This window comes from Chelon labrosus (assembly GCF_963514085.1).
Source record: "Chelon labrosus genome assembly, chromosome: 21".
In the NCBI taxonomy this organism is placed as follows: domain Eukaryota; kingdom Metazoa; phylum Chordata; class Actinopteri; order Mugiliformes; family Mugilidae; genus Chelon; species Chelon labrosus.
The window spans coordinates 4,897,469-5,185,826 of NC_140354.1; the positions used below are offsets into that span (position 1 = coordinate 4,897,469).

The 288,358-nt window shown below is 40.3% G+C and overlaps 16 protein-coding genes across 21 annotated transcripts; 4 read left to right on the forward strand and 12 right to left on the reverse strand.

Annotated features, from left to right (window-relative positions):
- Positions 1 to 2,050: 2,050 nt before the first annotated feature.
- dhx58 (DEXH (Asp-Glu-X-His) box polypeptide 58) lies at positions 2,051 to 8,505 on the reverse strand. Its single transcript, XM_084570960.1, has 12 exons — positions 7,794 to 8,505; positions 7,415 to 7,605; positions 7,064 to 7,268; positions 6,788 to 6,978; positions 6,583 to 6,696; positions 6,109 to 6,241; positions 5,784 to 5,969; positions 5,441 to 5,691; positions 5,025 to 5,336; positions 4,751 to 4,941; positions 4,543 to 4,642; positions 2,051 to 4,453 (listed from the first exon to the last, which is right to left on the reverse strand). The coding sequence occupies exons 2-12, from the start codon at positions 7,589 to 7,591 to the stop codon at positions 4,262 to 4,264; spliced, it is 2,052 nt and encodes a 683-aa protein (XP_084427086.1). The 5' UTR covers positions 7,592 to 7,605; positions 7,794 to 8,505; the 3' UTR covers positions 2,051 to 4,261.
- A 14-nt stretch (positions 8,506 to 8,519) lies between these two features.
- kat2a (K(lysine) acetyltransferase 2A) lies at positions 8,520 to 17,866 on the reverse strand. The gene is made up of 18 exons (XM_084570959.1): positions 17,399 to 17,866; positions 16,986 to 17,109; positions 16,753 to 16,898; positions 16,495 to 16,584; positions 16,199 to 16,380; positions 15,894 to 16,085; positions 15,662 to 15,768; positions 15,053 to 15,157; positions 14,698 to 14,834; positions 14,010 to 14,218; positions 13,806 to 13,932; positions 13,505 to 13,615; positions 13,273 to 13,416; positions 13,074 to 13,188; positions 12,956 to 12,992; positions 12,284 to 12,347; positions 12,092 to 12,176; positions 8,520 to 11,961 (listed from the first exon to the last, which is right to left on the reverse strand). Exons 1-18 carry the CDS (start codon positions 17,621 to 17,623, stop codon positions 11,768 to 11,770), a joined length of 2,394 nt encoding a protein of 797 aa, XP_084427085.1. The 5' UTR covers positions 17,624 to 17,866; the 3' UTR covers positions 8,520 to 11,767.
- Positions 17,867 to 19,620: 1,754 nt separating this feature from the next.
- Positions 19,621 to 31,108, reverse strand: rab5c (RAB5C, member RAS oncogene family). The gene is made up of 6 exons (XM_084570700.1): positions 30,785 to 31,108; positions 25,391 to 25,727; positions 23,458 to 23,609; positions 23,090 to 23,212; positions 22,909 to 23,002; positions 19,621 to 21,058 (listed from the first exon to the last, which is right to left on the reverse strand). Exons 2-6 carry the CDS (start codon positions 25,554 to 25,556, stop codon positions 20,931 to 20,933), a joined length of 663 nt encoding a protein of 220 aa, XP_084426826.1. The 5' UTR covers positions 25,557 to 25,727; positions 30,785 to 31,108; the 3' UTR covers positions 19,621 to 20,930.
- Positions 31,109 to 31,823: 715 nt separating this feature from the next.
- Positions 31,824 to 45,625, reverse strand: kcnh4a (potassium voltage-gated channel, subfamily H (eag-related), member 4a; the record flags this gene model as incomplete). The annotated part of the gene is made up of 15 exons (XM_084570956.1): positions 31,824 to 33,233; positions 33,357 to 33,433; positions 33,642 to 33,718; positions 33,809 to 34,173; positions 34,907 to 35,121; positions 35,229 to 35,478; positions 36,445 to 36,644; positions 36,733 to 36,927; positions 37,304 to 37,511; positions 37,826 to 37,983; positions 39,898 to 40,150; positions 40,648 to 40,781; positions 40,926 to 41,057; positions 41,320 to 41,553; positions 45,550 to 45,625. 15 exons carry the CDS (start codon positions 45,623 to 45,625, stop codon positions 32,271 to 32,273), a joined length of 3,537 nt encoding a protein of 1,178 aa, XP_084427082.1. The 3' UTR covers positions 31,824 to 32,270.
- Positions 45,626 to 50,136: 4,511 nt separating this feature from the next.
- LOC311506845 (inactive phospholipase C-like protein 2) lies at positions 50,137 to 101,929 on the reverse strand. The gene is made up of 6 exons (XM_084570957.1): positions 101,311 to 101,929; positions 70,065 to 72,551; positions 65,289 to 65,492; positions 62,401 to 62,476; positions 56,064 to 56,173; positions 50,137 to 51,957 (listed from the first exon to the last, which is right to left on the reverse strand). The coding sequence occupies exons 1-6, from the start codon at positions 101,611 to 101,613 to the stop codon at positions 51,493 to 51,495; spliced, it is 3,645 nt and encodes a 1,214-aa protein (XP_084427083.1). The 5' UTR covers positions 101,614 to 101,929; the 3' UTR covers positions 50,137 to 51,492.
- Positions 101,930 to 107,314: 5,385 nt separating this feature from the next.
- Positions 107,315 to 151,540, reverse strand: stat5a (signal transducer and activator of transcription 5a). Of its 3 annotated transcripts, XM_084570260.1 has the most exons (20): positions 151,373 to 151,540; positions 126,466 to 126,522; positions 123,627 to 123,770; positions 123,104 to 123,260; positions 121,670 to 121,759; positions 120,605 to 120,779; positions 120,170 to 120,300; positions 119,839 to 119,990; positions 117,121 to 117,276; positions 114,839 to 115,018; positions 113,999 to 114,086; positions 113,209 to 113,331; positions 112,809 to 112,901; positions 112,095 to 112,301; positions 111,323 to 111,417; positions 110,925 to 111,067; positions 110,347 to 110,502; positions 110,158 to 110,209; positions 109,604 to 109,714; positions 107,315 to 109,471 (listed from the first exon to the last, which is right to left on the reverse strand). In XM_084570260.1, the coding sequence occupies exons 3-20, from the start codon at positions 123,752 to 123,754 to the stop codon at positions 109,348 to 109,350; spliced, it is 2,361 nt and encodes a 786-aa protein (XP_084426386.1). In that variant the 5' UTR covers positions 123,755 to 123,770; positions 126,466 to 126,522; positions 151,373 to 151,540; the 3' UTR covers positions 107,315 to 109,347. The 3 variants fall into 3 exon arrangements, with proteins under 3 accessions (XP_084426386.1, XP_084426387.1, XP_084426388.1); XM_084570261.1 differs by lacking the exon at positions 126,466 to 126,522; XM_084570262.1 differs by lacking the exons at positions 126,466 to 126,522; positions 151,373 to 151,540 and having other exon boundaries at positions 107,315 to 109,513; positions 123,627 to 123,764.
- Positions 151,541 to 154,615: 3,075 nt separating this feature from the next.
- stat3 (signal transducer and activator of transcription 3 (acute-phase response factor)) lies at positions 154,616 to 166,074 on the reverse strand. Of its 2 annotated transcripts, XM_084570869.1 has the most exons (24): positions 165,512 to 166,074; positions 163,087 to 163,236; positions 162,448 to 162,691; positions 162,242 to 162,334; positions 162,080 to 162,161; positions 161,894 to 161,994; positions 161,428 to 161,579; positions 161,091 to 161,249; positions 160,840 to 160,932; positions 160,653 to 160,712; positions 160,517 to 160,546; positions 160,328 to 160,421; positions 160,194 to 160,241; positions 159,930 to 160,013; positions 159,001 to 159,099; positions 158,740 to 158,875; positions 158,594 to 158,646; positions 158,409 to 158,503; positions 158,122 to 158,261; positions 157,809 to 158,030; positions 157,638 to 157,680; positions 156,908 to 156,967; positions 155,883 to 155,980; positions 154,616 to 155,617 (listed from the first exon to the last, which is right to left on the reverse strand). In XM_084570869.1, the coding sequence occupies exons 2-24, from the start codon at positions 163,212 to 163,214 to the stop codon at positions 155,577 to 155,579; spliced, it is 2,355 nt and encodes a 784-aa protein (XP_084426995.1). In that variant the 5' UTR covers positions 163,215 to 163,236; positions 165,512 to 166,074; the 3' UTR covers positions 154,616 to 155,576. The 2 variants fall into 2 exon arrangements, with proteins under 2 accessions (XP_084426995.1, XP_084426996.1); XM_084570870.1 differs by lacking the exon at positions 156,908 to 156,967.
- Positions 166,075 to 167,395: 1,321 nt separating this feature from the next.
- cavin1a (caveolae associated protein 1a) lies at positions 167,396 to 183,220 on the reverse strand. Its single transcript, XM_084571046.1, has 2 exons — positions 181,925 to 183,220; positions 167,396 to 169,163 (listed from the first exon to the last, which is right to left on the reverse strand). Exons 1-2 carry the CDS (start codon positions 182,432 to 182,434, stop codon positions 168,396 to 168,398), a joined length of 1,278 nt encoding a protein of 425 aa, XP_084427172.1. The 5' UTR covers positions 182,435 to 183,220; the 3' UTR covers positions 167,396 to 168,395.
- Positions 183,221 to 185,106: 1,886 nt separating this feature from the next.
- Positions 185,107 to 196,436, forward strand: atp6v0a1a (ATPase H+ transporting V0 subunit a1a). 2 transcript variants are annotated; one of them, XM_084571337.1, is made up of 22 exons: positions 185,107 to 185,292; positions 186,476 to 186,640; positions 187,171 to 187,249; positions 187,534 to 187,631; positions 187,716 to 187,844; positions 188,620 to 188,702; positions 189,042 to 189,168; positions 189,327 to 189,409; positions 189,494 to 189,587; positions 190,781 to 190,993; positions 191,220 to 191,370; positions 191,625 to 191,764; positions 191,965 to 192,131; positions 192,224 to 192,314; positions 192,466 to 192,584; positions 192,674 to 192,890; positions 193,008 to 193,115; positions 193,219 to 193,326; positions 193,901 to 193,918; positions 194,397 to 194,514; positions 194,643 to 194,814; positions 195,309 to 196,436. In XM_084571337.1, exons 2-22 carry the CDS (start codon positions 186,524 to 186,526, stop codon positions 195,400 to 195,402), a joined length of 2,526 nt encoding a protein of 841 aa, XP_084427463.1. In that variant the 5' UTR covers positions 185,107 to 185,292; positions 186,476 to 186,523; the 3' UTR covers positions 195,403 to 196,436. The 2 variants fall into 2 exon arrangements, with proteins under 2 accessions (XP_084427463.1, XP_084427464.1); XM_084571338.1 differs by lacking the exon at positions 193,901 to 193,918 and having other exon boundaries at positions 185,108 to 185,292.
- Positions 196,437 to 203,142: 6,706 nt separating this feature from the next.
- On the reverse strand, positions 203,143 to 214,294 carry stk17al (serine/threonine kinase 17a like). The gene is made up of 7 exons (XM_084570871.1): positions 213,742 to 214,294; positions 210,667 to 210,879; positions 206,975 to 207,119; positions 206,588 to 206,714; positions 206,437 to 206,485; positions 205,971 to 206,150; positions 203,143 to 205,248 (listed from the first exon to the last, which is right to left on the reverse strand). The coding sequence occupies exons 1-7, from the start codon at positions 213,852 to 213,854 to the stop codon at positions 204,969 to 204,971; spliced, it is 1,107 nt and encodes a 368-aa protein (XP_084426997.1). The 5' UTR covers positions 213,855 to 214,294; the 3' UTR covers positions 203,143 to 204,968.
- A 17,935-nt stretch (positions 214,295 to 232,229) lies between these two features.
- hsd17b1 (hydroxysteroid (17-beta) dehydrogenase 1) lies at positions 232,230 to 234,082 on the forward strand (the record flags this gene model as incomplete). The annotated part of the gene is made up of 6 exons (XM_084570372.1): positions 232,230 to 232,326; positions 232,546 to 232,707; positions 232,795 to 232,974; positions 233,122 to 233,215; positions 233,338 to 233,521; positions 233,642 to 234,082. The coding sequence occupies 6 exons, from the start codon at positions 232,230 to 232,232 to the stop codon at positions 233,795 to 233,797; spliced, it is 873 nt and encodes a 290-aa protein (XP_084426498.1). The 3' UTR covers positions 233,798 to 234,082.
- A 2,103-nt stretch (positions 234,083 to 236,185) lies between these two features.
- On the forward strand, positions 236,186 to 239,129 carry LOC311506254 (coenzyme Q-binding protein COQ10 homolog, mitochondrial). Its single transcript, XM_084570140.1, has 5 exons — positions 236,186 to 236,326; positions 236,849 to 237,001; positions 237,187 to 237,379; positions 237,822 to 237,923; positions 238,494 to 239,129. The coding sequence occupies exons 1-5, from the start codon at positions 236,223 to 236,225 to the stop codon at positions 238,644 to 238,646; spliced, it is 705 nt and encodes a 234-aa protein (XP_084426266.1). The 5' UTR covers positions 236,186 to 236,222; the 3' UTR covers positions 238,647 to 239,129.
- Positions 239,130 to 241,960: 2,831 nt separating this feature from the next.
- On the reverse strand, positions 241,961 to 253,561 carry mylk5 (myosin, light chain kinase 5). The gene is made up of 17 exons (XM_084570757.1): positions 251,975 to 253,561; positions 250,321 to 250,470; positions 249,647 to 249,799; positions 249,274 to 249,456; positions 248,757 to 248,792; positions 247,718 to 247,845; positions 247,471 to 247,624; positions 247,076 to 247,387; positions 246,873 to 246,981; positions 246,339 to 246,542; positions 246,038 to 246,255; positions 245,822 to 245,945; positions 244,782 to 244,934; positions 244,569 to 244,698; positions 244,405 to 244,492; positions 244,162 to 244,302; positions 241,961 to 243,897 (listed from the first exon to the last, which is right to left on the reverse strand). The coding sequence occupies exons 1-17, from the start codon at positions 252,093 to 252,095 to the stop codon at positions 243,692 to 243,694; spliced, it is 2,610 nt and encodes an 869-aa protein (XP_084426883.1). The 5' UTR covers positions 252,096 to 253,561; the 3' UTR covers positions 241,961 to 243,691.
- An 8,268-nt stretch (positions 253,562 to 261,829) lies between these two features.
- On the reverse strand, positions 261,830 to 264,417 carry LOC311507120 (frizzled-2-like). The gene has a single exon (XM_084571339.1). It carries the CDS (start codon positions 264,294 to 264,296, stop codon positions 262,665 to 262,667), a length of 1,632 nt encoding a protein of 543 aa, XP_084427465.1. The 5' UTR covers positions 264,297 to 264,417; the 3' UTR covers positions 261,830 to 262,664.
- A 2,089-nt stretch (positions 264,418 to 266,506) lies between these two features.
- moto (minamoto) lies at positions 266,507 to 271,177 on the forward strand. Of its 2 annotated transcripts, XM_084569913.1 has the most exons (6): positions 266,507 to 266,743; positions 266,961 to 267,065; positions 267,239 to 268,736; positions 268,984 to 269,118; positions 269,588 to 269,765; positions 269,838 to 271,177. In XM_084569913.1, the coding sequence occupies exons 1-6, from the start codon at positions 266,607 to 266,609 to the stop codon at positions 270,026 to 270,028; spliced, it is 2,244 nt and encodes a 747-aa protein (XP_084426039.1). In that variant the 5' UTR covers positions 266,507 to 266,606; the 3' UTR covers positions 270,029 to 271,177. The 2 variants fall into 2 exon arrangements, with proteins under 2 accessions (XP_084426039.1, XP_084426040.1); XM_084569914.1 differs by lacking the exon at positions 269,588 to 269,765 and having other exon boundaries at positions 269,838 to 269,888.
- Positions 271,178 to 271,257: 80 nt separating this feature from the next.
- Positions 271,258 to 275,449, reverse strand: ccdc43 (coiled-coil domain containing 43). Its single transcript, XM_084569915.1, has 5 exons — positions 275,254 to 275,449; positions 274,557 to 274,650; positions 272,468 to 272,603; positions 272,199 to 272,254; positions 271,258 to 272,042 (listed from the first exon to the last, which is right to left on the reverse strand). Exons 1-5 carry the CDS (start codon positions 275,425 to 275,427, stop codon positions 271,855 to 271,857), a joined length of 648 nt encoding a protein of 215 aa, XP_084426041.1. The 5' UTR covers positions 275,428 to 275,449; the 3' UTR covers positions 271,258 to 271,854.
- Positions 275,450 to 288,358: the final 12,909 nt, after the last annotated feature.

Sequence of the window (288,358 nt, forward strand, 5' to 3'; positions counted from 1 at the left end):
GTCTTGTGAACTCTACTTGGCCAAGTTTGAGCTCCCCTGGAAGTGTCAGTACACCTGTGAGCGTGCGTCACGGATACTATTCATCACAGTAAAACACGGGTTCTCTCTAATGAAGTGTGTATGTGAGGAAAGAAGGGGAAGAGAACACGTTGACTTCGCTATGCCAAGCTGTTCAACCTTAAACGTCTACACACAGAGCTATAAAAGTGAAATATGTGGTGGCAACAAACAAGCTGCCTGTTTACAATTCATTTAGAAACGCTTACCGGGCGCGCAGCTCCGCCAAATGCCAGCAACGGAGCATCTTGCGGTGAATCTTGTTTACTAGTTCACTTTGTTTGGAGTAGCTGAGACGCACGCAGAAAATGAATACGGTCTGTCGTTTCTGATTAGTGACTGGGAAAACTCCAGGCTTTAGGTCGGTATTTAAAAGTTCCTTCCTCGACATGCAGAGGTCGCCAGGTCACCAAGTCTCCGTTTCTAGCAGCTAATTAGGCAAATAACCTGTCAATCACCCTGAAGGACACGCCCACTGTAGAGCGAGGAGCTATGTTTGGACCTTTGCTGACAGTGATGTAAAAACGTGTACTTAAAACAGCAGCCGATTCACAGTAAGGCTGCAACTTATTATTGTCATCACCAAATGAATACTAATGATTTTCAACATTCATCATTAATGTATCAAAATGTATAAATGAAAGAAGACAAAATAGACTTTCAGACTGCCATGTACATGTACAGACCATCCATTACACTGTAAAAAAAAAGATTAGTTGACTCAACTTAACTAAGTCAAGTCATCTTGTTGCTTTGACTGAGTTAATTTGAGTCAGCTTATAGTGTCAGGTTTATTACACTTGAAAACACGAGTTGATGCAACATGCAGTCTGTTGACTCAACTTCCTGTTTCAAGTAAGTTGGACTTGCAAATATTATTTGAAATAACTTTAAGAGATGTTGGTTGAACTTATTTTATCAAGTCAGGGCAACAATATTATTTTTTCTCATGCTGTATTGCCAAGTTAGTTGAGTTTACAGAAATTGCTAGATTTCAAAAATTTAAGCAAACTAATATCTACAAAGAATATACATGAGAATTAGCCAGTCAAACTTAAATATTAACACTTTTTTTTTTACAAACCCATTTAACACCCATGAGATTTCATATCTCTAATGTGATTTAAACGAAGGGGATCCCTTATTCTTGCTAAATCCTGTCTTGGCATACAGATGTATATTCTCAGTATTCAATGACAAGTCTATTTTGTGAGTAACATCTCCCATGCAAACACAGAAACACATATACCGTACATACACACGGTCAGACTACAGTATGTTATCATCCATTGCTCAACCACTCCAAGCTGCTTTAATTTCAGAAGATGGCTAATTGCAATTAAGATACATGGGGTGTTGAGGTGGGAAGTAAAAGGAAGTAATCAGTGCTGATTATAGAGTCTGAGCCTGATCAGGGAAAATCGTATGCCGACTGTACGGCACCTCTCCGCCTGCCTGAATCTGACTCAGGAACAGCACAGCTCTACTGACTCCAGCTCTCTGCCAGATTTGAAAAGATCACGGCACATGCGACACCGTGAAGTTGACCTAATCACGTCTGGCCCGGAGAAATGCACAAAAACGCTTCACGGGTCAAAAATTAACCTACCCAATAGGGCTGCCAGCCTAAAACTCACGGACTTCTCGTCGGCTGCTTAAGTTTGATAATCTGGGTTTGGAAACTGCTCCTTAAATATGAAACTGTGCTTCTGTGTGTTAAGCTTGAGTCGTGTATGTACACACAGCAGACGAATGAAACTGTAAAATGAGCTGTGTAAATCTGATTGCCAACATTGGAAGGGTTCAATGTAGCCATGTCAAGCTGAAATAAAAATGTGTGTTGAATTTGTGATGCAGAAGCACCATGTGAGCTGTAGTAGTCAAAATAATGCACAAACAAATATTCAGTACATATTTCAAAAACTACAGAGGTCTCTTGGTGTTTTCAGGGAACTTTTCATGTAGACTACATATTTTTTACCTAAACATACACTATATTACCAAAAGTATTCGCTCACCCATTCAAATGATCAGAATCAGGTGTTCTAATCACTTGGCCTGGCCCCAGGTGTATAAATTCAAGCACTCAGGCATGCAGACTGTGAAACAAGACATTTGTGAAAGAATGGGCCGCTCTCAGGAGCTCAGTGAATTCCAGCGTGGAACTGTCATAGGATGCCACTTGTGCAACAAATCCAGTCGTGAAATTTCCTCGCTCCTAAATATTCCACAGTCAACTGTCAGCTCTATTATAACAAAATGGAAGCGTTTGGGAAAAACAGCAACTCAGCCACGAAGTGGTAGGCCACGTAAAGTGACGGAGAGGGGTCAGCGGATGCTGAAGCGCATAGTGCAAAGAGGTCGCCGACTTTCTGCACAGTCAATTGCTACAGAGCTACAAACTTCATGTGACCTTCAGATTAGCCCAAGTACAGTACGCAGAGAGCTTCATGGAATGGGTTTCCATGGCCGAGCAGCTGCAGCCAAGCCACACATCACCAAGTGCAATGCAAGGCGTCGGATGCAATGGTGTAAAGCACGCCGCCACTGGCCTCTAGAGCAGTGGAGACGCGTTCTCTGGAGTGATGAATCACGCTTTACCATCTGGCAATCTGATGGACGAGTCTGGGTTTGGAGGTTGCCAGGAGAACGGTACATTTCAGATTGCATTGTGCCAACTTTGAAATTTGGTGGAGGAGGAATTATGGTATGGGGTTGTTTTTCAGGAGCTGGGCTTGGCCCCTTAGTTCCAGTGAAAGGAACATTGAATGCTTCAGGATACCAAAACATTTTGGACAATTCCATGCTCCCAACCTTGTGGGAACAGTTTGGAGCGGGCCCCTTCCTCTTCCAACATGACTGTGCACCAGTGCACAAAGCAAGGTCCATAAAGACGTGGATGACAGAGTCTGGTGTGGATGAACTTGACTGGCCTGCACAGAGTCCTGACCTGAACCCGATAGAACACCTTTGGGATGAATTAGAGCGGAGACTGAGAGCCAGGCCTTCTCGACCAACATCAGTGTGTGACCTCACCAATGCGCTTTTGGAAGAATGGTCAAAAATTCCTATAAACACTCTCCTCAACCTTGTGGACAGTCTTCCCAGAAGAGTTGAAGCTGTAATAGCTGCAAAAGGTGGACCGACATCATATTGAATTCTATGAGTTAGGAATGGGATGGCACTTCAGTTCATAGAATGAGTAAAGGCAGGTGAGCGAATACTTTTGGTAATATAGTGTATATAGAAAACCACATATATTTCCTTTTTTTTTTTATTAATGTTACATACAGATCAGGATGTCCCACAAATCTGAATAAACATCTTGCTGTCGTGGCTAATGAAACACTTCACAAAAGTAGAGATTGAGTGGCTTGCTCAAGGGTCCATTAGCAAAGCCTGGTGACTGTGAAAGGCACACATTCATCCTTCCTCATTCTCTTCTTACAGTATATTTGGGCATTCAGACTCATCTATCATCACTATTACCTCAGAGCCACTAGGCACCAATGGCCTACTGCTTTCCATCTGACAACCAAGAGAGGAAACGTTGGAAGTGACAAAGGCTGAGGAGAAACACAGCGTCCACCATTGGCTAACCAATACTGTCACCAAGTGGCTAAAAAAAGCATAACAACTGCTCATCATTTCAAGAAGAATATTTCAATCCCATTTGATGCTTTTTAAAATGGTATACATCAACGGAAAAGAGTTAAAAGGGGATTTTCATCATTTGAATTTAGAATATTTACATGATTATCAGCTCATTCACAATATCTTCATATTACAGCCCATACAAACGTTTATACTATTGCTCCCAATTAAAAGCATTTTAAAATGGTTAAAAAAATACTTCATGAGAAATGATTTTTTCTTGACATGTTATACATTCATGATGGTTAAGGTTTATGTTACAGCAGAGTCCATTTCATGTCTTGCCTCTGTGCTTGTCTTGAGAGGAAGCTGAGGAAATATGTACGACAACATACAAAGAGGCTAGGTCCTTGGGCATAAACAAAGCTGTCATGCTAATTTCAAGCATGATCAATGCGTAATGGGTTTTAGCTGCTCTGCTACCTCACTGGCCCGGCAGCACAAATAAGACTGAGCATGTGTGGAGTGTTTTTTTTTTTTTTAAGCCTACCTTTTCTAAATTAGTTTAGGCTTGAAGTGGAGATACCCTCCACACAGAACTATTGGTGTTTTAATCGAACAAGTCAGAGAAGTCAGAGAGGTTTTTGCAGTATTCTTCGAAGCTGAAGTTCTCAACAGTGAAAGTAACATCCTTCCACTTCTTCACAGTCACCCTGCCGTCAGGGGTTTCCAGGGCAAAGTGTTTGATGGCTATATTGGGCAGTAAGGCGATCTTCTTGTACTTCATCTCGAATCCCCATTCCTGTGAATTGACATAAATGACATTGAGAATCCAAAAGGAGCACCAGCCTCAGCTCAGCTGGCAGATGTTTATCACAGGGCCCACTGTACCTTGTTGCAGTTTCCGTTATTACAGCCGATTGTACACCCAGGCTCCCAGTCCTCAAAACTCCTCTCAAGCCTCACCTGTCCACCAACTTTGTAGTGTTTTCTGAGAACAAAGACAAGTCATAATTAGAGTAGTAAATGTATTTTAATTTGGTCTCAGTATACTTCTGCATGGATTCTTATAGGTAACTCAATTCTCAAGTCAACTCACTTAAAGTCAGGATTGATGTTGACGTAGTGCGCATTGTCAACTAGCTTGATGTCATTGCCAGAGGCCACAGCCTTAAAACAGTTGCGACACAAGAGCTTGATACTGGACGCAGGGTGGCGACTCCTCTTCTCCGTCTTCCTCTTCTCTTCAATTTTACTGGAAATGACTGCCTGTGTTTGAAGGTCAGTTAACTGCAGACGAAGAAGAATAAATATTGATGTCAGAGGGACAGAGCAGTGAGAGCAAGGGGTTAGGATGAGCAGCGCACCCTCACCTTGACGCTAAAGTCTCGGAAACTCAGATTTTGAACCCGAGCAATGGCTTGTCCTGTGAGGTCCTCCAGATATTCATTGATAAGCTCTCTGCGAACTTCCCGTCCCCCTGCCTGGGCGACCACTGAATACTGGCTGTCTCTTGCTCGGGCACGCCCACTGGCCTGCTGCTGAGCAATCTCATTTGTAAGCAGCCCATAGCGTACCACAAGGTTGCATTCAGGAATGTCAAGGCCTTCTTCAGCCACACTGGTGGAGATCAGGAGGTTGAGAGAACCCTCGCGAAATTTGCGGATCGTGTCTGCCTGCTCGTTCTACAAGAAATACACGTAAATAAAAGCCTGTAAAGACTAAGAATAGGAACAAATATCCATAGGTATGGACTTAGATCTTTTGGTTGAATAGTTTGTCAGCACACCTGTGTCATGTAAGTGATGCCATTGCCGGCACCAGTGAGGATGGCTGCCTTAATCCCAGCTGCCTGCAATGCAGTATTACTTAGGACCCAGTCGTTTAGGCAGTGAGTGCTTTTACGGGTTTTAGAGAAGAGGATTCCCCTTGATTGAACACCTGAACCAAACTGTCCCAGCAGAGTGCTCTCAAGTTGGGCCATCTTTGGATTCTCAAAGTCAGAGTTTGAAGCAATATTCTTCAACTCTATCTGATTCTCTGTGTAACAAAGACAGAGATGGTTATGTTTTCTCATGTCATAATAAAGCAAAACATGTAAAGCCATGTAACAAAGATTTCAGAATACCCACCATGGAAAAGCCCCACCAAGAAGAAGTCGGTTCCATCGATGGCTGTGGTAAGCTTTGTGGTGTAGAATTGATCTAGGGAGCGATACGCATCCATCATTCGCAAGGTGTCATTGATGAGCAGGGCGTCGTTGTACTGTCTGAGGTGGAGTGCACATTGTGCTAGCAGCCTGTTGTTCTCTCTTACTCCTGGTCCAAGAGACAGACAGATGATGTCAACAGAACATGAACATTTGATTACCTCAATTCTTACCCAGTCACAAAGGCAAATGTGTTCACCCTGGCAGACGGTGTTCACACGATTTATAAAATAAAACTATGTTCTCACCTCGCTGCTCTAGAGTCACCACATCTGCCTCATATTCCTGTGTGCCACACTCTCTAAGTCTAAAGTCTAGAGGAAGGTCCATGTACTCATGGATCAGCTTCATCATCCACTTCAGCTGATCACCAAATGGATCCTAAAAGAAAAAAAAGAAAGAAAAAACTATATGAGCAAATTTTAGGTATACTACCAACATGGTTGCGGGGACAACTAATGGATACTAATAAGATTTTGTGCAACATTCTCATCTCAGCAATTGCTGTCCTGCTGAAACGCATTACTAAGATGGTGAACACCATGTAAGCACTGGAGGCATGTTATCATGCAAGTGAGCATTTAGCTCAGAGTGTTGCAGGCCTAAGTAAAGACTAACATGGCAGTAAACTATTGTTCTTGTGTAATTATGACTTTCAGATGAGTTTATTTATGAAATAACTCAGATCAAAATTAGTGCATAGTATTTTGCAATTCACTCACCTTAGATCTTTTCTCCACAATGTCAAATCTCTTGACGGGTCTGGGCACCTTCTGCTTCAGTTCGGGGGCATAGTTTTTAGTTGAAACGATGGCCGAGTCCAAGTTGGCACAAATCTGAAAGAGAGAGAAACACAATGATGACGAAGAGTCCAAGAGTTGTGGGAGTAAATATCAGTGACGTGTTATTTAAAAGGTGAACCCTGACCTGTAGTACATGCTCCACAGCCTTTTCCAGTGTCTTTGTTCCACCTGTCCCAGGTGACGCAGTGAGACCCAGGATCTGTGGCAGCGGTCGTTCTCCTTTCAACTTTTTCTCCACATAAACTCTCATTATTTTGTTGTAGACAGACTCCTTGTGGGTGTGGTGACACTCATCGATTATCAGTAGAGTAATGTCTGTAAGGAACAATGAATACGTCGAGGGTCAATTCACCTCGCCGTCACAACATAATTAGGAATGTTTCAGCTCACTCTTACTGACCTGAGAGGTCAACGTGTTTTGATTCCTCCATGTTCGTCAGAGCATTGTACAGGATCTGCGCTGTGCAGATGACCACATTTGAGGTCTTCATCACTAACCCAAAGAAATCCTTCTCGTCACTTTCTCCACTGACTGGTGTAACACTGTAGTGATGACCCAGGTGAGGCTCAAACTCTTTTTTGTAATGCTGGTCAACAAGGTGAACCTGCAGTATAGAATGCATCAAAAACACTGTATTTAATCACTTTGAGCCACACTGCTGTTAAAATGAAAAATTGTAGTTTTAACTGCTGTAAAGTTCATTCTCTACTTTACATCCAGTCTGCTTTGTGCCTCGTAGCTGTAGCTCACCTTGTTTACAAGTACAACCACCTTAGCATTTGTCTTAGTCTCCAGGTGTTTTCTGGCAACATACACAGCAGCTCGGGTCTTTCCACCTCCTGTCGGCAGCCAAATAATTATGTTCTCTCCTTTGAGAGCCCTTTCAACCACTTCTTCCTGGTATGAGTACAGTTGACAATCCGCCATCCTGGTATTTACTCCTGTTCAATAATACATCAGCGTTACAATACAGAATACCCATACTGTGTAGAAATGAACATCAGATTATATATTGCAACTGTATTGAGGATTAAGACCAAAAAGACTAGCTAGATCAGTCTCAAAAACAAATAAGATAAACAAGACACTTAGCGTCATTTGATTATAAGAAAATCAACCTTCAACTCACCAGTGTGTGGTGTGTTCAACTTCTTCCTCTCACGAAGACTGGCTGGTGCAGGCTGCTTTTAAAACCTGTTGTGATCAGCTGTGTGACGTGAAAACTGGAAAATGAAACTACAAGCTGTTTGACTCACGATGGTGGCCCTAGTGTAGGAGTCTCTGGAGGAACAACCGCTACACTTCCTTATGCAACGACAGATGAAACCTGAGCTACAGTGACATAATAGAGGTCTTTTACAATCCTTTTTTTGAAATGAAGACATACCCATACATGTATGGGTATGTCTTACATGTATGTATCTTATGGTTGTCTTTTTTACTCCATTGGTGACTTGCAGCTAAAACGTTCTGAGTTTCTGCATGTGCTCTAACACGGCCCCACCTCTCCCTCATTACATCAGGAAAGCAAAACTAAGCAGCCCGTTTCTGCCTTCTAGTTACTCAGCATGTTATGGTCTCTGTTAAAAGTAAGTGTTTTGCAAGGCATTCTGACAGGAAATAATGCTAAACAGTCTTTAAAGTAATCAAAAATAACATCTAGTACTTTTGCAGCTTCCATCTACAATAATCAAATAAGAAAAAAAAAAGAAAAGAAAAAAGATACCAACGGCATGAATATACATACACCAGTCAGGTATAACATTATGACCACCTACAGGTATAAGGGTCTCCCTTGTGCCTCCAAAACAGTTGTTACTCTCTGGTATCCTGTGTTGTCTGGCAACAGAATGTTGATAGTGGGGGCCTTTGGGTCCTATGAGTTGAGGGGAGGGGCCTCAGTGGATCACCCCACAGATACTTGATCAGTTGGATCTAGTGAATTTGGAGGCCAGGTCAACACATTGTGCTGTTCTTCATGTTTTCTTAGTTGTTCCTAAACTGTTTTTGTGCATGTCTGTGTCAGGCTGCATCCTGCTGGGGATGGCTGCTTATTTACTTTGCACTGTATACACTGCAAAGTAAATACGTAGCTACAATAGCTATGTTCTATGTTTAACCTGTATTTACTGTACACAGTGTGAATCACAGTATCTGTGGAAAATAATTATAGACAAATACTAACCTGTTCAAATGGGACTCAGTCGTGTGGTTTTAGGTGGGGTTTTAAACCCCATTAGGAGCAGCTGTGTGATACAGAGAAACGAAAGTAAAAGATCTGTGCCAGCAGGAAGGGCCCTACTGAGGGAGGCTCTGGATGGACAACAGCAAATCTCCTCACTGTGTAATGGCAGACAATTCTGAATGTAACCAACAGCAAATAGGTGTCATGAACCATATGGAACCTAGCGATGGTTCATGGTATATATGTACGTCTGAAACTATGTTCTTTACAGTTGTAACTGAACAGGGAGAAGCCTTAGAAACTGTGTCAGGTTTTGCATAACCACACCTTAAACCAGGCCTGCTTGTTTTTCTTTGGCACATCAGGAAATCAACGTTTATTGCCTCACACACACATACACATCTGTACAGCTATCTTTGTGAGGACTTTTTTTTAAAACAATACATTCCCGAGCCCCTTAACCTCACCGCCGCTTACCAACGGTAAGTACCTTACCCCGAAACCAAGCCTTAACCCCACAACAGGCCTGCGGTTTCAATGTGGTCCTCAGACGGACGGCTGTACAGAAGCACACACACACACAAAATCACAAAAAACAACAGCTACAGCAGAAGTACTTTTGGGAACTAAAAGGAACACAAAAATATTCACACACAAGCTGATCCACTTTTAAAGGTACAAACATTCCTGATAGTTCTTAGTAAACTAATAGTATAAGATGCAATCATGTACTAACTGGCCTTAAATAAAGGCCATTATGACAGCCCGCTAGATTCAGTACTTCACATAATGGGGGTACAACATAATATCAGCACCAACATTTTTCAGGGAACATTTTTGAGTATAGTCACAGGAATTGATGTGTGCTGAAGACATTTTTCACAACCCGTATCACAGGGCGTATAACAACACAAACAAACTTAACTTTAACAACTTAGACGATAAGAAGTCAGTGATTTGAAGATTGAGTGTTTTAACGTTTTATTATTCTGCTGCTGCTCATAACATATGACATCAAACTCACAAGGTTATCTGGAAAGTCCCCTTTTACGTTGCCAAGTGTGCAATTCCCCACAGTTATAACTCATTTGTGATGGGGGTTAAAATTAAGTGATTCAAGTTCATACCTGTCCGGTCTAACTCACTTTTAATTAGTGTTTCACAAATGCTTTCAGTTACCTGCTTGGAAATCACCAAATTTAAAAACAGTTTATAAAAAAAAACACTTTATTGTCATGAACAGTATTACAGTTACAGTAGATGGTATTTATACCATAACGCGACAGCAACCATCCTCAAACACGCTGGAAGGTTCACTCAGACTGACCTCTTAAGAAAATCTGAAATGCAGCATAGGTAGATAAACGGTGAACCACATAATTGACAACCCTGAATAATGCAAGACGGAAATCACTTCACCAATTCAAAGTTTGTCGTGATTCAAGTACAAAATAAACAGATATTCACACACGCACACATAAACATAAAATGTCAATGAAGCATTCAACAACCAGGCTCAACCAGCATTCGACAGTTACTTCCCAGAAAAAAGTGGATGCATCTCAGGAAGCACTTTGTTTGACACCGACTGTTGAACAAATAAAATGTTCAATGAAATATTCTTTTACAATGTTTATAACATTGTAAAAAATAAACCTGCAAAAACAGTGACTGGAGGTTGGATGTTTTTGTTTTTTTTATGCAAACTGTCTGCCATGCATCAACCCCCACAGCTTGTGTGCGGTGCGCTAAATAAACCAAAGTCATCTCTTCAGGGGCAGCTGGCTGTCTTCTCCCCACTAATGTTTGTCTTCTATCCAGTAAACATGGAGTCGCCCCAAAATGTGGCAGTACACAAAACATTAGACTACTTAGCATATGCGTGGAAGTGACTACATCTACAATGACACCTGACAGCATGGTAAAAGCTATACTACGCGTGACCTTATAGTAGAATAAAACCGTGCCAGTGGAATGGTGTATGAACAGTATGTGTTAAGCTTCATGTATAAATAAGTAGCCATTATGCTGTTGTTAACTCAAAAACATTGTTCTCTTGAAGATAATGTTTGGGCAAATTATTTTGTTTGCTGGAGAGATTTGCTGCACAATCCATCACTGATAACAACAATTACTTTTAGTGTTGATCTATCTGTAATGTTGTTTTCATAATCAGTTTGGGTTAAAGAATGTGGAATATGAACCCAAATAATAATGATTGCCTTTTCTTTCCCTGACCAACACTTAAAAGATATTCAAAGATGATCCGTATACGCAGTTAAAACCAACAAGAGGTGAGAGCCTGCAAACATTTTCACCTCTTAGGCCTGTCACAAGTGTATGCATTTGTCACTACTGAGAAAATTACTGCTCGTCTTTCCTCATCAAATGTTCTTTTACCTCTCAAGAACATTTACCGTCATACCCATGAAAATGGCTGTGATGTTCAAGTGTCTGTCAGTAACGGAAGGCAACGTGGCTTTAGGTCCCGAGGTCCATTTTCTGATCTAAGCTCGACAAAACTGGAATGAACAACTGTCATTAAATGTGACAAACCCAGGTCAATCGGACTAGAAATAACGGTTGAAAGAATAGCATTGTTATAACTTCAGAGCTGTAACTTTGGTACACTTAATTAAACGTGTATATGCAGATTATTCACACACTGCGAGTACTTGAAAGAGAGTATGTCAGAGGATAACTAAGCAGATGCTAATTTGACTTGATATTTCCAAACCCCACTCTTTCATGTGTTTTAGTCCCAGTTATGTCTTGTAAAATTTGCCTTGTACATACCCTTTTATTAACTAAGATATGACAACTGCTAGCAATATTTCCTTGTGATCTGCTTTATCTTGGCGTTTGGCAGCAGTGTGGGCTGCTCCTTGTCAGATCTGTGAATATTTCTGCTTTCAGGTTCATTTTTCAATCAGGCCTCCGTCTTTTAATTTGAAGTAGAAGAACTTCTCCAAGGTGTTGGCACATTTGCAGTACTCGCTGTCTGGAGGGTTGTACTCACGACAGTTGGTGATGATTCGCTGAAGGTCAGCAATAAAAAGCTTCTTGGTTACATAGTATCGGTTCTTGAGTCTCTCTGTCATGGTCTTCAGGTCTTTGGGTTCAAAAATGAGAAAAGAACAACAATCAACTTATATAAAATATTTAAGGAATGGTTTGCATGATATAAACAGTCACCAAAATACTAAGGAAGTTAATGTTTTATCAAGGAGATGCTCGCTCACCGATGGGAAAGCGGATGATTTCGTAGTAATCTGGCGCTTCAGATTTCTTCACTGGCTCCATGAAGGGCCAGGCATCAGGATGAGTCTGTTAAAGAGACAGAATAGTCCTAGTTAGTCTAAGCTCTCATTCCTCTTTAGTAATCAGTATTTCTGTGTGTTTGCACCAGTCTGGTGTCAACAGGTAACCCTCACCTTTATCTGGGCCAGGAGGTTCTTCAGCATGTTGTATAGCACATCAGGGTCCTTCACCTCTTTCCTACAAAACAGAAAAATGACAAATAAGTTACACGCTGACTACACCAACAGTTCATGAATTGTAGAATAAAAATAATTGGTCGTTGTCACTGTAACAGTACTACTACATAACAACACTACAACTACAAACAGTGAGTAGTAATGTTAGTTGATGTAGTGGAAGCTGTTCTTCCCAGTGTGATAGTACTAAAAACAACAACCCCACAACTATCACTACTACTAGAAGGTAAACAACAACAACAACTGCTATTACTAGTACTATAATAACAATTAGTCCAACAAGTTCAACCAAGTAAATTAGTAGTTTATGTTGGAGCAACAGTAGCTGTAGTGTTAGTAAGAGTGTTAGCAGTTGTAGTGTTGACTTTTACTACTACAATAATGAATACTAGAACTATTCCTAATACTATTACTAGAAATGATTTTAGTTAACTGCTTCTGTTTAACTCGGCTATGCAGATGAAAAAGTATGATTAACTTCTACAGTCATGGCTTCACCGTACAGGATTAGACAGATTAGAGAGAGTAATCGTTTCAGACTTTAAACACATTCACACATCAATCTACAAGAAAAGAATGTCATTGAAAAAATAATAATAAAAGCTTTACCCTTTGTCTTTACTACTGGGTTTCCAGCCCGTCTCTCCTAGGAGGAATAAAAGACTTTTAAGTAATAAGATAATGATTTTCGTTCATTTTTCTTAAAGTACATAAACCAAACACTCACTTATGCCTGGTATGCTCTCCACTGGAATCTGTCGCACTCCCTCTTTGAAGCATGTGAGACCTGGGTAAACCCTCCTGATCTGGCTCTGTTTCCTCTCAATCAGCTTCTTAATGATCTGTTATGACATTTTCACATTGATGTCAAATGAAAAAACAAATCAACAACTGCCTTCATGAGAGCACATCACAGCCTAACGCACCTCCTTCTGCCTTTTGATGATATGAGAAAGCTCGGTGTAAGGGATTCTAGGGTTCAGCTCGCACTCCATGAGGGTTGCTCCCTCGTAGTCTTTGATGTATCCCAGGTATCGACTCTTCGGCACTTTTATGTCTTTGGAAAAGCCCTGCCAGGAAAGAAAATGAGTTACTGAAAGGACAAAGAGGAGGGAGAGGTCAGATGCAGGGTAAAGGCACAGGTCAGGTCTGCAGTACCTGTTTCTTGAAGTAGCCAATGGCATACTCGTCAGCGTAAGTGAGGAAATAGAGGATGTTGTGTTTGATGTGGTACTCCTTGAGGTGGTTCATCAGATGGGTTCCATAGCCCTAACATTAAAAAGGGAAAGGGGGCAAAAAGAAGTAAATCCAAATTATAGCAAAAGAAATCACACTGAAAATCAGAACTGGGTAGTCATAACTGTTTCAAAGATATGTATGATGTGATGTTGTTAATATTTTTTAACAGTCTATTTAAGTTAATTGCTCAGATAACTCTAACAGAGTATTAAGTATTTACCTTAACTTGCTCATTGGATGTGACGGCACAAAAGACAATCTCAGTGAAGCCCTGAGTAGGAAACATCCTAAAACAGATGCCTCCGATGACACGGCCGTCTTTGATGAGGGCTAGGGTTTTGTGCTTCCTGTGAATAACTGGAGATGTCAGAACAGCAGGCAGGAATCCGACGGCAGAACATGTGGTGTGAGGGCATCTACTTACGGGTCAAACACTAGTCGTGTGATGTACTCTTTGGGCATTCGAGGTAACTGATGAGAAAAGACGTTCTGCAGGCCGACCAGCCACATCAGGATCTTTTTGTTGGACTTCTGGGAAAGTGAGTTTCCGATGACGTGGAACTCTATGATGCCTCGTCTCTCCTCCAGCCTGGCAGTCTCATCGCGGGCAGCATTTGGCGTCAGCAGGTTAGTCTAGCAATATGAACCAACTCTCAGAACTTTAAAAAAAACCCAATACAAACCCCTATAGCCTTACAAAGTAACCCGAGATTAAAGCCAGTTCCACACATGAAACATGTAACATTGCTATATTCATCAAACTGCCAAGTGCACTATAGCAAAAGCAACAATATATAATGAATGTTTGGCAAATAAGATATAAGACTAGAAAGTATAATGACTGAAACCCAGCTGATGAGCTGAGCAGCAATCAGTTTCTACTAATTTCTATAAGCTTTCTAGTAACCCAAATAAATCATTCCCTATTTTCAAGGTCACAGCTTTATCACTTAGACGTTTTCCATTTTTAAACCAACATGAAAGTGTTACTGGGTGTGGCTTAATAGGATTTACATAAGGAGTTTTAGAGAAACAGACATGAGACTGATACTTAAACATAAGTCATATTAAAGGGAAAGGGTGCATGTCTGAATGGGGCTTTGTTAACTGACCTCTGGTCCCAGCATAGCAGCAGGGTCAGTGATTGTCATCATGACTTCATTGACCAGCTCCATAGGTATGTCTCCCATCACGCGGATCCTCTTGGCATCCTCCAGTGTCAGTGCCTCAGGAAGTTTACGCTTTTCCCCTGAACAAACAAGCCTTTCTTAGATCCAGGCAATAAAAGGTTATACAGTAGTGGGCAACCACCATTCTCTGATTAATCATTTCCACATCACATCTATATTTAAGAAACAAGTGCTTTACAAATGAGTTCAGTGTAACACATTAACGTATTAAATCACTTGAGAGTATAAGACTATAAAGGTGATGGGGAATTAAAGCAGAAGGGGAGCGCTAACAGACCTGTGACGACCTCCACACCTCCAGGGTCCATGCTGCCCAGAGAGGAGCTGCTGCTCAGACACTTGGACAGAGCAGGGGAGCCAGACACTGAAGCAGGACTGAGCACTGCAATGACAGACATCAGTTTACATTTCCTTACACACCATGCAACAACAACTGTGACAACATCAAATATAATTTTTTTTCTTTATAAATATTTTACAGTCCAGTGTTTATATCACTACGTTTATCTATATAGGCATATATACTTCTCAGTGTTTCTTAAGGAATAATACCACCTCAATTCGGCATTCATTCATTCAAAATTATTATTTTGCCAATACATGTTTTCACAAAACACTAAACAGGTATACAAACAACATTTTCTTTCATTTTTTCTTTGTTATCTCTACTTATTTGTTTCCTACCCAACAGCTTTCTTTGTATTCAAAAAAAAGAAAAAATGTAAGCTTTATTTCACATTCTTCACCGTCTAGTTGGTCATTACTGCGATGTTTAAATTCATAGTCAATTCCTGCTTAAGAACATAATGTATGTTCGTTGTGATGTTGTACTGTCTGGTCACATCGCATTAAAGCAATAGTATCACAGCCTGTACACCTGCCTCACCTGTCGGATGCCCTAGCTGTGTGCCATCGGAGGCAGGCATGGTGAAGTCAGCTTCCCATATGGGTGAATTGTCACCATAGATCTCCTCCTCTAGCATAGACAAGAACCTAATGACAAAAATGTAAAGACAACAGGATCACAAAGAGATCACCAAGACGAATACAGGAACTTCCATAGTACAAGAGCAGTGCCCAAAACTGGTTGATGTTTGTCCATGACAATCTGCCCTTACTTGGGGAAGTGTGTGAGAATAAGTGTGCGTTTCTCTGGTAACAGTTTATCCTTCTCCACTCTGAACTTCTCCAGAAGCTGCCGACGGGTAACGGTGAAGATGGATTTGAGCAAGTTACGCCCAAACACATGTGTGGTTTCATAGCGTGGTAAGCTGTCGTTACTCTGTGGAACATGGCAGTAGCACAACCACCTGGCAGTCATAAAGAAAAACATGGTTACCATGCAGACAGATTTCAGCATTCATCACAAAAATCTAGAAACTAAACACATACACCTGCTTTCTTTAATAGTATATGCACACACCTGGTGTAGTCCACTTTGTATGCGGTCCCATCATCTTTCTGGGTACGCTGGCGATACTGCGTTGGTGTCTCAAGCTTCCAGTAATTTAGACACAAAAGGAACATCTTTGACAGTTCAAACATGGTCTGCCTTTCCTTTGGTGCAAGGTGGCTGAATTTATACTGAACAAAGTTCAAAACCCCCTTTGGAATAAAAACAAAGACAAGATAGGTGAAGAATTCCAAGCGTGCTTCCCACAAATGGGGTATAGTGCTAAAGCCTGAGGATGTTCAGGAGGTTTCTAGTTTTATGTTCACCTGCTCAATGTTGGGCTTTTCAAAAGGTGGACTTCCAAGGGATCCTTCTACGACTGGCTGGCTCATCTGTAGGATGCATTTCCTCAGTAGCTAAGGGAAGGCAAGGAGAAAAGAAGAACAATATTTATTTTTTCCCAAGAAAATAGTATAATTGAGATAAACAATGTTATGCATAGTTACTATGGAGACTCCTTAGTAGCAGTTTATCTATTATGCCTGTTACACTGTAAGACACATGTAAGATACGTGTTGGCCTACCTTGAAAAGATAGAAGTAGACCTGTTTGGTATCAGTGTCCTCCTCTTTGTGGACAGACATGAACAGATTCTCCACATCAACCACCATACCCAACAGCCTGTTAATCTCATCCTCTGACACGTTCTCCAGATGGGACACATGATCAGCTGTAAACAAGGCACAAATTTTACAAAAATACATATGGTATTGGCCTTTGGAAACAGTAGTATATGTAGGAGGTGGTTAGTTTGTACCCAGAGCATGTCCACAGCTGCGGCAGGGCTCGGTCAGGCTGGCTGCTTGCTGTTGCAGATCCATACGTGTGGCTGATGGAGGATTTGGGTTTTTCCATCCATTGCACTTGCATGTGTCACTAGCCTGAGAATGAACAAAATAAAGCTTACAATGAGACTTAAACAATAACTCAACCAGTGTTTTTGTACGTCAATGAACGACTAATGAGTTAAGCTAGCTGACAACAAATGCATCTTCACAGATTTAATGTTACTTACACGACTGTTCGTGAGACTATCATGCTAGCTAGCTACAAAAGTTAACAATTACGTTTGGTTACGACGCTACGTGTGTGTGTTTTTGTTCATACAATAATGATAACACTACCCCGAAGAGTGCTTTGTTGTGAACTTTGGCTAGCTATGCTAGCTACCTTGCATGCGGAGAATACGCCAAGTTTCTCAAGCTTTTTCGCCCGTGGGAAAGCCCGGACTTGGGCTTTCTTCTGGCTTGCACGTTGTTGCTGGCTAAGTCCTGGTCTGGCTGGGTCACTATTTCCCGACCCTGAGCCTGTCCCAGCAGAACTGGACCCCGCTGACCCAGCGGACTGGGCTTGGAGAAGCCGGGGTTGTAAGGCCTGCGCCGCCGGGTCCGACATATCCACGCTGCTAAAGTCTTCCTCCACTCCCGTTTAGCTCATATGCTGCCTTCAAGTGCCGTAAGCAAAATTGGATTTTAGACTATCGTAGTAAAGTTCGAGGTGGACATTTTCTAATTAACAAATTAAACACATGCATTTTCAACAGTCAGAAAACACACTCAAAAATCGAAGCAGACTGTTTGACAGCATACACCAATATGTAACTATCGATTATCGATTGCTACGACAGAAGTCAAAATTACGAGGCCACAGTGAAAGGGACGTAGTTACATTGGTTTTGAGCACAATCATCCATACATAGCAATTAATTGTAGGGGCAGTAAATACATCCATGTCACTGGTATTATTTCTGCCTCAATGCTAGTATAGTTGTGTTCGATATACAGACTATGGACGTCCCCCAGTGGTCATGTTACACATCAGACTATTTTGAAAGTATTCACCGGAAATTCACACATTTGGTATGACTACATGAGAGGGTTAGTGGTCGCCATGACAACAGTTATTATAGTGAGGACTGTCTGTAATGGCGAGGTTGTAAAGACTCTAAGTTGAATGTTTTAACCGGAAATATATGAAAGAGGAGGACCATGTTGAAATACAGGTTGTTGTTAAAGTGCATGCATTTGGAAACATGCGTGCGTTTTACCCTCTGCTGGCCACAGAGGGCCACTGCAATACATTATTGACAATAAGTTTCACCGTGAACCACTGATATACTCGTAGCAAAGACTGTACGAAAGCACTTCCTGTTAGTACTTTCAAACTAAAGTATCAATTTAAAGGTGTCAGGCAGCTATAGATGTGGTTTCACTGAGAGATAATTACGTTAGAGGCATTTATTTTCAGTCTCGATAATGTTGATAATGTATTAATATTAAATTTTTCTTCAGACCAAATGAAACCTCTTGCTATGGATTCCAAATGGCCCAACAGTGACTTTTATTACAAAATTAAATTCATACATTTATATAGTTGATGTTTCATTATTGTCTCTCTCTTAATATCCAGTCGTGAAATGTCCTTGCTACTAAATATTCCACAGTCAACTGTCAGTGGTATAATAACAAAGTGGAAGCGGCTGGAAACGACAGCGACTCAGCCACGAAGCGCCAACGTTCTGCTGAGTCAATCACTACGGACCTCCAATCTTCATGTGACCTTCAGATTAGCTCAAAAACAGGGCATAGAGAGCTTCATGGAATGGGTTTCCATGGCCGAGCAGCTGCATCCAGGCCATACATCTGGGTTTGGCGGGTGCCAGGAGAACGGTACTTGTCTGACTGCACTGAGCCAAGTGTAAAGTTTGGTGCAGGGGGTATTATGGTGTAGGGTTGTTTTTCAGGTGTATACACACGCACACACGCACACACACACACACACACAGTCAGTGGTTAGTACTATCACATCATTTCTTTTTATAAAAACCACTACATGGCTCCAGTACATTTAAAAGGAGAAGAGGTACTAAAGATGTCAATAACATTACACCTGCGTTCACACTTATTTCAACAATTTCCTGTCCACTTCAGTCATCTGTAAAGGTTGGAGTTGCTGGGGAATTCCAAAATATGGCTTTCCAATAAAATTAGCCAGTAGAATACTGGAATGCTTAATTGGTCTGCACTGAAGTCCAATTCTCAGAAGACTTCAGGCCAGCTAGTCAGGATCTAATAATAATAAAAAATAAAAAAAACAGGTGAAATATCAGGGACTAATTGAAGGAAAGGGTAAAGCCAGCTTTTGATAGGCTACATAGAGTCAGTACCTTTCAGATTGTCAGGCAGTGAGACTGAAACTGACTCAGAATTTCAATGGTTACTCAGACACAAAGGTTTAACTTGTAGCTGTCAAAACACGTAGTTAATTTGTAGTTATTGTGGAATGATTAAACAGGCACACAAAAAAATACCATCCCCTTGTTTATTCGTAAAATTACATGTTCCTTCTTCCTCTTACTTCCATGACTCCCCCCTCCCCCCCTCCCTCCCCCCAACAGCAGTGCCTGCTGTAAATGCTTTGTTGTGCTAGTTGTTGACGCCATTAACAGGATGACGACACTGTTGAAATCAATCCCTCCCACATGAGCAGTAAAAATAAAGACAGAACAGAAAAAGAAAGATGAGGACAGCATCTCAATCCACAAAGATGATGAGACAGAACCAGTGCATTTAATACCATACATCTCCAGAGAAGAAAAAAAAAAAATTAAGACATAAAAAAACATCACAACATAATTAAGGTTGACAAAACATCATGTAGAGATTGGGAAGATATCGTTTTGACAATAACTACTGATTGATTATAAACTTGAAAAGTCTGTTACAAATACAGCAATATGTTTTCAATACACAGTTGTGATTTTGGTCAAGAAAACAAATCTTGCTTCATGTATTTGCCAATTTACACTGATGATTCAAAAACATTACATTAATGCTAAAATTACGTATGGGTGACAATGTTAATAAAGTACTATTTACCATATATCGTTGGATAACATAGATGGATGATTGTAAAACCTTAAAGTCGAGGCTTTAAAATCATACTGACCAGCATATGTCAAAAGAAGCTGAAATAATGATAGTGATAATAAAGTGATAATTCAATCTACACAGCTCTATCAAGAAGGAAATGTCTGTCCATCCCTGATCTCCTGGTAGAAACCTTCTCTCCATCTTTTCCAGGAAGCAGACCAGGAACAAGACAGAAAAGTGAAGGATGTTGCATGCACCTGGATTTGAGTTTTAACAGTGTCGTAAGACCATGATGGAAATACCTCAGACATTTGCGGTGCATGGGAAAGCGAGGGGTAAAAGAGAAAGAACAGGGCCAATCAGCCTATCACATTCCTTCTTGCTGCAGTAATCATTTTTTTCTCTACACAAACACAGAAACAAAAGTGAGCAAGATGGCCCTGTTTAGTGCCATTGGTAATGACAGAATTTATTTCCTTCTTCCATGAATGGGACTTTTTTTTTTTTCCCCTAAGGTGACGTCAAGTGTCCATCATCAATAGAGAGGTCATGGATTGGCAAGTCCTGGGGTTAAAACACGATTCTGTAAATAAGCCTGTCGGTTGATTTGTTGGTCGGTTCATCAGCTGGAACCATCAGTGGGGTCTGGCAGTTTACTGGCCAGTGGACTCGTTTGCCAAACAGTTAATTGGTGCTGTGTTGCTCGTAGGGTAGTTGGTCCGACCATGGTTTGGTTCGACCAAAGAGGGACATTGTTTGACAGCTGGATAATATCTGGTCTGGTTGATCGAAGCTGTAGATTGGTTGGATCAGCTGACTCATTGCGTTAATTAGTTCCCTGCCCCACAGCACTGGCCAGTTCTGCCCTGCGGTGCAGTTTCCTGCAGGTCCACGCCGGGTCTGGGTCGTCCACCAGTGCCTGCTCCACCCTGCGGCTCGTTCTTCGGAAGCTTCTTGGCTGTTCAGGGGTATGAATACAGTGAATTTGTTTTTGAATGGTAATGTCGTTACTTCTTAATCTGTAGATTATTTTATTAATTCACAGTGTTGTCATGATCTAATACAACATTAAAATGTCAGTCACTCTTACTGAGAAATGACTAGAACCGAAATGATTAGTTGATTCATCTTTGAAATGATTAACAGACAATATTTCAAATGTAAATGATTTGACGGTTTTCAGCAAAAAGGGCAAATATTCTCTGATTCTACAGGGTCTCCCATACAATGTTAATACTACAGCGGCCTGCCAGGGTCGAATTTACTCTGCCATGGTCTCGTAACAAATTGGAAGTATTTTTGCACGTCTCAAACAACATTTTGCCGGCGTTGTGTTTTTCCTATTCCTCCCGGAAGCATCTCTCCCTCCCTCCCCAAAGCCTCCTCCGGAGCATAATAAAAACGGACGTTACTGCCACCGCAACACAGCAATTTGTTTAATATATACACACATATATATATATATATATATATATATATATATACCGTAAATCCTCTAATACAGGCCCTGGCCTTTATTTACTCAAGCGCATCGTGGCCCAGGCCTTTATTGGAAGGAGGCCAGAATTAGAGGCAGGCCTCAATTTCTATTTGAGCAAAATGAACTACCAGTAGAATGAGTAAAAACAAGATTTTGTATCTATTTGAACCTATAAAATATGATAGAGGGCGCAGTGAGCACTGATTCCACGACCCCAGGGAAGCGGCGAGGTGAGATGCGGGGGGTCGCTGTAAAGCTCGCGGCCGGAACCGGCGAGCCACCTTCGCCCCGAGCACTTCCAGGCCGACCAAGAGCCGGTCGCGGCGCACCGCCATGGAGGAAATGCGCCCGGCAGGGGCCGGCTGACGCCGGGGAGAGGTCCCGCACACCGTGCCACCGAAACCCTGACCCGCCGAGATGGTTCTAATAATAGCCCCGGCCACTATTAGAGACCCGGCAACTATTACCTCCGCTGACAGCGAGACCGGCCAATGTTGGAGACCCGGCCGGTAATGGAATACAGGCCAATATTAGAGGATTTACGGTATATATATATATATATACACACACACACACACGAACACCCATATACACATATATATATATATACACACACACATACATATACACACTGCTGCCGATTGTCGCTAAATCCAATATTAGCGTCATTACGGTAATTTAATTACTTATTCTACATGCAGACATGGCATAGTGTCCCCGCCCCCCGCAAACTCTTGTGGGAAACACTGTTCTAGGTTCAGAAATGTAAGGATTTATAGCCTCTCTTTGTCACATATGACAGTAAAGAGGTTGTTTCATTAGAGGTGCTTTTTAATTGCCACCTTAAGCTCTAGGCCACAGGTGTCAAACTGATCCGTGAAAGGGCCGCTGTGGCTGCAGGTTTTCATTCCAACCATGCAGCAGCACACCTGACTTGGCTCAATCAATCAACTGAACTGCCTTCACACAGTCATTTCAGGTGTCCTCTTGCTTGATTGGAACAAAAACTTGCCAGCCACACCCACTGCATGGGTGCTGCATGGTTGGAATGAAAACCTGCAGCCACAGCGGGCCTTTCACGGATCAGTTTGACACCCCTGCTCTAGGCAATTCTACAGGGCGTGTTTCATTATTCCATGACCTTTTACAAAACAAAATGAATTAAACATTAATCACCAAAATTGTTGCTCATTTATTTTCTGTTGATTAATAATCAACAGAAACAATCAAATTATTTAAATTATTTTACGTTAATTGATTATTCAACTGAAGGCTGCAGATCTCTTTGATAGCAAAATGAGTGTGTGTCATTTCTGAGGAACACTTACCTATAGCCATAAAGATCTCATTGACATTCATAGCGGTCTTGGCTGAGGTTTCCATGAAGAGCAAACTGTTGTCATCTGCATATGCTTGTGCTTCCTAAAGAATGATATAGAAATAAAAGATATATAGGGTTTCTTTGAGAAACGTAAGCTTCAGCAAAAGCCAGTAAAAGTTTCTCTTTACCTGGAAGTCTACAGCTCTCTTGTTGGCCAGGTCTGCTTTGTTCCCTGCCAGAGCAATTACAATATTTGGGCTGGCTTGTCGCTGGAGCTCCTTCACCCAGTTCTTTGCACGTGTGAATGTGTCCTTTCGGGGGGAAAAAAAGAAAAACAAAAGTGCAATGTGCGCAATTAAAAGACACAATGCTTTAAAATCTGTGATGCAAGTTTTAAATGGAACATTTGACTGTAAAAATGAAAGTGCAAAGGTCTGCAGCTGTTTCTTGGACTTAGTAATCATCAACCCAGGCAGAAAGTCAAAGATCAGACAACAAATGACATAAGACTTTTGGCTGCCTTGGATGAAGCTTGGCCACGCTTCATGAAACTCACTGTATTGGTGATATCATAGACCACAATGGCAGCCTGGGCTCCTCTGTAGTACATGGGTGCCAAGCTGTGATATCTCTCCTGTCCTGCAGTGTCCCAGATCTCAAACTTTACTGTTGTATCATCCAAACATACCGTCTGTGTGAGGAAGGCAGCTGAAAAAAACAAAACATAAATTATATATGATAACCCAAGAAGTGGTATAAAGAAAGAAGAAAATCATCGACTTATTTTCTGCTGGGTTGGAGAAAAGTATTAAGTTCAGGTTGTTACTTACTTCACTTACTAAAACATCACAGTCAAGAAAGTTAGTTAAATACAAGTCATAATGATACACAAAAAGACAACTATCAGGTGTACATTGAGCAAATGCTGCAGAACAAAGGAACAAATGCAAGTGCCTCACATAATCAGCTGTCACATGACAGAAGAAACGGAGCATTCACTTGCACAGCACATACTTTAAAGCTTTGTAATCTTTGACCGGGCATGCAGCTGACCACAAGCTCAGTAGAATATAAAAAGTGCTGACTCGATTTAAGTCTTTGGCGAGTGTAAGCACTGCACATCCTGTCCCTGCATCCTTAAAGTTATATTACTCATAAGCAGCCAGATAAAGGAAACTTTTAGTTCAAGACAAAGACACACTGTAATATTAGTGATTTAGTGTACTAGTTTCAGAGGGAATGGTCATTTTTGTATTTCTTTTACACCAGTTTTTTTTTTTTTTTTTTTTAAATGATGTCATTTTTTCTGCTGTGTATAACAAACAATGTTCTTTTACTGGAGTGTATTTTTGTGGCTGAGGGCATCTTTGTAGCATAACAATCACTCATTTATAATGTATGTTGTGACACATTTTACTTTTATCAAAAAGTTGCAGCTTTTGTCACATTTCCCTTGGCCATACTGCCAATATTGTGCCAACTCTCATCATTTTTGGCTAGTCTTATTTTCAGTTAATTTCAGTTTTTTCATTATTATCGTTTAATTCCTCATTAGCTTCTTGATAGTTCTTCGTTTACTTACAAATCTGTGCTAAACTCAAGATGTAGACAGAGGGAGCACATTGCCTTATATAGCAATGAAAGACCAGATTAACAGTGTTGAGGAAATAGGATGCCAATGGGAAAAATTTGAATTAGTTGCCTTGTCTGAAGTCAGCAGTTCCAGAGGAAACCTGATGTTTTCTCAGCTGGTTTGAGCATTTAACGCTTAACATTTTACCTCTGCTCAGAATGAACACGTGAAGAAACCAGAAAATGTTGCCTCTCCACTTTGAAAATCTATCATATTCCTGCTTGAAAACCAAACAAAGCTCTTTGGATCTGCTTGACTGATCAAGAGGAGGTTCAGGAAATCCCCATTGTTGTGACAATTCCGCCTTGCTAATCTCACAACTTCACTGCCCAGAAATTGGTATTTACATGAGACAACATAAAATAAAGCCATTTTATGTTCATTTTCAGTTTGAAAATATCAAGAAATGTCATCTGATTTAGAAAAACAAATATGTATGCCTGCCATGTGTGAGGAGATTGCTCATGTGGGTCAGGTGATCAGCTGCAGGGAACTCGTTATAGGACTTCATTCTCTGCATAGGCTCCGAGGACAAAACCCATTAAGACCTGCAAGTAAATAGTTCCTATGTACAGGCAAAGGCAAGTTTTTCTGCTCTAGCGCTCCCACTGAAAAGTTTTAGAAAGAGTACAACACAAGTAGAAAATAGGTGACCTATGCAACACCATGCTAGATTTAGGATTTAAGGAAAGTACCTTAACAAATAGGATGACTAGATTCTTATTGTGCAGTTTGAAAGTACTCAAAGTCTTACCAGTGACTAAGGTAAACTGCCTCAAGACATATGTAGCTATACTGACGTTCATGTAAAACACAGAACAGAGAACATACTGGAAATGAAAGAAGAAACTCTCACCTCCGATGGTGCTCTCTTGGTATTCGTGGAACTGGCCTTTGACAAAGCGCAGCACCAGGCTGGACTTCCCCACTGCTGATTCTCCCAGCAGCACTAGTTTAAACTGACAGATTTTATTGCTTGCCGCAGTGCCGTTGGTCCGTGCTGGTCCACCTCGCCCTGCCATTTTGCAGTGTTGAAAATTGGGAAGCAGAAAGAGGTGCTGGGGAAAGAGGGTGTATGTCTGACTTTAGGCTTGGGCTTAGTGAAAAGGGCTGATGAATCTGGGCTAGAACGAGGTGTGTTCAGGTCAGGCAGGTAGTAGTGCCAAAGGAAGAAGAGGCCTCACCAGTGGGAGCTGGAAAACACAACATATTCAGTTATACTCTACTCCAAACAGAAAACAGGCATTTTATTTTAACAACCACAACGTCTCTGCATCCTGTCAATAAAAACCAAGCAAGGTGTTTAATAATAAATTCCCCAAAAGGAGAAATTAATTCTTTGTTCCAGCAGGCCATTGCCAACAGAAATGATGAATCAAGTCAAATAACATGTAAATGTAAAAGTATCAGCACACAAATTACCACACAATTCAAGTTTTGAACTTGACCAAAACTAGCATTACATTGATCCCTGAGATAAAGAGTTTATGATTTAACCTTGTTTAGTATAAACAATCTCTGGTGAGGGACACTTAGTGTCTTATTTGAAACTCTTTGCTCTGACTTGCTCTCAGAGGTTGCCTTAACTGTGCGTCTACAAGTTATGCAGCAAAAAACACCTTATCATAATTACTTAAATATAGCAGCACATGCACATTTTCTCTCTCTCATCTTGTAACAGATATCAAGCCACAGTTTGAAGCTAATGAAATGAGTGTTAAAATCCGTGGTTGTTTCCATGTAGCAACACTAAAAATAGATAATAAACTCAATATTAGACATTAACCACCAAGTGAAAAATTAAATATTTCGACACCAGTCAATTCCAGAGTTAATGCCATTAATAAAATGTGAACCTTTTTTGAATGACTATGCGTTTTTTCTGGTGACATTATGTACTAAGAGCAACCTGAAGCACAGTGTTAATACCATAACAACCATTTGCAGTATTCACTTTGCTCTGCTATGAGTATCTGAAATCTTGCCTTATGTTTTTTTTTTAACTTGGGTGATACACATGAGGTCAGGCAGCTTCTGCTTGGTCAAAGGACAGGAAACACAACTCAGCTCAAAGCAGGAAGTGAAGATTGCAGAAGACATTTTAGTGCTGAGCACATTAAAACCAGGGATAGACTCAGCTTTGTTAAAGGGACAACTTGATGCAGAAACACAACGAATACTTAAGACAAGCAGGAACTTAAACTATTACTATGAGAGAAGAGGAATGAGAACTGGAGCTAAGACATCGGTGCAGATACTTGGTTTTACTTGGCTTCTTCTCCTCTTGTTGCTGAGGTGTGCTTAATCTTTAACATGTGACCAGAGACCATGGCTGGTCAGGGCTGACATGTTTTATTTGACAGTGTACCAGCCATGCCACATACATTCATTATATTAACTAATTTTTAGTGCACATTTCTGTTTAACATTGTGTTTTGTTATTCTAACAGTGGAACTGGATGTGTTATAATTAAAGACTTACATACTTTCCAACTGCAGGCTGCTACCACATCGGTTTTGCCTTGATACAGTTTTTTTTAATTGCATGGAAGCACACCTTTATCCATCTACAGCAGACAACGTTGGCAGTGCACTTAAGGTCATATTGGACTATCTAACTAGCAGACAAGCACTCTCCTAAGGCCTATAAGAGAAGAGGAAATCCTTAACAGCCCAGCAAATTTGGAGCCAGAATAAAGGCACTCTTTTCACTTGATCAAACAGTCTATCTCATTTGATCGCCCGCAGTAGAGCTGGGCTCACACCTGTTAACTTAGAGGAATCAAACTGACTCAGGAAACTGGAAAGTTTGGAAAAAAATAACACAGACCTGTACCAATTACAGACGTTTGGGAAAGGTTTTGTTATGCAGCACAGTTATTTTACATTGCATACAACTTTCTATTTTGGTGAGCAATAAAATACTGTGCTATAGTCATTCACACTGACAAGTTTCTTTTTTAGCCTTTAGAAGCATCATGCGTTACATTATGGCACCTTGTTTGTTAATGTATATTTTTATCTTCACACTCTGTGTCTATTAATGCAGACCTTCCTAATGCACAATATGTACAGTAAATATATTTTTTGTTTATTGTACTAACCACCACAGTAAATTCCTCGTATGTGCGAATGAGCATCCATGGCAATAAACAGAATTCTGATTCTGAAACTTTAGGTGTGTTCTCTGCTGTAGGCCAAATTCTATACACAACCACCGACTGACGATGTCCTAACAAGTGAGTGCCACAACAGGAACACAAAAGTGCAAATGTAAAAGGTCGAAACAACCAACTGGCTTGCTATGAAAGAGTCTTTCTTTCACTGAGACAGACCTTCACACATCTTAAGCAACCAGCGACTGATGCTTTGATGGCATCCCCAATGGGCACTGAAACCTCCACAGGGAAGTGGGTCAGAGCGAGAGAGACAGCAGGACATGGGTCAGAGAAAGGGGAGGAGAAAAGGCAGGAAGAGGGAGCAGGCGAGAGGGAGAGCCTGTGAAATATTCATTGTGGCCTCCTGTATACTCTGCTGCCAGCATGACATCCAAGCACTCGGCAGGGATTGCACCGCATTGAACACATACAGTTTGTTCTAGTTTCTTCTTATTCTTTTATAGGACAATTTCTTAACACTACTGAAATACACACTTGGTGGCATACTAACAACATGTCAGTGCATCGACATCTACTGACGATGCATTTTCCAAAAACCTGAACTCAGTCACACATTCCATTGAAGTAGTGGTCGAACAACGTGGCGTCACTATTCCAGTTTCAAGAAAGCAAGCAGGGACTTGTGCTATTCAATTCGTTTAAAGGGTGGGGTCCTGGAAGAACTGGTGGTATCTGATATGAAGAGCTGTATCATCATTCAACCTTCTCATGTTGATGTAGCAAATTTCAACATACACAGAAACCACACACTACTGACATGTTGCCTACAGACAACACAGATGCAAAAGCAGAACAATCCCTGAGATCTCAAATGAAACAGGAAATGCTCTTTGTCCAAGGTAGGTGGTGTTTCTACAGCTTAAGCTTCTAATCAAAGAATGTCTTTGGCATTTTAGATGGGAAAGTGGTGACATAACACAGGAAAAGCAAACAGGATACTCATCACTAGCAAATTGCAAGGCCAATAGGAAATCACAGGCACTTCCTTTTCTCGTGACTGTGTGTGTGTGAAAAGCTCAGTGAACAAACCAAGAATCATAGTTAGCCAGAAGACCAACCACAACCGTGTCAAATTGTAGTCAAAATTTCACAACTAACCATTAGCTTTAACATTGACAAATTAAAATATAAGTGCACAGAAGATGTCCACTGGATACCAAGTCACATATCTATATAATATAATACCTGTTTTGGTATAAACTGTTAAATGGGCAGGTTCTCCTGTGTCAAGAACAAAATAAACATGTTCTTTTACAAATTCTTACTTTTTAATTAATATCTAACATTGCTTCCCACATTTAAATTTAGCTATAATGAAAATGAAGTAACCACACATTACAAACTCAGAGAGTTCCTTGTGTTTTTAAGCAGATTTGGGTGAATTATTAACCAATGACTTTGGATATTTGCTCCTTTCTCTAAATATAAAACATGTAGGTTGGTGAGTAGTCAGTTGAGCATATGTGTTTATGCCATTGGTGTTTAGCTGCAGACAAAAATACGCCTTAGAAATGTAAAATGCACTACTTGACCTAGTTGTCAGTTCCATTGTTGCTACTTACAAACCCAGAAAATGGTGAAATGTAGCCTGAGTAAGACAAATCATATGTACACAAACATTATGTATACTGGTGAGGGATAAACCTGTAGCCTTTGTTTCATCTGGGCCGGTATGTCAAAATTGGTTGCACCTTAGAAGCCACTAGAGGAACAAGGTCCAAAGACCATAAACATAACAAGAGATCAAGAAATTAACCATAAACCCATTTCTGTCTCAAAGGTCCAAGCTCATTAAGCCATAAACAGGAGCTATGAAGATACACACACGTGAACACACTGGCTGTTTAAAGTAAGGAGGCACACGTGCAGACGCACAACAACCCCAACAGTTTTATGTGCAGAAAACACAAATGCTGTCAGCAGAGTTGACATTTTTATGATGAGATGGCATTGCTAAAAGTACAAGTGCATTGGCATTTACTAGCCTGTGAGTAAGAAACTGTAAAGCACATTCACTACCACACAGAAATGCCACTATTGCAGACTTAAAACAAATGTGTGGATACATTTATAAATATGTAACTGACATTAAGGTTATAACAACATTTAAGATAGATACAAGTTGTCAGACGTCCTGCCAAGTTTTCACTAATATCTACCTCAGAGAAAACAAACCTCTTATAAATCTGTGACAGTATTATATAAATATACAACTGATTGTTCAATACTTAACAGGCACTAATGTAGGGTTCCAAAATAACCATAGTATGTATCACTACAGTTAAAGTACTGTTAAGCTACGACTAATAAGTTCGTAAAAAGTTATGTGTGCTTAGCTTTAGTTGAATGCTGGGCTAACTCCACTGATGATCCCAACAGTGGACAGTTGTTGATACTCTTTAAAAAAGAATGGATAAAATACCTAGCTACTAGCCGTGCACGTACATTGGCTTAAGGGGTAGGTTAATGTTAGCTTTGCCAACCAGCCGTTATCACTGGCGACAAAACCCTGTCCTGTTTAAGCTAACAAAATGAACACCGACAGATAAATGTCCAAATGCAGACTATTAACTTTATCGTTTACCGAGCATCAACACTAGCTTGCTAGTGTAAACTGACAACAAAAACCAATGCACAGTCTCGAAAGGGAAACTTGACTTCTGATAGCATTAGCTATGTTAGCAGCTATAGCCAAGAGTCGCAAACGTCATTAGACAACTTTCCTTTTCTCGGCCCCTTGGCGTCAGCTGTTTGACATTTTAGAAACTCGGGGACTTATTACTGCCTGCTTCTGTCATTGAAAGATGCCACATGATTCTCAGCATTATCTGTACCCCGGCTTTGTGGACATTTAATAAATATGTGGTCTCCCGGGGCTAGAAGCTCGTAGCCTCTCTCGCTTCTGTCTGATGGACATTCAGTCTGGCTGAGTCCGGACTTGTCTGAACGGTTGAGCAACATTCGACAGAGGAGCTCAAACCAGGCTAAACAGCTTGTCCTCAAAAAGTCCAATATGCGCCCAGTGTTATCCTTAACCCACACATTTCATAATTTCGAGTTGTCCGACTTACATTACTTTTTCTTCTTTCGCTGCTCTCATCGGCGGCGGCTGTCTTCTTCTTCTTGGGCTCTGGCCTTCCCTTCCGGTTAGCGATTTTTCCGGGAACCTCCCACTTTTTTTGTCAGTGGCTGTCTGACCAATGACAAGAGCAGCCTACACAACACACCACTTTCTCCAGCTCAGAACGTTATTCAAGGCGTTATATTAATTGTCTTCAGTTCAGATTCACAAATATTAGAGTCAGACCTGTAATATATTAGCTTTAATTAGCTTTAATAGCATGTCCCAGTCACTGACCTCACTCCTAATTAGGATATATTTGAAATTACAAATCATACCTGTACACCTCAAGCGGCTCGAATATTTCCTCTTTTGAAAATGACATATCTTTAATATAAATGTGACTGAATCTTCTTTCCACACCCAATCTTTACACAGGTCTATATATTTAAATATTTTTCAGTTTTTAGTTCTCAGTTTTTTATGTCTTCCAGTTTCTTCACTTTAGAAGCCATTTCTCAGTGCATGCAGAGTTGCAGCTTGTGTTTGTTTGACTCACTTAGTTGCTGCTGGGATTCAATTCCACATTTACATGGTCTTTACATGGCTGTTCTTTGCTGTCACACCACAAGGCTGATAAACACACATACACACATCCAACGAAAGAAGAGGAAATAAAGGATGAATCTATAACTCACAACAGTGAATCTAATACAGCGTAAGTAGACATATTAACTATGTTTTGTGCGCAGTAGCCGTGCAAAAATAACACAGTTTCTAGTCTTGTGGAATAGATCGGCGAGAGCTAATTAGTAGAGATTGTGGAATCCGCAAATCCTGTTTAAATGTTGGATTAGATTTGTCTCTTACTTCTCTCAAAGTTCAACCAAGAAACTGTAATATCTGTAAAAAAAATATATTAACAGTGACAACATGGCCCTTTTGTCTGTTCTTACAAATGATATACAACTACTACTGAGTTCACAAGAATTACAACTAACATGTCCCTCAATACACCATTCAGTTTAGAATGCCATTAAGTACAAATGGGTTATTTATAGCAGGCCTCTATGCAATGTATTAACTGTTAAGAGCACATGTTCTTGTCATCAAAGACTGTTTATAATGTCTTGAGCCATTCAAAATGTCAGTAGGTTTTCTTTCCAGACGATTAATAAGATGAATAACATATGGAGGTTGGTGTCGTGGTACTCATTGTAATATCAGCCAGGCATTTTCCTGCTGTAACCACATGTTACCACTGAGTGGCGTTGCATACCTGCAGCTCGTTGCTTGTACGTCAGCCCTGTACATTGTAACTGCTGTGAATGTCATGAAGATGTTATTATCCCACAGAAGCATTCAACTGTTGCAAAATTTTTTTTATTGAGATGTGGCAGTATGGTTTTTGGGTAAAGCGTTTCGATAAATTCAATTCTTTAAGGAACAATAACCTCATCATTATCATACAGTAAAACAACAACACACCAATGTCATTAGTGCAGTATTTCGTCCGTGTCCAGAATACTGCCACTCGTACCATAAGATTCAGTATTCTCTGTTCTCTCATGATTCAGTGCAGATGCACAGTCTCTGTTCACCTGCTCCAGCAGAGAACACGCTGTGGCTTGTGTGTGGTGAACAGGACTAGATCCTACTGGGTCATTCTGTCTGGGACCATTGATAGAACCCTGGTGGCCTTGGTTGCACTCCGTGCATAGTGATGTATGGACTCTTGAGGAGGTCAGAGAGCTGAAGGTAGTGTGATACTGTGGAAGGCCACTGGGAGTGATGGAGGAATGGATGGGTGTCTGGGGCTTGGTTGGATTATATGAGGGATCAGTGTTGGTTTGAACACTGAGGGATGGATAGGAGTAGCTGGAATTTACTGTAGAACATAAGGGGTGAGAGCCACTTACTGTGGAAATAGGCTCATTGTAGATCAGTGGTGTGGCCTGACAAATCACTGGAAAGCTACTGAAAGCAGAACTAATGCCCAGGAGGGATGGCCCTCCCTGTGCATGAGAGTGGGTCATGTAAGGGGAGCTTGGAGTTGTTCTGGGTTTTTGAAAGGGACCACATGGACTTTGTAACCGGTGAGCTGTGGCCCCTTCTCTGTCAGAGCAGCAGAGATGTAAACAGGATGACATAGGGCTTGAAGAATGTATCAACGTAGAACTCCTATCCTGGGAGGAGATTCCACTGCAGCCCCATGCATTTCTAGTGGGGTGGCTAATTGCTTCATGATGGAGGTGCAGCCCTGTGGATATATTTAAAGGGACATGAGGCTGCCAGTTGCTGGAAGTTGTCACACTAGGACTGGGGACCATCTGTAAACCATAAGAATATGAGGAAACTGGAGATGTATAGTGGAGCATGGTCATATGAGACTGCAGGAAAAGCATTATGTCATGGAGCTCCTTGGCCATGTTTGATATCTCTTGGTTCAAATTGTTCACCTGTGGAAAAACAACAACAAAAAAAAAATCATATCATATACTATTTTATCATATGACAACTGATTGAAAAAATAAATATAATGATATACTTCAGGTTTAGCTATGTCTAATATTGGACCACACCTCTTTGTTCAGTTTGCTGATGTTTTGTCTTACTTCATCTGTTTCCAGAAGCAGGTTACCACTGACCTGTAACCGGTCTGAAAGGATGGAAGCATGAAATGATCTGACATTACTATATATGGCATATCATCCCAAATGAAGAGGATTATAGGAGCTGGTGGAACATCAACGGACGTCAGGTTTATTCGATCTTATATAATTTATAATTAAGCAAATGTTTTATTCAAATCCAAATCCAAAAACGTTCATTTTCATTCATTGAGTGTGCAAACAAATTAGCTGTACCTGTATTAGTCCTTGTTTCACTCTGCTCTACATTAAATAGAAATGTGTGCCCATTGTCCTCAATTCCATCCACGACCCTGGCAGGGAAATAAAATGGAGTGTTATATAATTTTAAACAGATTCATACAGATTACAGGCATTTGAATAAAGAAGACTGTCTAAGTTACCTGGGGCTCAGGTTCAGAGGACTGACACAAGGTAAGGATGGCATGAGTAATTTGGAAGGCCGATGGTTCAAGCCCGGGTCACTGGCAAGACTAGGCAAAGGAGAAGGAGAGAGCTCCTCATTGATGAAAGGCTGAGGCGAAGGGCTGCGACCTCTACCTCCTTGAGCAGGTGATCGACAGAGGTGGAGTGCATTGATGTGTCGAAGCTCCTCTCCTAACAAGGTGCTGAGGCAGGGCTGATGGACAGGGCTGCCCATACCTTGTAGTAGAGGCATTCTTTTCTGCCGGACGTATTTGACGTTGTCTGTATGGTCTTCATCATCTGCCTTAATGATATAAGGTAGTTTATGGTCCATAGAAACTCCCTAAGGAAGAGACATTTGGAGAAACTTGGTGAAACTAGTTGCAAGTTCTGTGTGTGTTTAGTTTCTTTGTGAGTAATATACTCATTATATTACAAACTGCACAGACAGTACGCAGTCAGATGAATATAAAGCGTATAGTAGTATGTAGTGAATAAAAGTGAGTGAGATCTAACAGTTTATGTTCAACAGGTCAGAAGAGAAAGAGTGAACCGCACCAGTCTTGAATTAACATGCAAGCTAGCATGGCAGGCTATGTATCTGAAATTTGTGCCTGCTATCTTTATGACTTGTACATAACAAAGTGGGCACAAAATGCAACATCTTGTCAATCTTTATCTCAGTGGTTTGTATGAAGTCAGCCAATGTTTTATTTTACACAGGTACTACTTCTGTTGTCAGTGTCTGAAAGTAAAAGCAGACACACGCCTTATGATGTAAACACGGGTTTACCTGATTACCAGATGTTTAAAGCTCATCAAGGCTAATTACAATAGTGAGGAAAGTTAGAAGGAATTACTTATTGCATGTGTACATATGCGTATGTAGGGTATATATACAATTCTTGGTAATCTATGCGTCTGATATATATATATATACATATACATATATATATATATATATATATATATATATATATATATATATGTATATGTTTCTGTTAAATTAAACAGTCATATACTGTATGTGTTTCTCTTTGCATTGTTTTCCACTCCCTGAAAGCGAAATGTCTTACATCAGTTTCACTGCCCTCTCTTAAGTTGTAGGTGAGGTTGTGGTGGATGTCAGAGCTGAACCGACTGCCGTACTCTGGATACAGCCCAAGGACGTCCCTCAAAGCCCTAATGCTGATGTACTGCAAGTCACAGTAGGTCAGTGCCTTCACATCTGCATTGGTCTTGATCACTTGGTCCTGCTCTGGGAGGTCAGCCCCTATAAGGTCGCCTTTGCCTATTGGGATTGTCAGAAAAACAGAGGAGTTACAATGATGTGTTACACAGCTTAAACGTTCAGAAAGGAGAATCAGAGGAATTGTTTTGCACTTGGTGCGCACTGACCCAGGATGGCCAAGACCATGCCATCTTTCAGAACTTCCAGGGAACCCGAGCAGACAAAATAATTAGCTTGCAGGGCATCTCCATGGCGAATGAGGTATTCCCCTGGTGCACAGAAGGATGTCTTGATGTGCAGGGAGAGGGAGCGCAGACACCCTCTGCTGGCTCGCTCAAATACAGGAAGCTGCAAGATATCTTTGTTCAGATGCATGGCGATGTCAGCTCGTAGTTCATCTGGGAAGTCGTGCAACAGCTAAGAGGGAGCATATGTCAAATAAATCAGACTTTAAGCACCAATTGATGGTCAAATAAATGTGTATGTTACTGTGCTCCAGGGGATACAAACTACACCCATTGCTCTAAGTGACATCAGTGCCTCAATTTATTGATGAGAATAAATAAATGTAAAGAGCTTTTCAGCACTGCCCACTGACTAGATGCTTTTTAAAATTTTAATTATTTTCAGCTCATTGTATTGATAATTCAGTCAACCCATTGTTGTTACTTTCAGCTAACAGAAGTGGTTCTGAAGTCAAAAATCCCCCACACCCTTCAAAACATTTAACAAATACATTTATTTGGAAATATTTAACTCTGAGATACTCCTACCGTAAGTAACCTAAAGAATTTAAACACGTCTTTGACCACAGCTAAATGTACAGATTGTGGTTTCAAAGGGTGATGCACTCACATGATGTGCCAAGCTGCTCAGCCAAAACAGACTCAACGTGTTAAAATCGACATGTTCTCAGAAACAAGTGGCTGTGTCTGTTACCTTCAGCAGTGAATTAATTATCTACAGATGGTGATGGTGAGGGTGTTAATGAGTATTCTCTCTATTTCAGCTCCTACCCTTGTAATTACAGGGAGCTTCTCCTAGATAGACTTTGGCATTGTTACCGAAATTCTATTTGCAACAAAGTACCACCTACTTAAGGAAATGGAATAAGGCTCCAGAGAATCTGAAGTGCCCCACATTTTAAGTATGACATTTCTGAATCTAGAATCCAACGCCCACATGGTATGTACTTTTTCTCTTCCTGAAGACTGCAGCCCACACAGTTCACGTAATGTTAAGTTGCATATTTAAGTGGCAAACTTTAACAGAACAACATCTTATTAGGGCTAAAAGATTCATATATATGTGAAAATATATCATAAGCAAACAGGCAAATGTGTAAACCACAAGTACATTGCTAATTTGGGATCTTTCACCTACCTCATTGGCGTTGATACCATTGTTGACTGACCAAGTTGCTTGAAAGTACTCCAACATCCTCTGCTTCAGCTGCTGAGGTAGCCTATGCACACGGATGAAGTCCTTGAGATCCTTCATGCGGGTGTGGTAGAGCGAGCGGCGTGAGTACATGCGCTGGATGATGGCTGTCACATTGCCAAAGACCACTGCATGCATCAGGGCTGGAGGTGGCAGAGGAAGAGCTATTGTCATTATCTCAGAACACTTTTCACAATTCTGGAAATTTTCTGTCACCAAGTTTATACTCACCTCCCATGAGCATAATACAGATAGAGAAGATTTTCTCTGCATTTGTATTGGCGCACACATTTCCAAAACCCACGCTGGTAAGACTACTAAGAGTGAAGTAGAGAGAGGCAATATAGGCGCTAGGCATGGGGGGACCACCCAGGGTGCTGTTGATGTAAGGTGTCTCCAAGCGCTTCCCCAACTCTTGAAGCCAGCCTGGTGAAAGAGGCCAGAAGATGGTTGGATAAGACAAATGTGGGGGGGCTTTTAGGTGACTAAACTGTAGGACATCAATGATTTTGCTTTTGTCTGAGTCAGCTTCAGTGGCTGACACTTTCTGCTTTGGTAAGTAACAATGGGTGATATAATATAGAATGACATAATGTATCACTGGTGATATAATGGAACTATTCTGTGACCTACACTTCCTCTGGACTGAGGAGATAAGCCACAGTGTAAAATGAAGCAGAGCACTGACGCATTCTAGCATGACTAGAGGCGAGCAGTGCAGCAAAGCCAGTAAGCAGGGAGGGACATTACACTCTTGATTAACTGGTGTGGGAGCTGCCAGACACAAGCACAACATACTCACCTATGTCCCAGGTAATGGGGTCACTGCTCTGTATCTGCATGCGCCCAATGACATACCAGACACAAGCCATCCAGTGAGCCAGCAGAGCGAAAACAGACATGAGTAGAGTCAGGACCACAGCGCTGTATTGGGAATAACGATCCAGTTTCTGTAAAAGACGCAGCAAACGCAGCAGGCGAACTGTCTTCAAGAGATGCACTAGAGAGGTCTGATGAAAAAATGAGAAAACACAACGTACATGTTGTTAACAAAACAAAGTTGAAGTTAAAGTTAGAGATGTCTTTGTGCATCAGCTGATGTCCTTGGCAGAGTAACACCAAGCCATTAGAAGTACAAGTGCTGAAGCAAACAGGCAAACAAGAATGCTCAGTGGAGTGTGTTCATGTAGAGAAATAATCATCTTCCCCCGCTCGGGGGGATAACTCTAAAACTTTAGTCACTAGTCCTAAAGGAAGTGCAGTGGAAAGTATAAAACAAAGGGGACATATCAGACTTCCAAATATATAAAAATGACAATCTTACCACTGTGATGTTAAAAGCATAGAGGAGGTCAAAGGGCAATGCAGCAATCAGATCCACGAAGAACCAGGTAGTACAGTAATGGAGGCAGATGGATCGGGCGTCGTACACTACCTGACCTGACTGACTCACATAGGTGGTACGGAAATTCAGGATGATATCTGAAAAAAATAAAATCATGAAGCAGAAATAGACATAATAAAAAGATGATTTGATAGATGTAGATTTTAAATGGGTTTAAATTGACAAATATCACAGCAGTATTTCCGTGTAACATGCGACCCAATTATTGCTTTAAATCCTTGGCAGTATACTGAACTCACATTTCTTTTCTACACCGAAAAGTAAAGTTCTCCTTTAGTGTCGGCAAGACTGAATGGAGGATACATATAAATGAAACTGGTACAGCAACAACAGTTGTACATTTAGATCTTTGCTCTAAGTTGACATGAAAAATATTTTAATTTACAAGGAATAGTATGTGATACCACGTAAGCTAAATCTGCTCACTGAGTGTCCCCAGACAAACCTGTTGAGAGAGAGGGAGACAGAGAGACTTGTGACAGATGTGCTATCACACTTTCTTTGGAGAAAATTGGGACAAAGTGAGAAATCTAATTATGATTCATAACCTTGGGGCAACAGAGACAGTCTGAGTGGGCGAGAATAGGTAGGAGGCAGTCATGTGTTAACCATCGCCAGGGAAACCACTGCTGTTGCACTGAGCAATAAGTCATTCTTAATTTAAATCTAACGTTGTTGTCTCTTTGTAAGGCTTTGTCACTTCATGAGATGCTGCAACATAAAGATACGCTGGCGTGCAACATGCAATCAGTGTAGAGAAATGTTACTTTAAATTATTGTGGTACAAGCTACCAATTATCTTAGTCAGATTACACCCTCCAAATGTCTGGAGCAGTGGTGGGCCGTCACGGCCAGCAAAGCCTTCTCTGCAAGCCTAAACTTTATCAAAATCACTGACTTACATTTTAATATTTTCCCATTAATCTTATTAAATAATCCCCTATAGCCTATTCTTTTCATTTTATGTCTTGTCTGTCTCTCAGCTGCAGTCTTTCTGGCAGTGTAACTTTGCATTAAAGCTTTTATCCAATCATATTTCAGCCATCATGTGTTGCCGGAGTCAAAGAAATCTGCCTTCACAGTTAAAACTGCAGGCGACCGAAGCTTGAAATACATTGTAATGACGCTGTTCCTTTAACCAATCACATTTCAAGTTGATATTCTTAGGCCTTCTCTATGGCCTACGGTAACATCTGCGTTTTCACATCCTCTGATTGGAGGGTCAGAGAGTGGCTCCGTTTAAGCCAAGCTAATGGTTCATGTTCATCTGTTGCTAGCTGCGCAAGCAAATCTTCCCCAAAACATTTTGATAGCAATTTTTTGAACCCATGATGGTGGAAGGAGGAGAGGCTATCGCCTTGGTTGCAGATCTTATTAGAAAGCCATTTTCACGGTGGACTTTGAAGGAAAAACTGGATATTGTGAGGAAAGGGCGCCCAACCCTGGAGCTAGCTGGCCTGACCCAGCCAGGGAAAGGGTGTGTCCGCCACTTTCAGGTCGGCAACTATGAGTGCTACCCTTGGCTAATAGACTCTGAGGAGAACTCTCAACTGTTTCTTAAGTTCTGGTGAGTAAAATGAATTATATTTACATCTGTTATGTATATTTTTGCCATTTTATTGGGTCGAAATTGATGCTTCTGTTGGATTTGATGAATGTGGTGCTGGTGTGCAGCTGCAGCGCAGTGAGCTTCTTGCTTTAGTAATGGCATTCATCTCGCTATATAAGATACCCATCTACAATGCAACTTCCTGTTTTGTTGCATATCCGTATGTTGTTGATGGCTTTTATAGCAGTGGCGTCATTACGATTGTATTAAGAGGTGCTTTGAATGAAGTTGGAGGTCACTGAAGGCCTAGGTGAAAAATTCATGGCCCGCCACTGGTCTGGAGTAAGTTGTTTGTTTGCCGAAGATGTTCCGATCTAGCTTAAATATTGTACAGAATTCAGTAAAAAACACACCACAATTAAAACACATAAATATATCATACCAAGTATGAAGAGCATCTCCACTGCTATGTCACTGCCTATTGTGCAACGGCTGATAAGTGACTGTTGGTCACTGCCCTCATCATGGCTAACAAAGCAGACGTTGTAAGGCACAGTGACAGCTACGTAGAAGGTGGCCAGGAGAATAAGCCAGTCCCACAAGGCCTTGGAGATGCTGTAGTGCAGCAGGATAAAACGGGACTTTTTCACAGCAGCCACCTTGTATTCAGGTAGGGATGGTTTCTGGAACACGCTCTGAAAACACAACAAGACACTGAACTTTAAACTATAAATACTCTCTGTGACATGGTGTTGCAGAAGAAGGCTCGACACAGTTAGAGAGCGTGAGCTAATTTTGATAAACGTACAGATCTGAAGTGTTTTTTATTTTTTTATTTAGAGCACTATGGAGACTTTCACTCTATGAAATCATTCTTATATCGAGGCACTTTGCTATACTGTTTTTTGGCATGACTATTGGCAGAGATTGGAAAAAATACAGAGATAGCAATATGAGATTTACACTGAGTATTAATATAAACATGGCTCAGCTTCTACCTACTGCCTCTTATTAATTTCCAAAGACTACAGACTGATATACTCAACTCTAAGGTCATGAGGCTTTGACAACGCTTCATGATTACTCTAACTTGAATGAGCTTTGCTTAAAATGTCATCTGTATTAAGCAAATAGCACAAAAGTTCAGTTATTAAGAAGGCTTTGTGATCTTAAGACAGGGGTTTGCACTCACATTGGTCAGCTTCCTCTTTCCCCTCTTGGTGAAAAGGTTGTTCAGGTGGTGCAGAATAGTTCTCCCCCTCTCCCGAGCTTGGGAAAAGTGTGTTTGGTTGCTTTTTCTGCTTTGGTGAGCCGCCTCTGACGTGCCTGTGAGAAAAATAATCGTTTCATGTAAACTGCATTGTATAACATTGACGTTTAAATTACATAAATGAACATGACAGCATGACATGGTTCAAATTAGGGTAGGAGCTTTTAACAGCTAAGGCAATGTGTGCAGACAGGTCTCACCATCTCCTTGAGCGTAGTGAAAGCTTTTCCCATGTGATTCACTGACGTCTTTGAAGGATAACAGGAACAGCACCACCTCACCTTTCTCATTTTTAATTGGCACAATATCCAGCAGGCACCAAAATGGATTTCCTGAGGGTATTAAAATGTTATTTTAGAGAGATTATCCGATATTACTGCCAGACAATTGTTTTCGCCAAAATGACAATTGGATTTCTTTTAATACTCGAGCATGATAAATGTTCCAACAGTGACAGATTGAGGCAACAAAATTGTATAAATAGAGAAATTATCTTCTAGATCATGTTTAATACAACAGGTTTACATTCAAAATGTGTGTGTTTCAAAAGGCACAACCAATTAAACTCTGGGTGACTATGATTGTGATCCTCACCATTTTTCTTATAAAAGCAGACCTCTCCTTGGTACTCTTGCTGGCCTTCCAGAGCTTTGTCCACCTGTTGGACAACATTTTCAGTGGTCTCCACTCCATGAAGGAAGTTGCAGGTGCAGGTTTTCTGCATCACCTCAGTCCGAACAAAACCGGTCAGCTCACAAAATCCATCAGAGCAGTAGACGATGGGGTAGCCATGACGACCCTGAGCATTTCCCAGTAGGAAGTTACTGTCTGTGAGGAAAAAATAGGAAGAACCAAGATTGAGCTAAAGCTGTGGACACTGAATGACAGTACAACATTAACTATTTAGTGAGACAGCTGCAGCTCTGAAAGGAAACATTCAGACATGGCAACGTCCTTCTCCTGTTCCTATCTCCACTACAACTGTGATTCAGTTGCTCAAGGACAAACAGAAAATAACTTTTTTCCTCTTAACTTACTCCTCCTTTCAGCTCAGATCTCTGCACATAATACTGATTTTTCTTGTTGCATTTAATGACCACTGTAATAGTACTTCTTCTTATACACTACACACGCTTAGATACGTTGAATGCACTCCTTTCATAAAGGTTACAGCAGGAAATTGTTTTAAAGAGAGAGTTCAGTGCACTGCAGTTTTGGAAAATTCATGTGAAAAGGCTAAATCCAGAGTCCAAAATGCAATACATTTAAGAAAACATGTTCAAGTTGAGCATTTAGAAACTAAAGCACGTTCCAAATGCTGAAATGTGCTGCAAATACAGAAAACACAAGAAAATACAAAAACGATGCATGTGGTACAGATTACAATGGAAATGAGTTTCAAATGTAAAACTGTTTTCATCCAGCCGTAAGTCTCAGCCTGGTTTGAAAAAAAAGAAAAAAGAAAGAAACCCACTGAACTCGCCACCCGTTGAAACACCGTAGAGTAGTGGCAGGAAATGTAGGTGACTGAGCAGAAGACAATAGTGATGTAACACTACATTTACTCAAACCAGTAAAATCAGCCTGCAACATCCTGTTGTAAGCAGGAAAACGAGGAACAGTGGAAAGAGTTTACCTCAGAAATGAACAGGTCAGTCATGAATCCACACGTATAAAAATTTGATCAAACGTCAGATTCACTTTCACATTTCTGGTTTGCTGAAAGTATGACAGCTTTTATCTGCAAGAGCTGGGAAATAGATGACACCGCCTACTTTATCTAGCTGCTTATAAGCTGCAGTGTGATTTGAAAGAATACCTGATGAGTGGTCATGCTCTGTATTGTAAAGAGGAACAACAGCCATCTCCATAGTTCCCTGACTAATGCTAATCCTCCAGTATTGAGACAAACAGACCATGTCCACTGAAGTGTCTTCATTCATTCATTCATTCATTCATTCATTCATTCAGTCGCTGTTTGAGTATGAGCAAAAAATGCCAAAGAAGTTATTTGAATGTGTGAAAAACACTGTAATGTTCAGCTACAAGGACACCACTGAGCAGCTGTTCTGCAGTCTGCTGTAATGTAAGGTTTCGTATTGTCACTCAAGTAAACACAGACATTAATGCCACAGTTTATTCAATATTTAAATGACTTTTCTATGAAAAATAAATAATAATAATAAATAAATAACTTGAACACCACCAAACTGTTATTAACTAAGTGTTTGTTCCAGAGGAAAAGGCACTCAATTAGTGAGGTGTGGGTATTTGCTACCTGATGTGTGTGTAGATAATCTCACAAGAAGCTAAATTAAGATCTTTCCACACTTGTGTTGCCATGGCAATTTGTGCAGGAAAAGTAAAAAAAACATATGGCAAAGCTGCAGTTCACATCTATGGGGTTACCAAGACAGCGTGCCTTCTGAAACACAGATGTAGTTTATAAAGGATGCACAACATTAGCATCATTCTGATGCATACTCAGCCTATTCTAATAATTGGAATGATTCTGATGCTCCACTGAGGTTTTAAGTGAACCTTCAAAATCATATAACACCGAAGCTCTTTTGGGTCCATTGTGCAGACTGTCATTTCCTTGATCATCTACAGTAATAAATGCTTTCATGACTTACACAAATCAGTCCTGTCTCAGCTAACAAACGTAATATGGATGAATCCTACGACTCTCTCTCCCTCAGCCTGTTTCTATGGAGTCATTTTATTCAGACAAGACACAACAACAACAACACATAAACTGGTTCACTCTGACAGACAGAGACGAGCCAAAGAATTATATATGAAACACAAATTGCTCTATTGTGTATATTGCAGTTCCAAAGGACATTCAGCTAATGCATTTACTTCCTATTTGTTAGTTTTCAGCCACTAAGATACAATTATTAACACTCACTATTAATGAATTGAGTGATCACGTTTGAGGAGGAAAAAGATTCAATTCAAGGAGGAAAAGGAGCCTTGATGTTTGAGATCCATGCCCCTACAGCTCACAAAGCAAAAACACTGTGTCATATAACATAAATGTTACTCTATTCCATCAGTTTACCATCAGGTTCATGTCGTTACCGTCTTTAGATGGCATTTATTACCTGTGTGTTGAAGTCATGGGTGAGTAGATGAATAATTGAAGCTGTTGTTGTAAGACCTTGGTTGCTATTTGATTAGCTCTGGGCCTCTATATTATTTATTTTAATTAATCTCACTGCTCTCATATCAGAACCACATGGAATCCACCTCAGACCCCCTTCACAGTTCGTCTTCAAAGGGCGTCTTCACATGGAAAGGCTTTCAATCCATTCAGGAGCTATTCAACACCATTCTGAGACTGAATGGCGCTCTGCACTGAAGACATCTCTTGTCATTTGGCCCCTTCTCCTCCCACACACCTACTTGGTCAATCCACCCACTAGCACATCCTATACGGGAGGTATTGTGGCAGATAAGACGGAGAAAAAGGCTGCTGCTCTGATGTGTGCAGAAACACTTCTATACGCAGCGAATACACAGCGATCGTGTCATCACAATGAATTTGTGAATTTGCTAAGCTTTAAAGGACCTGCACAGTCAGACCCATACCCTCTCTGTCACACCTTTCTTCATGTTCTGGACAGAGTTGTCTAACGCCTGAGTGTTGTCGTTCTGCTCTTCATTGAATCTGAGACACGTTGCAGATGAGCAGACTAGAACCAGTGAATCAGTAACAAAACATAAAGAAGGAAGAATTGAAATAGAAGAAGGAAGCGTGACCATCATCCGTGTCAAATTGCAAAAATAAACACCTGCTGTCTAACTGCGTTATAATGCAAAGATCACTTTTATATGCAAGGTTGTGATGGTGCATCCAAGTGCATCAGCTATATTGAATATACTGCAGTGCAGGGTTTTATACTAAAAGATTGTGTTCTAATTAATATTATATTGCAAATAGCAAATTGTACAAATGGTGTTTTTTTTTAACTTAAACATAAATTTGAGAAGACATTGAAAGTCTCATTATTTACGTTTTGGATGCAACTCTTAATTTTGAACTTAATCATCGTATAAATTGTGTTTGATTACAAGGGTTTTGTTTTGCTGTTTGTTTTAATGGCTATTTAGCTAAATAGGCATAATTCTGTAACAGCTACACAGCAGCAACAATCCTATTGTCTTCAGAACAGTGTCCTTTTGAACATCCATTTAATTGCACCTCTCATGTCATGCCGTGTGCCCTGTGCTTGCCTCAGAAACATCAGAACGATGAGCAAAGCAAAGGTCAGGAAGATATTGTTTGAAGCCTCATAATAACAAGAAGATGTTAGAAACACGTTAAACAGAAAAGAGAAAAATGTGTGGAAGTTTAATTTATACACTTAACATATACAGAATTCATACTGCTGCTGAAGGATTTGATTTAGCATTCATTCTTTTGTTTTTGATAACGACCTTAAAAGAAAATGCATTAATGTTCGCCGTGAAACATTCCTACAAGTAAGACAATGGCTCAGAAGGTTTTTCATTTCCAATGTATATTGTAGTTTTATAACTGGACCTCAGTACTGTTACACACATTTGTGGACAGCAGTGTTTTTCAGTGTCACTCACTATTCCAAAGTGGGTTACAGAAATGCCAAAGGCTGAAATCCCAAAAGCTAGCTTGGTATAGAGATGCATTCTTAAACCCGAGACGAAACTATCTACAGGAATCAGCATTCAAAATATTTTAAAAAAGTTTAAAAAACACATTACTGGAAGTGAAGTGATAAACGACCAAATCAGTATACAGTAAGATACATTCCCATTCCTTGTTACAAAAATACTTACGAGTGCCATCAAAGTGGTTTGCAATGGAGTCCAAGAAGGTGTTTTGTGGAGCAAGGAGACCCTTCATCACAGGCATCTTGCACTATATTAACAAAATGCTGCAGAATCTCAGTTTCCAGAAGTTTATCACCGCTCCCTAAGGATGACCTAAAAGAGAACCACGGTGCCTCTCGTTGAGCTTGCTTGTAACTCTTCTCCTCTAGTGGAGTGTAAGTTGTTTCTATTTGATATCGTGAAGACGAAACTACACACTTGCATCACAGAGAAATCCAGTTTCTTCTTTGGAAAAGAAAACTCGCAGGCTTTTAGCTCTCTAAAGCTCCTCTCTCAGTACCGAATCTGGAGATTTCAGGTTCGGCTGCGCATCCTCTTGCACTGTTCCAGTATTACAGCAAAGTCTCACTTGCTCCCCAGTCAGTCTAACTCACCATGGTTCTTGTCATCTCCTAGTCTCCTGCCTCTCTCTCTCTCTCTCTCTCTCTCTCTCCCTTCCCCTCGCTCTCATACAACAGCCTGAACCATCCCCCTTTCTACACACTGTGAATTTATTAGATATCTCTGCCTTCTCTCTTTCTTTCTCACAAAAAACACTTTGTCCTCCTACTTCTCACTCCCAAGAGAAGTTATTAAAAATCTGTTTCACGTCCTATACCTCTGTATCTTTTATAAAACTCCTCACTGCGAGCTAAATGCTTTTCTGTTGCTCGGGCTGCAAGCTTGAAATTACTAATTGCTTTTCTGTTGTAGAGCAGGATTCTTTTAATGTTGTAAAACACACAAAGAGAGCTTTAGCGCATGCTGGTTGCTGTGGACAGTCTGCAAGACAAGGGAACAGGGCGATAGAGAAACTTGTTTGGTATTTCTATAGAGAACGTACCTTTTCATCAGCCCTTCTACGGGCACATAGAGGTCAGAGGTCAAGGTGATCAAAGCACAGAACTAGATGAATAACTTTCTGACGAATCCAGCAGCCTGTTAAGTATCTCACATTTTCTTTACTATCTGGCTACATTTTCTATGCCTCAACAAGCATCCCTGCACACACAGTTGCTTTAACACACACAGTATACACACAAACACACTGAATTCCAAACCACAGTCACCGTTTTTGCATGAGATCCTTTCCACCAGGTTACATATGTTAATGTAAAGCCTCCACTGAGACTAGACATTTCAATAAGGCATTATTAAAATCTATATTTTTCCGTGAAAATGTCAATGCTAAAGTTAAAGCTTTCATTAGTTATTCTAGCTGGACGCTGATTTTGGCTGTATATTTATCTAGGGAAGAGTAATTTTTTGGATTTTCAACCTTTGCAGCATACATAAGCATTAATCGAATAGCTGAGACAAAATGGCAGATCAAGTCAGGCGTCTGAACTGTGTTGCTGAGCAGCAGTTTGTTTTCGCTGCATTATTAAAGGTGTGTAGTTCTACTCAATGTGGCAAATTGGTGGAGAGTTTTAACGAACTTCAGAACTGAATTCCCTGTCAGACAGATGTTCAGAAACAAAACTGGTTCACCTTCATTTGTGTTCTCTGTAACTGCAAGCAAAATGGTTTAAAAACAAATGTTTTCCAGTATCATTATAATAATCCAAGCTATTCATCAAATCCTGAAAGAAGGTGAAATAAAATGGCTTTACCTTAAAATGGGACATGCAAGTTATGTAGTTGTATCCTGGATAAAACATGACTGATTTTGAGCATATTAAAGAAGATTACAGTACAAATGACTAAAGACATGTTTAAAGCTTTAAGGTTTTATTTTTAAGGCCTTTTAAAATATACAGTATTACACATTTCCCAAAATCCTCTGGTATCACATCCAAAAAGTAAAGTGTTACATGAACAAATATATACATTTTGTGCACTCTACGAGTAAGTGTGATTTTTCTACCTACATTTTAACAGAGTCCCAGTGTACTTCAAACACGCATGGGTGTCTTCATGGTAATCCCTGACTGAGCCATCCAGTCAAAGTACTGCTCCCCAGGCCTCTCTTCGGTCCTCTTCCCCATAGTCAGGATCCCTGCCGCTTGGTTCCTGGAGCCGTGGAGGAGCTGGTGGAGTCTGCTCTGTAAGCGATGCTCGTCCTCTTTCCGTTTACCTAGAGTGAGGATCCCAGCGGCGGCATCTCCTGTGAGGGCTCCCCCCAAGCCTCTGCTGCTGGAGCGGCACAGCAACACATGGAGGCGACATGAGCGAGATGGTTGTCTGCAGCACTCGGGCGTACTGTTAGCGTCGCAAGCCAGTTGAGACAGGAGCAACATCAAGGCCAGCACCAGGACCTTCTGGTCGTTGAACAAGACTAGTTTAGAACATGATATATAAGCCTAAAAAACTACAAACACAACTTCTTTGTCTGCAAAGTTGTATGTTCAAATGTAATATATCAATGCAAAGAACTGAACTCAAGACAAATATGCATAAGAAACATGAATTACTGAATTTCCAACACTATACTGAGACATATGTTCTATGTAAAAAGAGCGAAACCCTAAACACAAGTCAAAACTAGTAGTTAGTTAGCATCACCATGCCAATTTGCAAACATAATGGTAATAAGTGGTTACTTAACCATGCATGAATAACATAAATTGTTGAATCACAGCAAGAAGGTTCTGGATTCAATTCCATCTGGGGCCTTTCTGTGTAGAGTTTGCATGTTCTCCCTGTGTCTGCGGGGGGTTGTCTCCGGGTACTCCGGCTTCCTCCCACCATCCAAAGACATGCTGGTTAGGTTAATTGGCGATTCTAAATTAGCCTTAGGTGTGAGTGTGAGCGTGAGTGTGAATGGTTGTCTGTCTCTCTGTGTTAGCCCTGCAATAGACTGGAGACCCGTCCAGGGTGTACCCTGCCTCTCGCCCAGTGATACCTGGGATAGGCTCTAGCCCCCCGCAACCCTCCAGAGCAGCGCTTTTGGATCTGATGTGATGAAACAATGGTAGATGTAAAATACCCAGTGGTAAATATTCATATTAAGTGCATCAAATGCTATTGTTCTCCCACATACTTTAGAATTTAAGAACTACCAAACTAATGCACAAACATTGTGAGTGAAAAAGCTGGAATAAATGTAAAACCATTTCAGTTTTAAACGAAAATCTAACTTGAGATGTCTTACCCTGTTAAACGAGACCATCCCAGTAGCCGTCTGGAAGTTGAAGGGGAAGCTGGTCATCTTCTGGCGTGTGTGAAGGAGAGGCATCTGATCTTCTTATCTCCCCGGGAAAAGAACAAGTGTCTTTTATATTGTTGTGCGTTTGCATCGTCAGTCCTCAGGACGTCACTCAGGACAGCCACAAACATGACACAAAACCACAAATTCTCCTGTTTGCTCATTTGAAGTTTTGCTGTGAGCCATTCATTAGCCTTGTGTTGCAAATCATCTCCAAGGCACCTGTGTGGACGTCGAATGAAGTAGAGGTATTTCTTTGTGGTCGCCTGCCTAGGGTTTATTAAGACATACCTTCACAATGAGTGTTGAGGGACAGAAGTCAATTAGCTAATGTGTCCAGTGAGTTCTAAGATATCTATAAATAATATATAAAAAACACTGCTGCCCTTTCTCAGTTCTAATGAGAAGGCTTATTCAAAGGCCATGCTAATGAGCTTCTATGAGCTTTATTCTCTCATACCAAAGGTGCCATACTGACACATCAAGAAAGGGTTCTGTAGGGTATTTGTTAATGTTTTGTGTGCACACAGCTGAAAAAGACCGACTTTAAGTACAATTATTAAGGTGAAAAAATTGAGGCCCTTGGCAAACTTGAACGAGGCCAGAAACTCTGAGCTACACCTCTGCACCCACAAGATCAGCTTTAAAAATCGTAGAAAACTTTGCATTCAGCTTTGCAAACATACAGTATAAGGATAGGAAAACACATCAACTACTGACTTCATCCTCACAGGCATTTACTTAATGACTGTTGCCATCTTATGGACAACAGGATGTACTGCTTTAAACAGTACATTACTGTTATGACAATAAACGGCATAAATCTAATTTATTTTTTTTATTTCATTTTTCTTTTTAGATTAAAGGAATCACTTTAGTTTCAATTGGGACACTGCTTTTATCTAAATATAATGTAGGTCAGTTTGAAAAAGGTCACTGCTCACAACCACTGTGTGAACTCTGCGCTGTTAAAACTATGAGTGATTATGAGTATATGCCCTTGTGAAATTCAAACCTAATTGCCAAGACCAGACACATTTAAGGGGGAACTACTGTTTTTTACAACCTGGACCTTATTTGGCATAAAATGGTCGTTTACTCACCCATATTAAAAATGGGTGAAATTTCGCGGCAGATAATGCATTGTTTAGAGGCTGCGTTTCGGTGCCCCAGTCACTCCCACTACATGGATATACGCTGATCTAATTATCTCCTGAAGGAATACGAATTACACAAAAGTTATATGGGTGAGTAAATGGCCGTATTTTATGCCAGAAATAAGGTCCAGGTTGTAAAAAATAATAGTTCCCCTTAAACATCTCTGTATATTTGCATATAACAATAAGCAATTGAAAGTTATTAATGAGCAATGAACAAGAGGAGGCAGGATAAACAATAAAGCCAGTTTTAATGGGCCACTTAAAGAGCTCTTACAGAATCCACACTCACTTTAATGTGTAACACATGTCAGGTTATTGTTTGACCCTTGTGTTGTGGCGCTAACCCGTAATCCCTCGTTCCAGTCCCACATGCACTGGTTGTTCCTGATCTGCACCACAGAACAACAGGTGTCAAATCACTGTATATGTGGAAGTAATGTTAAAAAAAGAATCAGAATATCAATAAAACTAACAACAATTATCATAATATCAATCATTAATGTCTGAGAATTATTATAGCAATATATGTTCCCTTCATACATTTTACATATAGTTTACATCAATAATGACTCTGTGTTTTACTGACAGCAGTACAATGGTTCATGTTGACCTTTGACCTCTAACAGACAGGGGTCATATATTCCAGTTGTGATTGGCTGGATTGGCTTGCTCAACCCTGGGGACCAAAACACCAACTCACATAACATCATAAACACAGTCCCTGGGAAGGAGACAAGGAGATCTTGTGGGGAAGTGTCCAGAAATGCAGAAGAATTTAAATCCTAAAGAATGACACAACACGTGGAAGATGACATCAGCAAGGTATACATCAGTAGGGTTGAACACATTAACAGCTGCGGTTTGATTTTCTATTTTAGCTCTATTGCTCCCCGGTTTGTGCTGAAATGGTAATTTGTGACTCCTACAGTGCTCAGCCCAGTAGAGCTGCTCTACTTAGTGCACTTAAAATTAAAATGGCATGTGCGTCATTGAAAGGAGAGTGGTTTTGCACTTAGCCTCATGTCTAAGATGAAGGAGGAAGAAGGTATGAAGAAATAAAAACTCAAAGACATGCCGTCTCTAAAAATAAAAAGGCAAATTTGTGGCATTAAATGCCAATGTGAGGTAAAGCCTGTGCCCACAAAGCTAGAGTACATTGTGGAGCAGCATGTAACTAGCACTGCCCAGAGAGAGACAGGAATATCTAGCTCACCAATACAACTACTGAATGCATTCCTTCCGTTACCAGCTGTTATCCTTTTTAGTTTTCACAAGAGAGAACAGAAAAATGTTAGTTAACTTTCTGGCTCAGAAGATTACCTTCCAAATCCAGAGAAAACCAAACATTATATTTCCAGTTTTCTATTCTGATCAAAAATGTGCGACTCAAGTGTGAGGTCTTCAGCTTTCATGTCAGACTTGTGTCTCGCTTCTAACACGACGAGTCTTCCTTGTCATCATCATCTCTTTGACTTTCTCTGCAACTTCCTGGATGTCCTTTTCCTTATCAGCCTCTTGCTTTACTTCTACATCCTTCTGCTTCTCTACATTACTCTCTCTGTCTCCCTTTGGGTAGGATTCTCTGTGGACACAGGCTGCGGGTCAGCAGGATCCTGGAGGATTGTCAATGACCATCTCTTTTTCTTTCTCATGGATGGTATTGAGAGGTCCTGCTGCCCTCTGCTGGCTCTGGAACTGAAGCTGAAGCTGCTGGGGAAGGGGTGGGGGTTGAGGATAGGCCGGTGGTCTTGACACTGTTTGGATCAGACTGAAAGGTGGTGGCTGGGGAGGCAGTTGGGGATATTGCTGGATATGGGGATGGAGATAAGCCTGAGGTGTGGTCTGGGATTGGACCTGGGTTTGGGACTGGTACAGTAATGGAGGCTGTGGGTGGGGCTTGGCCTGAGGCTGTTGCTGTATCTGTTGTGGCTGGTGGTGTGGATGGTGCTGAAGCTGTGGGGAAGCTGCACCATTTTTACTGAGGCCACAGGACTGAGCTGCACAGTGGATCTGACGCAGAGTGTCCAGTGCCTCGCTCTTAGCATGCTTCAGAAGATCTGCCTGGCCCTGAGAGTGAGACAAAGAAAATTACAAAAAGAACAGAGAGGAAGAAAGAGGATTTTGTTAATACTACAAACTATTTTTTTTTTTTTTACCAGGTTGAATGCAATAAAAATACCTTCATTATGTTTCACTCAAAGCTGTTTTAACTTTGAGGGAAATAGTTTCTATCTGGCTCAGGGGCATAGCACCAAATTCAGGGTCCTGTACACTCTTAATGTCAGTGGGCCCCTATCCATGCCAGTGCAAGAAGTGTGCGATGAAAAAAAATTGGGGCATTTATTTATAAATACATGCATAAATAGGGTTTTAAAGTAAAATCAGATCAGATTATATTGATGACTGGTTCTTTCATTCACCACCTGAATTGATGCATTTGGCCTACTTGTGCTCAAACACCTATAAACATTAGGCTACATCTGGTTCTTTTTGATCCATGACACATTTTGATTTAAAAACATTTATTCTTGAACAGGAGCCAACAACTGTACACAGAGAATAAAATCAAATAAACTATCTAATTTTTCAATAAAATAGTTCTTCAGCTTTCAGAAAAAGAAATAAAGCCTTGCTAAAGCCTTACACGAGATGTAAGGATGTAATTTACATCCCAGTAACTGCCCACTGACTCTACAACAACGTTAACGTTAACTGGATGCAGTTACACAACAAGTTAACTCGGTTCCCCTTTTGGAAAGAAAGCAGTTAACAGTTGCTTCCCCTCATTCTGCCTTATTTCTTTTTCTTTCCGCTCTTTCTTTTTCTGGTACCCCAATTTGTGTTTTTTGGGCGGCATGATGACAGATAGCCTCCAGGTCATTCAATCTGGGCTCACTGACGTACTAGTCAATGCGTACTTTTCGCCGGTCGCTGTCTATGGGCGGACTAAACCATTGTGCGTCTCCAAGAGGGTGCCCCCAGAATGTACAATAAGTTGAGAGGGCTGTGACACAAAGTTCATTCTCTCAGCTGATGTTATCAATATATTTGAAATACATTTTGACATTTTGACACCAATTAATTGGAGGGCCCAATTCATTCATTCAAAATAAATAAATAAATAAATAAATAAAAAATCTGGATTTTCATGGGCCCTCTCCCTACTCGGGCCCCCACTACCACGCCCATGATCTGACTTAAAAAAGACACAACAATGGATGAAATCCAGTTGTTTATCATTGATGCATTGACTACTAAGATACAGAAGGGGGCAGTATTGAGCCACTAAACAAAGACCCTTGGTTTCTTGCCAGCCCTTCATGATACTTCTCTCAGCTGGTGAACAATGCTTTCATATAGTGATAATGCTATATTCCATTTCTGCTCTTTAATTGAGCACCCCAGAGAAGAATCCTTGCCATATGTGGAGGAAGTGGCCAGGGCAGGCCCCCTGAGTTACAGCACTGTCAAGTCAATCTGGGCCACTGCCATGGCTGTCAGCCTCCCTAAGCTAGCTGTCTCATTTCTCCACTGGCAGTCATGTCTTTGTGTAAGAGGTGCTTACAATATTAGTACTGTTGAAAGAAAAAATGAAAAAGAAATACTTGCCCACAAGCTTTTACAAACTCACTCCACTTCTGCAGTCTCTAAATGCTTCACTCATTCCCACCAGGGCTCTTAGCACTGCCACAACCCCCCCTCCAATGTGTCCACTCCAACATCTGCTCACAAGAAAGTTGAAAGCAGTGGCCTGCATATTTTACCTCCCTCCCACTGAACTTTATTCAATCCTAACATCCCTGTGAAGAGGGACAGGCTGACCTGATATGCTCCATCCAGAGTGAAGTGTAAAAGGTGAAAGGGATAAAGTTTATTGTGCCACAAGGCAGGCCCTACGGTCTGACATACTCAGGGAGGAGTGAAGGTGCTGCCCTGCACACGATGGACATTGTTTTACTCTCACTAATGTTAATACGCTGCAAGTGGCCTTTTACCTGAGCGAATCCAGCACCCAAGTGAGGAGAATGAATAAGTCATATGTTTGAAAAAAAAAAAAAAAGAAATTATGTAAGTCATGACTCACCGAGCATAAAATAAGACAGCAAAAAGCTAGTGCTGTGCTTCCAGAGCCAAATCACGACGGCACTTGTTTTTGGATGCATTCACCCCTACAGCTGGCCTCAAGATATCCACAGGGGGCTAAGCCCAAACAAGGGCAGCCACCAAATCCCATCACAATACTCGTAAATTCTAGTCAAGCGCATGCTTCTTGTTTGTCAGAATTGGTCCATTTCTTTGAAAGAAATTGGGTAGTCAATAACCTGCCTTTGCTGTGCATTACTTTAAAGGTTGTAGTCGTTGACAGATAGCGGTATGTGACTGTAGCATATGAGCAAGACTGTGAGCAATTCATCTTCATTGGATGTATAATTAAGGAATTCAGTGGGTTCCTACTTGAGTCCCTAACTATACAAACACCTCTATTTTTGTGATGTTCCTGGGCTGAAGCTGTATCAGCTGTACAAATTTGATGCAAAGTTTTGGTTTGACCAAAAAAAAGGGTCACAACTATGATGGAGGGCCAACATCTGCACCAACGACCCTGGTACTCTTCTACAAAGAGCTGCACAATGCTTGACATTTGCTTCAAATCCTCTATTTCCATCTCTTTGATTTTGCTTTTCTCATGACAGATAGGTACAGTGAGTGACAGCAATGGGCAAATACCCTCATTCGCCATGACAGCTCTGATCTGACTGTCAAAGTAAGAGTGGAAAGGGAGTTTGGGGGATAGAGAGTGAGAGACAGAGAAAGGACATTACTGTTCCTCTATTTTCCCCTAAGCTCCCCGCCTCTGTATCCCTGCCTGAACACAAGCGAGTGCTTCCCGGCCAGCTGAGAGGTTGACAGATGAAATAACTGGGCATGGCTGCCAGTCTTGGCAAACAGGCACCAGGCTCTCACCAAATGTTCAGTATGAGGCACAGATTACAACTGATGAATGAGAGAAGGAAGAGGTGGAGTTATGTGCATAACACAGTGGCTATGCTGTACACTGAGAGGGCGGCTCATCAGAGAAATTAGAGGACAAGGAAAGGACAAAAGAGGGTGCGTTTGGTGAGGCAATGAATGGATGGGTTTAGGAGTGATAGTGTAGAAAGAGCAGGGTTGAGATAGGGGTTGGTTTGGGTGTCCACCTGTTAAGAAATACATTCCAATGTTGCACTGCAGCTTAATTAAGATCATTGCGGCCATTGCACAATGTGTGCTATAGTAGTGCAAAAGAAAGAATGTTTCACAAGAACAGCTGCTTAAATGTGAGCATATTCTGCTTTTATTTATTGCTTGTTTATTCTTATTATTTTTTTCAAACTTTAGAAAGGTGGCCTGACCAAAAAAAAAAAAAAAACGTGAGGCATATCACTTTTCAAAATTCTGCTATGCCTCACCTTCATCTGAGTCACCAAAAAAAACATTTAAACACTTAACAACGGCTTATTTGTGAAGGCTGCTGCAGCTGTATGCAGCGTGCCGTGAACACCTGCAAGCTCTACTCAGGGCTAAAAAAAAATGTACCACCAGTTTCTGAGGAATACGTTCATTTACAGATAATATTGTCCAGTATACACGTCAGAATAAATGGCAGTCAGAGACAAGCTGGTAAAGCCAAGAGCTCCTGCAGTAAGAATGCAAATAAAACATGAGAATGTATTTCCAAAGCAGGCCCACAGACTGAACCTAGGACACACAAGTAATATTAAGAACTCAACTTGGCATCCTCTTCAAGGCATATCCAGGAGGGACCAGTGTCTCCGTAAGAGGAATAATAGAGCAGCATGTGTGTCTACAAACTAGTGTGAACAATCCTATCATGTCCTGTCAAGGCACACACACAAATAAATAAAACTGTACTTGAAATCAATGCTAATTAATTAAGAGATTTAGAGATTAGAGAGGAGGGAAATACAATTAGCCCAATGAGCTTTCTTAAGACATTGTGCGGTTTAATCTCAACAGCAGGGCCTGGGACTGCTTATCCATCTGGTTATAGTCCCCAAAGTAATCACACATCAATCAGAGTTATTAGCTATATTTTATGCAAATGGAGATGCAACAGAATCATGAGGGTCGTTGCTGGGTTGAAGGCCACGTGCAGAGTGGGGTTTGCTCACCTTTAGCACGGTAATGTTCCAAGCGTAGCTCTCCATGGCCTTCTGAAGTTTGCGGCCTTTCAAACCCTCCTTTGCTCCGATGCGATGAAGGTCCTCATGGAAGTCCAGACCTTGATACAGACAGACATGACATATGAATTATACAGTAGAAATATTATTAAATACAGAAACAGAACTACAATGCAAAAATTGCAGCAGATAGATAGCTATGGAATATAATTCCCTCTTGTTTCACCACCAGGATAGTAAGTACAATATAACAATTACTGATAAAATAGCCATAAATATCCTCGTAGGCAGCATACATTTTTAAAGTGCCCTTGTTATTTCTCACTGTCACGCCAAGCCTGCATAACAACACCTACATTATAACAATACCATCGCATTTAAACACAGCAGCACATTGGGAATATTTGAGGTAGTACAATGCAGGCTAACCGCTAATTAGCCTCCTACTACTAATCAGACCATTACTAATCTCCTGGCTTTAAAAACAAACTCCTCCTAAACCTATAAGTCTCAGCCTGCTTTTCAGTCTGGCCCTGACAGCTGACCTTATTTCACTCTGATCTACTGCAAAGACACTGATGAAACATAGGACATAATACACAAAAGACCATCATCTCAAGTCATTCATTCTTTAGTCCTCAGTTCTTCCCAGTACCTAGTAGGCAGATACTGCACCACAACGGCTGTCAAGAAAAGTAAAATTGATGTTTGGTGGAGAGAAGGAACCGTACATCATCCCCGTGGCAGACTTACTTACTTTAAAAAAAAATATAAAAAAATGTCCAGAGGCACCATCGTAAGTAACATTTTTAAGGGTAAAGATAATATGCACATACTGGGGCATTAAAATACTGACACACTAAATTGGTTGGTTTAATATTCAGTGGCGTGGTGGTTAGCACAGATGCCTCACAGCAAGAAGGTTCTGAGTTTGAATCCATGGGCCGACTGGGGCCTGTCTGTGTTCCCCCTGTGACCCTTCACGAGTAAGCAGTTACAGTTGAATGAAAGAATGCACCCCACTTGTACTGCAAAAGTATGTCATCTCTATGTTTAGTAATGTAGTTGCATTATCTACCACTATTCTAATGCTTTATATTGTTGTTCTTGGTGTGCATCCTTGACATACAAACATATTTTAGACTTCCCAGTACAGACATAAGACATATTATTATCTTGTTTTACATTTTATGAGGTAAGTAAGTGGAAAGAATACTAAGAACATCTTTCCAGAACCATCTGCAGCACACCTGCAGACATCAAGCAGTAAACCCAGAAAAAATAAACTTTTGCTTTAAAAAGTTTTAAAAACAGTTGTTCCTTAGTTTTCCAAACACAGGATATGTAGAACTACTACAGAATATCTGTTTCTGTGCCTGAAAGTTGCGTAACGTGGATTAAGATTTGATCTTGTAATCCGTTGTAGTTAATGGGCTGATCCTTATGAGTCAAGGAAGTTTGCAATCACAGGACATGAGGAGTGAGGCTGGCGGGGTGATGAACACGAGATTAAATTAGCCCAAGGCTGCTCATCGCAACACAACCTCTTCAAGGATTTAATTTCACAATTATTAAGCTTTTCCTTACCCTGCCAGTTACAGTTCCTTACTGTCGCTTAAACTGTGCGAAATGTGAGCTAATAAACAAAATGTGGCCCCATGGCACACTCTGAAGAGACAGGGTCTTACGTTTTCCTTCTCTAGTGGAAAAAGAAAGAGAGAGAAAGGGAGGGGAGCTAAGATAGGAGGACTTGGGGGGCAACATATCTCTTCTGAATAGCCTCACAAATGTAGAGAGAAACACACACCGCAGTAAAGCCTTACAGTCTCTGCAACGAACAGGGAGTTGTTGCCTTTGTAATGAGGACTGCAGCAGCCCCCATATGCTCCAAATACACACACACACACACACACACACACACACACACACACAGAAAAAAAAGGACAAGCTGCAGGCTTCAGGCAGAGAGAGGGAAAGCTAGTAAATAATAAAATCAAACAGAATCTCCAAACAGGATCTGATGAAAAGAAATGAAAAAAACAAAAATGGTAAAGGCAGTGAGAGGGAGATACAGAACACTAAGATCATTGTTTCATTAATTCAACTCAATTCATAGACCCTGCAAAGCACAAGCAGGATATTATCAAGGCAAACAGAGAATGGGATTTTCCAGCTGCTGATGAGCTGGGGAAACAATGACTGTACAAAGCTGATGAAGATCAGGGAGGGATATTTCTTTAACCCTTTGCTTTTCAAGGTTTTACAACTCATATAGTGTAGAGTGCATGAAAAGAGACATCCACAAACAGGAATTGTAAGGCTTGTTGGGTGCCGATAGGTTCTAAACCCATTTAAAGACCCGGTGAGCTTTTGCCTGTTCCTGGGTCTGCTTTATCATTGCAGAATGCTGGGCTATATTCAAACCAGGCACCTCAACACCCCGCAGCACTAGATATGGAACAGAAAGAGATGCTGAGAGATACAATGTGTCTAAATGTCAAATTGTATAGCCTTTATTCCAGAAGCATCTCCAACTGAAAGGACTCTTTTTGCAAAGCTACCTGTAGAAACCATTTTAGTGTTTAATGCTTTTTACTGTATGTCCTCAGATCACCATGAATAGCGTCCTTATTTTGAGTTGAGTGGGTACAGTCACATCGAGTTTCCATTTAACCATACTGCCTCATTCCAGCCCTCAAAACAACTGTGATGTCTTTTTCTGTGATGAGTAAGATGATCACCCCAGTACCAAGCAATAACCCGTACAGAGAGCACTACGCTAACACATGCATATCTAAATGCATTATCCACACAAAAAACTACAACATGTTCACTTTCTGTTGAGAAAAACTGCTTAAATAATTCCTTACATAAGAAAATCCATTTGGAAGCTTGTAAAATAGAGGCTAGTTAAGAGAAGGAGTGGGAGTCGGGCTCTCCCACACAAAGATTAGATATGCGTGCAGACAAATAAACCAGTGTACACAGTGTGCACAAAAACACAGTGGTCGCATCTGGAAGTGCCAGAGTGTGCATCCCAGCTGTTTTTCTGGTTCCCCATTAGCGATGTGTGTGATGACGAGCCATCAATGATGCCCTGGGGGAATCATCCAGCACCTCTCCATCCTCATCAACACGTCAGCTTCACTGCCCAAATTAAACTGATTAGCAAAATAAAGTCTGGGCATAAACTGAACGCAGGAAGGAGAGGAGAGGTTGGCAAGTCAGAACCATAGCAACCAAAAATTGTCCTGCATCGCCGTTTATATTCTGTATGAGCGGTGGAATTTGCTAAAGTGCCAATCATTTCACGTTGTTAGGAGGTATAAGGTTAGTTCAGGTCTCTCATTGTAGATCACAGCCACCGTTGATTATGATTACGGCTTTGTCACAACAGCATTTAGCTGATGAGCAGAGCACACTTTTAACTGTGAGGGTCAAAGTGTCAGGTCGAATCACAGGCCTTAAACCAAGCTTAGATAAAGCACACGCACATGCGCGCCATATCCCATCCCACATTAAATCTCTCCCTTGCTGATGGCCTGTGCTCTAATAGCACCTTTTTTCTGCTTCTCACACAGCCATTACCCCAAAATTATACCTTTGGCTTCCAGATCGATCATAGTGACAAAACCCTCAATTCCATGCAAATTCACCATCTCGCTCTTTGTATGCCTCTCTCGGATTCTCTCTGTGTACAGGCGGATGCTTTTGTCATCGTTAGTCTGTACAAAATCATATGGTTCATTAGATGCTTTCTGAAGGGTGCATTCAGTGCCTGTCAATCTTCCCAGCCGTCAGAAAGATGCCACATTTTGTCGAGGGAGTGTAACGCAGTGTCCTCTGTGGCGTTTTTGCTCTCTGTTTCATAAGAAATGATTATGACAAACTGTGACACAGGCTAAACAAGGTATCAACGACAAACGCAGGGAGAAGCTCTAAATGAGGGTGTGTTATAATGCGGCACGTTCAGTATTTTTAAACATACACTTACAGCTGCAGCTAAAAGTGCAGTCGGACCATTATGAAAGAATTCTGCACATGCTGTATGTGAGCTAAAGCAGACCCAGTGAGACAGGAAGCAGATGGAGAGGACAAAGAGCACACAGACTGGAGAGGCTGGACATTATTGTATGCAGTAATACTGTATTAGTAAGTGATTAGTTTACTATTATCGCAGATAATCTTGACTCATGGCATCAAGCATCATTATTTCCCCACCAAGCATATCTCCTATCTTGAAATGCCATTCAAGCCTTTGCAAGCACAAATAGAAATATGTATATTCAAAAAATATAACTAAAACATTTTATACATGTTTACATGTGTTGTTGAAAAAAGCATAATTGCAGCAATTTTGAGGAAACAATTGTGAATGACGGATCAGTATAATGTATGTCTGAATGTATTTTATGAAATACTGCTCTCCCTTGTGTATTCCAAGCTAATCTTATTGCAGCCCTTATATTCCTTTAGGCCAACAAGGTCAATTTTCATTTCAAGTTTAGAATTGCCTTTTCCCAATTTTGATTTAGCACAGTAGTTTATATTACATAGCTCTATCCACACATAAAAGGCTAAGTAACTGGATTTTGGTTAACAGTGTTGGGGTATCTGTTTCCCTGGCTGCCTGCTGTAACGTGACGTAATGTCTGAGAAAAGGCTGCTATTTGTTCACTCATATTTTTCCACGCATTTCTTTCTGCCTCACTAATTGCTATCAAAACTGCTAATGTCTAGCAGCATGGACAGATAGGCATGGAAGCGATGTGCATTTGAGAATGGCAATGGGTTTAGTGTGTGTGTGTGTCTCAGTGCTGGGTGCAGGGGAGTGAGAGTGGGCGATAGGCAAAGTGCTATGTTTGGCATGCAGCTGAGGCCCCTCAGGATATCGCTCCAACCCTCTGCCTCATTGTATTCTTTTCACTTATGTGAAAGGCTTGTAACTCCAAATATTTGAACTTCCATGTTTTCACTACAGTGGGATTGAAAGAGTATACTGTATGCTCCTTAGCTAAAGGGCTCAACCCTTGGGCTTTTAAAGCCCTTTCAAAATTAATTAGATGATTCAGACAAAGTGAGACACAAAACAAGGTTGATTTTCTTACTGTAGCACATACAAGTTTTTCACCTGACAGCAGCAGTAAGCTAAGCATCAGCCTCCGGTATCCAGCCACTGACACTGCTGTGTGTGTGGCTGAGTGGGGTTTAAGCTCTGCTTAACTCTGTAGTCATCGCCTTTGAAGATGCTTCCAGCTCTGAGTTTGGGAACCTTTGAGCCAGGGGACAGCTCTGTGATGGAAGCCCCAGCCCTCAGCCCACAGCCCTGGGTAATTGCACAGCACGAATATCAGCTTGGCTTGCTGTGGTGGAGGGAGCGAAGCATATGCCTGCCTCTGTGTCACACGGTCAAAAGCTGGGCATAGCAGGCTTAAATTGGCTTTTTGGCCTCAGGATATTGAGTTGGCATGTGTCAGTGAGTGAGCCCCACTTATCATACACAAAACACACAACAATGCATCAAATACAATTCCCTTGTTTGCGCAAGCTATTATATTATATCTGGTAGCTTACGGCACTAGAATAGGAGGTGTAAACATGCGAAATGAAGACGTCAGTATTCAAATGATGAGCTCTATCTGTGGAGCTCTACAGCAGAGGCAAATGAGGAAGAATTAGTGCTGAATGTAAAAGAGTTTGAAGAAGACAAGCCAAGGGATTTCTAGACTAGAAGCCACTTCTCTCCTAACGATCATATTATGATCAATTTTCTCCTCTTTTCTCAATGGCTGCAAGTCTTACGTCGAGTACCCTTATTAACAAAATGCTTCTTTAAATCCTTTTTTCTCTATTATGCCGTCCCTACCCCTCTCCCTCCACACTCTGTCAAACCTTTTAATTTCTCTCCTCCTCTCAAAGGATGTTTATGCTCTCTGTCCTCTTTCTCCTTCAACCCTTTGTCTGTGTAGCGGGCTGATTGTTTTCACCTGCCCACTGACATGATAACTATTCTGTGCTGACTCACTGATGATGGCGTGTTCTATCAACAGCAGCCACTGCTGTTGATGTTGATGGAGATGCAGTAGGAGTAGATACACTAAACTCACTCTGACAGGCAGGAGGACATGCTGATCACTATGTTTAAAAGCCACCAGATGCACCTTTGTACATCACACAATTCATTTGTATCTTAAAACACAAGAGCTGAAAACACAGAGGTCATCAAATAAATTGACTTTCTCAGGCAAATGAAAGAAAATGCTAGTAAGAAAGGGACTTTGATGTGAAAGCTGGACAAAGATGTCCTGCAGAGGACAATGCTGCATACCTGCTCGTTGTGCTTGCGTGAGCTTGGAGTAGACCACGTCAGCTGACTCGATCAGTGTTTTGCTGGTTTGGATCATCTAGAAAACAAAGTGCACATTTAGTTCATTTCCAGTATGACTGTCATACTGGAGTCTACTTGAAAGGCTTCAGCGGAGGCCCAGCCAAACAAAACAGAGACAGGGACCAAGAGGAAAATACGTCATATACTTCTTGCCACATTTGCTAGCCAACAATAATTTGATCCCCTCAAACGGCTCATTCTTAAGTATTTGGGCTGAGCTCTCAGCTGCTGTGTTCACAGGGACAACAATTAAGCCATAACACAATTAAGGTAACACGGCTGTCATGTAAGCGTCTTTATCTGATTATATTAATTGTGGCAAGATTATAATCAGAGGAAGCAGACTATTTCCAATTCATTGGGTGTGTCAGCAACATACAAGAGATGAAAATCATGAGAGAAATGTAGTCTGTTTAGTATCACATGGTTTAACTTTGCAGACTTAGATAAAAACAAATAAACCTTAAAAGATGTATTATATCATTATGATCATCTTGGGCTGGATTGTGGCAACTCGGCTAACAATATATATTGTACTAGCATTGGTATACAATATACTCTCAGTGTCTGCCCTGAACTATATATTTACCCGTTCTGTACCTGTGCAGTCTGATGTGTGATCTAAATATATCAATGTTTTTCAATATATGGGCCGTTAGTACATACTAGCTGATTTCAGAATGTGAAAATGTGCACTGAAATCAGATATGTAATCATACCACAAAGAAACCAAGTCTGGCAGAGATGTAGTTCCACCTCTGATTTTGCATTTGACCAACAAACGCTAAAAGTGGGCTGAGCATTGTCCGTCATCCCACAGTGCTGATGAGGGGCAGCTGGACCAGCACAGAGAAAGAGGCTAATGAAGTTTCACACCCCTATGGGAGACAGGAAGCGGGCTCTCATACTGTATGTGCATGTGCAAGTCTTCTCTTGTTTTGTTCTTCCTGTGAGGACTGGTTTTGTAGAGTGAGCTGATTTTGGACAATCCCTTTGAGAGGATACTTAGCCGTTATGTATTTGAGCAACCTGCGTTTAGCAAAAAATCCTAACCAACCCTCAAAGAATGAATAGGAGAACTGTGAAATTGAATGTGTTGGTGAGAGTTGTGGCAAAGGTGCAAGTACGAAAAACAGTAAATTAAACCATTTCCTTGAAGGATTGATAAAGTATTCTGATTCTGAAATATTTAAAATAGCAAATAGAGACTTGCATGCAACAAGTATCTCACAAACCTGTCATTACCCTATATATACACTGTATATAGATACAGATATACATAGATATATCGATATACTGTATGTGGGCTGAACTACTGTGAAGTTACATTCAGCTTAGGGTTATAACGCTATCTGGCTGCAGCCCACATGGACGTGACTGAGGGCATGGACTGCACACTAATATTGTACAGTAAATGACCTGGTGTTGGCAGCTATGCTCCCATGCAGTCACCATTTAGACACATGTGCACACACACACACACATACACATACACATATACACCCACGCCCACCCACACACCCACACACACACTGGGTCCTCTGTTTTTGACCAGGCAGTGTGGCAACAGGCCAGTCTTAGGAGAGCAAACACAAACTCTCAGCTGCTAAGGCACAGGCATCAGGTTAATGGACATACAAGATTATAAACTCCTTAGTCTGTACCACTTGTTCAAACCTCTTGCACAGCAAAACATCCAGGAACTTGTATAAACTAGGAAACGGCTGGGGAAAATAAATTTGTCATCACAAGGTGTTGCAAGACGATTTAATGAGATTAACATTCTAGTTGACATTTACTGGCATGCTCGTGATTTCTGTGTGGTGTGTTTTGAAAATGGAGGTTCTCTAAAACCTATAAAAACGGAGATTCTGGGGCCTGTTTTTTCAGTTTGTCCCCAGAAAACTCTTTTGTGGACTGGAGCGTGAGAGTCGCTCTGACAGCGCTGAGCCCGCTGCCTGCTGTGAAACCTCATAAAAGCTACAGCTGACTCTATATGGAGCTGTTCGCTGTGTCACTCCTGATGTCTGTGAACTTCTCTGGGTGTCCGCAGCAGGAGCTCTGTTGTCCTGAGCGGCAGGGACGCTACAGCCTCTTCCTCACCAGTGACCCACTTCATCAGCTCCCACCGTGCCTCATAAAGGTGAGGAGAAGGGGAGTAGAAACAGCAGGTGATAACTAATTACACACGGAGTCCTCCAACCCCATTTGGGCCGTGCCAATGTCAAGTGGTGAAAAATGCACTGTTCTTGTTAGAGCGGCGGAAGGATCGAGAAAGTCATGTGAAATTATATAATGAGTCTCTGCAGCTAGATAATATGATATAGAAGGTTGTCTGAGCCACGTCTTGAAGGCTTACGAAACTCATCAAGCTCTGAGAATGCTCGTATCAAGCGTTCAGCCACCGTTGGTATTGATGGGAGGGAGAGAGATAACCATCTGCTTTGTTCTTTTTAAGTTTTATTTTTGTAAGCGCAGCACCTATAAAGAGCTGCACAGAGCAGGAAGTGCTTATCACAACATCACGGGGCAGGCTTTGTTATCACACTCGCTTGAGTGCTTTGACATTTTATCTTTACGTGAAGTCGATATTTAGTTTGATGATGCACACTATAATAACTGTGTTACTGCCTCGCACGAACATATCGTAAAAAACATCTGCATATATATATATGTGTGTGAGTGTGTGTGTGTGTGTGTGTGTGTGTACTAAATTCAATCACTTAATTTAAATTCATGAATAAACTAATTGGTTTGGCAGTAGTATTAACATAGATTTTTGCTTAGCATCTGTCATACACTCTTTCCTGTGCATGCTGCTTGTTTACCATATCATAGGCGTTGAGCACTTTGCGCAGCAGCTCCGGCACAGGACCCTGAGCTTCCATGGTGGGGTAGGTCTCGCTCAGGTCCACTGTCACCCTCAGTGATCGCTCACTGTTCATCAGCCAGGTGGACACTGTCAGGATACACTGCTTCATGTTGGCTGCAGGGGTTAAGCCACAGAGCTCCTTGAAGGACACCATGGCATTCTGTGAAGAAAACAACAGTATTTGTATTTTATCTCCATGTTGGTGGGTTTCTGTAATGCAACACAGAACTCATTCCTGTTCACTCATTTCCAGGTGCTCTGGTAAACACCATTATTTGAAAAGTAAGTGTTAAAGGCTTGCACTATAAAAAACAGTCCACATTAAACCAGTATATGTGGAATCGCTTTAACTAAAGTCTGTTTGATACAATAAACCCAACCACAGTAACTATCCAATGTATTCAACAAAGTCACATTCCTGCAGAGATATTGTACTTTGCAAATGAAGTGACTGTTGTGCTAATGGAATGGAAAATATTGCAACAACCTTTTCCAGATGACCTTGAGTAAGGGGATTTAATGAGAGGAATTTTGATACTCCCGTCAGACCAGAAATGAGACGAGATAGCTCCGAGTGTGTGTCTTGGTGACAGTAAAATTATCCATTTCCCATAACGTTAGTCTGCTCACTCGACAGAGGATTTGGAGACAAAGTTCTGACCGCAGTGTGGAAGTGCTAAATATATTCAGTCACTCATCAATCTCTTTCTTTCTTTCTCCCTCATCCTTTCTCAGCTTCTTTTATGGTTTGGACTACAAATATCTAGCTTAAAGACCTTCAAATGTTAAGTAAATACCACACGGAGGGCTGAACAGTTTAGCGCTCTGCTGCTAGATAAACAGTAAGAAAGAGGAAATCTCTAGCTCAGCATGTCCTGTTGATTTAATGAATATCAATGGCAAATGTCATTTTTCATCAGGGGCATCTGTGGCTCAGATAGCGGAGGTCTGCCATCACTTGCAAGGTGTGATTTGAACCTCATCACATGATAAAGGGCTCTTGAGCAATACTCTGACATCTCAAACTGCGTCCATTGTACAGTATGCATCATAAGCATCTGACAAATTGATGTAATGTCATCAAAGACAAGGGACAGATCTGCAAGCATTGTGAACAGATTCCACTTTTGTTTCACAGTTAAATCTTGAAAAAAACGTATTCCATCCAACAGCTTAGAGTTTTTGATTTAATAAGCTTGCATGCTTGGACGGGTAACTAAGACATAATGCAGCTTTTGATTTACTGTCCAGTCAGAATTCTGCACTGTAGACAGTGCCACTTTAAATCAACCTTAAAGTTGCTCTAAGAGGGCTTTTTTTTTTTAGTAATTTCTTTTAAGTGCATCTGTTTACTTAAGTAGTTAAGTCCTTTTCAAACTCAGTGCAATCGAGTTCGGGCTGAAGTATGCTGAGTTGCAACTGCAAAGACAAGTGAGACTGATAATGAGAGACATCAAGGAAACGGAAGTCAGTAAAGAGAGCATGAGAGAGAATAAGACATGTGTGACACACTGAGCATGCTGCAGCGTGCCAACCAGCCTCTCCATGGGCTGGACTTCCAGGCCGTCCGACAGAAAGATTCTCATAGCGAAGAGAATGTGCCATCACTGTGAGGCCTGACCTTCTTACAGACACATAATGTGGCCACGGGACACAGGCAGCATCTGTATGCTGAGCCTCATACACAGTTAGCACCTCTTGAACCACCGAGCACAACTGCACAACTACAAAGTAACATAATCATGGAAGCGGGAGAGCTGTGGGGCTCTGGATTAAAACCCACTGTGCGGTTATGTGTCTGTGTGAACTATGAGCATGTGGGAGTGCATGTGTTTATGTCTCAGTGTGGTCGGAGCTGAAGTTATTAGCATTCATTATGTTTTGTATAATGCCATGCATGTGTGTATAGGACCACATGCATAAATGTTTTTGGATAATTGTTGTGCAATAAAAGCCATACTGTTTCCAAGTCATTTACAAACCCAATGAGAGGCTTGTGTTTTTAATTACTCCCTTCCCCCACTTTACTCCTCTTCCAACATTCCCCAAGCTCCGTGTCCGGTTACAGCGTTGCTTTTGTTTCTGTTTGCCCCTCTCTCTGTTTCTCTTTCTGCTTCTATCTCTGTATCTCTCTCTCTTCTCTCTGGCCCAGAGCATAAAGTGATGGTGATCATGCCAATGATAGTGATCACACTTTTCAGAAAATATAAAGAAACTCCAGGCTGGTAGTACTCCTCCAGCTCCATCAACACTTTATAAGGATCATGGACAGCAGCCCTCCACAAAGGACTTTATTAAAGTCTCCCGCAGAAGTAATTGATCCACTGCCTAGATCCACATATGACACATAGCAACCTATGATATCTGTCCACTGGTTTAATAGCAAATACTATTCCATTTCCTTTATCATTCAAAGCAGAACACCTGAAAGCTTTGCTGTCTGAGGATAAAAGGAACTTTTGACTGTGTCTGCAATGTTTTCACGACTCTGCTGAGATTTTTGTAGTTTTAGTGGGTAAATGGTCTTGTTTTTATATAGTGCTTTTCTACCTCTTGGAACTTAAAGCGCTTTGCAGTCACAGTGACACATCTACCCATTCGCTCACATAAGCGCACACACAGTCTGAGTACAAAAGTCAGGGAAGTCAGGGGCAACAAAGCTTCCAGGTCTGGTTGATGGCCACAGGTCCCTTTTCTGCCTCCAGATCCAAGGCAACAGCTTCCACGCAGCTGGTCTCTACAAAGCCTACGCGGCTCTCCTTGATTTTTACATTTAAAAGGGGAAAGGTCTTATTCCAAAACACCTTCATTTACTGTCTTTTTAGTTTACCTCTGAAATTTATTTCTTCAGCTTTTATCCCTTCTGTTCAATAAAGATAAATTAGCACTTCAAACCTTAGCCAAATGTGGTTTGGTGGCACTAATGTTGTTTGATCAGGTCAACACGAATTCACATCTAATCACCTACAGACATTTTTCACATAAGAATAGATTACGACACCCCATCCTTAGATTTATTAACACTGAATCATACAGTACAGAACATTAACAACATTAACATTAGTTACTTGATTGGAATTTTCAAATGGAGTTTGATGGGTAGAGATATACAAATTTAAGGGATATGGGATTTTCTGATTGAGTCTATTTCTTCTGCTGAATGAATCTAAGGCAAAACTTAGAAACTAATCACAGTAAACTGTTGCAGTCACAGTTATCCCAAAGGTAATGAAATCTTGTTGATCAGCTGTATCCACTAACACTTTTATTGTCACTGAAGTAACCTTTCTCTTAATGTGTTCAGACGTTAAATTGATAATGGTACTGCCTCTAGAATCACATTCATCCCAAGAACAATAACATACTGTATTTCTCTTTGTACTGGAGTCTTGGTGTTAAAAATGGTTTTCAGAGCATGCCTAGTTCCACAACTGAAAAATGCATGACAGCATGCCACAGGATCTCTAATCACATTTCTGCCTATTTACTTTGGTCTGTCTTTTGTTTGCAGTACCATTAGACTGAGGTTACTGGTTAATGAAGACAGACAGACCAACAGACCTTGGCATTTATGACTTGGATGCATAAAAATGGATGAATTACATGTAGCTTCTGGAGGAACATACAGTACATGTGCCAGTCTAATACAAGAAATCAGTGTTATATCTTTTTTTTTTCATTTAACATTTTTTTCTATTTTCTCTGAGTAGACAGAACATTGTGGTTGGAGTGTTTGTAACTGTGCACAAAGCGTTTCTTTGAAAGTTTTCTAAGAAGACAGAAGCCTGCACTCTAAGCAACCCAACAACACACCATGTACAAGGCTCGCTTACACTTCCTGTGTTGTAAATTGTAGACTGAGCGAATGAGACAAGCTTTGGATTACACTCTTCACTCATCACACAATGAAATACACTGAGAGTTGTCTGCTGCTGGTTATCCGCCAAATATACATTGTTACGTGGTTACAAATCTTCATTTGCTCAGTTAGGTTTTAAAGTAGTGCACTAAGTGCCTAGCAACCAAGTCCTCTCCCCTGGGCAGTAATTGTCCCTCATTAATGATTACACTATTCATCCACCTCATAATTTTACCGCAATGTGACTTTATTACCGTTTTCTTCTACAACATAAAAAACACAGTTAATGACAAGCTTGTTTGAGCTGACAGAAGTTTTCTAGATTTTCTATGAGCATTTTCAGCAAAGCTTCGGCAATCACAGATGCAAAGCTGTTGTAATCTGAAATATTGCACTCAGCAGAGTGGCCCGTTAGTCCTACTCTGTATAAACAAGTATAATGTATAATGAATATCCAACCTAAGCCATCCACAGGCTGTGCAACAAATGTAGATGAATCAAATACGCTGTTTAAAAAATAAATGCAGACGAAAGAATCGTAAAAGTAAATGGTGTGGAACTAGGTCAGCAAATCTAAAGTTAAGGCAACTGATTAAACGGACACATAGTTGCCTTTTACCATTGTTTATGTAACAGGGACAGCTGTATTGGATTAAAATAAGTTAATAGAAGTTTTAGACCACAAACACACTAACCAAAGAGGGACTGAGTCAATAACATTTACCTGTTCTGCGTGGCCACAAATACTCCACCAGAAAGTAAAAATATGCACATGCAGTAAAAAGGTGTCAGTCTTATAAAGCTTTACAAAACAGGCCAGTGAACCCAACACATGGATTAGTTATTATATATTGTAAATATGTACTTCCTTACCTGGACATTTTCTCTGAGATCTGTGGCTTCCCTGAGGGGCTGGGTGGATGCTCTGAAGAGCTCGTCCACTACTTTGATTCCTGTGGTCTTGGTGGTGGTATATTCCCGGGCCTTCCTGCCCTTCCTTACAGACAGACCCCTCTTATGTGCCTTTCCTCCACCACGCCTGTTGGTGATGGCTACATGAACAAACAGTGTGGTGTTGGGGAGAAACTCTCCTGTAAGAGATTGTAAGGGGACATGTCTATAGCCTGGCTGTAGGCACTCAAATGGGATGGTGTACTGGCCAATGAACTCGTCTCCAATGTAATCATCATCCAGAACCACAAAGCGTAGTACTGCAAGTTCCGGTAAATTAATCTGGAACTCTAAACTCTCGTCAAAAATAGGGTTGTCACCATTCTGGGATACAGTCTTGGTTCTTTGCTCAGCACAGTCAGCTGGTATGCCATGGATCTCCACATATATGTAGGGCTCGACCACATCACCCTTAGCAGCAGAGCCGCGAGGCTTGGGAAGATTCTGCCCACTGATGACCTTGATGTGAAGAAGCTGTGCAGACACTCCTGGCAGGGAGTCCCGGGCATTGGCACTAAAGTAGGACACCTCCTCCCTCATGATGGCTGGCCGCAAAACATAACCGCAGTTGCCATTCTGCCTGAACCAGCCTAGGTTGAGGTCCATCATCAGTCCTGGTGTCTGGTAGTTCATGGCGACAATCTGGCAACCACACTTCCAGAAATCCTGGGGGTTCATGTTGCTGGCATCAATCCTCATAGGCGTGGGATATACTCTGGAGAGGAAGCGCTTGTTATAACAGACAAATTCTTCTGGGAATTCATTGGCAAACCTGTTTGCATCTACCTCATTGAAAGAACATATCTCCCAGAATTTCTGCTCTCTCCTAGAGATCTCAAAGTCCCTGAACTGGACTGACTTGCAGAGAGATACAAGATCAGATAGCTCCTTGCACAGTCTGAGTCTCTTGCAGCCCAAGCCATTCAGTTGGTCCTTCTCATCAGCTCCCACTCTTCGAGACATTTCCAGCCCCTCCTCCTCATCTGTCACGTCCCCCTCAGCATCAGTACAACTGGGTGGCAACTTCTTACCCTTGAGAAGGATTTTACCTTTCAGTTTCTCAGGAGATGGTAGGTAGTTTTCCTCCTTGTTGGGGGGTTCAATGTACAGCTTGTCACCGAGAATTTTCTTCATGTGCTGTGCCATGACCCTCTGCTGTGGGATGCAGCAGTGGGTCACCAAGCAGAGAATCAGGGGGTACTCTGAGCTCTCAAAAGCATACTGGTTTATAATGTCCAGAACTTTAGAGAAAACTAGCTGTGAAGCTACAGAACTACCTACATACACCACTGGTTCATTATCAGGGCCATCCCACACAATAACCTCAATGCTGCGACACCCCATCCTTAGAGCTCGGATGTAGCTGCTGATATCTGACGAACCCCAGAAATGGTCTTCCAGAAGAGAGGCATTATGTGAGGAATTTATATAGTAGTGGGAGAGAGGCTGGGTCATATCCTGGCAGACACGTTTGTGCTGTGGGTCAAAAATGTGGCATTCTGAGGACAAGAGGTAGTGTGTAAAACCATCAATGGAGAGGTATCCCCTCTCCCTGCCTTCTGCAGATGGCTCAAATTTCTGAACAATGTCCCTGCACATGTCCTCCGTTACACCTTCCACACCCTGTTCCACCTCAACGAATAGCATCAGATCTTTACTGTCCAGATATTCCTTGTTACTGGAAAACTGGACCAGCAGGAAGAAAATCTCTGGCCGTGTGCAGAGCTCACAGTAGGCCTCCACAAAAGTGTCCATGTTAATTGCCTCTCCATACTGGTCTTTAGCTTTCTGTAGTTCCTTAAACTTCAGCTCTATCCTGGACTCTTTCATTCCAGGGTTGAGCCCCTTGATTATCTGGGTGGCTCTGAACAGGTCTATGTGTCCTTCCTTTTCCATGTCTGCTAGTTCAAACACTGAGCCAATCCAAGATGTTCGTAAGCTGGGTTGACTGGGTTCTGCCATGTCCACGGTGTGGCGGCCATAAGACACCAGATACCGCAGGCCCATCACCCAGTTGCTGACAATATCTGCTGAACTACCTACCAAATCTAAGGATTCATAATTATCCCCATAGATGATTGAGAAAGCACATTCATCAGGAAACTGATCCGAGAGACCATTACTACGCAGAACAGGAGTTTTCTTTCCTAAACGGACCTCCTTAATGCTCTTAATTTCCAGTTTGGCCTTCTCTGAATCCTTCTTTGATGGCTCCCATCGGAGCCAGTGCATGTCTGGATCCAGCAGGAAGTAGCGGTTGTACATGCGTGAATTGGAACGCACCTTCTTCATCTCACAACCCTCCATCATGAAAGCCATGCAAGCAGCTGTGCTGTTGATCTTGCGGTCACTTGGCATTGAGCTGAAGGACACTGTTTTCTTTCTCACCTGCCTCTGCTTGGAACCATCCTGAAAACAGAATGGGATATGGGGTAAGGTTGGGGTAGAGAAAGATTTTTTTGTTACAATTTGTATCTGAATTCAACAAACACAGTAAGAGAATGCAATAGTCATATTATAATGTATATGTGAGGAATAAAGGCAGAGTTTTCTCTTTCATTGGAGAGCAGCTTTTACAATATGCACATTCAATCCTCAAAGGGAAATCCTAAGGAAAAGAAAAAGGTAGGCAGTGATGACCGCTCATCTTTACTTCTAGTAGTAATCTTTCTTGTTCCTGTTCGACCCATCAGTAAGCCAACCTGCTCAGGCCTGTCTTTATTGAGAGGAGGCACCATGGTATGTACGCACAGTGCAGGGTCTTGTTTGACATCTGGCTGTTAAAATCAGTAAAAATCTAGCCAGTAGCGTCATAAATAAGCACTTGCTTATTTAAAATGCACATCTCCTTTTCTAATTATACTGTTGAGATGAATATTGTATAAAAATCATGTGAAGGCAGAGTAAGTTCTGTGGTTCTGTTGAGACAAATCATAACATACAGTGTACTGCATGAGGTCTGTTTCTTCTTAAAACGTGGCTACTTGCTGTAATGACATGGTTTAAAACTGGAGATATGATTTCCAGCTGGATTCATGTCACACTGATTTCATTTCACAAACAAAGTTAAGGGATTTAAAATGCGTTTCATGTTATCTTTCACAGCAAATAAGATGTGGTGATTAAATATTCATCCAGTGAGCAACCTCTTATAAATACATTTCTTGCCAGCCAATTCCAAAGAATTGTAATGCTTCCGACAGCTCTGATGTTTCCTATAGCTCTGAAGAGACCTTCTCACAACAACAACTGAGGCAAAAGCCAAACTTGATGCTGCACACATCATATGTAATGGCATGGTTGAACCTTTGCAGCTTTCAGGTCTGTTGGCCAAGCTGGCAGAATGCAGACAGTGTTGCCCTATTTCCACACAGAGCTGTGGATAGTTAGATAGCCTGAATGTAGATGGCCTGGTTTAGGACTTGGAAAATGGTCTTGCTGAATAATTCACTTTACAAAGAACGGTACATTAAAATCATGAATTAATCTACAAGTTACTCTAGACTCTAGACAACAATGTTGGCGTCATTGTTGAAAGACATGTTAGTACTGCTTTTTGATTACACCTCCAATACAGTATGAAATGAATGCAACAAAGTCATCTAATCAAAGTTTGTGTTTTTGTTCCAGGCCTTATTTTTTACTACTTAGAAATAAAGCTAGACTGCAGGACTTCCCTTGTCTTTCAACCCTGACTGTCTTTACGGGTCTAATGAATCTCCCCTGAACAAGGTCCACTTCTAACCACAGTGAAACACCTCAGTACTATCCATCTTCCACTTGACGGCCAAAAGCAGATGACGCCTGGCAACTCATTAATGAGCACCATTTGACGCAGAGCTGAAGAAATGACAAAATGATTGCTCTCTGGTTTTGCCCTTGTTTTACAACCTCTATCTCATTTCTCTACACGTAAGAAGTAAGCATCATAATTTGAAAATCTTTGATTCTTCAGAGCTGGCAAAAAGAAAAATTGGAATAGTGATACAGATAATTATTTAACTTGGATAAAAATACGTATTTGGTATTCTAGTCAGTGATCACTAATCTTTCAACAGATGGTGTGCTGTGGTCCAATGACTTGGGGACCACCCAAGCCAAAAACATTGCTCAGTATGTGTTAAAATAGAGCTATTCAAGCATTTTATTTTCTCCCCCTTGAGAAATACTTGCAATTGATGTGAAAACTAGTGCCAAGACCCACAGCGCATGGTAATGCATGTACCCTTGCCAAGACTATAAGGGTAAGGGTGGGACTGTTGGTTCAGCTGAGGGATAATACAGTTCCATGTTTTTCACAGAGGTAGAAAAGGAGTGGAAAAAGTTTCACAACCAGTTCACATCCGGGGTTAAGGGACTACAGCAGAGATGCTAACGATGTCTTTGCCCCTCTTTGTTATGCCTTAATTTCCTCCAAATGATCATCTACCCCCAGCCACCGTAGAGGGAGAAAAAGCTGAAGGCCATAATCAAGAGCATACATTTCAACTAAAATATCATGCTCTTTAGTATCACTCGCCTGCCCCTTTTGCCTCATGTGACAGAAAATTACAGTTAACAACTCTAGCCTATTTTTAAAACAGACCAAAACGACAGTTGGTCTCTCCTGTGGTTTGCTCTTCGGGTGCTGTCCGCAAAGCCAACCAGATGGACATGCACATTGACTGGGGTATTTGGGATACACAGGACTGAAAGAAGCCAGTGCAAGTGATCCAGTGAGGAAAGATCAGTTCAGGTCTGATCGTTTCCAGGCCTTCTTTGGGAATGGGCTGTGATCCACAATTGGTCAAAGGGTGAGAGAGTAATCTTGTGTCTCGTTGACATATTACAATTAGCATGAAAGCCAGAAATGACACAATTGCATTGCTTTCTGCTTCTCAGTCAAAACCAAAAGTGCAAACTATGGGTCTGCCAGAAAATGATTAATCAATTAGCTAGTTTACGATATCATGAGTTCCAAAACAGCATCAACCTTGAACAATTAAAATTTACTTTAAACATCCTTTCTTAAAGTTTTTTTATTTTTTATTTCTGCCAATATATTTTCGTACTTGCAGTCTTTTCTCCTTTTCCTTCTCTCTCACCAATTTTTCACAGTCCCTGGGGCCTTTCCTGGTAGAGATGTCAGTATTTCTGTTTATGTGTCTGTGTGTGTGTTCAAGTGTGTGTGTGCTCAAGTGCCTGTTGCTGCGGTGATATGGGGGCACTTTTGGAAATGTTTACACCTCCCCACCCCCTTTCCTGTGGGGACAGTGGCCGCTGCAGGCTGGGTCAAACACTTCCTGATGGAAGGGTAAAGCTGCTGGGGACAGACAGGCTGTTATAAGAGTCTGCATCCTCTGAAGGGCAATGGTATGTCAAACTCTTCCTCCCATCAGTGTTGTCACACCTAGCGACTGGGCACCATAGGCAGTATGACACTCCAGGGAGACAATTAATGCGACAAGCCCTCTGCTCTCAGGTAGCAACAGCAGCACTCAGGTTGCTTCTTACCCTCCAGTCCCCCACTGAATAGAGTATGTGAAAAAATAACTCTAAACTGTACCATATGTATAGCACTGTCCTAGAGATTAATGTCTGCTTCCTCTCAACAAAGTGTCTGTCTGGGTATGCACAAGAAAAATTTAAAAGTCCACTTGATCCGCGGCATCTTGAACAATCTCATTGTTACAACACAGACTGAAAAATAAAAAATTGTGCACTTGCAGTTTAAGATCAAAAAAGGGTCAAATTCCCTAAGTGTTGAGGTGCTCAGTCTGTTTTTGAACACATGGAAGATGACTCTCTCTCCTGCATGCTTCCTGTGGGACTCTGGACATAGTGCTTCCTTCACTACCATGCCCCTCTTCCTCCCCATTCCAGCAAGCCTCCAAACATCCCACCTCTTTGTCATGGCTGCATTGGCTGCCTGCCACTCGCTCCTATCGTATCTCCCCTCTAAAACAGGTCTGCAGAAAGTATTCAGGCAAAGCTCAGTTCCTCTCGCCCACAGAGCTACTGTGTGATTTGTGTGTATGCAATGAGAATCAGTGAATAAGGCAACAGGGGGGCGTGGGTAATGGGGAGTGAAAACAGAACAGAGCAGAGCCCTCTTGATGACGTGCTCTCCGAGATGTGAGTCACAGTATGTGTGTTCTATTTGCCTGCATGTGTGCTCAAGGATCATACGATCAATGTCGACACATATACACCCTGACAGACAACTAGTCACAGCTAAACCACATTACGCTGCAGATGCACACACCGACATGTCAGACACAGACATATAACACACACACAGAACCACCTCAAAGAGGCACGCTAACTGTGTTTGAATGGTAAGACATTGCCATCAAAGATGGTGCATTGTGTGCTGCTAGAATTGTTTTTCAATATTTTGAATCTTCCAAAAGGTAAAAAGCCGTCATCACAACATCCACTTTACTCCCCTTCCTCAGGTCTAGGCTACCCATCAACATGCACCACCTCTCCTTCGCATATCCAAGATAGGTATTCACACTGACATCTAAATCCTGGCACACAGAGCTTAGGGCAGACATCATTTAGCCTCGAACAGATTCTACACCCCAGAACTATGTGGAAAGAGGCATCCAAAGAGGAAACGAATGAGAGAGAAGAAACAGAGAAGAGTAAAGTGGGCTAAGACGGTGTATGTGAGAAAGAAGCAGCAATTGACATAAATTGAGAAAGAAAGCTAGTTTAATTATATTAATCTTAACTTAATTTGTTTAGATGTTTTGGCAATGCTGTGTGACCTCATTGCCAATAAAGCAAATGAAATCAAATTGAAAAACTACATCCTAATAGGAGGAAAGGAAATAGAAAGACATGGATAAGCAGACAAATACAATGGAAGTTGCATTTAGATTTGGCCACATGACATTATTATCTGTCTTGGCAATAAAGAATCTTGGAATGGGATGCAGATTTTGGAAAAGGTAGAGGCAAGGAAGGAATAGAGAGAATGAAGAAAGACAGACAGAGGAACGAGTCGGAGGGAGAGAGAAGTCGGGCCTGTCACCGTTTGTCACAGTAATCTCTCGTGGGCGACTGCTGAAATTCTCACAGCAGTAGTCTCAGCCGCACATTGTGCAACTCATTGCACCGTCCTAGTGTGAGTTTCACAGAACATGAACATAATGTGTGAACAGGCGAGAAAATTCAAGGTCTGAGAGGGAATGTGAGATGCCCGAATTGAGTGTGCGTGGACATGCTCTTGTTTGTCCCAGTGCACAAATGGATTTAAATTTTCATCCAGGTGGTCCATCGTTGACTCGAATATAAAGCCCCAGCTCTGACGCTGAGACTCTTTTCAAGCGCTGATAACAAGTGCAAATCCCCCAGAGAACTTGGAACATGCCAAACAGCCCCAAACAGTCCAACTAATTACTGGCCCACAGAGAGAGTAGAGGTCAATGCTATCGAGCTGTGGAATCACAGAAAAAAGCACCAAGCACTGCTGTCCAGCTTAGGCACTTCTGTCACAAAGCATTTGCGTTTCATTTCACTAACACTCATGAAATCCCTCAGTACATTCAGTATGACATGTCTAAGGATTTGATCAAAAATCATGTCACTGCTATCCGAGTGTGCGCATGCACACAGACATGAACGCCTGTGTCAGGCTCTCTTGTGGATTTTCTATCATGACATACTCATTCTCCCCAGCTGCTTTCTTCATGCTTTCCATTGCCTTGCATCACCAATGGGGCCAATTATTTCCTGCACCATCTAGTTTATACTGTTCAAGAGCATTTAAGTGTGTTCATGTGTAAACATGATTTATGCTAAGAACAAGGCAGACAGGAACAGAGAGACATAAAGATCTTATTTTGGAGGGTTAAGTCACATTCACCATCAACTTTAACATTTCCTCATGGTCAGGTACTCGTCTTATCAGTCTGTATTCTGTCTGTCTGTGTGACAGTGATTGTGGTAGGTCCTGTTGGTAATTCCCCAGAAGGCAATTAAAGTAATAACAAAATAATCCTTGTATGGTGGTGTTTTTGGTGCTGGATGGGGGTAACTGAGCATATTCAAAGGCCAATTACGGGGATCAATTCTTTCTCTGGTAAGTCATACTGTAGCTCCACAAATACAGTCACTCATACATACACAGTTAGGCATTTTGAATAAAACCGAGGCTGCTTTAAACATAAAATATTAATCCACCAAGATATCCTACTAAAACTAGTGACCTTTGCACATGAAATTGATGGTGACAGAACATACATTTTTGAAAGAATTTTTCCCCAGATACCCTTATATTTAACAGATGAAGTGGAAAGAGGTCTAGTGAGTGTTCTTCCCTTTAGCCCATAGTTTTGGGGTTAATTATTTCCTGTGCATGAAAAACACAATGAAAACAACATAATTAAATCTGTAAACAGACTTACAGACTTCAGTTAGGTATAGGATGCTCCTAAAACTTGCAGTACTTGTTTAGATGATTAGATCCTGTGCTATGTTAAACATGCTTTACGCTAAGAGGAGACATAAAGACAGTGTCTTTGCAGGATCAAGTTAAAGCCAGTTCCACATTTCCCCATTGTCAACTCTTAATAAAATTATTAAAATTAAAAATGTAGAGGCAGAATTTTATCTTTCAACAGATTCACAGAATGCTAACTAACTGAGAGAAGTGTGCCAAGTCCCTCACAGCTATCACTACTGGACTCGTCAACTTTCATTAGCTACAACTATGTTTAATACCCCCCCTGTGGTCCGCATTGCTTTAATTAAACAGTGTTGTATCATCTCAAAGCATTCCCCTCATTACATTCATTACTACAATGTTTTCTCATTTCCCCAAATGGTGTTCAGCCACAGGCACCGGATCATAGCTGTGTTTACCAAAGATCTGGAGGATGTTGGAGAGTCTGACATGTGTTTGCCCGACTCCTGATGATGGCCAATGAAAGGATAATAGTTGATATAAAGCTGCTGACACATGGGTCTTGTCACCAGTCTCCAATTTCCTTCAATAGCTTGTCCTTTCATTCTCTAATTACTCACTTCACAAGAGTCACTTTCTCTTTTCTGTCACTGGATCTTTGCATCTCCTGGTTAGTGAATTCATTGAATTTGTTTTAATCTTGTCTTCCTTCTCTGCTTCTTCTTCTTTTTTTTTTTTTATACATGCAGCAGATCCCTTCACAAAGCGCCAGTAAGACACTGATACTGGGAAACAATTAGGCCAAAGAGGTGTGCTGAATGTTCTCACCATGTGGGAAATGATCTATCACTTCTTCAATAATATCTGACAGAGACAGCTGTTTCAGACCAGCCCACAGTGAACTGTCTGAGCCTCAACAAAAAAGGGATGCCAGAGGTATTCTTTTGGATACATGCACACACAGGATGTGCATATTTGGTGATCCTCTTCTGTTTCTTCTCAAGACTATACAGCTCACTTCAGGAAGCAGGAACCTTCCTGTTGCCCTCAAATGCAATGCTACAAGACCCGCAATGATTCACATCCAATGAAAATTTGGCCAGACCCGTCTGTACAACACTGACCACGTACAGCCTGTTGTATCCAGTATTGGAGTTAGTCTTGTTGGCTAAGACTGACATGTTTATCACACAAAGAGGAAGCTGAAGACAGGCGGGAGGCTGATTGACAACAAATGTCACTCTGCCAGTCCCGTGCCACAAACGCCCATGACATTTACCCTCTACCTCAGATACAATGCTCGCGTGAAAGGACAGCCAGCCAAAAGATTACAGGCAATTCTGAAGCAAAGTAGGAAATAAGAACTTTTATCTGTGCAGTGTAAGAGAACAAAACACAGCCTTTTAAACCCTAGATACTAAAAATGGAGAACATGGTACGTGATTTGCAAGCCTGGGCAATATAGAGCTATAAATAAAGCCCTTTCAGAACTACAAGGCCACAAATTTCCCAAAGCATAATATGTTGTCTTCTTGGATTGTCTGCCCTGGCATCCTCAGTAATTCAGTCTTTTAATGTGGCCACAAAGGCATAACCTTGACTGTAATCTGCATTGCAGCGACTCGTGGGGAGAGAGACATACCCCCTCCTGCCACCAGATTGCTGTGCTGCTGCAGCACAGGACACCCCTGCTACACTCTTTTCCCTTTCTCTCCCTTCCCTGCATTTCATCTCGGGACAAGAGGGAAACGGAGATAAAACAGGAGAAGAAACCTTTACTGCCCTCTAAAAAAAATGTACCTCAGGATCTTCACAGGCTACCATAAGAAACATATATGTGCGAACACCACCACAGTCTGCCCATGATAGTGATTCTGGTAGTCTAAATGGGAAAGAAATTCACAAGGGGACAGGTTGTGAGATCCATAACTGATGCCTCCAAGGTTTTGTTTTCCGTTCTGAACCTCCTCATGTATACCTACATACTCACAGTTATGGAGGTAAACACCCAATGTGCAGTACACTGACTCTGCACACCCACCATGTATGTATTTTAACCATCCAGAGCTGAAAAGCTATTTAGATGCTTGAGCAGAGAAAGAAGAGAAGAAGGCTAAAATTGGCAAGTGTTCAGTGAAGTCCAGTCACCTGTGTAGGTGTAGAGGACTCTGTGTGGGTAGAAGAGCAGGCAAGCTTACTATAGCAGCTCACACAGGGAGCCTTTGGTAAAAGCTATTGTTTTCTTCCAAACCCCCGTATCTGCTCCGAGTTTGGCAAATATAAAACTACATCTCCGAGCAGCCTTTGATCAATGATGCATTTTCTTTCTGACACATTCCACGCCTGCGTCCGTGAAGCCCACTCAACTCTATAAATAATCCCCGTGAGCCTGATCCTTGGCTGAGCTCCTTCTGTCTCGTCAAGAGGCTGGCAAACGGACTCATGGACTGTTCCAGGGCCAGTGGAAAAAAAAACCTCCGGCTTGGTATCTACACCCGCTTATCTTTGATCTGCACGATGATGAGCAGAGCCACAGAGCTCCTACCCACTTTCCTATTAAACAATCATTCACCATCATGCATGGCTTAAGTGGCAATCTCAAAGAATTTCATTTAAATAATTGTCTACTGAATCACTATTTATCACCGAATGACTTAACGTGTGGTGACTAAGACTATGGCCTACTGATGAAAGCGCTGCATTTTTATGGTAGCCTTTGTGCATTATTAAGAACTAGCATTGCTGTTAATGCAAACGGAACATTGTCTGATTGCAGCTTAACAATGAAAGCATCTTAACATGTAACGTAAAATGTATTTTTGCTAGGGATGTCACAGTAATTATTTTTTTCCCTTTTGACCAACCCTTATAAGTAAACAGAAAAGTATTGGCAAATCCAGTGTTTTGTAACTAAAATTTCCTCCCCTGTCAATTGATAAAGGATTTTCTTGCACACGTGTGAAGTGTGCAAATGTATTAAGCACAATAAACTAAGAAATCAATCCTTTGCAGGCATATGTCCATGATAGTTGAACAACTCTGAAAGAAATACTTGCCTCTAAGTTATTTCTTAAGGATTTTGATTTTGTAACATACAATTAGAGCCTTCTTTGTTTCGCATAATAAATGAAGATGAGTTGCACAAAAATAAAAGTAAACTAAAAATAACAGTATATTGGCACAAAGAAAAGAGAATGTTGAATGCTTCCTATATCACAAAACCAAAAAACTGAAATCTGTTCTCAGTTCCGTAAAGAATTTGCAAAGCAGACATAGTTGCATTTTTTCACATTTGGTTTTAGTTTACAAAACGTCGTGCTTGACTATGTGCCGATCTGACCAAATCATTTTATAAATGCCTTCACAGGCCCCGATACCAATCTCCCAATACAGATCTGGACATTCGACATTTTTGCAAGTAAAAAGGATCTGAATACTTCACCTAGGGATGATTCGTGATACCTACTCAGAACAGGGGTTGAGCTGTGCAGAGAAATTATTTCAATAGCTTACGCTCCCAGTTGTGGAGACAAATGTAGGACACGGGAGGACGTGAGTGTGTTCCTGTAAATGCACAGTGAAGGGAGGGGAGAGGACATGGGAGCAGAGTGGCTCAATGTGCCCACTTTGCAGAATAGCTCTGGTTGAAGGTGACCTTTTTGTTTGCCTGGAAACTCTGAGTGACAGGACTGCAATGAGGAGAAGCCGTTGCACACTGGCAGTGCACTAGTGATGGACTGGCTGACGCAAGACTTGAAAAACTGGGGAATCTCCTAGATCAAGGAGAAAGAAAACAATTGGCATGCATGGGAAGAACAGGGAGAACTCTGGTTCCTATTTTTAGGTATGGCCTCACTTCTTTATTGAGAAGAGGGGGAGTCAGGATTCCCTTGGAGAGAACTGAACTCCAGGAGGGGAGGTGAATCTGTTGAGGATGCATAAGAAAGCCACACTGATATCCAGGACTGGATACCAGCTGACCTAGTTTCACCAAAAAAACCCAAGGCCAACATGTTAAACTGAACTCATCTCTCTTAGTAAGGATGTACTATTGTTGCTGAAGGTCATGTAACAGTGAAAAAAGATATTTAACAAGGACTAGGTCAACTATTTTGCTCTCTTCATCTAAAGCAAGTTCCGTCACCTATGATGAGTGTAATCCCTCTGTCCCTTTCTTCGGCAAGACTGTTATTCTGAGCACTTGGAGGATGCCCCAAACAATCAACACATTGTATTCAATCTAATGCAATCTTGTGTGACCCTCAGGAGTATAAAAACTGCTAACTATGGGAATGTGGAATTTAATTTGCTTAGGATTTCACCCATAGTACTCTTAAGACTTATGGCTGTCCAGTGAGTCAGAAAAACATTGACATTCTTATTCCACTTTTCGATGTGATAGTCTCTTTTTCTGTGTGTGCAAAACATATTTTTGCTTAAACTCACTTAGAGAATATTAGTAACCGTTATGTGAATGTAAAACCTGTGACTACAAGTGATCTTCTAACCACAACCTATATAAATCTTGATCCAATACGCACACGCTCCTGCAAAAACAAGACAAGAGATACTGAAGCTTTTATCATCGGGAGGAGGCACCTATAATGAGTTTGATAAGTGAAGCATTGGTTGGCTATTTTTGTCCTTTGTTGTGTTATCTCTTCATGTGGTTGACTTTACAGCTCCCTGTGGAGCACAAGGATCCTTGTAAGCCCTGAGCCAGCAGCTATAGAAGTATTAACTTCCGGGAGGAGAACCACATCAATGTTTAAGCCCCCTGTCATTACTGCTCTCTGTGGGGAGCGGTAGGGCCCGTTTCCTACAAACTGCCTGGAAGACAGATCTACGCAAACAGCATTACTTCAGTGAACTCACATCTTCATTACAGTGCTCTCTCGTTTAAAAAAAACAAAACAAAAAACATTTACGATACATCTCTTTGGACGTGGAATATAAAATCCCAAGTAGCACATAAACGTAGATGCAGGACTTGTGCCCAAAGTCACAGCCTTACTCCCATCTCTCAGAGGATGGGCATTTGTTTCATTATGGAGAAAGAAATGCTGGGTCTAGTACTCTATGTCCTTCAGAAAGGAAAAATAAAAATCCCTCTGCGGAGTGGCTGTTTTGGAATACCAGGATAGAGTGTGTGGGCGTTACAAGGGCACAGAGAGGTGAACCAGGGTCAGAACAGCTGTTGAGGGCTTCAGGGAGGAATGCAGCAGGAGTGAAAAATGCAACACAAAGCTGAATAAATTCAAATAAATGATTTGTCCTTACTGTGACAAATCTTGCTCAGCTTAAGATAGAGTTTCTGCGTTTAACAAAAGAAGACCTAGTAATTCTAAAGCCTTGAGAGAAAAATCAGTGTTGTGCGCTTACACTTGTAAGCGAATGAAATTCCTATGTGAGCTTGAAAATCAATACAGTGCAGAAGGTTTGGGGGTTGACAGTCTCCCATTGAAATGACTAATTTTCTCCAGCTTAGTGGACTCAGCACTATTTGAGGCTAGTCCACCAGACGGTCAGTATGGATCCTACAGGGCACTTCTCTCTTCATCCATCTGCTACTCTCCCCGGTCTCTCCCCACTTTCCTTCTTTCCTTCCTTCCTTTCTATTGGCATTTATTTACAGATATTAACAATCTCATCTCAGGGGCATTCCATCCTCACCGCTGCTAAATAAGACTATCATTTGTCTTGTGTTTTTATTATTGCCCACCGCCTGCACGGTTTTACCAGAAGTTGTTCAATCACTGGGCTGTGCAAGTGGAAGCTCCTTTGTCACTTCCTGTACAAAGAGCTTATTGTGATTTAACATGCTGCATCCGTGAGCATCCTGGCTGATTTAGTACTCTCATTAAGAACAACAGCAATGCCAGCTCTGCACTACTCCACAGTACAGGCTTAGCGTGCAAGAAGGATTTAGCAGTATTTCAACACTGCAGCAAGGTGATAATAATACCACTGAACGTTTTCTTTCATGGTCATGGCCATGTGTTAATCTCTTCCCACATTTTGTTCTCCATGCACTGTGAGGGCACCTGAAGGACAATCATATGCACACATTATTACATACACAACGCAATGCAAATGCTCAACGACTAATCTGATCAAACATAAAGGAGAAAAAAAAACGACTGCTGCATAACCCTATTAGATGGTCATCAGTGAGCAAACACTATGTAAAAGTAGATCTGGGAAAAAGTGAGCGCAGTTTTGCTCATTGTATCCTGTCTATCACACATTTTTTTTTTCTGTATGCCCTATATGCACAGCGTTGTCAATCAAAACACAGCTGACAACATTTCAACCAAGATTACAATCGACTGCCGATTTCTGCCGTCACTGTAATTGAAATTCATCTACAGTGACCTTTAGGGAGATAGGTATGAAAATTTAATTTTATTCACAAACCTGTCTGTGACAGATAACAGGGAAATTATTAGCAGGAATTCTCTCTCTTTTTGCATACTGTCAACACATTCATTAAATGATAAACTCAGAAATGGGAGGGAAATTCTGACATGATTTGCCATGTCCATGTATCAGAATACATGAATGAAAAAGCTTTTTCAAATATCATAGCACATGTACTTGTAGACAGTCTGATTTAGGCAGCAGGAAGTCTGGAAAGCCTTATTCAAACATACTGTATATGGCTGCTGTTCCAGTCCTCCACAGAGATCATTCCAACAGGGGAAATCAATTTGGGGATTCCCTTCAACTTGCTCAAACCATCAAAGACCATAGTCAGACAGAGGGCCAATCTGGGAAACATGCTAACTGGCCATGACGGAAATAGAAGATAAAAGAGGATGATAAACTGGCCTGAAGAGAGTGTTTTGAGATAAAAGCTTTGTGTTGTTTCTCTTTCCCTTTTCCTTTCTTTTGTTGTTTGCCTTTCTAGAGAAAACTTAGCCTACTGACATTCATACAAAATGTTATTGTAACAGTTTAAAAGCTTACATGTTCTGACCAGACTTGAAAGTTTGCATAGCACCCCCATCCTTCCTAATTATTGTGAAACTGGACTCAATACTTTTTGTAGCACATATTTTTTAGCTCGGAGGTTTAACAATATGCAACGCTGATGGATTTTCGGACTAATTAAGTTTTTCTTACAGATCTAATTAATTAACATTAATGGCTAACGGTAACTACTAGGCACTACTAGACACTGCTGGGCATATATACAGGTTCATCCACTGACTCTGGGAACATGAGAAATAGGAACACTTTGAGATACAATTTAAAAAACGAATCTAAGGAATCAGTCATGAGGTGAATTCTGTTTCAATTTTACAGTTTTTCGTTAACATTTGAACCCGAAACTGTGAGCCGTTTTATCAGAAACTGATGAAAAGAGTTTACTATTTTGTCAAAGCTCCTCAAATCTCCTGCAAAATGAAACATCAAGTCAAAAACACTAGCACCAAAACTGTTTGTGTATGTTTTGTATTCATGAGGCCATGTTAAATGTTCAAATACATATCATGTTTGTTATCGCAAAATGTCATTTACATTTATTCATGTGCTTTTAGGAATCATTTTGCTGACTGTATGTTTGCATATTTCCAGACGTTCCTTGTCTTTTTGCGCCTCTGTTGGTCCTAGAGTAGTTGACCTTTTTTGAGTGTAATTAACAAATGAAAGATATCACTGGGTTGCCAAGCAACAAAACCACTCTATTAATCTCCTTGTAAATTTCTGTCTAGATTTCAACTGATGAATAACAAGGTGAATGACAAGTGAACACATACACTAACCATCGTATACGTATATGGAATATATTCAAATAGACAATTTTTGAACTACTTTCTTTGAAGTGTTTCTCATTGTACTCATGTGGTGAGTTTTACTACGCGTTTACTATGTGTTAAACGTTAATATGTAGTGTATGCAAATGTAATAAATGTTAGATGTTATCTAAATATAAACATTTCAAAAGGTGTTGTGTCCAGAGAACAAACTAATGGCCTTAGACTGTTATTTTTTGGAGCTATCCATTTATGCAAGAAGCTGTAGGTCTGGATGAGCATCACTAAGGAAAAGATGTAGCTGAGACAGCTGAGCTCAGTCCACCAATAGCAGAGGAGAAAACCAAGAGCTGTTGTGCATCACTCACAGGTGGACATTTAGTACATCTAGTACAGCCAGTTACTGAGCTGTGCAGAGGTGGTCTGAAGGACAGCAATTTCAGTATGCACCACCATGGCATGAGGAAACAATGGACACAGCGAAATGACTCATCCTGTTTTGACTCTGCCCAGACGGTGTGAAAATCCAGGGAGGAATCAACACATAGGTTGATGGGAACAGGTAGATGAAGCTGTGCTTTCTCCAGCAGAGTGGGTAATCCTGATAGTGGGAGAGGGTAGAAAGCACAAACAGGGATGGAGCTCTGTCTGGAAAAAAAAGGCTAAAATCACAGCCTTTTTCTCAATCTTGATGTTCTCATCAGCTTGTCAGGATTAAGTTCAGTTGGCACACAGTTCTATCACATCACGTTACATCAGTAAGGATACGAGCAGTAGTATGGAAAGCTGTTTTTAAAAGAGTTCAATAGCAGCAAGAAGCTGCTATGAGCGAAGCTACTATCTCACCATCTCTGTTTCTCTTTTAAATTGCTGAGTCAGCATGATGCAAGCATGCAAAGTATAAAGCAAGACTGACCCCAGCCTGCAAAATATCACATCACATGGTCAAAAGACATCAAGTACCAGCTTGTTTTCAGCCTCAGAGCATGCATGTTTTTCATCATCTTTGCCGCTGGGTGCTTTCAACTCATCCAGTTGTTAGTTTCTCCTGCAGCAACAAAGCCAACACCCCTCAATCCAAAGCCAGACGCAAAGAGAACCTTATGAGGTATTACCTCACAGATGTCTTGTCTTCTATGTGTGTGTGTGTGTGTGTGTGTGTGTGTGTGTGTGTGTGTGTGTGTGTGTGTGTGTGTGTGTGTGCGTGCGTGCATGTGTCGCTCTCTCTCGCATAAACATGCACTATGCATTCACAAATACAGCCAGCTCAACACTTTCTTTTCCAGATAGTTCAGCTTTCATCTTCTGCTTTTTAAAGTGAAGAGAAACCATTTCCAGCTAAACATCCTCTTTCATTTTCTGTCATGCTCTTAAAGCAGACAAAGTTGTGATTCCAAAAATGCAACAATGGCCTCAGTCTTAAAACCAAATTGGGTGTAGCAATCTAATACACACTTACATTTCTGGAAACATTACAATGACCACCAATTTAACAAACGTGTGCAGCTAAAGCTTGACTGGTTATCAAAATATCAAGGACATTTAAGATTTTTCACCAAGATTTGATAAGGACTCATTGGTATTGTGGTGAATGTGTGGTGAATTGGCCACCATTATCGCTGTAAACTGCAGTGTAAACTGTAGTGTGCCATGTAAGAAAAGCTTGACAGGGCTGGCATCAAAAAAGGGGGCAGTTCTTAGTCTGAAACAGTAAGATCCACTGCACAAGTTTCATGATCTAAAATGTTACTCAGCTCACAGGATGCCATTAAGATAATGGTTACCTGCAATTTCTGATGGGCTGTGATCTCCACAGCCCACTGGAGATGCCGTTTCAAATGTTGGCAGGAAATCTGGCAGTACATTTTGCTGCTCTTTGTTTATTGTGTCATTTCTGGAAACCATACTGGGGTTTTCCTTGCTTCTCAGTTGTCTTGATATCTGTTAGCAAACAAACTCTACATTTCACACATAACATATCTTTTAGGTTAAACTTAAACTTTTAGGTTTGATATATCCACTCACATATCCCTATTAAACATTATATATTCAGTGACCCCTGTCAAATTTCTATATAATTCATGCAGTGTCTGTGGCAGTCTTATTCAGCATTGCTAAAGCCAGCGCTCCGTGGGTATTGCTTGTGGGCTGAAGGGATATACTTTACGGCCCCGGCTAACACAATAACACCTTTCCACAATGTAGGCCTGTATTACAGTTTGTTTTCAATCAACAACCCCATCAATAAGGAATGTAGTAATTGACATGACACCACATGCATGCAAATTGCCTTACATACATGACATATAGAGGTGTGACACAAGTCAAGGCAGGCACAGGCAGTGCTACATCTATGCCTGCAATCACAACTCCTGTCAGTCTGAAATCAATACTTGAAGCGACGGGAGAAGACTGCCGAGGCACTTGGTGCGGGCTGGGCTGGAAGATGCTTATAACTGATAGCTGGCTGTCAGGTTCCTATATCAGCTATGCAGCGTTGACTCTAGGAAATGCAATCCTCTCTTCCTCTTTTTCTCTCTTGTCTTACAGTGAGATTGGATACAGCAGGGAGGAGCCAAGGAGTAGCACATCCTCCTACAAGGACAAACGTGTGTTTGTCCTTGTAGGAGGCAGAAAGGGTAGAATGGGTAGAAAGGGTACAATTAAATAATGTTATCAAACAGTACGCGTGAATGTGTGGCTTGATTTATGCTTGTGCTTCTCCACAGAGGGTGACCTGGAATGTGTAGTTTGGCCTTCACCTGTTTTCCACTCTAGCCTTTGCATCACTGTTTGACAAACTTGCTCTAATAGGATTGCTGTGCAGTTATCTGCTAATCTAATGTCACCTGTACAGCCCCAAGAATTAGATGACCATCATGTCGGCCCTCTCACTCCACTCTGTTCCATTTATCCAACTCCAAAATCCAACTTTTTAGTTTTCTGCCTTCTAAACAACCCTTACCCCCTACAGCTCTCACCTTGACCTCTACAGGCTTTTGCCAGCTTGTTCTTAATCTATTTCAGTACTACTTGCAGTTTTCCCTTTCATGTCTACAACATATGTTGCTGCATTTGCTTTTGTCCTCCTTTAGGTGGCAACCAGCTCCATCGTGGTACCATTCTGTGGGTTTTGTACAAGTGTGTTAAGGCAGCTCCCACACACACACATAAGGGGATCCAGAATTTGGTGTGTAACTGGCAGGTGTACGAGTGAGCCTCCACTACAGGGGCTGGCCTTGCCATCAGCATCATGCAAATACTCCTTCAACACTATAAACAATAACACACACACACACACACACACACACATTACTTTCCTCGCAGCCTCAAGCAGAGTAAACAAAGATGAGCAAATGGGAAATGGGCACCTGTTTAGCACACTTTCACACACGTACACATGGAGTGCCCGAGGGAGTTTTATCAATCTCAGCGTGATGTATCTGTGAATACAGTGTGAATACTAATTAAGAGAGGTGGTGGGGATGACTGACACACTTTAGACGCGTCTGCTCTGTTTTTCTCGTTTACTAGATTCGACAGTTTCCTGGAATACTTCCTACGTTTCTCAGAAACCAAACCTCAGTTGTAGGTGTGATCTCTGCTCATCTGCAGTCACATTCCTGAGCATGCACTCTGCAGAATTAAGCGTAAGTACAGTAAATATTCTCAGTTAAATACGGAGTGGAGCGTATAATCTGTCACGTTAGAAAATGGTTTATTTCTGCAGACACTGTCTACGTCAATGAGTTTCTCTCGGTTTTATTCTATTAAATGTCTTTAATGTGTCCTTAATGCAGTCTGCATGTTGAGTAAGCGATGAGGGTGTGACTTGGCTAAAACTGTGAAAACCGAATGAGGAAAGAAAAGAGACGTGGCCACAGAAATGCAGCACCTAAAAGCACGAGCAGGCACGCTTCCGTCATCAGCGAGCCCCTTCAAATTTTAAACTGAGAGGAAACAAAGAAAAAGAAAACTGAATTTATCTTGAACTGCCACTTTTTATTCTCGAGTCATTTAAAACATATCACTGGTTTGTACTTTTTTGGTGTCAAATAAAGTAGGTGTCCCTTTCCAGCTGTGAATGCCAATATTTTCTGCCTTTTATAGCATAATTATAGAAAATAATTAAATTAATGAGAAATAATATCTATTAGTTGTAGCCCATGTTCATACAGCTCGCTCTAATCCCTTTGTGTTAATATAGTTTTATCACTATGAGACATCTCTTGTCAGAACAGAGGTATAATAATCTAGGAATAAGTAATTGAATCTCAATCTATGGGACTTTTGCAGTTATTGCACTACATTTTCAGATGCCACATTATAGCTGCCAAACACAACGGTGACAGTCTCAGGCAAACAGCATCTGCACATCCATCACAGTTAGTAATATTTTTCTGATTGAAACAACCGGTGAAAACGCTTGAAAAATGCATTTCAAACCTTTCACAGACCTCGAGAGATGAACGTATCAGGTTAAGTGAGGACAGGAAGGCAAGAGGAGGAACGCCCTCGTAGCTTCACTGAAGCATGTACATGCAAAATGTATGGCTTCACATCTTCACGCTATCTGTATTTATTTGTGGCTCACTCCACATCCTCCTGCATCGTGATCGTGCTGGGAGAGGCCTGCAGCTCTCAGTGTTGAGAATTACTGCCAACTGAAGGTGATAACGGCCTACAGCTGTACAACACACAATATCCTCTCAATTTCTCCATCCCTGTTGTCATCTTCGTCATCATCTTTAACTGGTTTTTGCATCACAAAATCAAATCAAGTAAAAGCACCTCTAAAACTCACCGATCTACAAGTTATATATTGTTCATTGAAACAGAAAACAATTTACTCTTGTTATCTGAAGGTCATTTGAATCTGAAAATTTTGTACCGTTCAGATCTTCCACTCATGGAACACTTTACTCTGAACACATCAATAAACATTACGGATATGAGGCCTTGAGAAAGGTAATATCCTTAGTCGGAAACAAAGATAAGCTCTGACTAAGTTAAATTCAACACTTATATTTTATTATTTTTGTCCTGTATATTGTGCCACCAACACCTCTCAGCACCCACCAACCCACTGGCAATCAGACCTACATGCTGACCTTAATTCTCCTTGATTACCAAACTGACTGCTGCATTAGTGTCTGACCTTATTACACAATCATGCACTTAAAGTTACCCTCATGTCCGTGCATTCACTCCTCCAAGACGGTCATCACTCACGCACGTACACAAGCAGACGAATGAAACTGGATTTTGGATTTTGTCTAACAGCCTCTTTCCTCCTCTTCAACCCTGCTTCCATCAGATAAAGGCTCATAACAAGATGCAGTCTTCTCCCACATCTTGTCAAAGCTGTTGACAAGTGGGTCACTCTGTGCAGAGAAATGGTACTCATTTACCCTGACTGACCTGCTCTGTTGAGACTAATTGGAAATTGATATTATTCATTGGCATTACAAAAGACTGCGTATGAAAAAGACAGGCACAGGCATCAGGAACTTGTTAGGAGGCCACTACTGGTAATTAAACATTTTTCCCATTTATGACACATTGCATGCACTATTCGTTTTTTTAGCAATGGTGTTTAAACAAAACAGCTAATTTGAAAATTTTCAACAGTAGCTGATGTCCAACTTTTAGTCTGCCATCAAAATGCTGAAAGAAAAAGAAGGGTTAATTATAATAACTAGTGGCCAAATAGGTATACCACTGGGACTCTAGTTGTTTCACCACATGTTTTCTCACTGTTTTGAGACATTTATCGACCCCCTCTAAATTCATTTTCCTCTTGCTGTGAGGGAGAAAGGTGTTCGTTCCTTGCTGAGAGGCTCAGCTGGAACTGCAGCAGCCATGTTAGCAGAAATAAACATGAGGTGGTGGAAATAACATTCACTCTAGTTCAGCATTTAGCCAGCGTCAGCTGTCACACTATGGTGCACTTGTGTATAGATGATATGTCTGGAGAGGCACAGAAAAGATGCGGTTAAGAAGTTGTCCTGGTGTTTCTTTTACTTAAACTTGATAAACAGTACCTTGCCTCAGCTTGCAAAGTCTAACCATGGTGCTCATTCATGCTCAGTTTTTTATTTTGCTTTAAAAAAAAATAAAAAATAAAAGTTTTGATGAGGGAATCTGTTAAAGAACTGGTATTTTAGAAACACTGATTCAAAATCAAATTTTTATTTCAGGAAAACCATAACAGCATTACAGTCATCTTCTCCCTCAGTCTCTTCTCCCTCCACCTCCTGCCTCTTTTATTTTCCCTGCTCGAGGGAGAGGGCACTGCATAGTATCACATTTCATACTGTAAAGTCCAGATCTATCCCTCTCAGGATACCTTCACACACAAGATACAAAAAACAAGATAAAATCATTTACTCCTAAGTCACACTAAAGGCCAATCTGTTCCCCATCACACACAAACTGTATATTTTCATAAAAAGCCTAAATATACAAACTCATAAACTGAGCTGGGATTGCATGAGACCCCTAAATCTAGTCTTCCATTCCACAAACACTGTCTGTAACATCTACTACACACGTGCAGTATAGCAAACATATTGTGCATAAACCATACAGAATGGATGCAAACACAGACAAACACAGGACTCTCTTCTGAAACACACCGCAAACAAATCTGGAGACTACAAAATCAGTGAAGTCCTGAAGAAGAATTCGATATGTATAAGTGTCCTGACACTGCATGGGAAATTGTAGTAGTGAGTGCACGTGTGCACGTGTGCACATTTGCACATTTGCAAGTGTGCGTTCGTGCATGTGTGTGTGCATGCGTGCATGCATTCAGAGCATTGGTGGAATGTCTGAGTCACACGTCTATGCTTGCACTGTAACCTGTAGAAAGATCCACCCTGAGGCAACACAGTAAGTCACAGGCAGCATCAGTGAGGACACAGCCAGTTCGACATCTTTAAAATATACCAGGCAGATGGCCTCAGTAACATCTGGACAAGGTTTAGTATGAACTGTAATTAAGGAAAATATGAAAAGTAATGTCCCCTGTGGAAGGGGACGTTGCTTTTCACTCAGCATACTGTCCTCACCAAGAAGAAGCACCAGATATTTCTTTTGTCTGCAGCCATCACAACTACCAGTGATAAAACCTTTTAAAGGAAGAGTCAAACAAAACAGTAAATACACGAATGGAAGAGCTGCACTTAAACTGTTTGTTCCATTTTTATTATTACTTTCTGGGTACATTTTGACACAAAGAAACAAACTACTGGATGAAATACAACAATTAAATTCACCTTCCAATAATATACGGATTCAGCTCCTGTGCCCGGAATTTGCTCATCTTATGCCATCTGTGAGGGTAAAAAGAAAAATGGCACCATCTGTGAATTCTTGGCAATGTCTGTGTACCAGTGGCTATCAATAACCACAGTAGTAAGAAGCCTTACAGTATAGCTAAAAAAAAACAAGCCTCTCCATAGACACTAGCCTCTAACGTTCGTAAACATCAGTGCTGAGTTGCTTCTGTCACCGACCATAAAACCCAAACGCTAGAATGTGTTATTGAATTCTCACAGGGGTAGGAGTTAATTTCATAACAGTGTCACAACGCAGAGGTGCACTTGCAAACTTGGTGGAAAGGAAGCGGATCACATGAGATTTTTGCAGCTGAGAGATCGCTGTGACTTGTTTTCAGTATGAGTTTTGCATAATGCACGGTGCAATTTTCACAGGGTTTCTACAGTGCTTTGACTTTCACAGTTAAACAAGAATAACAAATCCAGCAGAAGTCTTCCTGGCAATGTGCTCACAACGATTTTCACGCAATTAGTTTTGCAGGTGTATTGCTTTTCATGTTCATCATCTTAGTTTAGCATGTGAACATATGGTAATAAGCACAAAGTCAATGTTCAGACTGAGACTAAAAAAAGATCTTGAATACCCATCCAGTAGTTGTTGAGACAGTTCGTTTGGGACTCACACTGAGCTAAGAGCCATGTCACTAGAATGTTAAAAAAGGAGCATTTGAAGTAAAGAAAAATAGCCTTATATCATAAACAGCTCTCCTGCTGAACTTATTTTACAGACGTTCTCATGAGCCTTCGCAGCTAGTTCTTCATTTCAGATAGTTTTCATTTTAAATATTTCAATTCAACTGTATACATGAACTTTGGTAACAAACAAAATGAAAGCAGACCAAAAAATATGTAACTGTCTGATAAAATGATAAGAAATTAGGACAAAATTAAAATTATAGCGTGAAGTAGTTTTTATAATCTGTGTTACAGAAAGATTTCAGGCACTGCCGAAAAAACTATTGAGGTTTCACACCCTGCCCTTGTTACATGACTGAATGTTGCCAACGGATCTTAAGATTCAGCCATATCATCACACTGTCAACAGTATAAACAGCAACTTGAAAACCACAGCTGGCTGCTCTGCTGTACACACCTCAAAAGCAGAGAAAAGCACTTTGAGTTGTTCTACTTTCAGCATGGATGAATCTAGACCAAGCCCACGACTATAAATGCTAAAAATACGCTGAGGTCTGTGGCTGGCTGGGTCTTGACTAGAGAACCCTAGAAAGGAAGAACATAATGAAAAAACTAAAGCAGATATAGCAAAGCAGAGCAAACCAGACTGAGGAACACACCGACGCTGGAGAAAAATACAGGTTCCAGACAGTGTAAGAATCCCGGAGGACCGGTGAAATCTATGGGAGTTTGAACCTCTATACAGACAAATATTCATACCACTTGGAGACACCAGATGCACATATGATGCAGGCCTAGAGACAGCACTGAATCAACACAAGACACATTCATATTATTTGGAACTTGCACCTGGACCTGCATTTACTTTAGTCATACAGAAAATAATCTGATTCCTAAACGGCAGACCTCTGTTTACATAAAACCTAACTCGCCTTGTTGATGTGGGTTTAACACGTTACTGTGTATGTTTGAATAGGTTACTACAATGTTGCATAACCATTGTAATGGCCCTGTGTTGAACTAGGACCACAGCTGTAGGGGTGTTCAGTTAATACATGGCTTTCAGGGGGGATTTTTTTTAATATTTTGGATTTCTTTTGCTGAGAGAGAATTTTGTGTCTCACCTAATTAAGTCTGAAACACCCAGCAGTTCTTCGATGGTGGCCTACATGTCTATAAATATGCATTTTGAGATTGAACAAGTCAAAATAGCTTGACTTGTGAGTGTTCCATGTACAGACCCAGATACAGTAGGCTTTGACAACGAACAGTATCTTTGATGCGCTAAAACCCGCTCTGACATGCCTTCATGCAAATCCACCAAAGAGGTGGATTTGCCGGTCAGACGGTCAGATGTTGCATCACTTCCTTCCTCCTGCAAATCAAGGGTCATCCGTTATTAGTTTGGGTGAGAAACACTGTTCTTTTTGCACAAAGGCTGACAAATTCACCATTAAACAAGACGGTCACTATGTATTTACAGTAGGTGCCACTGTGACTGAAAATTACCACACACATGCACCACCTGCCCTACATCATCCTTCACATCATTCCCTCTACTAATTGTTCTCTCCCTGCTCTGATCTCAGGCACAGAGATAAGTCCACCAGACCACCCTGGGCAGCAGGAGTAGGAATAGATGAATGAAAGGGTGCAAACATGAGGACAGAGCGCTCTCTCCAGCAGGCCAAACCTAACAGATTGACTGTCTGAGTAAATAAAGCCAGGCCGTTAAGGATCCTGGCACTGGTCTTACCTGCTACCATCCTATTCTGCTCTTTTTAATTAAGTTGTGTGATGAAAGAAACCCAAAGAAATAGAGCCAGCTCCGTCTCATATGTTCCACTCCCATCAGCGGGATTTCCAGGGGGAAACCGAGGATTCACACTGTGATTTAACAGGAATCAAAACTAGTGGCACAAGTGCTACACATCGTGTCAAAGAAAGTGGGAGAACTTGAGTAGTGCTAATTAAACTGAACTCTCCTGAATAACATAAAAAGAGAAACAAGGTTGTTTTGGTGCTGTTATGCAGATTTTAACTTGCTTCCAAACAGCAATGTTTGAAAATGCTACTTTTTATTTTGGGAAGAAAGTAAGGATTGCAAAGTGTTTCATCATCCAGTAGATTTCTGATTTACGTATAGAAAATGCTAGCAAAGCCAGGTGGGGTAGTTCTCACAGATATATTATCAAATTCATCCATCAGACCCATTTTCCTCTTGCTGAGCTGAACCCAGGAAGCATTCAGTTTGACAAATCTGAATATCATTTATCCAGTTCTCTTGAATGGCTGGGGCCATTCTGCAAACTCTGCTACTGGTCTGCTACATCTCTTGATCAGACCAGTGTCATGCCCAAGGTTATTTCACTCTGTTGCGGTGGCGACGTCGTTGGTGTCATCAGTGTTGTGCACATGCCTTAAGGATTATCAAGATAAGACATAAACCCAAATAAACCCTGGTGAACCCTCTTTCAACCCAAGAATGTTCTTGTCAACTTATCTTGTCAGAAAGACCTTCGCTTATTTAGAGAACAATTTAAAATATGAGTATTTCAGGTTCTAGCTCAAGTCATTAGAGTCATTAGAGGAGAAAGGACTAAGAATCAACTTTCTACAGTCCCACTCACATGAAACAGGAGATGGATGGCCAAAAGGACAGGAGAAACTCTGTTGGTCTTGGTCAGCTTTCAACAATTTGCAAAGAAGGGAAGGTCAAATACACCACCTTGTCAGAGCTGTAATAGCAGTTAGTCTAGTCTAGTGTTTGTTAATTAGCAGTGGTGCTTTGAAACTGTAGCTACTGGTAAACAAAAGAAGGGATGACCATAATCACCCAAGAGAGTAATGTCTGTTCAAGCGTACCGTTTCCTGAATGTTTGAAATCAAGCCTCAAAAACTAAAATATGGACTTTCCATATCTACAAAACACACTCCGACAATAGCGCTTTAGTGCTTTGATGTAGGAAGCAAGGCAGCTTCAAATGAGACACTTTAATACATTTAGCACATATAGTGCATTTTCAAGAGGCAATTTGTCTTTCAAATATGCTTTAAATTACAAGTCAACCAAAAATATAAAACATACAGTAAATATGTCACAATTCTTCTTTATTTATATACACTCCACTGAGATGATAATCACTTTTGTTCTATGTATGCATTTGGGGGCTCTTAGTGTTTCTTATGGATGAGTGACCTTTAAACAATTGTGATGCACTTGCTCGATGTTTGATGCTAAGCTGAGGAATCAAGTACAAAAAGGTCTTTTTGTGATGTTTGTATTTTAGAGATTGCTGCTTTGAGAAAACCAGCCAAAAGAGTGGAGTGATGATTCAGCAGGCCCAGTCTGTAATCACCACTTCACATCTCCTGCTGCCTCTTTTCAACGCAGTGCAGATCTCTGTTTTCCAAAAATATCTAAGCGTTCAGTGTGGGTTACTGTGGGTTACTTAGGAGGCATGGGAATCACGATGCTCTTTGAAATCCCTAGAAGAGAGGTGCATTTTACCCTAACTTTCATTATCTCTAACCATATTCCATTACTTTAAATTAAATTTTATGGAGGAAGCTCTTATTCTACGTAAGGCCTGTGATATGAGCAGTGAGGCGTGGACAGGCTCTTATTCCAATTCCCATCACCATCATCACACTGATATGTAATCAGTGTCATTAGTTCAGGCTTGTACTGAGGTGTCCTGAGTCCTTGAGAGGATTAGCCAAATCTCACATTGGGGAAACAATAGCCAGGAGCAAAGGCAGTCTAACAGAGGGCAGAAATTTATGACACTATATGGCAGATGCCCTACATGGTTATTCTGCAGGTGTCTGCAGGTGTCTCACAACATTCGGAATAACTTCTGGAGCAGTTGAAAAAATTATGTGATCATTTGATTACCAATGCCCAGCTGGGAGCTGATACAGGTAATCTGGATCTATGGCACAATGTTATGCATAAAACATGCACTGCTTATAGGTAAGGATGCAAGAGTACATAAGCCTGCATGTCAGTACCTAAACAGATGCACACAATAGCATACTTGTATAACTGCATATTTGCTGACAAACAAAATCCAACAGCTGCGGGTGCTTCAGCTAAACTAAATACCATCAGTGTTTATATCAAGATTAAACCAAGAATCCATTCAAAACAAATGTCATTAATCCTCTGGCAGCCATCCCTGGTCAATCTCACTAGAAAGCAGAACTATTCCCTCATAAACCTTAGGTAGTTACGAAATGCACTGATGTCTGTGTAGTCAGTGGCACATGACAGCTTATCAGCTGAGTCACTGGAAGCATAAGCTGCACTTGTTACTAGGCGTAAAGGTGGTCAAAGACAGCGCTATTTTTTTCTGTTCATATGGACTGTGAGCAAAGAAGGTCGACTTTAAGATTGGAAGGAGCGTTTCGCTGCCCAGGATTATTTGACATCACTGTTTGTACCCTGTGTCTGTGATGCAGACTAATTTAATTCAGGAGCAGGCTTGGAAATGCAAGTGTGCCAAAAGTACATCTCATGTTTCCCCTTTTTATTGTAGATAATATTCTGTCCTCTAGGAAACAGGAACACAGTCTCAGAATCCCTCCCTTAAACTACAGATACCAGATTTAGCTGACCTACATCTGAATTTGTGAAAAATCCTCAAAAGCAAAACTTTCAGTAGCTCATGTGTATCACATGCCTGTTTCTTCCCTGTAGTAAAAATCTTCCCTGTAGTAGCAGACGAGTGCAGAGGCAGAAGAGGGAGATGACCTTATGGAAGAACAACAGACCATTATGTGATCTTTAGACCCAATGGACATTCATTATGTTACATCACTTATGTCTGTCCTTTTCTGATTAGGCAACTGCAAACTTCTTTTTTCTATCCAAAGGTTTGACCTTTAATCGGCTTCTAACTGTACAGACTCTGGGGGAAAGGAAAGAAGTGCATACAGAAGGAAAATATATGGCAAATGCTAAGATGCAAGTGTGTCATCCTGAAATTCTTAGTAAAATCTTGTTTGCTCCTTCACTAGTTGGGCTACTTGTCAGTTCCCTCCACCCTGCAGCCAGGCTGGAGCCGGCTTTGCAGCTGTCCACAGTCCAGCATTACATAACAAGGCTGCATCACACACCCCCTCTCAGGCACTTTGCAGTCTCTCCACCATGACACCGTCACCCCGCTGAGGAAATTACAAGAGGACAAAGTTGGATGTCGGCTTAAGGGACAGAAACACAAACTCATCTCTACCAAGATTTGCATGTCGAGGGCCAAGTTAATGAGGTAATGCAGTGCTGTAATTGCTCATTTGCCTCTCTATTCCCAAGGAACCATAGCCCCTTCACCTTTTAAACTTCCACTCAAACACACACGCAATGTGCTGCTCAAGTGTGGGTGGGCATATTGAAGCTATACATGAACCAAATCCACAGAATGGCCGACCCAGTTTGCCACCACCCAGTCTAATCGAGCAGCGTGCACCATGTCGATACCACAGTGTGCACTGCATCTTGCTGAAGGTGCTGGGACACATTGAAACCTACTTTTACGTGCCTGCATAAAATAAGAAAGTATCAAAGTTTTAAGACTTATTCAACGTTGTGCGACAAGAAGGTCTGGGCTTTCAGTATCAGTTTAGTCAGCAGATGAGATCAAAATTCAGTGTCACTGAGCTTTCACTATATTTAACTAAGTGTATCGCTGGGGTCAAGTGCACACAGACATCCAACATAAAAAGAGTCAGTCATGATTATCAGTGCACCTTCAGAGGACATTGGACCACTACTGGGGTTATTAGGTATAAATGCAAAGTTACACTCAGAAGACACGAGTTGTCCATGCATTTCATGTAATACTGATTTCTCTGAATTTCAGATAAACCATACAAATCATGTCCACAGCTCTCTGTGTTTATGACTGACATGCAAAGTTAATGTACAGTTTGGGGGAACACATGTTCCCTAGGGGGCAATAAAGTCTAACTCACTTACAAACTAACTCTTTGAAGATTTCTTGTTAATAATCTTATTGACACAGCACTACCCCCCCCCCCCCCCCCAGAGTTCCTTTCATTTTTTTGCTCATTATCTTGTGCTAATGAGATGGACTGCTTGTTTTAAAAGGAGATGAGATAAAGACTCTTGACAAAGATAGGATATAGGATATAGGATTTGTTTTTGTTTTTTTTGTTTTACAGACTAGAATAGATGTTTACATGAAACAAATCTGCTGCCTTATTGACATTTAATCAGCTGAGGATCGTGGACCTAAGGGTTCCATGTGTAGATCCAAACATGTGTTTGTGGGTAAAGGCAAAGTGTTGGTCCACAATCCCCATGGGAATATAATAATGGGGGTAAGAGAGATTTAGCCTGTGTTTTGTCCGTTGCTAAGCAAACTAGATCTGATATGATAGAACGCAACTCTCCAGTGTATCCCACCTACACAGTTCCACCATGGACCCCATGATACAGTCTGTCATGCTAACAGTTTGCCAACTGCATTGTAAAAACAAGACATGTAACAGGAGTCACGACGTACCCTGTCATCTTGCCTATGGTTTGTGGAAGACCAGTCAATTAACCTCCAGTAAGAGAAGCACTAATTAGGGCAGGACATCCATTAAAACTATTATAATCACACCATCCAACATAGTCTTTGCTGAAAACAGTCAAAGTAGGCTAAACCAAATTCTATGTGCCTTGTTTGTAAGCATGACCTGCTTTCACTTCTACATTAGAAAAATACCGTCACCCATTAAAGGCTTGTAACAAACTGTTCAGTTCCTTTAAATCATGATTCTATAAACATGTTTGGGGACCTTTAAGGCCTAATATTAGTTTTCCAAGAGGATTAGACATACAATTTCCTCAGTCAATTTAATGTTGTGCTAAACTTCTGCAGGGAGTTTTAAAAGAAGCCTGGACATTGGACGTATGTATAGGATAGATATTCTTGCCTTGTTGCTGTGGCACCGCCACTTAACAAATTCCCCTTGTGTCACCTTGAGAATCGTTGACAGTGAGAATAAGTGCTTCAATCACTAACCTTCATGATGCCGCAAGGTGTGTTTCCAGCTCCCGGAATTCTCTCCGCGGAATTATCTCTGCTGCCACTCCCGATCCGTGGACTGCCGTGTTCCCTGTACCGTCCATTGGTGTAAACTCCCTCGGCCCCGTAGCCCTGGGCAGCGGCCGACACCTCCAAGTACGTCCGGGTAACGGTCGGAGGCAGCGCGGCCGAATCGCCGGTCATCCCCGCTGCGTTAGTCGCACCCTGGGCTGGCGGGGCGCTGATGGCAAGGTCCAAAAAATGTCCCGACACCGCATCTGAAGCATGTACCCCTGCCATGATCCACCGGTGTTACAGAAAAGCCCTCCCCTCCACAATGTAAAAACAACCCATTTTTTAAGCACGGTGGACTTGCTGACGTCCGGGGCGGCTCGTCTCCTTCACCAGATTACCACTGACGGTCCATCGTCGGAGCGCACGGTACCGTTGGAAGCCGGGCCAGTCAGACTGGACAGACCCGGTGAAATAACGAGCAGACAGTAGACCCCGCACGCCACCTCCTCCGCTTAGCTTTATGGAGGCGTGCGCTCAGAAACACTGGGAATGCAGACTTATAATCGGGGTTTGCTGCTGTCGTTTCCGTTAACAGCTTGCACTTTCGTCTCCGTGTCTTCAAAAATCTGTTTCAGTCACCACGTCCGCTCCTCTAGACTCTACTGTGTGCGCATCGCCTCACGTCCTGAACACTTCTGCAGCGCTTGCAAACAGGAGAGCTCCCTCACACGCATCCGCGGGACAAATTCAAGACTAGAGCGCAATCGCAATGAGCACACAAACGGGGGCGCAAACATGCGCGTGCACGTACAATTAAATCCAGCATTGCGCGCAATCACTGTTTGATTCTTCAGGCGTGCGCGCGCAATCTTAAAGCAAGCCGACTACATGGATAGCTTCAGAGAGGTTAAGACAACCATTTAACATTTTACTCACATATGGTTCTACGTCTTTAGGGGTCCGTGCAACGGAGTTGCAGGATCTCTGTTGATTTTGTTGCGATTTTTTGTTTTTGTTTTTTACATAAAATGCCATCTTGTGTGTATTTTTTATTTGCAAAGTACCAAACAACTTGTAACCTATTTACAAACTGTCTGCCATTTAGCACCATGCTCTCCACAAGAGGGAGCTCAGAAAGTCAGTTGACAAGTTGTGAAAATGTCAAGCTTTTCAAGATTGTAGATCAAAAATCTTTGCAAAAACACACTTCTTCAATAATCTAAAAAAAAAAAAAAACAACAACACTGCTTTTTGTAATATAGTAAATAAAATCTGGATGACTCCAATGGGAAAGGAAAGTCAGTTCAAAACTATCAGGAAGCAATAACGGGTAAACTGTGTGAAAATCTTAGTGGCTGCTGCTTTCCTTGACTATAGATGGTGTAATCTGGAACATATAGGTTGGCGCTGCAGCTCAGTAACCGGATAATAATGACTCTAGCCTCAGGTCCTCCACATCAATGACCTGTGGTGTCTTTGCTTTCTCAAGGAAAACTGTTGCCATGCTGGGCAACAAAGAGAAGAGATTCACTGAATATTTTCCAACATTTAAGTGATCAGTGTAGTTTCAATAATGCAATCCTGATTACAATACACACTCAGATCCACCAAACCGATGTCAGATAAACTTCTTTTAAATAAGGTCTAACCTAAAAAATCTCAAGGCACAAATAATAATGATAATAATAATAATACGCATGAGCATATATCATTTGATAAATCCAATTAAGTTTTCATATACTTTTCACTCACCAGATGTGCCACGATAAAAGCTAATGCAGGATTGGACACTCCTGTAATTTCATAGTATCTCTCTTCATCATGTTGTAAGGATGGCCTTCCTCTACCCCACCTATCCTCTTTGCAGATATTGATTCAAAGACAATCAGCAGGAAGAAAAGACTGAGAGGAGTCTCTAAGCATTAGCCCTGTTTGTTTGTATTCAGGGAAACTTGGCACCCGGTTTTTGCATACCATTAGAATCACTTGACATGTTTCTGGTCAGGTCAGAATAAACTACAACAATGCAGGGTGTAGTATTGAATGTCAGGTCAACTCACATCCTCAGATGAAACATGACCAGTAAGCTGGGATAATGCTACCCCATTTATTATCCACTGAGGAGGCAATCAAATTACAGCCAATTTGTATGAAAGGAGTCATGTGAGCCCTCTTCATAATCTTCAGATATGGCTGGACCAAAAAGAGCCAAAGCAAGATCTTACCATCACAGTCAGAGATTCTATATTTAGATGAGCAGCTGTTGTGTAAGTGCTGCAAACAATGGGGAAATCACTGTAGTAAATATTAACACCTGCATGGCACACACAGCATATTATTATTGTGCACTATTGATGTATTTGTTAGATGGTAGTACAGTCCTTCTCATTGAAGGATGTTTGTGTTTCTACATGGATGTTTTAACAGACCTTGGTGATGATACGTCATTTAATCTGGAGGCGAAACACAATCTCTCTGTTCACATTCAGCATTTTGGTGAAGAATGACTTAGAGGGATGTGACTACCCATAGCGTTTACACCTCATTCTCAAGGACAGGCAGGGTAGTGAGAGCGAGAAGCAAGTGAAATCTGTGAATGAATGATGTGATACAGGTAAAGAGTGAAATGGAATGCTTGCTTGTATACTGAGTTTCCCTTGGAAGTGGATGTTCGAAAGATTTACCTCCTTCTTCTCATTCACTCAATGCTCTCATTGCACTCCCTCCTTTCCGCCAGGATCTCTCAAGGTCATGTATTATGCATTCTCAGAAATAATTTAGCAAATATTCTGCTTTTAAAAGCCTCCCCACCCGTCACGGCTGCCTCACTTTAATGTGAAAAGGCCTCGGACAACCAGTCTCCAAACTCAAGTGGTGGTTCACATAGGTCTACAAGATCTGATCACAAGCAACCTTTTAAATCAGGTCCTTGTCGATACTTCCACCAACACAGAATGCTACACTGAACTTTAAAATACTTTTCAACACAGGAATAAAGGTGCAGTATGAACAGACCAGGAAGGAGAGAAACATATTTTTTGTTTGACTGAGGGTAATCTAAATAAACTGAGAAAGAAAGAATGTGAGATGCTGTCTGATGTATCTGCACTCAACTAGCAATGCTATAATACCTTTGTTGTTTTCCAGTCAGGTTTGATATAGTTTCCTGTGGCAGGATATCAGTCATGTCTGTATACAGGCATCGCTCCCTCCTGCTACAGTACCTGACAGGTTCAGATCAATGGATCCTACCTTCAGGCTATAAAAGCGCCCTCCTCTGGCCTGATCCACACAACTAGCTATTGGCCAAGCTTGCAAATCTCTGCTGGCTAATGGAGGAAAAAAAAGAGAGGATCTACTCCTCAGTTGCACAGCACATTTTTGTGATTTTTATAGTATGCCGTGTGTTTTTCAGTTTGTGGCCTTCATTTCTCATTTACTGTGTCTGCAGCACCAGTAGCACTTATCTGATGTTACTTCGATGGTAGATACTGAGACAACAATAAAACCACAAGAACAAAACATATGTGCGTTGAACTGTATAGTCGAATGATGATATTTATAGAGGAAGTTCCTGCTGCTAGTAGCTGGGGAGCGGGGGGCGTGTCTTCCTGAGCTTGCTACCGCACTTCCTGTGCTCACCCATGTGATAATCAGGAACAGGAACAGAAACCATGAATAAAAACCATAAAATTAAAAATAAATTAAATGCTATTGTGCATTTACGGGTTCTTGTTAAAGGCACAATCCGTAATCAAAACATAAGTAAAAAAAAAAAACAACACATAACTGAATTTTTAAATTGTGAGGTTTCATGATGAGGACAATTTCTATCTGCTGTGTTGGAAAACCGATTCAAAACCACGGCCCTGAACGTCTTCAGCCAGATCATTGCAAAGATAGATTGGTTAAAGGGTAGAGTGCTCATCAATCAGCTGCTCGGCATGGATGACATAAAACTGTATGCTAGGAGTGCATAAGACATCAATTCTCCTCACCAGGATATACAGTGAAGAAATCAGAGTGATTCAGAGAGCAGCACAGTCGAATGGTGGCACAGAGAGAGAAGATGATCAGTCAGGAAGAGACAGATGCCACTGATGCGTAAGCAAATTTTTACACTTTAAATTTAAGAAAAACAACCACATTATATTTACATCGATCAACCACAACATTAAAACCACTGACAGTGGTGAAGTGAAAAACACTGACTATCTTGTCACAATACAATGTTCTGCTGGGAAACTTTTGCACCTGGCATTCGTGTGGATGGTACTTAGACATGAACCGCCCACCTAGACCACACCTAGACCCGCAGCAATGACACTCCTTGATGGCAGCAGCCATCCACAGCAGGATGCAGCCTGACACAGACACATGCACAAAAACAGCTTAGGAACAACTCAAAAAACATGAAGAACAGCACAAGGTGTTGACCTGGCCTCAAAATTCACTAGATCCCAAACTGATCAAGTATCAGTGGGATGATCCACTGAGGCCCCTCCCCTCAACCTGTAGGACCCAAAGGCCCCCACTAACAACATTCTGTTGCCAGACACCACAGGACACCCTCAGAAGGCCCATGTTCATTCTCTGATGAGTCACAACTGTTTTGGAGGCACAAGAGAGACCTACACAATATTAGGAAGGTGGTCATTATGTTACGCCTGATGGGTGTAATTTTGCCACATGATCTATTGTACTTTACTGACATCTAGTGGTGACATAGCTTATCTCGGAGTCAATAAAGATGAATGCAAAGTAGGCTCATTTAAAAAGTACTTTAAATGAAGATGACTGTGAGTTTTCTGTCAGAAATCCCCACCATATGGATTATGGTTTGCATATTGTGATATGAACTGTGACTGTGTGTGTGTCTGTGGATATCTTTCTCTCTCTTGGGGAGATCCTGTGTGGCTACTTGTTGTCATTGTCACCGGTAAAACAGACAAATCCAATATACTATACTACTTAGGATGCGCTGCTGCAGGAAAACCTTCCTTCTATTGTTCCTACAGATGCAAACAAGAGCGGCCATTCTATAAATCTGTTTTAAAGCACGGTTTGTTTGTATCCAGGCAACAATCCACTATTGACCTCTGGGAGTCCTCTCCACTGGATCACAATGACTGACCCATGCGCATTTTATGCTTTTGACACAGTAGCCGGTCCATATAGTATAATTAATTAAGATACAACTAGTATAGTACATTCTAATTAAAATTAATAATTTGTTTTTTTTGTCTCTAATCGAAGCGGCCGTGCAGAATTTGTAACTGTTGAAAACTGATAATGAAAATCTTTTAAGCAATAACTGGTTATTTTTATTGAATTCCATGCAAATTAGATTTTCTTATCATTCCCTGGCCTGACAACCGGCAGGTAATTGGCATTTTAAGGTACAGCAACACACACACGGACAAACACACACACACACACACACACACACACACACACACACATGCACACAAACACAAGGCCATGTTTATTATCTCCACCAGATGGCAGAAAGGAGCTTAATTACACCATTTGGGACATGTGCTCTATTATTTTTCCAGTAAACAGCCCATACCCACAAACCATCTTTTATGGTCAGAATGGTAAAGCAACAGTTGAAATATGTTTTGAATTTTGAGCTGATGAACCATTTTCCCTATGTCTTGTTTATCATTGCCTCCATTCAATACCAAATATATCTGGACTATATCAGTGCAGATTATTAGCACTAAAACGCTTCACAAAAAGGAATGGTGTTTACTGTGTAATATAGCATTAATGTTATGCAGTCATGTCTGTGACTTTAAAGTGACAGCCAAGTTTGTGGAATATTTAATTCCATGTTTAATTTTAAAATAAATGTAAATTACATTTACTTTACATGAAATCTTTGTATTTGTTTAGACTCATTTGACATGTTGTAGTGTATTTATAATATAGTAGTGATTTAATGCGTGTTTGAGTGTGTGTATTATCTTTAATTGTATAGATCCCATTGTAAACCATACACAATGCAGTTACCCACAACACTTTTAACTCCATAAATCTATACTGAATTGAGATGAAGTCATGGATTGCCAGTTAAACTAATGTCAGTAACTGCACACATACAAAAAAATATAATTTTGTGGCAACAGAAAAAAAATAATCTAAAATTAAAATCTACCGTGCAGATTGACATTATTTATAAAAACTTTATTTTCTTCTTTTCAATTCAACTGCTGTTTCTCCAAGTGATAAACCCAAACCACAAACATGGTACATACATTAAACAGCACACAGCGCCATCTACATCATTGAAAAATACACAGTCTACAGTGGAACAAAGCTCAAAAATGATAATACGGAATATATCACAAGGTTGCCCATGTTGCTTAAGATTTCTAAAATGGGAAAGAAAGAGTTGCAAAAGAAATAAGAAGAAATAAAAAAGAATGAAGAGAATTATAGAACTTTAAATACTGTAATGTCTATTAGACAAACACAAAAGAACAAAATAAATCCTTCCCAGTCGCTCTGTGTCCTTTGTCAACTGGTGCTTCTGGTCAGCTGAGGAGGTATTCTACGCAAATCCTCAGGCTATGCAAAGGGGTTGCATTAAATTGGGGAGTGCCGGAGAAACAATTATAATAAAAGAGAATTATGTTAGAGAAAATAAATTCATATATACATAGACTGATTTCTTTTTGGCTTATACATCGGCTAAGCAAAGCTATTCATTCCTGAGGTGCAAGCCTGTTTTAAACATTTAGCTTTTGTGCAGCAAAAATAGGATCCATAACGACAATCAATCCTGACCAAAGACGAATGTCAGACAACAAAATAAACTGACAAAACCAAACGTCCAAAAATCTACATGTGGCCCAGCAGCGCATGAGTATGTGCAAGCATTCAATCTCTCTATGCTTTGCAACTTCTGCTGTTGGCACAGTTGTTGTCAAACATAAACTTGCTTGTTTTTTTTTTTTGTTTGTTTTTTTACCACAGTGTCATGATGCAGCAACAGGAACTAATGGACGGACAGGCAGAAAAGTTAGCGAGGAGCAGCACAGCCCCAAATATTCAAGCATAATGATCAGACATGTGATACTTCATGACTCTGGATTTCTTCAGGAGGGTGTCACACACATTAACGCAAATTACAAGACCAAAATACACTGACCGTACCTAATGGTGTGAATGTGGTGCAGAAACAAGAGAACCAATACAAAGACTGTCAGTAGAATAATGCGAGGTAGCATTGATGAGGGGAACAGAGGGACCTGAGAGGACAAGCAGGCAGCGCTGGGTAAATGCTTAGATTTGCATTTCTGTGTTCCAACAGAAGACAAATAGCCCTGTGAGAGTGAGGGAGGTGGATAAACTCCCCTCCCAGGTTTCAGCTGGTGAACAAATCAGAAATACATCTTAAACTTGTGCACTTGTACCTTGTGCTGATGTGTGTGCTGTCAGTTGCAGAGCAAAGAGAGTCACTCTGGCTTTAGGTTAGTGTATATGGATTTGAAAACTGACTCTAACTATCCAGAGCAATGACGCAGATGTTTTTAAGAGCAAAACAAAAGAATCTTCATTTAAGTTTCTTTTTCGTCAAAGGGCAAGATCAGTGTCACAGTCAAAATACTGACAACCCATTTACAAAGAAGAAAATATAAAATAAAAACATTCAGTTCCTAAAATAACTTCATACAGTAGCATATTTTTAAAATTAGTTTAAAATCAATTGGAAATGCATGCACAATGTGTATGAGCATTACTTCTTCTTTTCTTATTTTCACAACACTGTAACATTGTAGATTTTGCATTTTACCTAATCTGTTTTACAAACATATATGGACACAAATAAAACTATAAAAAGTCAGACATGCATGCTCTCATGCTGAAAAGAAAAAAAAATCACAACCATTATTAACATTTCACATTATAGCAATATGAAAAAGAGAGAAATTAATGGAATTAAACCATGTCAATGCAAGTTGGGAGGCAGGGTTCGTTTGGTGTTGTCACGGTTCAAAAGGTCACGGGTCAGGACTGCTGGCCACCCCACTGGCTCTCTACAGGCCGCCGGAGAAGCTCCTCTACATGTCTCGCTACATCCATGGTGTCATCTAGGTCAAAGTCTCCATCCGTATCCAACATAGAGTCACTCCTGCCACAAGACACAGAGAGGAGCCACCCACACTCAGACAAGCCAGCGGCACATCACCAACAAATCAGCAGGATTTTACACTCACACACAATCACCACACACACTCATACAGAGCTCATATGTTTGACTCACATAGGTGGGTATATGCCATAGGTGTGAGGGTGACTGACAGGTGCAGGTGAAGCTCCTTGATCCATATAGGTTGGGTTCCCACTTGCTGGATCTGGATTAGCTGTAGTAAACCTGTACATATGCGTGCACACACACACGAAGAGAAATGCACACACATGAACCAAAGAAAAAACCTATGAGCCTATGTTCAGCAGTTGCCTAAGCAACTACCCTCAGCGTGTTTTCCAGCCCTTACTGCATCATTATGGCCATTTTCTCTACTCCGGGTGAACCAACCATGGAGACAGGCAGGGACCGTGGCTTGCTAACTAACAAGACTAACTCTAATGATGAGTGGAAGACAAGCTTGCGCAGGAACCTTGTCCATCCTTAATTGGCCTCCTCCAACTGTAGCAGCTAACTAATAGCTGATCTGAATTCAGGGCCTAGTATTTAGTGATTAACTCTAAATGATGCTGCAGAGAGAAAGACTGATGAGTGGACGGCAAAGAAGGAGAAGGGAGAAAAAGAGAAGGAGAAAAAACATGAGAGAGGAAAAGAGGATGGATACTTACTCAGGTACCACTTGTTTAATCTGTGGTTTCACGTAACCGTCGACTGCTTTTGCTATTAAACAAACAAGGAGACAGAATAACTAAAAGCAGTGAACAAACAACAACGTAGGGGTCAGTTTGATATGAACAAGTCTTGCAGTGGTGACATTCAGTTTTGAAAATAACCTCTGCAAATAAAACGTTTCTTACAAAGTGGTGGGGTGTAATATTTGGAGAAAACCTCATCCTTGGGTCTGTCAGGGTAAAGGAACAGGAGGTGATTAAGATCGCTAATGCGGTCAGCCAGAGAGCGAATGGAGAAGTCTTTGGTTGTGTAGGGCATGAGGTTCCAAACCATTCTCTCTCCTGGAGAAACACAGCACCCACACCACTTAATCAACAGTAATCGTTTTCATTTCAGTATCATATCTTTCAAGATAGAAAACACATCACACGGGCATCCCTTCAGATCTTGTCCTCACACACTAAAGTACCTGACAGCAGGGAAAGGCAGGGAAAAGTGCTGACGTCTGACTCACATGTGAGTAGTGGTAATAAGCCATGAAGGCAACATTGACATATTATCAAATTTTCACTTAAAACAGTGTTGTTAGCAATTAGCATCATAACGATTATATAGGGCACATTGAATTTCTAGACCTTTTTAACTGAAAACATTCTGACAGCAGCTTTATTTTAGAAAAAGAGTCTTATATTATATCTGTCTTCTCTGCCCTGGTTCATACTCATATTTCAAAGACAGAATGGACACAATTTACACAGTATACCTGCTTTGTTAGGATTTTCTGCCACCCAAGCAATTGTGATTCCTCCAATCTCAGAGTCACTAAAGCGCAGAAGGAAGGTACCGTTGGGTTTGGACATCAGCATATCCTGAGCCTGCTGCTTGTTCACAAAGCCCAAGATGGCTCTACAAAGAGAAGAGAGATTTAGAGAAATTCTTTCCCTATCTTCCACTGCTCTTCATTTAAGCCCTGGTATACTGACAAGAGCAGGTTGCCATGGAAAATCATGAAAGTGAACCACTGGTTGAGTTGTCATGATGGACAAAATGGGGACAGGAAAACATTTACTTTAACAGAGCATGTGGCCCTGCCGTCAGATAAAAAAAAAAAAAGAGACATATTGGTTTTATTTTGCTTTTATTTTTTTGGAGCTTTCTTACCCGTCATTCCAGTGTGGTTTGAGATGCTTTTTTGTGAGTTCCATCACACCATCAAACCACTGCCAAAATGTGAAGTTCCTCCCTGGCAAGCTTTCCTGTAGAGGATTATGACATGATTTTTATAAAGCACACAGGATGCATTCAAGCAGATGTGTCCATCGTTTATAGTGTTTTTAAATTCCCTCATGTCTATCCAGTCCATAAACATGAAGAATATTTGCTAAACCAATTTACAGTCGTTCCAGTTGCATTTTTGATTTAACAAAGTGTGTCCATGTATGTGTACATGTTGTGTATCTGGGTAAAGTTGTGAGTCCTGCATGTGCAAAACCAATATGTGCATCTATGAAGCGGGTCAAACTTTATGTTCCTGTAATCTAATAAGACTGATGGTGTGTGGTGAATGTGAGTGCGTGTTCTTCCTTCACTGGCTGCTAAAATGAGGCCTCTAGCCTTTTTCTGTGTGGACAAATAGGCCCATTAAGAAGAAGATCTGGCTACCAATGAGGCGTTCTCACTCAAGTCATCCACAGAATAAGGCTGCATGGATGCTGCAAATGGAGCAGGAAATATGTGATATGTGTATGAATAACACAGTGACGGTAAATTCTTTAATGGAGATCACGCACGTGGTTGAGACAAGCCTGAGGGCTTTTAAAAATGCAGTGAGGGAGAAAAATAATGTCTTAGTGATGATAAGAGATGAATAGAATTATCTGTATTAAATATATATTTTTGTATTCATCGAGATAAGAAAGAAACTTGTGCTGACCCTGTTAAACTGTGACCACGTCATCGTCATGCTCCGGTAGTCGTCAGGGTTGTTGCTGGAGCTACTAAAGGCCTTTTGAGCCAGGAAGACCAGATTCTCCTCAGACAGGCCCCGATTACTCTGCACCTCTGCCTTATACTTCATGTTGATGGCATCACAAAGCTGGGGCCAAAGCACCTTATCTGGTACGAGGAAAGGCACCCGACCCTGTAAACACGAAGGGGACAGCAGAGGATTTTCATGATAAATCATCATCATCATAAATAAAATGTGCAGACATGAACACACTGATATTTAAAAGGTTTTGTATTTTTTATATTGAACAAACCTTAAAAAAATACCATAAACATATTATTCATGCCTCCATATTCACACTGAATATACAGTATTATGTTGCCGTAACAATACACAATATTTTGCTTGTTTTTATGAACCAATTCAACTGTTTAAGGTATAAAATGTATTTCTTAATTCATTTATAAAAATGTTTATTATTTTTTGGTGAACCAGCACTATTCCAACATGTGAACCCATCAGTTTGTTCTGGGCCGTGGTATATGAGCGGTGTGAATCAAGGAATATTTCATGCCTATAAATATAGTGGTTTATAGATTTATATGACAGATGTTTATGCAACATTAAATACACAGGCACATTTCAAGAGTTTAACCACCTATAACAATTTTGAACACACAAACACAAGCATTTACTTACCGGCTCTGCAAAAGCATTATCCCACAGCACAGTTGCTGTGGCATTATTGTCTTGGCTACCATGAACGATCACCACTACAGGAAGTGACAGCGTCTGTTCAGGGAAAGAAGAAAAGCCATTAGTGTAAGAAAGCTAGAACGTTCTTTGTGTCTCTATAGATTTAATCACAAAGAAGGTTTTCTTGTTGTCTTGGATACAGATAAATTGGGACTGGGACTTGGAACAACAAAGGTTTGCATAGGTCAGTATCGTGCATATAGATTATATCACAGAACATGTACTTTAAAGATAGATATGTAAGGCTTTGTGAGAATATGAGGATTCCTACTACTGCAGTAGCAAGAATGGAGACTGGAGAGTAACATAATCACTCACCCCCTGTCTCCCTTCACATGCTTACCTTTACTTGAAAGACAAGCTCATTGCTTCCAACACTAAACTGGGACTCGAACAGAATCGTGAACTTCTCTTCTGTGACAGATTCTGCTCCTCGCCTGTCCGATCGCTTGATCCTCTTTAAAGACTGCATGAAAGATGACATGTGTAGGAAAATATGGCACATTCTGAGCTATTATTGGACAAATCATACACACAGTACATCCATGCATAATTCACTGTAGAGTCAGACATCATGGCTGACATATGAATAATGCATGGAGCGCTCTGGGGGTTGTTGCTAACAAAGTTTGTGATGTAGACAGTGTCTCTTATGAGGCTGCAGAACAATCCTCCAATGCATTGCTGAGTTGCTATGTGAAGGATATACTGAAATGTAGCCACACATTCAATAGACAATGACCATGGACAGTACAGAGCAGTTTTTTTTTACTGTCATTTCATTCTGGAAATCCCAATTCCATACATCCAATATCCAATACATTACTGGAAAAACATTCCTATAATAAAAGACTTAACTTGGTATTCATGGGTTTAAAGCTATCTATTGTAGACCCATGAACAAGGACCTATTTAACTCATTGGTTTATTATTTGTATAAAGTGACTGGACAGTATTTCCTGACACAAACTGGGCAAATAGCAACAAGGCAAATATGTGCAGATCAATGCTTTATTATCAAGCGGAACCTTGCACACTTTCTGCAGATTGAAGATAATGATAGTAATTTTACTTAATTTTCTCCATAATGGTGAAAAAAAATCAGCTCATCTATACAACAGGGACCCACTCACCATGTTCCTGAAATGGGCGCTGAGAGTTCCTGTAGTCTGGTGGTACTCCATCACACAGTTATTGTTAAGAATTTCCCCACTGCTATCACTGAAGAAGAGAGTCAATCAAAGAGTGTAAGCTGTAACACACCCAAGATTGATATTCTTTCTTTAACATGTATCATAATAAGCAATGCTTGTTCACAAAGCAGGAGCTAAGTGAGAAATACGCAGGGTGTAGGAATGATGTTTGTTCTCAACTTATGTGTAATTGGATGGTTTAATTACTACTATCTCCATCTTGTCTACAGGAGAACCACCAAACAGATGTCTGTGGGCAAGTGGTTTAGTTGAGACGCTGCAGATGACGGCTGAGCTGTTGAATTGCTAACCAATTTTCCCACTAGCTGGCTGACCTAGAGTCTTGGAAGGTTTCTATGAGTCAGGAGGAATGTGGAATGAGGTTGTGGAACAGGCTAAATGCGGATTCTGTACCCACACCATAGATTCCTCTGAGGCATTGTTTAAGTTCCAGCCATGTCTCTGTGGTGAGGTCTGGAAACACACTAGGTCAGAGTTCAACCAGGGATCCAGAAGTCCCTGTAGAAAACTAAAACACCTTATCTTAATGGCACCATGGGAACGTTCCGTAGCATCCCCTCTCAAGGAAGTGGAGATACTAGAATTTATTTTTTAAAAGAATTAATTGCATTTTGTTGCTTCAGTTCAATGAGAAAGCACTGATTTTCTGTCTTTATTAAAAAAAAACTAGAAGGCAGAACCTCCAGAAAATCCAAAATGTCCTGAGTCTGTTTTGTATGTTTTAAAGCCACACTGACACAAATAGTGCACTATACTTACTTCCTTGTGTTCTCATTTTTTAGAAGTGCTTTGGCTTGCTGTTCACTAATGATGGTGGCTTTGACCTGTGGAGGGTTCATGTGCACGTTTAACTTCCCACCCACTAGAAGGCGCACTGTGGCGGCAAACTTGGTTTGGGTTTTCAGCACCTGTGGAGGCTGTTTCTCAATGATGAAGGTGCTGTGGAGACAAAAGAAGACTTGGAATTTTAGTTACGATGAATGACCGAACAAAGCCCTGTTGATTAGGTACTTCACTAGACATCATGTAGTGGCAGTTTGGCTAGGTTTTGCTGAAAACCTAGCCAGTTTGCTTTGCTGTACATACAAATGCATTTTCACAATTCACATTCACATTTGTATCGCATGGCATTGTGCCATATGACCAACCAGGAAGTATCTCATGGCCGCACAACAAATTAAAAATGTCAATGCATGTCAAATAAGACAATCCAGCTGGTTAAGGCAGAAACGATTAATACTTATTATTAAGTCAATATTATGTATATTGTTGAAAGAGTGAAAAGTTACACTACAAAAGTTACAGTATAGCATTAATATTTAAATCAAACAAAGGTGTGTTTGGTGTGAAATGTACAGCATTGAGAGCAATATCCTTTGGAAATGACCTTAATTGTAACTGTGCAAACTAATGAAGGTCATGTTAGTAAGTACTGTTCAGTAAACCAATAGAGTTAACAATTAATTTCTTCTGAAATGTTAGTCTGCTTTTCAGTCTAGCTGTTTTCTGATTTCCACATTAACATAAAGTGAGATAACAGTGGACACAGCATAATGATTAATCCCCCAGGCTCAGAGTGAGCTTGGATGCACACAAACTGTTGTTATGAGCCTTCAAGCCCTCTGGTGTGTAGTTAAACTAAGAGAAGACAGCACTCTCCCATTTCCAGTGTAAAACCTCCTGGGGCTTGAGGTTAATATAGATAAGATGTCGTTGAGGAAACCTTTCCTACGTTTGTACTCTGCGTGATAGCTGTGCATTACTGTCTGGTCTCAGTGTGTTATGTGTCCCCACAGAGACTCTCTTCCAGAAAAATGGGAGAGGACACTGCCGCAAAATTTCAGAATACTTCTTGATCAGGGATGCAGAAGAGCAAAGAGACCCTGGCTGATATCCCTTTGGGGCCTCAAGTAATGGACTGAAACAAGTTACAAGTGTTCTTGTTTTCTTTTAAGCTCTTGCACAGCACATGCTCTTTGTGTCTGCTGATTGCTTTAGACTCATCCAGCTTACATCATTTGCTTCTGGACACTTTTGCAGTCAGTCATGACATATTTTCTCCTCCTCCATATAAGGGATAATTTGGTACTGATGGGGTTTGAATGACAGCTTGATGCTGTAATATTTTAAATGTAATTTCTAGATGAAGCTTCTACTTGGACTCAGCATTAGACTCAGACTTAACACAAACCCTAAAGGGATGCACACTTGACCTTAAGGATATAAAATATAAAACATCAATTCGCAATTCTTGGATTTTGTAAAGCAGCTTGAGACAATTTGTATTGTTATTGACGGCCGCTATACAAATAAAATTGAACTGAGTTGAAACCATGGACCTCAACAACACTAGAATCTTTATACTTTACAAAATATACCTACATCCTAAATGTGATCTAACTCAAGTCATAATCCTCTGCAATAAACAAGATAGTGGTGACCATTATCTCTGACTGATTTTCATAACAAAAAAACAAAAACATTTGTTTAGCTGGAAGAAACAAATACACCAGCTGTGCTCCTCGATGTTCAATAAGCGTTTACTATAGTATTAAACTGCACTTGGTGTTACTATGGTAACAATGTGTATTACCAAATCAACCAGGAAATCCTAGGAACTATAATGTCTAAATAAACTTTTGCAAGGATTAAGACTAAAGAACATGTTCTGTCTTCAGCAGATGCTCCTTATCATTCACATGGTTATTAGTGAAACAAGAGAACACAAAAATGTTCCGCAAGTTTTCCTTATGTGGACTGAATCTTTAGGTGGATACATTTGAATTCCTGAATAATTCAATTTTAGAAAGAGACGGTATCACTCAGTCTGTTGACCACGAAACCAAAGCAAACTTGTGTAAGTCGAACTTGCTGGCATAGAGGTCAACAGTAAGTGCAGGAGGGGCAATTCCTCAATGTATTAAACATGTCCACCCACTTCCAGAGATGCTGGGGCTTATAGGGATGCTATATTGATCTAGATCAATTAAGTTAAACCTCGATTTAGCTTTAGGAAGTTAGAAGGAACTTAACACACAGACCTGGTGACCAATGCTGAGATGATATCTGTGATAGTACTGTTGAGTTCGTTGAGGAGCTCTTCAATAGGTCCAGGAATGGGCAGCTGTTGTCTAAGGTGCTCTGCCCTCCGAATCTGCTGCCTATTTTGCCAAATAGTTTCTGCCAGCTTCTCACACCTGCACGCACATAAATGAGTACACACAAGTAAGACTGAGAATTCTTTGAATCACAATAGGCACAGAGAACATATTCAGTCTGAAAAGGGATTAGACAGAGCCATGTCTGTCAGCCTATGTCTGTCAATGCCCCACTTAAAGGAGCCAATAAATGTTGGATATAAACACAGTGGTAGTCTGTTGCAAGCAGTGGCGTCATCAGACAGATTTCACTGGGGCACGTGCCCCAGTATTGGTCTGTAGTGCCCCAGTATAAATTTCACTAGTAAAAAAAAAATCACTTTAGGGTTTTATGTCTACATGGCATAATTTACAGAATTTACACATACCGGTATGTACCTAATGTGGCAACTCATTGCTGCTTTATTCACTCCATACACAATGAACACATGGCTACTTAATATGGTAATTTATTCACGCGACTTTGGCTGTGATTGGGGTCCCGCACTCACTTCAGAAACAACTTCGGGACGTGACGTCTACGTGTCTGAGCGCTATTTCTTTCCACCTGTCTTACAGGTGAGTTCCGGATAAACTGCCCATCATTGTCGTTTGGTTTCACCCCTGTGTCGCTATTTCCATGTGAATTTAATTGTTACAACTTTACTTACTTTACTGTTTAATGTATGTCGCTAGTTGTTTTTAGCATCACCGGCCGTTAGCCGCTCAGCCGTTAGCTGCTCAGCCGTTAGCCGCTCAGCCGTTAGAGGTTTCGCCTCCACACACCAGCAGCTCGTTATTTACCGTGTCCGACCCCGAGGCTCTGGTTTACGGGTTTCTGTTAAACTCTCCGGACGTCGGGTTTGTCTGAGCGGCTAAACACGATGAGCTGGCGAGCTAACGCTGTTAAAACGCAGATTTCCTCTCCAAGTTGAATTAAACCGAGTTTGTCCAGAAGCTCCACAGACAGTAGCGTTTGTTCATTTAACACACAGGGAGGTTGAGAGAGAGAGAGAGAGAGAGAGAGAGAGAGAGAGAGAGAGAGAGAGAGAGAGAGAGAGCTTGTCATCAATGATAATAGAAGTTTAATTTTAATGTTGTTTGAACTGTTAACTGTTATGTTTTAATTGTAAAGAAGCCACAATAAATTTCAAATTCAAAATTGTCATTGCTCACTTTGTTTAATACTTGTACTTTTACTTCTAATACTATCAGAAAATTACTTTTGATACTTAAGTACATTAAATCTCAGGTACTTTAAGACTTTTACTCAAGTGGGATTCTAAAAGGTGACTACCAAAGTCATTTTCTGGTAAGATACTTGTACTTTTACTCAAGTATCTCTTTCAAGTACTTCATACGACACTGATATTTAAGGTTAAAACACAGGCTTTGTATAAACAGATAATCGGGCTCATTGAGTATTCTGGTTACAAGATACGATGATAACAAATGAGAGTATAAAGCATATAAGATTCATTTTAATGATTGCAGTTATTGATACCTAGATGAAATGGTTTATTTGAACAATGAAAATGAATTGCGATTTGAATGTGAGTCAGTTGCCTGTGGTCTAGCTTTGCACACAGAGTGCCTTGACAGGAACTGTGTTGATATGGTAATGTTTGGTCTGTTTTCGTCTGTGTATGTTTGTATGGTATGGATAATTTACTGTTGTGGTCTGCCAGGCAGCTAAACATGCAGTTTAAATATTTAGAGTAATGGAAGAGCTATTTAATGTTGTACAGTTTCTTTCTGTGTGAGGAGGACCTCAGAGGTCTGGCAGATCATTACAGTGTTGATCTGAAACCTGAGGAGGTGTTAGTGGCCAAACACTATCTGGCCAAAAAGCAGGAAAGCCTTCCAATCACAGACATGCAAGGTGTTTTCAGCTTGCTGGATCCAGTAATGTTCCCAACCTTGACACGGGTCATTCAGATATCTCTGACCATCCCAGTGTCAAGCTGCACATGTGAACGGACGTTCAGTGTGCTGAGACGGCTTCACACTTGGCTGAGAAGCACAATGGGGCAAGATAGGCTTCACCATCTTGCCATCTTGTCAGTTGAGAGGGAGGAACTCTCCCGGTTAAGTCACTGTCAAGTGATTGACCGCTTTGCCAAACTGAAACCGAGACGTTACCGTTTACTTCTCAGAAAATGATTCTCTGGTTTATGATTAATGCAGTACTATATGGCTTTATTGTTTTGTGTTTGGTTTTTTTTAATATAATTTTGTGGATGTGAATAGAACCCAGAGATGTAGGACTGCTTTATTTTTTGTTTTACTGTTGCAAATTTTCAATTTGAATGTGGTTGCTGAAATAAATATTTGTGTTTCCTTTTTTCAAGTAGGCCAAATGCCAAGTTCATTTCAGCTAGTTATTCAAAGATCCAGACAACAACTTAATCTGATGTGATTGTATAGTTTGAAGCACTATTTATATGATATGATAAATAAGTGCTAAAAAATTAATAAATTAATTATCTGTGCCCCAGCTGTGCCCCAGTACAGTAATTGGTCTAGTGACGCCCCTGGTTGCAAGCTTGTAAACCTGTGACCTTTTGTTTTAGGAGGGAGTTTGGTAACTGTGATCTTGGTGGGAGGTGGAAAAGAACTCACCACGACTGAAGGATGTCAAGACCTCCCTCCGGCGGGCCCCCGTTGCCTGCCAGCTGTTGCCGTCTCTTCCACTGAATCAGCTCATCGTCCAGAATAATGGTCTGCTGCTTCCTCAACAGCTGCAGTGTTTTCTGATGCTTCTCTGCCAGGTCCTGCACAAACGGACAGGACACATACACAGCATCCAAACTTTTAAGTTTTTTGTTTGTGGAGTGCCTCATGGGCAATCATACAATGGCACAAACACCACACCACAAACAAAGGTCATATTGCTGCGATACTGTATATGTGTATGAAGAAAATAAAGTGTGTTTTGCCAAATCTGTCTTACCAGTCTATATTTCTGTAGTGTGTTGGCTTCTCTGGTCAACCATGCCTCCACAGTGGCTCTCTTGCTGAGAAGTGCAGGCTCCCGTAGCTGACGATCTGCAGGGGGCAGCGTGGCCAGGCTGGTCAGCTGAGCTGAGGGTGGGTTGGCAATAGTTAGAAAAACAGGGAAGAAAACAAATCTCTATATTTCAATCTGTGTGCATTCAGTGTACAGTATCCTCCCAGAGGAATACTGATTTACTCAGGAGAATAGTACAGACATCCAGAGAGGTAGACATTGAGGTCTGAATTTTTACAGCATACAACTCCAGTTGCTGTTTTTCCATGTCACTTCATTTTTTGGGTAATGGGCAATTGTTTCAACATTGCCCTCACTCATTTCCCAGACTTTAGTCATATTACACATTAATTCCTGATGCAAGTCTACTGGTCTAACCTTGTATGCGGAGGCTCTCCTGATACTGGATGATGAAGTACTCCTGGTTGTGCTGGAGCTTGCGCAGGTCATTTTCAGTGTCCTGAGTTAGCAAGCGGAGCTCCTCAAAAGCTTGGTTGATTTGTTGGTACTTCTGAGACATGCTGTCCATCATGCCACCCACCGGAGAGCTAGACTATCAGTAACAAAGTGTGATTGAGAGACAGGCACAGAGAGATGAAGATTGCAGTGGGTTAGGGAGTAGTAATAGGTAAGGCTGTTTATTTCACTGAATGATGCATGGCCTGCATATTGTCTGTCAATGGATTGTTTATGATGGTTGTTAAGAGAAATGGCTGGCCACTATTGAGTTGAAAGCTGAGATACTAAGGATATCCTCGGGGGATGGAGCAGAGAAATGAAACCAATCTGGACATGATGCATTGACCCCTGCATGTGGCAGTTGAGTGTTTTGAGTATAAAATAACCAGTGACCACAAGCAAATACTGAGGCAACACGGCAAATTAAGAAGGAAGAAGAACATTTAAAGGTCTGAATGAGTGCCTAAAGTTTCAGACTAAACAGGGTGAAATTCAATTATTTCATATATGCATTCCTCTAAATAGAAAAGGCATGTTGTGACTGAAAATCAATTTACCACAGGGGTTGCTGTGAGTCAGAGTTTTACGCACTGCCAGTTTATGGTTTTATAACTCACTGCATGTTATAAACGGTGAAATATTTCATTTTGGACTTCCCTCTACATTGCATAGTTACAGTGGAGTAATACAAAAAGATTGCTTTAACCAGTCCATTTTTAAGTACGACTGAGTAGATGTAAGTGTTCGTAAATGTGTGTTGATATCACATTTATAAAATGCAAGGGACTCTGCAGACCATCACAGGATAAATAGATGAAAAACAGAGAGTAGTTACCCAATTGCCAAATCTCTGAATCAGCCACCATTATGTAGTTTAAGCTTCTGTATGTGTACAGGCAATGAAATGAACAATGGATGGAGAAACCATGTGTTCATGCAGATGAGTGCTTGCACATACAATTTGCAGACATGTGTCCTACTTACATTCGTAGCCTCTCTGACAAGCCTCTGCTCTGTGTAAAGGATGTGTTTGATACATCGGACCAACTCCAGAGGACACCGGTCATACGTGCTCTGAAAGACAAGGAGCACATGAGCTGTGTTAAGGCCTGTTAGCCACTGACGACAGGAGCGGCTGCTGCACCCAGTGCTCACCAATTTAGCTGCATCAAAGAAGCTTGCTAAGTTCTGAAGCCAACGCTGCGGACACACTAAGACCCATTAGTTTAATGATACCCAACATGGCACACTTCATACAGAGACACAGCTCATTAGAATACACACAGTAAAGTGGTTTATGTGTTACAGTGATATTTTTTTCTACTAATGAGTTGTGTAACAAACGCTTTCAGTTTAAATAATACTGATTTTCTTGTTGTTTTCTTTGTTAAGTAAAAGGCTGAGAATGTATTATAAATTAAATTGTTTTTATTATGCTGAGGACATATCACACATTATGAGAAAAGGTAATTGCTCTTCTGAATTATTCTGAAGGAAGGTGGGGATAGAAGAAAAGTAAAATAACACATGTGCACACGTGCACTCATAGCCATTGCAAACAGCGAGGCAGCAATTTGAGAATTGCAGTTTAATTTTACATAGCCAGCACCAATTCCCATTGTTTCTCTGCCTGGTTTCAGGGAGTGTAGAAGACAAACAAAAGAACAGATCTGTGAGCAGGGAGTCCAATCATAAATAGCGGCGTTGGCTGGCTACCAAGGCCCTCACTTTGGCTGTCCTCTTGTTTTCCTTGTAGTGGACACAGCTTGTACTTACATATTGTGTGCACTGTGTGCTCTTTCTAAGAACTACAGCAAGTGAGGCATTTTAGCTGAACAGTTGTGCCTTCCAAAACACTTGCTTATGATCTTGTCCCACTGTAAACTGTTTAGATGTTTTGTTGAAAACAGCTGCAATTTGACCTTGTGGACACTACTTCGCAGTTGTCTCTGATTTATTTTATTGCTTTGAATAGTAGGACAAGTACTTTTCCTATATTTTTTAGTAAAACCATTACAAAGACATTTTCACAACAAAGAAATATGTCAGAATTGTGCCAGTACCTAGAAGACTCTCATCTCGTACATACTACTCCTGTGTTTTCCAACTTTGGCCCTACTCATTTCTATTCATATCCTCTCTCCTACTGCATACAAGACCAGGACAAGTTCCCCTTTGTTTAGTTTGCTGTTCTTTGGGAGCTAAGCCAGTACCAGTACTGCGAGAATATGATTCTGGTAATCCGGAATTGGTCCGGCAGATCTTTGCAGGAGCATTATCAATTCCCAACTGAGGGGCTGCAAACCAACTTTCCACCACAAAAAAATATGTGGCTGGGGAAGTTGGTCTGGCTTTCAGGCTAGGAAATACTGTTCTAAAATAAAATAAAATAAAAAATAAAAAAATAAAAATACTCACCTTAAGCTGGCTAGCGTAGTGTCCCAATTTGATTTTAAGTAGGAAGCCATCCTCTCCGACCTGGTGTTCAGCCTTGTTCTGCAGCTCCTGTATCAGGTTGTCCAGCAGACGTTTGGCCTTGAACTCCTCTTGTGGGTTCTCCAGGTCTATGGCATCCCTAATAACACATATACACAAATGCCTGAATGCAAGACACATATAAGAAATGTAGAGCTAAAAAGGGAACTGTCTAAATATGTTCTCACGGATAAACATACACCATGACAACATTTGATCAAGCAAACATGTGGGCATAACCGTAGACACACTCTCTCGAGTATCATTGGACCAAAGTTTCATTATTCAGGAATTCAAAAAAATCTGCTACAGCGACATTATAATAATCTGGTTTATTCTTGTGTTATGAGACTTTTTTAGCATCTCTTATGATGGGTTCTAAAGAGTTTGTTCACCCACATTAATTTTAAGCATTACTGTTAAGTAAGTTAGCAACACTTTCATTTGTGCTGTAAAGAAAACTCACCAGAGCTGACTCTCTATCCACTGGGACAGATAATGTCGCACCTCAATAGGGAAGTGCTGACCGTACAGCGACTGCATCTGGTGCAGAGCATCTCCCTGAAGCTGCTGGGCCTGGATCCACACTGCCATCTTCAACACCCTGAATCTGAGACAGAGGTTTGTTATCGATTAGACAGATAATGAAAAGAGTAAATAACGGGATGTTAAGTGATGAGAAAAAGAGATCATTTAAGGTTGCATCACATCAAGTCATTTCGAAAACTTTCACTTTCAGTTGACAGTTTGCCCCTCCCTGAACAATGATAGCTGAAATAAGTTTGGCCAAGACGTAGACAATCTTTCTGGCTTTGGATTTGTTCAGATGTTGAAGAGATGTGCAGTAAGAGAAATACACACTCTAAACTAAACTGCTTTTTTTTAGAGTTTCTCCAACAAATACAAGAGGATCAGGCTTTTTGTCTGATTTGGTTTTCAAGGCAGATTAAAAAAAAGCCAGAAGTTTGAGTTTTTAAATATGGGATTAACAGCTGCAGTCGTAAATATACTGGAGAAGACATATATCTGAGTGTAATTTTTTTTTTGAGTGACGTTTCAGCGGCGTAGCTCAGGATCTTAAGAATAAAGTTTGGTTATGAAAATATATACTGGGGAAAATGGGCTAATATTAATTAATAAAGAACAGAACCAAATTCTCTGACCTACCACAATAATCTTACACATTGGGGAATTTGTGAAACTAAATAAATTTACAGTTCACAGGTGTTTCCGTATTCCTTCTTTGACTGCAGCCCTCAGTCTCTCATGTCTCTTTACTTTGAATGTGTTGATGGCTTATAGAGTTCCTCTGTGGAGCCAACAGCTCCACACTGAGCGTTAAGTCTTGGTTCAGAGGGCTTTGTGTCGACTTGTTTCCAGTCAACACACCCACTCACCCTTCTCAAAAGTGGCACAGTCACTGTCAGTAAAAGACTGAGCGATATGAGTACGCGGGAAGTTTGTGGCGTAAGTGCGTGAGTGTTTGCGTATGTGCATGTGTGTATTTGTAGGTGCTTGTGGTGTCAGTGGTTCAGTTTGACAGTGTGTGCATCTTTATGTGTTTTGGTATAATGACACAAACAGACCCAGACATAACATCTTTACATAGAACAATAATGCAGAAAGGGAAGTTCATCCGCTGTATCACTCCTTTCTGTCTAACCTTTCTCTTTCTCTTTTCGTTCCTCGCCAGCTCATTTCCTTAATCGTGCATCTAGTTTATAATATCCACAAGACTCACCAGACATTTTCCATGCTGGTGTTGCTGGAGATGGATTTGATTTTTACAATTTTCTTCTCCAAGAACGTAAACTGGCCAATAATTATACTGTGAAGAATTTGAGAGTGTGCACTTGGCCATTGGTATTACATCCAAAGCAGGAAGCCACATCCCTGCACAAAGAGAAACTGCCTCACATTGCAGGTTGCCCCATGACTTACACAAGCAACCATCAGTCATCTGCCTAATGAGCAATGACTCTGATGTATAATAAATCAATCTGAATAAAACCTTCTTCCAGTATGATGACCAGGAGAGTATGTCCATATGTCAAGGTCATGTCACAAATCACCCCTCAAAGCTGGACCAGAGTGTTAACCTACTATATATGGAGCTATGTAAAATGAGCTGATTAACATAATTCCACTTCTATGCATCTGTAGACACTAGTCTTGGCATCTCACCTTTCCATGGAGCAAAACCTTAAATCCTGGGTGATGGTTTCAGCAAATAAATCACACCACTTGGCAGGTGAGGTTGATTTTAAGGGATTTGTATTTTTTTGTAATACTTTATCTGGCTTTTATTGGCTAAAAGGTACAATAATCTGATTCATATTATGTTAAGGAGAAGAGAAGAAAAAACATTATTATGTTTAATTTTATGTATCTTTTTGTATTGTTAGGATATAATTTCTTCATGGCTTTAAATCAGGAATTTGTAATGTTTTTATTCAAATAATGTGTCATCTGTACCCCCTACTACAGTGCACCAATATAAAACAAAACTAATACAAAGTTGGTACGTTTTGGTTGGTACAGTTTTATCAGATCAGTTAATATGTTTACAGCTGACCGGCTGATATTCTGCAACCTGCAACAATGAGGTGAAACTTCTCATGCTACATGCTCTACTATTTGCGCTGTACTTTTAATGTGAAGATTATTTTCAGATTGCATTTATGAAAGAAAACTTCACACAGTGTAATCACGCAATATTTTCAAAAGTCAATTAAGAGCTTTTCAAATTAGTAATCTACACAACTGATCTGTGAAAGAATCAGCAGCGAGCATCAGCACTCAGCTATCAGCTGATTGGAGGATGAAATGAACAGGAAGAGCACAAACCTTTTCTACCTCCTCCCTCTGTGACACTCATTGTGGGTGTATGACTTTGTTTCTGCAGCATCCTGTATTACACAGATATGCAAAAAGCCCACAGAGAACCTGCTGGGAGCTGAAGCTAAAAACAGTATTTGTTGTGCTGCCATAAGACAAAGACAAACTGTCTTTTGCCTGTCTCCTTAACAGCTCTTTAAGGTGGGAGCTCCAGGCACTTGTCCACCATTAACACATTAAGTCTTAACTCCAAGAGGAAACTTAGATGCTCCCCAGCAGTTTAACTTTCACTCTGACATCTGTGCAGCATCTATGCCCAAGGATAAACCTGAAATATTACAGTACAGTAAAAAGTAACAGATCAGTCTTTTTCCTTTGTGTATAAGAAACTCTAAACACTGTAGCATATTACGCCTTCTATCTTCTATCACTAACCTCAACTCTGACTTAAACAAAATTCACCTTACCTTCAGTTCTGTGTTACCATGTAACAGCAGGAAACTCTAAAAAGGAGCACCACAAACCTGAGACAGACAGACAGAGAGAGAGAGAGAGAGAGAGAGAGAGAGAGAGAGAGAGAGAGAGCGAGAGAGAGAGAGAGAGAGAGAGAGAGAGAGAGAGAGAGAGACCAAAAGAGGAAGTGAGTCAACCTTGGGTGATTCTGAGGAAGCTATCTTTTTTCATAAGGACTGAAGCATTACCAAAAAGCATGAGGGGTTGACAGAAGGGTGAAACAGAAAGTCCACTGAAGAGATTTATCTTTACCCCTGTTATCTTGGACATAATAATAACATAATGATTTATCTGTACTTTTGGAAAATGGACAATTTCTTCCCAGTGCTGAGGAAGTACACAGGCAAAGCTCTTTAAGTGATATGTAGGGATTTATAAGCTGCTGCAATTAAAAAGACATTTGTGGGCAAACAGAAATAACCCACAAAGATGTTAAAAATGTGTGAAATCTGTTTTAACTGAATGAAAAGAAAGATTATAAACAAGACTGATTAAAAAATACGTGAAAATTAAGGTTTACAACTTTGTTGCTATAAGAATAAGAATAAGAATAAGAAAAACCTTTATTAGTCCCGCAATAGGGAAATTGCAGTTCACAACAGCTTACAGAAAATGCAGAATAAAAAAATAGCAAGAGCAAAAAGAGTAGCTATACAAGATGAATAGTGAGAGTATAGTGTGAGAAGGCCTCGGGCCATCAAAATATAGTGTAGATCATTCCATACATAGCTGCAGAACTGAGGTTTAGCAACAAGACTCTACAGAATATAATGCTTGAGTCTGTCTCACTTCCTCTCCAGATATTGATTCCAAAGGACAGGACTTTGATGCAAGATGGCCTTGAACTTAGTGAGCACCGTGTTGTTACAACCAAGAAGAGCAGACATATGCTACAAAAGGTAACTTTGTCATTTCTGCTGAAAAGGCTAAAGCCTTTCAGAGTTCATGCTTAAAAATATACACTAATGTGTCAAGTAGTTTGACAAATTTGACACATTTTCTTAGTTTCTACTACTAACTTATCTACCCATGCTTGCTTTTCAGAAGATAACTGTCAGGTCAAGAGGCTGAAATGTGTCAGGGTGCCGGCATTAAACTACTAAAGTACAGCCTGCCAGAAGGCTACACCTGTCATTCTACAAGACACATCAGCAGAGACTGTTCGGGTTATCGTGACTGAGACAGTTCTCATTCCTGGCTGAACCATAAAGGGGCAGAACATCCGAAAGCCACATGCTGGCGGAAATCTCCAGACAAATATGTGAGCTGTCTTCCCTGGCTCATTTCTTCTTAGCTTCTTTGTACGCCTGCTTGTTTAACTATTCCACCACCTGAAAAGTCCATTCCAGTTGAAGCAGATGGGCTAAAAGTTCAACAGATCAACAATTTAACCTAAAAGCTGTGTCTAGAATTTGTCGAGACCCATTGCATAGAGGAAAGGTTCTCCTCTCCAGAATGTCTGCATGCTCTGCTTACACTGTGCATGTACTCACCTACACTGGAGCCCACATTAACCCTCCACCTCATCTAAAAATACTGGCCTGCCTAGTAAATAAATAAATGGAAGACAAAAAATTTGTTGTGGGACAAATCTCACTTTGATTTCCTTGAATAGTGAATGATGCATCATCTGTAGATGAGAGTTTACCTCATAAAGTACCTAAAATAACAACACAAATAATCAAATACCACTACGAGACAATATGGCAGCATCATACTCACTGGAGAAGTATACGGAAGCAATTATTACATATGTTGATTGCAGGCCCCACATTTATGTTCACTAATGTGTTTCTCTTCCCATAACAGTTTCTATAAATCAGTGTTGGCTCCATTTTCTGGAAACGGAGTGGTGCTAATTAAGAGGAAAAGCCTTCTGAATCTACACAGGAGGTTATTATCGCAGCTGGATGACTCACTCCAACATCTTCAGACTGTCTATGAAAACAATAGGCAAAATAATATAATCACAAATGCATTTCTGAAAGTTGCTTCGAAAACAGTCAGGAAGCCATTCCAGATCTTAGTTTATGTGTTCCTGCTATTTTGTCCACTCCTTATATTTATGGGCATATGGAAGCACACACACACACACACACACACAAAAAACTGCCTGACTTTTACTTTGGCTCATCCTTCAAAGATCATCAGTTGTCTTTTATCTTTACTGCCATTCTTTTCCAAAAGATTGAGAACATCCTTGGCTATGTCTCTAAAGCCATTCTTACACTCACACATACTTTATGTTGCCCCATTTGAATTTACTGCAATCTGCAATGCCAGTAGATTATCACTTTCTCTCTCTCCCCTTCTTTCTCTTTCTCTCGCTCACTTTCTCTCTGCACACACATACACCAAACGCCGCAGCTAAACCAATTCAACACCATGGTAACACCAGGCACTCGTTTCGTTCAACTGATGAATTGCCAGTTAAATTAATGAATCCATTTTGCCTTCCAGTGTTTTTCTGCTTTCAGATACACACAGTTGGACCAAAAGTCAAAGTAAAATCAGTCTCCTTCAAAAAGCACTGGCACAGATGCAAAGAACAACTACGCTGGTTTTCTTTTTCACCCACTGTGCAGAATTGTGGCATATTTATGAGCTAAGCATGGCTAGATGAGAAAGGAGAAGTTCCAGCTAGCATTGCACAACTCTTAGAAACAATCAAATCAAACCCCTATCCTGAACCAGCTGTACAGGGTTCTCCGTACTGGCCAACAGAGGAAAAAGACAAACAAGGTCTGCTTCATTTGCACTTCCTCTGATTACTGGGGGATTTAAACCCTTCAACACATGTTGCTTCAAATGTATGTTAGCCTGTAAGTGTGACTGTTTGTAGACTGAGTCAAAAACAAAAACATTTCTGGGGCAGACTGAATATGAATCAAAGGAAAGCTTTCCTATGGGCTAGTAAAAGCTATCTTTAGGAGAAGTCAACAAAAAGAAATGAAATTGCTGCTGTGCTAAAGATAAAACTTTATCTGCATCAAAATAGGTTCTGTGTGCATGTGTGTGTGTGAAGAGAGACCAAATAACCTAAATAACAGACATCTTCCTCTTCTGACTGACATGTTCCTAAGAACCTCACTTCTGAGCCCGTGTTCACTGGATTACAACTTGAACCAACATGAACAACAAAACAATCCCTCTAGCACCGGCCCTTAATTGTCATCTTTGCGGTGCTCTGTCAGCATGCCTCCATCATAGGCAACGATAATTTATTTTGACACCCAGCTGAGAGGGTTCGGGGGTCTCAGAATATGCTGGCATGTTCATTTAGCTGGCTCTGATATTGTAATTAAACACAATCTTGTGTCACCCACTCTTTCCTCTGAGGAAAAACTACCATTGATCAACGTAAGCACTTCCTGTTAGGAAACTAAAGTGCCGCCCACCATCCAAAGCAATCTTACCCCGTGAACACAGAACAGCAGAAAGGGCACACACATACAGCGTGTCATATGATGCTGCAGGTAGTTTAAGTGTGTTTTTAATAGACCAGCTAGTGTTTTTGTATGATTAACAATGCTGAACACTATTTGCTAAGCACACCAAGGTCCTTCAAACTGATGCATTTTCCCACACCCCCAAGGCCACTCGGGCTGTTTTAATGTCATGATAAAATGGGAGTGTGAGATTGCAGTGATTTAAAAATAATAAATAAAATGTATTATTAGTTTGAAAAAAAAAGGGCATATCTGCATTTTAGAACTGAAAATATAGTTTTAAAGCACACTCATATATCTTCACAAACTAAAATATATGAATAAATATATAAAGAAGTGTAAACACAGGTTTTAATCCTGTGTTCTGAATGATGGTAAGGCTTCTACATTGAACATTGTTATCTTAGAATGAAATCACTCGAAAAATGTCATCTACCTCATAATACTCTATGTCCAGACAGAAACTGTGTCGGTCAAATCTTATACCTGCAATCTTTATACTGTTTCCACCAGTTTATTCAAATTTGCTGTAACCATTTAGCAGAGGAAGTTTTAACAATAAGTAATCACACCCTGTTCACAGGCACCTTTTCTGCAGCTTTCATAATAAACCACTATAATTAAGTCACTGCGGGACAGGACATGGATTGTTTTGTTATCACTAACTACAGAACATTTTCCAAACCTGCATCTTTTCAGGGCTCTTTGCTTTTGCACTACAGAAAAGTTGTACTGAATAGTCTCAGCTTGAACACTTGAACACAAGTCAGACTTGAATACAGGTTTGTCAATCTGGCATAGTTATTTAGTGGTTCAGGTCTTAGTTAATTGGGCAACAGGTCTTTGTGGGCCCTCAAATTAAATAGACGTGAAATGTGGTGTCCCTCAGGTCAAAAAACCTTGACCCTGACATAAATTTTAAATGTGTCATTTTATCATTAAAAAATAAAGCAATTTCTGTTCCTGCAAGCAATTTTGTTAATTGTGTTGCTGAGCCAAATAAAATGTAAAAAGAGTAAAAAGATTTTGCTAATTATCACGGCAACTAGCACAGATTTATGTTAAAGGTATGTAAAACAGAAGATTGAAAACATTAAATGCATACCTGACTTAAAACCCTGCCCTCGGGGAAAGGGCTAAACAGTAGAATGACAAACAAATGTAGCTAACTATCTATTATACGTTATTTGTCTAGGTAAATCAAAGAGCCCCAAAATAAACAACTGGCTCCACTGTCTGCCCTCTCCCTTGTCTCACATCTACTCTATACCTTCATGCTTCTTTATCCTCCTCCTCCTGTCTTTCCCACAGTCCAGCTGCTTCATGAGAGAGGCTATGCATTATCACACCCACCCTGAGCCAGCATGTATAAATAACATCACCAAGTAAAACTGCAGAGGGTAAAATTAAGCCCATAACTTACTTCGAGTCTTATGTCCAGCACACAGGATTGCATCTGTTTCCACAGCAACTGTGGCCCATTTGGGGATATTTTTAAAAACCGACACAATGCACCTTTAAAGTCTAGTCAAACGTCTAATTTGCAGGTACAAAACATGTTAGTAATCTTTAGAGTAGCAAGAATGTGAAAAGAACAATGTTGGTGAATAGTTCAGTACTGCCGCTTATCCAAAGACGAGGGAGGGTGGTATAAGAGCAGAGTAGGAACATGGATTTCTTAAACAGCCAGAGCTTGAAATGTTGGAGTGCATCACAGCAGTCAGGATGAAACCTATTGTCCCAGCCAGGCCAAATATCCTCATTACATCATCATCGCAAATCTGGCCAACTGCTATCCTCAATGCAAACACTATAGGCCGGTCAAAGAGCATCTTGTCAACTCATCAACTTTCTGAGCAGACACAAGGCAAAAATACAATCACTGCTGTGAATCATTTACAGACCACCTGAATTACAGATTTATGTTAACTTCCAGACAGATTTGGTGAGTTAAGGCATACTGTATGCTCACAACCGATTCCACTTCAATAAAAATTTCAGTGAAATCAGCAAAAACATTAGTCTCTCAAACTGAACACACATAAAGGTATGAGTCTTTATTCACCTCCAAATCAGCCTGATCTATGTAAAACATTGGAGGACAAACAGAAGGACAAAATACCAGAAAAAAATGTTTCAAACAAACAATGTTAAATAAATGTGACGGTTAATTCAAGCTGAACACATAAAGTCAAAGAATTACAGAAGACATGGACGACTTGTTGTCACAGAAGAGCACATGACAAACTAATGCGCCAGAAGCTCAAAGGGAGGGACAGACGACTACAAGAAGGCCTTTGTACTGTCCAGTGTGCCCTGAGGTCCTGTTGCTATGCTTCAACCCACATCCCATCACGCTGTCAACATGAGGAAGATCACTCATTAGGTCAATAATGCTCTTGTGTGTGACTGCACATGTATTCTTTCTTGTCAGGTGGTGACACATGGCTCATCTGTTGTCTCACATTTGAAAGTGGTAAAACTTTAATTTAATATGCCTCACAAAACTAAATTAACACTGAAAAAAAGAATGTGCTTGTTTGTTAAATCACACTATGAGCTGACCATCTTTGCCCTCTAGGCCTTTCCTATCCTATTCCTTTCCTTTTCCTACCATGCCATTTTTTTTCTTATTTATCCATGAGACTATAGCTGTCATCTTCACATACTCACCTCAGAAAGATGAGCTCATTTTTGAGCTGTCACTGACATTGAAGCCCATACTGTGCTGAATGAGTCAAAATACAAACCAGACAGAAGCTGCTAAGAGGTGAGCTGTATGTTTTCAATGTCTGTCTGGGTGTGTGGTCATATTAGTTATCCTGCTCTTCATTTTCTCAATAGTGAGATTGACGAATTATTTAATTACTGTCCTCCTACAACAGTTCAACACTATTATTTAACAGATGTTGACCCGTGCAGTTCTCTCTTGGGGATTCCAAGAAATGTAGAATACATACAAATCAATTTGTGACTTTTGTAAATGTGTATTTAATATAATGCAATTGCAGCTGGTTAAGGACTGAAGTTAAATAAAACAAATCTAAACTGAAGTTGAATCAAAAAAGAAAAATCTAACTGAAGGCAAACTGGTGTACTAAATGTAAATTAGAACACACACACACACATTACAAAAAACTGCTTAAGTCCATTGACTAGATTCATGGAAGTGAGACAAGTTAAGAGCGGGTATGTTTTCATTCAAACAGACATTAAATGCTTGAGGCAAACACGAAAAACTTGTGTGTCTTCAATCCTAGAGGAATAATGGGCACAGCCAGTAGCATGGATAAATGAAGACTAACCAAACAGATGCTAGCAGCAGCAACATAATTTCTTCAAAGGTTCAAATACAGTACTTTGGTACTAAGGTGAATTTTTGCTTTGTATATTGTGCTCTTAGAACCTCAAATGCACGCAGACACAATTGAGACTATCACACTAAATCTAATTGTGAAATTGTGCCCCCAGGTAGCCAGTTACCCACAGTGCTGCAGCGCAGGCCTGAGGATCTTCTGTCTGCTGTCTGTGATGATGAGCCACTACAAATAAAAAGGAGAGGATGATCTCTACAGGCATTATATATCACACAGTTTTTTTCCACACAGTTGATCAATGCCCTGTGGGAAGTATACTCGAGATATTGTCAACACTGTGCAGACAGAGTCAAGCTATCAGAAACATTTCTCTTTGAGTGTGCCATGTCGGACACAGTGGATCCCTCTTAGACAACACCAACCCACAATTGTGAAACAGGAAGTACAATTTTGATCTGGAATCGGGGATTTAAGGGGCTGCTGCTTCAAGTTTAAAGCAATTATCTAAGGCTGTACTTGTGTTACATTTTGGCAGACTGCTCATTATTTTGACTATATTTTACTAACATGGCAATTTGCAGGTCCTGTATCTTTTTTTATTTGAATGGGTCTTTATTTGCAGTGGACAAGCTGATGACATCCCCTGGAAGTTTAAGTGATTCAGAATCTAAAAGTGCATGTCTCATGTCTGTGCATGCTTCCTAGTACAAACACTTATTCTCTAAAGGGACTAGATATTAATAAATATAACAGGAAAGGTGACACCACAGTCATGAAAATAGATTATCACAGACAGTTCTATAGCTGTAGTTGAAATCATAACCTATTAAAGCGTATTAATTTTATCTATTAGCAATTTCATATGGGCCTATAGTTTTCTTCTTCATTTTTGTGTGCAGACAAGTGCTGACTATTTTAAGTGTGCATAAGGTCATCTGCTGAGAATTAAGAAGGCGTCATACTGTAGACATTGTCTGAAAAGACATTTCATCTGTATAATTTATACACAAATATTTTAAACTACACTTGACTTGGTTTTGAAATTAACAGCAATAGTGACATCAAAGGAAACATCTTTCTAATGTTCTGGTGTCTGATGGACACATCAACCACCAGAACAATGAAAAACAGCCCCATATGGGTGTGAGACTGTCTTCCACTGTAAGAGGAATGTTGTGACACAGGTCCACTGTCAATAGGCCATTGCTAATGGGTTCTACAGTATGTGGATGCTGTGATATGTTTTTTATTTTTATTTTAGCATGGTTGTGCCTTCATCTGGTCATGTTCATCACAGTTTGCAAATGGTGATTGATATTCCAACAATTTGGCACCAGACAAGCATGAGGTGACTATGTATAGAATACACAGACGGAGGAGGGACTGGAAGTGAAGATGCTCATGTTCAGCTGCCAAGAAGATAAAGATTTCCAGCTGTCCCATTTACAGTAGACCTACTGTAGCACTTGTGCTTTGTAACTCGGCTTCTCTGATGAACCACCACACATGAGATATCTGCTATTTCTGTGTTAGTGGCTTGAGCTGCGATCAAGCAGAGCAGCCTGCAAACTGACTGATGAAGCACTAGTCAGTATGAAGTAGAATCAATCATGGAGTCATAATATACTGCAGGTGACAGCACCCTGATGGACTGCACTATAAAGTCTGGAAAATGAAGCTGTGTGCCATTGGCCTGCCTTATATAGACAAGCAGGCTGCCGCATAGCTGACTGTGATATAATTTTACAACAACACATGTCGTAAATTAAGCTTTTTAGCATTTGTTTGTTCTTTTGTCCATCTTTATGCAGAAGTACATTTGCCGAATATTATTTTCTCAACAATGAAGGCTTACTTTATTACGGATGTCTTGTGGCCATGTTGATTTGACTATTTACAGATGGTATGGTAGAGAATAGCTGCAATATCTTTTCAGTCTATTGTGATTAGTTCAAGTTTACTATGAGCCTTTTTTCAAACTCACAATCAGTGTAGTGAAACTCAGAATGTCCTTATATGTTTACAAAACCAACATGGTACTACAAACCCATAACTGGAACGCAAAGTAAACAGTATATATGTATGGCTGCATTGTAAGTATTCCTAATTAAGAAAACAACAAAACGCTTTAAAATGCATGAAGCAGGGTGTCTCATTCAGCACTTCACAAGGAGGTAATGAATGTGTCCTGCCATTTCAACCGCTGCACTGCTCTCGAACAGTATGATCTCACTGCGCTCAACTGCCCTGCTAGCTTCTGAATCCCCTGGTCCAAACCCCTTCCATGCAGAACTTGTCCAGCCAAAGTTCTGCACTGTTCCCTCGGTTCACACATTCAACCATCTGGACAGACGCCCGGGAGCAAGTCACGGCTGAGAAGGGCTGCCACTCACACATACATGTGAAAAGAATGTGCAGTTTTGACATACATACAGTGTGACACCTCTGATAAACCTCCTGTTAGTTAATTGCAGCACAACCTTCATTTTGTAAAATGAGTGCACTGAACAGATCTGCCAAAATAAACAATGCACAGAGATATAAAGCTGATCAATTTGGAATGCACTTTTTCATGTGATGAATGATGCAATTCAACAAATTGCATCAGTGCAATTCCATCCATGTTTATTAAATGCAAAGTTCACTGCAGTGCAGGATTTTGCTATGCCTGCAAAGGTATCAATATACAGTAAACACAACAAAAAGCAAACAGCTTGTGTGCATTTGTTTACCATTAAGCAACAGATGTAGGTACAGAGAAAACTGATGGCATATGCTAACAGCTGGGTTATGCTGTGATCTCACTTCTTTCTCCACTGCGGTCATGCTACAGTTAAATTACTTCTGACGATTACACGTATAAACTACTTGCCTGACATAGCTAGACTCAGTTCTTATCAGAATTTGATTCTGGTAACTCTCCATGTGGATTTCATTATGGGGCATGTTTGAACTGATACAGAGAAAAGTAGCTTTACATGCAACTGGATAGTCGTACAACCAAACAGAGCTGTTGTGTTGCAAACAAAGTCAACTCCACAGCAACTACGTCACTATTGCTCTTCTGTCAATCACCGCATAAAGCCCACCCAAATTATTTGATCGGCCCGCAAAATCTTTGCTAGAGCACAATCAGTTCCCAACGAGGGGGTTCCAGACAAACTTTCCGCTTTATGCGTCCTTTTAATGATGGCGGTGTTCTTAAACCATCAGTGCTCTGCTCATTCTTTAGCTGCATGCCAGCCAACCTCTCCTCTGGAAGCTATGCCACTGCTGCTTCCAGCATTTCAAAAGACCCAGCTCCAAACCAGGATCCACCTGCACTAATTAGTTTCACTCCCCAATATATGATGAGTTGAGGTTGTGTTTCCTGGTGGACAGTGATGAGCTCTGAGCCTATGGCCCGACATTAATCCTGTACAATTATAAATTTATATAACAATTTGTTACATGTGATCTTGGTGAATGAATATGTACAGTATGCATATAATAAGATAAAACATGCAAGACTTATCACACAATGAACCAGATGTTAACCTAGCATTTCAGAGTAAGAAATTCATTCTTCTGCATTTGTCTTATCTCTCTCTGCCTTGTCTACAACACACAGATCATAGTTTCTCTCTTCTGGATGTTGTAGGCCTATGTCACATTTCTGCATTTGCATAGAGTGACGTCTCTTCGAGTATTTCTTTATATGTGTCTACATATAGCCTACTGTGTGTGTGCGGTATATGTGTGCATGAATATGTGTTGGTTTAAACTACAGAGAGCCAGTGGACGACATTATATAATCTCAGACCCAGAGGGAGTGTTAAATGTGGACATAGCCTAAAGTAAGGGGCAGCAGGAATGCCAACTTGTTGGAGAGAGGACAGTTTTGGAACAGAAGCCTGCAGCCAGAAAACCACTGAGCAAAGAGAGACAGCAGGGGCAACCAGGAAGCCACTTGTCAGTGTACAGCACTCTGCTATATTGAGACATCAGGGCAAAGTTAGCTCACTTAGCAACTTGTAAAAAACACACACCAGTTAAACCAGTTATCTTTTACATTCACTTAGCAACTTCCTTTTGCTATTAGAAGATTTAACTTTTATGTAAATATATAAAAATAATAGTTATTAATCTTTGTATTACAAATGAAACTGCCCATTGTAAACATCTATTGCTTCACGAGGAGAGAAAGGCACAATTCCTTCTAGGACTTTAGCTGATTATTATCCTTCATTTTTTCTTTATTGATAGTCTATTAAACAACAGAAAACACAGAAAAAGAGCATCAGCAAATGTCTTGTTTTGTCCAAAACCAAGACATTTGTTGTTTTTTTCTTGCTTTTTTTTTTTTTTTTTTTACTATAAACTAGACCACAAAACGCAAATTCTCATCCTTACTTAAGGAAAGTAAAGTTAAGAAAAAAGTAAAATAACCATTAATTGGTCAGTTTCTAGTCGATTCATTAACCAGTGGTTGCAGCTCTAATTTTAATCTTTTCAAGTATTTCACACAGTGGGCTTAATCACAAAAACGAGGAAGACAAGAATAATTTTACACTACTAATGTTTACATCTTGGCCGGACGTTTTCACAAACTGCCACGATCCTCTTTTCGGTGGAAACATTATCATGAAAGCATGTAAAAAATAAAAACTGAACCCATGAATGCACCTCTCACTTGGCAGCCACTAGTCTTCATATTCAATTCTGAAACTTAAACGAGCTCTACTGTCCACTTTTTATAGTAAATTCAATTTAAAAAATAAAAAACACTGATTCATCTTCCACACATCTGTTGAGCTCATTCCATTTCAAAGAAAAATCTTGCTTCTTCTTTGCTTAAATTCATTTTCTTCAATTGTGAGCTCACAGAGCTAAGTGGGCATTTCACAACCATAATTTGTTATCCATTGCTGTATAATAAATAACCAGCAGAAAAGCTCTTTTGTCTGAACAAACTATGGGATGACAACATGCAGGGAGCAGAAGGCTTTATGCTCAGTGTTAAGAAAGAACCCCCCTTTCTAAAATAATCACCTAGCAAGAAGCTTAACCTACATACGGAATGAATTGGAAACAAAGAACATTGAGCAGATCCCGCTGAATAAGTTCAGTCGTCCATGTGTTAGCCGAAGGCATTTAGGGTCATTTTCATAACATCCCGTCCCCTTGAATTCTTAATCAAACACATGCTCTAATTTACTAAAACAAACCTGTGCTATCATAATGGTTTTTAATGCCAACTGCTGTGTCATTTTCACAGACATACAGTGTGACTGGATGTTTGCATCCTGCATTCTGTCTCATAGGTATATAATAACAAAGGTCAACCAGTCCATGCATTTTTACTGGTATAATGTCCATTATTATTATTTTATTAAACAATATTAGATCAGCAAGTCAGTGTAGTTTTTCGCTACCAGTGTAGTGGAAATCCCTATCTTCTACACAACAGTCTGCAAATAAATGTTCATCATCTGTGGGGAATGCTTCTAATTTTGATTAATTTGGCATGATATTAATTTGATCTACATAATCAGCACAGGAAGACAAAACAGAAATCCTCAGCAATACAATTTGTGCTAGGTCACAATTGTGTATCTCTGATTGGACTTAAATAGTTTTCCTCAGCTGGTGGAGCAGAGTAAAGCATTAGCACTAAAACTACTGCCACAGAGGCCCCCATGACACCACTTGTTTTTCCAGGCGTACAAACAGGGGTTCCAGAAAAGAGGCCAGAGCCAAGTTACCACCTTCAACACACACACAGAACCTACTTTATCATATTCCCAATATTACAGACAGATAGTATTGGTTTGGTGTGAATCATGTCCAGTGATAACAGTAAGATATACAGATCAACATTTCGAAAAACAGAATGCAAGACGTAAATTGTATATAGACATTTATATACAATTTATGCATGCTTAAGTGGAAGTGGAAATTTCTTCACTTTAGAAACCTTTTGTTAAACTCCAAAACTAGGGAATGATTTCTAATGTCTAATTTTCAGGTGACAACCGTATTGTTTTTGAAAGGAACAAATTATTTTGTTGACTAGCCTAAAGAGAATTAATAATGAAATAAAATAAAACAAAAATAAACATAAATTTATATGGATACTCTCAAAATCTGCTCATCTGTCTGCCAGGGTGTTTTCAAACTATACAAGATCAATCTAAACTTTTTCTCTGAGGAAAACAATATATTTGATTATCCTTGCTACAAATGCGGGCACAGTATGTTAAGCCTAGAATTCAACCCTACTATTAGTGACATGCTGCAGCAAACTGGGGGGGTATAGGGGGTTCTGTGGGAGGGGATGATGGGCTGTGACATGAGGTGATGAGACCCCACATGGGGCTGTTGTTTACATATTTCTGTGGAAGGACAAATGAGAAGGCCCAACCATAAACCCCCTGGATTTCCAGTATGCTGAGAGTGGATTTACAGAAGCTACTGTCTGGTCGTAAAAGGCAGGAGGAAATTAAACTCTAAGGCAAACCTAAAATGGAAAAATACATTTTATCATCACTGGGCATACTTGAAAGTAAGAATGCGTGTTGATGGGTGGTACTTGAAAATTCCCATTCTAAATTGATTACATACAGCATATATGTGTAATTCAAGTGCATTTTATTTGGAAATTACCTATATGTTTTTAGACGTTCTTCTAAACCAAGCCAGGTTTCAGAAATGTCCTTTACAAAACAAAATGCTCCTATGGGATTAAAGTGGCTGCAATGTGCCAACTCCTAATGCGTCATGCCAACTCATAACAATATCCCGGAATGTCACAAGGTAGCTTATTGTCACATTATAGTCGCACGTTTAAATATTCCCGAGGACACTCTGAACTGTCAGGCGTATCTGTTTAAGGAACTCAGTATTTGCAACTTTTCCTATAAAAGCAGCATACTTCCTTAGCATGAGAAAACATGCTAAAGAAGTATGCTTTCTTTAAGCTTATTGACAAAGCTTCAAAGGAGTGGGCTGGGAGAGACAGAGAAAGAAAGAGCTAAGGGCAGATTTCAGAACAAGACTATCCCCACCCTGTTGTGGAGCTAATAAAAACACACTGCTCAAACACACAGCTGCAAACATAAGTCTAAACTGACCAACTGTTAGTAACAAAGAGTCTCTGCCCTGTAGATAGATGTATGGTAAGAAGATTTTGCTGCATACCCCTGGCTGGTGTGATCTTAGCCTTCCTGCTGTGTGGCAAGCCAGGATGAGACGATTATGCGCTGCATGAGATCGCATCCATGAGGCGGATGATCTGATTCAGGAAGTCAAATCAATGCTTTCCATCAGCTGGAAAAAAACAATGTGCAACTAAATTGGTTTACTAGAGTCAATCACTTTTGCATTTCTTTGCGATTACATTAGTTTTACTGACAAACCCAAAATGAATATTTTCAAAATCAAATTAAATTAATTTGTTCTCAAATATCATGGCAATATATATCCTTTACAAAGGACTCATGCTCTTATCCACTTCCTCTTACAGTCATGCAGACTCAGCCTTCCACAGTGGTGCTCCGCGTCACATCATGTTGCAAGAATCAGGGAGAGGGTTTGTGTGCATACAGTCTGCGTGGCGGGTGGAGGGTGGGTGGTAAGGCAAATATGGGTTATGTATTGTTTCAACATCTTGAAACTAGTCTAACAACATCAGTGACTGGCAGAATCTGAATGAAAAGCGCTCTTGTCATATATGAACAGAATTCATCCGTCTGTAGGTTTTTACTGAATATCTATTTCAACTTAACATTGCTGGTTTTCGAAGTTTCTTCTGTTTCACCCTTCCTTTCCCTCTTTCCTCCATCAGTGCCCCTGTAAACACCAATGCAGGCACTTTGATCTTCCCAGCTTGTCATGTGTCAGAGGTCAGATAGCTGCATTTTCTCACACAGTCAGTATCTAACCCAGTCACCAGAGCCCTGGACCCATCCCCCACTGCACTGTTGCTCCCCTTACCATGTCTCCCCGCCCTTCATGGCAAGCTCAGTGCTGTCAGTAAAGGTCAACTCCACCTTTACCCCACTGAGGACTTTGCCCCACAGTAACAACAGCACCAGCACCACATCACGACAGACAAGGCTGACTTCAAGCGTTAACAGAACCTAATATTGGGAAAACTAGATCTAATATGATATATATATATATAATATTTAAAAGCAAAGGATAACTCAAGTCCTACGGTAACGCCATTTTGAGTCATGTGCTTCATTAAACTATATATTTCATAAATTTCTGCAGTTTTGAAAGTTGAAATGAGGCCACCCATGAACTGGGTGTACTACAAGTCTTCTTCTTCTTTAATTTCCTTCCATTTTAGAAAAATTCTATGTTCAATTTTGTTTTAGGGTTAGCTGTTTATCGTGAAAAGAATGATTAACAGCTGCTTTAGAATGAAAGAAAGCAAAAGGTTCTTAAGGGGCAAACAGTGCCTGGAGGAATAGCTTATTGCCCATTCTTTGGTAATATTTTAGCTTACCGATGACCTGCTCTTTGATCAAACTCTACACTCGAGGACGGTAGTTATTACGACACCATTAAGTTTTTATTTACTTCCTTTAGTGCTTATACACTCTTGGCCAATGTGAGAACCTGAGGCAAGCATGCTAATATTTTTAAATCCACACAGCAGCAACTTGCTGTCTAACGTGACTATATACGTATATGGGAACTGAGCTTGAAGCTGAGACAGCTGTTTTAAAACATTTGAAATGTGAGTTCTGATGAAAATCATGCTATATTAGCCTTCTAGAGATACATGCTGAATTAATTACTTACAACTCTGCCCTGGTGCCATTACAATCCCCTACTGATAATATAAGTATTTGGGCACATTATGTCAATTTACAGTGCAAGATGACAGATGTGAATCCTTACTGTCCTTTTAATGCCGAAGAGTATCAGAAAGCATCAGGTTACCAACAATGAAAACTAGGTGGATTTTTAGAAGCACATGCAAAAACACTCAAGCTTGCCAGCCTCCAGCTTTGTGGATACCAAGACCAGAGAATGTATTTTACTACAAAGTTTCAGGTGCTATAGTTTATTAATCACATTACAGGCAATACAACTAGCTTCAAAAGGCAGGTATTATATTAGGTTTTATCTCTATCTATGTATTATCATATTAATATCTGACTTCGTTAATTGTTAACTGATTCATTGACCCAGAGGCAATGCTGGTTGTCAGGCAATCAAAGAGATCAGAGCCATCATGTTGTGCCGTATTTATTGCTGTAAGTCAACCAATCTAATTATGATGCATAGTTTGTTAATATTTTGTTGAAAGGGTGAGGTTGTCTTTAAGACAAATAGATATAATATAGAGAGGCCGAACATACAAGTATAACTTTATAGTATTTGTATGTAATGACTAGCTCTTGTGTCCTTTTTCATATAGAGTGCATGCTCCAGTTTAAAGAACATTACTCTTGACACAACTTTTCTGTCACTGTTTTTGCCTGATTTTTCCACAGTGACATATTTATGTGTATGTAAATGTGTATAGCTGTGTATGGCAGAGCTGCTCATGACAGAAGTGCCATCCTTTACGAACTGAAAACGAGGACAGAGGTCTCATCTCTATTATATTTAACTAGAAAAACAAAGGCATCAACCTTATGGTGTGGCATAGGCTGCATGGTAGCTGTCTAAGTGATTATGGTAGTGGCACAGGGATAATCTGGATAAGCTGAGCATGGACACTGAGGTTAAACATAGTGCCACATCTACTCCCTTGCCCTCATTCCCCCCTTTCTACTGCAGATTCATATGAAATATATGCACTAAGGTTGGAGATCAGGCAGTGCAAAAAGAAAATAGTCCTAAATATGCTCAATCATTTCTTCATTTTCAATTGTTGCATATTCATAACTAACTGGAGATCTGTGAATCCAGATATTGTAATAATTGTATTACCATTATCATTTTGAAAGATGGCTAAATTGAAGTTAGAGTTAATGTCTGCCCTTCATTCATCCAAATAGGTAACATTTGCATTTGTAATAGGATGTCATAGGCATTTTAGTCTGCTTTTCAACAAACATGCTCCTTGTAACTGACACTAAAAAATGAATTGTGGAAGACCTCCACTGATACGCTATGTAACAGTAGCTCATGTGACAATGGAAGAAGTGTTTGAGGAGGTTTCATTGCCTTGCTAATCATCATTAGATTTGTGGATACTATACAACAAGCACACAATCAACCCCTTCCCTTAGTGTACATTTGTGACTGATTCACATGGCCAAATGCCTTAGAGAGGTTGTTGGGAACTATGCAGACAGCAAGAGATTAAAGATGTAAGGCAGACTGGAATACTTGATGTGTGTGTGTGTGTGTGTGTGTGTGTGTGTTTTTTAAATATGTGAAAATTATACTCATAAACATTTCACAATACTGAAAGAGAGTGTCTGCTGTTCTGTCACCAGTCATTATTTTTTTATTGTGGAGACTAAAACTAGAAGCTGAACAAGAAATTGCCCACATTTGGACTAAGACACATACACTGTATGCACACGTGTACATAAACAGGAAGAAAGGGGGAGAATCTTTAACTGTGCTAAATTAACATCTAGTATCAGTAAGAAAAAGTACATCTACAATACATTGAATGATGAGTCATTTTTTTTTCTCACGCTATACATGGTAAATTTGTTTGCAGATTTCTTTTTGTTGTGGGAGTGGTAGGTTGGCTGGAGATGTTGTGCAGCGCTCATGTGAAAGCCTTGTTAAGCAGACACAGCCGTGGGCACTGATGAGCTCACAGGATCAATACAGAATACCAGCTCCACAAATCCAAACTCTGACTTTACATTATATTGTGCCAGTGCCTCCACAAGCAAGGGGAAGAAAGACAGATGATGTTTACTTATCTTTGTTGTTGGTATAAAAAAAAAAGCAGTGAATACAGCAAACTACACACACACACTTCTAAAATAAAAAAAGGGAACAATACAAGACTTATTTTTCAAAGCCAAATTTTGTATCCTATTTCTACTCTAATCCAACACACTTTAATCCAACGTAGGTCCAAATATAAAAGAAATATATGCATTAATAATTGAGAAATCTCTTTTTCCCCCTCATCATAATCACTTTTTAATCAAATGCTCCTTACAGTAATCTTACCCAGATGTAAGCCCTTTTTCCCCAGACACAAGGGAGCATCCATGACCTCAATCTAGTTGAACAATACACATATATAAAATGACAGACACAAACACACAAATATTCAAACAAGGGACATAAATTATAGGAAGACAAACAACTGAGCTATGGTTCTTGTGTCATCACTCCAATTTGCATGAGCTACTTGTGTGTTGTCATACATTGTGTGACATCATTTCATTTACTGATAGCATGCTTTCCGTGTTAAGCATCTCAATGTGTTTTGTGCACTCTTTCCCTGCAAACATAAGTATTCATTTGTCTGTGAGCTATCCATTGATTTTCCAATCTGCTTCATTTGCTGTAAGCCTGTAATAGGCTTGAACATAGCAGCAGCAACAGCAGTAACCACTCATCCCGATCAATTAAAACACAAGTGTCTCTATGCAGACCCTACAACATATGCTACAATGCTGTTGTGAAAAAAGAAAAAAAAAATAGCATAAGTGGTGCTTCTAAGAAAGAAATCACTGAATGTATATCTATATTGTGCCTGTTACCATTAGATAAAAATAAATAGGATGTGTCAATCATGATTAGTTTGTCTGCGAGCTGGCTCCATTTCCATTGTGAGATCTGTACAATTGCTGTTTTTTTTAATCTAAACCTCATGCTATTCTGCAAAATAAGGAGATTTGATAACAGCAGATACTTTTATTTGAGTTTAGGTTATCACTAATATGCAACACTGTCACTGTTGTAATCTACAGAGGACTGACAGATTTATTTTCATCTGTGAAACGTTCTGTACAACACATATCAGCAACTGGAGAAAAGAAAATTCTATGACATTGTTACCATTTTCCGTGTTTTTTTTCTTTCTTTTTTTTCTTTTAGCTGGTTATCACTTAAGTCAGAACAATGAAACTGACACTGAACAGAAATAATGACCAGGCACTGACGTTACTGTTAGTTCTTGTTAGTATTGAGGATATGCTTTTAAATTGCATGAAAATAGGTAGGTATTTATTTACCACAGTTGCACACTATGCACTGTTAGAGAGTTTAACCCTCTTGGTTTTCCAGACTGTCTGTTCCCTCCTCAAAGTCTGGCCTAATTATGTGCCTTATGCCTATCTTCTGATTGGAGTCTACATTTTAACCCCTTCTTTTTCTTACAGCAATATAATGATCTGTAATAGAAACTGGGACGTCATGAGCCCAGATGAAGCTCTGCTGGTGTTGACAGTTGTGTTTACCACACATGTCAGAGCAAAAACTGTCAATTAATAAAACATTACCGAATAATGTTCAACAACATAGTAAGAAGATTTTCGTGGCTTTCTGTCTGCTGTCTGTTTCCACTACACCTGTGGTGGCGGATGCGATTACCTAGCCTCAGATTACATTGCGTATCAGGACGGACACCTCATTAAAGTGTTGGGGTGGGAGACGGGCCGACTGGAGATGAGGAGGGAAGGATTAGGCTAGCAAGCACAGTACAACTAACCTGGGAGATGGAATATAAAGTAGCAGGTTTCCAAGTCTGCCTGTTTCTGATACTTCTGTATATGGACAAAATTTATTGACATAAGCCAGCCCATTCTAAGTCAAACCATGTGCCCAACCAATAACAGCACAGCAATATATATATATATATATATATATATATATATATATATATACATATCAGGGAAAACCTCCCATCCTACACACCAGCAAAAGACCATTATTTATTGTAGACTGCATCTTCACAGGCTCTAAGTTTTCTTTATACACTTACAACAGTTTGTTAGACAGTGGCATTGTTTCATCCGTTTCCATGGTTTCATGGGTTTCTTATCTGACTGCTGCTTTCACACCTGAGGTGGCAGATGCAGTTACCTCAGCCTCAGATTACACTGAATATCAGGATCAATATCCTGTGGGAGACAATTGTTGAGGAGTGAACATGACCAAATGAGGTTGAGGAGGGAAGAATGAGACACCATTTTACTGCCTCTCAGAGCAAACCCAATTGTTCTCACAAGTCAAACTGACCTGAAATAGTTCACAAGATCTGAAACGTGGACACCAGACTGATGGAGTTAAATGGAGTTAAAGTAATTGTATCAAGGTTGACAATTAACTGACGACACGGTTTGTGAAGATTAAGAAAAACAATAAAACACCTAAACAAAAATGTGCAACCGAGTAAGATTGTGTGCAGCACTGCTGCAGTGTAAACTTCTTTACAATGGAGAATGTAAAGGAGTGCTTTGCCAAATAATGTTGGCATAAACAGTACCACATTCCTTACTTCATTTCAAGAGTTTATATTATTTCAAAGGGAGCAGTAAAGTAAATAATGAAGGGCACTTGAGGCCTCGCTGCATTGAAATGTACTGTGAGGTCCTAACTGATACTTAGAATTTAGTTAATTTCATTGTTTTGGTATTGCTGTCGATGTCCCCCAGAAACTGACGTATACTTATGACAGTTTGCTTCCTGCTCCTTCTATACCTATAGACCTAAGGTTTATCACCTGAGAGACAGTCCTCAGGATTAGACCAGCAGGCCAGCTAAATAAGTCACGACCCGAAGTGTGAATAGTGTCAGTGTAAAAAATAAAAAAATAAACTGCAAATGCTCTGAAAACAGATTTAGCATGCAGTGGACTCATGCATAATCATCTGCTTATGAGTATATTTTTACTCTACATCATGTATTAACACTAAGGTCATGATGATATTAGAGCTAAATATACTTATAATACTTTCGCTGTATGATTACAGTCTTATTCCTGTTAACCTGTCTATAGACAGTATATTAGATCGAATGTCGCTACAATAGTTGCATTTCTTGATGATCACATGACTCATCTCCAACAATATTTGGTGTGCATGTATTGAACATAACTAACAACGTGTCTCTCCCTCTTCATATCTTCATATTTAAAACTTCACATGATTTAGGGAGTTTCCTTTAGGGCAGATATGATGCCCTTTGTTCACATAATTCATCCATGAGAGATCAAGCATGACTTGGTTCCCAAGGCATTAATAAAACACAAAAGATGCTGTGTATTAAATTTCCAACACCACTATGAATAAAAAATCATGGCTGGAGATCAATAACGAACCAAGTGACAATTTTAACACTGTACGATAAACCATCTTTTTAAACTCTGGTTTACCAAAGTAGTGAACCCTGTCTCAGTAAACACAGTTGTGTACTAGTCACTGACCTATACCAAGTTAAGAATCTGGCCAATATAGCACACTGATGCTAGTTTTGAAAACTACTAAACTCTTTCCACCAAGATTCCCCTAGTGCTCTAGGATGCTTAAGACCGGCTTTCACTAACCTTTGAGCTACCACACTATGGTTGTGTGTCCCTACTGAAGCATAACAAGTTGGATCAAACTAAAAAAATAATTTTTAAAAACTTGCAAAATTAATATTAGTCATATCACTAAAGTGGTTGTAATCATACATGCTTTTGATTAATGTAAACTAGCCTCTAGACATGAACACAAGTGTGATACTTAAAGAGTCTTACCAGGTCTGGTGCAATGGTGTCACAGCAGCAAGCTGCAATTGCATTATGCTCCTGTGTGTGTAGGCTTGCAGAGGGGTATTGGGTAAACATGAGAAAATGATTAATCCAGACCATGTACATCTATTCTAAGTCTATTCTGGGCTGACCTCTGTACAAATTCTCCTTACACAACATAAAAAAAACAAAAAAAAAACCCCCAAAAACGGGAAGCCCCCTTAGCAACATTCTTTGGAATTAAACCATTACTTTCCTCTCCTGATTTGTGACTTCCCTAACATGGCTTAGTGCAAACTTGCCTCATGCTTCATGCTATTTTTGTTGAGTCACTGAGATAATAACCCAAGCCCTTATCATACTTCTCAGTGTCTAGAAGGGCTGACTGTCATCCCCCTCCCACTTTCTCACTGCACAGAATAGAAAAGAGTCATTGAAAGTTGGGCACAGAAAGGAATAAAAGGAGAATAAAGGATAACAGAGAAGATGCAGGGAGGGAAAATCCTGTAAAAGTAATTAGCTGATGGAAATCAAATATGAATCTTGTGTGGAGCAGGCAGTGATCATGGGACCACAGTACATGCTATGGATGCCAACAATCAGCAATGCTATTCGACAGATGGATCAGAGCCCTGGCCTAGACCAAGCTAAAATCTCATGGTCACGTGATCATTGGATTAGCGTTAGCCCAACTGAAAGGGGGAGGAGGTTAGCATGCATGTCACCACAGGCTTCCTTATCACTTCCCTTGAATGTGTTTCCCTTTCTCTTTCACTCTGAATTTCCTCTCTCATCCCCGTTTGTCTATAACAGTTTGTTATATTTGTAAGATCATGTGCACTAAAAGGTTTCACCAGAGAACTGGATCACAATTCTTGGTCTCCTTCCATTTTAATCCTTCATCTGTCCATCCTGCCTCTTCACCATGTTCACCATGACAAGAAGCCCCATGCCAAGTACAGTCATTAGTGCATAAGTGATTCTGACAGCTCACCTTTGTTCAGTCATATCAAAACCACAGCTCTAATTTGCTCATTTCCAGCTACTCCTGTCACTGCTGAGAACAGCTCTGTCTTTCCCAACTAAGCTCTCTACTTAGTCAAATGTTCTCCTCAGTCTTTCCGGGCTCACCAAACCCAGCACTATTCCACCAGCAGGAAAGTAAATAGTCAAATGCAAGCCTATGGACATGCAGTGCTGCGAGCACATGGCACAGTGGGCTTTTAGGATAAAGCACAGGGTTCCTCTGTCTCCCCTGTTGCCACTCCGCTTGCATCTAGGTCTTCCTGTCAAGGACGCATTGTGCCAGCCAATTCATGCCTGGCCAGCATGCCATGTTCCCTTGCCAGAACACCCTCCTTTTCACAGAAACTTGAGAAGACCCTTCATTCCTTTGCACCAGTGACCACAGGAGCATGTAAGATAACATAACACTTGCCAACAGGGTTAAATGCTAAATAAATATTGTCTATTATTTTCTGCGAATTACAATTTGACTGAAATTTTTCACTGGTTAAAAACTATGCCAAACAAAAAATGTGATAAAAAAAAGAACTGACATGAGAAGAGTCTTGCAACAGGCTACATGAAACATGAGTCTATAAAATGTCAAACCTTTCAAGAGACTGAGATGATGTCTAGAAACTGGTCTTTCCCATATCCAAAGGAACCAAAACAAAGAAATGCAGCAACTGCAAATGACAATATGATGAATCAATCATCCCAACTGTTGTTGACTTTTGATTGACTAATCTGAGCACTGCTAAAAACAATCTGTCAAGCCAAACGGGAAAGCGTCACAAACTAACAAATCCTGGTGCTATGTTGAGGTGAAAGAACTCACAGAGCAGTCATAAAACCTCAAAGGGGGACATTATCACAGTGCGCTTAATACATTACCACAACAATTTCAATTACTTTGAGCCACAGGGGGCAGAAGCAAAGACAGTTTTATGGTACGAGTCTACAAGACATTTTGTAAGTCTGTCCGAGGGAAAACATTTTGAGTTATATCAAAGCAATTTAGCATTCAGCGAGCAACATGACAAAAGATAACAGGAAGGAATAATCATGGTGGGTTAGCTCATTTGCATATACAAGAACACACACACAGTATTCTTGGAAATTACATGGAGACATCAAAGCATCTGTGACATTTCATTTCTGTTTGTAAGCAAGCCCAAACACAAGGGTCTCACTTCAAGAGTCCTCCCTTATAGCCTTGACAGTCAGGTTTGTTTTTGACCTTTATAAACAACCGATTCATGCTTTCTCAGACCACGTCTTCACAGATAAATGCGGAAAGTCAGTGAATTATCTGCACTTTTCTTCTTCGTCTTCCAGTAAACTGTATTTAAAATGTGGTTCATGCTACTTAATGCAATGTAATATTGTACTATTTGATGTAATATAAGATTTTTAGTATCAGTGGATGAAAATGTATCAAGAATGAAGGTAATTAGCACAAGTGAAAGCACCCATTCGGAGGGTTCAGTTACTGATGTGTTGACATATAAACAGTACGATACAGCAAGCCTAGCTGGTATTACTTCATAAACGGCTAAACTGCCACTGTTTTTCATGGAAACTCTTTTTCTTACTATAAACTAACAACAACCTGTCAAGTGCACATCAGGCTACAGGAATTCTCTCTGAACTGAGAAGTAAAATTGGGAGATCCTCAGCAGCTCAACAGCAGGACATGTGGGTGGGACAGAGAAAGTCACTAAGCAAAATCTGTCAGTCACTTCACTTGTCAAATCTTTGAAGGATGTCCATCACTCTACTGAATTCTGAGAACGGTACTCCTTTTATGAGATTTACAGCCAGTGAAAACTGAGTGCGCATTGCCGTAGGTTTATGATCCTATTTCGCCTCAGCTGAGATGACTTGTGCAGGCTATAGGGCACCATACTGGAGTTTATAGTGAAGTTAGGTCAGACTGGTTGGTGAGTTTACACCCCAAAAACGACAGCTACATTTTAGAAACTAACAATACCAGTACACCAGTATTACAACAGCAGCAAGGTTGCAATAATTGCATGTTTTGAAGATCGATTTACATGGACAAATGTTTCTAAAGGCTTACAGCAAAATAAGGCGATATGGTGAATAGTAAACTCACAGACACGCTGTCAGTCCGTGAGACTATAAATATTACAGGGATTCACAGGCAGACCAGCCTGTTGATTCAGCAGCATTAAAGCCACAGGGCAGAGAAGGGAAAAAAGTATCACTGAAACAAAACCAAACAGAAATCGTTATACGTGCATATACCTTGGTTTGCAGCGTCACACAGACGGTGGACCGCGACGCTGCCGCACTCGCAGTTTGTTTACAAAGCGCTGTCAGAATATTCTTTCGCAACGGGGACGAGGCGAGGACGTTCACCTCTTCAGACGAAACACATTCAAAGACATTAAACTGTCACACTCACCTCTGTTGAGCGACTGAAGTGGCTGTCCTTGCTCATAAAATGCGAGGAGAGCCTGCAGCGACGTGAGCAACCTACAACAGGAATCTCTCCGTTAGTCAGTTCCCAACACTTCGCTTTACAGTTCACTGCTCGCTCTCTCTCTCGCTCTCTCTCTCTCTCTCTCTCTCTCTCTCTCTCTCTCTCACACACACACACACACACGCACGCACACACTATACTCCCTCTCTCTCTCTCTCTAACAAACCGCCCACTTCCGGCGCTTCTTACATGTCTGTCAGGAGTAACAGTTTGTGCTTGGTCCTGCGCCTGTGATGACTGATTTTAAGTCTCGAAGTGGTGAAAGCAGTCAGTCTTTTATCAACAAAAAACATTTATCAACAACAAGAAGGACAAACACATCATTATTATTATGATTATTATTATTATTATTATTATTATTATTATTACCTCGGTTATCTTCTGATTTAGATGTAGGCCGAAACGTCAGCTTTTATTTTATTTTCTTCGGTTTTTATTGAATTAGATTTTATTCCCACAAATAATGGCCTGGTGGCATCTTTATCGTGATGGTTTAGAAGCATACAGTGGAAATCTGTTCTGTGTTTCAACAAGATTTTGCAACAAGAATTTTAGAAACATTACCAAATATTCACACATAGACATGCTGTACATCCGTAAAAATTAAGCAAACAAACAGGTAAGAATAGTAATCAGCCTGCTCTCTCCTTCACATAGTTATGAAGTTATGAGAAAATCGGTTGGTTAGATTTTCTCCAATTCATCGTTACCAAATATTACGCTTTCAGGCTGGAGAAGGGCGACACCATCTGGTAGGAAATTAAACTGCATTTGATTTATTTTTCAAAAACAACAGCAAAGGGAAACCTGCCGTAGGATCCCACGGATAAAAAGAATATTACTGATTTTCTAAAATATAACTGAGATGTGTTTAGTCAAATTTTCATTATTACAGATCATCAAAGTCTGTCTGTGGGATGAGAGGCAGAGAGGCAAACGGGAGGTGGCAGAGACCAAAGATAAGTCTGTCAAAATTAATTAGAGGATAATGGGCAGCTGAGTCACATCAAGCATATAAAAGAGCCCTGCTATATATAAAATGCAGAAAAGGCCAAGAGGCACCCCTAAACACTTGTTGATTGCTGAAGAAATATTTATATTTCTTCATATTTATCTAAAGAGAATTATTAGAGAATTATCAAAAAGCAAATAAGCAATTCCCTGTATCAACCCTGTTTGTGAAGGGGTAGAAAAGGCAGGGTAATGACTAAATAAATAAAAAGCTAAAACTAGTTTATTACAAGCGAGACCCTAAATGTCAAGAATGATATATACACAAAAATAAAATTCTGTATAGTGAGTCTGTTGGAAGATCAGCATTTTAATCAAGATATCTAAATAAGTAACAAAGTGGTGTTAGACTAGCTATTAGATACATTTTAGATCATAGATACTGTGTTAGGTAATCTAGATGCTGACTATTGCCAAAAGGTGCTGATATTTGGTAGCTTTAAGTGTCACATATAAAAAGTGTTTTTCTGGAAAATACATCTTTACATTGTTACATGGTTTGTACTGGTATTTCATGTTCATGACCTAAGAAACAAACAAACAAAAAAAGTCCAAAGCTTGTTGAGCAGCAAGTTATTGTTGCTGACTGTAAACAATTTGAAAAATCCCCTGTCTTTCTACAGAACTTAATGACCTCATGTTCTCACATCCATATCAGAATAGTATATAGTATCTCTCTCTCTCTCTCTCTCTCTCTCTCACGCGCACACACACGCACACAGACACCCCACAGACAGCTTCATTGATTCTCCAGATTGATTGGCTGCGGTCCAGAACAGAAGTGTGACAGTTGTTTCCTTAAGACAGCTGAGTCAGCAGCTGACGGTAAAAGCGGTGCATCTCCACACCCCCTCATCTTCTCAAACCAGTCTGTGTTCATTTCCTATCCCCAAACCTAACTTGAAGTCAGGGTGAGCGAGTGCAGCAGGCAGTGATGCAGAAACTGCTTCCTTGCTCTGTTTGTTTAGTTGTTTTATCACAGCTGCCACCAATTCTCAGTAGGACTCACGGGAATCCCAGAAGTCACGCTAGTGCTGATCACATCAATACTGTTAGATATAATGAAGCTTCACACACACACAATGTGGAGTTTCCAGTCAGGGAAGTCCAGCAATCATGTGTTTAGAGGGCTATGATCTGTAGAGAGAAACGCTCTTAAACTGAAAATGGGAACTGCGACTGCTCATCTATTGTATTTATGGTATTTGCATTCATAAAACTCCTTTTTCTGTGTTTACATTCAAATGGATTGCTCTGGGCCTCAGTGGGTTTCATCATATAGAGAGAATGTTTTAGTATAAAATTCCAGTAAAAACATTTTCTGTGAAACTGAGTTGTTTGTATCCATAACAGGTTTCGGATTAATTTACATTCACTTTACTGTCATCTTATCATTGAATGAGTAGGTCAAATGCATTATTTCCTCACATTCACTGTGGAAAAAAATAAATACCCAGATTAAAAGATGATGACATTTTATGTTACATGTTAGCTCTTTTCTCTTCCATCTGACAGTGTCAGAACAACAAAGGCCCATGTGTACTTGAGTGGGATAAACTGTCCTTTTCTGCATATTATTTATCCTTATTTGCTTCTTTTAAATATTTGGAGCTCGATTTTGTGAATTATCTGTTGTTACTGGGTTCCCTATAGAAATGGTCCAGTGGTACAAGAGCCCAACAAATGGAATTAAACTTTTGTAGGGCGTCATTTTGCACACTGTAAGGACCACAAACCTTAAATCTGCAATCAGAGGCAGATGTTACAGTATTAATGTTGATGTGTGTGTGTGTGTGTGTGTGTTTATACAGTGTGGGATGACACTGTGGACCTTCAGATGAGGCTCTAAGACTTAACTGCAAGTAACTGTACTCAACAAGTATATATTTATACATAAACAAAACAGAGTTCCTATAAATATCAACACTACTATCTGGAGAGCGATTAATAAAAAGGTATATTTGCATTTTAAGCACTATGCCGTTTGCTCCTACTCTTATTTTACCTCTTATTCACCAAAATACCCATAACTCTATGATCCTCCCATCTGTGGACCACGCACTCGGACTTGGCAACAGAATATTTCAGGACAAGGCCAATATCAAGGTCAGGAAACCAACAATGGGAGGCAACCTCATGGGATAACAAAGAAAGAACGTGGCTTGATTTTATTCAACTGACAGAGTTTACTCAACTGTATGAAATGTTAAAGTCGACTACTACAGACAACATTGTGTGCTCTGTAAATGACCTATACTGTTCTTAAAATCATTTATATTACATATCTGATCATATCAGAGGAAATCAGGCAGAGGAAAAAAAAACATTAAAACTGCATATTTCCAAAGCAAGTCCAATTCACATGATAACAAATTACAGTAATTAAGTGGGAGTGACAAAAAAAAAAATTGTACTACATTTACATTATGATGACATCATTTATGACAATACTATAAGGAAAATTATCTAACAAGTGCCAGAAATGAATGGTCTCTTCATCTCTCTTCAGTATTTTAAAACATCAGATGGTTCTGAAAAATATAAGAAACTTTCCATTTTGTGTATAAACTACAAGGAAAGAGAAGCCATTTAAATGCAATAAGGTGGAACGACAGGTGGCATTACATTTGGCAGGGGCAATCTGGAAAAGATAAAATGCATCAAAACCAGTTGGTACGATTCGACAACATCATAGCTTATACAACTTTGTCTTTCATTACATTTCCTTATTAAAAGAAAAGAACATATGAATTATTAACCATTTAAAAAGTCAATAACGAAAAATACAATGTTCTCAAAAATATATTTCCATATGCTTAAATGCTTTAAAGGATTTCAAAACATTTATAAGGAAGTGAAAGCAGGATGCTGCATAAAATACAACAGGCCAGTACACATTGACATTACAATCCTTTGTTAAAAGAATACCTTTCTAATATCATTCACCTTCCCTATTGTGTCAAAGTGAGTTGTTTTTACATAGGAACAAGAAATAAACTATACAGGCAAACTGTGTGTACAGAGGGAGAAATAAATCATCATTAAATCCTCGATCACATCACAATATCAAATCCCAACAGAAGACAAAAGGAAAACAAAGATGTTAAAGAATTTTTCACAGAGGCGACGCCACATCCATGTCCAAAGTGATTGAATCTATGGATAAAAGAAAACATTAAAAATAAGAGGGAATTAATACAATGACAAACAGTACAGTGTATGTCAATGCTTAAGGACTGTGAAGACATGCTACTACTACTTTAGAAGGTTTGATTTATCCGTTTAGAAGGAGTAGTAAGGGCGATGCGTGTAGTTGTGATGGTAGAGGTTAGGAAGTACGGGCCCCTGAATTCATTATGTAAATCAGAATCCTCACAAGCACAAACATGTGTGTATGCACATTTTTGTGTAAGTGACTCACCCAAATGTCCTTGATTAGCTTCAGCTTCATTGTGCATCAGGGAGTCGAGGGTGCGAGGAGACATGGGGAACAGGTCACTGGTGTTTCCGGAGTTAGTACTGTGAAAAAAACAAAAGAAAACAAAAGAAAACAAAAAGACGACAAATTTTAAAAATTACCAAGTACAATGCCATCTGACTGCCTATTTGTGTGTGTCATTTCTTTTCAATACAACTACTCTGACATCATTTTTGTCATTCCACTTAACTACAAGTAATAATATGCAAATAGCCACCTCCTTCATCACACTGACAGGGATACCACAAGTAAACACGTTATGATTCTACATAAAAAACATATCAGTATCTGTACTGTAAGTCACTCCATCAGTCGTATTCTCGGACATATAATTCAGCATCGGCATGCACTCTCATGCAGTCACTCTCAAAAAAAAAAAAAGAAAAAAAAGAAAGATGGGATGGTTCTGTGGTGAGTACAGCTCAATTCTAAACTAGTTTTCAATTTAAATTGTACAAAACAAAAGACTGGGATAGTTTAAGACTTTATCTTTACTGTACCTGGCTTTTATCTTGGGAAGCGCTAAACACAATAACGCACAAAGCACATCAACTTGATGATACTCCCCAGTTCATGCCACAACAGCTGGTTAGTGCAGTGTCCATTTGCTCATTGACAAATGCATTGGAATCATTTTCATTAACAATATTAGTAATCTGTGAAATCAATGTTCCTTAAGCAGTTAGGGTACAAAAACCTGTCTGATCCCTAAAAATGGATGAGGGATTATGACAAATATGTCTGGAAAACAAGAATACGACCTGAACCAAATGAAAAACTGATGAATGGCAGGCAGATGCTCTTGTATTAGAACCTGGACCAGTTGCGGTGAGTTCGACACGAAAACAGACATCATGTAGGTGGGGTTACTGCTCTTACTAATCCTTCCCCAAAACCCACCCAGCAAACACACAGACAAAGTGACAAGATGCACACACAGCCCTACATGCCACCTCCCCCAGGCCTACCCTGGGAATCCGTTCCCAAGCAGCTCACTGTCCGGCAAGTCCATGAACACGGAGGGACACCTACGGAGACAGGTCAGGATCTCACTGAGCAAACCTCACAACCCACCAGCATGGCATCAAATGCACTACCATCCACAGTAAACATGGCTGACAGCCTGTTGATAAACGCCCTGTGTTAATCAACCTTTTGTCCACACTTTCCATTTGAATATGTACTGTATTTTATGGTTGAACATCCAATTATTTTGTAATTGCAACCAAAACCCGCTGCTTAACATTTGGTGGCAGACAGTGATGCAAGCAATGGCTAACAGAAGCAAGCATTAAACATGGCCATTTGTATATTGAGAATGGGGCTTAATTTTCTTCAACAACGCTCAGTGAAGAAAAGGTAGACGGCCTGTGTGAGCAACAGTCTGTATAAACTAGTTCTACCTGGGATCTGGAAATATCTGGAAACACAATGCATGGTCTGAACATGGTGATGGTTCCTCCAAAGACAGCAATGACTCACAGCGAGAGTGAAAATAACTTGGTTCCCTTTTCTCTGAACATTTGGCAACACTTGCAACATTTGAAAATGAGTTTGTTTCTCAGGGAGGAACATTCAGTCTTTATAAAAGGAAACATCAACGGCAAGTAACAAGGGCTAATGTAAGTGGTGACATGCAATGTCCTGGAAAATACAGTACATAGACTTAAAGATAGGGGAGGAGTGACGGATACTTACGGGGTAACACAGATGAACTTTGTCTTCAAGTATGGCTGGATAGCTGTTAAGAAAAAAAAATATTAGCAAAGAATACCGAGCAGTAAATAAAAACAGGATATAATAAGCCTACCGACAAATGTCTGGGATTTCCTTTTAGATGGCACAAACACCATAAGGAACAACACTTACTACTTGTTGAATCTCCTCCCATTTCAGGCTCCGGAGCTGATTCTGGCCTGCAGTATTTCCCAAAAGCTTCCTCTTTGGGGATTTCAGGATAGAGGTAAACAAGCGGCGAAACCAAGATGTTGGTGGCATCCATGATCTTGTAGCCCATGATGATGTCTGCAAAGGACATGCTGTTGAGCTGCTGCTTGGTGTAGGGCTCCACAGACTGGATCTGTGTCTTTCCTATAAAAACACAGAAAGCTCAGTGTCACAACAAAAATAATGTATTCTGAAAATGACTCGGGAACGGTGGGACAAGTTCCAAAATACTCACCGCTGATGTCTTTTTCTACCCATGTAAATGTAATGCCTCCCTCCTTGCTGCTCTCACTGAAGCGCAGAAGAAAAGTGCCGGGCGGTTTTGGACTCAGAATGGCTCTCTCCCTCTCCTTACTGATAAAACCCATGATATATCTGTAGGCATGCCACAAGATGTAAAAATAAATACATGTTGAATTTTTAAATGTCTATTTTTAAATTGTTGACTATTCCACTTGAAACTCTTTCCACAATGTGAAAGGAAGTTGGGGACTTGACTGTAAACAAAGGACGACCTCTCACCCTTCATTCCACAGTGCAAGGATATACTTCTTCACCAGGTCAATAATGTTGTCCAGCCACACCCAGAAGGAGAAGCCTTTGCCAGCCATATTTTCCTGTGAGGAGTTGGAAAAGAGTAACTTACACAAAGAAACAGAATCAAGAATATAGACTGAAGTATTATTTATGGTAATCAGGTTAAGTACCTTACAGAACTTGGCCCAGGTGATCTGACATCCAGAGTAGTTGACACAAGGCCCTAAACAGACAGTTCCATAATAACATCACATATTAATATGTTGGAAAAGGCAAAGTTGAATGATTTTAGACACCTTTAGGCATGCCATCTTACCTAGTAACTTTTCAGCCAGTGTGGTGAGCTGTTCAATGGTCAGGCCTCTCTTGGTGGTAGAGGAGAATTGCCAGCTCAACACCTCAGCCACCTGGTCCCATGTTCCCACTGGGGGCTTGGTGAAGAAGTTCACGTTCTGTGCAAAGAAACCCAGGGTACCATGTTCAGAAAACATAATACACATAAACCACAACAACTCTATGGTATTAACATTCTCCTCCCCCGAGTTTAGCCCCTCTCCAGCAGAGGGTGCTGTCTTACCTTCGGGTGGTTAGTGAGCATGTTGTACCACAGAATGGAGGCCCAGGCATTGGGCATCTGGCAGATGTTAGAAATGACTACCACAGGCAGAGAATGAGTCTACGCAAAGGAGAAAAAAAAATATGTCAGTGTGTTTCTGTTACTTTATCCTTTAGAACATGTGCAATTCTTTTCTAATATTTACTCTGCACTTCACACAATGATGCAAAAATATCTCCGTTCCTATTTCAGTACAGGAATTTACAGGGTATCCTATCATGAAAACTCTCATACCTTAATTATATATGCTTAGCACCTGATATTGTGTGGTACAAAGGCCCTTTGTTGAGAAACCCATGGAACAGAGATAGGATTATCATTTAATACACTGAAATACAAATCTAATCATGAAATCGTCAAATTCATCACAGGAAGGTGAGGAACCAACAAATTGGCTGTGGCAAAAGGCATAAAGAGTAATTAAAGAGTTATTAATTAGTTTAACACATCAAGTCTGGCAAACTACAGCAGCATTGCATATGTTGACTTGTAATGCAAGGCAACTTGTTTCATAGCTTGTCAAACTTCGTACTTCAGCATTTAGTAAACGTCTAGTACTGTTTACCCTCAGTAGGCTAACTGGGAACAGGTCAAAAACTGGTTTGATGGAAGAGGGTTATCTTCAAGTAACAGCTCATTTATAAGCTGAGGTTGTGACAGTCTCTGGAGGAGGGAGACTTTGTAAATGACTCATTTGTCTGGTGACTAACTTTGTATGTGTGTGCTATGAAAGAGCAAAAGTGCATTATGCTTCAGGAACGTTTAGAGTGTTGTTGACTTCTAGTGATGTGTGAACAGTTAACTGTTAAGGCAGAAAAATCTTCCAGTTCAAGAAACAAAGTGGCAAACAAAAGGGCAACCTATGTGGCAAACTAAGTCGCAGTACTCACCTCCAGATCTATCTTCAGGCCTTGGTGATAGACCTCTGTCTCAAAAGTGATAAGATGGAGCTCCTCGGTGACAATCAGAGAGGCCTAGAGAAAAATGATAATTTAAAAATTGTGTATTTATATAAATATCGAGAATGTCTTACTCAAAAAGGTCAAACCAAAAACTTCCACCATTACACACTAAATATTGCAACATGTTCCTTGACAGCAATGAATTCGATGTCTAAATTACATTATCCACAAAGTTTTAGGGATGGTACTCACGTCACTATTGGTCCGACCACCATTACCACACCTCTGTTCTCGCAAGGTCTGAAACAAACAGGAAGTCAGTGCTCCACAGCAGGTCTTCATCAGATAACTTCATTACTTATAATTTATCTGCCTTTACAACTCACCAAGTGCTTAAACTCTGCTGACAGGCTGCCATTGTTAGATTCCTCCATGTTCATTACTTTTGTGTTGGTGCCGAGGATGTTGAACTTCCGTGACCTAAAAAAAATCATAGTGTAGCAGGAAATAAGACTCTTCTCTAAAACAATGTGCATTAAATCTTAAGGCTTAAAAGGAAGTTCTTCAAGTCTTACCCTCGAATTGCAGCCACATCCCCAGATTCCCTGAAAAAACGTTAAAATCAGTAAAGCAGTCATTCCTGCAAAGTCTTGAATGAAAACATGATTTGAGGTCTTGCTGATTAAGAAACTACCAGATTAAAATACTCACTTGTCAATGCAAACTTTAATTTTCAGTTGGTAGTTGAGTTCAGGAAACTTTACCAGTAACCTTGAAAAATAAGAGAAAAGAGATAGAAAATTCATGTAAATATATAATGGTGCGAGTGTAGCAGTTCCTATCAAATGGTATGCAATAAAAATGTCACTAAAATGTACAAAAATATAATGACCCTTACCTGACTTTATTAGTGAACTGCACTCCTGTTTTGATGACCAGAGGTCTGTCTGGATGCATGGGCATACAAGGCTGTCTTTCCACGACAAAAGCACTATAATACAAAGTAAATCATGTTTCAGAGATTTCCTGCAAACTTCAAAAGATAAATAGTGGACTGTCTCCACAACAGGTTGTTTACTGACCCAGTGGTCATACGTAAAACCCATCAGATTGTATTAACACTTAGCACACATTCATCACGGGGAGTACCTCTTCATGAGGTTTCTGAACAGGTCCACAATCTTCTCCTCCAGTGCGGGCCGGTGCTGAATGATGGGGTCTCCTTTGTAGGACACCTTTTGCTGAAGCTCCTCCAGTTTCTTGATCTGCTGGCGAATCTGAAGCTGGGACTCGGCCAAAGATGTGATCCTGATTGAAAGATCAGATACCTTATGAGATGTTTAATAGTAGAAATTTACATTTCACTGCTTTAATTCGAATCAAATATAAAATGTATTCTTGACTACACAGGTAAGTTGTGCAAAGATTGTTCATGTAAGTAGTTTCAATAAAGCTTTCAGTATAAGCTAATTCAAGTTTTGCTTACCATGTTTCAAGGCGGTCTAGGCAGATGTTTGGCGGACCACCAATACAGGCAATTTGCTGTCTCCTCTTCCAGTCTGCCAGTTCTTCATCCGTCAGGTTCTTCTGTACATAATCCATGGCAGTCAGCAAGCCTCCCATCTCTGTCACGATTTGCTACAAGATAACAAGCAGAGCACACATCAAACATGGGAAGAGTTATCACCTATCTGTGGTCCAACATTTCTGTCATTGTTTAGATGAGTGGGTGATAGACCCAGGTATTAAGAAAAACTCACAACTTTAAATGGTGCTATAAGGCAAATATTCAACCTTGCATTCATACTTGCCAGATTACTAGCAATGTCACCAGAGTCTGTGCAAAGTGAAATTAGTTTCATGTTTGTACAGTATATTATTGTTTCTCACTCTCAACTCATGTATATATTACGTGTATTTTCACTCACAACATGTTAGGTACAGTCACTCACCCTCCTCAGCTGGTCCAGGGCGCTCAGCATCTGCTCGAGCTGAGCCATCTTCTGTCTGGTGGCAGCTGCCTGGCTATTTCCATTTAGGTCCTGGGACAACTCTGGAAAGACGGTGAACTTAAGTAAAATGTACTGTCATCAACTAATATCACACATAAATCTAAGAAAATGATTATCAGAACCTACCTCCTTGGCTTTTCAGGGTCTTGTAATTGAAGTCAAAGTCATCCTGCAAATTCTCAAGCATTTTCATCTTCTGTTCCATATCCTGTGGACAGAAAATAGCTTTCTTTAGTCTTTACACTGAGTATTCAAACATTTATTTGGGAGTCTGCAATCGAAACTAACCTGCACCCGCTTCCTGATGTCTTGAAGGTTGTGCTCCAGTATCTGCTGCTTCTCTGTCACCACTGTCCCAGTAGGATGCGCTGCCTGGCCATCCTTCAAGAGAACAACAGAGACACTGCCATGTAGAACAATTGTACAAATGTATAGCAATTATGATGCTATGATGTCAAACAACATCATGATGTCAACAGATAGACTTTATGTACCTGTGCAGCAGAGGTTGCAGTCTGCAGCAGCCTTTGTTCCTCCCACAAACAGCGTGCAACAATGCGGGCAATCTCCATAGGCTTCTCCAAGTACTTGCTCTGCAGGTGTTGTTTAATCCTGCGCAGGTTATGCTGGTAGAGAACATTATTCTCCTGCAGAAAACGGCTATACTGCTGGTCTATTTCTCCCAAGAGGTTGTGGAAAACCAACGTGGCATGTGATTCCTTATTGGCAGCGTAAGCCCTATTAAAAGACATGGTAATGCGATCAGGTTATTATTTTGTCCAGTTTCTAAAAAAAGTCTAACTCTTTCCCATCTCTGAGAAGACTACTTGGTGGAACAAACACTGTCTGACAACATATTTCTTATGCTTTTGAGAACAGAACAGTTGAGGGGAACTGTGATACATAATACGCATGAACTTCCTAAAATGGTTTTATGGGATAAAAAGACAAAAGAAAAGGGTGACAATGAATATCAAAACATAATAGTTTTCTATGTGGCCGGTTATTTGTGGTGACTGGACAATTACCAGTCTGAAAGAATTGGAAGATTAAAGCAATTTATTGGTACATGATAGCAAATATGACAAACAAACAAAAAAATTTGAGAGCCTTCTAATATAATTATTTCTCACCAGTCCTGGCTCTCTATCCAGGGGGCAAGGAACTGCCGTAGCTCCATGGGGAAGCTGTCACTGTACAAGTGGTAGAGTTGCTCCAGATACCTGGTCTCCAGCTGCTGTAACTGGTTCCACTGGGCCATCCTGACATATACCACCTAAAACCTAAATGATGGACATAACAACATGGATTGAATAGGAAACCCAGAGAAAATTTGTGGGAAGACACATACCAATAATCATTTTTCAAAAAGGTGTTACATGGTTTAAATGAACTATTGCACTCAGGGAAGTAGCTAAATATCATGTTTTCTCTGAAAACGATGACAGGCCCATGGGAGGCCTCATATTGAGCACAGTCACTTCCTGTTCACTGAAACACAACGCCTTCACTAAGAAATATAGGCCACCATGAACAGCTGTCAACTCCCTTAGCAGGCAAGTAGTTCATTATCTAGAGCCGAGTTTATTGCCTCAGTGGCATTTCAACAATCGAAACACCTACTTTTCTAAGCTGTTAAAAGGCTCCACATAATGTGGGTGTGACACCAGAGACCCATATTCTTTGACATAATGGATGACTGTACTTTGATCATTTCCTTGATATTAACTTTCTGAGAAACTTGCAACTTGAGCAGTATTCTTTCATTTATTGTCAAGCCACTGCTGGCAGAGACGACTATTATCCATCCACAATATTAATGTTGGTCCCTCACTCCATTTAAGTCAATCAATATTACTAATTACACCAATATTTGACAATTAAAATAACACAAAGATGTACACTATAAAATGGTCTACTAGAATGAATCATAATTGGTTTACAGCGTTGCAGTTTTCATATGACCCATGTTCCTCTTTCACTGACATATGAAAAAGATGGTTATGCTTGGTGTGAATTTCTGGGCATGTGAAAAGCCTGAGAGGATCACATCAAAGAGCAGCTGAGTCATTGTCAACACAATCAGAATTCCTTTAACTTTTCTTAAACAACAAACAGTATATCAACCTGACCCTATGTAGTGACTTTTACTCCATAATCGATTCTTCTTCTCTCTCCATTTATTGTATCTACAACCTAAATCAAGTAGCAGAACTATTTTGACATACATTAGAAACTTCTGTGAGAAGTCTGATAAAATTATGAAAAAAACAATGTATAAAGTGACAGAACTAGCACACCATTTTTTTAAATTACTGTTTAGCTATCATTTCAATAAGTCACTAGTCTATGTCAGATGTTTAAATAGCAAGATTTCAATTTGTAGAAGAACATACACATAAGGTCCACAAAGTCTGAACATATTGTCTTTTGGTCAGATTACTTACACATTTTGTCTAGCACACACTATAAATGATAGATGATGAGGACCCTGTGAACAATGCTCACGTTTCAGTATTGATCCAGCTGCCCAGGCAATGATTTGACCTGAACATCACATCTTTTGCATCTTTGTCTGAGCTTTAAAACATAGTTTGATGGCAATATTTCATGTCAGCCAGGTGTGTTTCTCTGCTGCCCAGTGCTGGCTAGTAATTTGGCACCAACAGGAAATCACAATGTCTTAAATTATGTCAATGATATTCCAGGAAGCACTTCCTTGAACAAACAAAGAAACCAGTGATCATGCCAACTTTCGTTTTTTATGTTCTCTGTAAACACAAAGGAAAACAAAGGTACCATTATCTGTGCTAACGTGCAAAATGATATGATGATCATTTTTGAATCTAAAACCAGTGATCCCTGTCTGAAGCAACCTGTACCCGATCCACTATATCCCTAAGGCTTCACACGTGAACTAGCGACACAGTAATTTTCCTAAAATGAAACCGTTACATTCAAGTCAAAACTGAGAGTAAGCATGGCCAACTCATTTTACGTATTCCAGTTTGTGAAATGGAAGGCTTGAATCCCACTGCCAGTGTCAGACATGTTGTCCTGCAGATGGGATAGAAATGGGCGTGACAAGAGAAGGTGCCCAAAGACAAGACAAAACAATGCCCTGAAAGTTACTGAATTCGAATACGAATTGGGGTAAAGTCGTTTTCAAACACCCAATGTGTGGCCATTATTTAACTAGGCGATCCAAAACAGATGAGGACATTAGAAAAAACGTACAGTTAATAGAGTAAGACCAGGGGCCCTGGTTTTAATATTATTAACTTCACAAAAACCAAGAAAAAGTAGGACGCTACCGTTAAAATGTTATAACACCTGTATAACGTAGGTAACACAGTTGGCACACAGTGTTTCCCCATCATGAATAACTTAAAACCCAGTCACGGTGCTGCATCTGCAGTTAATTAGTTAGTAGCGTTATGGCTAACAGAGGTAGTCTGTGTGACTTGCTGTGCCATAATGGTGTCAACGATCCAACCTCAGATCTAAGAAAAAGGTTAAATAAAAACCAAAAGGAGAAGTCAATTTATAGTCACTTACCTAACTCGCTGTCAGTTTTTTAGGAAGTTTTTCCGCCACAATCAGTAGCCTTTTTATTAAAATACACTGACTACAACAGTCAGCGAAGAATTTTCTTAAAACTGAATCCGCAAAAACGAGGGAGAGCACTCAAAAAAGACTCTGAATCTTCTCTTGTCGACACGAGAAACACTTCCCCGACGCAAGCACAGCTCTTTTCGTCCAACCCATAACCTACATTGCAGTCTTTCCAGCCAGACAAACCCTATTAACTATATTATTGACACCTAAAACTGCCAATGCTAGTCTGTAGCTTTGATATATAGCCAATCACAATGCATCTTATGAGCACAAGAGGCGGGACATTGCAGTGAGGTTGGTTGAGAATGCCATGTTTACTGCTGTCGCAATTGAGCTGTTCCCCCAAGCAAACCCTCCCTGCTGGTGGAGTTCAGAGTAGACACGGCTGTATGGCTGTTACGGAGGGAGGACGCGCCGTTCGACGGAACAGCAGGCCTGGAAGTCATCTGAGTTACTGGCAATGCTGACGTCATCAAGAGTTTAATAACACCAGTGCTTTATTATTGAACTCTGAGTATCATTATCCATTGTCTGATTTACAAACAAAATCTTCTCACAAAATAGAATTAAACATAAAATCTGACGCATGCGAAGTGCAATCAGGTATATAAAAGGTTAATATATTTCAGGGAAATTAAATAACAGGCAGTATATTCATCAGAAAGCCTTTATTTATACTGGTTGGGTTAGGCAAAATAGGCCTTAATACATCAGAACCACGCACGTTTTCCTTTTTTACTTGAGCATAAATCAGTAACACCAAAGCATTTATGTGTCACATTATGGCGCAAGCAACAGTGTGACTTTTTTTTCTACATTTATAATCTATGAATGGCATGCCTTATATTTGTAGCTATGTTCAGTATTTGATAGCAAGGCAAACTATACAAAAATATATATTTTATGTATATAAAATAAATGAAGGGAAGATAATGCTATAAAAATGAAGGTAATGCTGTGATTTAACAGGCCTATCAAGGATTTATGTTTTCTACCACGTGATGTTTCGGTTCATGGTAAGCACATACGCCTCACCATCCTTTTTCTCAATCTTTCCCACTGTTCTCTACACAGCTCAGTGCTCATAGAGCACTCTCTTTGATTGCATTTCCTTGCCCATTGATTATTTTAATGGTGTTCCATGCTACACCGTGAGCTTCTTTGTGCCTATACCACATCAAGGTCACATGTCTCTAGGGATGAATATGGAAGCAATACGTTCACCTTGTGCTGTCCGGAGCTCTGCGTGCTCTACACAATCGGGAGTGGAAATGTTTGAACACCGCCACTGGAATTTAACATCAAGTTCAGCATAATCACTTCCCTTCATTCCACATAGTCATCTTTAATTTATAATGCCAACCATGTTTGGGATCACATTTCTGTTTACATCCATATGGATTTATAATTCAGAGAAAAAAAAAACACAAGAATGCACCTGGTCAGTGCAAAAACGTTTGTGGACTCGATTATACTGTTCTGACATTTATTAAAGTGCCATGCCATTCATAACATCTGACAGTGTGCTGTTTTCCATGATCCACATGCAGATGACATTTGCCTCTCCACATCTTACGTAGTCAGTCATTAAACTGTCGTCTTGCTGTTCAGACCATCATTTTTCTGCCTGCAATTACCTCGAAAAATTTAATAGGGATGTGCAAATGTACTGAGATGAGCTGTGACCATGGTGACGCAGTCATTTTTCTTTCTCTCTTTGCAGCAGTGTGATATGTGAAACTTGGCAAGTACAACATGCCCAGATGCAAGAAATATTACTGTACATCAAGATATTATAGTAAGTGATAATGAAACCATGCTTTTAAGCATGAACTGCAAAGGCCGCAGCAAAGGTTACTTTCAAAATTTTCTTATTATCCACTTCATGTTTTTCATTAAATTACTGCTTAAAGTTTCTTGAGTTATAAGTTAGGGACTCGGGACAGAGTAGCAAAAGATATTCCCCGACACACACAGGTCATTTGAGGATTCTATGGTCTTTTATATCAAATCACAGATAATGTACACACAGGATGTTCACTTGCTGCCCTCAAAAAGATAAAACATTATTTTGCTATTTGACGTGGTGTTACCTGTAAGTGTTCATACATTCTGATTCTGAATTTGTCAGTGTTTCACTGTTCCCAATATAATTTATTAGACGGTACACATCTACACTTCAGTCTTTAACATTGACAAAAATTACATTGTGACATTTGGCACCAGGCTTGAGAAAGTACTAATGAATAAGTGTTGTGCTTCTGATTATCAGGGGTAAGATTTTATGTCCAGTCGCATTTGTATTTTCTCCTCCTACCTTGTTCTTCTTTCATTTTCTGTGGGCCTAAGACTTGCCTTCATGTTTACATTTTGTTTCAGACATGCACATTACATTACTTAAACCATCTCTTATGACATAAATCTTGCCAATAACTTTCTTTTTCCATGTGCATATATGTGCATAATACATGCGAAAAACTTAACATTACATCTTAAAAGCAAGGACTATTTATACCCTTGTTCTTATAGCCACACAATTAATCAAACCAACAACAAACAGCAAATATTGGTTATGCTAGACATATAAGTCAGCCTGTAGCATGTTTTAAAAGCTAGCTTTCTTTTTGTTTTCTTTTTCTCTTTTGTACATGCTAAATATGAACAAATATGAAAGTCATCCCTGTTGGGTACAATAAAAAGAAAACAGAAAACAAGTAAGATGTCATAGATTGTGATCATGTCCCTACGACCCATACTGTGTCCTTGTGATTAGACTCCTCTTCATTATCCTTACATATCTTTCTTTACAGCGATGTGGGAAGCTCTAGTCGCTTTGGGCCTTCTTTAGGTAGTCTGGCTCCACACTGACCAGCTGAGTGTCCTCAGTCACCTCCAGCAGAGTATCCATCTCTGGGCTGTCAACACACACCAGCTCTCCTTCTTCTACCTCCACATGCATGCCCAGCCCATTCTCCTCTCCCTCTGGCTGAACCTCGGCCTCGGCCACCTCCACCATCTCTGTGTTCTGCACCACCTCCTCCTCTCCTTCTCGGATCTTCTTAACGTGGAAGGTAAATGGGGGAACACGGTACACTGTGGTCTTGGAGCGAGCATAAACTTTATGGTCAGGAGTGAGGGACTTCTTAACCTTCTCTTTAGAGCTCTTCATCTTCGCCCTTCGTTCCTGGTTGGGTGTCATACGGGTCCCGAGCTTACCAATCTTCTTCTCCAGACTGTGCTTGGTTTTCTCCAGGTTGTCACGGGTTTTTTGTCTTGTCTTCTCCAGGTTCTCGCGGGTTTTCTGCTTGGTCTTCTCCAAGTTTTCCTTGGTCTTTAGTTTGGTCTTCTCAATTTCTTCTTTGGAGAAGACTTTCTTTAGGCTATCCACTTGCTGTTTGGTGGTGCGCTGGAAGCGCTTTTTACGAGTCTCATGGATTATATCCTCCACCTCCACCTCTTCATCTGAATTGAGACTGGCTGGTAAACCCTCTTGTCCCTCCTCAGGTATTTTCCCAAGGCCTTCCACTGCTGTACCTTCAGCTACTGTCTCTGCTGTCTTGAGTTTAGACGCCTTTGGTGCTTTCACTTGATCCTATGGATGCAAAACAGGAAAGAAAGATATAAGCCCATCAGCTGTATATTGAGAGATTACAGAGTGTGAATAACACCCTTAATTTAACATTTACACCAATATTAGAAGACATGGTGCTCCACCGTTTATATTTGTATCTTTCATGTAAATTAAAGTATTTAATTTAATATGTTGCTAAATTATCAATCTGACAAAGCGATGATAATGGACTTTCTTGCGAGATATGAAATTGAAAATGTGAGCCTGCAGAGTCATGTATCATCTATACATTCCGTGGGCACAACAGATCACTGCCTGTGGTGCAGAGTGCCATCTAGTGGTGACAATCCTATGCCAATGATAATGTGCCAACAAGACAAGGTGTTTTAGAAATTCAAAGTATGAGAAATATCATTTCATATCAGTCATATGTAGTGTGTACGAATAATAATAAAACTACGGTTCGTCAAAGAAAACCTGTATAATCTGCAGCAGTCATATTGAAACTAAACAAAGTGTTGCATGTAACCACATGTGCATTTCCTGTCATTTAGATGTATTTTCTGTATTGGGTCTAACAGCAGGAATTTACAGCTTGCATTCTATATACAGACATGTTTTGAAAAATTACAAACTACATAAAATAAGATATAAGATAATCTTTTAATTATCCTTGGTTGTTAGCACAGTTTCAGTTATAATGCATGCACCTGGTCAAAAATATCTGTGTATGTACACCCAGAAGTAGGACCTTATAATCTGTTCTGCATGTAAGCCCTACCCTTTTACAATTTAAAGGAAACATGTTACACTTCCACAAAGAGTTATATGTGTATATACTCATATAAACAAAAAATTATACTGCTGCAATGCTGACAGCTGCAAATCAATAATCACTGTAGCAACCATATTTACATGTTGCTTGGCAAGACTGTCAGTGTGGTACCAGATATCCACACAGGGGGAGGCTGTACTATGCTAAGAATGTGATCTCCAAAAGACTGTCTGTGACCCCTAGAGGGATTACTGGCCCCATCCAATCCTTGCACCATCACCATCTCCACTATGCCCTGCATGGTCAGGTACCTCCCTACACTACAAAGGTACAATGAACCTGATGTCACCAGTTGATTTCTGAGGTCTTCTGATGAGGGTTTATTGTTTTCTTTGCCGTCATCACAAAACTAAAGGAGAGTGTGCCTTTTAAGTTGTTGCTGCACAGTTGATAGTGAAAACATTTTCAAGCATCTCAAACATATCTTGTCTCCTATTTGCACTCTTTTACTGACAATAATACTGACTGTGTAATGTATGCATTGATATGGCACATTCACAGTCAGCGTTTCATCTTGAAACTGAAATTTACTCTAACATGTTCAAAGTGTGTGCAGTGCTAAATTTGAGAAACACATTCACTGGCCCAGAGGAGAGATGAAGTCAAGAAATGTGCCGGTTGTAAGGATGTTGCCAAATGGACATATTATTCTACAGAAAAGAGGCTCAGCTGAAACCGATACGGTGCTGCTCACTGATAGCAGATGTCTATTTATCTTCCCCACCATAAGCTTCAACACCTCTTCAATGGCAATAATGGGAAGAAAAACGTTACAGTAATAATAAGGCCACAATAATTTGTCAGAAAAATCATTGTCGGCATGTGAACAAATTAAATTCATGCAACACTTCAGACGCATGCATATTTGCCGTCCAATCTCATTTTAAGCGTTGTCACTACCACTCCCTTGATGTCACTCCACTTGAAATCATTGCCGGTTGTAATCCACTTCTTCTCTCTCTTCTCATCTCAAGCAAAAAATAAACACAAACAAAACTACATCCTCCTTATACATATTGTATTTAGTAATGATAATACAGTCACTAACATGTGATCATTCATTTCAGAGAGAAATGTCTTGCAACTCCATATCTTGACATCAGAGGTAGATCACATTACTTATAAAGTAGAGCAAAGGAGAAAGAACAGCTATCACATAAACTGAGGGATGTGTAGAAACTTAATAATATGAAAAAATTAAATTGTCCTCACAGCAAATAAAACTGGATCAAATACATAATTACATGTAATTTCACCTGTAAGATATTTTCTTAATTTTCTTACTGATCAACAGTTTTACTGTACCGTAGCATCAGTCTCGTACAGTTCTAGTTATATTCCTGATTAATATAAGATATACCCTATCACGCTACATAAACAGCACATCTCCTCAGGCAGTTCAAATATTGCCATACAATCCTATCATAAAATGGACATTGCTTCCTTATCTGGTGTTGTGTATGTTGCAGATCTGGCCGACCTGCTCTGTATGGGTTTATTTTGGGCTGGCCTTTCCCTCTCTTGGGATTCCATCTACCGTTCTCTGGCTACCCGCCAATGCCCACCAAACAAGACCCTCCCCTGCCGCACAGCAACAGATAAACACAGCCCTCTGTTCCCATAGCAACCCCCTCCTTATGTTGTCTCTGGTGGGTGGTGTAGTTCAGAGGAATAAACAGCTGACACCCCTACAACAATATATAATACTGACATGAGATTCTCAGTTGCTGTAAGTGCATTACAATTAAAACAAAAATAAATTCTGCACCTGCTTTGCACACATGCATACTGAACAGTAGAAAGTGACTCGATTTCTGAACAAGAACTAAAGAAGATATATAGAGATATATAATGCTGTACTCACAAAGACATTAAAATACATTGCAGTTTTTCTGGGAACAGGAAACATTTTTTATTTTAAAGCTCCATACTTACTTAGTGACTTTTATTGGCAATAAAGACTCTTGCTAGCTGCATGGTTCCATATCTTATCTCACATATATCAAATTATAGCACATGGCGTGCTCTTTGAAAGCATTTACTGTAAAAGGTACTGTTATAGAGCAAGTGAGAAAGATGGAGAATCTATATAATAGTTACACTATTTCTAAATTGCCTCAAACCTAGTATGCTATTTACAAACATATTCAAAGATATATTTGAACTATCTGTGCAACTCTATTGCAGAGAATGTTTTGATGAATATGACTGCTGCATTTTATCACATTTTAACTGCCTCAATCTTTTATTAAACTTTCCAGGCTCATGGGAACTTTGCTTGTTGGAGCACTTCCCTGTTTACATTCTGAAAATCTGACTCATTCTGTGGAAATTGTGATTGTATCAGCGAACTTTGTTTGGGCTTCCAGGCCTAATTACCAACGTAGAGACAGAGAACTAAGCTGAAATACGGTCAGTACATTAGTGTCCCTGTGTTACCTTCCTCTCTCCTCCCACTTACCAGAAGTGAAAAATTAGGGACTATGTGTGTTTACTGACCAGGGGAATGGTGACTGAGTATGTATGCTCTTCTCAATGAGAAGAAGGTCTGTTGCTAATGTTTCTTTCCCCCAACAGTGGCGTGAATCATACCTCATGGAAAAGTCGGCTAGAAAGAGTGTGATCTCTGAAGTGTGCATTTGATTTACTCAGACAAGTCAACAACTGTTTGCGGCATCTCTCTCTCTCTCTCTCTCTCTCTCTCTCTCTCTCTCTCTCTTTCCCTCTCCCTCTCTGAAGGGACACAACACAGGAGACGCAATTAAAAAGTCCCAGCAGAATGTGGGGGGAAATTCTGGTAAGCAACCACAACCTATCAAGGAAAAGCAAGCGAGAGACAAACATTAAGCAGGCAAAGATGCAGTCAGAAGCAGAATCATCACCCATGAAGGCGCGAATGTAATGTAAAAGTAATTCAGGCTGTTCACAAAACAAAAGCAGTGCCTTTTCATTTTCTAAATATTACCAGAGGCTAAATGTTGTCTGTCTGACTCATACAAAGGCTTGGGGATCATGTAACCACTGATTACTGTTACCATGGACAACAGAGGAAACAGCACCCTCAATCAGTCCTAAACTGAGTCCACAGCAGCTTTGACTAAAGCCGATGGCATGTACAGTATCTGTCTCCATCACCTTCTCTGTTTCTCTGGCTGCAGTTACAATACCTCCACTAATCCACAAGGTTCTGTATTCTTGCTTAGGTATTTAAATATGTTGTCTCTGACAATAGTTGAGCATTAGGTTTTATTAACGCAGATATGTGAAGGATTAGAGAGGTATATGCTTTATACAAATATCATAATGTATTGCATTGTTAATAAAAACACATTTAAAATATGTAGCTTATTATTATAACATAGTATATTGTATATTAAATATGAAATGCATATTAATCATCTTAATTACACAGTTATTGCATTGCATAAATCTAGCATGTTTTTGACTGACAAACATTTTTAGTTTCCTATTTGCATTTAGAGGAAATCTAATATTATTACAAAAAATTTGATTTATTAATAACTGATGTCGCCAGCAATTAGGAAGTGTTGCAAAGGTAACCTGATAATAAATCCATGCACAATAATATAGATGGTTCTGATCCACATTCAAGCATGCAGACGTGCAGCAGGCTTGTAGATAAGCAGACACACATCATTCCTTTTCAGGCAGTATGATGAAAGGCCTCTCTGGTGAGTCACAGGAGCAGCTGTCTGATCCTGTCCAGTCCTTGCAGCTGTGAACGTAGCCTTCACAATGAGTGATATCACTGACCCAGGATGTGAGAGAAGGGCAAACGAAAGATTGACATTAAGCAGAGTTGGAGGTTTGCATGTATAGGCCTGAATCGTGATGCTTTGATCCCTAAAGAGTGCTCAGAGGCTAAAATAAGGACGCTAATGTGCTCTGGTCATTAATATTGATGCCTCCCACTCTCTTCCTAAATAAGGCTCACAGTTCACAGAGGAATAGTTAGCTGCCCACCACCTCAGGCATTTTTGGAGTCACTCTTAAAACTGAGAGCACAATGCAAATTCTGTTCCATGAAGCTCTCCAACTCCCTTTACAACAACCTGCTCTCATGGCACCAAGTTTCTTGTGTGTAACGGAAAGATTAACAACCAATCCCACTCTGTCTATGGACAGATTCATTCAATGAGAAGACTTATGTATAACACACAGCCATCACGGTGATGTCATGTTACAGTTCTAGCCACAGGAAGGGAGTTCCTTGGTTTTTCTGTCACAGTGATTTGTGATTTCACACACATGGGGAAGCCCTTTTCCATAGCTCAGCCTTCCCACATCCACGACACTGAAACCACTCAAATCCCAGCAGGGTTAGTCCCATGCAAAGGTGGAAAATTTACTTTTCCATTTACATCACTGTGTGAATCAGCAACTACAGTGCTGGAACACATTATATAACTCTCTCTTTCTCTCCAATGCTGCCGTTCATATTGACAAGGGGGTGCAGTAAGAGCAGCTTTATTCAAACCTAACAATTTTCATATCAGATGTTTCATTCATGTGCTTGATTAACTGAAACAACTTCAAGCTTTGGCATGAATTGGAACATCCTACTATGAACATGTAAACCATTTGAACACCTCTGATGTACACAACTGAAAAAGTATGCTATATTAGGGATATTATTCATAGTAGAGTTTTCTTCCTCTGTGCAAAGCACAACTTACCACTATGATCTACACATCACCATGAAAGAAGTGATGTGTAGATCTGGGTATGAATACGTCCACATGAATACATTGCTAGTGACTTACGTCTATGATTAATGACCACTAAGTCCTACCAACTAATACATGGAGGGGAAAAAAGCATCCAGCCAATCATCCACACTGCTTTGCTTTGTTCTGAATTTAGCTACTGTATGTGATAGTAAGTCAACTGGGATATTTTGGGTGGAAACATCTATACTGAGACTCTAACATACAGAGACTGAATTGTCTAAAATGAATGAAGAGCCTTTTTTAATTGAAAGGCTAGCAATGCAAACCAAATGTGCCAATGTAATGACAGTAAAAGTGAATACTTACAGCTTAAGAACTATTTAAGACTGAGCTATTTAAGACTGTCTGCATCTTATATGAAGAAGTTACTGCCTTAAAGTAGGTCCATCCAAACATATAACTTTTAAAATATAGACTATCTTTCCCTTTCACACTAATAACATTACTATTACTATTATTTATAGAATAATCATGCTAAACATCCTTGTGCATGCAAAATCTAATGCCAAGGGTACCCAAAACCCACAGTGACCTGGTAAGATCTCACTGACAGCCTATAAATCACATACCAGTGACAAGAACAGCAAGCTGTCACAGCAGTGGTGAAATATACCACAGGGTTAACCTGACTGTTGCACAACCAAGGGCTTGCACAAACCGGACTTTACTTTCTCACGCACAGTGTCCACTTACAGAAGTAATGGTTACTTATATTAATAGCAAATGTATGGATGAAACTTTAACAGTTCATCTTTTCAACTTACACATGTTCCAAAAAACTTCAAGTGTGTAGTCAACTACTACATGGGCTAACATGCACACAACATGATCATTATAACTGCACACATACAGTTTTAAAACAAGTAACCAGTTGGAGCTGCGTATTGCAAATGCAGACCAACTTAAAGGAACAGGACACTACTCCATTCCATTGCATTGCTACTAGTTTATTTATAATCTTAGGCAGCATAAGAGTTTCCTTTAATATACCAACTCACATCATTTGGCCAACATTTTATTTTGGCCCCGTAGAAGAAGGGTGTGGCCACAAATCTTGGAATAAACAGGGTGGAGAGTATCAGGAGCTTCCACTGAGTTGTGATGTGGCACGAGGACACATTTCTGTTAGCCGGCCAGAAAGCTGGATGACAACTACAACTGTTCAAATTGTGGGGTGACCTGATCGGTCTCCCAGCTGGTAAATCCTGTCTGCTGCTGTGAGATGTGGATGTCTGGGATGGTAGCCGCAGCCTGAGATCAGGAATAAGGTTATTTTATCTTCTAGTTGACCAAGGGAAACAGCATTAAAGAATGACTGGTTATGGACTGAGAGGTATTTTGGTGTTGTATCATGAAATGCAGCCCAAACTAATAAACCAATGTCACAACAACCACTCAACCCATAGTGGCCAAATTTCCTCCCAAATCTTGAATAATTAATACTCTTCAATGAATACTCTGACCAACAAACAGTCATATTACACTGGTATAATATAGATGACAACTGTATAAGCTCAAAGGTTTCACATGCCGAAATAGCAACGGTCCTATTTCTGCTACACAAACTGTAAATCTTAGTCTGAACAGCACAGGAAGGGATATACCAACACTCTCAGCAAATCCACCTCCTGGATGTTGTGCACACACACACACACCATTGCACATAAAGTTGTAGTATTAAGGATGTTAGTTGTGCATTCTATCCAAAAAAGCATGCATTAAAGGTCAGTACGTAAAGTTACACCTGCCCAATCACGCAACACAACTCGGAGTCTTAACGGCTCAAAATGGTTGCTTTAAACATGAAAATACATTCTTATGAGACCGCCGACTAGACAATTCATCTACATCTTGGAAAAGCAAACAGAAAAACAAAATGAACAATAGAAGAGGATGCTGGACGAGACACAGTGACACTGACAGAACAAATTGGATAAAAGAATTACAAACAAACATAAAAAAGGGCCGTTTGTGCTTTTGGCTTGTACTCCTTCTTCATTGTCGTGAACAAAATGTACGTGTCTATGTTTATGAGAGAAAAGGGAAGAGAACGAGAGAGAGAACATCAGGGCAGTACAACAACCAAATTTGGCCAAACAATCCAAAAGAAGCAGCGCTCTGGCTCCGTGATGTCGCTGAGGAGGAAGTAACAGCGCCACTTTAAAGGAATACTTTTACTTTTAGAGAAATACACTCATTTGCCTTCTTGTCAAAACTTAGATGAAAAGATATACGGCATGCTAATATGTGTACAGAGAATGGGAAGCCACAAGCTTAGCGTAAAAATGATGCGTTGCTGGAATTGGTCAGCCACAGTCACTTCCCGCAAACTTTTTGTCAGGCAACCATTGTAGACTCCAGGAAGTTCTTGCACACATACAGTAAACAGACTGTAATAACATGAAGTATTGGTCTTACACTTAGCTCCCCTGAGACAAATGAGCTAAAACATGAGCTTCAGTGGGGCTAAAAATAGATTTGTTACAGCTGCCGGCGGCAGCAGAAAGACACGAGAGCAAATGAAATCAGCCTCATGATAAGATATATGGCAGGTGTCTTCAAAGTATAACTTTCTGTGACTACTGGTTCTCAAAAGTGTAACTATTATTGGTCGTTTCTGGTTGTCTTGTAATAGGGAACCCACAAACATCAACTACTAGATGACTTCTTATATACAGAGGCTCACATGGAGCTAAACTCAGAAGTAGATTGCTGACATGCAATAGTGAAATGTGGAGCCTGCCAGATATCTTTCCACCCACCCAGGAAATAAGAGCACAGATGGATGGAGGCTGAAAGTGAGTGGCATGTACGTAAGTGCTGTGGCAAATAGTGAATGAGCCGTGCCCTTAGTTCTGGATTAGACGTCTGAGTGGGAGTAAAATGGGCTAAGTTGATAGAGGGAGCGATAAGGGAGGGAAACTTAGAAGGAGGGGGGAAGAAGAACAAGTGGGTGTGCTGGCACAAGGGGAAGAGAGATGCCACTAGAATGACTCACACCAACACTAACTTGGTGTTGTTGGTTCAGTGCTTTTTTGGTAGATATGCTTATAAATACTTTATAACTACACCCTTTATAATGACGCTGAGGTCTGATTTATGTGTGGAAACCAAGAATTAGTAAGTAAGTAGAAGAAGCCAACAGTTTACTCCGGATAGCTGGATCTGGATCTGGATCTGGATCTGGATCTAGAGTAAGTGGAACTGAGTTATCGTCTGCTTGTTGGCTGCGATTTGAGCTCTGGAAGGTCTGTGAGGCCAGCGTGGAATAAGTAGCCTGTAACTGAGAAGACTTACATCTCCCTGAAAGAGTTGGCCACATGGCTATCACTGTCCTTGAGCTGCAGCCAAACATACTGATTCCAGACACACAGCGGTACTGTCTCGCAGTCTGATAGACATACCCTATCATATTGCTATAAACTAGATTAACGAGATAATGAGCATTATGAAACAGAAAATATGACATGCACATAACCAACCATCAGAGACACAAGGTTCGGTGTGAGCTCATACTGGCAATTGCATTGCACTGAAAACTATTTTTTAAATTTCTGATTATAAAGCACAAAAGGCACATGGGGTGGTAAGATAAGGGGCTAATGTCTTTAATGATTTTAAATCAATAAAGCCAGTAGGGTTCAGCTGCACAACTGACTCTACAGATAATTATAATTTCTAATCAGCTGGGTTAGTTAGGGGGTTGCCTGGGGACTGTCGACCATATAAGGGCTTTGACCGAGTCTCAGACTTCCACACAAGTGTCCTACTGTTGCCTGGGCAGACCATATGGAACATGGTGGTGGGTTGAGGTGAGTCAGTGTCAGAGCATTTAAAAGGTTTTTGCCAGCAGCAGCTTAAGCTAGCTTAAAGCCAAGACAATTACTGGACATTGCCATAGCTGTGCACGGTCTGCAGACATCTTTTCCTGTTCCCCATTGAGCAGCTGAAAAACCAAATGCTTAACAGAGGCTCTTTTCAGCTGTTTGAAAAGATTACAACACCCTTAATACTCGACTATAGATATTCTGCACAAAGAAAGGGATATTAACAATATTTACAGTCATTACATTATAACCATCACAAGACTTGCACAAGAGAGACACTGTATTATCTATGAACCTTTTATCAACATGTTGTTTCTGGGCTACTGTTATCAGCCAACAACTGAAAAGGAAATCAGACTTGTGACGCCATATAGTCAAATGCCTGATGAGAGATTAACGGGAAATAAGGAAATAAACATTCTGAATGATTTCTTATCTTGTACAGGCTGCCGATTGTCAAAGAATGGCAGTATCGTAGGTAATATAGTCAGGGAGAAGGCACGCAGGAAGGGGCACCAGTGAATCACTGGTCATTTGTGGTGTACTGTACAGAGCTCTGAAGGCCTCATGGCAAACTCCACCTCCAGAGAGACACTGATGATAATGTCAAACTGTCTCTGCTTCTTCCAAATCTCACAGGGAGGCCAATGATGACAGTGCTGGACAGTGTTAATAGGGTGGCTCAGTCACTGGGTACATTAACAGTGGGCTAACTCAACAATGTCACACTGTATGAAACAGTTTTAAAAAACTTTTTTTTTTGTTATTTTGTTTTACGGCTCAGCTACAAAATTGATCAACTTCCCTTTCATTTAAATCATCTTCCTGACAGGTTTACTGTGGCCACTGAATTCTGAGCTTCTCAAGAATGTCTTGTTCTCTATCTAAATGATTGGCCATCAGGGAACTTAAACAAAAAAACAAAACATTGCTGTGGATGACATAAGTACCAAAAGTACTCTCATTACTCCCCATTCATGCTGCACTGCAGTTTGCAGTCTGCAGCTTAAAAAAAAAAAAAAAAACTACTTATATGAGAGTTTTTCCAAACAATTGGCGACATGCAGCCATATTGAAATCACACCCAAGGGGCGGACCAGCAGGACTTCATGGGACATTGCTTCATGCTGAGTGGACAATACTAGGAGGCACACGTTCTGCACCAGTGACAATCACTGACAGTGAGCCAAACATTATCCCCATTAGTGATGCTTACAAACAATTTAACAATATAATATATATGATTCTAATATGGGCCAGTACTATTACATGAGGCACTTTATTTTTAGCTCATACTCTGATTCTAAATACTCCCACACCAGCAGATCTGTAATGTAAATTTAGTAAACGTGGCTTCATTGCCACACCCCGCTGTTGCCGGGGGATCCTGCATTGCCAATATTCCTGCAGGTTTAATTATAATGCAACTCTGTCAAAGTCTTTCCGGAAGTATGTCACTATTCTAAGAGTGCACATGAGAGAAGAAATACAGCAGTATCAGCTTGAAAATGAATCACTTGTCGTACTCAGATTCTAGTCCCACTGATACTGACACTGTAGGTGAAAGCTAATATTTGTGAGGAATGCCCACACACACACACTGGTAAACTAGCTCGCGATAATTCTGATGTTTACCTTAACCTCTACATGCCTCGCCGTAACCCTGATCTCATCCTTCCCCTAGTTATAATTCTAAACTTATCCCACTCTAACACACAATGAGGGAGTGGAAAGTAGTGAAGCCTGACTGAGAGCCAGTGTTGATTCACACTGCAGCACACTGTGTCTGTCGCTCAATTAAACTGGACACGGTGCTGCCATTCTCAGGGAATAAATAGAATGTGGAAGCTCAAACCAGCTACTGCCACATGGAAGCAACACTCCTACAAGCGCTTTAAAAACATGACTTAACAAGCTAAGACACTGATAATGCTCATTACAGTGGAGCTCATTACCGTCATTTATTCCGTGTCTGCTCAAACACAATTGAATATAGGCGTAAAATATTTTTTCTATAAGATTCTCATCTGCAAACAGCTTTAAGCACAGGATCTGCAACACTGCACATATACACTTGGAAATGCTTGCAGTAGACCACGCAGTGTCCCACACAGCAGGAGGCACCTGCTTTGCGGAGTAATTTATTATGGTCTAATATCTATGACTGGATTTCTGCTAGATGCCAATAGTGTAACCTGCTCCCACAGTGTACATCCCAGGAGGGTGATGTGAAAAGTCTGTGCCTGCCAATACAGAATCTGAAGCAAACTCTGTTCATGAGCGCCTTACATCCCTCAGATTCACCTTTACTGAAGATAAATTCTCTCTTCTCCAGCTTGCAGAGGTTCTGCATAAGGTTACCAACTCGATTTTCTTGGGCTGTTTGATTTGATGTAGAGTTCCTGTCTGTCACTGTCACACATCTGTGAACTGATAGATTCTTTCACTGCTTAGTTTTACTGCAAGATGGTTTCTGACTGTTTCTCTGAGGGAAGCCTTGTAAAAATAAAGCTGAGCTCCGTAGTCACACTTATGCATGTAAATACTACCATGCAGGTTTGTGCACCATAAATGTAGGAATATTAAGTGTGCCCCACTTCTGAGAAAACTTCATAATAAAAACTACATCTTCATCTTACATAGCAGTGGCCTGCCAACTATCTGTCCTCTCAGAGGTGGGGCGTTGGTTCTGTCTCAAGTAGCCCGTCATGCCAGTGTTTTATAGGCCTTATAATGTTATTTACACCCACTCGTCTTTATATAGTTTCATTGGGTAATCATGAAGTCCTGTAGAGTGGGAAGGGTCTCTACCTGCCTTCATTTTTTTCCCCATGGTTTTCCTGCTGGTTTTCTCTTCACTGGAAAAAGGAGGAGGAATCCACCTCTCACTGAGAGTAAATAAACCGTAGGTAGTTTCTATATAGTGGAGTGCAGTGTTGGGTCCTTCGTAAACATTACAGCCTCATTTAAGGAAAAAGTGAATCAGACGTCTGTGTCATGGAAACTACAGAGCTGCAACTTTGGCCCCCATCCTGAGCCCTGAAAGACTATCACTCCGCCTTTCATTTTCACTAACAGGCATCAACTCATGCTGCAGTGTGACTCTAGCTCTCGCTGGAGAAATGATGTCAAGAGGTTCTGACGGCCTTTCAGGTGAATTTCACACTTCCCCCCAACCTTCCTTTGTGGGGTGGGGAATGCAACACACCCCTTTTGGGAATAACGCGTACTTACGTATGTACATTAGCAGCCACGTCTAAAACATTAATCATGTATTTAGGGTCACCACATTATCAATCAATGAATATCTGTTATTACTTTGTTCATGTGATGAAAGTAAATAAAGACCAGCCTCTCCTCACACTTCACCTGGTAGATGAGGACTTTAAAGTTGCGCCTCTTGAGCAGCTCGTTCTCGTTGCTCTCCAGCTTCTTGATCTGGCCCGCCTGCTTCTCCAGGTTGCTCCGTACCGTCTTGACGTTGACACTGACCTTGCGCACCTTTTCCAGCATTTTGTTGACGGTGTTGGCAGTACCTACGTGGTTCTTGGACAACTTAGCCAGCTCCCCTTGGATGGTTGACACTGACTTCTCCATGGCCTGCTGCCGAGCCTCGAGCCCATTCTGGGTGTGCTGGATTTTGTCCACCACCCCAATTATCTTGTCTAGCAGAGAGAGAACCATAGCTCCATTCATCTGAGCTTCACTCTTGCCTCCGGAGCCAGTGGCCAGTACCAGGTCCACTTCCTGAGATGGGTCATCATCATCATCATCATCTATTGATGGCTCTGTGGCAGCAGCCACAAGAGCTACCTCATCATCATCATAAGGCACTTCCTCAACAGCTGCATGATCCTTCTTGACACCTGTATCCGCCATAGCTGTCAACTCCAAATACAAGCCGCTTGCACGCTCACTACAGTTAAAAATACACTACTGAAAAACAATCTACAGAAACTACGCTGCAAAGAACTTAGTCCCTAAAACTTTATCTTTCTTTTCAACTTTCTCGACCACTGGTTTGCCTCTTCACACGTTAGCTTTATAGTTAAGATTTCTCTTCACTCTCGGTCTCTCAGTTTCAACCCTCTCTGTCTCTCTCTGCCTCTGCTCTGGGATGCCAGCCAGCCAGCCAAGGGGAGTAGGGCCTCTCACAGCTGAAGCATGTGTGCCCTGACTCAAATGCCTCTGCTCCCTGTGAAACCATCCAGTCAGACTTTTCCCTTCTTACACCCGGCCTCCACCCACTGCCCCCCTGCTGACGGGGCTCCACCCATTCTGTCTTAAAGCACAGGGCAGAATATCTCCTGACTCCACCTCTTATAGTTACACGCACTCTTCTTAAACAGGGGAAGGTGAGGACCACCAGAGGCACTGGCAAGATTACTAATATCTGCATGGAAATGACATCACTTAAGTCTTTTATTGATCTCAGCAGAAAGAATCTCACAGACATTATTTGAGCAGATTATTGCACTTTGAAAGAACCACCGGAAAGGTCTCTCGTCTATATTGACGCTGCTTAGTCTACTTTAATTTTGGGGTCGCACATGAATCCACTGCCTACTGGCAAGTAGTTCGGGCTCTCGCGAGTTAATGCAGTTCTCTTTAGTGATATTGTCGTTATTATCAAACTATGAATTCTACTTAGAGATTTTACTGCAATTAGTGTGTGTGTGTGTGTGTGTGTGTGTGAGAGAGAGAGAGAGAGAGAGAGCGAGAGAGAGAGAGAGAGGGAAAGTTGAAATCTATTTAGAAACGCGAGGCTTTAGTGCCACCCAGTGGACAAAAAAAAGAACTTCATTACATTACATTTGTGAAGACAGCGTGAATGCAAACATGATAGCATATTGTGACTTCCGGTCATTCTTTTCAAAATAATGGGACCAAACTAATGCAACCGGAAACGATCGATATGGATTTAACGTGCAATCATCTTCATTGACGTCAAGCCATCCTTCATTGTGCTGGATCATAAAGTGCGTTCTAAACAGCTCTTTAATAAATTATATGTTTGTGGAAATGTTTAATTCATCTACACTTGCCTCTTTTTGAATTATGCAGAGCCAAAACCCAAGCCTGCAACCACGAGAAGTGTGTCTATCACGGCACCAACACTGCTGCTTGTCTAGCAACAGGTACGTTTCTTACAATATATGTACAGTTAATCCCATAATCGACAAGAAAACCAGATGTTAACTAAATAACGTAGCATGTGTTGTAAGTAAGCGTTACTGCCGTCTGGTGGCCACACTCAAGAACTACACCATATTGAATATGTCAAGTAAACGTAAATGCATGCAGACGCACAAAGTTTTGTGACTTCCGGTAAAAATGCGTGTAACCGGAAATCAACTATACAGTTTTATCATGGAATTGTCTAAACTATTGTCAAGTCATTATTCATCGTTCTTCATCATAAAATGCAGTCTACATAGTCCATGTAATACACTGTTGAAAGTGTTTCAGTCATCTTACCTTTTTGGCGGATGTAGAATTATGTGGCGCCTTGGAAAAAACACAAGACCGCTATGACAAAAAAAAAAGCAAGGCTCACACGGCACCAGAAGCTAGCTAGCACTGCTGCTTGTCTATTATAGATACGTTTCTTACAACATAAATACAATTAATTCAGAGCCCCTTAATCACCAAGAAAAGACCGCCGCGGCGTCAACCAATGCCCTCAATTAGTCAACAGCGGAATCAGCATTACCGCCCTCTGGTGGCCATAATTAGTGACTACAACTAAACGCCATGGTCAAGGCAGACAAGACACTTAGTTATAACACTTCCGGTTGGTATATTCAAAATAAACGAGAGCGGCGACGATGTAGTTACGTACTCCGACCACTAGAGGGCAAACCCATTGGGGAAAAACACAAGACCGCTATGACGAAAACCAAGGCTCACACGGCACCAAAGGTTAGCTAGCACTGCTGCTTGTCTGCTAATAAATGCGTTTCTTACAACATCAGTAAAATTAATTCAGAGCCCCTTAAATAAAGACCATAAATAAAGTCCTATCTTATCTTATCTTATCTCTTAATCACCAAGAAAAGACAGCCGTCAACCACTGCCGTCAACCAATGCCCTCAACCAATGCCCTCAATTACTCAACAGCGGAATCAGCATTACCGCCCTCTGGTGGCCATAATTTGTAACTACAACCAAACGCCAACATAGTCAAGCCAGACAAGACACATAGTTGTACAACTTCCGGTTGGTATATTCAAAATAAAACCGAGACTGGCGAAGGTGTAGTTACTTACTGTGGCCACTAGAGGGCAACGCCAACTGGCGATTTTACTCACTTTCAGACATATTGTGAAAGTTACCTGCTGTATGCTTTTCAAAGTACTCTAATTTACCTGTAAAATGTCAATCAGCTTGCCTTACTTGGTGTGTAGGCAGTCACAATTGGCATATTGGGTGAAGGAATAAAATTACTAACTTTCAGACAATTACACATGGCTGTTGTTACGTCATATAACCACCGGAGGGCGTAAAACCCTGCTTCAAACTAACAGCGGTCAATGTAGACAACAGCACACATCAACACTTCCGGTAATTTCATTGCAAATAAAACAGTCCAGGACACAGTAACGCAGGCAAGCGAGCACTTCCGCTTTGATACGTCCACTGGTCTGGGTTGACTGCTTAACCCACCGACCAATACACAACAAACAGCAGAGAGGAAACTAGGAAGCAGAGTAAAGAGGACTCTCTTCCTTCTAACAGTAAGTCCATCTATAAGTGACGCTATAAAGATTTAAATGAACGTTACTCTTACTTAAATGTAATTATTGTGAGCTAAGTTTGTGCAACAGGTTTGCTAAATTAGCGATAGCCATCATTTTAGCCACCCAGAAACTACAAACAGAGCTAGCTAGCTTAAGGTTAACTTATACACGTTAATGCAGCTAGTTTACTATGAACCCAGTGTCAGAACATATCATATTAGTCTTTATACAGTTTACACCGTGTTGTGTATTGCTAAAGTTACACGTTAACTATTTCCTCTTCATAATGTCAGCACAAGCGTCAGCTAATGTTAATGTCGCAGCCAACGTTAACTCGAGCTAATTAGCTAACGAGCGTCTGCCTTTGCTGTCACATTATGCGATGTTAATGGTTTGGGTGGATCGATGTCTGGGTGTCGCTTAAAAAGACATGTCAGTTTGGTTTATCAGTCGGGACCTGTTAGCTCTCTGACATGTTGGGCTCTGACAGGTGAAGCTTCAGTAATCAAGGGACGTCCTGATCAGGTTACAGCAGCCGTTTTACGTTTTATTCATTCAGCTAAAGTGTTCAAATAGGTTTGTCCTTTTTTTCTTCTTCTTCAGACTGTTACATGTTCCCTCAGCGTTGATGGAGATCTTGTATAGTTATTAAAGCTTACTGGAGCTACAGGTCACATGCTAGCCTGTAATCCACAGTTAAGCCCTGTGTGGTGCTTTTACAGTGAGGTGTTACGCTGCTTAGCTGCCTGATACTCAGGGAAAAGCTTCACCTTTAGTTTTAGTTAAATGTCATGTAAAAACATTCTTCACTGGCAGACAAAGTGTGTCTTAGATCCATAGTAGACATTCAGTCCAAAAAGTTATTTAATTTCAATACTACAGATCAAACTCTTTCACCATGACTACATTCCTGCACTGATCATGGGATCAGCAGGAGGACTAGCTGATATATTTTTTTTCTTTTCAGCTTCTCACGCTTGTGTTAAACTAACGCTCAAGTGAAATATGCCTATCTCATTAGTGATCTTGACACCAGGGTGCCACGCAGAGGAAAGTGCTGAATGTTAAACTGCTCATGTCCCTTTTGTTTTGTTAGATGTGTTTTCACTAAAAATGATAAGCAAGCGTGTCATTATTTGAGTGTCACTGATGGATGTTAATGTAAATGTTCAATTTCCAGAAGTTCCAGCTGATTCAAGGGTGCTGAGCCCTCATATCCATCAGCAACATGGGAGAACTCTTCAGAAGTGAAGAGATGACGCTGGCGCAGCTCTTCCTCCAGTCAGAAGCTGCTTACTGCTGTGTCAGTGAACTGGGAGAGATTGGGATGGTGCAATTTCGCGATGTAAGTTCGATTTTTTTTATTTATTTTTTCTGCTCTCTTTTGAGAAAAACTAAACCCGAAGCAAACCAAAGAAATCATGCTGTAAAACTGATGGTGTAGAAGACTTAAAAAGATTAGTTACAATCATCATCTGCCATGGTGGGAAAAACTACCACATGAGCAGCAGTGTCAGGAAAGTACATGCCTTCAGCATCATGTGCTCCCAGCTGAGCCTTCATTCCACGCATGAGAAAGCCCATTCCTGACAAGTCCTGAGGAAAGCTTTGTGCTAGAGCATAGAATGGGCTGTAACGGAGAAGTTCTCTGTATCACAGTAGTGTCTTTTTCTTTTGATCAGATTACAATCTGACATGCTCCACCACGTTAAGAAAATATAAATGAATACAGAAAGGGAGTTTTTTACACTTCTTAGAAGATTGTATTGATGGACTTAACGACGATCTTATTAATTGTAGAGTCGTCCAATTTGAATGTCTTTTCAAACAAGCATATGTATCCTGTTGATTGACCCTTGTTTACTTTCCTTGCAGCTAAATCCAGATGTGAATGTGTTCCAACGGAAGTTTGTCAACGAAGTGCGGCGATGTGAGGAGATGGATCGTAAACTGAGTAAGTGAGCTGAGATGTTTCTTGTCGAGAAGACTTTCCATCACAGGATTCATGGTTGGAAATGAACAGTACTGTCAGTATTCTCTGTCGCCACTATGCCATACTTGATCAACACCTCCCATAATAATATGATAATCATAATACCAGAACAGAGAGAAGTGTCCAAGGGTCCAAAGGTCAGCTTCCAGTTTGTTTATGAGGAGGCTGGTTCTTTATCCAGCATAGCATTATTATATGCACACTTGTACTCTCTTGTACTAAAAAATATGACTTCCCTCTCACAGGGTTTGTGGAAAAAGAAATTAAGAAGGCCAACATCCCAATAACGGACACCGGAGAAAACCCTGAAGTCCCCTTTCCAAGGGACATGATCGACCTCGAGGTGACTGTTTCCCTCAGAAGGATAACAGTGAGCTTTTTTATCTGCTGCCTCCCTATACTGACCGCTTTGGTTGTTTCCCCACAGGCCACTTTTGAGAAGCTTGAGAATGAACTGAAGGAAATAAACACCAACCAAGAGGCTCTGAAGAAGAACTTCCTGGAGCTGACTGAGCTCAAGCACATTCTGCGACGCACGCAACAATTTTTTGACGAGGTCAGCTACTCTTTGCACACAGGCCTTGCATAACAGTCTTTTACAACACAACATAATATGACATTGTGGTACCCAGAAGTACATGTGTGACTTCTACTTTCCAAATGGTTTATGTCTGTGGGTGTAGCATCTAAAAAACTATTAAATACAGAAGCAAATAGTAAATTTGCTTGTAACCAATTTAAATCCACTGATTGCGTTGGTAGAATACAGATTCGAATCTCTCTCTGCCTACCACACACACACACACACACACACACATATAAAGGAGTACTTGTTGCTTCTTGATTTGGCAAAAGGTGTCAGCACTCGTGATCCTTTATAGTCGCTCACATGGCCTAGGCCCGTTGACACCAGTTATTCACATTAGTTAATATGCTGTAATTCCACTGCTCCATAATCTTTTACACCAATTCCAGTCTAGGCACGCTGTTCATATGCCAGGTCAAATATGTGCCTTTCCACCTTTGCCCCACATCAGTTCCACTTAAGTTCCTTCACAAGCAAAACTGGGTTTGCTCACAAGTTACCTTACAAGCTGTTATGAGCCTTGATGGGGGTGAATCATTTAACAAAACATGGTGCTGTTTAGTCATTAACCAAAAAAGTTCTTGTTGTTATCATTGTCTTGTTCAAATCTCATTATACATGCGAATAGGAAGTCTGAGGGATGTTAGAGCAGCAGTGTTTATAAATGTGTGGACATTGTAATGCAGTTCATGTGATGATTATGTTGGCACTCAAGCTAATTATTTGTTAACTGCCTGTCATTTAGATGGAAGATCCCAGTTTACTTGAGGAGTCATCTATTCTCCTGGAGCCCAATGATCCAAACAGAGGGGCTCCACTCAGACTAGGGTGAGTCTGTTCTATCCACTCCTCCATAATTTATTTTTGGAGATTTGCACTTTGACCATCTGTGTCTGAAACTACTGTGTTACAACTAGCCAATCACCTCCCACACACCGGCTTAGGCTGCCCGGCTCAGTCAGACTGAAATCTAACTAATATCCACATTCACAGATTAAGAGATTCCAGTTGATGCCCTCACCCTGAAAGAATAAACAAACATAATATGTTGTTGGGAATTCTAACTACATACGGAGGTGTTGTTTGAAAGGGACCCGGAACATTATTTTGCTTTCTATTTAATAGTTTATGAACAACTGGCAGATTTCCCCTTCCTATTTATTATAGATTTGTAGCTGGAGTCATTGGCAGGGAACGTATTCCCACATTTGAGAGGATGCTGTGGAGAGTTTGCAGAGGAAATGTGTTCCTGAGGCAGGCTGATATTGAAGATCCTCTGGAGGATCCCACTACGGTCAGTACTGTCCATAAACAACACTTATGGTCAATAGCCCCTAAAAAAACAACTTGATGATGAATACAGAACTACACTGATAGTGATGTTGGTTAGATTTCAGTAAGATGCATGTTTCACTTTCAGTCAAAATTCCTAACTTTACCATTCTTCCACAGGGTGACCAGGTCCACAAGTCTGTCTTCATCATATTTTTCCAGGGAGACCAGCTCAAGAATAGAGTCAAGAAAATCTGTGAGGGGTAAGTGGATCTGCTGGATCTGTACACTTTATGAAGTGTTTCTTCGTAACAAATACTTGTTTGTACTCATTCATCTATCCTTAGATTCAGAGCAACATTGTACCCATGTCCAGAAACACCCCAGGAGAGGAAAGAGATGCTAGCAGGAGTGAATGCTCGCATTGATGACCTGCAAATGGTAAATCTACTATCAGGAAACACATATACGGAGAGCGTATATGTGTTTCCTATATGTGAGCGTCTTTTTTTTGTTGCTTGTTTCTGCCTGGTCAGCAGGATGTTTTTCATCAGAAACAGGCATGGGACGAGGACATTTTATAAGGCATGAAGATAGTACCACATTTCCTCTTTATAGTCCATACTTGGAGTCCAGACAAGCCTCTAATCCAGATGTTTTCTAAGCAGCCAAAATAAAATCCCTTTGTTGTGTAGTTTAAATGCAACTGGATATTTACTCAAAGCAATTTCCTCCCACAGGCAGAATCTTTCCACAGAAACCACACTGTTATTGTGCCTGTGGTGTTGTGACGTCCCCCGTGACTCGTTGTCTGCTGCGAAATAGAGTAGCCCAAGGGAATCCCTCCTCGCATATCACAGAAGTCACATGTGTTGTTAGTGCTGCTGAATGGGTACCAGCCTCTCACATGCTGCTTCACTTTGTCATTCAGATACTTAAGTGTTGTTCAAGTGTCATGATGTCAGATATTATTGGATCACAGGCACAACTTACACAAAGACAAATGCTTGACTTAACGTACATGACAAATCAGCTGATACCCTCTCGCTGCTCTATATACTGGTGGTGTTAATGTGAATCGTCTCTGCTCTCAATGAGGTAATGGCATGGATGCAGAAGAATGTCAGGCTGTTTAGAAAACAATGTTTGAATGTTGCCCCAACACCAGACAACACTGTGGCTATAGGCAAACAGCACAGAGCTTAAATGTCCTGCTATTTGCTGATCATGGGGCTTTAAATGTGACTCATACAACAGCAACATGGAATCATCCTGTCTACCGTATGGGAACACCCAGAGATCAGACAGCCTCTTTTAGACTTTATTGTGAAGTACTGCTCACTACTTGTTCAAATAAGAGGAAACTCTCTGTGAGCATCAAGGGTTTTATGATTCATTACTGGTATTTTGCAATAATTAGAGCATGCTGGTGTCGTTAAAACTGAAGAAACAAATCAAGGGGTCTGTCATATCTGATAAAGAGAAAAAAAGGTCTCCCGTGCACGCTCCTCCCCAAGCAATGCAGCATTAGCAATGAGTTACATACAACATAAGACTGGTTGCACAAATAATGACACAACATAAAATATTTCATCTTGACCACATTTACCTCTGCTCTTGTCTGTCCTCCAAAGGTGCTCAACCAGACTGAGGACCACAGGCAGAGGGTCCTGCAGGCTGCAGCAAAGACAGTCAGAGTTTGGTTCATCAAGGTGAGGAAGATGAAGGCCATCTACCACACCCTCAACCTCTGCAACATTGATGTCACTCAGAAGTGTCTGATCGCTGAGGTGTGGTGTCCTGTGTCCGACCTCGACTCCATCCAGTTTGCCCTACGCAGGGGCACGGTGAGTAACAGAGTACCACTCATGTTTGATATAAACTGGCCAGTCAGGTTTTCACAAAGGATGTGCATTGATTGCCTCTTCCATTGAGTCGTGCCTCTATGGCATTGTCTCAACATTCAGTTTATCTATTGCTTAGAACCATGAGGCCATGCTGTGCTGTATCAAGGTCTCTGTCATATATATTTCTGTGCAGCATGTTTGCATGACCTTGTTTTCTGAACTTTAGGAGAAGAGTGGCTCCACTGTCCCCTCCATCCTCAATAGGATGCAAACCAAACAGACCCCACCCACTTATAACAAGACAAACAAGTTCACCTCAGGTTTCCAAAACATTGTGGATGCCTATGGAATCGGCAGCTACCGTGAGATTAACCCAGGTAAGCATGTGCCACACAGTTCTGTACATTGTTCATAGGTCATCCGTGTGGACATTTATCTTTGCAGTGTATTATGTTCTATTTAAATACCAAGTGTTGTATTGAATTGTAGTCACTGAAAACCATTGCCGCCTCATCATCCCTTATCACCTTGTTGTGAAATGCTGCGTTTTGCTTTGACATGTTTCACTCATTTGTTGTTTCACGTATCACACCACCCTCCCATCATACAATGCCTGCCTCCTTGTCTCCAGCACCATACACCATCATCACCTTCCCCTTCCTATTTGCGGTCATGTTTGGTGACCTGGGCCATGGGACACTCATGACCTGTGCTGCTCTGTACCTTGTGTTGAGAGAGAGCAGACTGATGGCCCAGAAGAACGACAATGAGGTATGGATCCTATCATTGCCATCTCATTAGTCATACACCATCATTACATGTGATACACACAGTCCCTGATAAATGGCACCCGGTGCTCCTTTATATTGAGAATTTCTGAGCTGCATCCTTTCAAGAACCCACTTGGTTCAGCTATCTTTACCATGTTTGGTGATGTATGTTATTTTAAGTGAATTCATTTTTTGTGGCAGATGTTCAGCATGGTGTTTGCGGGGCGCTACATCATCCTACTGATGGGAATCTTTTCAATGTACACTGGCATTATTTACAATGATTGCTTCTCAAAGTCCCTAAATGTGTTTGGCTCTGGGTGGAGTGTCAAGTCCATGTTCATAAGTCAAAAAGGAGGCAACTGGACGTAAGTGTTATTGATTAGCATTGACTGGAGCTTTAACTCTTGATGTGCGGTAATGTAAAACAGAAACTGATGTGTGTTCTCATCCTTTTCAGGTTTGACACACTTCAAGGGAGTGCAGTTTTGCAGTTGGATCCAGTAGTAGATGGAGTTTTCAATGGACCTTACCCCATAGGAATCGATCCAGTAAGTCTCCTTGTGATGTATATTCTCATAAAGTACAAATTAGCTCAGCTGTTACTCAGTACATGCACTCAAATAGTGTGTGTGTCTGCTTTTGTCTATTTGTTAAAAAATTGTATAACTAAATATATGTATATATATAATTATCTCTCAGATATGGAGCATTGCTGTCAACAAGCTGACATTCCTGAACTCCTTTAAGATGAAAATGTCTGTTATCCTGGGAGTCATCCACATGACTTTTGGAGTCACTCTTAGTCTCTTCAACCACCTGTGAGATTTCCATCCTTATGTATTTGTTTCTCTTTAAATCTATGCACAATTATTATAGTGACTTATTTGTCATTTGTGTCTCCCTCCAGGTATTTCAAGAAGCCATTGAATATCTACTTGGGTTTCATCCCAGAGATTATCTTCATGACCAGTCTGTTTGGCTATCTCGTCATTCTTATCTTCTATAAGTGGGTCGCATATGATGCCCGCAGCTCCAAGGACGCCCCCAGTCTGCTCATTGCCTTTATCAACATGTTCCTCTTCAACTATGATGACCCCAGTAACAAACCTCTCTATACAGGACAGGTTAGATACTACACAAGTTAATCACAGTTTACTTACAGCCAACTTTGTGTCATCTTTTTGAACTCGACAAGCTCATTGTCCCTCTTCTTTTTTTATTTCTGTCCCCTGCATTTGTAGATGGCCCTACAATCATTCTTGGTTGTAGTCGCCTTGGCATGTGTTCCCTGTATGTTAATAGTAAAAACTCTGATTCTGCGGAGACAGTACTTGTGGCGGAAAAACCTGGTAAGATGAAATATATTTGTGACCACTAACACTCTGTGGAATAAAATATTAATGAGAGTTTATCCCGTTAATTTTAATTTTGTGTACCCTTTCTTTACGGCAGGGTACAGAGAACTTTGGAGGAATCAGGGTGGGCAATGGACCCACAGAGGATGAGGCTGAAATCATCCAGCATGACCAGCTGTCACAGCACTCTGAGGAGGAACCTGAGGTAAAAGAGAATATTTTGGTTACATTCACTGACCTCAAATGGGGGAAAGCTCATGGTAAAGGATCGTTGCACATCTTTAAATAATTCAGTCACTCAGCAATAATTGGAAACAGAAACTGAGACCTCGCGTTTCCATTTCCACTGTGGCAATGAAAAACATAAATTTTGCATTAGGGTCTGGATTAACAAAAGGGTGCAACAAGCTCCATTGCTTACATTCAAAAACTTTATTGAGAGACTAAATTGCAGAAATGTCATGTACGTTTTGTTTACTTGGTGTTGCAGTTGTATTTCAGGTGATTGTAAATATACTACCAATAGAATTATTTTATAATATTTTGAACACTATTGTCGAACAAATTCCAAGTGTTAAACAGAGTTATTTTACACAGATTTCATAATTAAAGTACTGTAATCCATTTATCAGTTTAAGATGCTCCAACTGCATGTTTGTCATCCTGTTAAGAGTAACCCTCTTAACTGACTTCTATCTGTCTATATGTGTGTGTGTGTGTGCGTGTGCGTGTGTGTGCTGTCAATAACCAAGCGTTGCCTTTTGTCACCTGCTTTCAAGGCCAGTGAGGAGGAAGAGGTAGGACAGGAGCTCATGCTGCACCTCCACCCTGCAATCTGTCCCTTCCCGTCAATGTGCATGTCTAGTAGTTCTGTCTTCTGCTGCCTCCCGCTTTGTTGGTATCCGTTGCATACTACTGTTAGATGTGTGTGTACGTTTGTCTTAGTCGGTGTGTGGTCGGTGCGTTCAAGGTCTCTTATTTAACCGGGTTGCAGGGATTCATCAAGCAGTGGGCACCTGTAGTCCAGTGCTTCTCGGTGATGTGCATGAGGCATCAGCTGTGCAGCTGATTCTTTGGGTTCACAGGGTCATGAGACAACGATGCTTATTCTAATTTTGGGGGTTGCGAATGTACAATGGCAAATGGCTTTCCTATCCGTTACCTAAATGATCATGCTTACACAATGAACCAGACCCTCCTTTTTGGACCACACGACCTGTTGTAGAAATGTTGTTTTCTGGTGTCATGTTGACATGCGGTTTTATCTACCCACAGTTTAACTTTGGGGATGTGGCAGTGCATCAGGCAATTCACACCATAGAGTACTGCTTGGGCTGTATCTCCAACACGGCATCCTATCTGAGGCTTTGGGCTCTCAGTCTGGCTCATGCACGTAAGTCACACCAGCGGCCTTATGCATACATAGAAGAAATGTTTGTCTAAACTCATATTGATTTGTATGCTCTTTCCAACTACTCACAGGAGTGAAATCAGTTTGTGTTTTCTTTGTCTCATGCACAGAGTTGTCGGAGGTGCTGTGGACCATGGTGATGCGCATTGGTCTTTCATCTCGCAACCTTGGTGGCTTCATCCTTCTGGCCATAATCTTTTACTTCTTTGCTGTTCTCACAGTCGCCATTCTACTCATTATGGAAGGTCTGTCAGCCTTCCTGCATGCACTGCGACTGCACTGGTAAGTCTAGTACTGTGTGTTTGCTGAATTTGTTTTCGTGTACATTTGCCGTACTATTAACTTTAGTCTCACTTTCACATGTTACCTGTGTGATGCCAGGTTGCTGGCTAATAATGGGGGTTTTAATGGGGTTTGGCTGTATGAATGGACTGTTGACTCAACTGCATTATGCGGGTACATTTCCAAGGTGTACATCAGTCAAAGAGTTGTTAAAGGATAATCCTTGTCCTTAGTCATACATCAGACAGACTTTGGAATGCCAGGTATTCATGACGCTTCTCAGTTAAAAAGGTCATTAAGTCTTGGCATGTTAAAAATAGAGCCTGATCATATTTCAGAAGGGAGGAGGCTTAGGTGTCTTACCTCAGGATGGGGACCAAGATGTAGGCGTAGGTGGGTGCAGACAGTGGAATAAAGAGCATGGTTCATCAGTCATGACTAATACACTCAACTTTTCTTTTTTTTTTTTTCATCTCTCTTTGTTTATTTTCCAGGGTGGAGTTCCAAAACAAGTTTTACTCAGGCCAGGGCTTCAAGTTCCTCCCTTTCACCTTCGATAGTATCCTAGATGGGAGATTTGAGGACTAAGAACTGCTCTTCTTCTTAATGTCTGTCACCTTTTGGTAATCTGTGTGGTGGTGAATAGTGATTTTTGTTTTGTGTGATGCAGTTTTCTCCTACCCCTATAACTCCGTGAAGGATTACCCACTCATCAGAATGTCAGACTGCCATTGGTTTTAAACTTAATATAATTTTTATAATTTGTTTCTCTGAAACATCTACAGTACTCAGAAATTACTATTCATTCATTCATTCCCCAAATAGCCTTGACTGTAATCAATTCTACGTCTTTTTTATGTTACCTGTGTTTTATTTAGTTTAATATTATTATTATTTATGCAATTCTTCCTTTACAAAACCCGCATTTTTCCTTTGTTGGAGTGTTGCACTGCAAATCAGTATAAACAAGATATGCCACATGCAGATTTTTTGACTGTTGATGGAGTTGGAGAGTGACAGTGTTTTCCACTTTTGTGTATGTCTTTTCCACGTTGTATTCCCTCTGTCATTGCCTCTCAGAATCTGCTTTTCTTTTTCGCAGTTAACACCTTCCGTACAGAGCAGCTTATCTGTTTGATTTCAACATATACCCACTTTGCATACTGCATACTGACCTCACACACAGAGCTATAAAGCTCCAAAGGGAATACAGCTTAACTTGCATCAGGATGTCAGCCTTTTCTTTGAAAATGAAGATGTAGTGACTATGTACGATTCTGTATTATGCCCCAACATTGCCTTGGATACCCTGTGTGTTTATTTGTCTGTTCTCTAGTGATCTACATGGAGAAAAAAAATGGGAATCTATATGTGGAAGTAGGTGAATGTTCTGTAGCAATGTGACACACTGAAATTATTTGACAATATCAGTCTTGCTTTTGATTTTGGTTCCTTATGCTGATTTGATTTATCTTAAAATGTTCTATGTTATCCTCACACAGAAGGGAGTAAGCATGGCATGCAGCAGGCCTGTTCAGATAGCATTAATTTGTCAGACGTGGTTGAGCACCACCCTTGACCGTGCATCGCTTTGACAATAAAGTGGAAAAGAGCTGGTTTAACTTATATTGTTGGTTTTATTTATTCCTCAACTTTCTGCCTAAGTGGTGGAAGAAGCCAAAGCCGTTAAGTAAAATGTGTCATGTGTGATGAGGTGAGGCTACTCCAAAGAACTCCCAAGTGGAAAAACATTAAAATTTAAAAATGTTAACACACACCAGTAAGCACAAAGCAGATTTCTGCATCAGAATGATAAAAACTGCCACCACTGAATTGTAGGGGTGGATACATATCATGAGCATACAGTATTGTTTGTAACTAATTTAAAAGCTTTATCTCCCTAACAAGGTCATTCCTCTTGGTGGTGCTATTGAACAAAATGAGTAGTTGCAGCAGTCCATGATAAATGAGATCTATACCTATTTACCCTTTCTATGTTAGGAGTTGCAACGGAAGCACCTTCAGTTGTGTATGGCACATTTTAGGATTCCCTGCTTCACTACTGAACTTTGTGCCTGAAATGAGATGCTGGTGATTTATTTGGCAAACTGAATTTGAATATATACTGTACGCATAATGTCTCTAAAATACAGTGTTTCAGTGAGTCCAGTTAGAAGTATCCACTTGTGTCCCCACACATTTTGAAAGTTATTAAGTTATTTTATATATACACTTATTTTGTATTTTTAGTAACAAATAACTAAAATCTGAAACTGAAGTGGAGTATTGAAATACTCAAGATTATTTTTTAGGATTAGGTATTTGCAAATTGTAGCGGACAGTACTTTTGCTCATGAATTAAATTAAAGTGGAACTTTTGAGGGACATCTTTAGAGGTATCATTGGCAACAAAAAGTCTAAAACAGTGTCTCATCCTACTGGCAACTTGGGAGGCCTGACTCTAAAAACATTCAGCCTCTCTGGTTCGAGGAACATCGTGTTCTCCATTCACATGTTTTTATTTGATGGAGGGCTTCTGCTATGAACAGGCCCAAATAACCATAGAGCTTTGTATTTATACTATAGTTTTTTTTTTTGTTTGTTTGTTTTTGTTTTTTAAAAAAGCTCATTTAATTTGATATTTCCCAGTGTGTCATAGATGTGAGAGCAAGCTTGCATAAGAGCCCCAGAAATCTTGCCAAGTTTACACTTCCAGGGACTTTAGCTCTGCCGTTTCAAAGCAAAACTCCCAATGTGACAGAGCTTATTATTTTTATTTTATCTAAGGCAAACATAGAGTGCACTTTAGTTTGGCAGAAACTTTCTCTAGGAATGTTGTGTTTCTTGTAAGGTTATAGTAGTTTTTCTTTGGGATAACAAAGATGCTTTCGCAGCTGTTCTAGTGCTACAGGCCTTAGTGTCCTTTTGATCCAGGCACAGAAAAACAGAAGTTCATTATATTGTATTAGCCAGTTAATAACAGCTACACCAAGGGCAACTAAAGATCTTGCTAAATCAGTTCTCTATATTGTAGTCTGCAGAGAGCTATATGTAGGATTTAGTTTCTTTCTATGGTGTAGGCAGCTATGGAACAATGTTCCTGTCCTCATTTTTTCTTCTATTTTCCACCCACATATATTTCAGTATCCGGTGTTGATGAAAAACCTTCATAGACACAAGAGACCAAGTTAATAAATAATTATCAATCTCGCATTAAAATAATTACACATATTTAACAGCTACATAGTTGTATAATCTCAGAGGAGAAAATATTGACTTAAAGTTGACTTAAAAGCCACACTACGAACATGGCTAAAATAGACCATTCCAAAGCTGCAGTTTTTCACACAGTGAAACAAGCTGAAACAGTCTGTTCTCACTGACAGGGCTTGGTGTTAATCTCTCTTGGCACAGGACTGCAACACAGTAGGGTTAGGTCTGTCAACCTGTCAAGCTCCCGCAAGCTGTCATACCTGGAATTATCGTGACTGAGAGAGGTATAACTGTTCATGCAGAAATACCTGACAGGAGCTAATAGAAGGTCCAGGTGAGATTGTGGATGCCTTTACTTGAAAGTCCCCACCTTTTGACTAGTATTTTATTACCCGGTCTCCAGATAACATTGTTTTTCAAACAGTTTTCCACGACCTGTCTGACCCCCAGCTATTGTTTCCAGGCTCTTTTATCACACACTGATTTAACCGATTACATCAGGAAGCTTGAGACAATATAAAAATCTGACAGCAATGGCCATGTTGAGCACACAGGCACAAACAAACAAGTTTCATCCGTCGAAGAGAGTTGCATAACTCAAAGCCCTGGAGAGATGAAAAAAGAGTAGGGAACATAACTAATGGAAATAACATAAAAAGATGTGACAGCTGACTTTTTGCTAATGAATTGCTCCAGCCTCCAGGAAACCTTGAAAGTATTCCTGGAGACAACAAGTTCCACTAAAATGTCACCAGGTTCCAAAAAAAGGACTTGACTTGTTTTCTTCTTTCTTCAGCTCAAAGTCTTTATGCCATAGCCACAGAGCTCACATTACTTACTAATCAAAAAGTCAGACTCAGACTGCGAATACAATCAAACAAAATAAATATGAAAAAGCTGTAACTGTTGCCCAAAGCTTCATTACAAATATAAGCTTTCCTCCATTGTGAAATGCTAGAGATAAAAATCTTGACAAGTATTAGCCTTGTGGATAACAAGCTCAGTCATTTCATAGATTGGCCACTCCATTACTGTGTCTAAGTAGAGCCTTGTGGAGCTGCTGACCAGAGTTACCTGTCAATGTTCTCATTGTTTAGAAATGTAGACATTTCTTGAAAGAGAAGTTACACTAAATATATAGTAACACAAGGATTTGTGGTGATTGCATTGTTTGTATGATGAAAGGGAGAGGTGATGAATGAATAAATTAGTGAATAAAGCAGACTTAAGTTGAACATCTGTCTAATATGTCAGTGGTTTAAATTCTCTAAATAACTCCCTGATAATAAATTGTAGTAAAAACAGTAAAAACAGAGTGCTCAAAAAGACCCAGACCACCAGAATCTGTTCCACGTCAGTCACAAACCTGGAATCTCTCCCAAGCTTGTAGCGAATCAGCGGACAGAGTTCACAGTGGGTCACTGCGGGTACTTCGGTGGTGTGCGTAAGCACAGTTTAATCACATGTGAGTGGGCATTCGTGTGCACCAAGTCCTGCAAATCCAAACAGCAGAACTGACTGTGTTATTGTTTCTTTCCATGAGCTTATCCACACTGAAACTGAACCCTTTAAGGATTAACTTAGCATTGTCCCTTGTTTTGGTTTGGTTTCTTCCCCAACTTTTGAGGTGAAAAGTTCTCTTTGAGCTATTGTGTGGCTTTTTGAGTATGCTGTGTGCCAGTAGTGCCCCTATGTTGAGGCAGGATAGTCACCGCAAAAGGGAAGAATACAGGCAGAAGCATCAAGTCGTGCTACTCTTTGTTGAGAATGCTTCTGTTGTTCTTCCACTTTTTCCAGGGACAGAATAAATAGCTCTGCTTAACCAAAGGCATTTGCCTCCCTCACTGCTATGAATGCACCAGCATGAAAAACATATTACCAGCGGTTACGAGTGTTTTGCCTCTTCTGGAAATTTTTTCTCTCTCTGTTTTTCTTTTGCAAACACGTATGGGACACGTGGAAGAAGTGCTCTCTCTCTCTTGTTGTTTGTCCCAGTCAACATCGGTAAACTAACATTCAAATTTCATCCTGGCATTGATTTGTCACAGTTGGTCTCTTCTCTTATCTTGGGAAACAAAAATATTAGGGGTGTTTCATGATTGTGTCTTGTTTTCACTCTCTTAAGGCCCAGTTGTCCCAGCCAATCATATCCACCAGCACCAGCAGCTCACAGTTCTTTTAGGCTTTATGGGGATCTTAAAGATCTTTGCAAAGGTCAACACTGGAATGTAGGAGGAATGAACACATTTGGATGTGGCCCTTCCTAAAATAATAAAAAAGTCAGGTGATTGGCTTATGTTGCTATAATGCAGTGGTTAGCAGATGTCATTAAAGAGAGAAGATATCAAAATAAATGGTGAGAATAATTGGAAAGTCATGATTCTGGAGGATGCAGATATTCCACGCTTAGAGGTTTTTGACATTAGCGTACTCCCTCTATGATGGCAGTCTAATCAGGAACATAAGCGTAAAGGAATTTCCCCATTACATAAGATGCAAAGGAAACTACTTCTGAGAAACCTGGTACACTGAAGGAGATCTAGCGATAGTGAGATTGGGAGAGACACGGGCAGTGAGAATGCAGCAGTAAGAGGGGACAGAGAGAGACAACAAGAACAGGAGGTCAGGGTGATGGAAAGAGAGAAAGGCCACATGTGGAGCTGGGAACACTACTTTCATGCCCAGGTTGGCCTAGAAAACTCACTTTTAACTGAAATCTGTGTTTGAATCTAAAGAATGCTGTGCTAAAGTGCTTTTGAATGAGGCATCAAACACCTGCACCGTTTCACAAGAACTGAGCTGTGTCTCTGCAGTAGGTCAAAAAAATCCATACTAAAACACACCGGCCTGTGGTGAAGATGAACTCATGTAACCTAACAGTCACAAAGACATTCTATAAAGTGGCACACACAGCACTAAATAGCTGCCACAGTTCTAAAAAATAGTACTCAGCATGCTTTGTACCAAAATATTATTGAAGGCATTGTATGGTGGATAAATTTACAGGTTATGTAACCAACATAAAAATAAATGAATTATTGGATGTATATATTATTTTGTAACTGCTGTGGCCATCTCCTCTGAAACAATGAAAGGTTAGGGTTAGAAAAGTCAGAGAAACAAGCTCTCATATACAGTATATTCCTAGCAAAATCATTATTTGTTCTTCTTTGTGACATTTGTTGTACTTTATGTAATTTTGTGCTATTTCTGGTACCACCTGTGTGCCTGCAGCAAATGTTACATAACTTAACAGGACTCGCTTAAACTACAGTCTTATCTTGTTGATGGGCTATTTCAGGCTGATCCTTTGCATATTCTTATCATCGACCCAACATAATATTTGACTATGACGAAGAAAAGTGCTTTGCATAAGCAAATATTTTATTACTGTGACAGCATTTTTGTAGCGTGTTCCAAAGCTGTCCGTGGAATGCATGCGATGCCCAAAAATGCTCAAAAATATCACAGTGTTGTCAACAGTCCTTTGTTATATAACTGGTTGTTTTAAACCTTTACCGTAGAATGTAGTCTTTCCAGCATCTCAAGAGGTTTACAGTTTGAAATCCTAATTCTGGATTTTGGCAAACCAAAGTACTATCCAGAGGCACTGACAAATTTGCCTTAAGGACACGCAGCTGGTTAGGATGAATGGAAACCCCTACATAGTATCTAAAGCAAAAACATCTTACAATCCAGGATTTTTTAAAACGCAAAGTTTTAAAACACTGTATTTGTTGTTTTATGATTGTTGTTGTACAGACTCAAGAGAGACATAAGGTTATTCAGAGTTGTGCATCACTGTGGTATTTGAAAGCAACATTGTTTTTCCTGTTTACCTTTCAAAAGCATAGACCCTTGACTATTAAGAAGAGGTTATCTAAATGCCCCATAGTAGGTTTTGACCTACTTTTCGGATTTGTTTGGATCTGTAGAAGCAAAGTGCTCTTTTGCCACAAAGCCAGATTTTGCAATACACTTACGGGTTAGGAGACAGTACAAACTGTCTCCACATCTGCCTTAAATCATCTTCTAATGGTCACAGCAAATATCAAAGTCATGTGAACTGATCTTGAGAGCCCTTCTGAGAAACAGCCACTTAATCAATCACTTTGGTAACCACTTGTTTGTGCGGGTGAATGTGTGTGCACTGTTGTATGGAAACAATACCACCTCCCACTGAGAAAACAAACCCCACAAGGAGGAGAGGCATTAAGGATGAACTTTGAAAAAAGGAAGGAGGCCAGTTATGAACATTTTTGGCATTCCTCAGCTCCATATAGAAACAGGATTTTCTTTATAGGAAGCAGTCTGTCCAGCCAAGAGCCACCGGTCCAGGACCCTGCAGAGAGTCCTGTGTTCTCCTTATTGGCTACCGGAGAGCTGAATTGGCATAGTGCCGACCACAAGAGGAAGAAGACATTAAAGCAAGAATTCAGGATATTTCCAGGCAGGGATATTGTTTACCCTGACACAATTAAATAAGCACAAGAGAGTGTGCATGACAAAGAAAAAAATAGTAATAAACTTCACTACACTGGAAAGTATTACTCTGTGTTCCTCTTTACAGGATGCTGGCATTTCCTGTTCAGAGAAGCTGCTGGATATTTATGGGAAACTAGCCCAAGAGAGAACTTATTTTTTTCTTTAGGATATTCATTTTCTGAAAATAGACATACGGAGATGAAAAGCAGATGCAGATTGCATCAGTCTGGTCCAAGCATGGGTAGTCTGGTTTGGTACAGTATTTGCTTTTCTTTTGACTACACACATGGGTGAACTATCCATACCAATCAAATAGAAACGCTGAAAGACACTGCTGATGATGATGACAAATGGGATTTAGAAAAATGTACATGGTGGGGTGCGTCATGACCCGGCTCAAAGGAAGGACAAAAGTGTGGGTGGTGTGTTCCATACTGGGGTCAGGAACCTGAGGACTGAATAAATCCCTCTCAAATATTGACCAAGAAGAAACAATAGGAAGTCTTAAATTTCCCTCATGTTGCTTTCTATTTACACAATACTGTTTTTAACAATAACACCTTGTTCACAAACAGCTTGTTTTGCTACATTTTTCTTCTTGAATTTATTTAAAATAAATAGCAATATATTTACTGTTACTGTTAGGATTTTGCAACACAATCTGCAATAAAATTATTGGGGGGCAATTCCTTTGATCACAATTCACTCATTCTTTAATTGCAAAGCATTTATGGATTCCCTCCATTTAATTTGTAAGCAGGAGTGAACAAGACAAACAGGTGTTTGACCTGCAGCATTTATCTGTCCTTTTGTGATAATGGTGGCCTACTCCTAGGAGAATAGTTGGGGGAACATCACAGAATGCCCCTTGTTTTTAGTTGAGCAACTTCGTAGAGGAGATCATGCAAATGAAGAGAGGGATCTGGTTGAATGAATATTCCAAAAATGTCATTCATTCATTCATTTTCTGTAACCGCTTCTGGAGGGTCACGGAGGGTTGTTATTCCTGTTGTAAAGAATAGTCCCACACACAGAAAAGTTTGCTACAAAACTCACATGTATTTTTCTTTGTTACATTTTGCAATGCATGCCATTCAACATTTATTAATTTCAAAATAATGTCCACAAGGACAAGTGCAAACCTTCCTGAAATTCAAGAGCACAAAACAACAGGAATATGAGAAGATAAAAGTTACCATACAAAATAAGACATTATATATTGATATTATCTATACATCAGTAAAAAAAAACAAACATCAATTATCTTTGCAGATTAATCTCAATACTAACCCACAATATACATTTCGGTACTTTTTTCTGAGCAAATCTCATTTCTCTGCTCCCAAGCACCTGAAGGCAAACATCACATATTTATACAAATCAGGGCCTTCAGTTGACCATGTCACTGTAATGCATATATCGCAAATTACATAACAAAACTGAGCTGTTGCTTTTAACCCCTGTGGTTCCCTCTGTCTTTCATCTCTGTTTTCACAATATTTGAAGAGCATGAAATCTAGTGGCAACCTTGCAGGTAAGTACAAAAAAAAAAAAAATACTTGTGCAACTTGTGCAATAGGCAACAAAACAGTGAAGCAAATCTTTAAACTGTAACATTAAGACAGAAGTGGGGCTGAAAAGTGGCACTTTCAGAAAAAGAATGTCATGAGACAAAAACATTGGGTGATGGAGAATGATTATATGTACTTTACACCATGTAACAGCTAACTGTGCTGGATAAGCCTTTGGTTTGTTACTATTACATGGAAGTTCAATAACAAAATAAAAAGTGCTCAAGATTGTCTTTAAAAATAAGAATGTATATCCATATAACTTGGGTGTTGATGTGGCTTTGAATATTTAAGGGGCTGATTTGGTATAAAACAAACATAAATAAACAGTCAAAGTCTGGCTTCTGCATTTGTTTCTTGTTTTTGGTTAAGTAAACCCATTGTCTTAACCATTTTCTTGCTTCATCAAAACTCATCACAGAAGGTATGTCTGGGTGATCTGAAGCATAACTGAGATCTGATCCAAAAGGGTAACAAGAAACCAGTGTGCACACGGGGGTGAACTAACCACAGTGTTCAGCTGAGTCCAGTTCAGTTCAGTCCTGTCACTTTTAAGGCAGCAGTGCAGCGCTACAACAAAGTCCTTGTGTGTCTTCTCCCACTACTTTCTGTTGCGTCCTGTTGTCCTTCTCACATGCCTCCTGTGCAATCATTCGAATTAGCATGGCGTAACAATTATTATTCAAATGCACACATACAGAGGTATCAAACAGCACACAGCTCATCTCACAGCCTTCACAGCGGTAGAAGCAGTTCGGCATACGGCCGCCATAAAGCATGGTCCTGATTCAGACGAAGACCAAAAAGCTGCAGGTTCACTGGCTTTCAGTGTCTACTCTGTGGAGTTTTAATTCAGTGTGTCTTTCTCCACCTCTGAAACATCCGTCAGCAGATCAGCTCCTGCTGTATTTCAGGTAGGGTGGGGAATGGTGGCTCATTGAAGGAGAAGGCATCACGGCCGGCCTTCAGCTCACCCTTCCCTGGGCACATGAGGTATGACCCAATCAAGCCCAGCTCAGGGGGCAGAGCGGGACTCTCGGGCTCAGACTCTGACTGGCTCATCTCTGGTTCATCCAAAGAGGAGGCCGACCTGGCGTGGAGGTGAGGGTGGGAGTGGGAGTTCAACCAGGGGTGATTGAGGCATTCTTCTGCCGTGGCTCTCTTCCTGCACATACAAACACAATAACACTGCGGATGAGTGGAAATTCCCAAAGAGTTTATATAACCGATGACTTGCCTGGATCTTTCGATTCTCTCAATCCATTTGCTCAGAACTTGACCATTTTCCTTTTCAACACAGGGTTGAGAAAACCACAAAAACATCACTTTCTTTCTCTCAAGATATTTTCCCCCTCCATCTTTAACAGATTACTCAGATCCTGAGGAATCTTTGCTTTTTTCCAGCGCTACCACTAATCTGCTCCAATTAAACAACACAGGCTGGAGATTGGGGGTCTGGATGTGAGACAGAGGCTGTTGCTATTTCTCAAACTACAGTAACAAATGAAGGCATCTGCACTGGAGCTTCTAATCAGAATTAGGGTTGGAGTTCAGTTAGTCTGACTCATTATTTGTCTTGAAAATCTTCGCTTTTTAACATGATGATGATTCAGTTCCAACACTTCTGTACAGAGATACTGATCTTAATTTGTAAATGAGGACAGCTTACAAGTACCATATCAAAAAAAAGGAAATGACTTTTTGCTCAAATGACGCAAATCTTGTTACCACACACACTCATTTAGACGCATGCGGATGTACTTCCGTGCCCATGTAAACCTGACTCACATCCTTGGTGTGCAAATCACCTCAAAGTGACACTAACGGAAAGTTTTATCCGTAATGATAACATTTGATTATCTTCATCTTTTCTGTAAACTGACTCACCTGGGGTTTTTAACCAATAAAGTCTTGATGAAGTCAACAGCCAGGCAAGAGATCCCCTCAAATGTGTCCTGTGAATAGTCTATGTTGACTTGGGAGATGTTGAGGAATGTCTCCTGCTTGTCATCACCCAGAAAGGGAGACTCGCCCGTCAGCATGACGTAGGTCAGGACCCCAATACTCCTGGCAAAGAGAGAGAAGGAGCTTATGAGCCAAGTTGTCATCTTTGATGGTTACAGAATGTGTTTTGCGACAGACTAACGCAATAGATTTGGCTGACTTCCACCATGCTGTGGTAGTCATTAATTAAATGCAAATATGTAACAAGGATTATCTTGTGGTCAAAGTTCTAGACACATAACTTTCATTTGCATGTTAGGCAGTGATGTCATTGAGCTGAATATGCATTCATTTCTAGAAGTTGGTCAATGATGAGTGGAAATAGTGTTAACTAAAGAAGCACACTTACCACATGTCTGTAGCAGTGCTAATGGGTTCATAGTTCAGGACCTCTGGTGCTGCAATAGAAACACATGACTCTAATTAGCCACAATAAATGACACTCAAATTGAAAAGACACAGGTGGTTCTGGGAATTTAGCAGCTAAAATCAGGACTCACCCACATACTCTGGGGTACCCAGTATCTCCCTGACTTCTGTGATCTTGTCCATTCGCCTGGACAAGCCAAAATCCACAATACGAATGTCCCCCAGAGGACTGGCACTGGTCAGCAAGATGTTCTGCGGCTGGAGAGGGGACACACACACAAAAGTGAGCTTAATTCCTGGCCTGTGCTAATGTCTATCAAGCCACAAATATGCAATTTTTACACCAAAACATTTTAAGAAATGATTTATTTCATTTGATCATTTGGTCAAGAATACATTGCTTTAACATGTGTAATGAGAAAAAATTAAAGATTCCTCATGACACACTGCATATCTCCCCCAGTCTGATACTCGAGGGAATGCACTGTCCTATATTGTACTACAATCATTGTACTTACTTTTAGATCTAGATGAACCACATTGTTCCGATGCAAGAAGGCCACTCCATTCAGAATCTGCTTAGCCAGCCGAATCACATCTTTCTCTGTGAAGGCCTCATCGTTATCAGCAACACACTGGTTGAAGATCTCACCACCTGCAGCACTGTAAGGAAAACAAAGGAAGGAAAACTGAGAAAAGTAATATGAAGGATGAGACAAGAAGAAAAGAACTGTTCATGGATAGCTACCCTGTTTATTTTTTTCCCTTTTTGATTATTCATTTTAACTTGTCATAATAAATTGCTTTTAAATGTACAAATACGTCCTTCCTCTCAGTAGACAAATGCCAAATTCCAAACATCCCACTTGTACAATTTTAGTGAACAAACCCAAAGTTACATCCACTTTTTTTTGCAACAGCATGCCTGTACTTGATGTACTTTGGCTTGGACCAACAAAGTCCATCCACATCTACACATTGCAAATGAGTCCAACATGAGTCAATAACATTTTAGGCATCCCCGCTCTGCATGTTCTTTCCACTGCTCAGGAATATTGCTCAGATAAGAACATGGGGGATTTATGTTAGGTTCTCCATCAGTCAGATCAATGCCTGAAGCTGACAGTTCACCCAAAAACTACAACCATGTGTAGGGGATTTAGAAGGTACACATGCTTTTTATCTTTGTGACCAGGCCGTGGGCATGACTGTTACATAACCAGCACCTTCCAATCCCCCGTTAGCCTCCTAACCCTGCACTCTATACTAACCTCAGCTGTGAAAATAGGAACCATGTTTTTTGGATATTGAGGATATCCTTCAATGGCCCCCATAATCTTTTTTTTTTTCCCTTGTCCTCTCAGCACCAAAAACGCACCACCTTTCCAGCAGCTTGCTGCAAACGTGCTCAAACAGACCTCATAACCGCCATCGAGTTAAAGAGCTGTGGACACATACAATGAAACTCTGCATTCAATTTGTTTACTCTGATCTACACATATACGTACACCATGCAAACAAGACTGGTGTTGGTGTTTTCATTTGGGTGAGGAAATGAAAGACATGAGTGTGGTTTGACAGATGTTTTTGATTTAAACATTAAAAACTTAAACTATAAACATTTAAAAAAGTAAAAATCCTTGTACTTCTTACTGAATCAGGGCTGTCAAAAATGAACTTCAATTTATCAACTTGACCAGTACACTATAAACTTTACTTGTCCGAACACTTAAAGGCTTGATAGGACAAATGTCTCAATAGCGTCACTAAGCGGTCGGAAGACTGCCTGAAGGGATATAAAGTATTGATAAAATAAGTTGTGTGCTAAGCTTAAATTCAACATAGCACACACACTGTGGCCAAGAATGATCTATTACTTCTCTGGACAAGAGTCAAGAGCAAATTACCCTTAAACTCTGCATACAAAGAGGCAGGACAGAGACAACACAGCAGAACAAGGAAACATCTTTGATAATAGTGACCACTTAATTCTTCAGGATGGCATTTGGTCAAAGCCCTTCTTGGCTGACCACTAAGCTTGGTGCTCATTGACGTCACTGACAACACCCTGTCAACTAGTTTCCACAAGCCTAGCCTAAATGTTGGCTGGATATTCTAGACACCAATTGTCCTCCAGCACAGTTAGTTTACGCTCCACTGATCCCAGATCTAGGTTATGTTGCATACACAATTATGTTGAAATAAGCGGATGGACAGAAAATATACATAAAACATGGAAATGCTTTTTTAAAAAAAATGTAAAAAAAATCTACGGGGGTAACTTTAACCTTGTCACTTTATTACAGTGCATATTCCTGGCAGAAAATTAAGGACTATTCTTGATGGTGAATTCATTACTATGACCGAGTTTTAGGTGATTCATTTTTCATCAAAGTGACAATCTTTCACACTAATAATTATGCTGGGGTTTCATGTGGTATTGACGCATGCTGGAGCTGCACTTTCAAATATGATTAGAACTCAACTTCGTCCATTTCTCTGACATTGACAAGGATGTGGTTGTGGCTACGAGAAGTGTGTGCGTGTGTGCACAACATTGTATACCAGTGTGGTGCTGTTCTACTTTTGGGAGCCCTGCTTACTGCGTACATTTAAACCCACAGGAAATGGAAAATCGTTTGCAATTCTTGAAACTCTGCTGCTGAGGTCAGACAGTTTAGAGATGTAGCTTTTCATTGGCCAAGAGTTCCACTATGAGTGTTTCTACAGCTTTTAGGACACACGTGTCTGACATTTAATAACCAAGCCCTTCATGTGCTAAAATATTGTGCATGTGCAGGCCACTTGATTACAGGCTCAACAATAACTCCTGGTGAAGCTCCTTGGCAGCTGTAGAGGAACTATGGACCAGCGCTGACTGACCTCCTGCTATGTTTTCTCTGCAGGCATGCAGGGGTGAACTATGGTGTTACTTCCTCTTTCACACTTCAGTCAGAGGTCAAACACAGCCCTCCCTACAGAGAGGCTTTTGTTCTGCAGAAGCATTCTATGTCTGGGATGGGAAAGACTAGTGAGGACTGGGTAGAAGAAGGCTTCCTGTCTGATCAAGGAGCACTTCTGGAGGGGGTCAGGGAATGTGGTTCAAGCTGTAACTGACCAGTGTTATGCCTTGTACTGAAGTGAGTGACGTAATTAGAACACCAAGTGGCCTTTCCAAATTCTAATTAATTCTGTCATTAGAGCAGTCAGAGGACGCTTGCAAGATATAACATGTCATTTAATACCCAGCAACAACAAGCCAGAGCCAAACAGCCAAAATGACTTTGCTGGATCACTAATGAGTAGTGCAAAATGTGAGCTAGTTCACCTACATGTTGGTAACACAGAAGCTTAAGGACTAACCTTTAAGTTTCCACAGCAGCATCTATATGACTAATTTGTAGCTCGCTTTTGTCATTTTCACATGGTGAGTACTGGTGCAGCTTTGACACCTTGGTATTTAAAGTGACAGTTCCCGCAGTCATTTAGCGTAACGAGACACTCAGATGTTGAGGTTACACTGACACAAGCTACTAACCACACAGAGAGAGAATTTCCATTAAAGGCAGAGTTTTTTTGTTTTTTTTTTGGTGAGAAAGACTTGCATGCATGACATGCAGCTGAATTCTAAGCAAATAGCACTTAACTAGGCCAGTAAGTAAAAGGTTTTTTTTTTTAGAAAATCAGATATACAACATAAAATTCACATGAAAACACCAAAGTGCTGATATTCTCCTCATGCAAAAAAAATAAATTGCTTTCAAGGGATGTTGCATGACCTGTAGATAACATTTGACAAGAGGCTTTTCTCAATCAAAAATGGTTGGTTATCAATTTGAACAAAATTAATATGTTATGTTGTCCTCAAACCATTTGCATAAGAAAACCAGTGTTTGGTTTTGGCTGGTGACAATTAAAGGACTTTATTCACTCTGATAAAACATAATCATTTAATCCCAATTTGGCTTCGGTACTTTCAAGTCCAGAAAGTTTAAACAGACATTCAAGACAAAATAGATAAGACTTTATTGATCCCTGAGGGGAAATTTAGTAATTAAGATCATCACCATCACTTGTCTCATATCAGTAAACGTGAAAGCCAGGGCTGTGTAATACAAAAACAATGCCAACATGGCATTGATGAACAAAATTTCACAGAACTTTTAAAGACCATTGTATTGTTTCTGTAATATCCACAATGATGTCTTACCACTCCAGAACAAGGATGATCTCAGTGTTCGTCTCATAGACATCATGCAGTGCCACCACATAAGGGTTTGCTTTGGCAGACTCCAGAACTGCGATCTCGTTCAAGATGTCCATGCGGCAGTCTTCCCCCTTCCGTCGCTTTCTCAGGAACTTGGCAGCATACTGCTTCCCTGTCGTCTTCTCAATGCACTTCTTTACCACCGCAAACTTTCCCCTGGAAAACAAAGAAGGAAAAGAGCAAATGAATAATGAGGAAGCACAAAAAATCACAACCACGTTAGTGGCCTTTAAAAAATATTTGGTCAGAGATTGTTCCATATCCAAGAAGCCACTCTATTAAATTAAGGTTACTTAAACTGCTGCAAATTGAAGGCTAAAACTATTGGACATACACGTGACAGTTAAACTGCTATCACATGAAACCTAGATTACGATGCAAGACATTTGGCAACGCCTGCTAAACAGCCATGAGTGCAACATTGAATGGGAGGTATAACAGTTCAGAGATAAGAAGGTTAAATGGCATCATTTGAAAATATAGGCGTCATTTAACATTGGGTTGAGTGTTTTCCCTTTTCTCCTCTTCCTTTGGGTCTGACAGAAAGCAGATAAGGCTGACACTTTTGGCAAAAGCTGCTACATAATGGGCAGGGACCTGATAAGGATATTGTCACTTTATAGTTCAAGCTAAAACAAAGAGATCCAGCAGCCTTGTTCTTGGTGTTACTTGAAAATATAGGAAGAGCATCTAACATCACTATCTTTCATTTTTGTGCATATACAGTGATGGATTTATGAGGTGTTGGGGGTCAGTGATGGGTGCAGGCAGGATGTCCAATATGTGCAGAATTGTCACTCTGTGTCAAATCAACACAATCACCAGCTGTCCCTCCCAGGTTGATAATGAGGCCTTGTCCACTTCCCTTTCTTCACAGCTGACAGCAGCAGGGACAAATGGAATTGTGTGGACGCCTCCACCCAGACCCTCAGCCAGAGACTGCTTCTCCTTTGACACCAATACAAAAGCTGACCAGTCAGCTAAACACAGTGGCCTCGATACGAAGACCACCCAGCTGACCGTGGCTGGGTATGCCAGGCAGGGGGTCACTGCTGTTACAGTCGGGTTGGAGCCCGAGCAGCGTAAGAATATGAACACCGTAACCTCAACAGTCTGAATAAGCTGCATTGCTCGCATAAGCTGCATAAGGAAAAGTGGATGTGAAAAGATGACAGAACTAGCTAGAATCTAAATAAAATTCAGTCAGAAAGGTTCAGTCAGCATTGTAGCAGGCAGTTATTTTCTCCACACAGAGTTAGCTCACTGTGGTGCAAACCAAAAACAGCAACTGTTCTGGCTAGAGCCTGGTTCTGTTTTCTCTATGACCCTGACTGCTGTGAGGCCCCGACTCCTGCATTTTGAGTCTGGTGACAACTTATTGTCCAGAGTGAATAGGCAAAAGCCGTCAGAGCCTTTTCATCCTTAATTAGCCAAGTTCACAGCTGTGGGCTGGGAACTACATATGGGGTGAAAAGAAATGACCACTGGCCACGGAAAGAGCAACGGGAGGCCTTTTCAAAGACTGACAATAGGTCAGAGGTTGCTGAACAAGGCCATCTTCCACCCCGTCAGTAGGCAGATGCACAGAACTTTTTCAGATAACCTGTTCGCATTTAGAAATACAATTCTGCAGCTTGAACAGCTCATGATTATCCTCTGCGGAATCTGTCTGAAACTAGTTCGTCATCTATTATAAACTTTACTGAAACACAAAAGTCGTTGCACTCCATCACTTGAGACGGTGATAATTTGATTGAGAAACTGGTTTCCTGTGGAGTCTGCATCTTGTCTCCCTCAGCGGGGCACTGACTCATGTATGAAGTGCAATGAGAAATGACGTCTCTCATTTGCCTGTTTCGCAGACAGACTGACACACAACATGAGTTCCTCTTTCAGCTTTCGAGCTGGCCACAACCTATTTTGTGCACTATAGGGGACCGGAACTCTCAATGCAAAGCTTGATAATGAGAAAGCCTTTTTTTTAGAGAGCTAATGGAAGAAGCTACAGGAATAATCAAAATTCTCACATGGTCAACATCCTAATGCACATACCATGTAGCAGATCTCCTGCCATGCAGCACTATGTACATTGCTGTATTACATGTGATTATGAATCCTGGTCTCAGGATGTTTTTGGATTGACAGCATGGGAAAGGAAGGAAGAATAATAATAGCATGATGGTGAAGGTAGGGAGAATGAAGGTTTAGAGGCTGTATCCTAGACCACATGGGCAGCCTCAAGCCAATTACAATTAGGTCCTTGATACTCTCCCGGCTGCCCCAAGGTTTCTAACAAAAGAAACTGACTGCTACCAGTAAACTCTTCTTAGAGTCTTTTAGCCTGTCCTACCACTCTGCAGAGTGGAAATCCTAAAGTGGATTTTTAAAGACAGATGTAATGTCAATCAGGATGGCGTATTTAAAGAGAAAACAACGTATGAAAATTGTTAAGAGGGAAGATTCCAAGTCAGATACACCATATGGATTACAATAACATTTTAACGTCTAGGGCCATGCCACACACTGTCATTAGTCTCACTTGACATCACACCAGTTGACTATTACAAGTTCAAAATGTGGATTCAAACTAATAACTAAGTATGTTTTCACTACCACACACACGTCTATCTAACACATAAGCGGGCACAGACGACATAGACGAAAACGATAACAAGTTGTGGAGTTTCAAAACCCAGAAAGCAACACGATACTTCTTTCTTGGCAGGCATAGGCTACACGAACAGTGTGTAGACCTTAGCTATTTAGGTCCGTCTGAGAGAAGACTGAAGTAGTTTTTGGAAGCTTTCTGGCCACCTGATCTTGCTACCACTCATTACCGTCATTTTTCTCCAGAAAGCGCATTACCATAGACGTGAGCTCAGTCAGCAAATAGAATCGGGACTGGAAATGTTCAGTCAACATGCTTCCCATTAACTAAAGTTAAGCCAAACAAACAAGATTCATTCACTTCCATCAAATAATGAATTAAGCCGCCATGCAATAAATGAACAAACTCACCTGCCCAGTTCTTTGCCCACCAGCTCGTAATTGGCTGAAAACGGGTCATTTCTTATCCTTGTGTGGATTTTGGTCACCATTCCGTTTTTGCTCATCGTTGTTAAATTTGGCATTGAAGTCCCGCTTTGAAATGAAACGATCTTCCTTACCCAAATAAATACAGCAAAGACAAATTCCTGGTGTGCTTAAGTAAAAACTCTCATCATAAAAAAAAAAATGTCAGAGTCAACAGGATTTGAGAGAAACCTCTACTAGATAATCCGGGTTCAGCGCGTCCCAAACAGGAGTATATGGTGCCGGCAGAAGCGCAACACATTCGTTGGGGTGAATTAGTTTGAGTGCTACTACACATTCCTCACAATAAACTCCCCGTCAGGGCCAGCCCTTCCACGCTGACGCGCAGCAGTGTGAGCCAATGAATTTGCAGAGCACAACAGACCCAACGCCCAACCCAGCTGCAAAGTGGTAAGCGACAGGGGCTTATTAATGCAGGTAAACAAAAACAAACAAACCCTGCATCCTATCATTAGTTTATGTTTGGCTGTTATCAGGGTGATTTAAACTAATAAAACAGCTTAGGTTTGTTAGTTGTGATCAGTTTAGACTTGCAGCCTAGAGATTTTTTAGGGCTTAAATGCAAGCAAAGTATTGAGGAGCCCTTTACCTTCTTACTATTATACCCTTCGACCCTAAAATGAACTAAAAAGAAACAAACTGAACACTGCTTTCCATGTTCACTTAAAACACACGCACACACATAAACATTTCAGGCATGTTTGACATTACATTTGGTATGGGGTTTTCAGCTGCTTTCCCTGGGCTTGGCTATTTTACAGGTAATACCTTCTCTCACACAAAGCTCAGCCTTGAATGTGAAACTCCCCAGAGGCATGAAAGCTTCCTACACAGCTTTTTCTTATCTGTGGGAAAGTTTTTTTGTCCGCCAATTGAGCCTGTATGTCGTTAAAGAAGAATTCAAAGCATCCCATTAGATAACTCATCAGCTTGAGTGCCTGAGTTTAGAACATCCTGTGTTGTTGATGTACAGGTTTTCTACAAGTTCTCAATTATGTCATTTTCAAGTAACAAGTAAATGAGTAATCACAAGTTAAACCAAAGCCAGAATACTGAAAATAAGGGAAAAGGGTTGCGATTGCTATTCATGAACTGCACTTAATGGGAAATGTGTCACCAAGGGTGTGCTAAAGATGAACTGAGAAGCTGCTAGTAAGAAAAGATCTGGGCTGACTTCTCGCGAATAAAACAAGTACACACACGTGCAAGTTTTCTCAGCAGTAAAGGAACTTGTGAAGGACGTGGTTTTGGCCTTTATACCTTGTAATGAGACCATATGTGACAGTATGAGACGTTTGCTTTCTTCAAAAACATCTCTGTACCTTGTTGGATTAGGCAAGAATCCATGACCATGGTGAATAGCATCACTGACATATAGGGCATATAGGGTAATACTTACCAATCCTGACATTTTTTTTTTTAAAATGTTTAGAAATGACATCTTCAAATGGCTTGTTTTGTCTTACCAACTGCATAAAGTTGAAAGATTCATTTTACACAAGAGTAGTTTTATATCTGTGAAGATGGAACCAACTCTTTGTCAATAATTAAAAAATGGATTTATTCATTCATTCATTCTTTTACCACTTGTCCTCTGTAGGGTTGCAAGGGGGCTGGAGCCTATTCCAGCTGTCATTGGGCAGGGTGCACCCAGTCCGTCACAGGGTTAACACAGAGACAGACAACCATTCACACTCACATGCACACCTATTACCAATTTAGAATCACCAATTAAGAGAGAACCCACGCAGACACAGGGAGAACATGCAAACTCCACACAGAAAGGCCTCTGCCAGCTGATGGATTCAAACTCAGAACCTTCTTGCTGTGAGCAAGCCTGAAGTCTAATTGAGGAGATGAATTTTTGTGCAGCTTTTAGGGAACGGAAGGGAACAAGTAAAGAAAAAAAAAGATGACAGGATGACAGGTTCTTCTGTACTGGTTTTATGGCCTGTGGCTGACCACATTGCTAGGGCTTGATCACATGCCCTATAAGATAGCTGTTATCTACGACACAGAAGAGGATTTGTCCAGTCTTACTACACGAAAGCTAATTTTGTTGCCATAAACAGCAACTGATGTAAAAGAGACCTATTGAGAGTGAACATTCCTCAGGTGCTACCAAGTCATTAGTGTCCAGTGACAAGGTTACATAACTTGTTACGCCTCCTGAAATTGTTAACTTTAGTCTAAGTGAGCCCACTCTGAAGCCTTGACCCTCCTTCTCTGCCAGGCCTCCCATTAAAGCCGAGGTCAGAGTTCAGAAGAACCGTGTTAGTGAAGGAGCTCTACGTGGCCCCAGAGACCTAATGAAAAGACATACCACTGAATTACCTTGCCAGCTTGCAGTAGAGCTAACATAAATATGAGAAGTTCAGCCATGACCTGGGGAACGCAGGGACTTTAAGAGCCACTGGAACAAACAGGCCTAGTCATGACTGGGTCTGAATGGTCGGAAGATACCGTTTTTTTTTTTTTACTGGACTATGACTGATGTGAAATGGCAATTTGCTAACTTAATATATGATAGAAAATATGTAATGAGTCTGTATTTTCTGTGGTGGCTAAATCCAAAGTAAATTCAACAGTCGCTCCCTTGTAGCTCTGGTTTTGGTCTTGCCAAACTCCCAAGTGAAATATATGGCTCTTAGCTGATATATGTTCACAGAGAAGTTAGTCAATGGGTTTGTCAACAGTTTAGTGCTGATCAGAGAGTAAACAGTGGGTTTTGGAGCCTTTTTGCCACAAATGACACCATGGTGTTTGTAGTGTACCGAAACAGTAAAGTTACAGGCAGGAGAGCTAAACAATGAGCTGTAACTGACACACAGCTCTTTAGATTGTAGAATTATCACTACATGTGACACCTTTTATAAAGCTTTTTCTCAATGCCATAGTGTGATCATAAAAAAAAAAAAAAGTTGTTTTCATTGATTGCAAGTAACTGACATTTTCATATAGGATAAATAATCAAAAGAGCTACTTAAAAAGAACTGCTGAAGAGCTAGGAAAGGTTGTGGGTAGAAGGGTAGAGGAATGATGTAAAAAAAAAAAAAAAAAGTGTTCTGGATAATGTACACTATTATTCTCTCTTATGACTCCCTGAGGTAAATATGTTAGAGAGACAGCATTTTCAAAGACGTCCTTTCTCTCCTCTCATTTTTATTGCCCATGAGTGTGGTAAAAGGTTATTATGTACTGTAAGTGTTTTATGCCCCATCCTCTGTGATAGTGATGTTAAATGTTCACTGCTGTTTCTTTATGTGGCTACTAGTAGACCAGCATAGTTATATCAAGATCTCCTGCTCTGATAATATAACCGACTTTCCCTTTTTCATTTGAATGACCAAATTAATGTTTTTCCAGGCCTAGCCTATAGCCTTTCCACTCCTGGCTAATCATCAAGCACTGGATGTGTTCAGACCTGTACTTTACACTGGTCACTTGTGATCAAATTTTGCAAGACAGATGTTAATGCAAGGTATGAACAGGGCCTATGACTGAAGAGCTATCCTTGTTTAGACATGTCTTTTTAGAAAAAGTCAAACAATTATCTATGAGAAAAGTGTCTTCGGATCTCAAGTCATCACTGTCTTGCTGTCTCGTTTTGTTCCATTTATGAATAAAGAAATGCGCCTTGGCTTTCCTGCAAGCAACATCTCATGAAAATGTGAATTAAACTTTCTTAGGAAATTTGCTGTATTAGCAAGGCCTAAAAGACTACATCTTTAATATTTCGAAATGCTGAATCCATAAGATAATAACTGATAGCTGTATAAATTCTCTGTTTATGGTTCTTAGTTGTAAACCATTGTTTATGCAGAAAGAGGATTCCATGTAATGAATGGCTTCAGACTCAGGAGGGCTGCTTGCTAATCTTAGCTCAGTCAGTAGGTGTTCCATGCTGACTCTGTCTGGAGGTGGTTTAAGTACACACCTTATCAGTCATGTGTTGTGCAATTTGCAATTGACACGTGACTGATGTTCTGACCTATGCCTCGGCCATGGGATGCTCTAATTTGCTCGATTTAATACATGATGTCATGTTTTCATTTGCTCAATAAATCATTCGTGCAGCGGTTGTGGTGAGCCTAGGTCAAACACTGGTGTGATCTCTAATCTGTCTGCAGTGACCTCAGTGTAAAGCTGCCTGAATGGACCAGCAAAGGTCTTGCACCTCATAAAACTAAACAACCCGAAAGCTCTGGTTGATTTAGATGCTTAACATACCAGCCATGTCTTTGCCCCATAGCTCTCCACTAATGCATCTCTTCAGTGACTTGACATAGAAGGATCGGCGGTTTCACAGTCTTTGGTGCATAAAGTCATTCACCCCAGGACGTCAGAATGACGTGCAGACTTGACGCTCGAGTGGCATTAAAAGATCAGTTCCTAATCCTTTTGGCAGAAAAGAAAAACACCAAAGGAGGTCTAAAAATAAGGCAGCAGAATATGTTAGCGAGCCCATTGCCTGGTTGGTAACCTCAGAACAACAGATAGCAAACAGAACTGGGGGGAAAAGGGGTGTGTGGCCTCATTTGAAATCTTTAGGAATCATTTAGCTAATATTTTTCAAGAGTCGAACCTGTCCAGTGGAGAAAGAAGTTTATCATGTTCAGAACATATTTATAGTACATAATACAGAGTACAGAGTGAGCAGTAGAGCAGAGTAAATTGCACACCCAAAGATTAGATTGGAAACCTTGTATTACATATATTTTTTTTACCCGAAATTAGAAATAGTTATTTTTTTTTACAGACTTTTCCCAGGTTGCAGCGTCGGATTTGTTTGCTTTTCTGTGTACTGTGTGGGCTGGTGCAAAACAGCAGCACAGGAAGATGAGGATAAGCGAGAGAAGATTAAAGCTGTACTCAGGTAGCTGCAGAAGAGAAGACGTTTGCCACATCCTGCTTCGCTTTCTGGCAATGTGACCTCACAGACCGGAGGAATTCATAACAATAGCTGTGCACACATCTGCGAGACACTGTTTGCACGCAAAGGCATTGGTTGTGGTAAATGCAGATTTCCTTACAATGGCAGATGACTTAGTCAGACTTGTATAAGTGATAATATAAGCAAAACAAAATGTGACACTGTATTCCGGTTGGACATATTTCATCATAAAAAGGTATGTACACATGAAGTGTTGTTGAGCTGAATTCACATGCAAGAACTCTTTAAACAGCTTAACACTGCCTGTCTAGATTGGCCAAAATAGCCACATGCAGATTAAGACATTACACCACCCTAACGGCCGTTGGGGTGTGGGTATTAACAGATGTAGGCTTAACCACGGACACACACACACACACACACACACACACACACCCAGACCGACTTAGAAACTGAAAGGGCTTTCTCAGCTGTTGCTTCTGTGTCAGGACCCCATCCTGTTCACAGCCACATTATTATCTCATTAATCCAACAACAGGCACATAAATCCTTTCACATCTCTGTCAATGTAATATCAGAAGGAATAAAACACAACTTTTAGGAATTTAATATTAAAAACTATGTTGAGCAAAATGAGGAAATACACCAACATAGTCCACGATGCATGACCATCCATCAGAAGCTTATCTGAGTGGGTTGGCTGCCAAAACAAATTACTGTTGTCTAAGTACGGGTTTGATGACATGGAAAAAACAAAGTTTCAAAAAATACCTATTGCAAAAAATGGTGATGGGATTTTTGACTTTTGCTTGTTTTTTGGATGGCCAGATAAAAAGTCAGAGGGAAGAATATAATTATCACAAAAGTGAAGGACAATGATATAAGAAGATAAGCCAGAGGGAAGGAGAGAAGAAAACAGAGGAAATGGCAAAGAAGAGAAATCACTTTGGAATGTCTGACTCAGGAGAGAAATGGAAAAAATGTATTTTAATTGGCAACTGAGCATGGAAGTTGGTGAGAGGCGGGGAGGGGTGAGTATAGTCTATCATACAGAAATAAATGATGAAAAAACAAATGTCAAGAAGGAAAAGAGAATTGAAAAGGGAGAGTGAGCGAACCAGAAAAATCACACAAAATCCTCTGTAAATCCAAACACCTCTAAATTAGGAATTGTAAACAACCACTTGAGTATACACATAAACACAAGATAATTGTCTGCAAGGAATTCAGCAATAGTCATTTGCTGACATTTCTTTGGTATTTGTTGTGGTAGGCTCTTGCTGAAGGAATTTCCTGATTACCTTTTAGTGCGCTTGATTCATGAAATGGAAATATTTCCCAACTTATTATAGACAGACAGAAACTCAATATCTTTGGGAAAAATGTTGATAGATCAGCAGTACAACCTGTGTGCAGTCTACTTTAAAATCCTGTTTTGCACATTAACTGTCCCTGCCAGTCTGCTTACAGTCTACACAAAGCATGAAACTGCTGCTTGAACACCACAATGGGCCAGTGACACCAGCGGCAGCAGGTAGATGTGGCCATATGTCATCTGAGGCTAGCAAGGGTCAAAGGTCGACTTGGCACTAATGATTATCTGGTGAAGCGTGCTGCTTTGGTTGTCTGCGTTTGTTTAGGTAGCCACGGTGACAGTGCAACCAGCTACTGCATTAATACACACAATCACACCAACACACACTTCCCATCAGCCCCTTTCCAGCCTTTATTATCCTCAGACCATGAGCCATGCAAGTAAATAATATTCAGTGAGAAACAATATAAATACTTGCAAAATTATGATCAAATGAAACACACAATTGGCCGAAGAATTTTATGACTTCAAATATAATAAGCACTTGATTTTTTTCCTTTGTGTGTGGACACACTGTCACCCTGTGTGGGAGGAGGAATATGCTTTAAACTATAGCCAAATTTAAAGAATTTAGCCTGTCATCCTTATGTCCATTTTAACACAAGGCCATCAGGTAGTGGTTTTGGTTCAAAAGAATCATTCAGAAGAAGCTCAACTTCAAATGAGGTGGCAGACGGGCAAACGTCATAACAGACTGTTAAAAAAGGAAAGGTGGTGTTTATGCATTTTTGCTAACGCATATGTGGGATTTGTCTTTGTGTGTTCCTGTGTATTTGTCCCTTTGTGTTTTTTGTTTGATCATACATATCCAGCAGGAAGCTTGTTTTGTTGCTGTGTTGCATTTGAAGGAAGGTCTGGGTCAGAGGTCAGACAATGTGTGTTACCTTCTTCTTTGCTGCAAATGTCACAATTATATTATTGTATAGTGAAACAGGTCCCTTGTTATTATTATTGGTGACAGTTCAATATAAATGAAAAGGGTAGTATAATAAGCAATAATATCACATTAAAAGACTAATATATAATGTAAATCATCCGTCTGGGTTAACTCAAATGTTCAACAGAAACTTAGTTAGTTACTGCAGGGTAACAGCCAGGATATTTACCCTTGTTCCAGTAACTTTGTTAAGCTATATTAACGGGCTACTACAGTTGTGGATTGATATGAGAGTGACATAAAGCTAAACATCTAACTCTCCAATAAGAACCTAGAAAACACATCACTGAAATCTAAATTTGGAAGAAAAAAAACATGAAAACTATTTAGGAATTAATTGTGTTAACGAAGTAGGCAACTGCACAAAATATTGTGATATATTTTGTGTATGAGTATGACAAATACAAGAATATAAACAGCAAATTTCACGGAAACTCCGCCATGCAATTTTGACTTGGAAATAAGTGGTGGCCATGGAGGACACGAATATAGGTCTCATTTGTGGGAACCACAAATAACCAAACCCAACACGGGAACATGTCTCTGGCAAGATGAGCACAGCGAATAAGAGTTGGACTGCTTTAAAACAGAAGGTAAAGAGCACGCAAAAATGAAATTAAATCACAAGCAAGAAATGCCGGTGTTTCCTCACATGTAGCCTCTTAGTTTTCCTGTTTTGTTGTAGTGGCTGCGGCCCAGTAGCCTGCTACTCTCACAAACTAAATGCACAGTTTGGCTCAAGCCCCCTATAAACTTGAGAGCCCAGCTGCTCATTCACTACCATAATTTTATTCTTTACCCCTACAAGACCTCCCAACAAGACCCTAAGATTTAAGTCTGTACCCTGCATGTGTGTTTCCACCATCTTAGCACTCAAAGACCCCACAGCTATGACTTATAGCTTGTGCTGACAACCGGTTATTTATGTATCCTTTCAGGCCTCTGTGTTCTTTATTTACCTCCTCAGTTTTTCAGTGGATTTCATCACAAAACATTTTAACACACATTACTCTGACAATCTAATGTTCCAAGAATATGTTTTGGATGCCATGTAATGGATGTGAACATTTGATGCTGTAATGTGATGTGAATCTACAGTAGAAAGTGTGAAAAATTTGTTGAAAATTATCCAGCTTCCAGTGGCCTACAGCAGCTCCTTCCTTCGGCTGAAAGAGAGCATAAAACCTTCTGACTGGGATTCAGAATGATTTAGCTGCCCTCCAGTCCAACGTCTCTGGCCACAATGAGGGTGCGCCCCTACTTTGATAGGACATCCGCCCTTGACAAGCCCTCTTCTAATGCAAAACCCTAAAATCCCACAAATAAAGACAAGGATTAGTGCCATCTGTTGGGTTTTAACTTAATCTGTTCAATTAATTCCAGTGATTTGTATGAGTGTCTGAATGTGATATGTGCGTGTGCTTATATCTTTACACCTGTGTTGTCTGATCCAGTTCAAACTGAAGTTTCATTTTTGACACACGGCCTACACATCTCTGCCTTTTCTCATAGCTTAGTATTTGATATAGACAGGGTCTTTTGTGTTGACAGACACTGAATTAATCCCTTGTCTCTCCTCCAAGTGTCTGTTTGAGAGAGGACCATTGTGTCTGTGGGATGGGGTTATTTGGTTCTGTGCTACCATTCGCCTCTGTGGCCATAACTCTGAGCTCAGTGAACATGTTTCTCACACCCCTCACTCCAGCTGGGGGACAGGAAACAACTCTGTCTGTGACTGTGGCTTCAGAATGGTTGTGTCTCGTGAGTGTTGCGATGGCAATATGCGAGGACTGCAAGAATGCAGCACCCAGATGCTGGATCTTGAGAAATCCCCCTGATGACGCAAAGGCTGGGACATAGGAATCTACTGCCACATCGCAGCAAAACCATAGGCAAAACTCATAATCATATTAAGACAGTTGAATTGTTTGGAAACTACAGATCCTCGTATCGATTTACCATAAGGCACCTTAACAATCATGATATTTTTTTCCAAAGGTGTAAACAGAAGCCTCAAAGATGTTTCACATGTTGTCATCGCAAAAAATAGTTGCACAAATTAGCATAAATAGTCTTAGATAGTTTTACAATCTCAAAAAATTAACCTTTTCAAAGACAGGAAGAAATAACCTCCTAAACTTCAGCCCAAAAACTCTCCAGCACCTTTGTCATCATTTCCACCCATGTCTGGAGTTAACGTTAATGAGGAGTGTTCCAAATCACTCATCAAAGACCCAAGACAGATTAGTCATATGATCTGGCTAAGTCTAGTTGAGACTCAGACAACCAATACAGTCATGAATTAAATAAATTAAAAGCACACATGGATGAAGCACAGGACTGTGTCTTCTTCCTGATTATCTTTGAATGATTCTCTTTGAATGAGTAAAACAATGGGCTATATGCATATTGTTGTGTTGGTTTTCCTTTGCTTTCTTAAAAAGTTGTGAATCTTCGACAACAGGAGGATAATAGATCTGCCAGAAGGTAGGGGTTAAAGATGGGTTAAAGAGGCAGTCCCAAACTTGTCCTTATAAATTGACTTATCTAGTTGTGCTAATCTGTAACTGTAATTTTAAAAAAGTCATTCAACATATAAAATATAAAATGTTTAAATGGCAGGTTACTCAAATGTTTTAATGAATTACAGGAACCTGTTAAGCGAAACAAATATGACGTTTGACAGAACTGTTTCTGAGCATTAAGGCCATGAACACCGCCCATGCTTTCAGACATACTAATCCTGCCACAATCCTAAAATAAGTCATAAACAAGGAAGGAATTTGAAAGCGACTTTTAACATGTTGATGAACAGAAACTAAGAGGAGCTGGAATGTGAGAGTCAAACTGGTCCATCAGCCCGGTATAATGCCCATATTAGGCTGTAACGCCATGGCATTCCCGACATGCCCGTCATAAAGATTTGCTTGTCACTCTCGGAGTTCAGCTTGATTTCACAGAAAACCAACTCATATAACCACCAGCTCCACCTCCTGCAATAGTATCTGCTGTCTCCACAGAAGTCAACTTTTTAAACCCAAATTATAGACTAAACATTTTTTTCATGTAATAATTACTAAGTATGATAAATTGTCAGCAAAAATGTTTGCCACAGATACAGCTGACTGATCTTCTCATGTTCGAGGACTTCGACAGTTCCCAGAGGATCATGCACACAGCACATTTCCCAGCCCTTAATTTTGACATTTGCACCGTCATTTCGTAACCACAAGACAGATTCAATTGCTATCACCCTCAAGGGTGTCTGATAAATTCAGCAACATGTCACAGTGACCCCTTTTATCACTGTCCAAATGTACCTTAGCCTTTAACTCTCCCACTAATCATGTCTGGAGACAACAGCATTAGAGCATGGGCAAACTATGACTACATGAGGAGGATTACAATAGAAATCTTGTTTCACTTCAGAAAGAAAATGAGGGGCTACTGACATGACAAAATAGGGAGTGATGTGTGATAAGCACGTAGCACCATTTACAGTAAGCACAAGCACACTTCAGGGACTTGGCTCCTGGTCTTGGACATGTTATGTAAAGGAAATGATGTTAAAAGGTGATAAGACCCAGAGGGTCACTGGGATGGTTTGGAAAGGAATCTTTAGCTCAGACTTAGCTAATGAGTTTGTGGGGGAAAAAACAAATGTATACAATTAACTTTTATTTGCACTTTTTCATGTGGCAAAGTACAGACAGCAGCATCTTTATTGGACAAAAAACAAATGGAATACTCTCCATGTTCTAGTGAGTAATCAGTGATGAGAGAAAATAGAAGACATTAAGTTACATTAAGAACAGGAATATTCAAGCATATATTTTTTTATTCATTCATTCATTCATCCTCTATAAACGCTTATTCCTGTTAAGGGTCGCGGGGTCTGCTGGAGCCTATCCCAGCTGTCATGGGGCGAGAGACAGGGTACACCCTAGACAGGTCGCCAGTCTATCGCAGGGCTAACACAGAGAGACAGACAACCATTCACACTCAGATTCACACCTAAGGCCAGCATGTCTTTGGACAGTGGGAGGAAGCCGGAGTACCCGGAGAGAACCCACGCAGACACAGGGAGAACATCCAAACTCCACACAGAAAGGCCCAGTTGGCCCATGAATTCAAACCCGTGACGTTCTCGCTGTGAGGCATTTGTGCTAATCACCTCGCCACTGTGCCGCCCCTATTTTTTATTTTTATTTTTTTATTGTGAATAAAAGATTTTCTATTATATATTCTATTATAGTCACGAATGTCTAGCAGCATAATGTCTTTAAACTTTTATAATAAAGAACAAATGTACTTAAGACTTGAAAGAGAGTTCTCTTTCACCACTAGTTTTATACTGAAACTGACTAGAACCACAGCAGGAAGTGGAACAGAAAAGCAAATGCATAAGGCAAACCAGTTACCCAGAAACTCTAAGCATTTGGACTTGTGTGAGACGTTTTGTGTAGTATACAGATTTATCTCTTTTTACTGCATGGCAGGGCTATCTCTGTTTCACTGAATCTTTGGCTTGAACAAAACTGTTGAGGAGCCAACCAATGAACACGCCACAATGTCAGAAAAAACAATGACAAACTAGAATAGGTATGTTAGACATGAAGTTGGACAACATTGTCGTGTCGTGTGAGAGCAGTTTTTGTTGAGGTAATAACAAGGATTTGTTCTCAACAGCGAGATTGCAGGTCTGTGCCAAGAGCGTTTGACAAAGGGTGCTGAGGAAATATGATCCTTCAAAAACGTCAATTAACAGAGGAGAAAAAGTGCTACGGTGATAGAAATTTAGCAGGTTTCCATGTCACAGGTGGCTTGGCTAACTTGGCTAAAGGATACAGCTCGGGTGTAAGCTAGCAATCTGAGGTGTGATTTCACAATTTGCTAAGGCAACAGTCATTCGCTGTGAGCCAAAGTTTCACTGTAGCTTACCTTTAATAGCAAGCTGACGCAAGCTAAATAATTAGGAGGTGTATCCTTAGTCAGCAGAAAATAAAATAAAACAATAGACAGTACAGATGCTCAGACAAACAACATGTCATTGCTCAAGTCTAAAGACTGCATGTGCAGAGCTTTTAAATAGCATTTTGGGTGAACTATATGCATTGACGGGAAGTGGCTTTGGTGAGAATTTGCACATGCGAACACAGGAAAGAGCTTTAGAAAAAGAGAGGCAGAAGCACACGTGAAAGCAAAATGCAAATTAAAATGTCTGCAGTTTTAAACAAGATGTGTGTAATATGTGCTGTGGTATTTATACTTGCTGGCACAATGCATAACATTATGTCTGCAAACTTAGTTACAGTGTTTTCAGACGCAGCTTTTAAACAGTGGGTAACCAGGAGGTGGGTGGAGTGGGCCAATAATTTCATCAGTGTCTGTGGGAGGCAAGAATGCACCTGGAGAAGCATTTCATATAAATTATTCAGAGAGAAAAGGGAGGCCAGAAAGAGAAATTAGAAGAAAGAGGAAGCACAGACTGTGAAGGTAAAAAGAAACCAAGTGGTGTGAAAATTCAAAGTTATTATAGAGAAACCCTGACTGCCTTTACTGCCGAGAAACCCTTTTGCGCAATATCCCGGTACATAGCCCCATGGCTGAGTCACTTATCATGCCTCGACACAACACCTATCACTTTATTTTACCACACCACAGGTGAGGCGCTGGTGCATGGCATGCTTGGCATTCACTGCGTCTTGCACCTGGAGTAAAGACACAGAGCCAAAAACAAAGTGCTCCAGGGCGTTCTCAAAATTACAACTAAATATTTAAGGAATGATGTATATTTTTATGCAACAGTTTTTGAACATGCAAGAGTTCAAGTGTTTCATGTGCATCCATCAAACTCTGCCTAGTTCAGTCATATGCTGTCTTCAAATTTTCTCCAGACCTGGGTTTTGATCCAGAAAACTTCTGCTGATCCTATCTGCCTTTAGACTGCCTACATTTTCTTGTGTATGTTATCTAACAAGCTGGATCGTGCAGTGGAACAGAGTTTGATACATAGTTCAGATACATTTGTGCCTGCCGACCAAACATAAGTCTCCATGATGGTGCAGCTGCAGGAGGTATGCATGCACACCAAAACTGTGCTGATTTGACCTCTTGCTTAAGCCATGTTATTAAATGCTTTGGTCTAAATAGAGGTCAGGTCTAGTCCCAGGACAGATTCAAGTGCCAGAAGGCCCAAGAAAGAAAAGGAACAGGATGTGCACACTGCAACGGCAAGAAGGAATGTCTTGAACAGTTGATGCAAAACGGAGGAGACATTTCCCATGACACAATCCCTGCCATTTCCTGGAGCACTGAGATTTTGTATACAAACGGGTCCTGTGGAATGCCAAACCAGCAGGTCAAACAGTGGCCCTGAAGGTTGCCGCTGACGTAAGTCCAACAGTGCACTATAAACCTTACACAAACTGATATTTCAAAAACTCTGGGAAAATGTACACATAAAAAAATATGGTGCCCTTCGTTCAAGGGACATGACTGACCCTCGACTTTGCTTCTGGGATGGAAGTTTGACCCCACTGCCAGGCTGTATTGCCTTTCTCCTGAAAGACAGTTTTTCTATCTTGAACTTGAGGCATGCTGAATTGCAGATGTGCAGCTTGGCCATTAATAATGCCTTCAGACCGACTGGAAATCTGCATTTAAGTAAAATTCAGCCACAAGGCTGTAATGATACATCTGAAGAGTTTTAGAAAGAGCTGAAGTTGAAAATATGTTGTCTCCCTCAGTATATGTGCGTTCAAGACCATTCCTACTTTCCACAGATCCTCTCCTGTTTCAGCTATGATGATTTTACCAGGAAGCTCCACCGCCTCTATATTACCTTGTGTGAAAAACCCACAATGCATTTCTCAGACTCTCTCTTTACTCTTTAATGAAGTAAACCTGCCGTAAGCTTGATGGTCAACACAACAAAAGGATTTGTGCAAGGCTCATCTCTCATCGGTTTACAAGCAGGAAGATAAAGTTAGAGCTCCCTGGTTTTTGCTTTTATCATCCTGGATTGAATTCTCAGCGGAGAGAATTCTTTCGATCTCTCAATACACTCCCAGTTGTCCTGTAGGCTAAATAGGTTTTACAGAACACAGGATACTTGCTATTTTTTACTACATAATGCTGGAACATACATGAGTACACACAAACACAAAAGATCTCTCACTTAACCTTTATTGTTAGAGCTAGAACTGAAGGAAAGAATATTGCTGTGTTAAGAAGAGCAGCAATAAAGGGCCACAGACACAGTAACTCTACCTGATCACTTGCAGACACTTGTTTTAATTCATTTGGTATCACATGGCATTAGTAATACAAACGTATTGGCACAGGGACAATACCACAAAATCACAAATCACAAATCAATACAGTTCCTGTATGAAATCTGTCTTCAAAGCATCACAGTTCCTAGTGTTATACATCATACAGCTTTTATGCAAAAACTCTTTGCTGACTGTAGAAAAGTTGTAGGTTTTACTAAATAAAATAACAAAGGACGATCTGATCAGCATGCATTCTGCATCAATAGGTTTATGGGTCACTGAAATGTGTATTTCATGATGCAGGATGTTGGTTCCAGTTTTCACAGACTTACTTTGTGAGATGTTATCTCCTTTTAACATGTAAAAATAAACTCCAAGTATCACCTTTATAAGGAAGTCATTTCTTCTTTCTCCTTATCAGGCTGATGGAGAACCCCTACCTTACAGTACATCAGCTGATTACAAGAATGACAAGCATCAAACACTACACTTATAAGAACGAGTTTTTATCAGCATTAAAATCCTGTTTAACCTCTACTTGTATAGTAAGGTAACATCTCAGAGAAATCTATGATCTGCAGCACTGACTTCAGCTGTAAAATTAACCCCATTTAACTTTGTCGCCAGGTATAACGTGACATTTAAGCTTCACCACAACCACAACACATCTTTAGCTGTTTCACTTCTGCTCATCTCTCTCACATGGGACATCCTGTCGAGTACATCTGTTCCTGCAGGCTGCAGCCACTCAGTGTTATTACAAATCATATACTGTGTCTACATCATGCACTCATCACATGTATCTTGTTCTGGAAATGCACAGCCCAATGTGATTCCCAGTCCTCTACAGTGTGAGCATGTGAATGAACTGACAGTAGAAAACTCTTGTGCTTTTCCTCCTGAAGCAGTTGTAAATACTTCTTTTGATTTTCAGTGCAGTATCTGAGATCATGAGGTCAGCTTGCTGCCAACACAGTGTGTAACAAACACTTGCCTTTAAGCCACACTGCTGTGCATGTGGGATAGCTTTGCTGTTTCTCTATGCAGCTGTAAGGTCCCCAGAAATCTATTCACTGTCAGTGCTGTGGGCCTGGTATGCCCAATAGGCATTTTAAAAGTTTTTCCAGGCCACTGTGCCCCTCCACCAGATCTCCAGATAATTACTGGGGGGACATACAAAGAATACAAAGAGAGACTGTAGACCACGTGTAGCAGCAAGATTCTGAACTGCATTAGACCATGGACCTCGAACTGTACCATGCTGCCAGATTGGATTCAGAGACAACTAATGGATAAAGTGTATGGGCTGGGGAATACAGAACATAATCAGTTTGAATTATCCTCCGACATTCGCCTTTGTACATAAATTAAAACCATGTGAACACAGTACCTCATCACCTATTCTTCAAGAACATTCACAACACAACATGCATGCATGCATAACGTCAAAACATTGCACAAGTTCTCTGTTCAAGCTGCATCACTGTAATGGCAATAACAATGGATGTACAAAGCATACCATAAAACCAGTAATGTCTGAGGTTAACCAGTTCAATAGTTTGAACAATGCCTGGGAGTTGTAGATATTTGAAAGAGGTTCAAGGCTTGTTGTTATCTGTCCCACAGACTCTGGGACAGAAGCCAAGCTAATGCCATCTCAAGGGGAGGGACGTAACAAAATGGCAGGAAATTCCTATTTGGTCTGCTCCCATCAGCCAAAGAAATTCTTTTTAAATCGGGCTGCTGAAATGTTCCATAAAGATGCAAGTTAGTCTGTATTTACTGGCCAAATAAGTTGTTGGAGTATGGCCACATGATGGAATTCATTTAAAATCAATAAAACTGCAAGGCAAGACAGAGGAAGGAAATAGTGCATGAGAAAAGTCTGACACACTTACATGTTACTTAAAATAGTGCATACAACGCTTGCTCACAATCTGAGCCAAGACAGTTGGACTATAAAGTACTAATTTGAGAAGACAAATTTGATTATGTGTTCTACATAACATTTACTGACGATGAGTAACATACACGTACAGTATGTCTCAGCAGATTACATTAGTACCATTACTGCTAGACTTAATTCCAATTTTGTTAAAGTCATCTAGCACAAGGACGCAAACAGTGGTTAAGAGGGAAACATACTGAGATGGAAGGTTTGTTTGAAGCTTTGTTGCCACCTATTGAAAATTCCCCCGCATGCGCACGATGATTTCTTTTAACCAAATATCCTAACATGTATTTCCAGTTACTGCTAAGAAGTTGCAAGATTACTTGAACTACCATTTCTGTACTGTAGCTGTGGTTGGGATTTGTTACTTAGAGACGTCTATCTGATTGGCAATAGCTTTCATTGAAATCTTTCAATGCAAAACAACTGCCATCACATATGACAATACTGAATGCTTAAAAACCATCTCAGCCTGAAATCACTGTACAGTCATAAACATTCTTAATCTTATAGTAAATGTATCGAAATTATAAAATATAGTAAAAATATAGAAATAATCAACTCAAAGCTCCACTTTATAGCATTTTCTGAGTTTTCATCAACTGATTTAGATGTGAGCTCTGAATATATAGAATTGACATCACATTGTTGCACCTGTAAAGAGTACTGTAGACATTGCTTGTTGTGGACAGTGGATTGTGCATAAATCTGAATGGAAACTACTGGAGCGGAATGGCCTGACAGCTTTCTTTTTGGCTTGCCAAAAATAACACCTTCCTTCAAAACAAGCCTCGGAAAAGGATCACCTTATGAGAACAACACTTATATCCCCCCCCGGTGCATTAAAGTCACCTATTGTGCTCCTTTCTGGATATTGTCACCCTCACTGTGGTTTTGTCAATGGAGCCCTGAGAAGTCATTGTGGTGTAACATTTTATGGTGCAGATCTTATGATATTTTGCTGCCACCTGGTGCTCTAGAGCTCATATCAATGGTGCAGTTCTAAACGTAAAGCATGTATAGTGAAGTTGGATCTTCTAGGGCTGAATATTCATTAATTCATTCATTTTTTGTAACTGCTTGTCTTCTGAGGGGTCGCAGGGGGGCTGGAACCTATCCTAGTTGTCAGTGGGAGAGAGTGTTGAATATTATTATTTGAAATAATTAGGGAGTAATACCCCAGTCAAATATACATTATATACAGTGGTCCCCAGTTAATCGCGGGAGTTACGTTCTAAAAATAACCCACGAGAGGTGAAATCCGCGAAGTAGTCAGCTTTATTTTTTACAATGATTATAAATGTTTTAAGGTTGCAAAACCCCTCACTACACACTTTATACACTTTTCTCAATAACTTGCAAACATACCGCACTACCGTCACACTGCCAGCGATCAAAGATACTGTATATGTAAATTTGGCAAACTGAACGCATTCTGTGCTGTACAAGAGACACCGTACAGAGGAGATTGATTGACAATGGTCTACAGTCCCTTAGCCAATCAGGACGCAGAAGACGACACGCTCCCTTAGCCAATCAGGACGCAGAAAACAATGTATAAAAAAAATAATAAAAAAAAAAAGCATGCAAAATTGCACTAAAAAAATCCGCGAAACTGCGAGGCCGCGAAAGGTGAACCGCGTTATAGCGAGGGACTACTATATATATTCACTCATTCAGTTTATGTAACCACTTGTCCTCTGGAGGATCATGGGAGGGGAGGGGCTGGCAGTCTTTATCCAAGACCCCCCTCAAACAACAAACTCTTTCCCACATATTTAAGAGGAAAAAAAATGTAAACAATTCAAACAAGGACATGAGAAAAACCCGAGGTACTGCAGGTGGCTGATAGGGGTTAAATGGCCTTGTGATAGCTAATGATGCAAAAACACAAAGAATTTTCTCATGCCTCCACCCCATTGTCTGGCTGAGTTTCTGCTTCTTTCCTCCACTTTGGTAAGGGTTAGTAACCAGACGACATGGACAAGAAGGTCGTGCTGATCACAGGATGCTCCTCTGGGATCGGTCTCAGCCTGGCTGTCCGGCTAGCATCTGACCCCGACAAAACATTCAAAGGTAAAATTGTAGTCTATTACCATATTCCTAATGTGATGAATTATCTTCTTAGAGAGCTTGCACTGGAACAGAACCCACCAAATTTACAGTCCACGCATATAGTACAGATCATTTGTAGAAAATTTAGAAAATGTCACTTTTCATTATTTGCACTCCTGGAGTCCAATGTGTAAGTCCTCTTTAAATAGATATCTAAACCTACCTTTGATTTTTGTTTAGTCTATGCCACAATGAGGAACCTGGCCAAGAAAGAGCGTCTTATAGAGTGTGTGAAAGGCCTGCACAGGGACACCTTGGACATACTCCAAATGGACGTGACTGACCGGCAATCCATCCTGGATGCAAGGGACAGGGTTGTGGAGAAACGAGTGGACTTTCTGGGTATGATACTGTGTCAGTGTGTTCTGATTAAGACTGGAAAGGATTTGATTTCTGTGTGTTAATGGCCTTATTCAACCCTACTCACAGTGTGCAATGCTGGTGTGGGTTTGATGGGGCCACTGGAAGTGCAGTCTTTGGATTCGATGAGGCAGATTCTTGAGGTTAACCTTCTAGGTACCATCCAAACCATCCAGGCCTTTCTGCCAGACATGAAGGCTTTGGGCCAGGGCCGCATTCTCGTCACTGGCAGCACTGGAGGACTTCATGGTGAGCTAAGCAAATTGTTGAGGAATCACTGAGCAGTGTTCCGTACATGCATTTTGTTTTGTTTTTGTAATGATGATTTTTTTTATAAACCTTGTAAAAAGGTCATGTTGATGCTTGTTAACATGCACAGATTTAATGCTCTTATAGGTCTCCCATTTAATGAGGTTTACTGTGCCAGTAAATTTGCAATAGAGGGAGCATGCGAGAGTTTGGCCGTCCTCTTGCAACACTTCAATATCCAGTAAGTTCTGACATTTGTTTCTTCTTGTCTGCATAGTTTAAAGGCCATTTGGGCATATGAAATCTTTCTATCTGTTAAGTATCAGTTGGGGTAAACTGTTGACTAAATGCTTCATTCTGCAGTGTGAGTCTCATTGAGTGTGGCCCAGTGAACACTGACTTCTTGGTCAACCTGCAGAAGGCAGAACTTGGAGATACATCTCTCCAACAGATTGATACCCGAACACTCAATCTCTATGAAAAATATCTGCAGCATTGCAACTCTGTTTTCCAAAATGCTGCCCAGGACACTGAAGACATTGTAAAGGTATGCTGCTTGTCTACAGTATATCAGCCACAAAATATGTTTAGCTCTATACATTTTTAAAATGTGTGTTAAAATAAAAGCTCATGTTTCAACTTTCATGTGTTTGCTACTGTCTCCAAGGTATTTCTAGATGCCATCCAGTCGCCCAGCCCTGCATTCAGATACTTCGCCAGCAGTGTTGTGCCGGCTTTTACCAAACTGAAGGTCACAGAACCAGATGGCTCACAGTATATCAGCACTATGAGCAAAATCATTTTCTCCCCTGACGACCAATGATTTTAGCAAGCGTTGTTATCAACCAATCCACTAATTTGTGCAGACAATGCTATTCTTTTGCTTGTAAATACTTGCAGACACTTATATTTTGCTCCCCTAATTTTGATTTCTTGGAACAGTTTCTGACTCACTGTTGTCACTCAACTGGAAAGAAGAGTAAGTTCACAATTCACAAAGTGGAGTTTGTGCTTCGCTTATCGGAAATAACACTCCTACATAAAACTGTGCACAAATAGATTATTTTCTGCTTGGCTGCAGGTGGATTTTGTTTGTTTTAGTGATACCACAGTCTTCTCATTCCTCTTTCATGACAGCATTCTTGCCACACTAAATTGCATATTTATAATGGGATTGTAAACCTCTGGACAGATTCCACATTGTTAAAGTGAAAAGACAAAAAGATTTTGATTTGGTCTATTTGAAAGCATCAAATGAAAACAGTTTAATGCCTTTCACCCCTGCAGTGAAAATTTGAGTGGCACTGGGTGGGTTTCTTTTTTGTTGTTTGCTTAAATGTGTGCCTTAAATTGCCTATTCTGGAAAGTAAATACAAGTATAGTTTTATTTTATAATTTCTCCTCTGCACTTAAATGTACTTTTGTTGTTGCCACCTCTGTACCTCATATTTGACTTCAGCAATGCAAAACTATAAGAGTTAATAACAGAGATAAAGCATCAGAAGGTCTATTTTTAGTGTTTATGGTAACCTAAAAATTATGTGAAACTACGTATTAATCAGTCAAGTAAACAAAGACATAGTTTGGTCAGAAATTTTGGAAATTTTGCTGGAAGCTGTTTTAGGGTAATTCTGCATCCAGGAAGCATACATACTTTGGACAAGTAATCATAATTTATTTGTACTGTAAGGGACAGCTAAGACTGGCTGATTGAATAAAGGTCTATCAATGATTAACTGCAAACAAGTGAGTAAGTGCAAACACAAACTAAGTGACGTCTTCACAAACCAGTGACATCAACACAGTGATTTTATGACACCAATGAGCAGTTTAGTGAATTTGCAAACATAAAATCAACCATAACAGAAATTTAAAGAGGTTTAAAATGTAAAGAAAGTTAAGAAATGTTTATATAATCTTACTTAATGGTTGTAGACAAGCAGTTGAGTAGTTGAATCACTGAGCCGTATAAAGTTCAGGGATCAAAGCTGGAAAGAGGGCCAGCTGGAACAGCATCCACTCCCTGTGTAACACTTGGCTCTCTCTGGCGCTCCAGGCTAAGTCCATGAGTATGTTCTTTCCTAACATGAGACAGGTTATCTTGTCTGTACATCTATGACTGACATTTCCGACCTGTCTTTGATAGGATTGACTGAGGTTCTTAGATCTCTCCCTGATCAAGTGCCCTAATTCTACTCTGTAGATCCTGAAATGGATCCTGCTCTGCCAGTTCTGGCTGTGTTACCACACAGCCACTTAACAGAGCAGCACTTAGAAGCATTTTAGCCTCTTAGAGTCAGCAGTATTATGTAGATCAATATAATGGGAGTCAGGTAAAGGTTGTAAAAACGAACAAAACTTACATTCAGTTTTTCAACAATTATAGTTTGATTTGTTTTATATTCTGTTGCTGATGTATGGTCACATTTTAGTGCATATTTGCTTTGAACATTATTAAAGTCATCTGTAGACAGATGACCTTTATTCTAAAGTCCAGGTTCATCATGTGCACAGCATGCCCTAATACTGGACTCGACTGCACACTAACTTTAGACTAGCTTGCTTGCAGAAGCCTCTCAAAATTCTATGAGCTTAGTTTCAGGGATATGAGCGCAAACAATTCATCACATATGCCTAATTTACTTTCAGTGAGGCAAAAGAATGTGTATGTTGTTTATTCAATCGTTTTATCACTTAACTGCATTTCTTTCAAATGAATCATGTAAACTACAGTGGAACTTGTTTTTAATTTGTACTCACATTTGCTAAAGTGTTTGGTTTAAATTAACTCTGGCTTTGAGCGAGCATTGGATATTAGCTGTGACTTGTAATGATATATTTATTTATTATTTATACAGAATGGTTTACAAAAAGACCAAAATTAAAATAAATTTTCAGTGCTTCACAAAGGAGCTCTACTACTGACCACCACTGATAAGAAATATTTATAGTTATTTATTTAACAGTCAAATTATTTATTTAACTGTCAAATATGACTGGGGGGGGGGGGGGGGGGGGGCGCGATTAAACTAGTATGTCTTATTAAAACCTTTCACCTTCACAAGTCACTTGGCTATAAAAACTCCTGCTCTGATTGGCCAGAGCCAGTGGCATCCCGTTACGTCACTACTGCCCTTATTGGGTAAGTGGAGCCATTCATTAGACAGAGCAAAGCCGCGTTGCAGCAGGTGTCCTGAAATCACCGACGTCTCCAAAGAGCCTAAGAAGTTTTTATCACTGACTCCAGAATGACCAGCAAAACGACTCCTCTACTCTTGAAGGCCCTGATGGAGATGTCTGAAGCCCACTCTTCAAAGGTTGTGCGGGGCAACACTAAGAAAGCAAATTTCAGGTGAGTCAGAGTGGAATTTTCCCACCGAGATGCGGGAATGCAGGCGGCACACGGAGTAAAGTTCATTTGCACTAAGGAATCGATTACTCGCGCTGTTATCAAAAAGCTGCTTTCGCAATAATTCTTGGACACAGTGACGTTATTTAGAATGATAGTCTTAATTTCCACTATTTGAGAAACGTGTTTAAGTAACTTTTTCACAGTCAGATTTAGGATTTTTGTTTCTTTTTGATTCTTGATATAAGCTGCCATTAAGTTTCCTCAGTGAGCTATATATAATGAAAATACATTCTGTAACAACTGCAAGCTAATAGTCATCCAGTTAATGTTGTTTAATAATATTATAAATTAATGTTTCTCTTTCCCTGGGGTGAAAACTCTTAAACCTGTGAACTGGTAAACTGATGCTCACTCTGCATTTAAACTCTCTGACTATATGGTACAGGTCATCTTAATGAGAACGCCTGATTTTTGCCTCGCAATATTTCATCTCCTTACAAACATATGATTTCATCTCCTTAGACACTTGGATTCTTGTGGTATCCTGGCAACAAGGAGGGCCAGCCTCCAGCTCTGCCCTGCCACCCCCATTAGGACACCCAGCCGCAGCTTCATCAACCTGGCTGCTCCCATCAGTACCCGCAGGATGGAGTACACTGAGTGCCGGAGATTAGGGTGAGTATGTCCTTATAATATCCAGCATGTAGATACAGTCAATTTCCCCATAAGGAGATGATAAAACAATTTAACTAATAGGATTAAATAAGGAACATTTTACAGTTAAAGGAAGGGAAATGGTCATGTGCATTTCATCTTTAAGTGTCGTCCCGTCTTCATGTGACTATGTCCTTGCTCTGTAGGTATACTCCAGAGCAGATGTACAATGTGGTTGCCAGTGTGGACCAGTACCAGCACTTTGTTCCTTGGTGCAAGAAGTCTCGGGTCATTAAGGGACGAAACGGCGATGTTCTGGCAGAGCTCGAAATAGGTTTTCCTCCCATCATTGAGCGATATACCTCGGAGGTCACCATTGTTCCAAACCACCAAGTCAGAGTAAGTCCACGTTCTGGTAGATTCAGAAAGCAGCCATTGCAAACATATTGGGTATACTAATCGTGTACCCAATATTTGTGCCTTTCTGGTGCTTGGATTATATTCCTGCCACCCTGCAAAGACTGAGGTAAAATTTCTATTAAGAAAAAATGTGTGGACTTTGTGTTTTTAAAAAGAAGCTGACCACATACACAGTGGAAATTTTCAGAATGATCAAACATGAAAGAAAGTTCAGTTTTCTGATTAGTACTTTTCAGGTGGGTTAGTCATGGTTTCCAGTGACACTCTTTGCATATTTATTTATTTTTTTATAACATTTATATTTTAGTAACTTGCATAATATTGTAGATCATCGGTGCTCTTTCAGAAAACAGAGATTCAAACCCTTTTGTCTGTGATTGTTGAACTCTGATAATTAAAGCACCTTTTATTTTTTAAACAGGCTGTGTGTACCGATGGATCCCTCTTCAGCCATCTTGAAACACTATGGAGGTTCGCCCCTGGACCCAAAGACGTACCAAACTCCTGCAAAGTGGATTTTTATGTAAGTGTATAAAACTACAGTGAAAGTGAATCAATGAATCTACAAACCAAATGATTTTAAAGGGATAACTTAGGACCTGAGAGATCAGACTGCATGCTTAAGGAGAGACTAAATCCTTCGTTCCTGTACTATTGTGAATGGATTATCGACTAAGAGGAAGTGTTGAGTAAAATCTCATTATGTTCTAAATTTAGTCTTGAGTAACACGCTAATGTCCCCGGATGTCTGAAATAACTGCAAGGGCAGGGAATGACAGGAGTTTGACCTTAATGTTGGTTCAGACTCAGGTTCCGCCAGGATGTGTTTGGATTTGAGTAGAACATGTGAAGTAAGGAATGATTTGCGACTGATTACCATTAAACATTTAAGAGAAGTAAAACAGAACTAAAAACTGTCAAAAATAATTTTTGAACTGATTGTGATGCTTGACTATAGCAATAATATAATTGCTATAATTATAAAATATAATTGTCATCTTTTGGAAAATGTTTTATTTAATTAAGTAACAACTAAAGAGAGTTCCACAAAGAGTTACCTTACATGATTGTCCCCATCTTCTCTGTTCTTTAGGTGTCATTTGAGTTCAAGTCTCTCCTGCACTCTCAGCTAGCCAGCGTCTTCTTTGACGAAGTGGTTAAGCAGATGGTCAGTGCCTTTGAGTCTCAGGCAGCAAAACTTTACAGGAACCAACAGGAGGCAGCATTGAGGAGGCAGTCTACATGAGACAACCATTTTGACCTTCTCACCATCAGCGTCCACTTGGACCTTAAACTAAGCCCTGCCAGCGTGCTGATATTATCTACAGTCAAAATTTGTCTTCCACAGAGGACTGGATCTTCTTTTTGCACTCACTAATATATTACTCTTGAGTTGACATGCACATGGAACATACCTAAGACTATTTATTTATAAAACCCCATCTCATTTATTAATTTATTAACTTTGCTGTACGTGTTAAGTTTGTTTTATGGATAGAAATACACTGATTGTTTTGAATATTGATGTTGAACACTAATGATCTCTTAGTAAAACTGTGGGATAGTATTCTGACGAATGACTCTAGCTCAGTGCTGAAACAACTAACAGGGCTAAGATCTTTTTCTTGTCCATCATTTTCCATCAGTGGAATTAAAAAAGCTGTTGTATTTTGTTAAACCCATTGCAATGTGTCATTTATATCTTATTTTGTTAAATAAATATTTTTATCTTTTTCTTGTTTGAGAATTTGTTACTGTTACTGTTATTGTTTGAGAAACACCAAGACCTGACACAATGTCAGGCGTACACAGTGCCTGGCCAAATACATAGTTGCCACCGAAAATATTTCTAATATTTCGTTGGCCCACCTTTAACTTTGATTACAGCACGCATTCGTTGTGGCATTGTTTCAATGAGCTTTTGCAATGTCACAAGATTTCTTTCCATCCAGTGTTGCATTAATATTTCACCAAGATCTTGTATTGATGATGGGAGAGTCTGACCACTGCACAAAGCCTTCTCCAGCACATCCCAAAGATTCTCAGTGGGGTTAAGGTCTGGACTCTGTGGTGGCCAATCCATGTGTGAAAATGATGTCTTATGCTCCCTGAACCACTCTTTCATAATTTGAGCCCCATGAATCCTGGCAATGTCATCTTGGAATATGCCAGTGCCATCAGGGAAGAAAAAATCCATTGATGGAATAACCTGGTCATTCAGTATATTCAGGTAGTCAGCTGACCTCATTCTTTGGGCACATAATGTTGCTGAACCTAGACCTGACCAACTGCAGCAACCCCAGATCATAGCACTGCCCCCACAGGCTTGTACAGTAGACACTAGGCATGATGGGTGCATCACTTCATCTGCCTCTCTTCTTGCCCTGATGCCCCCATCACTCTGGAACAGGGTAAATCTGGACTCATCGGACCACATGACCTTCTTCCATTGCGCCAGACTTCAATCTTTATGCTCCCTAGCAAATTGAAGCATTTTTTTCTGGTTAGCATCACTGATTAGTGGTTTTCTTAAGGCTACACAGCTGTTCCCTTGAGTTCCCTTCACATTGTACGTGTGGAAATGCTCTTACTTTCACTATTAAACATAGCCCTGAGTTCTAATGTTGTTTTTCTTCAATTTGATTACACCCAACGTTTAATTGGTCGTCGATCATGATCAATCAGGATTTCTTGTACCAGTGTATCTATAACTGGTTACTATTTGTTCTTTTTGTGTAGGCATATATAAAAAACGATGTCTCTCTAGTTGCGCAGGTAAAGTGCCGATGACCGGAGGGTGCAGTTGACACTTTGCTCCCACCCAGATAACAGGGACATCGTATGTACTCCCATAATATGACTTTATTATGTATGTGCACACTATGTCTCTATTATATATATAGCCATAGATATAGATATAGATATATTTCATTCTCCTAGGATATGAAACTATGTTTATCTTCAGTATGATAGTGATACCGCAGAAATATGTCCCAAACACAGCATGTATGATTTCAGCAGACAATCAACATATTAAGCATTAATAGCTGTATTTCGAATTAAAAAATTCTTGCACTGATACATACAATTTGTATTTTTTTATCTTATTGATCATCTTTAAAAGCTTGCATTTTAATTGTGCTTTGCAGAAGATATTTCTATTCAATCAGGGTGCAGTCTGACATTTATGAGACAGGGAAATTGATGAATGTCAAGTTGCAAAATCAATATCATATCCTGCCTGCTCTTTGTTCTTGAATTGTGCAAGGTTTTATTATCTAATCTATGATGTAATTTAAACTTTTCTGAATATTGACCATTACTGTGGTTAACTATTACACACAAACACTAGTGTGTTTTTCATAAACCTCAGCAAAGAGGGCAGGTATTTTTTTGTTCTGTTCTTTTGTTTTTGAGGAGGTGGTTGGCTGTTTCCTGACACTGGAATGACTTGTTTTGCACAATGCCAGGGGTATAAAAGGGGAAGACTCTTGTACAGAGAAGCAGAGATTTCAAAAGCTGAAAGATGAAGAAGATTGCAGTCCTCATTCTAGCATTCAGCTGCTGCCTTTGTGAACCTGAAATCAATGAAAATGACGACAAACTTCTTCATTGCTCTGGATCAACCAGCGGGTGTAACATCTGCTCCCTCACTTCCATAACTCAAAATCTGGGGACTGTGGAAGAGAAAGTCAAAAACATGGCAGAAAAAATAACACTTCTGGAGGCCAAGCTTCAAAACACTGAAAGGGAAGTCTTGGAGTTACGGAGCCTTACTGGAGGTAAAACAGAAAGTGTTTTTGTGGGAAATAATAATGGAATACAATTCTTGCCTTTATTAATTGTTTCTTCTCATCTGTTTGTGGCAATTGGATGCTTTTAGGCATTCCTCGGGTAGCCTTTTCTGCTGCTCTCAGTGATTTAAGCCCTGGAAACACAGGACCATTCACCACTGCTACCCCACTGCGGTATAAGAAGGTTTTCTCCAACACTGGCAATAGTTACAATCCTTCAACAGGTAATAAATGTGTAAGAGTGAGAGGGAGCAAGAGAGAGAGACAAATGAAAAATCATGGAATTCAAACCACTCTCCTTATTTTCACAGGCGTTTTTACAGCAATGGTCAAAGGCATGTACTTCTTTCGATTCTCAATGTTCAACAACCTCCAATCTGTTTCCAACTCTGTTGTGAGCCTCATGAAGAACAATGAAAGACTAGCATCGGTCTGGGATACCTCAGGATCCGACGCCAATGACATGGGCAGCAATGCTGTGGTCATCCCTCTGGAGGTCGGAGACAATGTGTATGTGGAGCTCCAGGCAAACAGGATTGTCTATGATGACAGCATGACCTACAACACCTTCAGTGGTTTTCTGCTCTTCACTATCTAACTCAAACCATGATTGATTTTTTTCCACTCAACTGCCCAAATTACCTTTTTAAATTAGAAAAGTTTTGAGTTGTAATTAGAACATCCTTATGCATCCCTGTTCTTTGAAAGATGTTTGTTTCTTCACACTCCTGTTTGCTGTAACCCATGGATAAACGTCAAATAATAAAGTCAAATAATAATGGATAAAGAATAATGTCAAAGTTGTGACGCTGAAAGAGTTACAAACCTAATGTACCTGCTGAGGAAGAAACTAAAGAATCAACAGCAATGGCTATCTATAAGCTATAATAAATCAGAATATCAACAGAATGCATCGATTTTCAGCCTCTAGTCTGAAAAGGGGACTAGTCTGTTGTTACTAAATAGCTCATACTGCTCTTCTTGGTGTTGTGTAACTATGTAAACTATATTGTGTAACATTTATGCTTGTATTTTATACTTATGAAACTTACACCACATTTGCGTTTTCAAAAGGATTTATCCATGCCAGAAGACAGTTTTGGAAGGCAATATTACAATAATTCACCATTAGCCAGAAATTACAAACAGAACTGTGATTTTACCTGAAACTATTTGTTTAAGACAGTTTATGACCATATCCATAAAGACATGTCAACCTCTATGCCACCACTATGCATCAGATTTACACAAAGATCCACATAATGTGTAGTGAAGTGTGTTGAAAGGGGACCTGGACTCCAGATTCATGCAAAAAGTGAGCCAGTAAAACACCTGCTATATTGTACAAAAAAATAAGCTGAAATAGACTCTGACTACAGATAAGAATACTTAAGAAAGATCTGTTTATTGTTAGTTTTTTTTTTAATGGGATCTGCTGAACAACAGATCGATCATTTTTCTCCATTAATGATACTTGTCTGTTTAATGTAACATAAATTTCTCAAAGCTCATAATGCTCTTCTTGGTGTTGTGTAACTATGTAAACTATATTGTGTAACGTTTATGCTTGTATTTTATACTTATGAAAGTTAAAAAACATTTGCGTTTTCAAAAGGATTTATCCATGCCAGAAGACAGTTTTGGAAGGCAATATTACAATAATTCACCATTAGCCAGAAATTACAAACAGAACTGTGATTTTACCTGAAACTATTTGTTTAAGACAGTTTATGACCATATCCATAAAGACATGTCAACCTCTATGCCACCACTATGCATCAGATTTACACAAAGATCCACATAATGTGTAGTGAAGTGTGTTGAAAGGGGACCTGGACTCCAGATTCATGCAAAAAGTGAGCCAGTAAAACACCTGCTATATTGTACAAAAAAATAAGCTGAAATAGACTCTGACTACAGATAAGAATACTTAAGAAAGATCTGTTTATTGTTAGTTTTTTTTTAATGGGATCTGCTGAACAACAGATCGATCATTTTTCTCCATTAATGATACTTGTCTGTTTAATGTAACATAAATTTCTCAAAGCTCATAATGCTCTTCTTGGTGTTGTGTAACTATGTAAACTATATTGTGTAACGTTTATGCTTGTATTTTATACTTATGAAAGTTAAAAAACATTTGCGTTTTCAAAAGGATTTATCCATGCCAGAAGACAGTTTTAGAAGGCAATATTACAGTAATTCACCATTAGCCAGAAATTACAAACAGAACTGTGATTTTACCTGAAACTATTTGTTTAAGACAGTTTTTGACCATATCCATAAAGACATGTCAACCTCTATGCATATAGCTCTGTAACAAAATACATCTGAATAATATAAATGTTGCACAATAACACATATCTTTCCAGCTACACTAAAAGGCGTACAGTCTGGTCCCCAGTTGTGTTCCTCATATTAAAACAAGAAAGTACAATAAGTCTGTTCAAGGTCTTAAAGAACATTATATTTATACAGTCATTTGTCGCATATGAACCTATTCTTGAACAATTAGTTTGGCTGAGCAGAGTGTCTCCCCATGGTCATTGGTGGCCTTACAGGTGTAAACATTGGAGTCATTAGAGCCCGCTTTCAATAGAACCAGGGTACAGCGGCCATCTTCCTCATACTCTATCTGCACTGTTGAGGACTCCACCACAGGTTCCTCACCACACAGCCACACCACCTCTGGGTCAGGGTATCCTGCCAACAAAGATAAGAGAGCGGGGTATTGAGCAATTGGCAACTTCTGAAATGAAGCAACACAGCCATAAAGCAGAGCTTTATGTGTTCAGAAGCAAGTATAATTATTTCCAGCCTGTGTGACTGTTTCCAGTCCCATGTCCTGTTATTCTACGTGGTTAGACCTTGAGACAGGAATCATTCTGTTTTAACTCAAGCCAAGTCTCATATTCTTTTATGTCTGACTTGTCTGAATTGAATCCAAGATAAGGAGTGGGTGTGTACCTGTGAGATAACATTCGAGACGGACACTGGATCCCTGAGCTACAGTCTGGTCTTCCAAGCTCTGGGTGAACTGTGGTGGTCCCTGCATCTTACGCTCCAGAGACTGCAGAGCATCTTCTGCCTCAGGGCTCAGGGGTAAGTCTAGGAGAGAGAAGAGAATGAGGGAAGAAGATAAGTGAGCCAGTTTAAACCAGGAAACTAAAATAGTGCTAATAAAATAATTAAAGAATGCATGTGTCTCACCTTGTTGAGGGCTTGTGAGAGTTACAGAGCTGTCACCTTTAGACAGTAGAGCCATTCTCTTGAGGGCTAACATGGCCTTGCCAGCTTTCTATAAGACAAATGTTTATGAGAAAACAAAACAAAACCTCAGTCCCAAATTAGAGTATCAGATGCGGTGTTATTACCTTCCACTTCTGCCTGGCTAAAAACCTCTTCATCTTCTCCTTGGACAGACTCTTGGTGGTGGCGAGATCTCCAGAGTCAAATGCTGCCATCCAGGGGTGGGCAAGGGCTTCTGCACAGGACATCCTCCGTCTGTTAAATACAAGAAGAGATCTTTATGTGGTCAAATGTAGATGGTGTTTGTAGGAAAAAGAGCTGTGTGTTTAATAAATCACCTGGTGTCCTTGTTGAGCAGGGAACTGATGAAATGTTTAGCCTCTTCTGTAATTTCTTCAAAGCTATCCTCATCAAACTCCCACTGAGCTGCCGTCACCAAGGCCAGGGTCTCTGCATCACTGTTTCCCTGGAATGGAGACTCGCCACTCAGCCTGCATCACAGAAGAATATATTGTATCAACCTGTGTCCACTAGGTGGCAATAAAAGGCTACAATTTACTAGGGGCCTTCTGAAAAGCAGTTTGGATTAGGTCAAGTGCCAGATGTACATGAATGCAGGTGACTAAATGCTAGTTTGATATGATGTAGTTGGAGTTGAGAATTTGGATCCTCTTGTGCATGGTAAATATGAAACTCAGTTAGCTTAGCACACCCAATGGATGAAACTGGATGAACAGGTAGTGTGGCCACCAGCCAGGCAACAGTTCGTCTTACCACCATCTGCAGTGATAATTAACACTTACATAAAGTCACTCTTGTGCGTCTGTTTGGTAACTACTCTTAACTCCTGAGTGCAATATCCATCTCTTCAGCTGCTAAGTGCTCCACTACATTCATCAGCTGTTGCTTGCTTTGTTTGTGTGTCATTGTAGCAGGTAATGTACAGTGGTTTTTTAGTGCTTTTGATTTTTGATAGGCTGAGAGCTGCGGGTGAAAATGGTGCTAAAAGAGTGGTGAGAGTGATGATGTTACAATCGTGGGACAGAGTTTAAACTATGAGCTTAGCCTATTTATGAAAGCAGGTAAAACCAAGACGAGCTGCAGTGACGCAAACATTTTCATTATGTCACACTGTTTGGCACATTGTTAATATGAAAATACTGACTGTAGGCACTTTTAAATTTGATTAAGAATTATTTGACTTTGTATTTCTTGGTTAGATCCAATTGCTTTATGGGGTCCGAGGAAACCAGGGGGGATAAAGCCAGGCTTTGCATATATTGTGCAGACAGACATTAATCAGCTTATTTTGATGAAATTAAATAAAACACATTTCAGACTATTAACTTAGAGCCACTGGAGTGGCAGTGTGACTCACAAGATGTAGCAGATGACTCCAATACTCCACATGTCAGTGGCAAAACACACAGGCTCATAGCTGATCACTTCAGGTGCCACAAACTCAGGTGTCCCGTGCATTACCTTCAGAGGTGTACTGCCATCTGGTAAACATACATTACCATCATTTATTTTGAGATACATGGTAGTTAAACAGATAAATACATATATAAAAAGGGAGTTGCATTTTACATACCAAGCCTGCTGGCTAATCCAAAGTCAATGATCTTAATGGATGTGCCAGTGGTGTCAACACACACAATGTTTTCAGGTTTGAGATCCAGGTGGATAATGTTCTGCTGGTGCATAAAAGCAATTCCCTCCAGGATCTGCTGCATGTAGCGCACACTGGCAGGCTCTGTGTGCTCAAAGTTGTCATCAACAATACGTTCAAACAGTTCCCCACCAGCAATGCTGCAGGCAGACAAACTACAGTGAGACAGTGTATACACCCAGAATTTGCAGTTAAGGTAAGAACTTCTCATGATGATACCCACAACTCCATGACCATGACCATCTCAGGCTTGTGATCATATGCTGCCAAACACTGAACTAGTTTGGGGTGGTGGAGGTAGTTCATCAGTTCTATCTCTTTACGAGCTGCCTCCCTCTCCTTGGCACGACGTCCTTTGTAGAACTTCCCAGCGCACACATGTCCTGTCTCTTTGTGAGTTAGCTTGAAGACCAAGCCAAATTTTCCCCTATCAATGAGACGAGATAGATGTAACTGTTACACTATCACAATTCTTGAGCCAGTCACAATGGATCTTTTTAAGCACCATCTCTCCTTCAAAATTAAATACTACCGTTTCTTTCCTTGAAATTATTACCTGCAACCGCTGGTGTTGTAAAATCTACATTGGTGTGCAAGACTCTACATGCATATACAGTATTTTAATCCTCTCTCGACTGCACTTGGCAGAATTTCCCCTCCTCCCACACATACTTGTGAAAGATCAAGTTTTCTTTTTTCTGTTCTCCAAAGAATTTTGGAGTTACTTAAAAACAAGTTTTTAAATGGTATCACTTACATGCCCAGTTTCTCCTGCAATATGTAGTGATCTGTGACTTTGTGAGAGGAGTCAATAGTGACACATTTATACATTTGAGGGGCTTCCTCTTCTTGTGCTTTTCCTAAATCTGCAAACACAGGAGCAACAGCTTTAAAATAAAGATTATTACATTTGCCTATACAGTATTTTAAAATGTAGTGTCATAAGCCATGCCACTTCACCTTTCTGCTCCATCCTAACTACTGGTGACACTGGTCCTGGCTCGCTTACTCCCACTGCGTTATAGGCCCTCACCCTGAAACAGTATTCCTGTTGAGGCAGAAGCCCAGAGGACACTCTGTACGATGTACTTTTACACTGAGCAGTGAGTTCACTCCAATCCCCAGACTTGGCGTGTCCTTGATTCTTTACTTCAACCACATAACCCAGTATGGCATTGCCGCCGTCGTAGCAGGGGCCCGACCACGACAACACAAGACTGGATGCAGAGACAAGGGTGATCACAGGGCAGGAGGCGGGAGGCTCTGGCCTTTCTGGTGGAAGGGTGATTAAAAAAAAAAGCTTTCAAGTAACTGCTTCACTTGGTCACGACATTTCAGAATATGTGGTGTCTCACCTATAACAGAAAGGGTAAGAGTGTGTTGTGCTGAGCTCTTGCGGTCCTTCACTACAACAGTATAGCGACCTGTGTGCTGTGGTTTAGCCTCTGCTATAACCAGTGTACTGCTCCGATCTGTGTTTTCTGCCCAAAGCTCCTGACCCTCCACTATCTAAAGATAAAAACACATGGTGGTGGTTGTGGTGGAGGTGACAAAAGTGGACTTTTTTTTTTTTTTTAGCAAATATCCTTTGTGTTACTGTACCTGTTCTTTGTTTCTGATCCAACAAGACACCACAGGTGGGTTACCGGTGAAGAAACACGTCAACCTGGCAGTTTGTCCCACCTTCACCTCGAGATGCTGTGGTGAGTTATGGAAATGTAATACTGGGCCTGCAAAGACAAAACAAAATGCGTGTTTTGACTCAAAGCTCATTGTAGTGTCTAGTTGAATTCAACAGCTGAATGCTTAAAATATCACACTGGAAGGAAACTCCAGAGTGTGGTGTGTGAGTGTCAGATAAAGACAGAGACCCTTATGTCCTTATTATTACAGTATACAGCAGGCTAAATGTCTCAAGTGGAAACATAATGCTAAACAGATGACCTGCCACACACAAGTACAACCAGTCCTTGTGTAATCAAGTGTGTTAACCAATGTTACCTGTTTGAAAACTAATGTGTTTGTCACACTCACAGCTGTTTACTTTACAAAAACTTTAAACATACATATACTGTACAGTATACTATGCTTACACAGAATTATCCTGTTTTTGTTTTAGACTAAAAAATTCATATATGAGCTTAGGTCAATGTAACCTCCCATAAATGCGATATTCAAATACTGTGGCACCAGAATGGTGAATTTGACTAGTCAATCTGATAAGTATCCAAAAGCTTACCTTCGGAGTCTTATCTCTTGTCACCCCTTACATACCATAAAACAATAAGTTATATCCTGTGCTCTCTTAACAGACATCCACACCTTAGTATTTGAGCTTTTCATGGTTTGGTTGCAGCAGCCTACACCCTAAGGTAAAGTTTCCCAGTATAAAGCACAAAACCCTACAGACATTATTGCAAGAACAAAGGCTAAAAAGAAAGGTGCAGCTCCAGGAAAAACCACAACAGCACAAACACTAACCAGACTCTACTGGATACGTTTCATCAGTATAAGAGAAACAACATGAGCCAAAACAGACAATGTAGCAAACAATAAACAGGGTGGATGATGGAAAGACAGGTGCACTGCTCGATCATTTGGCAGAGATAGTGACTGAAGAGAAGAAAAAAAAAGAACTCACCTGTCCCTGAGTTAGCTCTCTTCTTTGGGATGACTTCTGCAGAGACAGATGAAGTGCAGGTAGGTTTAAGCAGGGAAGGTTAAAGGTGTGGCTCTGTTCTAACTATGGCTATCAGTTTACAGCAAGTTTTACTGTACTGTGCACTGTCCACTTCCTTACATGGTATTCTCTTAGGACAGAGTGCATTTAGTGGGTGTTTCAGGGAGCTACACTGTTGTGAGAATTTCTGTGTGACTGGTATACATGTCGCCTAACAGCCAATCACACAAGGACTGGGAGTGTGTTTCCTTTTATAAATATAGCATGGATATCCTGAAGGAGTTAAAACAATGCTATGAAGGCCAAGATAAGCCCTGATGCATCAAAACCTGTAAGTACTGTATCTATATGTGCAACATAACAGTTTAGGAAGGCAAACGAAAACTTCACTGTATGCATAATTACGTAATAAATTCATGTATATGGTCGCAAATCGAAAAATCCTTTGTTTTTATGTAGGGGTTCATTGTCCGATTACCTCTTGGAGATGAGACTGGGCTCTGCTTATCAGAGTCTATGGGAGAGGTACAATGAGAGCCTTTGAGCTTCTGCAGCTCATCTCTGGGGACCTGCTGTGAACTTCCGTTTTCCATTGTGGTCTTGGATGCAGAAGTGGGGATCTCTGAAACATGATTCTGCACACCAAAGATAGTTTCGAAGTCTATAGAGGAAAAGGAAAAGAGACTTCATCAGACATTAGTCTGTGCATAGCTCCTACTTTTTAAAAATAGATATTCTATTGCATTAATCAATCTTTATTATAACCTGTGTGAAGTGTAATTTGTAATTAGCAGCAAATTGTTGCTGTCATCTATTAATTCTCTCCCAGTTCACCCCAGGGTGTTCCTCACCTCTGACCAACACAGTAGCGCTGCAGGATGTCTTCCCTGCAACACTTTCTGCCAAGCAGGTGTAGGCACCGGCGTCTTCTGGTAAGCACTCTCTTACCACAAATTTCACCTCCTTGTCAGTGAAGGAAGGATTTCCAAAACGTGCCACTTCACCTGCCCATAGGAGTAAATAAATAAGCTAGAAACACTCTTTTCCACTGGTCTAATGGTAGCTCTTTGAACCCTGAAGTGGATCCATCTTTACCTGCTTGCTTCATATTCAGTAATTGTTTACTACTAAACTTTGGGCAAAATTACAATGGACAAGTCTCCAAAAATACCAAATTACAGAAGATTATTTAGAAAAGACAAAAGACATCAAGAAATTAATTTGAAGTTGCAGACATAAAAAAAAAAAAAAAAAAAAAAAAAAATGAGTATATGGTTTAATATAAGATGCTTACAGAATCTAAAATGTCACAAATTTCAGTTTTGTCCCAAAAGGTATTTCCAGATATGGAAAAATACCTACTTCCAAATTTTAGTTCTTGCTGCTTTTGTTTATTTGATGTACAAATCGAATTGTGGATTTCAGAAACTTTTGCCGACTTTCAATATGTATATCTGAGGAATTTTAAGAACATCTGATCCCAAGCAAACGTTAAGATCCCGCATTATAAATTGTCTCTGCTCACCATTGTGCAACCACATAACTTTGATTGGCTCACTTCCTGAGAGAACCCCACGTAGTGTGATGTCACTTCCTTCATCCACACAGCAGTCCTCCAAGGGCTCTACGAAGACAGGGGGATCCGAATATTTACTGGAGGAAAGGGTGAGAGACCCTGTATTAGGAAGAGAGAAAGAGTAAAGGTGTGAGACACAGAAAAGAAGGTTTACTTATGTATTACTTATGTATCACTTAACTGTATCTAGTTACTCTAGAGTTCTCATTATAATCTCTAAATTCCCCACCCTTCACATACCAAACTTTATGAGACATATTCTCTGTGGGTGTTTCTTAAATGAGAAGTAACACCAGCCAGTAATGCATCAGAAATAAAATGTGTGACAGCCCTCTGTCAAACAGTCCACACCACTTTGTCCCCTTTTCTGTTCTTCCTTTTCTCTCTTATTAAATGTGTCACGTGAAATGAGCTTTCCACTGACTCGAGACACATATTACCGAGTAAATGCAGTATTTCACTTCATGACTGTATCTTGGATCCCTGTTGTATGAGGGAAGATTTTGCCTAGAATTGCCTAGAGGCGTGTTCTGATTCAGTAAAGTTGGATAAACCAGAACAACTTTATAAGCAACATTGAGTGGCTGACATTGAGTGATGTCACCGGTACAGTTAGGTGCCATTACATATGTCATGTTAGTAATCTGCATTAAGCGCTGTAATCCCACGTAAGACCGTGTGCTGTATACTAGTTATGGTTTAACCATATATGCGTTTTATCGTCAACCTTTAGCCAGTGTTTACAATGCTGAGTTATTTACCATAAATCCTGATGTTTGAGCAATAAACACTCTGTACCTCTCTGCTGTACCTCTGCACACAGAGAGAAAGAGCCTCACGATTCTTTCATCTTGACTCTTCTCCTTTTTTTTTGCAAGAATCATGTAAAAGTCAAAACTCTAGATTAGCAGGCCAATGCAGTCAAAGTGAAATGAAACTTTCAAAAACCTCAGACATGCACAAGGCCAACTCTTTGTTTGTTAGTTCCTGAAAAAAATACTGTGCAAGGTTGCTCTACAGTTGTCAACAGAGGTCTGTGATATAAACAGTGTAATTAAGATAATATTATGAATCTAAAAAAGAACAGATAAACATGAGAAATGTTGCTTATTCAAATGTGACATTACGAAAACTAATTAAAAATAATATGCTGTGAGTGCGTGGGAAATGAAATGTCCAGTGTAGTCGTGAAAGTAAAAGGTCCCCAAAACAATAAACAATCAGATAACTGGAAAAATCAAACGCAGGACAAACATAACACCGGATATTAACTTCAAGGGCAACAAACTGTGTGAAGTGTGTCTCCTTTTCAATGGAAAATAATATCTGCCTGTTTCACTTTGTAATGTTGATCTGAAAGTGCCAAGAAATAAAGATCATTATCACTGTTATTATCATTTTTACACCAGGTGTTGGTTACAGGCTGTTTTTGCAGCATGTCAACCTCTCATCAAGGCACTGCCATGTACAGACTTGTTTGTTTGAATGCTGACATTAATAACGTAACCAATTCTACCGGACGAGTTCCTTCTAATACAAACACACAACCATAAAATGTTAACCTTCCCGATTCCCCCTCCTCTCTCTGTCATGCAACTCTTACCTGTATCAGTACATTTGACTGAGGTTCTGGTCTCTTTTCCTGATGCCGATGATGCACAGGGTGGCTTGATATGCATCCTGAAGGTTGACACATAACGCTGTTTGCTGCCATCACCATTCATGTCTGTTTAAGAGCGGCCCAGCCTCTGAACGGAACAACAAAAAAATATTTTACAAAGTCATCTCCTAGGCCGATTATGACACTTCCTTCCACTGTCGCTGTGGTGTGGGCCTCTGCAGCTTGCCCTCTCTCACACTTCAGTAAAACAAGTCCGTCTCTCTGTCTCACTCTCTGCTAAGCCGGTGAAGCTCTGCCCTCACTCCTCACACTTTAATGCACATGTTAGAGCTGTCTTTTCTCACCCTCCCCTACACAAACTCCACCTACATGGCAAATGTTTCTGTTTCGTTTGGCCATTTCAGGCAGGCCAGGCAGCTCCTTATCTCTCCACTCTAAATATTCTCTCTAAAGTGAATACTGCACTCAAACACCCATTTTTACGATCATGACTAATAAACAAACACTACACGTAAATGAGGATAGACAGAAAGAGAGAGAGTGGGATGAAGAAGGGGCTTATCTATCTACCCAGCCAAAGGTCAGATATTGTGCTGCTTGTTGAATGCGCCGCTACTCATTGATTTCTCTGTTTGTGCTCTGACTTATCAGTGCTGCAGCTGAACTTTGTGATGTCAGTCACATCGACTTTGCAAGGGTTCATTTCACGCCAGTGGACTCCAAAGCTTTTACTGCAACCAACAGGCTTCTAAATGATATGTGGCTTTAAGTGTGAAAGCCTGTTCTGGTACAGTACAGCCGGCACACACAAGGTGTCCTTTTTTTTAACCGTAAAAGTGTCACTTCAATAGAGCCACCTGCTGCTATGGTAACCAACAGATGTCTCTAGAGGGGCCAGCTGTTGTTAAAACATATGTTGTTGGGATGGTGGTGTTCTGCTGGGTTAGGCACAATCACACAGTCTGCATTATTTATTACAGGATTCATTCATGAAAAACTAATTAAAACAAATAAATCATCCTGCCTAGACTTAATATGTCTGAATATTGGTACACTGGTGCTAGTGATGTGAGTTAACTGTATTAATATTGCTGTATGTCGATGAATACTGAAGCCCAGTGAGGTGATTATAACATCTCTTTCCACTCCACTCCCATCCCAGCTTCCTAAATTCCACATCAGTGATCACACAGAATAGCAGTTTTAGTTTCTGTGAGAGGAGAATTCCCAAATCAAACATTTACCAAAAGCCTGCACACACAGAGACATCATTGTTAGGACCTGTTCATAATAGAGAGTGAATATGTTAGAAATACATACAGCAGGAAAGGCCAGTTTTGCAAATTCACTGCTCTTCTAAAATAGCAGAAGTTTTGAAGATAATTCAGCAAGTGCTGCAACAGACACAAATTCGCTAAATATTCTGAGAACAATTAAACCAGAGTAAATGCTAGCACAGTCTATACCCATTACCTATCTTAGGTTGCATTTGCTGTAGACACCCTCTGTGCATTATTTTGCAGTATATAGTAGCCACAGTCTGATTTACTCTGTCAAATGATCATAACCATACACCACACACACTCAGGCCACTGGTATATACTGGAGGACACTGGATTAAATCACCACTCTTGCACGTTGTGATAGACATGGTGTTTAATAAGTTCTGACTCATATCTTTAAGTAAGACATGACAGCTTCCTGGGAAAAAGACAACAAACAGCGAAAGCTGGCAGAAATGCTCAAAGCTGCAGAGTTGCTCATTAAAAGGAAACAGTGTCATAATGCTGAATTTCCCCCTCCGAGTCATAGCCCGGAGCAGCATGATTATTGTAATTTAGGCCTGGGTCCAGTTATAACACACAAAAGACCAATTAGACTACTCCTGCACTGTTGTCTACATTCCCATCCCCTCTCACCACATGATAGGTATGCGTGCAACTGGCTTGGTTTGCTTTCTGTCCACAATTGACTCTTGTGATAAAATCAAAACATTCCTGTCTCTACAGAACTATCTACCATCTAAACATGAGGGTAGAGATGTAGAATAAAGATAATAACAGCAGAGTGATGTAAGTGACGTATTGTGAATAAATATGAATTCCAGTAAAAAAGTAGTAAAGAAGATTGTCTTGGCAAATTTCCCCACTGTGGGATACATTAAAGGATTATTATCTTAAATGTCAGACTGCATACTGCTAATGCAATATGGGAAGCAATAGACGAGGTTTGGCATTTTAGTGTGTTACTTAGACATTTACCACCCGCCTAAACCAGATCAGTCACTCCCATTCCATAACAATGACAATAACCCTAACCCAGCAGGACGCAGCCTGACTCAGGCACACACACAAAAACAGTTTAGGAACAACTTCAAAAACATGAAGAACAGCACAAGGTGTTGACCTGGCCTCCAAATTCACTAGGTCCCAAAATAATCAAGTATATGTGGGATGCACTAGAGCAAGCCTGATCCAAAGAGGCCCCTTCCCTCAACCCATATGACATTCTGTTGCCAGACACCACAGGACACCCTCAGAAGGCCCATGTCCATTCTCTGATGAGTCACAACTGTTTTGGAGGCACAAGGGAGTCCTACACAATATTAGGAAGGTGGTCATAATGTTATGCCTGATCGGTGTACACTTACCTTCATATGATCAAGCTCGCAAGCCCACAAGTGAAATGCAGTGCCCTCTGGTGTCAGATGTCTTCTTCTTTTTTTTTTTTTTTTTTTTTGCAGAACCTATAACCACAAGTAATGTCATTGACTCAGAATGGGCTTTCCAGTTAAAAGATGGCGCTGAAGATGTGGTCCAACATTCAGTTTCAAAGCAAGGACTTTTGACAATAATTATCTGAAACTGTTGACAGAAGTCAGTTCCTTCCACAGTGACTAAGAATTAAAATAGGGACACCATCCAGTGGTAAACTATGTGCATGGAAGCAGTTTATCTGCATCTAGAAGGTTCTAGATTTGGAACAATGTGGAACACAAAACAGTACACAAACACTTGACTTGCAGTCTCATCCCTGTAATACTTCTGTAGTATTTTAAATGAGAAGTTCAGATAATCTTACTTTGTCAAAGTTTTTGCTGGAAATTTTAAATAGAATATTGGACTATTAGGTTAGTACCTATAATCTGTTATATGAATAGTTGTATACAGTTTATATTTATGAAAACTGGCACTGCCCAGCTCAAGCTATTATTATTTAAAAAGGCCTACAGATTAATGTGGCCTTTCCCTAACATGAATCTCAACATAAACCTCAGCCTTTTTAGTGACAGCCAGCCATGGCCTGGTATGGTGCAGGAATACCTTACTTGTCAAGACGACACTCAATTCTCAAACAAACATTATGAATCTATCATTAACAATATAATTAAGTGTTTCAAAGGTGTGGAGATTAAATTATGTCACTGGAATTCAAACTCTGGGACCAAAAAGCTATGAGTAGATATGTGATCTATAAAATGACAATGGTTTGATCAGGTTACAGGAATTCTGGTATCCTTTCAGGCCATGTTAGTTCTTGAATGGCCTCAAGCCTACTGAAAAATGTCTCACTCATTTACTCTTAAAGAACCAACTCACATTTTCTCCATTGCGTGTACTTTACAAAATAATACACACTAAATCTTTCTGCACAAATGTTATGCAGCTTCCAAGGTTCAGCGTAAAATGTAACACTTTAGCTGACCAGCGATCCCCGACTTCCCCCATGGCAGTTGTCATGCTTGCAGGACAAACAGTCATAAATTTCCTCTGACCATTGTACTAGGGAGGGAGGCCAAAGTTGCTTTAGCCTGTTGACCATTCCACTCACTATGTTGGCACCAAAAGTGGATGTTTTTCTGCAAAAGTCCTTTAATAATTATTGAGTGTTCATAAATATTAAAGTATAATTACAACTAATAGGACACCAAAAATCTGCCCATTTTGATACCATTTCAGCATCAAAATCAGGCTTTATTTATTGGTTTTGTCACATTCAAGGGTTTCTTTTGTAGCAGTGTATGTGTTAAAACAGCAGGGGGTGGTGTTCACCACAACAATACAAAAGTAACTTATTCATTTGGGATATAATTGAAAGCTAGTAGTTAGACAGATAGTAGATAGAATAAAAAAACCTAAATGTTAATTTACCTAACTGTTAATTTAGGTTTTGTATTTTATTATTATTATTTTTTTTTTTAAGAATTCAATTTTCAACTTGTTCATTTGACCTAAAATACCATCTGTCCTATCAGGGTTTCTTGTACGTAAATATCTCTCATCCCTAGGATTTAGCAAGCAAATGAGGTCTGCAGAGGTTCCTTTAAATGCTGACCCGTGTGCAAATGGTCCTGCTGTTTTTCGCTTCATTGGTTTCACAAATTGACCATGACTGTACGGCCCAAGAGTCCTCGGGGCATTTCAGCCAACAACATGTGTAGAGGGAGCCACCATCAAAAACACGCAGAATGAAAAGGAAAACCACAAAACTGCTCAGCATCTCTGAAGTAAATTACAAATGAGAATAAATTATTTGTACTGGACTTTTCACAAATTGAGAGATTACAATACTAGGAGTTTATCTGAGCTGTACACAGGCCTGAGACATTACGCATTTGTTTGCTATGCCGAAGTAAAATCTATTATGCATAATATTTTCCAACTTACTACTACTTACTACTAAAGCGTAACACCCAGTTACATGGAGAAATATCTTTGTGCTGTCTGTTACACTGGTGAGCTTAGGCTTGGCTGTAAAGAACATTTTTGAGCCTGAATGTGTCTGTGTTTCACTCCCACCTTTGCACTGAGGCCCCTCCACCACTCTGTTGCTGGTGAGGGCCCACATGGAAGCGATTATGCTTTGCAGAGTGAAATTACAGAGAGAACATACAGAGCTGGAGCCCTCCTATAACCACTCACTCATTCACATAGATTTACTAACATGGACACAAGCTCAGAAGCGCATAGTGAACGTACACATACACACAAACACACACACACAGAGGATTAACTTAAGTAAGTATGGTTTCTGTCACTGTACAGTGTGCAGAATACATTAATAAAAAAATGGAAATTGTGTAGTATATAAATAATAGGAATTTCTTTTGATATTCATTCATGAAATTGTCATCAGAAAATAACTTTCTGTTTAAACCATATACTAGTGTAATACAGAGAACAGTCAGTTAGCGCAAAGATGGCATTACGCACATAATTGTGTAGGATAAACTATGATTGTTCTTTCCAATATGTACGGAACCATCCAACCCCCATTTCCTTGTGATTCAGAAGACTTTTTTTACTTTTCATTTACTTTAAGAGCTGACATTATGTAGACCTATAATGCACTTGGCACTTAATAGACTCAGTCGTCAGGTGGTTTGGTGTTTCTGTGTTAGCATTTCCCATATATTGTATAGTCTGGCTGTGAATACAGATGTTAAATAGGTGTATTTTGGGGGTACTGTAAATGTAAATATATGTAAATTCCAGGGGTAGCTGCTGTTTCAGTTCAGTAGCAAATAAGGATCTAAATTAACAAACAAACAGATGGTAAAAGTATGCTCACACAGGACCTCTGCTGCCACCCTGCCTGGAGCTGTACATTTCCACTTCTGGCTCTGTTGGGACAAGGCTGCAGTGTGCTTCCCACCCTGCCTTCTCTTTCCTGGACTAAAGTGAGATGAGGCCAAGGCTGTAAATTCCTCAGAAGGAGCTGTTAGGAGGGCCTCCATTAAAGAAGGGGGGCCGGCACTCGCCAGAGAGGAGCCGACTCAATAAGTCATCTTCAAACCCTGAGGCTTATTGGGGCCCACGGGAAAGTAACAGATTGGATTATAGTATTACTACCTCGTACTGTTTAATACAGAGAGTTCACTTGCTAATACAGGTGCTCAGTGTGCTGTAATATTAAATGAATGGGCCACAAAAATAATTTTACTGCCTTGTAATGTGTCTGCAGGGGGCTAATTGACTTATCTATGTAAAACTCAGTGCTTTCTGACAAGAACTTATTGCCAAATTACAACATCACAGAATTCTTATTGCACTATTTTAGAGGAGTATTATAAGGGGGAGAAGGTACTGGTCAGGTTGCAGGTCCTGCTGTATACAGAATATGATAGAATGGACGTACATGGGATTGTGTGTAACACACGAGACAAAATAATGCAAAAATATATAGCTGATAATAAATACATTCTGAGTAGTGGACAACATTTGTTGTTCTTTACGAGACACATGGACACAATTCTTGATAATCTAAAAGCTGATTCTGTCACGGCACCTTCATATCATGGCATTGCTAAACCAAATTGCTTGAATGACATATTCTTGCTGGTATCCTAGTTTCCATGGCTAATTAGCTCAAGAGTTGCTGCAAATGGCTGCAAAAAAAGATAAATGTGTTAAAATGTGAAGTTAGAAAACAACAACACAGTAGCTTTAAACACAGCATTTCCCTCCCTGTTGCTCCTTGTGTTATCATTGCCACTTGCACAATCAGCCCAAAAGTTTACGAGTGTGGAATGGTTATGTACACACTGTGGTGTCTGGATGCACATTAACCATTCCCTTCCCTCTACACAAAACCCTACCAATCAAGGCCATTATTATCCCAGGCATACTACAGGCTCCCAAAATATCTGTCATGCAGCTGTCGGCACCTCTCTGCTCAGCAGCTGGAGGGACTCTGAGTCACTCCCCCACTTTCTACCCTGATGCCATATACACCCTCGCCCTGAAGAACAGGGGCAAAATAAACTTCTCTTACTCCCCAGAGTCACTCTCAACAGCTTTGCTGTGTTTGTCTTACTATCAAAGCCACTCCTGCATGGTCTGTGCACTCGTCAGCTATAAAACAACAGGCAAATGGTGTGCATGAGGCAGGAAAAGAAGCCACTAAGAAAACAAAGCCAGCTAGCTTGTGGAATTCAACCTATTTCAAGTTTCTACTGGGTTTACCTTTCCTACAAAGATGCAGTATGCATAGCTTGATTTGATTTTTAAGGCAATGAGATTTAAGGACAGCTGGACATCTTGCAAGGTGATGACGCAGGCCTACAAGACCAGGAGGATAATCATCAAAGTAATGATACAAACATAATATTTTAAATAGATTTTATTTTAACTGGCAATGTTAGTTATGTTAACATATCTGTTTTAACAAGCTTTTTTAATTATGTTCTTATCATAAAAAAACATGTATTCTTGATTACACACACTTATTTTTACCCTGGCTACAGTTATACCAAACAATGTTGTCCTGCAGCGGCTCAAATAATAATAGTTGAAAGGGCAAACATGGGAGATTTATTACATGTCTTTCAATACAAAGAATGGCTCTGAATTCAGCAAAAGTAAGTCAAGTTTTAAAAGCTAGGTTCAGAGATGAAGAAGATAAGGACACCTCGTCATGGTGACCATTTATGGCTGGAGGCCTTGAATCAAAGTCAGAAACTGAAATGCACATTTGAACCTTCTTTCTCCTGCCAGCTTGTTAAGCTCCATCCCACTCAAAGTGGCCACCTCTGAAAGCAATGACAGGAGGAGAAAGAACATATTGCACGTTCTGTTAAGATTTCAAGGGAGAGCAAGATAGATAGATATAGTATGTGCTCTGGAAAATCTCAGCTGCTCTCCTATGGTTAGGATAATGTATGACTGTAACTAATCCAGCCTTCTGAGCATGAGTTCTCCTTGAGTTTGTGCCAAGATTTGATTAGAAACAGGCTTGCTACATGTCTGGATACTTTTTTTCTCTTTTCTTCAGTTCTTTGTCTCTTTAAGCTATTTCACAGTCGCATGAAATATACAGTAGATAGCTATATAACTCTTACAGTAAAAAATGTTCATGGTACATTGGCACAAATTTAAACAATGGCTGCAAATTACTAGTGAGAACACTGGCCCTTGCGACTAAACATGATCCTTTTCTGACATGCCAAGGCCTTTTTCCAATAGGAGCGACATCATAATATCAACTCGAGAAGCATTCTTTCTGTCTACTCGATCCTTGGCTTGTCCCTTCTTGCCCTCAAGCAAGCAGGAAATGGTTGCATGCAAGACTTAAGATCTGAGCTCAACAACACACGAGACGGCTGCCACTGAAAAACTGAGCACCAACATTAAAGAGAACTGAATCTGGATAGCTCCCACCTTGTTCATTTTGTGCAGCAGATTTGTCACAGATCTTTTTAATATAAACCTTTATGTCTTGCAAACTGTTATCTGCACGTACAGAGGTCAAAGCACTGTTTAAAACTACTCCAGAAGGATCAAATGTACAGACTGACAAAAAATATTTTGTGCAGTTTTTTTTCCTGGCATGAGTTAGAAGCATCTGACTCAGTTTATCTTTGACGGTCTGAGATCCAAAGTTTTAGTTCATGCAACATTCACAAAATTGCAATCACATCTCTTCTCCTTTTCTTCCCTTTTTTTGTTGATTTCCACTGGCAAAAGACAAAAGCAACCAAATAATAGTGAATTTTCCATCATGCTCTCCAAACCCCTCCTCTCCTAAACCCTAAAACAATCTCACCCTCTTCGCCATCCGCACCCCACCCACATGCCGCTTCTCTTCATTCTCTCAGTCTTCATTCGTTTCTCTGCTTCAGTGCAAAGCCAAACAAGCCAGCCATTAAGTTGAGTTAAGCGCAGGAAGTGGGCCTTCGGGCCAGGCGGCACTGTTTACAAGGAGCTAGTCAGGTTTCAGCGGTGCTTTGAAGTGAGCAGCACACAGGAGACTGTCTGTCACTAGGCGAAGGCCCAGCACTGCTCCACTGACTCACTCGCATTCCCCCCATTCATCTGAGCGAAGAGAGGGGTTAGAGTGTAGACGGGGGGGGGGGGGGGGGGGGGCACAGGTAGATTTATGTTTTCTTCCCTCCTTCGGAGTATCTGTTCATACCTTCAATCACTCTTAACTGTCTGTTATCATAACCCTTATTTATTTAACCCCTGGTGAGGATATAAGAAAGACAAACATCAACTTCTGCAACAGGTCATTAAAGAGTAGTCCATTTGTATTAACGCTCTGTTATATGCTTTTGACAGTGATTATAATATAACCTCCAGATCTATAGCCCAATAGAGATTATGTGTAGTGCTAGGAGCCCATCCAAACCTTTCATGTAACAACTTAAAGGCACACAGAGTATTATGTGTGCGTGCCATTCTCTGCTTCAAGCCCAGAGCTTCTACTCTGAGGCAAGAGGATCAATTTTCTCCAACACACCCATCTACTTCATGACATCACTGCAGAGAAGGTTCAATTTCAGCCATGTGTGGCTTGGGGGATTCCAACTTGGCACAAAGTACAGTGGCTCCAGAGAAGTAACAACACAGCATAGCTGAATATCCCTGTTTTCCCTTCACCAAACAGGCAGACGGGAACATTTTCACACCTATGCAACAGCACAGACGTTTCTTGCCAGATGATTCCTGTTGGTCTCTCACAACAGGCAAAAAAGGTTTCTTGTTATGTTTAGCACTTGAAGACGATGTTAGTGTACATGTGTGAAGAAGCCCTTCACCACATTCTTACAGGTTGACACCTGTTTCTCAGACACAAAACACACTAATGTGAAATATTACAGAATATATTCACAGAGTGGGTTTAACAAGCGAGGAGTATTTAATTGACAATCTCAGTATAAACTCATTCCTTCTATTTCCTTGAAGGCTACAGACTAGTGTTAGAGACTCATTTCCATTAAGAACTCCAATAATCTCTTTTACTCATGCCTGCCAGTTTGAGGCAACAGATGTCCAGGTGCGACACAACCCTCGGCCCCTTGAGAAAACAACATAACCATGCTTTTTTCAAGCAAAATCATTTGTTACGAAGAAAATTTAATTATCAAAAAAAGAATACTGAACATACTGTGGGGCAAAACACTGAAATCACTACACAAGTTTTTCCCTATCAACTACAAATTAAAAAAAATCAAGCCTTTGACACAGCGGTTGAAGATATCGGCACATTCTGCAGACTCAACATGCGTTTTTTGTTAAAGAAGAGAAATTGTAACAAAGTAGGGTGCCAAACCAGAAAAAAAAATATTTTGTATATCATCCAACAGACTGAAATGTAGATGCTGTTGTCATAAAAAACATATTAAATAATATTACTAGGAATTACCAAAAAACAAGCACGTCTGGATGTCAGCCTATCGCATATTTACAGTGCAAAAGCAAAGCAGGTACATTGACAGATTTAAATACAATATATAATTTTATGTTTTTACAAATACTATTTACAATGTCATTTAAATGTATATGGAATCTTTACAGAGAGAGAGTAAAACAGTCTTTCTTCCACAGCTCATTTCAGCTCTCTGTTTTCTTGGCTGCTGGATCATCACTCCGCTGGAGTTTATGGTGGCTTTAAGGGAAGAGCCAAAGAGAGCGAGGAGAGCTTTTCAGCACATGACATCCACAGCCATGATTGTTGTTTGTTCAGACAGTCAGGTTCAGTCTGTGTTTATCCAACTTATCCTGTCAAACCCTAACCCTCGTTTTGGCATGCAAGTGTGACTATGAAGCCGAGGCAAATACCACTGCTGTAAAAACTTGTAGCTATTCACTGTCCCACTCACCTATCACATAAGGAGCAGGTAATAAAACACAGAAAGAGTAATCCCACAACATTTGGATGTCCCTTTAGTTTACACAGTGGTCTCTCCCTGCTTGCCATAAGTGAGCCTTGTGTAGAACTTATGCCAGGAGTGTAGAGTCTTTCCAGACCAGATCCAGAAACCAGAAGTAATGCCCACTATCAGTGTCATCAGGTATTTAATCATGTAGACAGTGAAGTCTGGGGTCATGTGGGGTCCAGCCTGCACAGGGCATGGAATGGCCAGGCTCCTGCAATTATGGCTGACCCAGCTGCGCTCCCAGTGTGGCCGAAAGGCCTGCTCATAGAAGAAGCAGGCAATAACAATGGTAGCAGGGACGGTGTAGAGCACGCTGAATACTCCGATCCGCACCATCAATCTTTCCAGCTTCTCTGTCTTGGTGCCGTCGTGTTTCATAATGGTACGGATCCTGAACAGTGACACGAAGCCAGCTAGCAGGAAAGAGGTGCCGATGAAAAGATAAACGAAGAGAGGGGCCAACACAAAGCCCCGTAAAGGGTCCAGGTTGCTGAGACTCACAAAGCAGACACCACTGAGCACATCACCTTCAATCTGCCCAATGGCCAGGATGCTGATCGTCTTGACAGCTGGCACTGCCCAGGCTGCCAGATGAAAATACTGCGAGTTGGCTTCAATGGCCTCATGACCCCACTTCATACCTGCTGCCAGGAACCAGGTGAGAGACAGGATGACCCACCAGATGGAGCTGGCCATGCTGAAGAAATAGAGCATCATGAAGAGTATGGTGCAGCCTTCCTTTTTGGTGCCTTGGACAATGGTTTTATAGCCATCAGGGTTGAAGCTGTCGTTGCACACCACTCTGTCCCCGAGGAAGTAGCCAGCTATGTACGCTATGGAGACCATGGTGTAGCAGCCAGACAAGAAGATGATAGGTCGCTCAGGGTATCTGAAGCGTTGCATGTCAACTAAATAGGTGGTTACTGTGAATAATGTAGATGCACAACAAAGCACAGACCAGACCAGAATCCATATACGGGAGAAGTGAATCTCTTTATCACTGAAAAACATATTCCCACCGCTCCTTGAGGACTCACATGGAGCTCCACAGTCCTTCTCATTTAAAAAAGTATAATTCAAATATGGGGGCACTTGGAGAACTGATGGACACCGGAACGGCATCTCACGTGAGGAAACTATAAGGGGGTCCTGGGTCCCTGGAACAGACATGGGAGGGATGGTGGGGTCGGAATTGTTTTGGCCCACGCAGATTTGTCCGTTTCCTAGAACTGGGAAGTTCTCGCAGCGCAATCGGTCCGGCCACTGAAAGCCAAACTTGTTCATAAGAGCCTCGCAGCCCTGCTTGGCCCTCTCGCAGATTGACCTGCACGGAGGAATCGCTTTCTCTAAAACTGTGCATACAGGCGCATACATGGAGCACAGAAAAAACTTCAACTCCGGAGAGCACTGTACCTTCACAAGGGGGTAAAACTGGTGCACCTCGAGCCCTGCGTCCTCCTGGTTGTAATGGCCCACTAAATTAGGCATGATGGTCTGGTTATAAGCTATGTCCGTACATAGAGGTATCGAAATCGGCTGGCAAAATCCATGCTCCGGCACCACTATTCCATGGTCCCCTTGATACTGTGCTGATATTAGCAGAGGCAGCAGGACCGCAACGGACCACGTCGTGCAAAAACTCATCTTTCCAAGTTTGAAACAGATCGGTTAACTTGAAGCAGATTTATTAAGCACGTATCATCTGTCCTCCAAGCAGTTCCTCATCGACGTTCAAAAATGAAATGCTCTGATGTTGATTACCTGAACGCTGCCTTCTTTGTGATGCCTGGCTAACTTTTCTCTTTTCCTCAACTCCGATTCCCTCACCATAGTCAAGGTAACTACAGGAAGAAACAGAATGTGACTTCCGTTAAAAAACTTTAACAATAAAACAGAGTAAAATCGTGGGTACATTTAAAATTTAGACCAAAATACTTACATAACACATGTAGCATAATAAATGACCAGTATTTTTTTTATCTCCAAGAGTCTGACCAATAGTGGGATTTTGAAGGGTACCGACATTAAAACGCATGTTAATGGGACAGTTATTTTAATGTCTAATAATGATAATATTAATAACAAACTATATATTGCCATGTCCTGCGTGACTGAGAATCTTCACACATCACACGTATAACAACAACAATACTAGTTTAATGACGACAACAACTAGCTTACTACTACTGCTGTAAAAAAAAAAAAATAATAATAATAATAATAATAATAATAATAAATGTATATATCATGTCTAAAGTGTTTATAACATTATCAATTGACTATTTTATCCCAAATTGTCAATATTATGCGTATGGCCACAATTCTTTTATTTTGAAGGTAACGTTTCTTGTGCACTGGTCGTATTTGGCTAGTATTGTCAAACTTTACTCCACAGCTGGATTTGCGTGGCCCAACCAGACTTTCAAGTTTCCCTTGAACTAGTTTGTCCGTGAGAGAAGGAGTCTGTAAATATGTTTGCAGCTTGGTCAAACGTAGTTTTGGATAGATAACTCAGCAGCAACTGGATTACGTATATAATATCAATCTGCTTCCGTTAAACTGAATAGAACAAATGAGCAAGCGGATATTAAAATCTTCCGTAAATACCTGTACGTAAAATGTACTGCTGTAAATAATAATAATAATAATAATAATAATAATAATAATAATAATAATAATAATATATGCGTATTAACTTCTATGAACGTACACCCTAAAATTTGGGGGAGGGTGTGGCACCAGGCGTTGCTATGCGCCTGGATCTCCTGCTTGGTGTTAATTGGACCAAAAATAGAATTCCCCTGGCTCAGCCAATGTGTCTTCAGGTCGCGAGGGCAATATTGAACTTCTGAAGGGTGGAGTTGGGTGGGAGGCACGAGACCACTTGAGAACAATGTGGAGAAAGCAGTTAAAGAAAAAAGTTCCCGTTTTAACTTAGCAGGTAGGTTATCCTTATGATAGACGGGTAAATTAAATTTTACTTAGATAAGCTGTTTTTAAAAGGAAAACTTGCCAAATTGAAGTGGGAGGCCGAGTGTTTAAACGCGCCACAGCTAGAGTCCAAATTAGCAAAGACAGCGTCAAAACTTGCTAGCTTAACCCACTTATTTTAACGGCTGGTTAGTGGTAAGTTAGTGAGTTGATTTGTTTTCTCAAAAATAGCAGTTATCTAATAATTGATATTGTGTAGATTGTATCACATTTATTTTCTAAATCTCTACCATAAATACCATATAAGGCTGTTGGAAATATTAACTGAGTATCGTGTACTTTGCCAGATTAGTTAGGGAGTGCTAAAGACACCAGGGAGTACAGAATGGCGTTTAACGGGCATCAGAGCACGTTTGCAAATTCACCCTTTCAAACATATCAGCGTCAGGCAAGTATTCATTTTCGCTATTATATTTTTATGTTACATGTTTGAAAGCTAAAATCAGGTGTACCGTCACGTATACTCCAGCATAAATTAAATTGTTACGGCAGCACAGAGTGTTAACATTAAGAAATCAACTAGTGACCTTTTTTTAGGGGTTCATGATAGGCAATTAATGGTGAAAAAACATTCATCATCAAAGTTACCCATATTCATTAAGGTATAATCTGTGACAAGATAATACCCAAATTCCCTTAAGTTTTTGTTTGACATATTTCATTGCAGGAACCGAACAGTTATCTCTGAAGCTGTAACTATTATTATTGAATGTATGGTATTTGAAATACCAGAAAAAAAGTGAAAATTATGTCTTGACAATTGATTGTTATGTCTGATTAATCCTGAAAATATTCAGGGAACGATAATAATAATAATAATAATTATAAACTGTATAAATCTATTATAATTAACATGTGTATTAACCATTTGTTTCAGCTTTGTTTCATTTGTGTCTTGACATTAATCATAGCTTGTCTCTCTTTCAGGAAGGGGATAACGTGCGTGGTGGGAATAGCGGTAGCATGGCATCGACTTTTGTTTCCATCCCCAGTGCCTCGCTGCAGGAACAGGAAACTGCATCCTATGTGCCTTGGTCTCGCAATACTCAAGAGGATCCTTATGAACTTATGCGTTGCGCCCAGACCAGTGTTAAAAGCAGGTATTCTTATTAAATGTGGTTAGATATGTTACAATTCTTTGAAGTATTCACCTATAGTGTTTTTAGAAGTGTCCTGTCCTATCAATATAGAGTAGGCTTCTGTTATTCAGAGGTAGTGCGATATATTGGGTGCAGTCATATTGAATGAATGTTTTCAAAGAAAAAGAAAAAAAAAATCAAGAGTGCAGTCCTGAGAATGTGTTTTCTTTCTGTTGAGGAAATGGACGGAAAATGGCGATTATGATGGGGAGACTGATCTGCAAGGTCTAGTGTCAAATATTTTGGATGAGGCAGACTCACAGGACAGCTACTACAGTGAGGGGTATGTCAAGGTTTGGTATATATTACAATATGTACTGTATGATTTATGTCCGACATGAGTTCAGCAACTGAAAACACTCAATATTTGTGTTTTGTATTATTTTAAAAAAAATGTATATGCTGTATTAGTTAATGAACATTGAAATTAAGTGACATCTTCAATTACTCTTTTAGGAGCTTACCTACATGCACTCCGATCTGGTCTCCAAAGACATTGAGAGAAGAACTGCTACAGTATGGTCAATCAGAGCCTAAAACACAGCGTAGTACTTATTTTCTTCTAAACGGTGTGTCTCATGAGAATTTCAGTAAAGCACAGCAACAGTCACTTGGCAAAGATTTTGAAGATTTCAGTCAAGATCCCAATGGCCTTACTTCCAGTCAGCATTGGCTTTTTAATTTGCCTAATGGAAACAGCTACTCCTTCCGTCCCCAGAAGCTGCCACCTGGCCTACCATTGCCCAAGGCAGGAAACACCTACCCTTCCCAGATACAGCAAAGCAAGCATGTCAGCATGTCAGCTTGTAACAACCTAAGGAATGGTAACCCTATGAATAATTTCCCTGACCTCAGCAATATCCTCAAACCTGAAAGTGAAATAAACAGCCCCTGCTTTGATTCTTTCAGTGGCGACCAACATACCCATAGCAGCATAAAGTCTGTTTGTAATGAGCAGTATGTGCCAGAAGACATTAACCCATTGGTCAGCAGTTTTCAGTCATTCATAGCTAGTGAGCATGATGGCATACATTGTGGAGACTTTCCAATCATGCACAAGAAGACAGGGGGCATGCACCATGAAGACAGCATGACTGAACCATGGAAAATTGCCAGTTTTGCACTGTCAACACAATCTAATCCTGTAATACAGACCCCCAAAAAACTGGTGGGAGAATTTGAGACTATGCAGAGTGAAAGAAATGAAGGTATGAGGAAGCAAACGTTTAAACCTGATGACTTTTTAGATCTATCTGATTTCAACCCTCAAAATGCAGAGTATTTACATCAAACACATCCATTCTCAGTTTCTTTAAACCTCCCGAACCAACAGCAGAACAAGATGAGAATGCACAGAGAGAACATTAATGTGACAATGAACCAGTATTCAAAGACTCACATCCAGCAGAGCCAGACAGAGAATAAGATCAAGCCACAGATACAGAAAGAAAAAAGGAGGATGGATATATCTGGATTCCCAGAAGGCTTCACTAGAATCCCCCAAACTAACACTCACATGAGAGAACGAGACAAATGTCATCAACCACAAAGCCAATACATGGATTTCCAGGGGAGCACGCAGTCTCAGAGATTTGATGGAGAGAACAGTATGGCCAGTGCAGGGCAGGTACAGCAGTTCATGCCTTTGATGTATTCAGTAAATGACCCCAACAAGCTGATCAGCTCTAACTTCAGCTCTAGATCTGCTCTGCCCTATGGAAGTGGAGTTTCTCGTGTGGATATGGGTGATAAGATGTCAGCCAATGAGTTTGCAGCTTTTAAAACCTATATTAGTGACATTAGGTCCTGCAGAGGAGAAAGCACATATCATGGTATGACTTCAGCCATGACGACATCAGCATGGATGAACCAAGGAGGACTTGTGATCCAGCCTTACGTCTGCCTAGATGAATGTTTTGAGCAGTGGAGGTGTTTGGAGAAGGAGAGAAAAAGGGTATGCTATTAAAATAAAATTTTGTGTTTAGGGGTGATTATTAAGTGTGACATCATAGATAACATAACTGGTTAAATAGGGATTTATTTATTCTCATACAATTGTTAGTGAAAAGTAGTATTTATTTCTTTATTTATTTTTTAAATATAAAGCTTAACGGCTTTCAAACATACGTGCAATGTACTGATTACCATTCAATGAAAGTTCATTCTGTTGTTGATGTGTTCTCATCTGTTTTCAATTTTAGGTGCAGGTAATCCTTACAAAAACATTTCTTGGGAAAAGGACTGGAGCAGTGACCAACACTAGTCTACCCAAAACTTCACCAAATCCCTCAAGAGTCGAATACCTCATTTTTAATCAGATGCGAGAACAAGCACAGGTGAGAACCCTGAATCAACAGTTTCCATTCTGCCACCTACAGACCAGTCTTGTCACAGCAGCATTGTTGTGTGCTGATGGTGGTATTTGCGGGTATATTTAGCAGAGACAAAAAGTGGACCAACTATGGATCAGCAATACCACAAATTGGCTCGCAGATGTATAAGTTTTTGTGTTTGTTTTGGAACGTTAGTTCAACCAAACTTTAGTTACACTCATTTGTCTTTGTTGTTGTAAATCTTGCATTACTTTGAAAATATTGTAGTCAATATCATATACGTTTTGGAGAAGCATGTTAATTAGTTACATGTAAAAAATGAAAATAATATTTTATAATAATATAAAATAAATATTGCTACTGCTTTGTTGCACTCAACAGCATAGAACGCTCTTCAATGAAGCTGACTTCAATAAAGTGAATTTGTAAAAGTGATGGGGGAATATAAAAGTTGATTATGCTTGTGCTGCAGGTGGCAAACCTTCTGGATAGAATGGAGTGTCTGTGCAGCATTCCTCTGCACAGCAACATCCGCACTGTACTGCACAGGCATCATATGGCTATTTGTATCACTCAGGCAAGATATAAGGAGGACATTGCGAATATGACCAAACACCAGCGGCGGAGGCCTCATTTCACAGAGGACAATGGTAACCCTATTGTAACACATACTGTATGTCTTTTTGATAATAATCGTGGTCCTAACTTGCCTGTTTTTCCAGACACCTTTTTGATGATCATCGCACTTAAGGACCTAGCTGCTACCACCAGGAAGCTCCGCACAGCTCTGTGGTGTGCCCTCCAGATGACACTGCTGAAACCTGTCAAGACGCAGGACCACCATGTTAGCAAGGACACCACGTGCACAGAGAGGTGCTCCTCTCCATTTGAGGGATATTATTTTAAGTTGTGATCTATCAGGCAGCAGGAGTGAGTTAAAGATGTTGATTAAGTTAAAACCACTACAGAGTGTCCCATAACCAACAGGGTGATAAAAAAAAAACCCATATTTATAGTATTACTTACCAGCAAGTCAGTGTGACATTTTAGCCGCAATGCGGTAATCACTACGGTTCGAAGCTTGACGATGACTACATCTTTGGGAGCAACAAAGAGTCTCTTTTGTTGTGTATGAATGACATGAAATATTATTTACCCTGCTACAATCCTGACTTGGTTTCATTTAATTAGTGTCAGTTTCAAATCAACACAAATCTTGCTCCATTACTGTTGTATTTAAAGGCACTATTTATGTGGAAGATTTCATTGAATTCTTCATTGTTTTACTTATTTATTGGAATGTAAAGGACCCTCAGTTCTGGGTTTTCCCAAGCAATAATCGAATCACAAGAGCAGTAGTTTAAAATGAACATGCTAAATATTAAAATGTTTCCTGAGACGTTCCAGCTAATTTCTGCAGATTGAATTTTTATGTAACCATAACATTTTGTCATCAGAAGGTTTTTATCTGCAATTTGGTGAACTGCAAACAATATTAAAAGTAGTTAAAGAGATTAAATATTTAACATTAAAATGCTTTAATCACACTTCCCATTAGAAACAGAATTAATGAATAATTGTATCAGTGAACACAACAGCTAAGTTAAAAAAAAAGAATTTCCTGAATGCAGTGTAGTATTTGATCACCTGTTCTATATAAAAAGTTTACAATGAACACGCTAAATTATAAATCTTTCTGAAATGTTCTGTTTAGTTTCTGAAACTTCAATTCAGCTGTAATCACAAGTCGGTTTTATTTATCTATTTTGTCACTTTTTCCTTTTTCTTTGCAATTACTTATCTGTGAACACTACTTCTCTTTTCTGTGGTTTGTCCATTTCCTTCTGAGCGTCTTCACAAGCCTGTTCCCACTTTTGTCTGTTCAGTACCTCCACCATGTTGGTGTTGAAGTTCAGTGTTAAAGTTTTAAATACATTAATCCCACAAATATCAAATATTGTCACTGAAATGTGCAAGTTTATTAGCAAAAGACCAAAGCTGAGTCAAGTAACAACGCTCTGCAAGCTTTCGTCTCTGCTCTGCTTTATGAATATGCAGAGGGTTGTTCTATTCCTTGTTGTTTTAAAGTACTTGTGTTGTTATCTTGTGAGTTGTTCTGTGAATGGAAATATCTGAAATAAAGCAAACCAAATTGTTGAAAATCTTTTTATTATTTTGAAAGATTCCGATCCGTATTATTAACATTCAAAGGATGGTAAATGATATGTTTGAGGTATAAGTTAGCATCTGCTCTTTTATATATATATGTGTGTGTATGCTTTGTCAGACAGAAGAAGGCATATCAAGATGCCGACACAGGCAGAGACTGAACTGAGTTAATTTGTTTTTCAGGTTAATTTCAGGGTGACTATGTCAACACCCAGCTAAGCATGTGTCACACATGTTCGAGAAATATATTGGCAGAAGTGTACAATTTCTTTTGACTAGCTACATAAGCTAGTATTGTAGCTGTTACCACATAAAGGTTAGAAGCTTTAGCCCTAGACAACATATTTCTGTGCCTGATTAAATCACTGTGACACAAATATATTTTGGTTCTGCATAGCATCCAGTTCATTGTTCTTTACACATGAGATACTGAAAGTAATTGTAATTTTTCAGATACTGAAGTTCCCATTAAGGTTTAGCAAAAAAGAAGCAAAAGAATTGTTTTTTTTTTTCCCCACTTTTGTCTCGTAACAAAAACTTCTCACTTTAAAAGTGTCCTTTCTTTTATTTTTATCTTTTGCGTTCACCTTTCTGTGTACGCTTCTTTTCCTTCTCTTTTCTGTCTTGCTTGGCTAGTTTATCCTTCTCACGCTGCATCTTGTCCATTTCCTTCTTCTTCTGAGCGTCTTCACGTGCCTGGTCCCGCTTTTGCTTTTGTCTGTTCAGCACCTCCTCCACATTGGTGTTCTTGAACAGGGCTGACACTTTAAGTAAAGGACAGCTGCATAAAATTAAATGTACTTTCTAATTTATCATGACCACATACCACCATGCAGGTGTAAATGATGAGCAGATATATCATTATCTATATACAGTATACAGTAAGCCTATATGAACATCTTCAGAAAGGATACATTTATTATTTCCAGTGAAGGTATTCGCACTTGTTGACTCCTCCTCTTCCACTTCAGTGCTTTAGTCAAGGAAAGAACTGGCATCTTTTGGTACATGAGAGCACTGGATCAGACAACAAAACAATTGCTTCTCTCTTATTATGTACATGCTCATGAACCTTATCTGTGTATAGTCAAAGAATTTATGGTAAACAAAGTGAAAAAAAGAGCTCATTCAGAAAGTGCGACAGCAGCTTTACTGATGTTTCGGTCTGCAAATTCAAGGATATTCCTCTTCATCGGTTACGGTAGCGTACTGGGCAAGAAGGGCCTCTTTCCTTTTCTTTGACTCTTCAGACACCTCCTTCTGTTTCACCACAATCTGAGCTTGTTTTTCAATCATACTGGCAATGGCCTGCACCTCAGCTACAAACAACACAGAAAGAACGACAACAACAAAACTGTGAATAAACATATCAACAGTAGTGCAATAAGTACATGCTTTTTGCTGTCAGTGGGAAAGTAGGTTATCAGAAGAAGCCACCTATTAGAGCTTAAGGCTCCAGACAGTATTCCTTCCTATGGTTATGTGCAAAGGAAGCAATCTAAATAATTCATCCATTCATTTTCTGTAACCGCTTTTTCCTGTTAAGGGCAGCGGGGGTTGCAGGGTGGAGCTTATCCCAGCTGTCATCGCCAGTCTATTGCAGGGCTAACCATTCACACCTACGGCCAATTTAGAATCACCAATTAACCTAACAAGCATGTCTTTGGACGGTGGGAGGAAGCAGGAGTGCCCGGAGAGACACAGGGAGTACATGCAAACTCCACACAGAAAGGCGCAATCGGCCCATGGATTCGAACCCGGGACCTTCTCGCTGTGAGGCATCAGTGCTAACCACCTCTCCACTGTGCCGCCTCAATCTAAATAAACATACTGACAAAACAAACTCATTGTTAATAACCTTCTGAAATAAAAACTTTGTCAGACAAAAACTTGCAATCTCAGGGTCTGCTTTTGTTTAGTTGTACGGATTACCATGAGAAAAAAAAATGCCTGTGCACTCTGCTACAAAGTCAGAGCAAACTCAAAGATCGAATGCCTCTCTATGTTTAACAGCTATTAAAGGCAGACTCAGTAGATATCTGTCTTTTCTCTGTTTAGAAGATTTAAATGAGCTGATGAGCCTGCTGCCTTGAAATTCTTACAGAACTACAGTATTTTCACCCCTCGGGATTCTCTACATTTCTGCATGAAAATGACTAAAACATAAGCAGATTTTCACACACAGGTCCTGATTGCAGACAAAGAGAACCCAATCCAACAAGAGTTTGTCTTCTAAACCCAAGTTTGTCAAAGCGTATAACGGTACAGATAAAGGAGCTTTCTGAGGACCTCAAAAAAAGCATTTGTTGATCATCAGGCTGGAAAAGGTTACAAAACCAATTTGGAATCCACAAATTGAGTCAGACAGATTCTGAGATTTAAGACAACTGTTACCCTCGACAGGAGTGGTTGACCAACCCAAAAGCAGGACGCAGAATAGTCTGAGAGGTCACAAAGGAACCCAGGGTAACTTCTGAACAACACATTGACTAATGTTAATGAATCCACTATCACAAGAACACTGAACAACCATAGTGTGCATGGCAGAGCGGCTCTTGAAAAATCAACATTTTTGTCCCTTTTGCAGTTGCTAAACATCATGTGGGCAAGCCAGAATACTACTGGAATGATGTTTTGTGGACACGTAAGACCAAAGTAGAATTATTTGGTTTAAATGAGAGGCTCATGTTTGCAGATGTCATGCAGCAAGACAACAACCCCAAGAACACAAGTCATTCTACAAAATAATGGACAGAAGGAAGAAGAACAAAAGTCCACAGGTTTTGGAATGGCCAGGTCAAAATCCTGATCATAATCCAATAGAAATGTTGTGGAAGGAACTGAAGTGGTTCTGTACTGTGGAATGGGCTTAAATTCCTCCCAGCCGCTGAAGCATGTTGTTAAAATGATTACTTTTCTTCAAAAGCATAGTATTACTGTTTAATTTCTTTATTGGGTTCCATTCATCTACTTTCAGTGAGTAATTTTCTTGCACAAATGCTGAACATACGGAGGGGCGCAACTACTTTTAATCAGCACAGTATAATTTTTTTTTGTGTATGTAGCCTTCATTGTTGAAAAGCTTAAAGGTACTGTTCATTCAGGGCACAGCTGATGTTCTTCAAGATTAGCAAAAATCCTGACAACTATGATAACTTGTTCCCCAAGAAGGGCTCAACTATTTTCCCTCTTGTAAAGTATCTTGAAGAAAAAAAACTATCTTAAATTTAAATGACATTAGTAATGTGGATGAATCCAAGTTACACAAATACCATCATCAGCATTTCTTTTGGCTGCGGATCTGCTGCAACACTCTGTCCACTGCTTGATGATCTGTTTACAGACATCTTCCATGGTGTCCTCATCCTGCACACAAACCACAAGTAATGCAAGTAAGTCAAGTGCAATCAGCTCAGTTCTGTACATGGACGTATTATGATCACATAACTTGTCTGGATACCAGAAAGTAGTACGGAGTCAATTTTAAGTCGGAATAAACACATATGGTTAGATGCAATATTTTATCATCATTTAAGGACAAATAAATCACTAGGGAGAACGGGTGTGATAATTGTGAACCGCTTCTAACATGTACCTCTACAAAACAGGACCGTGAATCTCATGTAGGCCCAAACAACCTGCAGGCATTGCAGTACTGACTCATGTGTTACTTGGGGTGTTGGTTGGAGCTGAGACTGATCAAGAATGCAATGCCGTACAAATTTCAGATCTTTGCAAGGGGTTTGGCGTGGAGTGAGAGGGAAGTTGTTATCACAGCTTGTGGAGTCTGAACCTTAGTTGAAGAAACAGCGTCTAACATCTATATTTAACTCATAAATAACATGTTACAAAAGTGCTGTAACTTGGTACCACTCGGCAGTCGAGACAGACAGCAACAAATGAGAGCACACACACACACACACACACAGCCTCGGTGGCTGAGCGGGACATGCCGCTTTAGATATTCACCAGAAATGCGGATAAAATTCCTTGAAGCGCATCTTGTTTCTCATCGTCGCTCTCCTCTTCTTGTAGAATCCCTAAAATGTACGCCCCATACACCTCACGGTCAACTTCTAACGAGTCTAACCGATCATTTAGCCAGCTTTCAAACTCCCCGGCGTCTACCATGGGCGCAGCCATCTTGGCCCTTTGGGGTCTTTCTTTACCGTTTGGGTGTCCTTTCTTTGCCTGTAAAAAAAGAAACGGGAAAGTTTCACATTTCACACATTTTTTTTTCTTTCTTTTTAACGACGAAGTAACACCCCAGACCGAGGTAAATGAGCCATGTTGCCCTTTTATAATAATTTAATGCACAAATTCAACTGCTCGTGGATTGAGCATATACGATATTGTAGTTGTTAAATGCTAACATGATACTGCTTGAGAAACTGCTACAGTTTTTAAACGCTGTTTGGATATACCATGACCTGGATGACTGAGACCATTCACAGACAAACTGCTAGAGTCTTTAGAAAGTCTGCTCATAGTTTCTCTGTTATTTATGTTTTGAGACAAAGCTTAACTTGCTAAGCTTAACTAACTAAATTGACAAATGTGTATAACTACACATTTGTCAAGTTACAAGTTTATTGAAGGCTGATATTTCGTAAACACTAATGTCTAGAATTATCACATACGTTTTATGTGACATACTTTATTTCTTGAAGAAAAAAAATGTCAGTCACTAAACGCATGTTCCAGAATTGCATTTATGTGTACACACCGAGACTCCAGACTACAGCCAATTCTTACAGTTAAATGGCATCTAAAAGCCATAATATAACAAATCGTCGTGAATTTTGAACTACTGAGACATATAAAAAATATATATTTTAAAGTTGTTGTCCAGCTACCTGTTATCATAACAGACAAATTACATCTTGCCTGTGTTAGTAACTCTATTGGAGCAGACTGCACAGCATCTGCTTAGCCTCTGCACGTTGTACGCTGCACAATACCCTTCTGACCATCTTCTGTGATTGCCTGTCCCTCTTACCAAATCACCATATATACCCACATCTTTATTTTCCCCTCTCCCACGTTTGCCTGTTCCACATTAAGGAAGAGTGCTCTGTTTGCCCCCTGCAGGGTAAATTGGAAAAACTTAATTCACAAGGTGCACATATGAACCAAATTACAGCTTGTAGACTACGGACACAGGTATTGTCAGCTATCCCTTTGAATGAACATACTGTGATAATTTTGTACTACTGCTAGTCTGGCTTGTTAGAGTAATTGCAGCAGCCAAAATTTCAATCAGTGCTAAATGTCCAGCATTGGCACTCCATAAGTGCCCTGGGATGCTGCCACAAATACCAAAGTTTTTGATTGAAAATGTACGGTTGATTGTTGCATGGTTTGCAGAAGCACTCATGTACTCACTCGTAGGCTTTGAGCACTAGGCGTGCCATTACTAGTCTAATTGAAATGCTGATTTCAAAATAACCTATTCTTTTTTAACTCAATGGGCAGCTGGCAGTCAAACAGCTCTTGGCAGTCCACAGTTGTGATCGCTCCATACCAAAAAACACTGAAAAACTACCACCCACCTGAATGAGAGAAAGTCATCTTGGAACATTAAGTTTTGTGACTGTCAACCTTTGAGAAAGTTGTTGCAGTGCCTCAATGACATTTAAGGTTAAGTGAAAGTAATGGTGACATAAATGCATTTGATGCATTTCTGGATTTGAGGCAGATGAAATACGGATGTTTGAGAATAGTTTAAAATAGTGTGACATTCTGTTTTTGGCCACTAGGTGGAAGTAGAAGACAGATCTGTTTCCGTCTATCTTAGGATAAAGATGCATGAGATACATAGTTGGCTTTAGTTGCATGACAGTTGTTTTTTGAATGTGATTTATTTCAGATATCTCTATTCATTTGCATGTGAGCCAGTTTGTTAAAGCATAGTTGCAGGCAGGGCTGTGGCACAAGAAAATGCCCTACCAGATGTTTGTTCGTTCTCTTTCATTTGACACTGGGACAACACCTCCCAGCTGTTGGAATATATTAAACAATGTTTCCATGTGAATGGCTTGATCCTGCTTCTAGAAAGCTCTTCTTGCCAGGGTGGTTATTAGTTACCCCACGTCCCCTAGTTATACCCCTAACACACATGCACACTCACACTCCCCTTCCCACTGCTCCTACATAATAGCTTCACACGTCGCTGGCCTTGCGGTAATGAAGTGTGAAGCTTCTGTGATGCCACAGGGAAGCTACGGTGTGGAACTGTACTCTCTGTTTTAGTGCACCACCTTCACTTCATTACAGCTAAAATATTTGTTCAAATATTTGGTTAACTTTGTACTTTTTACATGTAAAACTCATGTTCATCAAACACCCTCCGTGAAAATTTTGTTGTCCTTGGTGCATCATACTCAGTATTTATTATTTGGTGCTAATAGTGTTTTTGTATATATTCAGTGCTTTACGAAATTGAGATTCTGATGATTATTTGATTATTTATATGTTCTCCTGATACTGGAAAGTTTTTTTTTAATTCACTTATTGTTTGAGTTATGTTTATGTTGTACAAAAGTTACTACATAGTAACTACATAGGTAATAATAAACTCTAGGAAATGCATTTTTGCAATTCATTCATTCATTCTGTCATTCATTTTCTGTAACTGCTTGTCCTCTGGAGGGTCGCAGGGGGTCTGGAGCCTATCCAGCTGTCACTGGGCGAAAGGCAGGGTATACCCTGGACAGTTCGCCAGTCTATCGCAGGGCTAATTTTTGCAGCTGAGATTTTTTAATTAAAAAGTGAAATTAGGCTTTACAAAGTTTCAGTTTCATTAATTTCCACTTATTTTATTGAATTATTCTAAATAGTATCAAAATTGTGAAAAACATTAATTTTACGTATTCTAACTACCAAAATAGGTCCGTTATAACAGACAGGGAAGCTGCCATTAAAACAGGCTAGGGTAGTCATATTTCAAGCTGAGGGGCCCAGGGTCGATGCATAATGCCATTGCCTCTCATAGTACTGCGTAGCTTTAGGACGCCTGTCCTATTTATATTGAGGGGCTGTGGATTGATGCGAAATGACGAGGGCCGCGAGGCTACTGAGTGGGTGGGCATCCACATGCTCGGCTCCACAGGCAACCCTCCACTTCTATACACGCACACAGATGCACACTTGTCTTCATATCCCGATGCCACCAGCCTTAGAAAAGCCCTACAGTCTCAATGTGCAATGTCCTCTCTCTGTCAACATATCCTCTATCCCAGCGTTAATGTGACAGAATATAACCAGAGCCCAGAACAACCAGGCAGTGCAGAGCAATGAAAAACAGCATGCGTAACAGGCATATTTCCTCATCTTTTCTAGCACTTTTCTTTATCACCACACGATAGTTCAATTTGTAGCAACACTGAAACACTTTAGTAATTCTGCTGAATAAGCCTGTTGATCGGAATTCACATCTAGTATACAACTTGTCATTTAACTCAGTAACATTGTAATTACAAGTGAACTTTAACTTAACAACAGTGTTACAATCTATAGCTTTATGGCTTTTCTATATTTTATTTGATAGAAAAAAAACAAAATAATTATAATAATATTAGGCCTTCTATATTAGGCCGATAGTTATTGTTAGTGTTAATTACCAAGGTATTGTACTTCTGTTATTCCTTTTAAGTTTTTGTGCCTTTCTCTCACATAAATACACTCTTGCTCTGACTTGTCTCGCCCCCACCCCCCACCCACACTGAGACTTTGACAGACACACAAACATGCTATCTTTCTAGTGAGGTAGCAAGAAAAGTGAGAAGAGAAGAAGAGAGATATGTGGTTTTTGATTTAACGTTACAGCAAGCAGTGCCCAGTAACGTTTTAACAGCAGAAGCTGCTATTGTACATTCATTAGCATCATTATTAAACATTGCTCTTTGCTTATTGATATTTCTACCCAACTTAAAGGTTACCAAGTCCTTGCTGACAAGATTGCCACCACCCTGTGTACTGTGTGAAAGACTTCACTGAACTTCAAGCTTGTTCATAGTAGCAGAACTAAACCCATATAGCTTAAAAAAGCAATTTGACAATTGTGGAAACATGCTCCTGTAAAGAGAGTTAAGAAATCAACACCCCTCTCATCTCTGTACAGTATAGCTGCACTTACCAGCCAACAGGGGAAGCTGCAAGCCTACCCTCTGTCCCAAGTGCGTGTACAAGCAGCCCTAAGCTAACCATTTACAATTTTAAGCTTCATTTTTTAAATCTGACTGTAATTTTTCTGTTTGCATTTTTATAGGTCTTCATAGAGCCACTTCTTGGCTGGTAGCAGTTTTTCAGATAATTGATAGACTCCAGGAGCTTACTCCTCTCGGTTAATAAACAGTATAACCAAATGGCAAATTGTCATTTTTGCTTTCTATAGATGATATAATAGGTTAATTATTTAGCATTAAGGTGGTTCACTGTGTTACTATTAAAAGGTGTCAGCCGCCTTTTTCCTTTTGCAGTTTTTGTGCTAAGCATAGAATGGATGTAAAAACTGACATAGGTACAGGGTCTGAAACTGAAGCCAGTGCAGAAATAATTTAAAAGTGCTGGTGGTTGCTCCAGTAGAATCTCTTTCAAAAATGGTCAACATTGCATTAAATTAAGTTATTATGATGTCCTTAACTAAATTCACTTCTTCTGGTCAATGTACTAGTAGTCCTTTTAAAATAATTTGATAATTAGGTAAATTTTTTGTCATGTTTTTGTCAAAGAGAGATATGGTTGGGGGTTGGCTTGACTTTAATAATGTGTGTATTAACAGGTTCACCTCTGGCCAAATGCCAGACTTCAATCTTCACAATGGCTAAGCAAAGCTATGAAGCTGCTGTCTGGAGCTTCATATTTACGGTCACAAGGCACAGTGGTGTTAGTATCATCTAACTTTCTGACAAGAAGATAAGTGTGTTGCTAAACTGTTTAACTATTTCTGTAAAGGTATTCATTTAAAAGTTACCTGTGGGTCCCCTATAGAGGGCAACAGCTGGTCAGCTGCTCAGCTTGAATTCAAGTCATTTTCAACATCCAGAAGTTACGTTTTCCCTTGAAAAAAATAATCAAAGTGATCAAATCTTCTGGCTCCACTTCCACGATATAATCTACTTCTCTGACGCTCATCTATATGTCTTTAAAACAGGCATAGTTTTAATATAAAATAGTACTGAGACTTTGCTTTGTGTATTTCTCAGAGCTACAAATGGAAACATCATTGTAAATAGCATTTAGAAGATCACATCCTTTACTCAAGTAAACGTCCCAGTCCCACAGTGTGAAAAAATGCTCTATTACAAGTAAAAGTGGTGCATTTAAAGTGAGATATAAAGACACAACAAACTAAAACTATTACTAAATTAGAATATTAGAGTTCATCATTTTATTTATTTATTTATAAAAATGTATTTATTTTATTATCATTGATTGATAAATTATTTGGCCTATACAATGCCAAAAAATGGTGACAAATCTTTGTCTGAACAGCAGTCTAATTACATGATAACCCACAAAGAAAGCAGAACATCTTTATAATTAGCCTGTGTCACAGCCTCACTTGTCACACTTAGTAGAAGACAAGTGTATTAATGGTGTCTCAGTTCCAAGTGTCCCAATAAGGACTACAGCCATAATGTCAAAATGTCTGCTCTGCAAAAGGTGTATGGTGCATTTGGATCATTAACAAATGATCCAAGTTTTGAAAAATGACACAAACATTTATTGATTTTCAACATAGTAAGCAATTAGTTTTCTGGCGACTGACTAATTAATCAACTAATAAACTGATTTCAGATCAGTTTATTAGATTGATAATAGAGACGCGTCAATGCACATGTGGCATTTAGTGGACTGGTGCCTAGCCATCAGGCAGTTCCAGAGTAAATGTGACATTATTAATGTAATAGAAAATAAGATGAAACAAATCTGCGAAACAAATCTTTATTTGTTTTGGGGATCTTGTTTCCCAATCTTTGATTCATTGTGAAATATTGGATAACTTTATGTCTTTGGACAAAATTTTAAATGAAATCATGAAAGAATTTTTAAACATTAGTGTCTCTTCAGCGATTCAAAGAAACATAAAAAAGTTGAAGCATTTTGTAAAAACTCACAAAGTCACAATCTGTAAGGAATAGAAATATGATAAATAACATAAAGTGGAAATACTTATGTAAAGCACAAGTACTAAAGTATGTACTTTAATCCTTTTACTTTTAGTATTCTTCCTATGGCTCTTTCATGAGGATGGTCAAGTCCTTTTCATTAAGAGTGGAGTTAAATGTTTCAATGGTGTTGTGGTGTTTGCAAAGGCAATCTGAGTTTACCAGATTCGTGATTTAAGTGTGACCCATACTCTCATCTCAGATGGATTAAGGAGAGCCCAGTCATTAAAATAATGTTTTGTTTGACTTTAAAGGGCCTTTTGGATTCTAGACACTACTTAGTAGTGATACACGCTGGTTCATCATTTTGTTGTAGCCCAGTGACTGCGAGTGTCTTTGGAGGAGAAAAATTAACTTGAGCTGATCGCTGAGGGAATAATCTGGTTATGTGTAATGAGGGCTCTTATTAGTAGTTATGCGTCTATCAGGTTGAGTGTGCTGGTGGTGGACTTCCCACATCTTCCTCTCAGGAGGCACAGTGCTTTCACTCCGCTCATCTAGCTTTTTAGTCTGAATTGTAGGCAATTAAAATCCCACAGTGTGAGTGTGGAAAAAAAGGTAATGAATATGGAACACTAACGCAAAGAAGTCAGCAGAGACCGCTTGTCGAGTTCTGAGGGTTTCTTTCTCCAAATCATTGGGAAGCATAAAGACCATTTGACAGTGTTTTTTTCTTCTATCCCTCGATTGGTGTGCATGTGAGTCCCCAAATGGTGGCCCAAAGGTTTTAAAAATGCAAAGCCAATTCTTTCCTGGTTCGTGAACTTGCGTGACCTCTGGCAGTGAGAAGAAACTTTTTGTCGTGGGTTTGGCGCCGTGCCTGGCTGACCGTGCCAGCTCTCGCTGCTTTTGAGCAAAACAAAGGAGTGATGGGAAGGGGGCTGAGTGGATGTGTCTAGACAGCCAAGTGGAGGAGGGCAAATATTTAGCCATGCCACTTGGGGAGGAGATCCAGGCCTTCTCCCCACACTAAGGCATGCCTCTTAGCTACAGAATCAGGCCATGTCACCATCCTGCTCCCTATGCTGCTTCACACTCTGTATTCAGGGTCACGGATCTCATTTCTTGGATAATATTTCAAGCTGGCCACAGATGGGGAATTAAATTGAAGACCTGGCTTGGTACGGGGCATAAAGGATAGATTTTGGGGGCTTTGCAGAGATGATAGGAAAAGGAAATAGATACAGCAGATTTAGCTGCACTCAGGCTACGTTTAAGGGTATTTGTAAATGAATGCACGAAACACTGACTGAGTTGTGAGCTAATTGAAACCCCCACAGTCCTTACTTATTATCCACTGTGACACATGAGTCAACTCATTTTAAAATGAATTGTTGTTTTGCTGTTGATAGCTAAAGGCAATTTCCCTCCTCTCTTGTACAAAACCGTGACGGGGTGATAGTTGACGGTACTTCTAGATGTTTACGTGCAAGCTCCAATATTTTCCCAAATGCACTTCCAGTCCAAGGAAAGCTCCATAGATGTTCCTCCTGCCTATGTCGTGTTTGGATAATTCTGTAATCAGAGGAATTGCTTTCAGATGACTGCCTAACAAGGCTACTCAAAGCAGGGTAAATATTGACTCAAGCAAATCAGCACGTGACAGTTTATGGTGACACCACATTGCCACGCAGACAACAATACACGTCCTCCTGTCACTGTTCTGGCAGGATGGTGACACATAGGGGAAGGTAAAAGTTGGAGACAGAGAGGGAGAGGGAGCAGCGTGATGATGCTCATACTCGTTTGGTCATGCTCAATGCTGGTTGGTGCTGCAGACTGGCACTGGTGTTGCGTCTGCTGATGGGCTGAGTCAACTCTGCTCTACTGGTAGCCGTCACTCACCCACACATCAGACAGAGCGGTGCAGTCTCATGCCACCTGTGTTCTCACAGTGACGATCTGTCTCTCTGGGCCTCCTATTCTTCGTCTGGTCCCTCTGCTCAGAGCAAGAATAGCTTTTTTTGTTCTGATTGGAGCGAACTTAACAGGAAGAACAGGAAATCCATCAAAGTTTTTGCCCCAGCCCTCAGTAGCCATCAAGCAGCGCTAAAACGATTAGTTGCTTTATCAATAATCTGATAAGCGGAAAATTTCTAGTGGCATTTAAATTGATTAACCATTGAAGTAATTTATCCAATGAAAGTGGCATACATTTACTAGTCTGGGCTCAGATGCAATATTTGCTGTGTTTTGTCATTTTTTATTGAAAATTAATATTTTGTGGGTTTTCATTGATCTTTGATGTGATGTTCTACTGTACATTAGATCATTATTTGATTCATTAAAACTAAACTCACCCAAAATTCCAGTATTCCTGCTGGGACCTGGAAAGGAAATTTGTATTGTTCTCTCCACATAGTGTTTTTCAGCAAGTTGCAGAGGTCCAGTCTCGGAAACAGTGCATAGTATTTGTGGCTCGAAACACTCTGAGTTAATAAAAGCGTTTGTGTGACTTTAACGTAAAGGCTTGTAGTGTTCACCCATCTGTCTGCAGATGTACTGTTACAGTGTGTGTCATGAGAGGGTACAACAGCAAATTACAGCTTATTAGTACTAATACCAGCAGTGACAACATTTATCAAGAAAAACATCTCCTACTCTCCCTAATTGTGCCCCTCAGGGCCCACTATTATGTGGCCCAGTATCGACGGCCAGACAGTCATTAGGACATCACACTTGAGCTGACGAGCAGAGATTTCAGGGGACATGTCCATCCTGATTGGTTAATTTGATGTGAATAGAATGACACCATGTCTGGAGACGATGAAGTATTTATAGTCTGGGTGAGGATATCCAGCCACCCACCATTAGTTTATATGCTTCTGTTCCTGAACTCCTGATAGAGTGCTGCCCACGGGGGCTGGTGGCGAAACCGAAGCGGGCCAGGATATGAATAGCTGGCAGGGAACAGGGTGCTAGAGGTGGTAAGGGCAGGGAAGTTTAAGTGTCAAAGAACAAGAACAAGTAGCAGATATTCAAGTGTATCTGTCAGTCTGTCCCGACCTATGAGAGTGAGTGACAAAGGGTGCAGGTCAGCACAGCCTGTCTGGGTTTTTTTTTTTTTTGTTTCTCCTCAACAATGGGATCTTGTCTGATACAGATACGCTGCCTGTCTGTCACATTTACTGACTGATATTTTGTCACTTTTGTCTGCGTGAGGTGGCCTCGCGCACCTTCGCATGAATGCTTGCGTGGGTATCTGTCCTCAGATTGTGATCTCCAGTCAGGTAGAATTGTCCCCGCTGCTGCCCCCTGTTCATGGCGATACTTCCCTTCTGCCGCCTTCCACTTCACACTGCTAACATCCTTGGGGAGTGACAGATAAAAATCTAAGCTTGGCTCTCAGCAGCTCAGCACCCGCTCAGTGTCTGCTCCCCGATGCTGTGATCTTTTAAAGGCCTCTATACTGTGAGACACATATTTTCCATTGTCAGGATCCTGCTACCATCTACTATGGAATTACACACTAAAGCAATTTGCCTCAAGTGTCTACAGTTTTGTCTCTTTCACCCTTGTGCCAGGAGCATACGCCCGATCATTTTTCACTCTGAGGACCATGCATGTACTGTAAGTCATGCTTTTTCCCAATTGTTCCAGCTCCAACCTAACTTTTCTTTCTTGCTAATTAAAACACTTTGATGTCTATCTGTGAAATGAGTGAGGCTAGAAACGCAGCTCTCTTCCGCTGCCTCTTGGCTACCAAAGGCCAGACTTGTGTTGGCAGAAGATAATCAAGAGTTCTCACACAAACAAGATAAAAAAGTGAGAGGAGGATTTACTCCCATTCTGCCTGTCAGGCAACCCACTGAAGACAGGGGAATTATTCTGGCAGCAACACTAATGTGGTGACGGTTGTTGTTTCCTAAACTGATTTCCTTAATCCGCCACTTGTTCCACGCTTTGTAAACATGGGGGCTTGATTTTGTAATCTGGGAGGTCCCATTGACGCACAGACACACATGCACACGCACACCGACAACTTGTCCCTGTAACCCCCTCCTCGTCAGCCACTGCTCTAATTAGTCAGAATTAAGACGAATGCCTGGGCCTCCCACGATCAATTGGTATCGAGCGGACCTTCGCTCGCCCCTGCCTGGGGGCCTCTCTCGGCCGGCAGATCATTTATATCAATCGCTTTTGTTTTTCTTTCCTTCCCCCTTTCTGGTTTTCCATCCACCAAGTGCAAGATTCGGTCTATTGGTTGGCTTGCAAAATGGACGGCAAGCAAAATGGCAAAGTCTGGCACATTAAGTGCTACAGCTGTACTGATGTCACAGACAAATTTTCTCGTGACTACTCAGGGATACATCTGTTTGTCACATGAATATGTATCTTTGTGTGAGTATATCACCATGTGTTCTGTGCTTTTCTATGCCTTCTCCTTGGTCTTATAATCTTACCCTTTAGAAGTTCTTCTCCTCTGCCTTTATCTATGTCTTTATTACTGCAGTTGTTCTTCAGCGTGAGGAAGGGCTATATGTATTTTGTGCTTTTAGGCAATAGAAAATGATACATATTTACTGTATCTTTCACCTGCTTTAGTGTTCTCCCAATTTTATTTTTTTCCTTTACACACCTATGCATTCTCACTTTTTCATTCCTCTTGTGCCCCCTTATTTCCCAGTGCCGTAGACATAAACAAGTCATGTATGTAAAACTGATAAGTGGAGATGTGCTGTGAAGCTCTACCGCTTTGGTCAACTAACGCATGAATGTCCTATTTTTTTTCTCCTCTATTATGTTCCACTGATACTGCAGTTGAGTCAAAGAAAATCATTTTTATAAATAAAAACAAAAACCTCAAAATTACAGACAGATAAATTGTGTTTCAGCTGCTAATGTCTTGCATGCAGTTCTCCGAACTGCCTCTCCTTGAACGTTTTTCCAGACCTTGTTTACTGAAAGCACGATTTTTGGGTTTCTGATATATCTGATTCTTTTTTCTTGTTCTACTCCCAGGATCTTTTCTTGCAAAACTTACCCACAAGTATGTTTTTGTTGCATTATTCTTAGGTCTATGCAGGCACAGCACCTTAGGGAAATGCGTTTATAGGACAAATGGAAAAAAAGGCAAGGGTACAAAAGAACACTTTTATTAGTTCTTTTCTTCAAGGTTAATTGTACAGAAGTGAGCTGCTTCTTACAGAGTGTAGTGTACTATATGCTTGTAGAGAGTGTTAGATACTGACTGATTCTACCCTGAAGGCAAGCTCAAACCTTTTAGGTCAGCTGCCTCTTCATGTTGCATTCTTTGTGTACATGCCTGGCACATTTGTGATGTTGCAGAGACCAGCAATGGCAGTCCTGCATGAATGTGGTGCCAGGCTTCACCCTCCATGAGCTGGCATCTGGCTTCTTGATTAGGGCTCTCTATTCTGTCCACCAGAATGTAGAGGTATGCCTTTGGTGAGATTCAGTCGGAGCTCATGCCAAATGAGTAAACCTTGTCTAACTGATTTAAGCTATGTTGCTAAGCTACAATTAACCTCAGGCTGTAGTTTGAGCTCATGGGTTGAAGGTTTGGGTGTGCATGCATCTTGGGTTTGAAGGGGCTGAGTTAATTCTTTTATTTGGGCACGGAGTCCCTATGTCTCTGACTCATCCCCACGGCCCTGGCTGTCCTGGCATAAAGACCCTCTGTCTCTTTCCCATATACAGTTGTTCTCTCTGTTTCTTTGCCACCTTCTGTTAGGAGACAGAGGCTGACAGACTTCAACTCTGCCTTCGCATTTCCTTCAGATACCGCTGGAGAGCCCTCGACTGTACAACTCAAGCCCGGACTACTTTGAACTCAGGGTCATGGGGGATATAAAAGAGAGAAAGAAAAACAGAGAGGGAGGAGGGTAGTTGCTCCATTGCGTCTTTATGGATTAATGGGAGGAAAAGTGGACCCATTAATCCTCCTCTCACACTTTGTGCTTTGGAGTATAGAAAATGATGGAGACAAAGTGCCATGTAAATATTAACCAGTCTGTGCTTTCACAATTTTGCCCATTCACCTACATTTTCTGCTTATTATCAGATCTGTAATGAGTCACAGAGGAGAGATACACTTGAACTCTCCATGTGTGTGCGTATGCTTGATTGTGTGGGATGGCTGGCAACCTTTTCTGTGCTAATTTGCCATTGTGAATACTATTGAGTTAAGTGGCCTAAGTTTGTTTTGCTCCTTAGCTCCCTGCTGCGCTAGCATTACTACACCACTTGGGCTATAAGCAATCAAAGCGAGTGATACAGAAATTGAAAGTAACAGAGACTGCAGTATCGTGTTTTAAATGTGGAGCACTCCAATTGATGCTGATGAAGAAGGATGTGGCGAAGGGAGACGAATGTTTGGGCCCAGAAGTGTTGTACCAGTCTGAGAGATGGTCCCCATGAGTACCCCTGCGGTGGAGAGTCAACTTTGTCTAGCCTCAACTCCTGCCAAGCACACTAGCTGTTGTTGCAGATGGCACAGGCAGTAGTACTGTTGTGGTAGGGTGCACATTATGGAAGTGGAGAGAAAACAATATACAATAATCTGTATCATCCATATGGCATCTTAGTTAAATCAAGTGGTATGGAAATATGATGTAGGACATTAACATAATAGTTAACATATTATGGTCTACTTTCCTTGTTCACTGTAATAGTTATAGGACTTTAGATAAGTTTAGATAAGTTCCACATTGGTCAGAAATACTCCAGAAGTGTCAAACTGCTCCATTAATCAGGTAAGATTTTGGAATATATGTTCAAAAAACCTGCACTGAGATTATTTCTTACTTTTTCTTAATCGTCTTCTCCTTATAAACAGTGGTGCCTGGTATGAAATAGGTGGAACTATTGTCACATACTTCTGTGTATACGTCTTTGCATGATACAGTTTTAATAAATATTAACTAAGGATGGTTTTCCCC

Coding starts and splice junctions, on each gene's coding strand:
- dhx58 (XM_084570960.1), bottom strand. CDS start 7,591: ATGGCGGATTGTCAACTGTACTCATACCAGGAAGAAGTGGTTGAAAGG. Junction 6,242..6,582: donor TTGTGGAGAAAAGATCTAAG/GTGAGTGAATTG, acceptor TTTTTCTTTTAG/GATCCATTTGGTGATCAGCT. Junction 4,454..4,542: donor ATAACGGAAACTGCAACAAG/GTACAGTGGGCC, acceptor GTCAATTCACAG/GAATGGGGATTCGAGATGAA.
- kat2a (XM_084570959.1), bottom strand. CDS start 17,623: ATGTCGGACCCGGCGGCGCAGGCCTTACAACCCCGGCTTCTCCAAGCC. Junction 12,993..13,073: donor GGAGAGCATACCAGGCATAA/GTGAGTGTTTGG, acceptor TATTCCTCCTAG/GAGAGACGGGCTGGAAACCC. Junction 11,962..12,091: donor AATCATCCGCTTTCCCATCG/GTGAGCGAGCAT, acceptor TTGAACCCAAAG/ACCTGAAGACCATGACAGAG.
- rab5c (XM_084570700.1), bottom strand. CDS start 25,556: ATGGCAGGGCGAGGTGGACCAGCACGGACCAACGGCACTGCGGCAAGC. Junction 23,610..25,390: donor CCAAGAGAGCACCATCGGAG/GTGAGAGTTTCT, acceptor TGTTTTTTTCAG/CTGCCTTCCTCACACAGACG. Junction 21,059..22,908: donor TGAGATCTTTATGGCTATAG/GTAAGTGTTCCT, acceptor ACCCCTGAACAG/CCAAGAAGCTTCCGAAGAAC.
- LOC311506845 (XM_084570957.1), bottom strand. CDS start 101,613: ATGGCAGGGGTACATGCTTCAGATGCGGTGTCGGGACATTTTTTGGAC. Junction 62,477..65,288: donor TGCTCAACGCCTATGATATG/GTAAACAAGCAG, acceptor TTTGTTTTCTAG/ATGATCCAAACCAGCAAAAC. Junction 51,958..56,063: donor GGAACATTACCGTGCTAAAG/GTGAGCAAACCC, acceptor TCTCACTCTCAG/GGCCAGGCAGATCTTCTGAA.
- stat5a (XM_084570262.1), bottom strand. CDS start 123,754: ATGGCAGTGTGGATCCAGGCCCAGCAGCTTCAGGGAGATGCTCTGCAC. Junction 123,261..123,626: donor TGGATAGAGAGTCAGCTCTG/GTGAGTTTTCTT, acceptor ATGTGTTATTAG/GGATGCCATAGACCTGGAGA. Junction 110,210..110,346: donor ATATTACACCCCACCACTTT/GTAAGAAACGTT, acceptor TTTGTTTAATAG/CAAAAGCAGTCGACGGTTAC.
- stat3 (XM_084570869.1), bottom strand. CDS start 163,214: ATGGCCCAGTGGAACCAGTTACAGCAGCTGGAGACCAGGTATCTGGAG. Junction 162,335..162,447: donor CTGCAACCTCTGCTGCACAG/GTACATAAAGTC, acceptor GTTCTCTTGAAG/GATGGCCAGGCAGCGCATCC. Junction 160,242..160,327: donor CAGCAGAGTTTAAGCACTTG/GTGAGTTGTAAA, acceptor TGTTTGTTTCAG/ACCTTGCGAGAACAGAGGTG.
- cavin1a (XM_084571046.1), bottom strand. CDS start 182,434: ATGGCGGATACAGGTGTCAAGAAGGATCATGCAGCTGTTGAGGAAGTG. Junction 169,164..181,924: donor TTAAAGTCCTCATCTACCAG/GTGAAGTGTGAG, acceptor TTGCATCCATAG/GATCAAGTGAAAGCACCAAA.
- atp6v0a1a (XM_084571337.1), top strand. CDS start 186,524: ATGGGAGAACTCTTCAGAAGTGAAGAGATGACGCTGGCGCAGCTCTTC. Junction 189,410..189,493: donor GTCAAGAAAATCTGTGAGGG/GTAAGTGGATCT, acceptor ATCTATCCTTAG/ATTCAGAGCAACATTGTACC. Junction 189,588..190,780: donor GCATTGATGACCTGCAAATG/GTAAATCTACTA, acceptor TGTCCTCCAAAG/GTGCTCAACCAGACTGAGGA.
- stk17al (XM_084570871.1), bottom strand. CDS start 213,854: ATGCCAAATTTAACAACGATGAGCAAAAACGGAATGGTGACCAAAATC. Junction 206,486..206,587: donor GGGTACCCCAGAGTATGTGG/GTGAGTCCTGAT, acceptor TTTCTATTGCAG/CACCAGAGGTCCTGAACTAT. Junction 206,151..206,436: donor AGCACTGCTACAGACATGTG/GTAAGTGTGCTT, acceptor TCTCTTTGCCAG/GAGTATTGGGGTCCTGACCT.
- LOC311506254 (XM_084570140.1), top strand. CDS start 236,223: ATGACCAGCAAAACGACTCCTCTACTCTTGAAGGCCCTGATGGAGATG. Junction 236,327..236,848: donor ACTAAGAAAGCAAATTTCAG/GTGAGTCAGAGT, acceptor TCATCTCCTTAG/ACACTTGGATTCTTGTGGTA. Junction 237,924..238,493: donor CCTGCAAAGTGGATTTTTAT/GTAAGTGTATAA, acceptor TCTGTTCTTTAG/GTGTCATTTGAGTTCAAGTC.
- mylk5 (XM_084570757.1), bottom strand. CDS start 252,095: ATGAATGGTGATGGCAGCAAACAGCGTTATGTGTCAACCTTCAGGATG. Junction 247,625..247,717: donor GGATCAGAAACAAAGAACAG/GTACAGTAACAC, acceptor TTTTATCTTTAG/ATAGTGGAGGGTCAGGAGCT. Junction 246,543..246,872: donor TTGCAGGAGAAACTGGGCAT/GTAAGTGATACC, acceptor TCTCATTGATAG/GGGAAAATTTGGCTTGGTCT.
- LOC311507120 (XM_084571339.1), bottom strand. CDS start 264,296: ATGAGTTTTTGCACGACGTGGTCCGTTGCGGTCCTGCTGCCTCTGCTA.
- moto (XM_084569913.1), top strand. CDS start 266,607: ATGGCATCGACTTTTGTTTCCATCCCCAGTGCCTCGCTGCAGGAACAG. Junction 266,744..266,960: donor CAGACCAGTGTTAAAAGCAG/GTATTCTTATTA, acceptor CTTTCTGTTGAG/GAAATGGACGGAAAATGGCG. Junction 269,766..269,837: donor TCATTTCACAGAGGACAATG/GTAACCCTATTG, acceptor CTGTTTTTCCAG/ACACCTTTTTGATGATCATC.
- ccdc43 (XM_084569915.1), bottom strand. CDS start 275,427: ATGGCTGCGCCCATGGTAGACGCCGGGGAGTTTGAAAGCTGGCTAAAT. Junction 272,604..274,556: donor CAAAAGAAATGCTGATGATG/GTATTTGTGTAA, acceptor TGTTGTTTGTAG/CTGAGGTGCAGGCCATTGCC. Junction 272,255..272,467: donor ACCGTAACCGATGAAGAGGA/ATATCCTTGAAT, acceptor TGACTAAAGCAC/TGAAGTGGAAGAGGAGGAGT.